At 37.3% G+C, this 288,358-nt stretch overlaps 1 protein-coding gene across 2 annotated transcripts; it reads left to right on the top strand.

The window, feature by feature from the left end:
• Window positions 1-118,230: 118,230 nt before the first annotated feature.
• nlgn3a (neuroligin 3a) lies at window positions 118,231-275,717 on the top strand. Of its 2 annotated transcripts, XM_083560273.1 has the most exons (8): window positions 118,231-118,956; window positions 162,899-163,563; window positions 164,648-164,707; window positions 177,727-177,786; window positions 185,299-185,448; window positions 222,894-223,079; window positions 258,220-259,009; window positions 273,827-275,717. In XM_083560273.1, exons 2-8 carry the CDS (start codon window positions 163,110-163,112, stop codon window positions 274,671-274,673), a joined length of 2,547 nt encoding a protein of 848 aa, XP_083416399.1. In that variant the 5' UTR covers window positions 118,231-118,956; window positions 162,899-163,109; the 3' UTR covers window positions 274,674-275,717. The 2 variants fall into 2 exon arrangements, with proteins under 2 accessions (XP_083416399.1, XP_083416400.1); XM_083560274.1 differs by lacking the exons at window positions 164,648-164,707; window positions 177,727-177,786 and having other exon boundaries at window positions 118,283-118,956.
• The last annotated feature ends 12,641 nt before the right edge of the window (window positions 275,718-288,358 follow it).

Below are 288,358 nucleotides of genomic sequence, written 5' to 3'. Positions count from 1 at the left end.
ATTGCTTAAAATGTGCACACTGTTTTTTAGTTGGCTTACACTGTGTAGGGATTATGGACAAAAACTAGCTTAATGCCTAAATAAAAATTAACAATTTGTTTCCAAACTCGCTAAAAAATCGAATTTATCTATGATTCACAAATACTGCGATGAGAGTACGTTACTCATAAACCCTGGGTAGAGACGACAAACAAGTTAACAGCTCCCACATAAACATATGTTCAACACAGTGTTTGGTCTGCACTCCACCCTGCTATTTATATATAAATCACATTATATGTACATATGCCTTCACAACAAACACTATTTAGAAGTGCTACTTATGCAAACGAGCAGCTGTGAATGTAAAATGAATAAACCCAGTGTAGTTTTGACTGTTTCTGCAACTATTTTTCCTTCTATAAAAAGAGAGAAATAGAGCAGCTCTGCTTGACCTTTCCTATGGTTTCTATGACAACACAAATGGGTGAAGGGATTCAAGTGTGTTCAATACTTTTCTCCGAGCTCTAAGCATTTGAAACAGGAGCATCTTCTGAACAAGAGAGTGGTAATGAAGGCAACTACATGCTAAATCCCTTAATATAGTACAGAAAAATGACAGTAAAGATCACATTTTAGTTTTCTTTCGAATTTTTGCTTGAGGCTCTGTCTTGTTCCCAAATAGACTGTGAAGTACCAACAATAAATCTTATTTATACAAGCATTGCTTTATATTGTAATTTGTTTCAGGCTATACAAACAATACACCAAACCTTATGAGAAGAATTTACAGGTAGTCCCCTTTGATTTAATAAAGTTTTATTTTTATTTTGGGGGGGGGTGTTTCAGCACCGAGCGAGAACAGGACCTCAGGCACTGACAGATGTTAGGATGCATAAAAATGGTAAAAGGCCTATGAAAAAGAAATGAGATTCTCTTTCTTTGTTACAAAAAAAACAAAATAAATAAAAATAAATATATATATATTTTATTAACAAATACAGCTTGATGACAGGGAATTATCTGGTGAAAACATAAAATCCTCATAAAGCAAGAAACTGAACTGAACCAACATTTTTGGAGAATTACATAATTGGATGTTTTTCATTTTTTAAGTTGATTGCATAACAATTCATTATACAACTTATTATACAATTTAACTCAAAACATTATAAAATTCATTTAACAGCAGAGGTGTGATTTTGCTCATAGAGAAAACCTTTGCATAAGGATTTATGCACTATTGCGTGGACACCTGACTCTCACACTAATATGTGGCCTTTGCACATTTTTGCAGTCTAATCCTGTTCCAACATGACAATGTCCATAAAGTCCATAAAGACTTGTGGGAGGATACACAAATGCACAAAACACTGACCTCAAACCCACTAAAACCTTTTGTGATAAAATTGACACTTACTGTACTCCAGGCCTCTATGCCAACATCAGTACCTGAAATCAGTAATATTTTTAAAGCAGAGCAATTTCACACAGCTGTAGAATGGGAAGCTTGACAAGCAGGGTGTCCACTTACTTCTGGTAATATAGTGTATATTTCCTATTGATACAGTATGCACTGAGCTGCATTAGGTTGCCACTGATACCCCTAAATATTAATTTGAAAGACCATTGATGAAATTGCTAGCATGAAGAATTTAAATATAACACAAGCAAATAAAAAAATTAAATAATAATAATTTAAGATGCAGAAGACTGGCAGCTTTTGCTGACTGCTTTCAAACAACTTTGATATATATATTTATATTTTCTTTTTTTTTCTTTTTTGCAGGAATTTCCCGAAAAAACGTTGGTCTATGTGTCCTCATGTGAGTAACCATGTATGTAATAAATGCAAAAGTAAAATGCTATCTGGTAAAAAAAAAATGTATATATATGAATTTAAATGTATAAAGTATGCAAAAAGCTGAGATTCATGTGCTAAAGCTCAATCCTGTTTATGGTCTCCAGTTCCTCTTATCTCCACCAAAAAAAAAGTTTAAAAAACCCTAAATTGTGCCCTAAGTGTAAATGTCTGTGATTTCTTCCCTGCACTAGTGTTCAGATCTACTGCAGCCGTATTCAGGATAAAAGTAATTCCTAAAATTGAATGAATGCTGTGTGGGACATTAAAAAAAAAAAAAATGTTTATCAAATCGGTTTATAAATTTGTATTGGAATTAAACAAGGATATAGTTTGGTACAGCAAACTTCAATTTATGTCTAATCCATCATGTCTAATCTAGTCAGGGTTCATTCCATTTTGAATGGATTCATGCCTTAATACCTGATCATTTTAATCATTAAATATTGTATAAGTATTATACTAAAAAATATACACTAACTGTATACAATAATGCCAATGATGTTTGAACAAAAACATTGAAAACATTGCTTGGTCTTCAGCTAAGTAATTTTGTTAAGCCCATGCCCACTGTATACTTGGATTCCTGTACTTTGTGGTCATCTGCTCTTGTAGCCCATCCATCTCAGGTTTTAGTTTATTTTCTAATGAGACCAAAGCTGCAAAGTGTGATTTGAGCTGCATTTAATTTGTTGTAGACTTCTTCTAGGAGTTCAGAATTTTCAGAAAAAAAATAAAAAGTGCTAGTGCCTAAATGGCACTGGCAATCAATTCAAAGAGATCATGCTTTTTTCGATTATGTTTGAAGTAAACAGGAACTGAAGCTCCTGACCTGTATCTGCACGATCCAATGCATTGTGCTACTGCTACAGGATCGGCTAATTAGATAACTGCATAAAAGAGAAAATGTATAAATATTCCTAAATATTCCTATATATGACAATATAAAAATACCCTTAATTATTATTATTATTATTGTTGTTGTATCTTAGTATTTGATTGTTTTCTTTTTCTTTTTTAGGGTACGTTTTGTTATTAGATAAAATAAATAAAATGTATATATTTTTTGCTGATCTTAATAAGAAGAAAAGTAAGAATGAATTTATATTCATAGCAAAGGCAAATTTAAAAAGGAAGGCATAATCAAAAATGAAGCGTTGAGGAGGGAAAAGAAAACTGAATTGGGCAATTAGGACATTATTTTCTCTCTTCCTCAGATTACAGCTGGGTCAATATCTGGACAGGTTGGCATTAGGAGAGGCAATAAAGCAAAGAAGAGAAATTAATCAAATCTTAAAATAGCATTGTATAGTATTGGATAATAAAATATCCCAAAATAGGTTTTGCATTGTGACATGCCATGTATTAATATTTTTCAGTTAAAAATCATTTTTTTGGAAACATAACTGTTATTAAGCAAATCTTTTTATGTTAATTAAAGGTAATGATTAAATTAAGCACACAAATTAAAAAAATATAATTATAGGGGGAAGTGGTGGCTCCAGCGGTTAAGGCGCTGGGTTGCCGATCGGAAGGTCTGGGATTCAAGCCCCGGTATCGCCAAGCTGCCACTCTTGGGCCCTTGAGCAAGGCCCTTAACCCTCTATGCTCCGGGGGTCCCTTACGAGGGAATTATCAAGGTCCGTGACGTCGGAGTGACGTGGGGCCACGTTCCCGTGGGCTCACCACCTGCAGGAGGGACCGTAAGGGACGGTGCTGTGAGGATTGGGCAGCAGTTGAAGGCGGGGCCTGCTTAGACTGCTGCCCCCGCGACCCGAATTACGGATAAGCGGAAGAAAATGAATGAAGAATAATGTATTTATTTCACAAATATTATATAATTTTTTTTACTAACAGAAAATACTCTCAAATTTAATTTGTATCACCAGTGACCAAACACAGCACAACTGTTTTACAACCAAAATCTTTGTCACAACTTTTACACCTTTGACATTGTATATCAAAATGGAGAATGGTTTTGAAATGGCAAACCCATAAAGGATATGCTTTCTGTTGGATCAATAAATCTCAATATTGATGCAATTTTTAAAAGTTGATGTACTGTATGGGATGTCTTCGAAGTGTAACACCAGTAGAAGATAAAAGTTAGAACAATACCAAATAACAGACAAATGCATTTAGACTAAAAAAGAATGTTTTGTATCTACTAACCATGGATAGATAGATAGTAAATACACTACGCTTCTGACACAAGAAATACTACATATTTATATGATTACATACTTTAAAAATTAACTTAGCACCAGTATAAAAATATTTTGAGCCTTTTAAAGATATCTGACTGTTATTCCCCAAACTATTACTACAAAGTTGAAGGGACTCAATTGTGCATTTATGATTGTGGTACACTAGCATAAAATTTTTCCTTCACTTGAACTAGGAGACCCAAACCTGTTCCAGCATGACAATGCCCCTGTGTACAAAGTGAGCTCCATGAAGATATGGCTTGGACTGGAAGATCTTGAGGACAGAAAAACCTTAACCATGACCTCAACCTTATTGAACACCTTAATGATGAATTAGAATGCTGACTGCACCCCATGCATCCTCATCCTACATCGGTACTTGACCCTTGTGGCTGAATGAGCACAAATTCATCCACAACCACTCTCCAAAACTTTGTGAAACATCTTCTTATAAATGGTCCACTAAGAGATTATTTAAAAAGGAAATACGGACTAAATGTAGAATAAGATGTTCAAAAAGCACATATGAATCTTATGGTCACTTATCCACACATTTCTGTTCATATGGTATGTATACTATATATATTCATGCATAAATGAAACATCAAACTTCTGGGACACATTCTGTAGAGAAAACATCTGTTATATAAGGTATGGGGCCTTAGAGAGAGAAAAAAATAATTCAGCTTCATATTAAATTTTGCCAAAAGGAGCCAGAGTCAGCTGTAAGTAAATGAATGAACATTAACTAAATTAATGACAAATATCCTCTCTATCCTGAGTTAATTTCTATATCCGTTTTGTTTTTCTCTAAGATACAACCTTCACACTAAAAATAGCGAAATGTCTTTCTTATTTTTTTAACTCTGACACGCTGTGTAAAATAAAAAAATAAAAATAAATCACTTTATGCTTTTCTTATGGCACCAATGGCTACATTGTGCAGTTACTGATGCAACGAATGTGCAATATTTCTTATTGTAAAGTGTTTTTTTGCCTGTTTGTGCACCAATGTCATTTGTAGTGCTGGTAAACTGCCATCTTATCATATCTAACATCAGTTTTATTGCAAACACAATTGCTCAGTGAAGACTATTCTATGCAAATAGAAGTCAATTATTTATCCAGCAAAATCCCTAGCTTTGAAGTGCACATAATGTTCATTAAGATTAAGGGGAAAAAACACTATACAGTAAGTTTTGTCAGCACTGAAAACAGTTGATAGGGTGCCCCTTTACTTACAGCAAGTGAAAATTTTAATGTCTCTACTAAATTACCCCCAAAAAATCTGTTCCCACACACCAGTGGCTATGGCACTTATTGGTTGCACAATTGCTTTACAGTTCTTTGAATACATTTAGAGGCAGAAAAGAAGACAGGCTCTGCTTAATTAAAATTCCACATAATACATGTTCTTACTTTACTGGGTGACTGCAGCAGTCTTTCTTGCTGTTGAGCTTTCTAAAGAAGAACAAAAAGCTAGTGATTTCAGGGCACACCATTAACGAAATAAATGAACGTAAAATGGCACCAAACTGCCGGATTTAAAAGCAAGCGGGCAAGTGATTATCGGGCTTAATTTATATCACTGAAGAAACTCTGAGAACTTGCAGGAATAACAATTCTTTCAAAACCATGTAAGCTGTAGCCCTCTGAGACCAGTGGCCTCGTTACTGCTAATGGGTTGAAAAGAAGACAACTAAAGACATAAACTGACATTTTATCTGGTTTGGGTTAGTGTTTTGCTGTCTCTTTGTCTCTCCCTCTTGCCTCAATATTGCTGAAGGTTGCACATTAATGAGGCTTTTAAGCTCCCAAATGTGTAAGAACCAAACAGATTCATAAAGTAGTCATCTGATTTTCTGTGTGTCTGCAGTGGCAGAGGCAGCAACAATAATGTGGACAGTAGAACTGTACTAATGAAAAGTTTTCCATTTAATTACTTTTTCTGTCCAATCACACATACCCCAAATATATTATTTCAACAAATCACACATCAAAGCATCTTAACCAAACTCAGTCAGTGCTCCACCAATAAACGCACCTGTGGCATTGTCAATTATTCATATACTCTTTAACAATTTGATATTATGTCGAGATCTTTTAATTTCTCGATGCTTGAAAAAAGAGCTGTGCCAACACCCTGGGCACATGCAGGAGACTGATAAAGTTGTTATTGGCAAATGTCTTTAAGGCTGCCTGAGTAGTGGCTTAGTAATCCTTCTGTTGTCTCAGCATACCCCTATTAGTCTCCCAGGACTCCAGGACTCCCTACAACAATCAACAGCTGCTCACAAGACGATAACAATAGATTTTGCTCTACCCTTGCATCAGCCTATTGGCAGTATTGACTGCAATTATCATGGCAATAGAGAACCAGTGCTAAATGTATTTTTTTTTTGCAAAAAAGGCCCCTAAAGTCAAGGAAGAAGAATTGTGACTCTGTTAGTGTACTTTTTTTTGCCAGGGAACAGGATTAGAAGGAATTAGTCAGTCTGTTAACCAGTGGTTTATACAGTTCTTATAAATATCCAGAACCAATAAATCAAGGGCAATGAAGTGTTTAATATTAATGGCTAATTACAGTATATGCAATAACTAAGGTACAAAACCAAAGCATTTTATTTCAGGTTGCGAGTCTGCTGAGTACATTTTTAATGCACATTTCTTTAATGCTGCTTCTCACTGGAGCTTTTTTGTAAAAAAAAAAAACGTTTTGGTAATTCCCCAATTTTGTCCAAACCTTCAGACTTATCCTTCAGCAGGAATTCCCCTTGGCCTTGAGCTCCCATGCATGTTAGATATGGATAGAGTCCTGCGCCTGATTATTTTCGACATGCCTGCAACTTGAATTGATAGCAGGGAGTTTTGTGTTATCTTCTTAATGGTCTCAGGGCTGCTCAGCTATCTTTGTGGGACTCAGTGGTACCAGGTGCAGCGTTCAGAGAGGTGGTACCAGGTGGCACTGCAGCCGTGTCGAGATGTGTGGGCTGTACAGGCGTAGGCATTCACTGAAACCATGAGCAGCAACAGCATTGTAATTTGATCATGCCAGGTTTTAAAAGACTCTGCTAACCATTCTGTCTTTTTTTTTTTTCATTATTTTGCGACTGTATGCATTATTGGGCTTGAGAAAAGAACTATATAAAGTAAACATTTTTATTATTATTATTATTATTATTATTATTATTATTATTATTATTATTATTTTGTATTATTATTATCTTTTTTTTATTACATTTTGCTATTATAAAATAAACATAGTCTATGGCCAAATGCATGAAAAGCCCCAAGTAAATAAAAATATTTATTCTTAAATCCATTCAACTCATTGTTATTCTAAAGGAGTCAAATGTTACAACTCAGGTCCTGTCTATCAAAGCAGAACCATAAGAGCTGCTGAACTTTGGTGTCAGCCATGTTGACAATCAGGAAAGAAGAGGACAAGTCTCTGGCTCATCCCTCTCTGTGCCACTGCAGAGCAGATGAAAGAGTCTATAACACCTGACCCTGTTTGTCAAGGGAAAGAGTGCCTCCAATGACAACATAGAGCACCTTCTGTCATTCCAGGAGGAGTTAGAGGCCTATGGATTGATGTTCATAAACAGAACGCAGTGCTGAGTTTAAAGTGCTGGATGAATAGCAAAGCTGTTTCTGTCCTAGGAGCAAGCTGTTAATAATAACAGTTTCTCTACTGAACAAAATAATTAGGATTTAAACAAATCTTCATGAAGCTGACATTACGAAGGGCTAAACTGGTTAAACTGCACAAGCAGTGTTTTATAAAGTACCAAATGGTCATGCGTGAGTGACAAAAATACAGCTTTCAGTTGATAAAAAGTTAAAGAAAATTAATGTTAAAGCAAAGTAAACTATTTAAACTGTTCTCATGTGGAGCATTCATTTTGTGTACTTATCAAAAGCGTTTAAATAACAAAACCCATTGTATATCATTATTTACGAAATCTTTCAGCCATGCAGTACGTGGTAAGAGTTTTCCTCAAAACTTTTTCTACAACGTTGGTGGCACACAATTGTATTGGATGTGGAAACATTCAAATTTTCCTTCACTTGAACTGGAAGACAAACACCTGTTCCAGCAGGACAATGCTCCTGTGCACAAAGAACGCACAATATCTGCTATAAATGGACATTCGGTGCAACCCAGATGAGGATAGGTTCCCTCTTTAGTCTGGTTTCTCTCAAGGTTTCTTCCATATGCCATCTCGGGGAGTTTTTCCTTGCCACAATCGCCACCGGCTCGCTCATCAGGGACAAACTTACTTATAAAGAACATATTCACTTTTAATTACCACATTATCTGTGTAAAGCTGCTTTGAGACAATATTCATTGTTGAAAGTGCTATACAAATAACAATGAAATGAATTGAATTGAATCTTGATTGGCTTGCTATATAGCTCTGGCCTCCTCACCCTACATCAGTACCACATCACCCTTGTGGCTGAATGAGCACAAATCTCTACAAACCTATGCCGAAATAACACACACATACACACACATCATAAAATGGTACTTAACATATGTGCAATTATGAAATTTAAAGTCATATCTACCCCATGCAAATACCTCATAAAATCAACCCTATTAAATTACAGTCATGCAGACAAATGCATTAGTCAAAGCCCACACTGAGAGAAGCCTGCAGAAAACCGGTCCTTTCTGGTTATTTCTGGTTGTTTAATTGCATTTATTTAATCTGTGTGACAAAGAATATAGTTTCAATTCATTTGTAAATCTCGATAAATTATATCTTCATGGTTGCTAAACTAACATGAACTTGGTGGGTAAGGCAAATTGACATCCTTTAATAGAATAATTTTGCAGCCTATACTTATTTATTTGTTTTTTGTTTGTTTGTTTGTTCTGTTATAAAATTGGGGGGAAAAATTCCTACAGACTCGGTTTTGCTTTGTAATTAGGGATCATTTGTAGCTTGATACCTTTTATTGTTCTCGAATGGCATGTGACCATCAGTGGAAAATGTGAACTCTGCAATGAAGTGAATAAAGCAAAGACACCTTCACTACCTCAGCTAAGGAACAGGGAACCACTTGGCTAAGCAGGAGCTCGATCGCCAGTGTAGTTGGGAAGATTGTATTGGGTTTTATTGAGGTGAAATAACAAGTTGTTGAAGGTCTAATTGAGTATTATTTGTCATTGTTTTATTTCAATTTAAAATGAAATCTCTAACATGATCAAATGTGGCAATAAAATGTGCAAAAAACAAAAGGATCTGAATACTTTCTGAACACAGTTGAGCTAACATAACTTACCGTAAATTCCGGACTATAAAGCGTACCCATATATAAGCCGCACCCACTGAATTTTACAAATATTTTTATTTTTAACATAAATAAGCCGCACCTGTCTGTAAGCCACAGTTGTCTACACTAATGTACTTTACACAGGTTTTAACGAAAGACACGTTACACACGGTGTATCGGGTGAAATATGTTGCGCTTCCTTTAGGAGCATAGCGTTATTTTGGAATCATAAAAAAATCATAAATTAGCTGCTTCGTTGTTTAAGCCGGATTTAAAACATGGGAAAAAAGTAGCGGCTTATAGTCCAAAAAATACGGTAGTTCTTTTATTTTTTGCAGTGGTAGCTAACTGGGAATACTTTCAAAAATACTTACAAAATATCAACAAATAAATAAAAATAATAATAATTAATTGTTGCTCTACTATAGGGAATGGACATGTTTTATTTTTAATAGCAATTATGCTGCTGATCACTGATATACTTGTAAACGGTATTTCCTTTTGTTTGTTCTTATGGAAAAAAAAGATTATCTTTTAAACAAGGTCTGCATCCGAAAGCTGTAATGATGGTCTCTAATGGATGATATAACATACATCACTTTTTTGATTCTGCCACTGGACAAGATTAGTGGGAAGTGAAAGAATGTGTAATCTATTCACAGACTTTTTATTTAAATCCATCATGTTGATTTTGCTTCTGTTTCTTATTACACTGATGTCAAATAGAGTATGATGTTCTGTATTCTTGAATTTTGAATGAGCTGTGAATGTTCTTATGAATCTTCCATAGGCTCAGTCCAGACACATCATTCACAGTGGCAAACAGTTGGGGCCTGTTCATTAAGTCCCCCATTATTCATCTCCATTGTGTTTTGGCTTGGGGGAGGAACTGGTCATAATGCACTGACATTTCATCATTTTAAAAAGTTTGGCCCCCGAATCATGAGCTGTTAATCAAAGGCAGAAGTAATGTGCCATTTCAAATGCACAATCCCCATGGTCAAACATATTGAATGTGACTTCCCTGTTCCAGGTATGCCTTGCTCATGAGTCAGCAAGAAGCCTAACCTTTGAAGACATTTTGTCTTTGATTACCTTTGCCGGAAAAATTACTCTCCTGAAAAATCCTCTTATATGGCTTGGCCGTTTCTGTTGACCTTGCTTATCTCGGTTTATGTCTGCCTTATAGTTCTGTATATTAAAATGCAATATATTTTAAAATGTTTTTCTTAATGCTTAGGTCCAGATGCACACACAAGAGGAGAATTAATGCTGGGACAAAACATATTTGCATTGTGTATATGCAACGTATCCCATTTAGAGCATTTGTCACTCTTAAGACCAGAGTTACTAGGATAGGCTCCAGGACTCTGAGGAAAACCTATACAGTACTATACTGTACTAGGATAAAACATTTATAAAAGTGAGTAAGAATTGCTTTCCAAGAATGCTGCCAACTGCTTTATTCGTTCATATAAATTGTGCAGTTTCATTTTCTGTTTAATTAAATTTGTGGAGAGAGAGAGAGAGAGAGAGAGAGAGAGAGAGAGAGAGAGAGAGAGAGAGAGAGAGAGAGAGAGAAGAGAAAGGGAGAAAGAGAAAAGTTGTCAAAAAAAGACAAAAAAAAGTAAACAGAAAAAGTAAAGAGAGACATGATAAGCTAGAAAGGCAAATAGAGAGATGGAAACAAAATGAAAAGAGGTTGGGACACATAAAAAGAGGTATATAGAAGGGGAGGGGGTAAGAGAGAATGAAAGTTTGAAGAGGGCTTGACAGGTACATTCCGAGAAGCATGCTGAGTCAGACAAAGCTCAATTTGTAATTTATAAACAGTCTGGCCACATGAACCTGATCTGAGAGCAAATGTCCCATAATACTGCAGTGACACACCCCCACAGTTACCTCAGAAAGCCCTATGAGTCATCAAGACAGCAACACAGCCCTGATTCAAATGAGACATCTACTAGCTGTACTTTATCGTAATTAAAGTGGCAAAATTGCTGCCATTGTAACTGTGTAACATTTACAGACCTGCAGTACGTCTTTTTTGATAGCATTCGTGACCTTGTTGGGCAAGTTTTTGGATAATTTAATTAGCTATGCTGTGTGTGTGGCTGTTTTTAAAACCACCTCTACTGCAGAAACTCTGACTCTTTTTCACGGCTGCTTTTATTTTTGCAGAAAACTGTAAAGTTTCATATATTATGCTCTGCAAATATTCTAAGGAACTAATATGGTCTGTCTCCTACCCCTCATTTGCATTAATACTGTAAATTGCAGTTTAGTAACACATGTTTAAGCAACATTTTTCTAGTGAAAAGTCAAAGCAAACACAAAAATGAACATGCTGTGACATGACTCGCTTATAAACTGGGTGAGCTGGAATCCAGCTGACCTGGTTGACCAGGAATAGCACATGCCTGTCCACATCTTTTCTTATCTCAGGTCAGTGTCAGAAAGAGAGGACTCACAAGCTGCTGGTTTTAACAAACTGAAGAAATACACAATTTGAAAATATACACATTTGTGCACATAGTTTTATTGTAACTTCTTACTGAAAAATATATGTAAATACAGGAATGACACAAGTATTTTGACATCATTTTCAAGAAAAGGAGTTCAACCCCTGGGACAAGAAGGGGAATGGTATGGATTACAGTAATACACTTCCTTAACAAGGCAAGGGTCTAGAATTTCTGCTGGTGGTACCTAGTTCAAAGCTGACTGTCAGCTCAATAATACTTTACTGTCAAGAGTTCAGCAGGCAGTGAATGGTGTAGACAAGCATCCTGTCACGAAGGACAACAACAGGGCTTACTACCTCAGCCAGGGGACAGGGCACCACTGGTCTAAACAGAAGGCTTGATGGCTTGTAGGCTTGAAGGCTTGTGGTTTGGAAGGTTTGGTTGGGTTGAATGAATGTGAAATAAGAAGTTGTTGAGGGTTTAATTGAGTATTCTCTTTATTGTTGATGATCCCAGTAAATGTGTCCTGGCTTCATGATTGCATTAAAGAGCACATTTTCCTAATGGTCACATACCTTTCTAGAATATACAATATACAAACCCGATTCCAAAAAAGTTGGGACACTGTACAAATTCTGAATAAAAACTGAATGCAATGATGTGGAAGTTCCAAATTTTAATATTTTATTTAGAATACAACATAGATGACATATCAAATGTTTAAACTGAGTAAATGTATGATTTTAAGGAAAGAATAAGTAGATTTAAAATTTCATGGCATCAACACATCTCAAAAAAAGTTGGGACAAAGCCATGTTTACCACTGTGTGGCATCCCCTCTTCCTTATATAACAGTCTGCAAACATCTGGGGACTGAGGAGACAAGTTGCTCAAGTTTAGGAATAGGAATGTTGTCCCATTCTTGTCTAATACAGGCTTCTAGTTGTTCAACTGTCTTAGGTCTTCTTTGTCGCATCTTTCTCTTTATGATGCGCCAAATGTTTTCTATGGGTGGAAGATCTGGACTGCAGGCTGGCCATTTCAGTACCCAGATCCTTCTTCTACGCAGCCATGATGTTGTAATTGATGCAGTATGTGGTCTGGCATTGTCATGTTGGAAAATGCAAGGTCTTCCCTGAAAGAGACGACGTCTGGATGGTAGCATATGTTGTTCTAGAACTTGGATATACCTTTCAGCATTGATGGTGCCTTTTTATATGTGTAAGCTGCCCATGCCACATGCACTCATGTAACCCCAAACTATCATAGATGCAGGCTTCTGAACTGAGCGCTAATAACAACTTGGGTTGTCCTTATCCTCTTTAGTCCGGATGACATGGCGTCCCAGTTTTCCAAAAAGAACTTCAAATTTTGATTCGTCTGACCACAGAACAGTTTTCCACTTTGCCACAGTCTATTTTAAATGAGCCTTGGCCCAGAGAAAATGCCTGCGCTTCTGGACCATCATGTTTAGATATGGATTCTTTTTTGACCTATAGAGTTTTTGCAAGCAACGGCAATGGTACGGTGGATTGGGTTCACCAACAATGTTTTCTAGAAGTATTCCTTGTGATTTCCATTACAGTAGCATTCCTGTATGTGATGCAGTGCCGTCTAAGGGCCCGAAGATCATGGGCATCCAGTATGGTTTTCCGGCCTTGACCCTTACGCACAGAGATTGTTCCAGATTCTCTGAATCTTTGGATGATATTATACACCATAGATGATGATAAATTTAAACTCTTTGCAATTTTTCTCTGAGAAACTCCTTTCTGATATTGCTCCACTATTTTTCTCCACAGCATTTGGGGAATTGGTGATCCTCTGCCCATCTTGACTTCTGAGAGACACTGCCACTCTGAGAGGCTCTTTTTATACCCAACCATGTTGCCAATTGACCTAATAAGTCGCAAATTAAACCTGTAGCTGTTTCTTATATGTACATTTAACTTTTCCGGCCTCTTATTGCTACCTGTCCCAACTTTTTTGGAATATTTGGCATGACATTTCAAAATGTCTCACTTTCAACATTTGATATTTTATCTATATTCTATTGTGAATAAAATATAAGTTAATGAGATTTGTAAATGATTGCATTCCTTTTTTATTCACAATTTGTACAGTGTCCCAACTTTTTTGCAATCAGGTTTGTACAATAGTGAGAGAACACAATATTTATTGCTATAAGACTGTCCTACCTGCCATCAAAGATTTACTAAAGTCTACCATGTGTAAAAAAGCATGCAACTTTGATAGGGTCAAAAGAAAAAAAAAAAAACGACTGTACAAACCGACTTACTAATAGAGTCTAATCTTTTCCAATCACAATAACAGTTTTTGTCTGTTAGGCTTAATTTTATGTGATTCTTCTAAACCTGAATGTTCAATTGTGTGCATAAAATAGACAGGCTCATATTGGAAATTCACCTCACATTCACCCATCTATTGCCAAAAGCATTTAAACAGGAGTCTTTGAAAAGGCTCAAATTCACATTCACTGTATTACCATAAAGCATAACCTACTTGTGTCTACAAACTTTTATTCATTTATTCAAATTGTATTTAAATGATCTTTTGGTATGTTTCACTGACTTTTTTGTCATAGGTTTCTTCTTTAGTTTAAAGTTAATTCTTTCTAAACTACCAGGAAAAGCTTTGGAACTTTGAAATGGATGTTTGTTATATGTGGTTCAAACTGGCTTTAACCTGTTTGATGTTCGACCAAATTTTGCTGCTGCAGACAAATATTACACATCATATTATCATTCTTCAGCCATGGCATCAGAGGTCATAAGGTCTTAAAACATTTAAATTTATGTGCAAACTAGCTTATTATTTAATGCCATTATAACTAAATGCAGGTGACATGATATAGTGGCACTGTGAGACATTTTTATGAGTCATTGACATTGCTAAAAGCCACCAATAGGGCAACAGCATGGAATTATGCAACATTCATAGGACAACTGCAAATTCAGTAGTGGCAGTTGTATAAAACATACACAAAGCATTGTAATGAAAAGGAAAAACATAAAAAACATTATTAAACCTAGGTCACTTTAAAGAACATTTCAGTGTATGTATCCTGATTTTCAGCACATGCCTCAATCAGACTGATTGCTGGGAAATTAGAACCTAGTAATTTTCTATCATTAAAGGATCTTCATATAATGTGACATGGAGTATATCACAGAGACTGGTCAAGATTCTCTCAAGATTTATCTTAGTCAGTGTAAGGAGTAAACATCATAAATACTGCTGTAATCACAAAGTATAAAAAACAGATTATATGCCATTTCTTTATGATTTGAAAGAACCACTATTGTATCCGACCACATGCAAAATCACAACCAATTAGGTATTGTTGTAATGTTATGTAATGTAGTGTTATTTAATTATATCACTTAATTCTTAGTACTATTATATAGCCAAAATAAATTCATGTTTCCCGGCTAAGGATTTCCTGCTCTCATAACTGTGTGCTGGTTTGATTCCTGGGCAGAGAACCAACCAAGCCACTGGGGGTTGCCCAAGCCAGTGCATTCTCATTTCTGGTCCCAGGCCTGGATAAAAATGGGAGAGTTGCATCAAACCAGTATAATTCGGCGTGAAACCTGTGCCAAATCAAATATGCAGACCAATGATCTGCTGTGGCAAACCCTAAAAGGAGCAGACACAAGACAACAACAACCACACTAAAGTCAATCAAGCTATATTCCTTGTACTTGTTTGGTCACAGATAGCACACATACTGTACCACATCTTTAAGCAACATTGTTTGCGAATTAGGAAGAAGTGGTCATAATGTTATTTTTTTCATCTGCTACTTTTTAAAATCTATGAGTAGAATAATGTATCTTAATTCTTAAATGTAAAGCAAGGTACATATATAGAGCATTTCCCAGAGCACTTCATAGCACTTGTGATAAAATCTTTAGTTAACAACTGCTCAGGAGGCCACACTTCCCATTATAGGTGAATTTTTCTGTGTAATTAGTAGTTATTGTGAGTAGATCCCATTCCTGTAGAAAATGACTCTATTCAGTGAATCAAAGGCTGCAATCACAGGGTTGTCTGATGATGATACACCCTGTGAATCAAGCAATCTCCAATTATAGCCACATCTTTTTTTTATTATGTTATCATTAGACATCCTAGGAGAAATCAAGATGAAAAAATCACTTCCCAGAAAATATTTTCATTTTCTCAATTTTCCTCCCTAGTTTCACCTGTCAATTTCCACCAGCCAGTTAGCTCTTCAGATCATAAAACAGCAACCAACTAAAAAGGGGTGAAGGCCAAGTTATGCTTTCTCCTAGCTTTCTAAAGCCAGTCAACCACATATTTGAAACTGCTTCAGACACTGCAGCACAGGATAGAGCTAACACTCTTGGAGAAACAAGTTATTTAACCTCTTCTGCATATTTGCACTTACAGTCACACATGCTTTCATGATTGACAGAAGAGAAAGAATATGCCATTCCCTCCACTCAGCAAGCACAGCAGGATATGTACAGTATGCGCCTGATCTTAAGACAAATGTTTTTATACACAAATCGAGAATGTCCGGAATTGTTTTTAATACTTTTATCAGCCATCCAGCAACATTTTTAAAAAAATGCATTTTGTACTGATAAAAGACTATGATTAGGGCTGTCTTGCTATAATTAACATCAATAGTGGTTTAAAGTTTCAGCCTCTGGGTTTCTCATCAAAAGATCAGATAGAGTTCAAGCCACAGCACTGCAAAGTTGCAGTCTTGGGCCCCTGAGCAAGGCCCCTAACCCTCTCTGCTCAGCAGGCACTGTATCATGACTTGCCCTGTGCTCTGACCCAAGCTTGCTAACAGAATCAGATATGCAAAGAAATGGACATCACTATGCTTGCTGGATATGGGACAAATAAAGGCTGTTTGCTGCTTTGTTATAGAATAGCATCACTTGCAAGATACACAATAAAGATAAACATGCATTCAAAAGGAGTAAGCATAACCACTCTTTAACTGTATTGCAGTAATTACCGTGTATTCTCCACACCTTTCCACATTTCACAGGCTGGGATTATATGCTATGAATCTAAAACAAATTGCCATAGAAATTGAAGTAAGAGACTCCATTGCTTATTCAGGCCTCTTTTTGTCCTTTTAGAAACAGCATTTGTTCATCAAAACACCAACCCAATGGTCCATAAATGTAGTCTTTAAAAGCAAGTCTGGGTTAGCAATGTGAGAAGAAAAGGACTGTTGATTGTCCATGGATACCCCAAGTTTGGCTAAAGGAAATTAGAGAGGTGTTTAATAGCTCAAAAGATCTTAACATGAACATGAATCCTCTTGCATGAAAAGCTTCAGCTGATGAACTGCCAACCACTGTTATTTCTACCAGGCATACTGATATCCAAGCAGAAACAAGAGAATCTAAAGAGGGAAAGGAGAAAATTAGTTGAGTGTCATCTAAATAGTAATAGTATTAAAATTCATTTGAGGATATGACTTTGCCAAGAGATTGAGTATAAATTGAGAACAGAAGAGGACCAGGTACTGAGCCCTGTGGGACACTAATGGAGAGACTCTATGGAAAAGATGTGGATCCTCACTATGCCACCTGATATGATCGACCTTCCAAGTAGGAAACAAACCATTGCCAAGCTGTGCTGCGAATTTCATAACTCCTGAGGATGGATAAAAGAGTCATGTGGTCTGCAAACAGGTCAAGGATGATGAGTGCTATTGACACCTTGGCAGATTTAGCAGCATGCAGCTTCTTAGTGATGACCAAGGGTAGTCTCTGTGGAGTGTGTGTTTTTAAAGACAGAGTGGTTTGGATCTCGAAGGTTGTTCTGTGAGTTAAAGAGAACGTAGATTATAGACAATATGTTTAAGGATTTTGAAAAGAAAAGTGAGACGTGAAACTGTACAATAGTTACTGATGTCTGAGGAATCGTGAGAGGGTTTCTTAAAAATGAGAATGACCCAACCTCTCTTGAAAGTGGTAGAAGTATTACCAGAGCCACTGACAACAGTTGTGATAAAGAAGACTGCATTTTGTGAGATGGTCTGGAAGATTGTGGAAGCTTCTGGATTCAATGGAGAAGTGATAGTATTGCAGGGCAAGATGACATGAAGGATATCTTCTGTTTAGAGCTAGAAAAATGAGTTAATGTGTAAGAAGAAGAAACCTGAGAGTTTAGTGTATGTTAGTGTAAGTTAAGGTTAGGGTAAGGCAGATTTTACTAAGCTTCTGTTTAGAGTTGGTGGCAAAATCTTCCAATGCTATGGAAGGCTGAAGAAGGAGAGTCAGTGGTTAAGCAGAAAATAAATTATGTTGTGAAGTTTGCATGGATCACATGCAGATGCTTTCAACTTTTGTTTGTAGAAAGCAGTCTTAGTAGAAGTCACTTTGAATAAGAAATTGGACAGAAGAGCATTGTACAAGAACAAATCAATTTCAAGATGTGATCTTTTCCATTTCTCTTGCTGCTCTTAATTCTCTCTGTTTTTTGTGCAGCATGTCCGATAGCCAAGGACAGGGCATGATGTCTTCCTAAGTTTAGAAAAGTGCAGAGGACACGGTCTGAGGATAAGGAAAGTGAGGAGAGGAAGGTATCTGTGGCTTCCTCCAGTGTTAGAGAAGAAAAAGACAAGGGTCCGGAAGGGATGTAAGGGTGGAGGAAATACCAGGAGAGGGGGAAATAGAGTTTTGGTGAGTCAGAGAGAAATATTAATAGTTAGTTGTAGGCAGGACATGTGTAAATAATAGTTATGTAAAATGATAATAGTGATGATCTGAGATGTGGATATGGGTAGATCATCATATGCGTTACATATGATGTTAGTCGTAGATACACCAAAGTTGCGGTACTGCTTAAGCAGTGCCACTTCAGATGAATTATGCTACTGCCAGGACTCACTTCCCAACACTAAATCACTATAGGATACCAAATAATATGCATTTAATATCATTTGTGATATACACAATGCAGGCACAACATTCTGACATTAGAACATTATTAGTGGTGAAGTGAATAACACTGATTATCTCTTCATCATGGAACCTGTTAGTGGGTGGGATATATTAAGCAGCAAGTGTACACTTTGTCTGTAAAGTTGATGTGTTAGAAACAGGAAAACTGGGCAAGTGTAAGGATTTGAGTGGGTTTGGCCCTTGTCAAACTCACAGCATCTCCAGCACTGCAGCTCGTGTGGGCTGTTCCCGGTCTGCATTCTTACTTCTCTAACAAAAGTGGTCAAAGAAAGGAACAGTGGTGAACAGAAGACAGGGTCTTGGGCACTCAAGGCTCATTGATGCATGTGGGAAGCAAAGGCTGGCCCATGATATATGATCCAACAGATGAGCAACTGTAGCTCAAATTGCTGAAGAAATTAATGCTGTTAATGTTCAATGTGTCAGGACTGTTTTGGCAGCGAAAGGGGACCAACTCAATATTATGCAGGTGGGTATAATATTATGCCTGGTCAGTGTATATAGTTTGCTTACATAAACAACTGGAAGTTGTCATATTCTGAACAGGATTAAATTTTATATCCTATAATGTGAAATATGTACATTTGGTGTCTTCTGTCTTTCAATTTTTTAAGATGTAGATCAGAACATCTATATCTTAACATTAAATAATGTTAAATAATGGCGATTCAGGAAGACCCTTTGCTTCTAGGCCAAATCAATGTTCTCCTTATCTAAAAGTCATCAGATTTGTTTCTAAGACCGCAGGGGTAATTGAAAACTTGGCAACAGAGCCTATGCATATCTTTTATACAAATCTATTGAATTGATGCCTGACCATGACTTTCTGCAATGCCTCATTTATCAAGTTCTGGCTTAATTTAGCGGCTGCCACTATAGAGTGAATAATAATCGCTGCATCAAAACAAAAAGTAAAAAAAGAACATTGATTTTACCTGCATATGTCATCCTAAAAGGAAATGCATTTTTAAGAATCTATTTTTTCAGTCTGATGAATGTGACCTTGCTACTTCCTAAGTAATCAGAAAAATAAGAAAAAGTGTGTTTCAGAGTAAAAATGCAATATGAGTTTTCAACCAGAGCTGTTCTTTTGCTATTTTATATTGGTTTTAGGCATAATGTTTACACAAAAATTGTTTTAAATGTTTTTGATCATATTGCATCAGTAAACAAAATGATTTTAGCTATTAGCTTTTTTTCAACTATAATAACATTTTACAGAAAAATGTTTGTATGTTAGTCAAGAAAAAAAAGAAAATACTGTTAAAGACCTACCTTGACTATGTCTGTTATCAATAGAAGTCTGTTACCAAGAGTGAGCCTGCAGCTGGAGCGGAAGTAGAGTCCTTAGCTTTCCATAAGATTTACTAACTGCATTCACTATGCTTCCTACTACACCCTTTAGAAAGATATTTAGTTTAAAAGAGCTTTAAAGGTACCCAAAAGGGCCCTCAGTACTATATATTTTTATATGTATTTTTTGTTTCTTTTATGACATTTTTATTACTAAGAATCTTTCTAAAAATATATTTCTATTTGTTTTTTTTTTAAACACCAACAATAATTAAATTTAACAAAAAAATATTTGTTTGTCAGTAAAATAAATTATCATATCCCATATATACTGTATGCTGGCAAAAAAAAGTAAAAAAAAAAAAAAAATGATGGGTGTCAGAAAATAACATGCAAAAGCAAGAGTGTCAATCAGAGAATACTTAAACCTAAAATTACCAACTTTATATTTTTTAAACACTGCAATAGAATTCAAAATCTTTTACTGTTTTATCCAAGAAAAATTATCTGATCAGATGATTCCACACTGTGTTTCATACATTTTCAGTAAAATGTTTCTTCGTTGTTGTTTTTTTGTTTTTTTGCATAATTAACTGTTGTTTTTTCCCTACCAAAGGGTTCTAATTCACATGCTACTGTATAGATTAGAAGGTAGACAACAGTAGTGTAATATTTGGTGGGACATTAGCAAAGTCCTCAAATTACATTATGTCTAAGAGAACACTGAACTTTATCCTTCCTGGTTCAGGAACAGCACCATGCAGGACAGGCGAGCCTTCCAGAGGGTGGAATGAGCTTCTTCCTGCGGGCGATTTGGAGTTTGAACCAGGAAACACACAGGATCTAAAACTGGTCCACTCTCTCCATCGTCACACTTTTTCTTCACATTTTTTTCTTCTTTTTGCACAACAAAACTTTAATCACCTTAATCTCTGGACTGTCACTTTAACTCTGGACTTGCACAGCACAGAGCACTTTATACCACACTATACCGCACACAGTCACTTTAAGAACAATCACATCAACCACCTCAAATTGTTACTGTTTTACTGTTACTGTCATAAGCATTCTTGTATATACACTTTTTTTTGTCATATATATCTTCATACATTTTATACTCTTTATTTATCTGCCTTCTTTTTTTCTTGGTTTATCTTTCTCCCAATTCTATTCCCTCATCCCGGACCGTCGATTTGATTTGATCATTATGATAAAATAATATTTCCAAATCTTTTAATTTATTAGAACAGTAGTACATGTCAGTATAATGAAAGTGACTCATATTTTTACACATATTCATATTACTTGAGGCATATATTATATATTAAATATTTTATAATTTCTTATCATATTTGACATTATATGTTATACATATGTTTCCTTTACACCTCCTATCTACAGTCAACAACTGCACACACAGCTTTAATCAGAAGAATTTTTAAACATGTGAAGTGACTTTAAAATACATAAGACTTGTTTTGTTACTAAGATACAGTATGCTAATATTTGTAATGAAAATAAGATTGCTTTGATCATGTCTCTATTTTAGGAGGAATCTTCGGGAGCGATATGCTCAAGAAAGCTCTGTTGGACATAGACTGTCCTTGTGCTTGACCTTCTGTACCAAGTCAATTTTACCACACAGGAAGAGCGAGAATTTCACTTAAGCATTGTCCATGGTAAAAGTCAGTCCTTGAGCTACTGCACTGCAGTATGTGACTAAAATATTTTCAGAGACACACTATTGTATATTCTACAATAGTGTGCCTATATTCTATTATATATTACACATATTGCAACATGTATTTCTGATAGTGCAAGGTGTTTTAGTACATTATTTCTCCTATAGATTTTCTGTCTATAGAAGACACTCATCCTCGAAGAATTAACCAAATGAAACCAGTTTTGCCTTTTAGGAATAGCAGAAAAAAGAATAACTTTCAAATTAAGCTGAGTGATTTGGAGGAAAGGGGGGGGAAATGACGGCCTTAAAGGGATATTCTAATGCCGGATGTCAAAGGATCAGACGATTTCCATATTAATTGAAGAAGACGCACATGAGCCAGAAATGAGGCGAGACTCCGACTCTCTCAGTTCCGCTGCAATGCTCTCCATTGCGCCATCAGCCATTAATAGCTGGAGCATTTCAACCTGCCGTGACTAATAAGCCACAGGAGAATATTGGGAAATCTTAGGCCCATATATACACGCAGGTCCTTGCCATCAATCACCTACAGGGAAAAACAAGGCAATTAGCTTGTGCTCACCTATAACATTATTTACTCTATATATACCAAGGAAAAAAAAGCTTTGACAGTAGTAGACATGCTTCGAGAAAGTACAAGTGGTTTTATTTGTTCACCAAATGAAACAAGAATAATTGTACTACTGCTACTGCTACTGTTACTACTGCTACTACCACTACTGCTAATAATAATAATAATAATAATATTAATAATAATATTAATAATAATAATAATAATAATAATAATAATAATAATAATAATAATAATAATAATAATAATAATATATAATTGGAGTGCTTTATTTGATATATTTAGGCATATGTTGTTTAAAATGAACTAGCAGGGTTAAACTCAAATCATAGCAGGGCTGACACAAGTCAGGTTTTTTAACTTTACTATGACATAAATCAGATTTTCTCAGGACTTCATGGTCTGAAAGCTATTTTCAAATCAAACCTGATCCATTTTTGTATGCAGCACTGCATCAAATACATCTCATCCATGTGCATTCACATGTGTTCTTATTGCCTAATAAACTTTAATATGCATGTACATATCACTGTCTCTGTTGTCACTCAATGTCAGCGGTATGGCAAAAACCAAAAATAGAGTACATCCGCAACACACTCTATAGTCAGTGGAAGGACAGGGAAATTGGTGATGAGTCACCTTATATTTGTGGAATCAATTCAAGCAAAAATGGAAGAAAGCTTCTGGAAATGAGTAGTGTCCGAATCAATTGTCCACGAAATTGATGTGCATACGTGACATGTTCATATTCAAAACAGATATTAGTCTCTTGCATTTGCGAACGTTAGCTGGCAAGATAGACAGACCCAATCTGGGCAAAAAAACTTCTAAATTGTGCAATGAATCTGAACATAGACTTCAAGCCATGATAGGTCTGTAATACTGAAAATGCCTGTAATCGAAAGACTGTGAGAAACCCTAGGGATGTCAGGTGCTACTAAGACAAAGCCTACAGCTGGAGGGGAAGCAGAGCCACTACCTTTCTTACTATTCTAAGATTGGATCTTTAAGCAAGGCTCTGAATTCCCTAACTGGCTTCACTATGCTTCTTACTTCACCCTTCAGAAAGACCTTTAATTCACAAGTGCTCTAAATCTTCCCAAGAGGCATCAACTGTCTCATTTTTATTCAGTAGCCACCACACGATTGTTTGTTGTGATTTGTTAGAAGAAATTTTAATGTGTTGTGTCTAGTTGTCAAATGAAGTGGAGCAGAATATTTTCTGCATAAGAATGTGTACCAGGATGAGTGACAGGACAACATTTTATGTGGCAAAACAATGGCTTAATACATTTTTTTAAATAAGTTTGATTTTCCATTCAATAAATTGCTTCCAGATCAGCTTTATCTTTGGAACTGATTAGAACTGATTGGCTGATTAGGAGAGATAAGGCAGCACACATTTCAGAGTTTTAACACTTTTTTCCTCTAATTTCACAGTGCCAGTGCTCCTAGCTAGAACTCAACTTCATTTCTTCAAAGCTATCAGCTATGACTTTCAAGCTGTAGGAGACAGTTCATGACTCTCAGGCAAGCCATTAAAAGATAGAATAGATTTATTTATGCTTAGACACACAGAGAAAATATTATCACTGACATATGGAGTTAAACATAGTCAAGACTAAGGGTGTTTTTGTGTATTTGTATTTTTTTTGTTAATCTATAGTATCTAAGAATTATTTTTTATGAAAAATTATTTGTGAAATGTTTAGTGAATGTATAGGTCTATTTTTTTTCTTTTTTTTTTCCTCATTCAGCTCTGATAAATACTTCAAAAGGCAGGTCCACTCATGCAGTTTCTCTGCAGCTATCTTATAAGCTCAGATTTAATAATCAAAGCCAATGCTGCTGATCTCCTCTTCTGATAGTTTACAAAAGCTAACCAAGTCAATACAGAATAATAATGAACAGCCTCTCATTGAAGCTACACAATGCCATGGATCAATTTATATGTACTTCACAATTTGTTTAATTCAACATGGGCCTGTGTTTTTTTAAATATTAAATTTTATTTTTTTATTTGGTTTATTTTATTTTATATATATATATATATATATATATATATATATATATATATATATATATATATATATATATATATATATATATATATATATATATATATATATACAGTGAGGAAAAAAAGTATTTGAACACCCTGCTATTTTGCAAGTTCTCCCACTTAGAAATCATGGAGGGGTCTGAAATTGTCATCGTAGGTGCATGTCCACTGTGAGAGACATAATCTAAAAAAAAAAAAAACAGAAATCACAATATATGATTTTTTAACTATTTATTTGTATGATACAGCTGCAAATAAGTATTTGAACACCTGTCTATCAGCTAGAATTCTGACCCTCAAAGACCTGTTAGTCTGCCTTTAAAATGTCCACCTCCACTACATTTATTATCCTAAATTAGATGCACCTGTTTGAGGTCGTTAGCTGCATAAAGACACCTGTCCACCCCATACAATCAGTACAATCAGTATATATATTAGGGCTGTCAATTAATTAAAATATTTTGATTGTCAATAGTTAACTCATTGCTAATCGCAACTTAATCGCAAATTTTTATCTGTTCTCAATGTATGTAATTTTTTTAATACTCTATTTAACATGGGCATAGACAAATATGGATGCTTTATGCAAATTAATATTTATTATAATTGAAACCATCCTAAACATAGAGCATAAATAACTTAGGCATGTTTCAAAGACAATAGACATATTTTTCAAGAACTTGTCCATGTCAATTAAACACGTGCAAAGAACCAAACAGAACTTTGCTATGTTTCCACACGGACGGTTTTTATTGCCGGATGTGGGCATCATGGAGGATTTTGGTGCTTGATTTGAGACTTGGCACTTCAGTAAAACAAAAGTTTAATGTTAAAAATTTATTTTTCGGTGGTTTATTTGTTTTTACATATGAGAAAAGAAAGGATGTTGTGAATAAATCTCTATTGCATTGAAGGTTGTAATTTTGCCTCTTATATATTTATATATTTATATATATATATATATATATATATATATATATATATATATATATATATATATATATATATATATATATATATATATATATTATTTTTTTTTTTTTACAAAAATGGTCCAACAGAAATCCACTCTGCATTAATCTTGTGTTAATGTATATATTGTCAGGCCGGAAGAACTCGCTGGAAACCGAAGTTTAGCAGAACGAAGGTTTTAATAAAACAGCAAACAAAACGGCAAACAATAGAGTACATAAAGATTCAGCAAACTCTGGTAATCCTAGAGAAGTACATGGAACACACAATATTTTGGGAAAGGCAGTAATCCAAGTGAAAACATAGCGTGAGTAGTCTGTGAATGTTCTCCAGCCTTAACTGTAGAATGGACAGTGACATGAAGGAGAGCGGAGCGGAGTGACATGTAGGGAGGTGAGCTGATGAGTGCCAGGTGTGGGTATTTAGTATTTAGTATAGTGTGGGTATTTACTATGATGGTGAGCTGCTAGGAGTGATAGGTGCGTTTGGGGAAGGTGTGGCTGGTGGATCCCTGAAAAAAAATAAAAAAAATAAAATAAAATAAAATAAAAAAATAAAAAAAAATATATATATATATATATATATATATATATATATATATATATATATATATATATATATATATATATATATATATATATATATATATATATATATATATATATATATATATGAACGTAGGGCATATGAAGATTTGTATTTTTGTATTACACCTATTTGTGTGCTGCATTTCATTATTGTACGATTGATATTTTTCTTAATTGGTTGTCCATTTTGCTTATATTACAATACCAATACCATTTAATTAACATAGACACAAATCCATGTAAAGCTATAGATAACATTGGAATCAATGGCCTATTAAAAGGGGACATTTACATTAATCAGTAAGGAATGTAAATTTCTTTTACAATGCACTTTCATGCACATTTTACAATCCACTTCTATTTGTTATAACATGTTCTTTGACAGAAAGGTAGCTTTTTTTATTCCAGTTTCATGAAATATTCATTTGGCAGAAGTGCTCCATTAAATAAAATGGCCAAGGCTACAGCACAATAAGATTTGCACTGCTATGTAGCTCACCAGTGCAATAACATGCCTTCTGTCATCAGGCAAATTTGGCATGTTTGCATTTACACATTTTTAAAAGCTAATTTTAACTTTAAATTTGATCTCCCAGCCCATGCTGCAGTATAGATGATAAACGTCTTTAAGATAAGTTAATCATTCCTCTTTGCCTTTTTCCTCTCTTTAGCAAACACTGTAATGGTGTCAAAGAAAGTGTAGGCAGGCCAGCTGTCACTTACAGCAGACCGTTGCCAAATCTAATAGCACCACTATAAAACATAATCCTCATTAGCCAGGAAGACAAAGATAAGCAGAGCATGCAGGAATATAAAAGAATCAAGTGGAAGACTAATTAAACAAATAATGCGGATGTACAGTCTTCATTAAAATGACAGGAAAAAAGAAGAGGGACTGACAGAAAATGACAGGTGATTTGCTAGGCTTGTTTTGACCAAAAGGGTTTACACCCATTTGATGAGACACACAGGGGCATTGTCATGCTGGAACAGGTTTGGGTCTCCTAGTTTGAGTGAAGTGAAAATGTTATGCTACTGCATCCAAAGACACCCTGTACAGTTGTGCGTTTTCAGCTTTGCGATAACAGATGGGGAAATACTTTTGTCGATAAAGTGAATATCGGGACCAATTCAATTAATTTCAGTTCAGTTTTATTTGTGTAATACTTTTGACAATAGACAATCATTTCCTTAACCCCTAATGAGCAAGCGGGTGGTCAATCGGCTTCCAGTTGAGGCAAACTTATTCAGGGCATCAGAATCGATCAGGCAAGATCTGGAGAGCAGAAAGAGACAAAATCACTGGTATCTAAGGATCATATATAGCTTGAAAAAGCTACATAAAGAGCATTAAGTTCAATATTAGAGAAGCAAAAATGATTTTATGATATTATGCATTGCATTGCGGCACATTATGAATGAACAGGCATTATTTAATTGTTATTACAGTGGCTGGTGAAATGCACTTTGTTACCAAAAGTCACATCATCAGGTAATATATTTTTTTAATAAAGTATGATAATATTTGAAAAAGCATATATTCCAACAGATAACACAAGAGAGTATTTAAAAAGTAACCACAGTACAGTATCTTTGTAATAAGTAATACAAACATTATATGTCACAATAATACACCGTATTTTAAACCCCTGCCACGTTCGTATCATGGTTACTGTATAGACTATGGATTTCTTAAAGATAATTTTAAAGATTTACAGAGAACATGCCTTAAGCTCACCCTGATGTGTGCTTCTTTATGAAAGTAAATGAAATTATCAAAGCTAATAGACGGAGGTCAAATGGTAAGTTCTTTATTGTATTCATGACACCATAGCGGTGAGTGCAGTGACTCATGTCTAAAATCCGGAACAATTACTCCTTTTTGTACACTGAGGAACGCATCATAGGAACATGGGCTGTTGGTTTCATAAAAACAAATTAGCTGCTCACACGGCGATTTCAACCATTTAGCCCTGAAATCCTTTCTTTAATTGCCAAAGGTTTCATGAAAAACTCAAAGCATAATTTCACTGAAGAAATTGTGAAATATTTGAAAAGTATATTGTTTCTCACAACAGGCTCTACCCTGTGTGCTTTTAATTAGCCTATAATAATTAGGAATAAAATGATTAATCAGTCATTTACAGGGGTTTCTGCTTTAAACCCCTGCTCTTCTAGATCTGTGTAAATATGACAAATGAAATGTATTTATGTAATTTTTATAAATCCTGTTGCTGTCATGCAATTAATGTTTCGGTCATACATGAATGCATGATTACACAAATGCAGCCATTACATACATATCACCTAAAAACTAATAGAACTACTTTAATATATGTAACCAACAGCCATATATATCATATATTCTGGTTTAGACCATCTCTCATGTTTCTAATGAATTTTTGCTGGTTTTGCTTCCCAAAAATATAAACAAATCTTATTTATTTATTTATTTATTTATTTATTTTTTATTGCATCTCCAATGTCCTCCTTGCTTTTCTTGATTTCATCTACAGTGACCAAATGTGTTTAAAATAAAAATAAATTAAAATAAACTACCATTTATTAGCTTCCAACCTATTAGCAAACATATACAGTACATTTTATACCTGTTTGAAGAATAAAACAGATATTAAAGATCTATTACTCCTGAATATTGTTACTCAGAAATATTGGATTTACTCTACTTACTGACTCTAGTTTGCTGCACCTTCTGTCATTCACTGTGTAGTCTGACTTTTATCATCTGAATTTAGAGCATGATGACATATCTGAGCTGGCTTATGTTGTATGCATACAATATTCCGGAACATTCAGACCGAACACCCCATCATATTCAATGGCTGATGCATCATTGTGATTTGGTGCTTTGCATTTTCTGAATTGTTCTGGTGAATTCTGAGGCCAGAAATTGAACAGTTGGTGGGCCCGAGGAAAATTTGTGGGCAAGGGCTTTAAAATAGAAATCTCAAAAGCGAGCAGTCATTCAAAAGAACTTGATTGCAGAAAGTGTCCAACAAGTTGAAAGGCTATCATCCAGGACATTTGTGTCAGTTCAGTAAGCCTGCTGGTGGTCTAATTCACTTCAGTTCTTCAGTTCACAATACAAAGTACTGTCATCACAAATTTCAGTATTTCAGTTGCTTACTGTAGCATACACACACTCTGAGACACACAGACATGTTTCTACAGCTACAACAGATAAAAAAATACCACACATTTTGGTACATTTACCGATCTATAACCGCAACATGAACACAGCAAAAGGGCTGTGACTGAATAGACTGAGTAGTGATGAACACATATTAACTATACCCAGCAGCTGAACACATTACCTAACAGAAAATCCTCAAATTAAACACAACCAGTTGGCATTTCAATAAGCCAACCTGAATTTAATTTCAATTAAAAACCAGTTGTGCCAAGTTGCTTCAGCAAGCTTATGTGAAATTAATTCATATTTTCAGCAGCTTTCCCAATCAATAGCCTGCAAACAAGGGGTTATTTTAGAAGCAGAGCTGAAACCATGCTAGAGCTGAGAACACACAGGTTCATCATGTTGGGATGGCATTTTATTTAAGTGAGAACTTGTAGTTTGAAATAGCCAAACTACCCAGTTTTGCCTTATAATATTTCTATGAAATAAATTGATTCATACAAACACACAGTGCTACACAAAATACAGTAAAAAGCTTTAGATTTTGGTGAATAAAGCCAACACAGGGCTGGCTCAAATTTTTAGGATTAAATATAAACTGTACATACATACTGTATACATAATTTTACTTACAGCTTTTATAATATAAGAAAATCCTATAAAAGAAAAGAACATGAAGTGAATATACTTATGTAAGAAGAAAATAGGGGGGTCAACTCTAAACAGACAAAAAATATTGTTATTTAGAGGCAAAGTGTTATGAAGAAGACACTGACAATGCTTTTTCTTTGAGGTATGTAAAAAGTAAATTTATTAAATAATGCAAGGATAATTTAAGATTATTCGTACATGCGTGGGGAAAATGTTACTTGGGATGCACTCTCTTGCTACTGCTGGGGTGTGCCATTGTTGTTTCGAGGTGCCTTCTGAGAGCTCTGTGGAATATGTTGACTGACTGCAATTAAAACAAGCATGCTTCTTCCCATCCAGGTCTGAAAGATTTTTCATTTGGTAAAGTTAAATTGTTAATATTTAAGCATTTGTGACGATAATGTTTAGTAAACTAAGTTACGTGAACTAAGTGAACTAATTTACTTACTATTTAAATATTTTGAATTTCAATTTGAATAGTATTGGCATGAAGACTTACTAAACTATATTAAATGAAAAAAAATCGAAATATTTGTTGATTTAAAATATTTGTGAAAACAATTTACAATAAAATGTATTAATTAAATTGAGATTAAATGATTTGAGCGAAGGCGGGGGCCTGCTTAGACTGCTGGCCCCGCAACCCGAATTACGGATAAGCGGGAGAAAATGAATGAATAAATGAATTATTTGAGCCTTAAGAACAGAGAAGCATGACCCACCCTGTGAATGCACCATGCATTCCCAAACACCGTGCACCACGGCACAGCCTCTGACAGGCATCTGTGGCTCTCTCTGTCAGAAATTCCTGACAGGGACAGGGGTTTCCTGCAGAATGCCCCAATAGCAACTTTGGGCCTGTTCGGCACTACTTTCCTAGTCGCTCTCATGGCGCCCAGGACGGCTGGGCGGCGTGAGGCTCAGAAACAGCTCTAAACCCAAGTCCAAGGGGTCGGCCAACCTAAAAGGTGGTCCTCTCCATGAACAAACGGGCAGTGGTGCAGCGGCCCTGACAATTAGGGCGCCCTGCTTCAGGGTGGGCGATTCACACTTGCTGTGGCCATACATCCTCGGCACCAAAAGGAAGCCAGATTAATCTCTTTCAGAGACTGAGTCCCCTCACTGGGAATGGAGGGGACCCGGGCCTGCATGAGAAGCAAATACAGCTGCAGGGAATCTCACCAGCTGTTCTGAAAGGGTGGCTCCTCGATCAGATTTCCAGTCAGAGGGGGAGGCCAGCTCTGCCACAAGAGTGCTTCAAAATGCAGCCTTCCCTCCTGCAAGCGCCCTCCATTCCCACCTAAAAAATCACTGCGGATGGAGATGGGATGTAGACCCGCTGCCTCTCAGAGGCCTCCAACAGCTGCCGGTCACTGCTCCAGCCACTCTGGGAGGGTCAAAAACCAGCAGGTTGGTTTAGTTCTGGAGTTTCTGAAGGAACAGTTTACCGCAGGGCTGGACAGTCGCTGGGGAAACATCCCCTTGTGACACGTTTCCTACGCGGCACCCTGAGGCTAAAACCTGGGACACAATTTAGAGTACTCCCTTAAGAGGATTAAGGACCTTTTGTGGCCCCGTCTCTCTTGGAGTTTGCCCCTGGCATGGCCAGTGCTATCCTGTTCCTAAAGCATTTCGACGCAGCTCTCGTTCCCTCAGGAAACTAGGATTACATATGTAACCTAGTGATGTTTTTATTCATGTTTTTTCTTCACCAATGTCACATCATTGATAGTTCCCCCTCACATGTCCCTATAATTCTCAGCTATTTTAGCTAAATTTGTGATTAGTTTGTCTATACACCGGTGCTTCCATTTGTATTTGCTGAAGACATGTCTTATTGAGCCTTGAGTTCTATTTTTTTATTTTTTTATTTTCTTATACACATTTTAGTTTTGTCTTATTTGGGTTGTTTGTTTCTCACCTGATCTATGCATGTAGTACATTTAAGTTTTGGGATCAAGATTAGTTTTTTTTTTTTGCTTATTAATAAAACACATTTTACTGTATTTACATGCATCTAAACTGTCCTTAAAAAATTTACATTCTGTGTTTTTTTATTATTGTTGTTTAGATTTAGCTGAGATGATGTACAGCACCTCTTGTATTTTAAACATAAAAATATAATGGAGACTTGATTTGTTTTGACTAGACTGTTAGACATCAGCATATCACAAAATCGTAACACCAGTTGCTGAGCAACATCAATCAATCTGGCTTCTTCAAGTGTCAGCTGCAAACAAGCAAGAACAGTCCCATGTTAATAAGAACACATAGTAACTCCAAGCTCCAAGAGTGGGTGTGACTGGCATACAAACGAGTAAGCCAAGTCCACCTAAGCCCCTGTAGTTTTGCCTTTTTTTTTTCATATTTTTATATATTTGTTGATGAACCCAGCTATTAGGGTTGCAAAAGTCAGTGGACTCTTAGTACCGGTCCCAAGCCCGGATAAATGGGGAGGGTTGCGTTAGGAAGGGCATCCAGCATTAAACGTGCCAAATCAAATATGCGGATCACAAAAAGAGAAATTCATACCGGATCGGTTGAGGCCCGGGTTACCAACAACTGCCACAGGTATCGTTAGCCAACAGGGTACTGGTGGAAATTGTTGGCTGAAGGAGGAGAAGGAGAGGAGGAAGACGTCTACAAAGACAGCAGGGAAAGGAGAAGTGTGGGAGAGTGGAGGTTCGGGTTGGTACTTTAAATGTTGGTTCTATGACTGGTAAAGGGAAAGAGATAGCTGATATGATGGAGAGGAGAAATGTAGATATGATGTGTGTTCAGGAGACCAAGTGGAAAAGGAGTAAAGCCAGGAACATTGGAGGTGGGTTTAAACTTTTCTTTCATGATGTGGATGGAAAGAAAAATGGTGTAGGGGTAATTCTTAAGGAAGGGTACAGTAAAAGTGTAGTGGAGGTGAAGAGAGTTTCTGATAGGGTGATGAACGTGAAGCTGGAAGTTGAAGGGGCAATGATAAATGTCATCAGTGCTTATACTCCACAAGTTGGCTGTGAGATGAAGGAAAAGGAAAAATTCTGGAGTAAGTTAGATGAAGTGGTAGAAGGTCTACCTAGAAATTAATTATTGGTGATTGGGGCAGATTTAAATGGGCATGTGGGTGAATGGAACAGAGGTGATGAGGAGATGATGGGTAGGTATGGCCTTGAGGAAAGAAATGTAGGAGGGCAGATGGTGGTAGATTTTGCAAAAAGGATGGAAATGGCAGTGGTGAACACTTATTTTAAGAAGAAGAAAAAGCAAAGGGTGACGTATAAGAGTGGAGGAAGGTGCACAGAGGTGGACTATATTCTATGTAGGAGATGGAACATGAAGGAGATTGGAGACTGTAAGGTGTTGACAGGGGACAGTGTAGCTAGACAGCATCAGATGGTGGTCTGTAGGATGGTTTTGAAGGTGAAGAAGAAGTGGAGGAGTGTGAGGACTGAAAGAAGAATAAAATGGTGGAAACTGAAGGAGGAAGACTGTAGTATGAGATTCAGAGAAAAGGAGAGACAGGGGCTCAGTGATGGTGAGGACGTGCTGGATGATTGGGAAACTACTGCAGATGTAATAGGGAGGCAGCTAGAAAGGTATTTGGTGTGACAGCTGGAAATAGAAAGAAAGACAAAGAGACATGGTGGTGGAATGAGTAAGTGCAGGAGAGCATAAGGGAAAGAGGTTGGCAAAACAGAATTGGGATCAACAGAGTGATGAGAAAAGTAGGCAGGAGTACAAGAAGATGCGGCAGCAGGTAAAGAGGGATGTGGCAAAAGCCAAGGAAAAGGCATATGAGGAGCTGTATGAGAAGTTGGACACTACGGAAGGAGAAAAAGGATTTGAACCAATTGACTCGGCAGAGGGACCGAGCTGGGAAGGATGTGCTGCAAGTTAGAGCAATAAAGGATGGAGATGGAAATGTGTTGACTAGTGAGTAGGGGTGTTTTGAGAAGATGGAGGGAGTATTTTAAGCAGCTGATGAATATGGAAAATGAGAGAGAGAGAAGGTGGGATGGTGTGGATATGGGGAAGCAGGAAGTGGATAGGGTTAGTAAGAAGGAAGTGAGAGCAGCAATTAAGTAAGTGAAGAGTGGGAAGAGAGAAAAGTTGTGGTATTGTATGAGGAAGTCAGGTGTGTCAGAAAAGTATGTGAGGATGATGGGGACAGTGTGACAGCAGTAAAGTGTGCAGGAGGAATGACAGACTGGTGGAGGTTGGACTGCATCAAAGATCGGTTCTGAGCCCTTTCCTGTTTGCAGTGGTGATGGACAGGTTGACAGACAAGGTCAGACAGGAGTCTCTCTCGACAATGTTTGCAGATATTGTTATTTGTAATGAGAGTAGGAAGCAGGTTAGGAAGAGACTGGAAAGGTGGAGGTACGTGTTGGAGAGAAGGGGAATGAAAGTCAGTAGGAGTAGGACAGAGTACATGTGTGTGAATGAGCGGGAGGGCAGTAGAGGGGTGCGGTTGCAGGGAGAAGAAGTGGAGAAAGTGGAGGAGTTCAGGTACCTGGGGTCAACAGTGCAAAGTAATGGAGTGCAGGCAGGGTGGAGTGGGTGGAGAAGAGTGGCAGGAGTGATTTGTGATAGAAGTGTATCTGCGAGAGTGACATGAAAGTTAATAGGACTGTGGTGAGACCTGTGATGTTGTATGGTTTAGAGACAGTGGCATTGAGTAAAAGACAGGAGGTGGAGCTGGAGGTAGCAGAGCTGAAGATGTTGAGGTTTTCGTTGGGAGTGACGAGGATGGACAGGATTAGAAATGAGTTTATTAGAGGGACAGCTCATGTAGGACGTTTTAGAGACAAGGTGAGGGAGGCGAGATTGAGATGGTTTGGGCATGTGCAGAGGAGGGACATGGGGTAAATCAGCAGGAGAATGCTGAGGACGGAGCCACCAGGAAGGAGGAAAAGAGTAAGGCCAAGGAGATGGTTTATGGATGTGGTGAGGGAAGACATGCAGGTGGTTGTGTTGAAAGAGGCAAATGTAGAGGACAGGGGGTATGGAGAAGGATGATCCGCTGTGGCGACCCCTAATGGGAGAAGCAGATTGAAGAAGAAGAAGAAGAAGAAGAAGAAGAAGAAGAAGAAGAAGAAGATTTATATTTATTGATGAGTTTTACATTTGTTGGAGATGTAGGAGATGTGGCAGGGAAAAAATATAAAAGAAAATAAAGAACAGAACAAGACAGTTAGATACAGGAATTCACATTTGAATGCCCTCTAATGTGATGACACCTAAGAGCTGCAATAATCTATAGTCCCCCAAATGTTTGAAATTTTGACAAGCTTTCCCTTTTTTTTTTAAAGTTTGAACAAAATCATTTTCTGCATGATTTATTGTTTTGGACAGGATACTTTATGCACTCAGCACTCTGAATTGCAGGTTTTTTGACAGATACTGTTTACGAATAAGAGAGAGAGAGAGAGAGAGAGAGAGAGAGAGAGAGAGAGAGAGAGAGAGAGAGAGAGAGAGAGAGAGAGAGAGAGAGAGAGAGAGAGAGATTGAAAAATTGAGATTTGAAGGCACAGCAAATTAAGTGACCTGAAGGCTTGCTTGCAATAAACAATAAATCCATCACCCCATAAGACTTGAAGTTTACACTCTTCCACAAATCTGCAATTAAACTTTTGCATATTACATATTCACAATAGTCCCTTGACAAAGATGAACAATTTTAGATTAGACAACTAGGATAGCGCTGGAAGATTCCTGTTCATATTCGTTTTGCAGTCTGTTTTCATAGAAGAATCTTTCAAGAATGTACATTTTTTTTTCTGTGATTGACTAAGACCAATACAAGAGTGGAGAAGGTAAAAATTGGAACTGCTCAAAATGATAATGATAATTAATATTAGTCGGTTGTGTGCATGATTGTTTGAATGTGTGAAAAAATAGTCCCAGGTTAATAATTTGCCAGACATGTGTATATTCCTCAAGAGCATGCACCCCTTAGCCAATGATGAAGTTAAAGAAACATTTTCAACAGCTACAATATGTATCCTGAACCTGAGGTCATGTTTCCTTAAATGACCACAGCAGTGGAAGCATCAGACATCTTTATCACAACAGGCAGCCCAACAAAGAGAAAGAGAGACAGAGAGCAGATTATCAGGTATACTCCTATTAAACACTGGTTTATATTGTTATCACATTGCAAGTGTTGGATGTTACTAGCTACAGCACTGCAGCAGCATAACTGGACGAGAGCTATGAGGGGACTCTAGATTATAAAGCATTACACTACTCCACTATTAACAAACTAGATAGAGTTTTTTTTTCCAGTTCACTGTAAATATCTGTATAATATACATACCTACTAAACCTGCACCTATTGCATTAAAGAAAAGCTATTTCACAAATGCCTGACTAAACAAATATACTTATATATTAATTGAATGGTTCTTTTATAGTTGGTGTATTTATAGCTAAAAACTCTACTCCCTGCTGTAGTTTTCATTATTTTAGATACTAATGAAAGATCTCTATCTGCTGAATGAGGCAGGATTATTTCTTTATTTTTTGCCTTTAAAGGAGAAGGCTCTCTTTTAATGGTATTTGGGGACGACTTAATAGCCTAATAGACAACTTTCAGACAGAATTTATTTTCAAATGTTAGAAAGAGCTTATCTCTCCTGCTTACTTAAACTCACTTTTACTAACTATTCTATCCTGGTCATGGTTATAATGAGGTCTGACTTAGGAACACAGGACACACCCTGAATGTGTTGTCATTCATGCACACAATAACATTCAAAGTCACAAAAATATTTTTATCGTATGTCCACCTACAGACATGTGTATGGGAAATGGAGTGAAGTGGAAGAAACCCATATCGACAAAGGGAGATTATGCTAAGAAACTCCACATGAAATCAAATTCAGAATTGAAGTGGGGATACTGCAGATGTGAGGTGTCAAGATTACTTCAAAACAATGTGGCCTTCCCCCAAATTATTTATGTTTTTGAGATCTGTGGGTTCAGAGTTAAACCATTAAGAGTATCTATGAGAGATTCTATAAAGCTGAGTACATAAATAATATGAAGAAAAAGCAGAAAAATAAAACACTTTTACTAACCACTTTTACAACCATCGCAAATAAGAGAACTAAATACTAAAATAAAGGTAATTGAGGTTTTTTTTATTGATGCATAATTTGAATCAAAATGCTCAGACACAGATATTTACCATCTAATCAATGCTTCAGATAAGCAATTGTTGCACTTATGTGCAAGAGTCAACATCAAGCACAGTCCAGGAAGTATTTTTATTTATTTAGTTAGTCTGATATTCAGTGTTTGATCGATTTCTTTCAGCTGCTTTCTGGCAGAACTGATTCTATAAAATATGGATTTGTTTATTTGTTCACAACAAAACTTGGTTTGTCTATATTCATAAATAAATATGACCTATTCTTGTTCTAAAATAAATAAAACAGTTATAAATAGAACACACATTGACTGTCGGTTAGGTTGTTTGTGCAAATCATTTTGTTTTCTACTAATTATAGTCTTTCACAGCTTTATTCTTATTTTTTATTCAAAAAACACAACTGCCTGCCTTTCTATTTGCATTCAACTCAGACAAAAGCACCTCTGACTGATTTTTTTTGTCCTCGTTCCAACTCAAATATTGGATAACTGTTGCCTGCAAAATCCTTTCCTTGTATTGTCTCATTGTTGCAGGGCAGACTTTGTGTCATTTTAAAGTACAAGAAAGTCAAATTGAATGTGTTGCGAAGATCTTACCTGTATGTAAAGGACTGGTAGGTGGGAGCTTTTATTATTTTCATTCAACTTTGTAGGTGATGTATGGGAATTTTATTTCACAAGTTTCACTTTGTATATAATCTACTATGTTCAAATGAACCCTTGTCTCCTTATTCTTTAAAAGCAATGGTTTTTAAAGATACATTTGCCCAAATCTCAGATTTTCCAAACCACAAATACAGGATATTGGCCAGTTAAAACATCACTTACAAAAAACAACCCTCTATTTTGTGCTTAAGCTTGACTTTTGTGCTGTTCGGTAAACAATTTTTAATTTTTCAGTGTAAAACACAAAAAGAATCCTGAGCTGGGATTGTATGCTGCCAGGCAGCATGGCAGCATTTTGATGTGTTTCCTGTCAGATGGATGAATGGATTGCATTTGGCATCTTTCCCAGATGCATGTGGCCACCAGAGTGCTGTTGAGGTGAGCAATGAAGGGTGATTTATCGATGGCAGCCATACGCTCACTAACCCTGAACAGTGTGGGAGTGAAAGGTAAAAGAGTGCGCAAGATCCTCACCATGAGGCCATTTTACAGCAATTAAACAGCACGCTTATCGTCTCTCCTTTGTGCGCATTTTTAAAGAAAAGTGGCACTGCTTTGCATTGAAGATTTAATCTTAGACTAAAAGACAAAAGGTTTACTTTCTCAGAAAGCTGGACTGCTGGCTAAACGCACTCCTGTTTGGGGGTGGTGGCAGCTCAGCTATTAAACGTGTGCACTTATTACTTGAAAGGTGTCAGAACAAAAGTCACAAGATTGAAAATGTGTCAGAATCCATCAGTTTCAAAAGCACAAAGTGGGGGGATGGACAATGAGGAGTGGGTGTAAGGGTGATGTGTCCTCCAGAATGTTTGGAAGGGATGGAATTGTCTAATACAATTATACTTAATGCTTAATAGATGTGGGTTTTAAATATCTTCTTGTTAGTGCTGTTAATAGCTAAATTAAACAGAAAATAATATTTTGAACTACAATGATTTAAGCTTATGGAAAACTTTTCAAGTGTCTGGGGCGGTTTGTTTGCTTGCTCAACTTCCCTGTGATTGGCTGGTGGAGATTTTGGCATGAATAAGGAAGACTTTGTCAATCTCATGTCTATTTCAGGAGAAGTGAAGCAGTTTGTATGGAATCAGTATATATTTTTGCTTAGATTAACTTGTATTTTTAATTAACTTGTATCAGAAAACAACATTTTAAAACATTCATGTATAAAACATAATATGGTAGAAAAAACGTCAACTAGCCTACAATGTTTGAAGTTTAACTTGCTATCCAGACTTGGTATACTTAGTATCTAGGGCATTAGTTGATACAGGGCCTGAGACAGAATTTATAACTTTAGAAAAATATTTGAAAGTTGTGATTGCTGTCCTAATCTATCATAGACTATCTGGACAATATAGTTTTGACCTTGTGTGGGGAGTGGCCTGTTCAGCAAGCCTGTTAAGGATAATTACAAGGAGAGGAAAGCAGGTAACTTTTCACATCATGCAGCATTTATAAAATCAATTCAAATAGCACATTGTAATCGTTACAGTGGGGGATTTATTTCTATTTTTTTGTCTAAATACTTAGTTGTTTAAGAGTATTTTTTATGATATTAGTCATGTTTTTCTCTTACTTAGTCTCCCTTGGTCATGTTAAACCGTATATGCATGCTTATGCCAATTCTTTGTACATTTATGTTGTCTATTGGAATTGGAATTAGAATTGGAAGCAGTAGGCTATAGACCTCTTTCTGGTTTATAGTCTTCTTCCAATTTGATGTTGTAATAATTTTTTTTTTTTTTGTATTTATTTATTTATTTATTTATTTATTTATTTATTTATTTATTATTATTTTTTTAATTATTATTATTTTTTATTTTATTTTTTTTTTTGGGGGGGGGGGGGGCTAAATCATGTGTGAATTAGATAGTGTTTATGGCATAGTATAATGCCCTATAAAAATGTGTTCCACTTAGCTAGCAAAGTTCATGGTAAATTTCCAATGTTATGTAGTTTAAGCAGTTTCACAATCTAATCCGCACAGATGTCTGTAGTGTAGCCACTGGCAAAAGCCAGTTTGTGGCTTGCTATGGCCAGTACGGTGTTACTGCCCATGTACTATTCTAATACACCATATACTGTACAACTGTCATCATCTCAAGTAACTGCTTAAAAGATTGAATTGTCGTTTTTTTTTTAAAGTTTACACCATTTGCCTGAAAACCTAACGGTCCAAATTATTTTAGCCTGAGGTGATAATTAAATGACAATTAAATTTTGATTACATGGTCCAAATATGAGTATGAGCATGCGATTTCAGAGATCAAGTCATGCAGTGCCAGCAATCACATGGACAGTGAAAAGGTTACAGTTATACCTTTTTTGCTTCTTTGTTTTTCTGCTAGCTCTCTCTCTTCTCTTCATTTCCCACAGGGAACATTAATACTTTTAACACCACTCTGAAATCAAATAATGCAAGTCTCTATGTGTTTTGTAGCATTAGAAAAAGAAAACATGCTTATGCTATTATAATGAACTCTTATTTCAAGATCCTTCTAGACCATCAATATTAACTAGATCTCACAATGGCAAACTTTCAAATATTTTATGTAGTTTTTTAAATAACTTTATTTGCATTGACTACAAAAAAACATCAAATTTTTCTAAAAAGATTTTTTTTTTAACTTTTAATATCCTAGCAAATGTGTTTTTAAATTAAAACAATTTCTTCCTTTCTAAATGGAGGCTAATCATACCTAATCACATAATCATAATTATTATTGTTTTACCTGCCACAGTCGCCCAGGCTGCTCATCAGGGATAAACACCTTAACTCTTAAATTCTGTAAAGCTGCTTTGAGACAATGTCCATTGTGAAAAGTGCTGTAGAAATAAACTTGACTTGACTTCAGGAAGCGCTCTGTGTCTGTGTTTTAATTCGGACAGGTGGGTGCTGGTAAGAAAATACACAAGAAACAAGAAACAAGAAAATTTATTTATGTATTGCGTTCTCTGCTTCCGGAAAGCGCTCTTTGAGAAGGGTGCTCTCACCAGTGTTCCTCGCGGTTTTGGTCCTGCTTCCGCCAAGGTGAATCTGCAATCAAGGTTGTGGGGATCGCAGATGGATCTGTCAGAGGGACTGGAGAAGGGCCTGTCCCTTTCTCTTTCCTCACCTGCCAGATCCAGGACTTTTTCTCAGGGTTTGGAAACCTGCTCTTTGGTGATTTCTTCTCCACACGGAGAAGGCGCGACAGTTCACCCCCAGAGGGGCGGCATACTGGACAAACCTGTGTACTTACCTCTGCAGTCAGTCCTGTTTGAGGCAGAATCATTTAGATGAACGCTTCCTGTGTCCTAGGTCACTACCTCCATGCCGGGCCTTCCTTTCTTTCCTGATCTGCACACCGAGGTGTCCAGTTCATGGAAAATTTCTTATTCAGCCTGCCTCTTTAGCCCCAGTGTTACCCTCTACTCCAACATAGAGGGACTGAAGGAGTGCGGTTATAGTTCTATTACCTGGGTCAAAGAAATGCTTGCGAGCTATCTCTCCACCGGTGCTGCATCGTCCCTTAAGGCTCCGGTGTTACCTACCGACTTACGGTACTTACCGTGCCGCAGACCTGTGCTTTTTGGGCCACTAAAGAGACCACTAAGGCTATTGGCCGATCTATGGCAGTCCTGGTAGCCGCCGAGATGCACCTGTGGCTCTCTCGCTCTGATCTTAGCAAAAGAGACCTGTTCAGCAAAGCTGTGAATGCTGTCGTGGAGAACCAAGTGCTATCACATATTGTGAGTTCCAGAGACAGAGCATCGCCACTTGCACTCCCCCTGCTAGTGACTCTAGGCGGTGCTCCAAGTCGAAACCCAGGGAAGTGACGGATCTGAAGGGCCGTTATCTTTAATAGAGGGGCTTTGACAAAAAAGAGGGCTCTCATTGGAGGGGTGGTGGTGTACGCCTCAGTAGACGGCGCCTGCCTCTCAACAGTGCTAGACCTCTCAGACCTGAGGGGCCATTATGTGCTGGTCCATAAAGACAACACAGACAACACACATTAGGGATAAATTTCAGTTGTAAATCCTTGTCAATGTCACAATGCTAAAACTGCTATATAAATCAATTTGAATTTCATTGAAATTCATAATTTTGTATGTTATAACCTCCAACCCCACTGTTCACCTGAGACCTACTTATTTAAGCCTATCTGGCTCATTTCTATGAATTTAAAATGGAGATTGTGTTGGTTGTAAATATGAGCCCAGATGTTCTATGTTAATGGGGAATGAAAGTAAAAATAAACCTGCATTTTCCACACAAACGGTCGGTCGTTCCTGGCATCAGCTGCTAATACTACATTTTCCAAATTGGCTTTCTAACTGTCTGGGTCTGTCTGGGTATAAAATGACCCTGAGAGATGAGAAGGAAGACTTCAGATCATGTTGCCATTTGTCACAGGAGGCAGGAGAATGATAGATAATTATCCCCTGTCCTACATTAACCAAAGCACAGCAGCATTTATAGCTCCACCCACAAGACCTTTCAAATACAGAGGATTCATTTTGGAAGCTTCAGTCCATGACCATTTTGTAAGCAAAACCCATATTGCTCTATTTATTGGAGATAAAATAAAATGAGATCACAACTTTTTGTTTTTGTTTTTCAGATGCAAAGGCAGTATTGTTTTAAAAAGAAGCATGATTATTAAAAAAATGGTGGGATTAAAATAAACCGGGTATGTGTCTCAAATTAGAACCATACAATCTTTTCCTAATAGGTCCCTTAATAGAAACTAAATGTCCAATGTGCAATGTCCAATGTCCATAGAGCAATTAATCAAATCTATTGAATACATTATTTTTTTCATTTTCTCCTCCTTTTCCTTGATGAGTTCATATGTCTTCTTTGGAATCAATAATGTTTTTCTGTGGACTAAACAGCAAAATCGATAGTGAGGACAAGGGTCCATTTTGGTTTTAATTTATCCAGACAAGATATTGAATCAGGAAACCATTTAGGGAAACTGTTTATTTATTTTAAGTGCTGCAAAAGCCGCCAACAGTAGACATAAATGCTTTAGTTGTTTAAAACATACACATTTATTAATGTCACCATATAAATATGCTCAATCCATAGTGTAAATCCTACACTATCAATGTTTACCATAGAAATAGTATGGTTTAAAACCTATCCATAGCAACAGGAGATTTTAAACTATTAATAGACAAGAGAGAGCTTCACCAACATTGGTGTTCATATTGGCCATCTGTTGTCAGAATGCTATTGTAGTTCTGCTGGCATAAATCCGGCTGCAAGAAATGAACAGGGTCCAATGAAAGACTTGTACCTGTGCTTGGTTATCACCTACTTTATTCATATCTGCTGTCCACGAGTGGTGGCTTGAAATACACTATATGGGCAAAAGTAAAGCACAAGAGGCTTCCAGAAAATTGTTCCCACTAAGATGGATGCTCACAATTGTCTAGAATGGCTTGTGTATGTTGCAGCATTATAATTCTGGTTTTCAGATACTTAAAATTCCCGTCAATGCCTGTTTGTATAAAGTGTCTATGAGGACATGTCAATGTGAGGAATGTTATTTGTATTTAAGAATGAACTTAAACATTTATTGTGTTTTAGGCCTCCTTGTCCGATAGCTCCTGGTCTGGAATTTGATGTGCAACAATTATTTGATGGTAAGGTGCCAGCATGAATTTGGACATATTGTGTCAGGCAAGAAAGAAAAATACCTTAGGAGAAATAAATGCAACTTTAAAGCTTAAAAAAACATTTTGCTAGTATACAATGAGCAGGATAAGGGACACTCAAGGATCAGGGCTAAGAACCTGTCCATTATAGGAAAGAAGATAGCATTTATTGAGAGGGTTATTTAGTTATAGTTTATATAGTATATAGTGTATTTAGTTTATATTTTATACAGTATACAGTATATTCTGATGAAAACAAGTCATATCCTAGCATGAGATTCTATACATAATCCATGATCTAAGATGCGAAGACAGGTCGAACCAAGAAAAAAAAAACAAGGAGTAAACCAAAGATCAGGAATGCAATTTGGAAACAAACCAATGACAAGAAACAAAAGTTCAATATAAAGAAATGGACATGGAATGCATAAAAAAAGCACAACAAAAAATACAGTATAAATGCAGATCGTTTCACTGCACTTAATAGTTCCCTTATCCCTTATTATACACTATGAACCCTCTTTCAAAAAAATGTTATATTAAGTATTTGCAATCATCCTAAATAAATACACGTATTTATTGTTTTGCCATTCATTTGTCAGCTGCCTTTATATTCTTTTATATATTATTACTTTTTCTGCAGTGTGTGTGTGTGTGTGTGTGTGTGTGTGTGTGTGTGTGTGAGAGAGAGAGAGAGAGAGAGAGAGAGAGAGAGAGAGAGAGAGAGAGAGAGAGAGAGAGAGAGAGAGATAGAATTTATATAGTGCAGCAGCTCAAATACTTTTTAATTGATCTGGCCTTTCTTCTTTAACCCAGTCTGTCTAGGGTTTTAAGGTAAATGTCTCAAGTCACACTGCGTCTGCTTGTAGTTCTCCAGTGGAGATAAAAGAACAGTCTGGAAAATACATAAAATGACTTTTCTATTAAGTGGATGTCTGTCCCTATGATTTATTAACTAATGTGTATCAATTTGATGATCTATATACAGTATATAAAAACATACACAACTTCCCTCAAGACTTTTAATAATAGAAAGTCAGTAATGGCACTCTGCCCACAGTTCTTCACAGCCCCGCAAAAAATGTGCAGATGGCCGATTAACAGCCTTTTAACACACAAACACCTTTCCTTTTTTTTTAATAAATAAAATTTAGCACATAATAAAATGCTAAAGTGCCAAGAAATGGAAAAACGTTATATTTAAATTAAATCTGTAACAAAGCTGCTTTCATAATGTAGTTTGCGTATTTTCCCCCATCGTTTTTTTTTTTTGACAAAAAAGATGTTTGGAATTTATATAACATTCCACTTTATGATTCTTTTGTGCTGTGTATGTCATCTGCACATTGGTGATAACACTCAAAACTCAAGCCACATTCACCTGCTTTCATGACATTTTTACAGCACCCACTCTGACAGAAAACTTGGAACTTATCAGTTTGCTTATTCCATTCTTGTTCCTTTTGTTTGTTCAGTAATTGGAAAGTTACATATACTTGGAATTGCCATGCCATTCTTTAGAGTGTGAAAAGAAGTTATTATCAATGATGTGTTTTTTTTTATTTGTCCAACTATAAAATCCACAAATCCTATATCCTTAAATGACATGACCCACAATTTACCTGCAAATGTATTAAAATATATACATTTGCATCTATAAATATTTAAATAGTGACAAAAACCGTTTGCCTCTGAACAGCAACACAATGGATTTGAAATTGAATTAAAATGTGTTAAATTTTTTGGTTAATTTCTGCTTTTTAGTTTTTTATCTAATTAATACAATGCATCAGGGAAATATTCACAGCGCTTCACTTCTTCCACATTTTGTAATGGTACAGCCTTATTGCAGAATGTATTTAATTCATTATTCTTCTCAAAATTATACAAACAATACCTCATAATGACAGCGTAAAAAACTTTTGTTTAAAATCTTTGAAAATATATTAAAAATAAAAGCCGAAAGTGTATAAATATACACAGGCTTTGCCATGACACTCAAAATTTAGATCAGGTGCATCCTGTTTCCACTGATTAGCCTTGAGAGGTTTCTATAACTTGATTGGAATCCACCTGTGTTAAATTCAGTTGATTGGACATAATTTGGAAAGGCACACACACATGAGGTCCCGCAGTTAACAATGCATGTCAGAGCACAAAACAAGCCATTCATTCCCAGGAATTGTCTGTAGACCTCCGAGACACAGTGGCCTATCATCCGTAAATCGAAGAAGTTTGAAACCACCATCTTCCTAGAGCAGGCTGCCTGGCCAAACTGAGCAATACGAAGAGAAGGGCCTTATTCAGGGAGGTGACCATGAACCCGATGGCCTCTCTGAAAGAGCTCCAGCTTTTCTCTTTGGAGAGAGGAGAACCTTCCAGAAAAATAACTATCTCTGCAGCACTCCACCAAACAGGCCTGTATGATAAATTGGTCAGACAAACTTCTTTCCCTTCTCCACTAAATTAACATCATTGCTGTGAAGTTGCTATTGGTTTAATCTGTTTCAGAATTGGGCAATCTTTAATTATATATTTTCTATTAAAGTATAATCTGGCCTTTCTGTTCTTGAGTGTAATTATTAATTTTAATCTTGAGGTACACCCAAGATGCATGAAGATATCTCTTTATTGTAGATGTTTACAGTAATATGCCTACCACCTCAGTAGTTTTCTTAATTCGGCTAGATGTTGTAAAGGAGTTTTTTCCTATAAACAGCAACCATGTGAGTTATAGGAAAACAGGCCACACCTAACTATGAATCTGATGTCACTATCCACTTACTTTTGACATTGAGACTAAGAATAAAAAAATCAATTGTGGTGGTGTACAGAAGTGAATATTGTGTCATGGCATTACTTATGGACCTGACTGTATAATATAAGGCTCACACAACCAGCCGAGAATATAGCAATAATGATAATGCGAAACACAATACATACTGAAGCATTTTAATACTTGCAGTGGTGACCCTGGTCATAAATCACAAGGTGCAGTTCATCTGTGCTTTACTTTTTCTTATTTAATTGCATTTTTTCCTTAAGGAATGCCTTGATCTCATGGGAGCCTCTTGAGTATAATTCTCCTGTGATGACTAGTGAAGCATGCAGTTTTTCCCAGAGGTGCATTTCTCAATTAATTGGTTTATGGAACAATAAGCACCCTTCCCCCATACTACTTTCAAATCGTGGTTGTGTGTTAAAGCTTTAGCATCTTGAGCAATAAAAGAAGCATGACACAGGTCAATAAAAACAACAAAGACAGCAAAGACTGTGCCTTTTTTTTAGAGCCTTTTTTACACCGGATTTGTTTATTTAGTCCTAGTTTTGGATATTTGCTCAAACAACATAGAGCAGATGTATGTTTTTATCATACAGTGGAAAATTGTGTAAATTGTGATCATTTAATTACTTATGAAAAAAATCTCTATACAAACCTAAAACACAGAAGGACTACACTAGACATATCGTTCTTTGTCTTTTAAATTTTAATGTGGGCAGTATTTCTGAGCTAGCAACAACTTAAAGTCTCATCCCACTAGTTTTTGTTCAGTCTCTCCAATGTGGGCCTGGGGATATTAATCACACAGACACCAAGATGTGCATGAAAGATGTCCAAATCTTTTGACAGAGCGAGTGCATATATAGATCTCTGTGACCATGGAGTTACATATCAGTATGTGATGTACAAAAACATTGTTGAAGGCAGTACTGTTCTTGTAATGTTCTTGGTACAAACGTAAGCATTTGCAATGAAGATATAACAGTCAAAGCATGATAATATGCGAGGAAAGGTAATAGGAAGAAGTCACACAAACTAGTTGGGTAAATTGAACCTGGTAGGATAACTTAATAACTAATGATCCTTGAGTTTGGTGTGGGGAGCAGTGTTATTGTATTAATTCTTTGTTAGATTTCACTTGTCTTCTTGATAGGACCATACAAATTGGTGTATCTTATATTAGAGCAGATACATTTTGCTTTGAGTACAATTCTCTCTTACTGACCACTGGATGTTCAACATGTCACCTCATGGCAAAGAACTCTCTAAGGATATGAGAATTAGAATTGTTTTGCATGGCTGTCATCCCAGATGGAAGCCTTGTCTGCAGCTGGCTCAAAAGAAAGCCTGTAAACAATTTGCTAAAGATAACCTGTCCAAGAGCATGAATTACTGGAACCATGTGCTGTGATTTGATGAAACTAAAATAAACTTGTTTGGCTTAGATGGTGTCCAGCATGTTTGGTGATGCCTTGGTGAGGAGTACCAAGAAAATTGTCATGCCTACACTTAGACATGGTGGTGGTACCATCATGGTCTGGGGCTGCTTGAGTGCTGCTGGTATTTTGGAGCTGAGGTTCATTGAAGAAAACATTGATTCCAACGTGTACTGTGACATTCTGAAGTAGAACATGATGTCCTTCTTTCAGTTTTTCAACATTATAATGACTCCAAACCCACCACCAAGATGACAACTGCCTTGCTGAAGAAGCTGAATGTGAAGTTGATGAAGTAGTCAAGTATGAAGTCTCCAGCCCTGAACCCCATTGAGCACCAGAGGGGCATCCTCAAACGGAGGGTGGAGAAGCACCACGTGTCTAACATCCAGCAGCTCCCTTAATCACAAAGAGGATCCCAGCAACAACCAGTGCAGCTCTGTTGAATTCCATGCTCAGGATGAGTAAAGCAGTGATAGATAACAATGATGCTCACACAAAACATTGACACTTTGGACAAAGTTTTGACATGTTCGCTTAGAGTGTACTCACTTTTGTTGCCAGCTATTTTGACAAATAATGGCTGTATGTTTAATTATTTTCAAAAGATGATTTGATTTGCTATACAAGCTTCATTGACTACTCTAATTTAAAAATATATCCAAGTTTTCTTTCTATAGTATTGTCTCTTGAGAAGATATACTGAAATGGTTTCTGAAATGTGAGGGGTGTACTGACTTTTGTGAGATACTCTAGATCTTATTTATATTTTATTTATAGATATACATGTATGATTCATAGCACTTCCATTCCAGATATTTCTCCATTACAAAAAAAGCCCAATGATGGTAGCAATGATAAATGTAATTGCACTACAAAAACAAAATCCTGATTCTACAGCTGACATGCTTTAAGATGAGCAAACCTTTGGTATTTTCTTTTCCATCAGAAACCAAAGCAATGTCATTTCGATTTATCAAAGAGACCGTGGTTGAGTCCCCAAATGGCTCCCTTTGGATATACTATGCTTGTTGAAGGCTGAAGAAGATATTTATTTTATACTCTATGAACTGCATGTGTATGTGCAGTTTTATAGGGAATTGCTGGTTATTTTGACATTCGGGACATTCTTCTTTACCGCCCTACTGATTTGCAGCTGAATGTTTTCATTAAAAAGAATTGATCATGTCTTGGTCATGCTCGGCCTGCACGAAGAGAGATAATAATTTATAGCGATTTTAGTATGTGCCATGATCTCCATTTATTCCATCTGTCAAAATTCACATCAAACATTCTCATTAGTGCTGATGTTTGGGTGTTTGTGGATAACTGAAGGGTGACTACAGGCCACTTGGCTAGTTCTTTTAATTAACTTGTGTATTCATTTAATATGAGTTAATTACAACGTGTAATGAGGAACACTTACCATGTCAATCAACTAATTACTGCTTCTACCTTATATCATTTTGTATCACTCAAGAAAATGTTTTTTGTTCATACCATGAATGACAAAAGCAATGCAACATATGACTTAACCCAATACTATCTCAACAGACTGTTCCAGAAAGCCACCAATTAGACCATATCTTGCTCAATCACAAATAATATCCCCTTCAAATCCTCAGTCTCTCTTCAACCGTCTATTAAATTCTTGCACCCCTGCTCCTGTCCCTTTCTAATTAATTATGAGGTACTTTAGAGTGGCGTGTGGGGCGAGGGCTAGAAGTCTCTCACAACGTTAAGCTTGGATACCTTACTGCTTAACGCTACTGACAGTCATGTTCAGATAATGAGGAACATTGCGTGGGCATTGGTTCCGGTGCCAGGACACCCGACCACATTGTGTCTTCATTATCAGTCAAGTCAGATTCCTCCATCATCCTGTTTGTCTTCCATCATCCTGCCACTGATAACAACACGAATCGTTCTGTTTTACCTGTGTCATTCTCCTGCCAGCCTGCCACTAAGTCATTGCTAAAGGGATGATGGATTAAATCCATAATGGAAAATCTAATATCTGAGCTGTCATCAGCTTAGCCTATAAATTCATAAGCTTATCTTTGCTTATTGATTATTTATCAAGAAGCATCTATTGAAGAAATCAAAACGTTTTATTGTCATGAGGTCAATGCTAAAAGGGATGTGCATAAGTCAATCTAATAGTGCAATCCAATATTTGTTGTGATCTCCTTTGAAAAAGACAGCAAAGACTGTTTCATATGCAAAGCCTTCTTTGACTTCCTTGACTATTTGCTTTTCTTACTTATTTCCAGCTTTGTGGTGCTCGCTGAAAACTAAACGGCAAACCAATTATTTACAAGCTCAGAGGCTGAGACTGTTGGAAGATGAATTAAATGTCATAAAAGAGCCAAGCTTCCACTCTTTATAAAAGCGCTACTAGTTTCGGTATTTGTTTTGCTTGTTCCACTGAAGGCTTAATGAGAAACTGCGTGGAAATGAGAATAGTTTACTTAAGAAGACCATAATTCTCATTATCACAGCAGTATTGGTAGCACATACATTGCTAAATATCCTTTAATGCAGGGTGACAGATAGAACATAAAGTTGAGACTATGATAAAAAATTGGTATAGCTTGCTTATATTCATCAGTGAGTAAGTATATAGGTAAGTAAAAAGACATAAGCACATACAGTACAGACCAAAAGTTTGGACACACCTTCTCATTCAAAGAGTTCTCTTTATTTTCATGACAAAAAAGTGAACTGAAAATATGTCATATTGTAGGTTCTTCAAAGTAGGCATCAAGAGAATGCCAAGAGTGTGCAAAGCAGTAATCTAAGCAAAAGGTGGCTACTTTGAAGAACCTACAATATGACATATTTTCAGTTGTTTCACACTTTTTTGTTATGTATCTAATTCCACATGTGTTAATTCATAGTTTTGATGCCTTCAGTGTGACTCTACAATTTTCATAGTCATGAAAATAAAGAAAACTCTTTGAATGAGAAGGTGTGTCCAAACTTTTGGTCTGTACTGTATATATAATATATATAAACTTTTGGTCTGTACTGTAAGTAAACAATTCAGTAAAGGAAGAAAGTAAGGAAGTCATAAGTAAATCAATAAGTCAGTCAGTCATTCAATCATTAAGAGTATAATGTAAATAAGAAGAGTGCGAAAGAACGGAATGGTGGCAGGAAAGTTTTACGTTTCTTGACTCAGTCTGATGATAACACAAAATATTATAAAGACCAAAAAAATTTCCTGATCATTCTTGGGTGATAAGTGGCTTTTAGCTGCTAGTTTTGCTATTACATACCACCAATGAGTGTAACCTACACCATGATCTTGATTTATTTTAAGTATTCAAAAATGATAATGGGTTAGGTGGCTCCACTGTAATATGCATTGAATAAAGAAAAAATGGTGTTTTCCTGATCTTTAAAGGCTTTCTTGACTTGTGTGGTCACAACCCCCAGGAGGCTTGATCATGGTTAATATTCACACAACCCTCTAGAATCTGCCTGAACCAATAGAGGAGGTTAAGTCTGGATTCGAGTGCTCCCTTTTGTTCGTCCAACTGGATCTATAAAGGTCAGCTCTTCTAGGTTGAACCAGCTGTCAGCATTGTAAATTTTAAAGGGCACAGCCTCTCTCAGAAAAGCTGGGCCTCACTATCTCCTGATCTCTACAATCCATTTTATTCACAGTTGGCTCATGTCTGATTTATTTTCCATCTGAATTCTCAGACCACCCAGTGACAAATGTAATGCCCAGTCATGACTGTAACCGTTGCTTAGATTTTACTTTCCCATTTTATCTCCTTTAGTTTTTTTTTTTTTTTTTTACAGTGCTGATGTTCCAGTGTTGTTGATGTTGTTTTTTAATCTGCTAATGTCTGCTATACAGCCATCCAAGGCATTCAAACAAAAACTATGTCTCTGTTTTTGTTTTTTGTTTTCTAATGAAATACATATTAGACACTACTCTAATATGAGACTTTATCACTTCTAGTGCCAAGACAATTGGTTTACTGCATGCATATTTTGCCTTGTAATATACACATTTTATGCATATATATATATATATATATATATATATATATATATATACACATTGTGTACACAGTTATTGATTAATTGTTTCTAAATGTTCTTCTTTAAGTAGGAAAAAAGGGTTGGCATTGTCAGAGATAGTCCAATAGCGCCACTACGAGAAGGCATTGAGCTGCACACGTCTTCCAAAATTATCATTCAAGTGTGGATGCAGCATCAAGGACAGATGCATTGTCAGTGGAATAAATTGCCTGCTGGCTATTTGGCATTGATGCAGCACAATCATACATTCTCTTAGTCCTATCCTCCACTAAAACTGCCTTTTTTATTTGATCTCAACTATACATTCCAATCAAGTGTTTATTAAGTTGGCTATTTCACATATCAAAGCTGTTTCTTTGCTAGAAGGTTAATTTCATCAGTTAAAGTCGTAAAAAGGTTAATATACTTTGCGCGTTCATTTTGAAATGTGCATTTCTTCTATTTACAAACAAATTTGACTAGTTACTTAAGAATTTTGCCTAAAAAATGGTTCTAACATGCCATGTCATATTGTGTATGTGGTAAAGGTTTGCATCCATGTGAACATGCAATTTATATATACTAAAAAGCAAACATTTTGGTACAGTCGTATTGTTTTAAAAGCTTATGTTCTTTTTAAGTTTCTCTTATTTCCTTCTATTTCTGTGGAATGTTTGCATGGATTTCCTCAATGTTCTCTTGTTTCCTCCCACTCACTGCATGCACTTCCATTTGTTCACATGGGGTTCCTCAGGATCCTCTTGTTTCTTCCCATTTCCTGCATGGTCTCCCATGCATTCCTTTGCCACTATCTCAGTGTAATAAATAATATCCTACATATTTGATGTTATGCCGATATAGTTACTTTTCTCAACATATGAGTTATGAATCTTCACATCTGCAATTACAAATAGGCTTGCTGGTGATACAATAACACAGTAAGGTATTTTCAAATCGCAGAAGGTGTCTATATTTTCAGCAGCCGGAAGAAATGCCACATTTTGAAAATATCTTCATTACCATAGCATATTACCACATGATAAGCCCCTTTGTACTGTATGCTTGTGCCAGAACATTGCTATTCAACATGTAAAAGCTGTTGCATTCATTGATAATCATTGTCCTTTTTATTTTAAACAAATCATTTTATAATAATTGTTTATAATAGAACTACAATTCCAGTTGAGTATGTTTTATTTTACCCGGAAGATTTATAGGTCTTATTAGACACAAAATGTTTGACTTTCATTAACAATGCTTTTAAAAACACAATCATGAATGGCATAATACAGGCATCAAATCACTCTAATGATTCCAGAGTAGTTTGTTCTGAACCGTGCAAATCCACTGCAAATTCAGCAAACTCTTCCCCCCGATATTTGATGAGTGGAAATAAATCTGTTTACATCAGTTACACCTCTTTGCGCCCCTCTCTAACGTATGATAATGGGGTTGCTGCTCAATAGATCGTTGCCATCTAAACAGTGCTAATTACCGTTACCTGCTATTCTTTCTGAGTGCAGGATTTATCTGAGTAATTAACAAACGAGTGTCTGATAAACGGCAAAATGAATATTGGTAGAGTGATATTATACAACAAAAGTGCCAGACAATCTGATGGCTCTCTTTCTTTCCACAACATTGTAACATGTTATCAGAGACATGAATAGAAAAGATCTGTATAATAGTAACTGAATATATTGTCGCTCACTGCTGTTTTTGTGTTCTTTTACACTGCCTTCTTTTGGCACAATCCTGAGGCAGGTTGGCAAGTTTAAGCAGCCATTTTTTCCAGATTATTTCATTTTGAATTAACTGCTTATGCAGTTATACATGAAATTGAATAGCACCGCTTATGGAAAAATCGTAACGTACATGCGAACAAATGTGACATGTGAAATTATGTGGAGGTGTTGATGTAAGCCCTGAAATTGCACATGAACTCATGTAAGCAGGTGATATGGCCACGTCATACATGCGAAAATGAAAACATGAAACAACTGCATCTAAAAATAAATGGATCATATGGAAAAAATACAAACGTATTTAAGCGTTACAAATGAAAATAGGTTGTAGTTTCATGTTAAATATTTAAAAAGGTTTTATATTGTATATATTGTGTGGTAGGATACACCAATTCACATCGGTGAATGTGAATAAAAGTTAACGATGTGATGCATCGAAGTGTGCATCGGATGCAAGTTGTCGTTTGTATCATGATGCATCGTTTTAAACCTATTTTAACATAAATCGGTAAAATACAATTTATTTATATTTAATTATTAGTAGATGCTCTATCCTTTTATTATTTAGAAAGTGAACATTCATTTGTGAGCAATCTCCTATATGTAGAATGATTTCTCCTCACTAAACTGTTTCTCATCATCACCGCTGATACATAAATATGACGTATCACAAAGCTACATAGACATAATATATAGATTATAATGGCAAAGGTAAAGCTGCATTTTCCTCGAGACAGAATAGGAAAAGAACGTCCTGTTTTATTTTTATTTTTTCTTTTGCACTACAAAGGCCTGTGAAAAGGCCATGCGTAAAAATTAGAAGGCACTTAAGTAAATGGATTATTTGAATTATCTGTACCATATAGAATTGCATAGCATCATATTTTTAGCTTTGCATCGTATTGCATTGAATCGCATTATGCTGAATCAAATCGACATGGGATCACACTGCATCGTAACAGAGGGGAATCGTAATGGTAGCTGCTTCATACGTTTTTTTTATGCATCGTATCTTTGGCTATACATGGAGATGCAAATCAGCCTCGGTTATAGAGATGCACATTCTTTCTTGTGCTCTGTCGTTCCCTCTCTCTTCCTTCGTTCGTTGAGATTTTTGTTAATGAGAGTTTCGTTATTTAATTTTATTTATTTTATTAATTACTTAATTGATTAATTAATATTATTAATGGTTTATTATTATTAACAAAATTAAAACCCCAATAGAAGGAGCACATTTTCAGAAAGATACTGAGCTATTGTGACATTTTCCTATATACAAGCTTTTCTCCTAATGTCTGAAGTAAACCCAGACTGCAATGCATCAAACAAATTGAAATGTATCCTTTATCTCTAAAACTCAAAGTAGCACGTCAAAGCCTCTACGTGTTTGAGTCATTCAGATTTCATTCAAAACGGGGGGAAAAAATGAGGTAAGAAAAGTGATTTTAAAGTGGAGTAAACAGAGCTTGATAAATGTTCGGTTTCATGTGGCACCCTTTTGCTCAATCAATTTTCGCGCTTAAATGAAGCAATTTGTTTCCCAGTGTGCAATCTGGCCGAGTTGATTACCCAAGCTGGCGATGCTGGCCTGCGATAAAATTAGAAAGCACGTGAAGATCTTCAAATCATCTGCCATGACACCATTGTTTCCTTCTAAATATTTTGTGATGAATTGGAAGAAAATAAAAACGTAAGTGAGACTTTGGCCAACAGATAAAACGGAATGCTAATTACCATGATGAATCTTCTTGCAGACAGACTATGCATTTGCCATCTATCTGTTTCTAAATTCAACTACTGCAGAACCATTAATCCTCTATCCATTCATCATCTCAAATAGGCAGCTTTCTTGGATACACCATGAAGAACAGGCAGAAAAAAAAGTGTTGTATCCTGGGGGCATGGTGGCACAGCAGGTCGCATTGTTCGTACAATTTCCGAATCCCTGATTCCATCCAGAGCTCGGAATACTGTCTGTGTGAAATTTTGCATGTTCTTTCACATGTCAATGTTTATCTTTTCAGCTCCAAAAACACGACAATGTAGATTAGTTATTTCCTCTATGAGTCTGCCCGGTACCCTGCAATAGACTGACATCCCATCCACATCTTCCCACCTTTCACCCAGGGTTCCTACAATCTGCTCTGTATTGTGATACGACAGAAAAAGATGGAGGACTTAAATGTTACTAATATAAGACACAATAAATGTGAAATATATGAAACTACAAACAGAACGACAGGCTCTATAAGACTCTTGACTCATAAAACGGCAATTCTGGGCCTCCTGCTATACTTTTTATCCAGCTGCTGTGAACTTTATTTATATTTAGCTCTCTATTTATTTATAATTAAAACACAACTGTGCTTGGATGTTAAATGTTAAATGCAACTGTGCTGCTCTAGATCTCAGCTAATAACTACATGCTACAAGTCATACTTTATAACAGATTCTCATTCATCTATTTATGTTCTTCATCTTCATGAAGCACTTTAGCCTGGTCAAGTCTGTGGTAAATACAGAGCCAATGTTGGGAAAACTGGGTTTAACATAGGAGAATTCACCACCAGTCCATTGAAGGGCATCAAACACACACACACGCACACGCACACGCACACACACACACATTTACATACTAATTCACACATTTTAACACAATTTATTCCAACTAATTTGCATAATGCATATTGCAAGGTTGAAGGAACCAGAGAACCTGGAGAAAACCCCATGGAAGCAAAGTAAGAACATGCAAAACTCCACATAAACAGTAAAATGAGCTCAGGATCATTCTGATCATTTTATTCTTATACATTTATTTACCCCAACAACAAACTTTGAATGTCCTTTACAAACAATAGGTTTAAAGTCCCCAGTAGAGAAGTACCTACTAGGCTTAACTGAAAAAAAGGTGGCTAACCTAAAAGAAACATGAACGTGGAGTAAACCCATGCAGGCATAGCGAGAGCATGCAAAGCTCACACATTAGCTCAAACTGAAAGACAGCAAGAATCCTCTCTGTGCCACAATGCATCCTGTTATGTTCAATTAAATATGTCTGTGTTTTTAAGACAAGTCAAACCAGGACACAAAGGTGAAAGACTGGAATATTACTAGGCATTGTGAAGCACAGAGAATAAGATGAGGTTTATCGTTTAAAGCATCACTAAGCATTTGATTTGAAATGAAACGGGCAATTTCAGCAGCCTCACTGAAATAAGAAAACCTTCATCAGCTATTTACAAAAGTAAAGCATCAGTTATTCCAGCAGGGTATTTTAAGCAGGATCATAAAACCAAAAATGACAATGTTTTATGTTTACAGAAGAAATATAGCGAGTGTGAATGAACCTTTAAAGAAGCTAACAAAAGCCGCCCAGTGTTGTGTAATTGTATGTTTTTGAGCATGCGGCTTTAGATTGAAAAAAAATGAATCAAGAAAAAAAAAGAAGTGTTTTCACTGAGGTCTATAAGGCATGTTGCATCATTATGCATTATATATAAAACCCCTAACAATGCATAAAAGCTGCCTCGGGGGAGAAATCACAGTAGCAAGGCCAGGTTAAATGCCCCACTTTGTCCCACTACCAGGGGAGAGAGGGTATTGGTGTGTAATATTGATTTTTTGTTTGCCTTTTTGCAATCAGCTAATATAATGCAATTATGTTTATCGGACGTTTGTTAATGAAAAGTTTTTTTATCATATGTTTGGGTCATTTTGGACTGGTGTTATTAGTCAGTATGCCCATTGGCAGCACATTGGGGCTCTTGTCTTAGCCAATTGGCTCAGTTTTTGGCTGCCTTTTTGCTTGTTTGCTTGTTTGTTTGTGCTAGTGTTTGTTATTTGTTAAACTGCTTTTTTTCCTGTTGCAGTTAGTTTTCTCACTCTGCTGTAAAAGTGTATAGATTTGTGCACTGCTGTGGCAATTGCAAACTGTTTGGTTATCATTTTGGTGCTAGCTTCTTTAATACGCAATATCTATAGATGTTGGCATATTGGTTTAGAGGGTGGATCATGCCAGCTTCTTATTGGTATAGGTTTAATGTTCTTTAATTAAAATGTGTCCTCTTTTTTGTGCAGACAAAACTAGACTCAACTAAAAACACATGCAAAACAAACCCTTTTTGGGAAGTTTTTTTTATTTTTAAATAAAAAAAATACATTAAATTATACGTCTGCTTCTTCCTATAATGTTCAGTTTTGAATAGTCTGTGCCCACCATAACTTATGTGAGTGGCTTTTGTGGCTCGTCTTCCTGGAGCTTTGCCGTGTGCATTTTTAAGATGCTTTTCTGCTCATTGCAGTCATAAAGCACGCAGTCGTATTTTAACTATCGTAGTCTTCCTGTCACCTTGAACCAGTCTAGCCATTCTTTAGACAACACCTTTTCAAAAGCAAGGCATTTCCACTCACACAACTGTTGCTCTCTGGATGTTTGTTTGTCACACCATTCGGTGTAAACTCTAGAGACTGTTGTTTGTGTGAAAATCGCAGAAACCCATCAGTTACTGAAAGATTCGAACCTGCCCACTCAAACCAACAGTCACCGAGATCACATTTTTCCCCTTTTCTGAAGTTTGACTTTTAACTTTCAAACTCTACAGAATCTGCATGCTTTAATGCCACCACATGGTTGGTTGGTTAAATAATTGCATAAATGTACAGGTTTCCTATAAAGTGTCCAGTGAGTGTTTATTAGTTAAATCCACATAGGAACGCATATGATGTATGCCTGCAGTCTGCATTTCTTCCTTAACAGAAAAGCCTTATGCTTTGATTGCTGCCTGCTTAGATCCACTGTGCAATCACAGTATCATCATATATCATATTCTCCAGTGAGTTCTGTCTACCTTCACACTGTACTCGAGTATTTTTAGACCGGAGATTTGTTTACTGTGTGTTTAATTTAATATGCATCTATTCACCATTGCTCCAACATTTGTGCACATTGAAATGTTTGTTTTACTGCCTGCTGTAAGGAGTGAGATGGCCTATTTAATGTTTTATTCATGATGTTTAAACCAGTAAATTCTACAGAATATAATTGAATATACTGAGATATACTGAGATAATTTGATATACTTAGATCATTTTAATATTTGGAATAATTTTAAGAAAATGAAATACACAATACTTAGTCTGTATAAACTATTGCTACTTGTAAGTCTGATTTAGATGTTTTGCATGCATTAGTCTATAATGTCATAATTTAGTCTACTTTGTCATAATAACACATAGTAATGTTCTGCCACAATACTTCTTCTTCTTCTTCTTTCGGCTGCTCCCATTAGGGGTCGCCACAGCGGATCATCCGTCTCCATACCACCCTGTCCTCTATATCTGCCTCTTTTACACCAACTACCTGCATGTCTTCCCTCACCACATCCATGAACCTCCTCCTTGGCCTTCCTCTTTTCCTCCTACCTGGTGGCTTCATCTTCAGCATTTTTCTACCAATATAATTCATGTCCCTTCTCTGCACATGTCCAAACCATCTCAATCTCGCCTCCCTCACCTTGTCACCAAAACATCCTACATGTGCTGTCCCTCTAATAAACTCATTTCTAATCTTGTCCATCCTCGTCACTCCCAACGAAAACCTCAACATCTTCAGCTCTGCTACCTCCAGCTCCACCTCCTGTTTTTTTACTCAATGCCACTGTCTCTAATCCATACAACATCGCAGGTCTCACCACAGTCCTATAAACTTCCCCTTTCATTCTTGCAGATACTCTTCTATCACAAATCACTCCTGTCACTCTTCTCCACCCACTCCACCCTGCCTGCACTCTTTTCTTTACTTTCCTAACACACTCTCCATTACTTTGCACTGTTGACCCCAGGTACCTGAACTCCTCCACCTTCTCCACCTCTTCTCCCTGCAACCGCATCACTCCACTGCCCTCCCTCTCATTCACACACATGTACTCTGTCTTACTCCTACTGACTTTCATTCCCCTTCTCTCCAGCGCATATCTCCACCTCTCCAGGCTCTTCTCAACCTGCTCTCTACTCTCACCACAAATCACAATATCATCTGCAAACATCATAGTCCAGGGAGACTCCTGTCTGACCTCGTCCGTCAACCTGTCCATCACCACTGCAAACAGGAAAGGGCTCAGGGCCGATCCTTGATGCAGTCCAACCTTCACCCTGAACCAGTCTGTTGTACCTACTGCACACTTTACTGCCGTCACACTGTCCTCATACATGTCCTGCACCACCCTCACATACTTCTCTGACACACCTGACTTCCTCATACAATACCACAACTCCTCTCTCGGCACCCTGTCGTACGCTTTCTCTAAATCCACAAATACACAATGCAGCTCCTTCTGTCCTTCTCTATACTTCTCCATCAACATCCTCAAAGCAAATAAGGCATCTGTGGTGCTCTTCCTCGGCATGAAACCATACTGTTGCTCACAGATGGTCACCTCTTCTCTCAGCCTGGCTTCCACTACTCTTTCCCATAACTTCATGGTGTGACTGATCAACTTAATTCCCCTGTAGTTACTGCAGGTCTGCACATCTCCCTTATGCTTAAAGATCGGTACCAGCACACTCCTTCTCCATTCCTCAGGCATCCTCTCCCCTTCCAAAATCCTGTTAAACAATCTGGTTAAAAACTCCACTGCCATCTCTCCTAAACATCTCCACGCTTCTACCGGTATGTCATCTGGTCCAACCGACTTTCCATTCTTCATCCTCTTAATCGCTGCTCTCACTTCCTCCTTACTAATCCTATCTACATCCTGCTTCACCAACTCCACATCCTCCAACCTTCTCTCTCTCTGATTTTCCTCATTCATCAGCTGCTCAAAATACTCCCTCCATCTTCCCAACACACTCTCCTCACTAGTCAACACATTTCCCTCTCCATCCTTTATTGCACTAACTTGCAGTACATCCTTCCCAGCTCGGTCCCTCTGCTTGGCCAATCGGTATAGATCCTTTTCTCCTTCCTTAGTGTCCAACCTCTTATACAGTTCCTCATATGCCTTTTCCTTGGCTTTCGCCACATCCCTTTTAACCTGCTGCCGCATCTCCTTGTACTCCTGCCTACTCTTCTCATCACTCTGTCGATCCCACTTCTGTTTTGCCAATCTCTTTCCCCTAATGCTCTCCTGCACTTCCTCATTCCACCACCATGTCTCCTTGTCTTGCTTTCTATTTCCAGATGTCACACCAAGTACTTTTCTAGCTGCCTCCCTCATCACTCCAGCAGTAGTTGCCCAATCATCCGGCACCTCTTCACCACCACCAAGCCCCTGTCTGACCTCTTCCCTGAACCTCACACTACACTCTTCCTCCTTCAGTTTCCACCATTTTATTCTTCTTTCAAACCTTACTTTCCTCCTCTTCTTCTTCGCCTCCAAAACCATCCTACAGACCACCATCCGATGCTGTCTAGCTACACTGTCCCCCGCCAACACCTTACAGTCTCCAATCTCCTTCAGGTTGCATCTCCTACACAGAAGATAATCCACCTGTGTGCACCTTCCTCCACTCTTATACGTCACCCTATGATCCTCCTTCTTCTTAAAATACCTGTTCACCACTGCCATTTCCATCCTTTTAGCAAAATCTACCACCATCTGCCCTTCCACATTCCTCTCCTTAAAACCATACCTACCCATCACCTCCTCATCACCTCTGTTCCCTTCACCTACATGCCCATTAAAGTCTGCCCAATCACCAATCGTTCTTTCCTAGGTACACCATCTACCACTTCATCTAATTCACTCCAGAATCTTTCTTTCTCCTCCATCTCACAGCCAACTTGTGGAGCATAGGCACTGATGACATTTATCATCATCCCTTCAACTTCCACCTTCACGATCATCACCCTATCAGAAACTCTCTTCACCTCCACTACACTCTTACTGTACGCTTCCTTCAGAATCACCCCTACACCATTTCTCTTCCCATCCACACCATGATAAAACAGTTTAAACCCACCTCCAATGTTCCTGGCCTTACTCCCTTTCCACTTGGTCTCCTGAACACACAACACATCTACCTTTCTCCTCTCCATCATATCAGCTATCTCTCTCCCTTTACCCGTCATAGTACCAACATTTAAAGTACCAACCCGAACCTCTACTCTCCTACACTGCTCCTTTTCCTGCAGTCTCTGTAGACGCCTTCCTCCTTTCCTTCTCCTACTTCGGCCAACAGTAGCCCAATTTCCACCGGTACCCTGTCGGCTAACGATACCTGTGGCGGTCATTGTTAACCCGGGCCTCGACCGATCCGGTATGAAATTCTCATTTGTGATCCGCATATTTGATTTGGCACATGTTTTACGCTGGATGCCCTTCCTAACGCAACCCTCCCCATTTACCCGGGCTTGGGACCGGCACTAAGAGTACACTGGCTTGTGCCCCCCTAATGGCTGGGTTAATGTTCTGCCACAATACAATCTGGCATAATGCCAAAGTTTTTTTTACAAAATATCATTTTGTAAAAAATAATTATTTGTCAGTAGTACCCTTGAATAATATAGGGATGTAACAGTGAACTGTACCACTGTCTTTGTTTATTATGTTTTTTCCAATGCTACAATAAACTGTCCAGTATAGGATCTGCACTCAAAGGGAACCATAACCATTTGTGTCATCCATTTCGAATCAGAGATGATGGTTTAATCAGGGCTGTGTTTGGCCCCGCTGCTCTGCCTCTGTCTCTTTGGTTTGATCTTCACGCCACAGTGATTTTCCATTTTAACACAATAAGCCTAAAGTGGGGGGTGGGGTTTTAGAGGGGTGTAATGACACATTCATTCTCTCGATGTGCTTTGAATTCCAGTTTTGACACCAACTTTAGAATGGACAGAGCTATTTTCTGTACGGTGGGATACATGCTAAGCTAGTCTGGCCTGGTTTTGATGAATATTGCTTGCTAAAACATTATGAATTTGATTAATTGAAGTTTTCATGTCTTACTTCAAATGAAATAATGTGGTTACAGAATAAATAAATGAAGAAATGAATGTTCCGCCCAGCAACAAGCTTAAGGTCAAGCTGTTAGATAAAATATCTAATTATATTCTCCTTAATCTAGTTCTACAAATAAAAAGATGACCGCATACTTTGATGGGGATCATTCTTTTCTTTACTTTCTTTCTTTTTCGGCAGACAAAGCTGCTCACAGTATAAAGTTCTTAGGTCGCTAAACTGACTGGTTTGGGACATTTATCCAGAGGTGACCTTCATTTTGTCAGAGTATGTGCACACAGACTGAAATCTCTGGGTGTCAATAAAGCTAAAGATCGTGTAAAGAAATGTGTGTCAGAGGTCATTTCATGCTCGATACATGTTCAGATAATGGATTTAGATTCAGCTTGTTCCAGCAAAGTAGTATTTGTACTTAGGGCAAAAAAATACAAATTATACTTTATCCAACATGACCTCATGGCAAAGGCAAAACAAAGATAGATTGATGTCAGTAAGTATAATAAATCAGCAGTGTCCAAAACCATTTTATAGTTGGCCAGATTGAATATTATAAAAAATACCTGAAGGTGTCAGGATCTCCCGCGCACTTCCGATTTCAGCGGCCATCTTGCCGTTTTTCCCGCGCCTCCCGGTATTTAAAGACAACCAAAACTTTAGCTCGGGGCCAGATTATCTCACCATCTTACTTTAGTCCCTGGGATTATTTCTTGCCACCCTGCCTGCTCTGGGTTCTTGTTCCTGACCCCTGTTCTGCCCTGCCTCTGGTTTTGAAATCTGGACTGGTTTTTGTTTTGTGTTTTGTCTCCCTGCATTGCCCTATTTGCCTGTTTTGACCCTGGACTGTTTTTGGACTGTGTTTTTGCCTTTGCCCCTTTGCTTTACTTTTTTTATATTCAAATCTGTTTTATCCATAACCCTGTGTGCATCCTGCATTTGGGTCCTCCCATCCACTCACCTGGGCACCCGAGTTACTGACAGAAGGATATACAAACCCGAGTCCAAAAAAGTTGGGACACTGTACAAATTGTGAACAAAAAAGGAATGCAATAATTTACAAATCTCATAAATTTATATTTTACTTACAATAGAATATAGATAACATATCAAATGTTGAAAGTGAGACATTTTGAAATGTCATGCCAAATATTGGCTCATTTTGGATTTCATGAGAGCTACACATTCCAAAAAAAGTTGGGACAGGTAACAATAAGAGACCAGAAAAGTTAAATGTACATATAAGGAACAGCTGGAGGACCAATTTGCAACTTATTAGGTCAATTGGAAACATGATTGGGTATAAAAAGAGCCTCTCAGAGTGGCAGAGTCTCTCAGAAGTTAAGATGGGCAGAGGATCAACAATTCCCCAAATGCTGCGGCGAAAAGTAGTGGAGCAATATCAAAAAGGAGTTTCTCAGAGAAAAAGTTTTAAGTTATCATCATCTACAGTGCATATTATCATCCAAAGATTCCGAGAATCTGGAACAATCTCTGTGTGGGCCCTTAGACGGCACTGCATCACCTACAAGAATGCTACTTTAATGGAAATCACAACATGGGTTAAGGAATACTTCCAGAAAACATTGTCGGTGAACACAATCCACCGTGCCATTTGCCGTTGCCAGCTAAAACTCTATAGGTCAAAAAAGAAGCCATATCTAACCATAATCAAGAAGCCCAAGCGTTTTCTCTTGGCCAAGGGTTATTTAAAATGGACTGTGGCAAAGTGGAAAACTGTTCTGTGGTCAGACGAATCAAAATTTGAAGTTCTTTTTGGAAAACTGGGATGCCATGTCATCCAGACTAAAGAGGATAAGGACAACCCTAGTTGTTATCAGCGCTCAGTTCAGAAGCCTGCATCTCTGATGGTATGCGGTTGCATGAGTGCGTGTGGCATGGGCAGCTTACACATCTGGAAAGGTAGCATCAATGCTGAAAGTTATATCCAAGTTGTAGAACAACATGTGCTCCCATCCAGACGTCGTCTCTTTCAAGGAAGACCTTGCATTTTCCAACATGACAATGCCAGACCACATACTGCATCAATTACAACATCATGACTGCGTAGAAGAAGGATCCAGGTACTGAAATGGCCAGCCTGCAGTCCAGATCTTTCACCCATAGAAAACATTTGGCGCATCATAAAGCCTGTATTAGACAAGAATGGGACAACATTCTTATTCCTAATCTTGAGCAACTTGTCTCCTCAGTCCCCAGACGTTTGCAGACTGTTATAAAAAGAAGAGGGGATGCCACACATGGCCTTGTCCCAACTTTTTTGAGATATGTTGATGCCATGAAATTGAAAATCAAATTATTTTTCCCTTAAAATGATACATTTTCTCAGTTTAAACATTTGATATGTCATCTATGTTGTATTCCAAATAAAATATTAAAATTTGAAACTTCCACATCATTGCATTCCTTTTTGTTTCCTTTTGTACATATAAATGTGTTCAATGGGTTCAGCTTTACTTTCAGGGCATTTACATTCAAATCAGGTGAATTGTGTAATAATTACAGCACCTTTAATATGCGCTTCCCCCACATTCTAGGTAAAGTAATTGGACAAGCTAACAACCGTAAATTGAAAATTCCTCTATTTAGTTGCAAATTTACTATAGTTAAGGACCCTTTCAAGAATTCACAACAGGATTTCCCTGCTTGGTGGTTACCAGCTCTTCTGCAATTAATTCTTGCAATTAACTTTGCACTATTTTGAAACTGAAACTTGATCCATTTGCAGATTGATTCTTTTGATATTTATCCTGTAGTCTATCAGGCGCATTTCTCCATCAGTGTAGCTCTTTTTGTTTTTGTTCAGAATAAACTCTGCATGCATTCTACATGTATTTATGTTTCCTCCTCCACCTCCCAGTGCAACCTGCATAAATCTGCTATGGAGTCACACTTACTTCCCTTTTTGCAGCAGCAAAATATTTCTTAACATTTCTAAGTTTGATCATATTTAACAGAGCAGTCTTTAGACTTTGCAGCAGCAGACAGTCTCCCAAGACCAAACTTCCATTCCCATGATTAAGTCTTCACTATATTCATCCAGACAGATGTCATGGCTAAAATATTATTCTGTGAATTAATTTTACAGATGCATTCTTGCATTTTATCTAAATGTCTGTTGCCACTATCAAGTGAAAGGAAAAACTAAAACATATTGGCCAGCAAGCCTCCTATTATACATTTTATTCACATTTTACTGCCTGAATACACAGACCAAGTTGTTTGGTACTGCAACTAAATAGATAATCTAACTAGCCTAGTTTAAATTGTTAGAACTTGCTATATTTCTATCTGTTTATAGACAAAAGTAGCAAATATAATAATATTGGCTTTCATTTCTATGCTATTATTTCTATTATATATTTTATCTATATAAAGCAGCAAATTTAGGCAAAAAAAAAAAAAAAAAAGGAAGCCTGGTAGCTTTTTGTCTACAGATAAGATTTTTGGCTATGGATTTTCCACAGATGAGCCAAAACATTCTGACCACTCATAGATAAAGAAGATACTATTAAATTCCTCAGAACAATGGATTGTCAAGTTTCTGTAAAAGTTTGGATATTTTAAATTGGTAAGCAAACAGTCGGCTCTCATAGTCAAATGTTTATTGATGTGCAAGTGCAATGATAACTTTCCCATCTGGTCCAAATAAAAAAAAGAGCTACTGTGGCACAAATCACAGAAAGTTGTAGTCATGGTTACAGAAGAAATGTGTGACAACACACTACGGATCACATCACATCATACTGGTCAGAGTCGCCATGTTAACCCATGTTCTTTTTCAAATATGTCTACCTTGGGAATGCAAGCTTCAGAAACGGACCTTAGAGCAATAAAGGAAGGTCTCTTAGTTTGATAAGTCTCATTTTTTCCCTTCAATTTTCAGCCTGCGGGATCCACAGCGGCTCCAATTTGTAGGACTTAAAGGATTAGTTGTTAACGCCTTGGTGCCAGTTACCATAGAGTACCTACAGAGTTCATGCCATGGTGGGTCCGCAGCTAATTTGGTGGCACACAGAGGGCCAACAGGATAGTAGGAAGGTGGACATAATATTTTGGCTAATCTGTGTTGATTAGAGTAATAAACTGTTTTCCTGGTTGTCTGCCTCTTAATAAACTAGTTCAGTATACAGTGTGTTGTGTATACATGAATTATGAATCCTCAATGAATACAAGATACCACAAGTGTTGTTTGATGCTCCTGCAAAAATCATGCTGGTCATCTAGAGCTATATAAATCACCCCAAGCACTTTGCTTGGCAGAATTATTATTATTATTATTATTATTATTATGTTTATTAATATTATTATTATTAATAATAACATTATTATTATTATTATTATTATTATTATTATTATTATTATTTAATATTATTTATTTATTTTTTATTTATTTTTTTATTTTACATCATGTTTTTTTATTTACTATAGATAGGCTATAGATATAATATGACAAAAAAAAACCCTATAAAAAGACACCTTTAACAAATTTTTTAAAACATCCTAGACAGATAATTTTTCCAAATTATAATAATAAAAATTATGTAACATTTAAAATTGGTGATATAACAGCAGTGAAACTTAGCAGTGAACATTTTGTACATTTTGTGCCTCATATAATCTGTTACACAATTATTACATAAAACCCAAACATAGAAAACTGCACAATGCATTTTTAGAAAAGCATTTAGTGTAATGATTTTTTAATAGAATTATTCAAATTTATATTTTCAATAAAGCTCATTAAAACACAGTAACATCTAATTCAATAAGGTCTAATTATATCTGTAGTAGTTCAGACAACATGAAAATAAGAATAACATTCATACATGAATTCTCTACATGAACTTTATTATTGACAGCAGTAAAGAAAATATATTTGTACACCCTTAAAGTGTCATTTAAGTCTTTTGCCTTTAAGCCGATTAGGTTCATTAAGCATTAATTTAACATCAAACATCAGAATTTAGGGGAGTGTGATTGCAGTGACATTGACCATGGCATTGTGGCTTGAGCATTTCAGAAGCTGCTAATCTCTTGAGTTGTTTGTGTACAACAGTTACTAGATTTTACACAGAATATTGAGTGTAACATCCAAAGAGTGAAAGTTCTGCAGGTGGGAGCCCTTTGTTCATAAAAGAGATCAGAGGAAACCTATAATAAATCAAATAAGCACTTTTTGCAACCATGGTGAGCAGAAAAGCATCTCAAATTGCACAACATGCACTACAGTAGCCACAAACTCACTGAAAATAGACAGTTGGAGATTGTAAAACTTTTTCCACCTTCCAACCACAGAACTGCTGATTACACTTTTCATTTGTTGTTTGGTGACCATTCTGTATGAACTGTAGTGGTGGGCAGTGCATTTAACTGGGCCTTCAGTGGGGACCAGACTTAATCCACCTCTTAATACCACCACTATCAGGTTGCAATTATAGAAACCATCAATACTATACGAAAACACAATATAATTGGATTACACAGAGAGAGAGAGAGAGAGAGAGAGAGAGAGAGAGAGAGAGAGAGAGAGAGAGAGAGAGAGAGGCATTTCGCATATGGAGGGTGAATACCAGTTTACTAAAGCAAACTCCAAACCTCTACACTGCAACCACAACTGTGCCACCTACATCATCGGGGTTGGCTGACCTCTCCTAGCCGTCTAGCATTTCTAGAAAATGTATTTTCAAGTATGTCTAAAACTAAATCAATTTATTTTCCTCCGTAGGCATAAAACAGTCTAACTCAGATGTAGTAATGTGTGCAGCGTGCCACAGATATGTTTTGCCAGACGGACTTGGCTGTAACAGTTTCTGACCAACCAATCAGAGGATGGAAAAATGCTGACGTTATTTTGGGCCAGCTAACTGGCCCTGTGAGGCGAATTTAAAATCTGATTGGTTAAAAAAACAGATCCATTGCTAATAGAGTCTAAGGTAAAAAGGCCAGCAGTACTGACTTTGAAGGTCCTGTGCAGATTAGATTAACATGGCACATAGAGGCTGAATTCTGATTGGACAAAAAATCTAACATCCACATACACATACTAAGAGCAGTGCAGCCAAGAGAAACACTACGAAATGAGAATAATAAACTGTATATAAATACAATTTCGTGGAAAAAATATTAAAATTTATGTTGTAAATGTAGGTCAGTGCTTCTGATATTGTTTAGGCCAACAGAGAAGGCCTTGCTGGCCCTGATGGCCCACCACTAATTTACTGTTCTCTAAAGAATCTAGGGCATGAAAAATTCAGGAGATCAGCACTTTCTAAAATACTCCCATGCCAGTGATGCTATGCGTCAATTATATTTTTTATCTTCCAAATTCTAATAATCGGAGTGGACATTAACTGAAGCTCTTGATCTGCATGGCTAAAAAATCTGCTGCTGTCACATGATTAGCTGATTTAACAATTGCAAAATTAAGTTTACATTTACTGTTACGCCATTTGCTCATATCCAGAGCCACTTAACATGATCTCATTTATACAACTGAACAGTTGCGGGCCTTGATCAAGGGCCCAGCAGTGGCAGCTTGGTGGTGCTGCAACTTGAACTCACAACATTCACATAGGAAGGCTAACAATTTAACCACTAAGCTACCACCTCAGCACATAAACCCCTACATAAACTCGGTAAAATCCCTTATTAAAGTATGTTTACTATCAAAAAGGAAAATAATAGAAATTGAATTTCATATTGTTTACAAAATGTACCTATACCTATCCCTATTTTATGTGAAAGTAAGTTTTTCGAAACTTTTTTGGCACAGTACCTCCCACAGCTCAGTGTTCAAAACCTAAGAGCACAACAAAAGCTGCATTTGGCAAATAAAACTAAGAGGCTGTGAGTTTGGAGGGTACAACACAGCACTCGAGAGATTACCTTTTGAGCCTTTCATTTTACATGAAAAGAGGAAATTCATAGTCAGGCACATTCACTTCACTCTGATTTTCTTCTGAAGCAAAAACTGGACAAGACCCATTTTTATGGTATTTTGTCTTTACTAAATTATTGGCACTTTGATTTTAAGTGTGGGATACCAGTCTACCCATTAAGATGTTTCAGACCCAAATGGCTCATGGTGCAGTTACTCAGCCTCCTGTCATATTTCCTTTTCACACAATATTGCACCTTTGAGTTGGGGAGGGGTTTGTAGTAAGTTTAGATAAAAATAAATTCACCAGTACCACATTGCCCCCCAGTCAAAGTAATCCAACTTGCTGAAATGTTTTATTGCTTAAAAAGAGGGAACAAAAAAGATCTTATTAATTTGCCATTGCATAAATGATCCCCTCATGCTCCCTCATGGGGGAAATCTAAGATTCAAGGAGAATTCAGACTGTTCATGTTCTTCAGTTTGTATGAATTTCCATTAGCATGCAAATAACTTGTGCTTATATGCATTGTGAAAAATAAAAGATGCTCCTTTTCATTGCTTTTAAATTATATTATTGTCTGCCGCAACCAGTGTGAAATGAAGCATGCACAAGAAATAAGAAATAACTTTGTATGTCTTATGGATAGCCAAATAGAGATAAGTATATAGAAAAAAATCATTAAATATGAAGACATTTTACAACAAATGGAAAAATCCAGGGCGCATGGTGCTGTAATATTTCACATTGATTTCTTGCACCTCCAAGACTACGGTTTGAATCCCACCTCTGTCCTGTTTGCATGTCCTCCATGTGCTCTGGGGGTTTCCACTCCTAATCTCAATAAGAGTAGAATTACCACTAGAGGTCATAGAGCTCTACCATTAAAAACTATGATCTAAATAATTTACAAGGGTCAGAGTTAAAGACAGGAACTAGAATTCCCATCAGCCACTGTGTCTCAATGAATTATCTCATGTGATTGATTTCATAACTATTTAACACTTGTATAAAGACTCACCTTGCTTCACACTCTTTTGTATAGTGTTTGTCTTTCCAAAGTTTTGGATTTTGTTTAGCTTTTATCTAGTTGCTTTGTATTCTTCTTTATTTTTGTATTCCCACATTTTGCACTCTAAATAAATATTATGACAGAAATAGGCCTTAACATTATTAAAACATTTGAAATTTGAAATTTACCTTACAAAGGACATATCTAATAATAATATACAAGACATTTTGAATGTCTTGTAATAGCGAGTCAAGTTAGAGATTTTAATTTAGAAGATATTTTGTTACTTATACTAGGGGATTTATTGGTTTTACAGGTAGTGTCTTTATAAGATCATATCAACCGCCTAGATGTTTCTAGATATTTCATTTTTGAAAAAGAAGTGTAGCAAAGCAAAAATTCTGTCTTTACCCATATATCTTGCATAGCTGCATGGACTACAGAGTGATATTGGTAGGACACAATGACGCTGAACACATTTTATGATCAAGGTTTCTTCATTGCCCTTTCCTCGAGGAATGTCATCGCTTTCATGGCTCCTGCTCTGACAGCCACGCAGAAACACGTCTCTGCTAAAAGAGTTGTCATCCAGTGAGCGATCGGTCCATCCGAATGACTGACAATGGCTTGTTTGTATCAAGCAGCCCCCGCAGCTAGACCTGATTTTCAATCAATTCCTCCAGCACGTTCCTTTGCCAACGTCTGCGTCTCTCTCATCTTCAAAAGCAGCCCGTCTGGAACAAGAAACATCCAAGGCTTCTCGCATGATATGATGCATTTACATGCAGACGGGGCTCATTTGGACTGAAAGCACCTTTGACAAGTATGATGAAAAGGCTTTTAAAGTAATCTTTGACTTTGTACAGATATTAGAGCTGCAAAGAAACCTTTTCTAAACGGACAGCCACTTTCTTCGCAGCAGTGTCTTGAGAGAATAAAATGAATGTGTCACACAAAAAAAAAAACCCTATCACTTTAATCATTGTGTTGTAAAACAACACTTATTCTTCCCAACTGGCCAACCACCTGCCCAATTGCATGCCATCTCCCTAAAGGGCCTCTCTCATCTCAGCACTCATTTACTTCATGAACATATCACTCATAGCACTCGTTTTACACCATATTTAGTCAGATGCAAGTAAATCTATCGTTTTAAAAAACAACACTGAGAACCATTGTTTAAATATGCTTACTTTCCTACTTTATTTCCTTGCAAATACACAGTGCTGTGTTTAAACATGTTGCATCACTAAAAAAAGCCTACCTTACTTGAACAGCCACTTAATTGAGTATATATATATATATATATATATATATATATATATATATATATATATATATATATATATATATATATATATATATATATATATATATATATATATAGTACAGACCAAAAGTTTATATATATTATATATACAGTACAGACCAAAAGTTTGGACACACCTTCTCATTCAAAGAGTTTTCTTTATTTTCATGACTATGACAATTGTAGTCACACTGAAGGCATCAAAACTATGAATTAACACATGTGGAATTATATACATAACAAAAAAGTGAACTGAAAATATGTCATATTGTAGGTTCTTCAAAGTAGGCATCAAGAGAATGCCAAGAGTGTGCAAAACAGTAATCTAAACAAAAGGTGGCTACTTTGAGGAACCTACAATATGACATATTTTTAGTTGTTTCACACTTTTTTGTTATGTATATAATTCCATATATAATTCCACATGTGTTAATTCATAGTTTTGATGCCTTCAGTGTGACTCTACAATTTTCATAGTCATGAAAATAAAGAGAACTCTTTGAATGAGAAGGTGTGTCCAAACTTTTGGTCTGTACTGTGTATATATATATATATATATATATATATATATATATATATATATATATATATATATATATATATATATATATATATATATATGTATATGTAAGTTTATCTGCCAAATGCCACAAGTAATAGTTACTGTTATTAAACATCAATTTGCACCAAATTTCTGTATATTTGTAAAATATTACAAACTAGTAATGCTGGGAAAACTAAATGAATTGGTAAAAGCTATTCAACAAATGCTGTGAATAAACTCAGTGAATAAACCAGAATCCGCTGAGTCACTGATTTTGGCTCAAATGACATATACAATTCATGACCACTCTCCCAAACTTATCTTAAAATGATGTAACTTACAGAAAAAGACATTTAATATGAACAAATCACTTTGGTAAAAGGAATCTGAAATCACTGAGATGATTGCAAGCAAGTCATATATTAGTTTTACGCCATTTGGCAGAGACCCTTATCCAGAGTGACTTCCATATTTAATTTATACAACTGAGCATTTAAGGGGTTACGGGCCTTGTTTAAGGGCCCAGCAGTGGCAGCTTGAAGTGATTAAGACTCGAATCAGATCTTAACTGCCGAGCTACCACTTTTCTTATCTTAAAACGCTATGGGTTAATTATACTGGGCTGTTTATATATATGAAAGTGGGGTACAAACCTAAATGTGTATTTTTTTGCACTGGCCAGAAAGCAACACACAAAGTGCATATTCATTTCACTTCCATATACTGTACAGAAGTGCAAATTCTAAAGGGAGATGCAAATAAATGCTAGTAAGTAAAGACACCTTAAAATATAATGAAATTTACATTTATAAAGCAGAAGGTACTATAAAGAGCAATAAACAGGAATCTACTAAAGAAAGTTTATATTTGGTTTGACAACTCTTTGCTTTCAAATCTTTTAGCAATCTCAGGTACAATTTGTGCAGCTTTCTAAAGAAATTGGCTGGAAAGATTTACTGAGCATTTTGGAGAATCTGCCCTGTTTCATCTGGAGATTTTGACTGCCATGCTTACCCCTTCTTTCATGCACACAAAAACCAAGCAGCCTTCATCTTATTTTATAAGATGTTTGAGTTTAAAAGAAAAAAGAAACTATACAAACCATTTGTTTTTAAAATTATTGTTTCCATTGTTTTCATTAAAACAGATTACAAATGAAATAACATAGGAGCAACATTAACATCATCTATATCTTTTTTTTTTTTTTACTTCTAACACCAGAGCCTTTATTTAATAAGAACTGCATTATTTAACACATTATCTTTGTTCATGGCCTTGCATTTCCACTTTAATTTCAAGCTTTTTCACAGCTATGTGGTTGACCATTTCCACCACTTCGCAGTGCAATTTGCACTTCAGGCAGAGTGCATTTAGGAGGTGTTTTGTGTGATGAGATAGAGCCTTAGTAATTTGAATACTGATTGCAGATGGCTGCATCATGTTGTGCCTGGCTCTGATTCTATATACAGTAAGAGTCACTCAGTAATCAGATTTCTTATAGTGGCATGACGCTGTTACAGATGGCTGAAAAATTAATAGATTAAACATGTCTAATTAAGTTGTTGAGCCATCACAAGCCACCAGAACAACCGCAACACAATTTGGAATAAGCTCCATAAGTCCAACTTCTTCGATAATATATTCCTTATATTGATTCCATTCATTCCCTAATCTGGTGATGAAGAGTGCTATCTCATGGGGATCTCCTTGGTGATGGGAAGTGGTAGCTCAGTGGTTAAGGCACTGGGTACTGGTCGGAAGGTCAGGGGTTTAAGCCCAGGTATCACCATGCAGCCATTCTTGAGCTCTATTATTATCTATTTAAGGAAAATCATTGGAAAATCTTTTATAGGTGAAGCAAGGGATTGAGATCTGGTGGTTATCAAGAACTCACATATGGATGATTTCTCTTTAGGTACCTATTGAGAACTAGCCTATTTGAAGAAAATAACGTTTATGTAAGGATGTTTTTTGGGTCAGAATCTAATCGCCTTAACCCTGCAAAGCTAGCGGGAAGCTTGGGACTCTGCTACTTCATTTTGGGATTTTTCCCAGCTACGAATACACCAAACTGTCAGGCAGGAAGGCATCCTTCATGCTCATTGTAAACATAGCAACCTTGCATGTAGTAGGCTGTATGGTGATATACCTATCAACTTTTTTTGGATTATCAGATTTATTGTTGTTGATGTCTAGTAAATTAAGTAATTGACTGCCAGGAGACTTTTATGTTCAGTCAGTCCGGCGCCACAGTCGCCCCAGGCTGCTCATCAGGGATAAATACACATAATTCACTTTAATTCTTAAGTTCTGTAAAGCTGCTTTGAGACAATGTCAATTGTGAAAGGCACTATAGAAATAAACTTGAACTTGAACTTAAAGTTTATACAGCCTTCGATATTTATCATATAATCTACATAGAATTGTGAGCAACAACAACTGCATCTGTATCAATTGGATGATTGGAGTCCACCTGTGGTAAATTAAGTTGATTGGACATGATTTAGAAAGGCACACACCTGTCTATAGAAGGTCCCACCGTTAACAGTGCATGTCAGAGCACAAACAAAGCCATGAAGTATAAGGAATTGTTTGTAGACCTCCGAGACAGGATTGTATCGAGGCACAGATCTAGGGATGGGTACAGAAAAGTTTCTGCAGCTTAGAAGGTCCCAGTGAGAACAGTGGCCTCCATCATCTGTAACTGGAAGAAGTTTGGAATGACCAGGTGTCTCTTAGAGTGAGCCACCCCGCCAAACTTAGAGATTGGGGTTCAACAGTCCATGAACCCGATGGCCACTCTAAAGGGCTTTAGTGTTTCTCTGTGGAAAGAGGAGAACCTTCCAGAAGAACAACCATCTTTGAAGCACTCCACCATTTAGGCCTGTTTGGTAGAGTTGCCAGACAGAAGCCACTCCTCAGTAAAAGGCACATGACAACTCACGTGGTGTTTGCCAAAAGGCACCTGAAGGACTCTCAGACCATGAAAAACAAAGTTTTATGGTCTGATGAAACAAGGATTGAGTGTCATGTCTTGAGGAAACCAGGTACCGCTCATTTACTGATCAATACCATCCCTACAGTGAATCATGGTGGTGGCAGCATCATGCTGTGGGGATGTTTTTCAATGGCAGGACTGGGAGACTGGGTGTACCGATGCTCCCCATCCCACCTGATGGAGCTTGAGAGGTTCTGCAAAGAAGAATAAGAGAAACTTCCCAGAAATAGGTGTGCCAAGCTCATACTCATAAGGCAGAAATTCCATTATGTCAAACCAGCTTTCTCCAAACTTCTATAGGTGCACAGTGATGAGAATACTGGCTAGCTATGTCAGGGTGTGGTGTGCCTCCTCCAGGCTGCAACTGCACAAGCTCACTTAACTTCAATTCATAGCCTCTGTAAATGTTCACACACACACACACACACACACACACACACACACACACACACGCACGCACGCACGCACGCACACACACACACACACACACACACGCACTAAACATACTGTATCTCTTATTGAACTACCTTACTGCCATCTTTTTACCTTCATGAAAGATAAAGCAACATTCATGTCTATAACACTGATGTTACCTTTCTTATCTGGTCCTGTCAACATTGTCTACATATGTTAAACTGCCACTCGAACAATTGTAAAAAAGCCTGCATTTTTCAACAAACCTTTTGTTTATTTAGACACAGATACATGGATTTTTTTTTTAAAGATTGAGACATATTTAGACACTGATGCATGGATTATTTTAAATACAGTACTGTGAAGTATTTTATATATATATATATATATATATATATATATATATATATATATATATATATATATATATATATATATATATATATATATATATATAACTAAGATATACGTACAATGCCATCAAGCACTGTTTGTTTTTAAGTGTACAGTCAGTCAAATACTGTTAACTGTTCAATATGACTTTTTTTTTTAGCATTATAGAATAATCCAGTGTAATAAAATCATGATAGAGTCTGTATATACATATATATGTGTGTAAGTTTGCTTCTTTTTAACAGCATCATGCAAATGTGCTGCTAGGGTTCGATCAGCTGTAGCCTGTGTCATGTATGCATAGCTAAATCCTGCAAGGAAATTAAATAAATAGGTTTGGCAACTTATAAGGGACATTTCCGCAGTACTGGCACTGGATGAAGCAGCTAAGTTAATGATGTGTGCTCTAGGAGCTAATTAATCAGATAAGCAGAAAAATCAACAATCCCTAGGATAACAATTGGAGAATATAAGCAGCATGCTTCAAAATCTAAACAGTCCTTCAACATTATATTATTATTTTATTTTATTTTGTCAAGAGAATGGAATGGTTATTAGATAATAGCTTTCAAATAATACTTTTAAGAAAAAAGATCTGCAGTGACATGGTAATGTAGTACAAGGTGTATTAATATTCATATCCTTACTAGTGGGTGTTTTTATTTTTTTATTTTTTTAAGTGTACAGCAGTCAAAGTATCATCCTTGTAATAGGAATGTGTTAATCCACATAATACAGATATTAATAAGTCGAATGAGCGGATTATAACCTGAAATCGTTGTAATTGGTTCCTTTGGGCAAATAACTGAAGAAGAAGAGTGAAATAAAAGTAACTTCTGGGAATAAGACACTATTCAATGAATGAGTGATATGTTTGAAATTGCTGGTTCCATTCCATTGCAAGACATAAACTAATGGACGAGAGCAAACATCACTTTCACTCCCATCAATCTGCTGACTTCACTTTTGCTTATCACACTTTATCTGACAAAGAGGGCTCTGGGAATCATAAATCAGAAATGTACAGTTTATCTGTCTGGGCCATGAGCATACTTAAACCTGTGCACCTCTTTAGAGATTAGCTGCTAACTCCAGGTTTTGTCTGAACTAATTCGTTGATCTCTCTGTGCAAGTGCCCATGTTAAGGGGACTGCAAGCAAAAACTTTGAGGCAAAGACAATTCTCCACATCAGACTTGTTCCTTCTTCTCCTTCTCAACCTATCTGATAATGCCAGGCAGCTGGAGTAGGCTGGAGTCCAGCAGTATTTTTTATTATTCCATAATTTCTCTGGGTCCCACTACTCTGATCTGATGCAATCCAGAGGACTGCACCTTTTAATACATACCAAAAAAATACAAAGACAATTTGTCGCATTCTAAAGGGGACTATGAATTCTCTACTCCTGTTCAAAGGATTAAAAGTTATTGGACCTGCTGGACCGACAAGATCCTACTCCTTTCCAGATGACTGCAAAATCCATAATCTCACTATTTTACAGAATTAATATAGGTTGCTGCTTTACCTTATTTTTTAAATAATAACAACCAACTGGGGTAATCCTTTACCCAAGAGTTGTATATACAGGTTTATATGCAGCTTACTCATGTAAGACATCCACGTCACAATCACTGACTGATATTATAGTGCATGTTTGCATCATAAAAAATGTGTCCAGAAGCAAAAACATTTCCTTTTTCTATGTTGATCTCCAAGACTAGTCTCTCATGCGGCTTATCAAATATTTTATGTGCACTATTAAAAAAGTTTATTATTCCTTGTGGTGCAGCTATGTACTGTAATCATGAGGAATCACTAACTCCCAGCTTGATGCTTCCAAACTACATGAAATTTCATCAGAGGGATACACGTTGATTCCAAACTCCTGCACCAATAGCCAATATTTCCCACCAAGACCAAGCTGTCCAGGAGTTTTGAATCAGAGATTTGTTAGACATTTCTCTTTCAGCCATCAGTTGCTATGGAGAAGAGACATGTTAATGGTCAACTGTCAGTAGTGCTTCATTTATTTTTCATAGAAATGGGTTAAAAGCTCAAAAGTGTGACAGGATGCTGTTGAAAGCTTCAGTTTAGGTAGACTATGTTTTTTGTTTTGTTTTGTTTTTGACAACATGCTGGACAGACAATATCCTCATGTTACACTTCGTACATGCCTACTATAGAGCAAGACTGCCTGTGAATATGTAAGCAATTAATTCATTCATTCATCATCCATTCATGAATGAATGAATGAATGAATGAAAAACAAATCTAAAAATGCAATTATTAAATAAATATAACAATGTATTTATTTATTTTGTATGTGTGGTAGTTCAGTGATTGCTGTGGAATGATTACATTGCTAATATACTAAAGTTTCTTTTCGGCTTCTCCCGTTAGGGGTCGCCACAGCGGATCCTCCGCACGTTTGATTTGGCACATGTTTTACGCTGGATGCCCTTCCTAACGCAACCCTCCCCAATTTATCCGGGCTTGGGACCGGCACTAAGAGTGGCTGGTATACTATTTTGCTATATATATATATTGTAAAATTAAACCTTAAAATGTTACCTGATTGCATGGATATGGATTGCATCTAGTTTCTTTGGCAAGCTAATAAGTGCTTCTGTTTTACTGTTATTTTAATAGGTAAGTATTATTTATGGTTATATTAGTATGTTCATGGGCTAAAAAGTAGATCTATCCTGACCTCTAGTGTTTCTTATGTGTACTACAGCACAAACAGTTAGGAATTATAAAGCATTTCATGTAGAATAGGATTTCGCATGGAATATCAAGAAAGTCACTGCTGAATGAACGTGTGTTAAATTTTAAAAGCTATGTGGGGGTTAGTGGTTCTGTTCTGCCTGGTTTCATTTGCAAAGAAAGGCAATAAAGAAAAGATAAGATAATATAACAGAATTTGATAAACTATTATATGATTTCCTGGGGAAGGCAACGGATCTGCATCTCGGATGTCATCGGAGCAGCTTCTTCAGTCTGAGGAAAGTTAGCAGGATTCCACAAATTTGTATGCTCCAGGGCCAAGGATCATCCCCCACCCTGTATACCTTTGTTAACTCACACTGTACACTGTCTGTAACTTTTCTATAATATACTAGATGCCCTACATACCAAGATTGATTTATTTTCACTTCGATTTCACTCTGTGCACCCGGGATAACTTACAATTATAAGGAACAAACTTATACATACATTATACATACATTATAACTAACCCAGCCATTAGGGGGGCACAAGCCAGTGCACTCTTAGTGCCGGTCCCAAGCCCGGGTAAATGGGGAGGGTTGCGTTAGGAAGGGCATCCAGCGTAAAACATGTGCCAAATCAAATATGCGGATACAGGTTGACGGACGAGGTCAGACAGGAGTCTCCCTGGACTATGATGTTTGCAGATGATATTGTGATTTGTGGTGAGAGTAGAGAGCAGGTTAAGAAGAGCCTGGAGAGGTGGAGATATGCGCTGGAGAGAAGGGGAATGAAAGTCAGTAGGAGTAAGACAGAGTACATGTGTGTGAATGAGAGGGAGGGCAGTGGAGTGATGCGGTTGCAGGGAGAAGAGGTGGAGAAGGTGGAGGAGTTCAGGTACCTGGGGTCAACAGTGCAAAGTAATGGAGAGTGTGTTAGAGAAGTAAAGAAAAGAGTGCAGGCAGGGTGGAGTGGATGGAGAAGAGTGACAGGAGTGATTTGTGATAGTAGGGTATCTGCAAGAATGAAAGGGAAAGTTTATAGGACTGTGGTGAGACCTGCGATGTTGTATGGATTAGAGACAGTGGCATTGAGTAAAAGACAGGAGGTGGAGCTGGAGGTAGCAGAGCTGAAGATGTTAAAGTTTTAGTTGGGAGTGATGAGGATGGACAAGATTAGAAATGAGTTTATTAGAGGGACAGCACATGTAGGATGTTTTGGTGACAAGGTGAGGGAGGCGAGATTGAGATGGTTTGGACATGTGCAGAGAAGGGACATGAATTATATTGGTAGAAAAATGCTGAAGATGGAGCCACCAGGTAGGAGGAAAAGAGGAAGGCCAAGGAGGAGGTTCATGGATGTGGTGAGGGAAGACATGCAGGTAGTTGGTGTAAAAGAGGCAGATATAGAGGACAGGGTGGTATGGAGACGGATGATCCGCTGTGGCGACCCCTAATGGGAGCAGCCGAAAGAAGAAGAAGAAGATACATACATTATAACTGCTTTATCTCTGTGAAGCTGCTTCGAGACAATCTCAAGACTATTGTTAAAAGTGCTATATAAATAAAATTACATTGAATTGAATTGAATTGAATTGAAGTTAAGGGAACAAGAGGGAGGGGAGAGTGGGCGGGAAGGTTTTAGGAGTAGGTGGAGTTGTTAGGATGTAATGACCCCAGAGAACGAGAGTAAGGGGAGAGTGTATTGAGAAGTATAGTATTTGAAGAGTAACGATCAGTGAATGTGAAAGTGGGTGGAGAGGGGTCCTTACATGTGGCTTTCCTAGTGGACATGGACAAAGGACACAGATTTGAACCGAAGACAACCATTTGAGTGAAAAAATGGTACACCTCCGGCCTCTTATTTTTCCTGCTGCTCTTTCATCCATCTCCAAGAAGATCAAGAGCAAGACTAAGGTGCGTCCACCTTAGTCCACTTCTCTGGGGTCATTACATCCTAACGACTCCCCTTACTCCTAATACCTCCCTCCCCACTCTGACCTCTCTTAAAGAGGCAATCCGGGGAGTGGAGGATCCTTGACCCTGGAGCATAGAAATTTGTGGAATCCTTCTAGCATCCATCACACTGAAGAAGTAGTGAAACATTTCAGTCTAACCAGATAGAATTTGGTCTATTTGACATGGCACCAGGTTGTTATCCAACATTTTTGTAAGGGGTATGTTCTGTTTTTGCAGTGTACATAAAATATGTTTATCGACTAGCATCTTTATATATTTAACTGTGTCGTGACTGTGCACTGTTCTGGCAGGAGATTTGTGTGAAAGTTCTGCCTGTCCCGAGTGACCAGGATAATGATTTGTCCTCCCCTGCCATCGCCTTCACACTCTTTGGAAGATGGCTGGTCTCCAGGAGGGCCTTTTGCTAACCACACTTTAGAAATAAAATCGTGTTAGCTTTTTTATATTGAATTAAACTCTCACAAGTGAAGCTTTTAATTTTGCATTAGTGATGCCACTTTTTGTAACTAAATGCATAAATATGAGAATTGCAGAATAGTAGACAGTCTCCACAGAAACAGGATGTTTCAGACATAAAACATAGAGCTTTTTCCTCAAAAGTATTGGAACAGTAAGACTAAATTTAGTGTTTCACTGAAGGCATTTGTGTTTGTGATGAAAACATAAATGAGGCAATCAGATTTTCAGCTTTCATTACCTGGTATTTACATAGAACAATTTAAAACATGGCACATTCGACAATCGACCACCAAAATTTGGCAATCAGAAGCACAGGAATAAATAGCTTTAAAGTAAATTAAAATTAAAGTTGGATTTATTGGTACTTGCAGCTAATTTCAGCTTTTGTTTGTTTTGTGCAATTTCTACTTTTAGTATCCTCTTCAGGAGGTGAAATACACTTGGTTGACATGGCCAGTCTAAAACCTTACACTTTTTTCTCAGTAGATGTCCTTTGTTTTGTTGATTGTGTTTGGGTCTTGCTGTATGATGATGTTTGCATGAAAAAGTTTATTATATAACCCTTAAATGAAATTGAGTGGCAGACAGAATGTTTTAGTAGATTTTTACATTAATTTTGCTGCTACCATCATGAGTTTCAAGACCAATTAAAATTTGTGAGCCTGGTCCAAAAGCAGCCTTGCAAAGCCACACAATGATAACCTCCACAGTGGTTGTTTTAGGTTGTAAACTAATCATTTACTTTTCCACGCTATAGACCAGGGGTCACCAGCCTTTTTGAAACTGAGAGCTACTTCTTGGGTACCATTAATGTGAAGGGCTACCAGTTTGATACACACAGTTTTCAGCTTGTTTTGAAATAACAAATTTGCTCAATTTACCTTTTATTATATGTTATTATTAATAATTAATGATATTCATCTATGTGAAGACACTGACCATGCTAATGATTTCTCATAATAAGTATTAACAATGATTTAACAAAGTAGGAAACAGCTATTTTTAGAAAAGGCCCGCAAGCTACTCATGTGGTCCTTGCGGGCTACCTGGTGCCCGTGGGCACCACGTTGGTGACCCCTGCTATAGACTTTCCATCACTTTTCAATCGTAGTAACAGAACTTGTGTGGTTAATTATTTATTTATTTTTTTTGTATTCCAATCAATAACTTTGATTGTGTGGTTTGCGTCCTGTGATATGTCCTCAAAATTTTTTGGTCTCAATGGATTGTGATACCTTCACATCTGCCCTGTAATACCATCACCACAACACTTTCTAGGTTGCTGGGGATGTCACTGACTGATTTACTTTACTTTACAGCTCTAACAATGATTGTCATCAACTGCTGTAGTTTTCCTTTGCTGTTCCATGTGTGATTCTAGAAAATTCCTATCTATCTAAAAGCTCTTTAAGAGTCTTGTGCTCACTCAGATCATGTCCTAATGCAAATGGATATTTTTGCATCATAGATTTTACCCCTTTATTTACAAACAAATGAAAATAAAAATAGCAATTCCATCCTCACATTCAGCAAGGCCAGATGAGAGAGATCTTAAAACTGTTAAGGAGTGTGTAAAGGACATTAGACAGTTGATGCTTGATACATTCTTTCTGCTCAACTCGGATAATACAGAAGTACTTTTACTAGGACACATGCAGCTAGAAGTAAACTTTCAGATTACGTAGCATCTTTGGATGGTGTTTCTATCTCAGTGTGTACAGCTGTCAAAGACCTTGGTGTCATTATTGACCCTATTCTTTCCTTTGAGGCTCACGTAAATAATATTACCAGGTTCGCCTTTTTTCACCTAAGAAATATTGCTAAAATTAGAAATATAATGTTGTTACAGGATGCAAAGAAAAACGAGTTCATGCTTTTGTTACATCTAGATTAGACTACTGTAATGCTTTACTGTCTGGGTGTTCGATTAAGTGCATAAATAAGCTTCAATTAGTTCAGAATGCAGCAGCAATGGTCCTCACTAGATCTAGAAAATATGACCACATCACCCCTGTTTTAAAGAGTCTACACTGCTCCCAATTAAATCTTGCATTGAATATAAAATACATCTGCTGACATATAAAACTTCTGTACCAATATGATCCTTCACGCCTACTTAGATCAGAAGGTGCAGGCTATTTGTTGGGACCTTAAATAATGAAGACTTCAGCGGGAGCAGATATTTCTCTTATAAAGCCCCACAGTTATGGAGCAGCCTTCCAATCAGTGTTCGGGACTCAGACACAATCTCAGTGTTCAAGTTGAGGCTGAAAAAATATTAGTCAAGAAAAATATATTAGTCAAGCTTTTGATCAGTAGATTTTTCTTAGGTAAAGGAGCAGATCTGGAGGGATCATGGATAAAGAGTGTTCAGTGAACACATTCACTCAGGTTTGTTGACGGTATGTATGGTGGGTCGTCTCTTATCCCAAAAATCCCTCATGTCTGTGTTACCTTCTGGTTCTCCCTTTTAGTTATGCTGCCATAGCGAGTCTTGCCGGAGTCTCCAACTACACAGTGTCCTTAACTTTTATACAACAATGACACATAATAATCCATATCCTTCTCTTCCTGTCACCTATCAGCTCTCTCTCTCTCTCTCTCTCTCTCTCTCGGTCGAGTTAAACATGCTCCTGAGGTTCCAGTGACCACCGTTCCTGCTCCTGTTCCCTTCGCGGATCTTCCAGGCCTGCCTCTGGATAGTGTTCTTCTCAATTGGGGGCCACTCTGTGCAGCTGGGGATGGTTTCTTATCAACGCCTTGGGTGGTTCCATTAAATTCCGGAGTAAGAACGAGAGCTTTGAGGATGGATTTGGACTGTAGTTAATGTCAACAGTCTCCTACACTGACTCAGGACTACAGTTTGCTTCTGATCATCATCACTGCACCCCGCAACATCGTTTATCTGTAATAAATGGACGTTCGGTGCAACCCAGATGAGAATGGGTTCCCTCTTGAGTCTGGTCCCACTCAAGGTTTTTGCCATCTTCCTTATGCCATCTAGGGGAGTTTTTCCTTGCCACAGTCACCCCTGGCGTCATCAGGGACAAACTTACACTTATAAAGAACATTTTATTCATTTTTATCACCACATTATCTGTGTAAAGCTGCTTTAAGAAATGTTCATTGTTAAAAGCTCTATACAAGTAAAAATCTATTGATTAAAATCAACAACAATAAAACAGAATAAGACAAAATAAATACTGGCAATTATAATAGTATATTACTAGAGATTCAGTTTTATTATGAAACTATGAAGCATTTTTTATAACAACATTCTCATGACAAGTTTGCAACCTTTGATATAAAAACATTTATACCTTTATAACGTCTCTAGGGTACATATGTAACCCTGGATCCCCGAGGGAACGAGACGCTGCGTCAACAACGCTTTGGAAATGCTCTGAACCAAGTGTGTAATCAGTCCAACGGAAAAGTGCGGACCAGGAAACTATAAAAGCCCCTGCAGTGGAGACGGCGATAGATTCGGAAAGGAAAGGAATCGCTCACAGGGATGCAGGAAGTGTGGCACTGAGACGCAGCATCTCGTTCCCTCGAGGAACCAGGGTTAAATACATAACCTAGAACAGAAGTGGCAAAAGTACACTGATCCTTCCTTTAAGTAGACGGATCTGTGTACTTTTGCCACTTCTGTTCTAGGTTACGGATGTAACCCTGGTTCCCTCGGGGGAACGAGATGCTGCGTCTTCCTTTAAGTAGAAGAACAGTTACTCATGTTTTAAAAGACTGGTAAAAGTTGAAGTACTGACTATACTTTTTTTTTTACTCAAGTTGAGGTAAAGAAGTTTGGGCTCTGACATGTACTTAAGTAAAAAGTAGTCATTGCTACTACTGTTTTAGTGTCACGCTGGCAACTGGACCTTTCTACATATTATTATTAGGGCTGTCAATTGAATAAAATATTTAATCACGATTAATGGCATGATTGTCATGAGTAATTAAAATTTTGATCTGTTCTTAATCTTAAATTGATACTTTTCAAGTTTTTAATACTCTAATCAACATGGGCATTAAAAAAAAATGGATGCTTTATGCAAATGTATGTTTATTATTAAAGAAACTATCTTCTTCTTCTTTTGGCTTTTCTTATTAGAGGTTGTCACAGTGGATCATGCGTCTCCATAACCCCCTGTATATGAATAACTTTATGGTGTGACTGCTTTACTTTATTCCCCTGTAGTTACTGCAGGTCTGCATATCTCCCTTATCCTTAAAGATCGGTACCAGCACACTCCTTCTCCATTCTTCAGGCATCCTCTCACCTTCCAAAATCTTGTTGAACGATCTTGTTAAAAACTCCACTGCCATCTCACCTAAACATCTCCATGCTTCTACCAGATTGTTATTTGGTGCAACTGACTTTCCACTCTTCATCCTCTTAATCGCAGTTCTCACTTCCTCCTTACTAATTCTATCCACTCCTGCTTCATCATCTCCACACCATTCAACCTTTTCTCTCATTTTCCTCATTCATCAGCTGCTCAAAATACACCTTCCATCTTCGCAACACACTTTCCTCACTAGTCAACACATGTCCATCTCCAGCCTTTATTGCTGATCCCAATTCTGTTTTGCCAACCTCTTTCTCCTTATACTCTCCTTATACAGTCCAAGAAAAGCTGGGTGAGTGAGGAAAAACCAGAGGGGACAGTACCAGCGCCCTGGGATGTATACTGAGCAGCTTCCCTTGGGCCCACAGGAGGATTTGTCATGGCAGATTGTAAAGGAAGCAAGAGTAAAGACCCCCCTGATGGTTGATGTAAGAGACCACAGATGTATTATCCATATGGATCAGCGAATGATGATTCAGGGAGGAAATGCTTTAACGCTAGAAGCACAGCCAGCATCTGCCACAAGATATGGGGCCCTTTCCATAGACTTTGGGTGGAGCGCCCACTCATGACCACCCTCCCAACTCGTGAGGAAGGCATCTATTATTAACGTTACATGACAGCAAGGACCCACAACAAAGGGCCCTATAGCAGGAACCCGGGTTCCCCTTCACGTGTCTAATCAGTGCTGCGTGACCTTGATTGTGTGGAGTGGGTTGCCCCTGCGGGAGAACCTCCTGGTTCTAAGCCACCACTGAAGAGATCTCATGCAGGCGGTATCACGTTGGACGTGGCTGCCATCAGACACAGCAGCCTTTGAAACTGTTTTACAGTAAGTAACTGGCGTTCTCTCACTCTCTTGACGGCCGCGAGGATAGATTCGACTTGAGCAGGAGACAACTGTGCATGCATAGCGGTCGAATCCCACACCCCGCTTGGAAACAGTACGAGAAACTACCTCCAGGAGCTTCTCGAACTGGACTAGCTACGGAGGCACGTCCACGGGTTCATCCAATATGGGGTCCCTCTCATCCTCTTCCTCAAAGGACGAGAGGTGGAGCGCCTCACCCTCTCCATTTGGGAAGAAACCGCCAAAGAGGGGGCTCCCAGACCCTGGAAGAAGGTGCTGGATCTGGCAGGTTAGGAACGATAAAGGGACAAGCCCATCTCCATTCCCTCTGCCAGGTCCATTTGCAAACCCTATTAAAATCAAACACTGATTCGCCTTGGCAGAAGCGAGGCAAGAACCTCAAGGAAAGCTTGAAGAGCTCTCTGCGGGAGTGGAGGGTTACGTAAAGACATGCGTCTGCAGTGCCAAAGCCGACCGAACGTGTTCCGCTCCTAGACAAGACACAGATAGACTGTGTGTATTCCCCACCCCCTGTGATGAAGCTTTTCCAATTTTATTTTTATTTTTGCTTTTATCGTCTTATCTTTAAATTTTATCATCTTATCTACTTTACCTGCAGCAAAACAAACAGAGACACACAGAGCGCTATCTGAACAAAGAGAAGCAATCAACGTCTCCACCGCATGCACTTCCTGGTCGTGACGTCACCCCCACTGGTGACGTTGTGCTTTTCTGTTGGACTGATTACACATGTGGTTTAGAGCGTGTTCACGCAGAGGCATCCCAAAGCTTTGGTGACGCAGCTCGAGTTCCTGAAGGGGATCTCAGTGGGTAGCAAAAGGCCAATTACTTCAGCTTTATCACTTTAGTCCTTGAAATCCTCCACAAAAAGCATAATACAACAATCTACAAAGTAACTGATAGCTTGTATGCAAATGTAAATGTTTATATTTTACTGAATAAGGTCCACATGTGGCGTTGTATATTTTTGGCTTAAAAAAATCTAGTTTATATTCACTTCACTTATGAATTAATTTTGTCTGTAATATAGTTTGCAGCTTAAAGAAAAACATAAATGTGTTCAAATACGAGGTGGTATAAACAAAGATTCAAGACTAGATTTGTATACAAAGAAGTACTTTATTTATGTTTACACACTATCACCTTTTAAAATAGTCCTCTTTCACAACAATTTTGCATTTTGAAGCACTGTCTGCGATTTACGCTGAATCTCTGCAATGGTGTAAAACCAGTGACCTTTGAACTGTCTCTTTATCTTCGGAAAGAGGGTAAAGTCAACAGAAGTCAAATCTGGTAACTAGGGTGGGTGTGGAAGTGAAATTACGTGGATTGTTCTCTGATGATGATCATGCAAATGTTGTCTAATATTTTTGAGGTTTTCGGGGGTTATGCTCTTGAAAGTCTTCCTGAGCTCACGTCGTCTTTCAGTGATGTTCTTTTGCTCTTGAAGCACGTGTGCCACTCGAAACACCTCGAACAACTGATTGCGCTGTATGTCCAATGTGTCTGTGGCAGATTTGTTTCCTGCAGAATATCCCATTTGCTCTTTGTATTAGCTTGTTGTCCATGTGGTAACGCACGTGGTCAGAACAGCACCAGATGGCATTATTAGTCTATAATCTTTTTGATACCACCTCGTATTTATGGATCTAATTATCTGTTGATTATTTGAAGGTATTTTCGATCACCAACAAAATAAAACGGCAATTGAGGTTTGAGTGCTCAAGCAAGCTCAGCAAGTGGGAAACAGCTCTTCTTTTTTGGGCCAAGATGTGTTGGTGCATAAATGGCAAATTCTTGATTTATGCATTATATGCGCAAAGAAATTTCTCAAAACATTTATAAATGGTGCGTTACATGGTCTGGATTCCATACAGTGTCCCTCAGTGGGCTCTGGATTTAAAGTGTTCAGCCATTTTGTAACTTGCTTTAAGTCAATAGTAGATGCATGCATAAAATGGCTTTCAGTTAAGACAGGTTATGTTGCTAGCCATTACTACAGCCAGACATAGTCTGTAAATTGCCATTACCATTCAGCGTGCATTGTCTTCACTGCGGTTTGAAGGGTAAACAGGCCTACACACCAATGCTTACAAGCATATTACATGACAGCAAAAAATAATCCGTAATCCGAGGATCAATCTGTATTTATATAAGAATGAGCCGAGACCATACCTGTTTCCATTTAGAGCTAAGATGTTCTACGTTGAAGTAGCTGCCAGTCTCTGACTCGTTATGGTACTTAGCCATTTACAGACCAGTTAGCCCATTGAGTAAAAGACGTGTCAGCACAGCTATTCTCAAGTGCAGGCAAATTAACACCTTTTTCCATGCCATGCCATTTGCTCTGGTAACTGCTTCGGCAACATTACAAGGAGTGCCTTTTAAAAACTTTCATTCTACCAACACCAAAGTTTTGGTACTACAGATTTGTAGTACTTCATGTGCTCTACTGTGAGTTTGAGTGGTTCTCAGCTATAAAAGAGAGCAGTATCAGTTTGATTCTTATTCTCAGTAGACAGCAGTGCAGTATAAGTACTATTTGTAAGTGCTTTCGGTTATTGTCTGGCAGGACATGCTGTCCGGATGTGTTATGCCTCGCTGGTGCATAACCTAACAAAGCAAAGCACTTATTGTTCGACTAATGGAGGACCACTGTGTCAAGGGAAGATGAGCATTGCTAGGAAAAGCATTATCTTTTACAGACTAGTGAAGCCACAGTAACAAATGCTGAGGTGACAAATGTGTTATTTGTGCTCAGCAAGGATATCATTGTGTGATTCCCCATCTCGACATGCATCGTGGCTCTCAGTACAAATAGTGTTTCCATGTTTTCTTTTTTTGATCGGTGTCCATGTGCATCCTATTCTGATTTCACTATCTCCACTGCTTTCTTGTCAGCCCTAGTGGTTTCCAGTCTGGGATATGCATACAGGTGTGAGTGCAAAAAAGAAAAAAAAGGTCAAATCCATGACATCCAATCTAATTACCCCATCCACTGAGGTCAAAAAAGGCAATCTATTTCAGACACTTGTAATTCACAAGTGCACAAAGAAAAGAAGTGCAATTTTCAAAATACTTTCAAAAGACAGTAGCTTAAGAGTGAGACAGGGGGATAAGCAGAAAAATGTCATGTATTTTATATAATTAAATGTAATACTGTTTCCAATCTATGTTTTATGGTTCTGATCTGTGTTTGTGCTAACAGTATTTGATTTGAGATTGCATATTTCCCTTTTTTTATGTTGACTGCTTGTGCTTTAGCCACTGCTGGAGATTATGTCATGGGAAGACTCTATTGGTTCTGGAGGTGCTTCTTGTGTAGAGCCACAATTACATTTCATTATTTAAATGGCTTTTCAGTTTCAGTCAAAAACACATTTTCAAATGATGTTTAAAAACAGGGAGCATATCTGGGAACAGGAAAGGAGCATAACCACATTTCTAATACTTATCCAGGCTTGAAATGAGAGCAAAACACACACAACTCCCTAAATCACTTACCTAAAATAATGAATTGCATCAGATACTGTATACAGGCATGATTCTTGTAAATGTTTATACTGTAATTTTACGGTTAATCCAGCGGTCCCCAACCCTTTTTGAGCCACTGACATTAATCTGGTCCGTGGCTCAAAAAGGGTTGGGGACCGCTGGTTTAACCGTAAAATTACAGTATAAACATTTACAAGAATCATGCCTGTATACAGTATCTGATGCAATTCATTATTTTTCATTATTCATTATTATTATTATGATGCGACTGCCATAAAAACTGGTATTTTCTGAATATAATAATAAAGGTGAATCCACTGTGTTGTTTTTTGTTCATATTGCTAGCTTGGGGGTTTCAATTTAGTGGTAATGTGTTATGTGTTAGTGGCCGGAGCAGCCTCTTTAAGAAGGTAGAGGATGTTGGTAAGACATGTGACCGAGGCATCTTGACATGCATCAAGAGTGAGACTTAGACAGATGTGGCGGAGAGAATCCAGTAATATTCCAAAATAAAACATTGTTCAGAATCAGATAATAAATAAAACTGAAATATTGTAAGTTATGTATTCTTTCTGTGTGGCCAGGTACCAATTGACCCACGGACCGGTGCCGATCCACGGCTCGGGGGTTGGGGACCACTGTATTAAACTACTCCATTAGATAACTTTTTTTTGTAATTCGTTAGCAGAATTTGAAAATTTTTATTTCTTGATAATCTGTTTTACCTTTTAATGACTTTTATAAATGTATTCCTCTGGTTAATTTACTAACATCCAATATAATACACTGGCGACAAGCAAAAGATTACGTCTTATTGGTGCCCGCACAATATAGGGTTCACTTTTAAGTGAAGAAATATAACTTAAATTAATAATTTTGATGCACAATGTTTTTTTTTTTTAAATAAACAAACAAAAAAAAACAATACAACAGTTTACATATCTTTCTAAAGAAGATTTTCTGTAAAGGAGGCTGCCAGCATGCTTGGCAAACCTAATAAAATAAAAAAACCTCATTTACCACAATCAGCATTCAGCATGCTGTGTATCTCTAATGAAAAGAACTCGAGCATAAATCTATTATAATCCATAAAGGCGCAAATAATATTAATTTTGAAAATACAAATGTAAAAAGATTATGTTTCAAAGCAAATGTTATGTTTGCTTTAAGTATCATAGCTTGAGGTTTAATCGACCTTGCAATTTCCCAGAAATTCTAATTGCACCGCAATTTAACACAAAGTGTACAAAAGCTCCAGCTGTGCCAGCTTAACTTAAGAAATAAGAGACTTTATTCAGACAACAGATACCAAAATCAACTCATACCTAAGACCTGCCTAAGAAAGATTTATTATTGTAATTGAAAGTGGCAAATGTTTGTCTGAAATGCTCAGAGATTATATTGCTTAATTTATTTTTTGTTTATCATAATACAATTAATATTATAATGATAAAACTGTAACCACATTTATCACAACAAGGCTAAAGGCTAAATCATTACACTTTTAGTTACTTAAATCATTTTTAATTTCTGGAGGAAAAAATACAAATTCTATTTAGTTTTTTATAAAAACCAAGGTGGCAAAGAGTAAAGGTTTAGTTAGACATTTATGGGAAACACACCCCAAACTGCATGTGTAGAACTGTGCTATCAGTGTCATATCAGCAGATTGAACTGCCACAGGAGGTATATTATCTATTAAGCCTGCTTAACCGAGACTGCTGTAAAACTCAGCAGTTAAGATTTTAAGCTTTAGATCAAAAGGTCATGGGTTTAAATCCCAGCACCACCAAACTGATGCTCCTTAGCCCTTGAAAAAAGACCTTACTCCTTGTGTAAATTAGACAATTTTACTCCGACCAGGCATAACATTATGACATTATAACTTTATGACAGATGAAATAAATAACACTGATTATCTCTTCATCATGGCACCTGTTAGTGGGTCAGGTATATTAGGCAGCAGGTGAACATTTCGTCTTCAATGTTGATGTGTTAGAAGCAGGAAAAATGGGCAAGCATAAGGATTGAAGTGATTTTGAAAAGGGCCAAATTGTGGCTAGATTAATGGGTCAGAGCATCCCCAAAACTGCTGTTTTAGTGGGCTGTCCCCGGACTGCAGTGGTCAGTATTTATAAATAGTGCTCCAAGTAACAGTGGTGAACCAGCAACAGGGTCATGGGCAGCCAAGGCTCATTAGGTGTGTTTACTTAGAGCATTGTAATCGGTTTAAAAGTCCAATCCGAATAAATAAGCTCCATGTTAAAACTTTAATCGGAATAAAAATGCCTGAACCAAACGCAATTGTAATCAGTTTGGGAGGAGTGGGATAAACCTTTCTATTTACCAAACCAAATAAAAATTCTGCCATGTAAACAGTTAAACTGATTATTTGCGGTAATAGCAGCGGGGTGACGTCACGACCAGGATGTATAAAATGCACATGAAGTTCCCTCAGGGAACTAGGGTTACATACGTAACCTAGAGATGTTCCCTTCCAGGAACTTGACAGCTGTGCACACTTAGCCTAAAAAGGTGGTTCTCTGTACTGGAGAAAGCACACCCTTTTTGGTATTTAGTCCTAACCCCAGCTCCATCATACAGGTGAGAACAACATCTCGATGCCAGACTGCCAGAAGATCTGATTGAGCAAATATCAACCAGTCTTCAGTTTAGTTCAGAATGCGGATGCTCCGAAGTCTCAGTGGGGTCAAAGTCGCATTCTTGCACTTTGTGAAGGTGCGGGGTAAGAGTGCATGGCCAAACGGGAGGACCCGATATTGGTAAGCTTCGCCCCCAAAAGCAAACCTCATGAACCTTCTGTGAGCTGGAAGGATGGATATGTGGAAGTATGCGTCCTTTAGATCTATCGTGACAAACCAGTCCTCGGACCTGATCTGAGACAGGACCTGCTTAAGGGTGAGCATCCTGAACCTGAGACTAGAAGCAAGCGGTTTAAGGAGCGTAGATCTAAAAAGGGGCCCAACCCCCCATCCTTTTTCAGAACCACGAAGAACTGGCTGTAGAAACTGGACTCTCTGTCTAAGGGAGGGAACACCTCGATGGCCACCTTCCTTAAGAGAGTGCGTACTTCCTGTTCCAGGACCTCGAAGTGGGGTAGAGAGGACCCAAGCTGAATCGAGTAACCCTTCTCCACAGTGCGCAGGACCCACTGAGACACCTCTGGCAGGCTCCCCAAAGCTGCCAGGAAGTCTCTTAAGGGAAAAAGTCTCGATACTGGTCTCTGATCCATCCAGATCAGCTGGAGCAGTGCCCTGCAACCGTTGGGTCCTCCTGAGAGGTGGCGGGCCTCCTTTATACACTATGAGACCGGGCGGAGGTAGAGAGAGACACCTGCTGGAGGTAGCTGTGCCCTAAAGCACGTACTGTGGAAGTGTTAACAGACTGACCTCCTGGTGGCACTGAGAAGGGACAGGCACCGTATAATGAGGTGTACACCACCCCCCATAGTATTGAGACCCATTGGTTGTCAGGGCCCTTTGCCTCGAAGCCCGCTGGCCGGGGAGGACAGTCCTCAAGTCCGCCAACTCCTTAGGCTTGGACCTGGAGCATTGCCCGGCGCCCCTGGATCTTTCCGGGGGGGGTCCGAGTGGCAACACTCTGTTTTGGGCTTCACGGTGCTGACACATCAGACTGGGGCTGTGCCCGCTCAACAGCCCCCCTTCGCCTTTTTTTCGCCTCTCCTTTTTTACATATATTTTCCATATCTGCATTCATCTAAGGAAACTGTTAATCAGATGGCCTATGAGCTAATTACAACACAGTGTGTAAAGAGTAAAAGACGTGTTAGCGCAGCTATGTGAAATGCAGGTAAATTAACACCTTTTTCCATGCCATTTTTAACAGATTTATAGTGTATTGATTCATTGTACCTCATGTGCTATGTAAGTTTGAGTGGTTCTCAGCTACAAGAGAGGGCCGTTTTAGAATCAGCTTGATTCTTATTCTTAGCAGTAGTATACTGCAGCAGTATAAGTACTATTTGTAAGTGCTTTCGGTTATTGTCTGGCAAACCATGCTGTCCAGATGTGTTATGACTCGCTGGTGCATAACATAACAAAGTAAAGCACTCATTGTTTGACTAGTGGAGGACCACTGTGTCAAAGGGAAGATAAGCATGGCTAGGACAAGCATGATCTTTTACAGACTAACAATGTGAAGCCACAGTCACAAATGGTGAGGTGACGAATGTGTTATTTGTGCTAAGCAAGGATATCATTGTGTGAGTCCCCATCTCGACCTGCAGCTGGTCCCTTAGTACAAATAGTGTTTCCATGTTTTCTTCTTTTGATCGGTGTCCATGTGCATTATATTTTGATTTCAATATCTCCACTGCTGTTTTGTCTTTTTTTTTGCCCTAGTGGTTCCCAACATTGGGTATGCATGCAGCAAAATGGTAGTGCAAACAAAATGACATTAAATCTAATTACCCCATCCACTGAGGTCAAAAAATGCAATCTGTTCCAGTTTTATGCATAATTGCACATAGAAAAGAATTACACTTGTGCACACTTCCAAAATATTTTCCGACAGTATCTTAAGAGTGAGACGGGGGTAAGCAGGTAAGCTTACCCCCATTATATGAAATACATGGGGGTAAGCATGTATTTCATATAATTAAATGTCCTGATCTGTGTTTGTGCTTAGAGTATTTGATTTATTTTTTCTCTTTTTTCATGTTGTCTGCTTGTGCTTTAGCCACTGCTGCATATTATGGCATTGAACATGGAAAGACTCTATTGGTTCTGGAGGTGCTTCTTGTGTAGAGCTACAATCACAGTACATTATTTAAATAGCTTGTCAGTTTCAGTCAAAAACACATTTTCAAATGATGCGTAATAACAGGGAGCATATCTGGGAACAGGAAAATGGGAGCATAACCACATTTCTAATACTTATGCATCCAGACTTGAAATGAGAGCAAAACACACACAACTCTCTAAATCAATTACCTAAAATAATGAATTGTATCAAATACTGTATACAGGCATTAGTCTTGTAAATGTTCATACTGTAATTTTAATATAAAACTACTCCATTGGATAACACATTTTTTTTGTAATTCATTAGAGGTATTTAAAAATGTTTACTTCTTGATAATCTGTCTCACCTTTTTATTCATCTGTCTTCACCTTATGTATTCCTCTGGTTAGTTTGCTAACATCCAATTTCATACACTGGTGACAAGCAAAAGATTTAGTCTCTTTTAAGTGAAATATAGCTAATGTAGATTTGTCATTTTGATGCACAATGCTTTTTAAAAATAAATAAAACAAACAAACAAACAAAAAAAACAATACAACAGTTCACATATTTTTCTAAAAAAGATTTTCTGTAAAGTAGGCTGCCGGCATGCTTGGCAAACCTAATAAAATAGAAGAAAAAAAACTAGTTTACCACAATCAGCATTCAGCATGCTGTGTATCTCTGATGAAAATAACTCAAGCATAAATCTATTATAATCCATAAAGGCACTAATAATATTAATTCTGCAAATACTAATGAGAAAAGATTACGTCTCAAAGCAAATGTTGTTTGCTATAAGTACCATAGCTTGAGGTTTAATCGACCTTGCAATTTTCCAGAAATTCAAATTGCACTTAACTTAACTTAAGAAATTAGAGACTTTAGTCAGATAGCAGATACCAAAATCAACTCAAACCTGAGTTTATTTATTTAAAATTTATTATAATACAATTAATATTAAAATGATAAAACTGTAACCACATTTATCATAACAAGGCTAAAGGCTAATTCTGGTGGGTAATTAAAAATGTATATTTAAAAAATATATATATTAAAAATAGTATATTATCTATTAAGCCTGCCTAACTGCCTAACAAATCCAAATTGGATTTGATGTTTTGTTTTTGGATTTGTTAATGTGTTTTGCACTTCTCGGCCACCGTAATAAATCCTTCTACCAGCCCACACAAACGTGTGAATGTAGTCCAATCGAACAGACGAGCTACTGTAAGTCAAATGGCTGAATAATGCTTAACAAGTCAGGACTGTTTTGGCAGCAAAATGGGGATCAACACAATATTAGGCAGGTGGTCATAAAATTATGCCTGATCATTGTATAATGGTGAATTGGTAGCGGTTATGTAGCAAGTGGGTATTCATTCTTTTATTTTTAGTATATGCTTCACCAATGTCGGGGTCACACTAGACCTAAAGTCTATCCCAGGATAATGAGGCAGAAATACAGTCTGGATGGGACTCTAGTTCATCGTCAGTGTTAAAGTGATAGAATGTAAAATTGCCCTGGACGAAATACAAATTAAAAATTTTATACATCTTCCATACCTGCATTGATCCAGGGAAACTGTTCCAAAATGGTGTAAACTATCCAACCATTTTTTTTTAATCAGATGGCCTATGAGCTAATCACAACACAGTAGCAATCCAAATCACAGCAACTGATTTAGAGCATAAGTGTATGCATAAAAAGTACACAGCAGAGCTGCATTGTTTTTAAAATAAATACATAAAGTGCAAATGTACAAATCAGATTTATTATTTAGTAGTGTTGTGAGAGTAATGTATGCACTGGTATGCAGTTGTGATTCGATATGGATAATAAAACATTGCATCTCATTGAATTTCCCAGTGGGAACATAACCTACTACTCACAGTAAAGGTGTGGTGAAATACTAATAGAGACACTGGCTAATATACACAAACAACAATGTGAACCATGTAATTAGTCACAAGTTTAAGGGTGTTCAATGACATACAAAAGATAGAATTGGGGAAGGAGCTCAAGGAATTATGCCTTGCAGTAAAAATGTGCATTTTGTTCCCTGGTGGTCTAGTGGTTAGGATGCGGCGGTCTCACCGCTGCAGCCCGGGTTCGATCCCCGGTCAGGGAACCAACCCCAGCCATTAGGGTTGCACAAGCCTAAGTGCCGGTCTCAAGCCCGGATAAATGGGGAGGGTTGCGTTAGGAAGGGCATCCAGCGTAAAAACGTGCCAAATCAAACATGCGGCTGATCCGCTGTGGCGACCCCTAATGGGAGAAGCCGAAAGAAAGTTTAAGTAAAAATTTGCATTTTCTGAAACTTTCTGAAAATTCACCAGAATAAATATTATTTCAAAAGAACTCACTGTACTTTTACCTTAAATCTACACTGCCTTCAAAAAAACACTTTGCTAATTTTCTATTATAATTGTATTATTATTATTGTTATTATTATTATTATTATTATTATTATTATTATTATTATTATTATAAATTCCTTTTTAAGAAGATTTTTTTTTTAAATGTTCATCCCAATCACTGTGTGAGAATTTTAATTAGAATTTTTATGGTAACTAATCACTCTTCACTGTCATTTTATCCTCTCTCATTTTATTCATGTGAGATGGTTCATGCAACTTTAAGCCTAGTTGAGTGTGTCTCTACTCGATCATAGATTAGTTAAGAAAAGCAATTGAATGTCATCCTCAACGAAATGAAAATATGAAATTCTGTGTCTTTATTGTAAAGAAAATTGACCCCTTCATGCATATAGGCAGCAGAAAGAAATTAATTTGATTCAACTAAATTACTGCAGCAGACAGGCCTGCATTCCCTGAGGTGCTTGTGAGTTTTGGAGCCATAACAACTCTGAACATGATTTAGTGGCTACTGAAGATGTGAGAGGAAATGGATAACCTAAATAAAAAAAAATCGTTAGCACAATGATGCATGTTAAATGTATGTACAGAAATAACGGAGCATCAAGTAGTCCTGCTGCCTAATCAGGGCAGATTCTAACAATTATAATAGGGTGGGCTGGTACAAATAATAGGTGGGCAATCAGTGGTAGTGGCATCACTTATCTAATTCTCCCTATAACTAATATTTAGAAAATTAGAAAACAATCTGATTAAAAATTTTACTGAACAGTGATAAAGAAAACAACTTCAAAAATGTAAAAACATAACCGTATTATTTATATCCTAATCAACTTATCAAGCTAATTTTCAATCTTCAGTACAAAACATTTTGTTTTAGATTTTAGATTTATTTTATCAGTTATATTTCCCTCTTTTTTATGTCTATCTATCTATCTATCTATCTATCTATCTATCTATCTATCTATCTATCTATCTATCTATCTATCTATCTATCTATCTATCTACAGCATTAGTCTACTGTTTCCCTTGGCCAAATTCCTTACAAATGTATCCATGTGTAAAGTATTTGTTATGGATTTCTCATGGGCCAAGATTGTGTCTCGGTTACGTATATGTAGCCTGGGTCCCTAAAGGAACGAGAGGCTGCATCAACAACGCATTGAGAATGATTCCACGTGACCAGCTCTGAATCACGTGTGTAATCTGTCCAACAGAATGGAAGATATAAAAACACATGCGGTGGAGATGCCATTAGCTTTGAGAGTGAAGGAAGTGCTCGCAGAGATGCAGGAAGTGTGGCTTGGAGATGCAGCTTGCAGTCTCGTTCCCTCAGGAAACCAGAGTTTCATATGTAAACTAGAGACATTCCCTTTCAGGAACTTGAGATGAGTCAACAACGCTTTGGGAACGAGTGTCCCTTTGGTGAACTGTTCGTGAAGAAATTCCAGCACTTGGCCAACCAGGCAGTAAACTGGGTCTAAGTGGTGACCTACGCACCATGTAGTGAACAGGCGCCCTGGATTGGAGAATGGACTCTACTACGTTGGCCAAAAGACCAGTAGCTAATAGCTGTGCCACCTCTAGGGCCACAACAACAGCCGCCACAGCTCGGGGCGGTGGTAAAGTAAAATGCCCCCTGCCTGAGAGAGAAGTTCCCTCCAAGGATTGATTGATTGATTGATTAATGAGTGTGTGTTAAGTTCAGGTTGTACAGTAACACACATTTGAGTGTGTGTGTGTGTGTGTGTGTGTGTGTGTGTGTGTGTGTGTGTGTGTGTGTGTGTGTGTGTGTGTGTGTGTGTGTGTGTGTGAGAGAGTTCCAGTTCAGTTCTGTGTATTAAGGAGCCTGATAGCTTGCAGGGAAAAGCTGTTACACAGTCTGGATGTGACTGCCCGAATGCTTCAGAACCACTTTCCTGATGGCAGGAGGGTGAAGAGTGTGTGTGACGGGTGTGTGTTGTCGTCCACAATGCTGTAGGCTTTGCGGATGCAGCGTGTTGTGTAAATTTCCATGATAGAGGGGAGAGAGACTCCGATAATCTTATCAGCTGTCCTCACTATCCTCTGTAGGGTCTTGCAATCCGAGGCAGTGCAGTCCCCATACCAGGCAGTGATGCAGCTGCTCAGGATGCTCTCAATGGTCCCTCTGAAGAACATGGTCAGGATGGGGGGAGGGAGATCTCAGCCTTCTCAGGAAGTAGAGATACTCAGTGTTGAGTGACCAGGTGAGGTTATCTGCCAGATGAACACCAAGGAATTTGGTGCTCTTGACAATCTCCACTGGCTGCTCTGTGCTCTCCTGAAGTCCACAACAATCTCTTTGGTTTTGTCAAAGTTCAGAGACAGGTTGTTGGCTCCACACCAGGCTATATATATAATGAACCAACAAAAACCAAGGCAAAAGGGTTAACTTAAATACACCACATTAACAAGGCGCAGGTGGGAGACATTGAACAGTTAGGGGCTAGGGAGTAGGGATAAGGGCCCAGTGGCGGCATCTGGTGGCCAAAATAGAAAAGAACAACCCAAAAAAGTCCAGACCCTGACAGATGGATACTTGAAAATAAGCACCTTGAGATCTATCTCGAAAAACCAGTCCTCACACCTGGTTTGGGACACGACCTGTTTTAGGGTGAGCATCTTGAACCTGAGTCTCAATAGAGAGCAGTACAGCTGAAGAAGATTTAAAGTGGGATGCATCTCAAGAGACTGGTCTCTGGTACGCCCAGAGCAGCCGGGATGGTGCCCTGTGGCCGCCCTAGGGGCCTCCTGAGAGGCAACAAGCCCACCCAATCCGCTACATTCCCAGGCAGAAATTGAGAGAGGCACTTTCTGGACATCACTGTGCCCTAAAACACCACATGTGGCAGAGTTAACGAGCCGACCTTCTTGGGTAGCAAAGGAAGGACGGGCACCATGTATCGAAGTGCACGCCATGTCGCCCCATAACCGCACTTTTTCAGACCCACTACAATAGCATAGAGAGAGATATTGGAACTGAAGAGGCGAGCCCAATATGGCCTGCTCCAGGACCTGGACACCTCAGTGAGCAGACCCCGGCAGACCCCGGCACGTAGGTCACAAAACGCTCATCCAGCTTGCTTAGCGGACATTGTTTCTGCTTCTCGTCTGGCCAAACAATATCTAGCTTAGCGACAGCACGGGTAACTACCTCCAGGAGCTCCTCGACACACAAACACAGCACAGCCAGAAGGATTGCTTGCTACCCATACTTAAAATTTTTACAGCACATTACCTTTCGTAGAACAGACACACAGAGCACTTCCTGAAAAAACAGAAGCTAGTGGCGTCTCACCGGTAATGAGCAGGTCCTTCCGTTCGACAGATTACACACATGATTTAGAGCATAGTCATTTTCAAGCGTTTCCAAAGCATTGTTAATGCATCATGAGTTCCTGAAAGGAAATTTAAAATTACTCTTTCTTTTATGCAATATGGTGCAACACTAGGGGTTTAGGATTCTTGACAGTGTGGGGAAGGAACTCTCACATGATGCTGAAGACACCAACTCCCAGGTCTTCAGCCATGTCTGTGTGCATTACCAAAAAGGATTAAATGAGCGGCATACATTACCAAAAAAACACGCTAAGGGTTTTTGGCTAATATTGGCTGGGATGGAGCATCATTACTGAAATCGCTTATCGCCTGAAACTGGGGCTAAAACAGCCAGGAGATGGGTCTGCTTTGGGGCACTGAGGAAGAGCAGTCCTTGTGTAGGGTACACTGAAACCAGCAGTAGCCTCTGTTGTGCAAACAGCAGCATTGCTACAGACACATGCAGCACTAGGCTTACCTATAGGCTTGAAAAAACTTAAATCGAACACGTCGTAACGGCAGTTGATAACATGTTATAAAATTTTATGTTGGTTAAACGAGCAGTCGTTAGCTGCTGCACAAAAATCACAAACTGTATGACGCTAAAGCTTGTAAGTGTGTCTAACTGAAAGTAGTGTTATACAAGTGGTAAAAAACTATACCGTGCTGCTGGGGTGGAGCTTTGGGTTTGGCTGTAGGTTGCCCAGCCAATCAGAAGTAAGATATCATGCTGGTATTTCTGGGGTTTTTTTTCTATTGACTAAAATATAAAATAAAACATTGATTGGGTGGGCAAGATGCAAAATTAGGTGGGCTAAGACCACCCCTGCCACCAGCCCTGTACTTGAGCCTGAGTATAAGGATCAAAGCTTTGTTGTTGAGTGTTAAGTTTTTTTTTTTTTTTTTTTTTTTTGGCTAACAGGCTCTGCAATGCTTCCTATTGTCCAGCAATATGCAGGAGAATTAACTATGTTCAACTGCACCCTGATGAATAAATGTGTAAGTGTGCATGTTTAGTATGAGGCCCTGCATAAATTCCTACAGTTCAAGCCATTTAGAAAAAGTGTAATGCTAAAGTTAGGAGCAAGGGTAAGCAGTTTTTCTTTTCTTTTTTTCTTTTCTTTTCTTTTCTTTTTTTTTCTTTTCTGATATAGATAAACTTGTCTACTGATTGAAAAGTGAACAATTTTTAAGCAAAAGTCTGACAAACATTTTCACAAAACAGTTGTTATATGATTTGCATGAAGATTGGAGTTAAAATATTTTGTATGCTCAGGAGGTTGTGCAAAAAAAAAAAAGGCAGAAGACATGGATCAATACTCATCTCCAGGCAAAAAGCAAAAGTCAAAAGAACATTCCCTCTGAGTGAGCCTCATCACCATCACCAGCCACCATCTATTTTATTCAGGAATATCAAAGATAGCAGGCACAGCAAAGGCTGTGTCTTTTCAAAGCTTTCTTTTGCTGTCCTTTATGTCAGGTTATGTTCCTATCAACCAGATCCTCTTATCTCTGCCTCAGCTGAGGAAGGCAGAAATCTGTTTGATTCTGTAATGGTGCTAAGGACCTTGCCAGAGGAAAAAAAATAAAAAGAAATGTGATAAAAAAAAAACATTAAAGTAAAGATGGAAAGAGATTTGACTACAGAGTGCAATATAAGGCAGCTAGATGTCTAACCTTACCTATGTTCAACACCAGAGGGGGGTGTTGACTTATTTCTGCCCTTCTCCTATTTCACATAGTCATTTGAAGCCATTTTCATGTCTGTTAGCAAACATTGAAGTACATGCATCAAAGAGCATTCATATAAGACAGCGTTGAGCTACAAAACATAGATGGCAAAAAACAGACATGGAAAGACAGAAAAGAATAAATAAGAAAACTCAGAAAACCTTTTTGGTTTATGCTTTCTATCCTAGTGTTAGTAAGAATATACATTAAAGGTTTCTGAACTCAGTACATATTCTTCTCTGAGTAGGTAAGTCAAACTCACTAGATTTGTTGGACGTGTATTCTCCTGATTCTGAAAAAAATTGTCATCTGTAAACTTTATATGTATAATGTGTAGTACAACATTTGGAAGCATACACTTCCAAATACACTAGCATACACTATCAAGGTGTCTCACAGCCTCAGGAAATGCATTAACTTTAAACTATAGGCCAAATATAAACCTTTGTTCAGCAAATATAACTTCCAAATAGTTTTGTTTCTTTCTTTAATTGTTTAACTACAGTGTGCCTGCTTTACATCTGCAAACAAAAATAGTCTAGACACAACAGCTGTTTATTTTGCATGACTGACCATAAGAAGGTTTTACCAATTCTCTTAAGACAACTTTTATGAAAAACTTGTGATGCCCCTCTGATGACTGTTGTCAAAATTACCATGTGTGCTAATAGCATACAGCCAGAAGGTTTGTGTTTGAAAAAAATCTAGTTCCACTTCTTAGTTCCACTAGATTTTAAAATGGTTATTATTTTTGTTCTTATTAATGCCACAAGGGTTCATTAAAATTCAAACCCAAAGTAGTTTAGTAGGGTTAAGGTCAGAGCTCTATAGAAGACCAGTCAAGATCCACTCCAACCCATGCAAACCATATCTTAATGGCGCTGGCTTCGTGCACAAGGACAATGTCGTGCTGGAAAAGGTTTGGATCTCCTTGTTTAAGTGAAGGAAATATCTATTTCTACAACTTACAAAGACATTCTATACAATTGTGTGCCTTAAGCTTTGTGGTAATGATTAGGGAAAGAACCACGTATGTCTGAAAAAGTCCGGTGTCTTAGTAGTTTGTCCATATAGTGAATCCAAACATTTGCTATCCACTGCATTTCATAACAATATTATATGTATAGCCACTCGTGTTTACTTGTTCTTTCCCTATTGAATTTGACCTAAAACTGACCGGCTCTTCAAGCTTCAGTGTTAAAACTTTGATATCTTCACCTTGCTGCACAGAATGTAAGTGCTCTCCTTCATCTCTCATGTATGATAGATCTATATACCTATGGAGTTCTCTTTCAATAGAGTGCAATAAGTAAGGCAGCTAACTGGTACACTGCATAAATATGCTTTGCTTCTCATTTCCACATAACAAAAAAACTGTGACCCTGATCTAATATGCAATTTGCGATTATTAATTTCAAACGTGTAAATTTATTTTTCCTCTGGCTTTTTATAATGTGCTGAACAGCATCTTCTCCCAAAATCAGAGAATAATTTCAGGTCGTCCAGCATGAGTGTCTTCAGTTGCCTAGCAACACCAGCCCTGGAAAGGATGCTGTGAGCATTTGTGAAGGTAAATCAGGGGGCAAGCTGGTTTTAAAATAGGCTTTTCACGTAGGCAGGACCTGAACTTTACATCAGTGATGGTGTGGATTACATCACTGTCAAAAGCAGTAGAAATACTACCTTTTATAATAACAGCCTGCACAAGCAGTCATTACTGATCTCGGTTGACTCGACATGCCAGCAGGGCCACCATAATGAATTTAATTGAGAGGATATTAATTCTTAATTACTCCTAGATTGGAAACAATGCCGTGTATGCTTTGTGTTAAATAGGATTCATAAAGTCAGAGGCCTTTTTTTTATTCGATCAACGTAAGATCTTCCGTCCAATAAAGGCTTCATCAGCCACTTAATAGGTCCTCCATTTGCTCTGGAGGTTAGTTTGACCTCAGTTGTGGCTGTGCTTGCAGACCCTCTGTCACTCTTTTCATTTTTAATAGCTTTGTGCTGAGTTGAGGTCTCAAAAAGCAGCATCTGAAAATGAATGAAAAAAACATGAAAGTATATATCCCATTATGTCAGAGCACAAGACAAGTTTGTGATAGAATATTAACTATAATATCATACAGACATTTTGTCTAGTATTCAGGTCCGTTGCTATGAGACTTGAAATGTAGCTCAGGTGCATCACATCTTTTCTGGATCATCTTTGCAATGTTTTTACATTTTGTTTAAAGTCCACCTGTGGCAAAGTTAATTGATTTGGACAGGATTTTAAAAGACAAACAAATGTATAAATAAGGTCTAACAGAGCAGAGCAAAACCAAGCCATGAGGTCAAAGGAACTGTTTACAGAGCTCAGAGACAAGATTGTGATGAAGCACAGATCAGGAGTCCTGCACTGAGAAAAGGGTTCCATCTGGTCACTTTGCTCTACAGCCCAGATCAGTGGAGTGTTGTAGTGATGGTTGACCATCAACAGGTTTCACCTCTCTTTACACTTTTCATCTCTGGAGATTTACCAGATTGATCACCGAGTTCACCTTTATACTTAAGCTTTTTTTTTTTACACCTGATTGCTTGGCTTGGCTCCAGTGACCAGATCTTTCCATTTAAGACGTATGGAGGCCACTGGGCTCCTGGGAACCTTTATTGCAGCAAAAATATTTTGTAACCTTCCCTGTACTTCATCATAATCCTGTCTTTATGCTCTGCAGGCACTGCCTTTGTCCTCATAGCTTAGTTTTTGCTCTGCTATGCATTTTAACTGTTATGCCTTATATAGAAAGGTGTGTGCTTTGCCAAATTATATCCACTAAAAAAGAATTTGCCACAGGTGTACTTCAATAAGAAGGGCAAAACCATCACAAAGATGATCCAGAAAAATGTGATGCACTTGAGCTCAATTTCAAGTCAATTTCAAATGTCATAGAAAATGTCAAATGAGCTAAATTTCAAGTGTCATGGCAAAGGGTCTGAATACTTGATGTGAAATTTCACAAATCTGGGTTTTGTCTTGTCATTGTTCGAGGTGGGGGTGGGGGGGGGGGGGTAATAATAATTTGAAGTGTTTTAAAATATCCCTTATAACAAAATGCGGAAAAAAAAAATGAAAAGGGCCTGTATACTTTGTTTTTCTTTGCATTGCAATTAACACCATAGAATTGACTGCATACTTGGTGACAAACAAGAACATGTCTTGTATCGAATGAATATCAAATCATAATAATGATAAAATTATTCATTAGCTTTTAATTTATTTATTATATATATAATATAATAATTATATGGCTGTTTGGAGATTTTCTCTTTTGCTTTGCTGTTAGATGTGGATATGATTGATGACTATTACTGCTTGGAGTTATATGGATTACTTGGCACTCTATTGCAAGTTATAGTGTGTGTGTGTGTGTGTGTGTGTGTGTGTGTGTGTGTGTGTGTGTGTGTGTGAGAGCACATATTTGGTTGTGGTTCTCCCTCTTTGTACTTCTCATAGATGTCTTGCCCTTATTTTTGATAATCTGGAAGACATTTCTAATAGTGGCCTTGCAGCATATTGCATCTTGTCTTGTTGTTGCTTCTGTAACAGCTATATGATTGGACTGGGTTCTGCCTGCCTGGTAAGTTGTTTTCACTAAACGTGTCTGCCAATAACGAACATTAATATGGTTGTGAAGTTTTGCCATTTCTTTCACTACCGTCGACATCAAAGCTGAAAGCAAACCCAGATAAAGAAAAAAAACATTCCATTAGCTGAGGCATGCCAGTTTACACCAGAATGTTTTCCATCTATTAAATTAAAGCCTGTAATCCCAGAATCTTTGGCTATAAAGCTTGTTGCTTTTCCAGGGTTCTTATCAAGGTTCTCCTAAATTCTCCTCAATTCTGCACCACCACAACCAGCAAAATCACCTCAATTTATATGCTGCCCTATGTGCTTTGCATTCATTAAATTTTCATGCTTAATTTTCACCTTTTGATAGTATATGCATATTGTATGAAAGGACAGTGGATGCATGTAGCATCATGCATCCTTCCCTTCTACTCTCCACAACAGATTTGCATGTTATATGCAATATTCATTTCTTGCCATTGCTTCCATGTACGATCATATCCAAGTGCAAGTAAAGAAGCATGATCATTTGTGCTACTGATGCATTTCATGCTCACATAAACACAAGATTGCTGGCGCGCATTATCTTAAGCAGGACAAAATCACTTACAGCATAAACATTTATCGTGCAACAAATATTCGGCCTCGTCCTCTGGTGTTTTCATTTCACATGCATTTTTCCGCATGACAAGACGCAGTTTAGTTTTAATAATACAGGGGCACGATGGAAGAATTTAGGACGGCAAATGCCGCAAGACAGAACTGTTATTAAAAAATCCATCACTGTCTGAGTTATGGACATTCTCATTAGAGCAGGAATGCCGTAGCAACCAACAGCAGTCTAGGTTGTATCATTTTATTGGAATATTTAGTTCTGTCTGAGGTCTAAAAGGACTGCATGTGCAATTGTAATCCCTTTGGAATGGCTTTGACATGGAACTGTATTGAGAAGTCCAATGCCATGCCTATGTATTCTCATATCAATCTCAGTCAGGAAAAAAAAGCTTTGGCACACGCTGTCACACAATCCCCAGTGCATTTCACTTTGCCTCTTAAAATCACTGCAATATACTGGTGCTCCATTTTGCGTTGTGAATTTTTAAGCATGGTCTGGAAATCTTTTCTGAGCATACAATATCCATTAAGGGATAAAAAATTATTCATGTGATTCTTGTGCATTATTTATCGGGCTATGAGGAGGAAATGTGTCCTCCTCACTTTATCACCAGTGTTGCCATTCAGCAGCATATTGCTCCAGAGTTGACTACCTCAGAAGTTTCTACACCAGCATTTTGGGACGTGGTTGGACAAGAAATGGTTTTATATTGAACACTGATGCTCTGGGGAATCCTATATAGGGCACAATTTTACAAAGATTGCATGTCCTCCGGTACAATTTCCTGCCTGTTTTTTCTCGTTGTAATGTGTGAGATTAGCTTTTTACGTCCCCACCGAGATTTTCATCAACTCGCCATTTTCATATTCGACTGCTGACACGGAAAGAAGGTGCGAGTAGAGGCAAGTTGATATCCACGCTGAGGGTGTTTGAAGTAGGTGAGAATAAGCACGAGCTGCAACAGGGAGACAGCTGAGCAATGCTTTCACCGAGTCACTCGTTCAAATACAGAAAGCACATCACAAACAGAAGGAGTCTCTCCAGTAATGCAGGCATAAACAACAAAACCCCCCCCTACAATATGTCAGCTCGCGATATGTCTGAATGCGCAATTGTGCAAGATTTAAGCATGGCAGGGAACATGTTCCAGTTCCCCAAACAATTTTTAAGAAATAAACGTGTCATGTGCATTTCAAAGACACTTATTAGAAATACCTGTACCTGGTCAGGCAATTATATGGAATACAAATACATATGGAATACAACAGAAAATGCCTACTCTAACCAAGAACAGAGATGTTGATGATGAGAAAAATGTTGCATGGTTTGATGAATCCTGATTTCAGCTGCAGTAAGCATATAGTAGGATCAGTATTTGAATATCAAAAACATTAATTCATGGATCCGAACTGCTTTGTGTTATTAGTCTGAAATTAGGCTGCTGGTAGTGTAATGGTGTGGGGGATGTTTTCTTGGCACCCCATAATATCGGTCAAGCATTGCTTGAATATATTTGTTAGAGCATTTAGTATAGTTGCTGACTGTGTGTATAGATGTTAACACAACTTAACTGTTACCTGATTTACCCATCTCAAACTTGTTCCCTGAACAAGGCAATGGGTTCAGTGTGCTTCAGTGGCCTCTGCAGTCTTTATACCTGAAACCTTGTAAATTTGATGCCATGAACAATCATATAAAACCAGGGGTGATTAAAATGAGGTTGGAGGGGGTTGTCTGAAAAAAATTATATTTCATTTGCTTCCCAGTATCATTGTGGTGTCCACAATAATGTGACCATTGAGTCCATATAGGTATGGAAATTAATTATCCTGCAGTATATCCAGGTACTGAGTAGTATTTTATTTACTAATGGGTGTTACCTCAGCCAAATGGCTTTGGCTCTTCTATGTCTGCTTTAATATATTATGTTTAAAGAAATCCAGCAGAACCCTATGCTGTATTCTGTATTATGTTTTGTGATGAATCAGTGTACCAAAATCAGTCTTCCATGACCCAGAATACATGGTGCTTTCATTGCAGCATGAACAAGTAGTAAAAAGCGCACAGGTGACTGCACTTGTCCTGACTTGCTTGTGTTGTATTAGCCCTGCTTGGCACTTGCTCTCCATTGTGACAAAAGGAGCAGATGGAGGCATCGCAGGTGGGATAGGCTGCCACTTCTGTTCCCTGGGAAGCGGAGAGATATTAAGCCAAGAAGTCTATCTGAACGTCCCTATTCTCGGCAGGGACCATAGCGTCTGAGCTTGGTGGTGATAAATGGATGTGCACGGACGCTAATCAAGCGCATACTCGAACGGATGACGGGATGGGGACAGCGTACATCTTGCCTCAATAGCAAGGTTCAGATTCGGGTGGCATCACCGAAGGATGATTCATTTCATTACTATGATTCATTTCATTGATATATGGGACAATAACAAGTGAATCATAAATCATGAGCTGGGTTTGATTTAGGTATTGTAAAACTTTGTCCACCTGCTAAAGAACTGAAGCACTGATGTCCTGCACAGGGAAAAACTTGGTATTGGTTTACATTTTTATTTATTATTTATTTATTAAATTTGGTCTTGTGATGAAGAAACCAAAAAGAGTATTTTCATTGTTTATATCCAGTAGCACAGCAGTGATGTTATGATAGCTGACAAAATGTTTAATGTCAGCGTAAAGTGATGACAAAAACTTTGTGGGAAAAAGAAAATAAATCTTGTTTGAAATTTATACTCTCAGAAAGAAATAGTACTATATATTTGCTTGTCTCTTGTGTAGAACCTTTCAGGGAGTACATTTGTTGTATATTTAGTATTAATCCTTAACACAAACGCATGGATTTATTGTACTTTTCAAATCGGTTAAAGATAAATAGTTGGCCCTTAAGGACCAATATTGTTTCATTAAAGGTAATAAATGCTTATTGTGCATTTAATACATTTTAGAACAAATCCATAGCTAGATAGATACTATAGGAACAATTTACACAAGACAAAGAACAAAGAACTTGAGTTGATCCAAACCTGCATGTATCCTGTCAAAAGCTCCACAAAATGTTCACATCAAACATCAGAATAAGAAGAAATAGAATTTTGTAGTTTTGTTCTCTGAAATTTATATATAATTTTTATTTTAATTGCTGATTTACTGCACCAACATTTTAGTAGTCTTTGCACAGTATAGTGTAAAAAACAAAAACTGAGCAATGGTTCTTGGCTTTAGAGGAGAATGGCCAGACTGGTTTGCAGTCAGCTACAGTCATTTGAATAAGCACTTTTTACAAGTGACCCAGAACGGCATCTCAAATGACACAATGATTTACAACTCAAGGCTCACCAAAACTGGACAGGTGAAGATATGGAAATCTGTATGGCTTGATGAATCTTGATTTCAGTTGTGAAAAGCATATAGTAAGTCAGTATTTGCACGTTGGCATCATGAACGCATGTAGCCTAACTTGCATGTAACAGTCAAGGCTGCTGGTGGTAGTGTATTGTGTGGGAAATGTTTTCTTGACACACACTGGGCCCCTTAATAGCTATCAAGCAATGTTTGATTGCATTTCAATATAAGTAATGTTCCCCTCCTTTATCATATATCTCTATCTGACAACGACAGAAGATCACTGTGCTTCCTCCAGGAGATGTGAAATCAACCAACCACGTCTTTTGAAATTGCTGTTTATGCTCCCTCCCAGGGCAGTGTAACACACCCTGTCATCCTTCACATACTGTACATCAGCATACAGACAACTATAATTTGCTGGTATTGCTGAGATTGACAGGATAGAACGAGTAATGAACAAGTTTGTTCCTTTGCATCCCAGCCACATATAGCTTTGGCATCATCAGCATTCATAGTTGCATTGTCCTAACAGTAACACCTTTTCACCTTCAAAGAGCGCAATCTGCTACAAATACGCCAGTATCTGGTAGAGAATAGTTCGTTTTTAGTTAAGATGGGATTTTTTTACTGTTTCATTTGGTGCAAGTTTAGTTAAAAAATTATTGAGTAGGTCGTCAGTTTTTATTTGAAGACAGCAAGCTATTCACACATCCAGGGGAAATTTCACAACCTAGCAGTCTTCAGCATGCTTGCATTTCTTGTGTCATGCTGCATTTCCATGCACCGTAGCCTATAAATCACTTCTCTTTGCATAAATCATTGTCATCTATTTTTCTTACCTTTGCCTGGTGCTGAATGGAGGAAGCATTAATATATAAATACCTAACCTAAACTGTTTCCTTAAATCCCTAAACATAAACATGATATTAAAACATGACTGGAGTGCAGAAAGCAAAAACAGGAACGCTTGAACGCTGCATGATTAGAATGCATAACCGAATTATAGAAATATTATGTGCTGCTATGACAGGTATGAAAATCACGTGACCACTGACAGTAATTATTATGAAAGCTGCCATAATATTCGATGTCGTGGCCGTATACGACACATTCTAATTTGAAAACACGTAACTCATTCGCACACACGAGTCAATCCAGCCAATTGACATATAGCCATCAGTAAGCAGTAAACAAGAATCTCAATTAAAATCTTCCCCCATTAAAATCGTGTAGGGGTCAAAAGAATGTTATTTGTGTGGGTTTAGTGCATCTGCTAATGTGTTGAGTGCTTATATTAATTACATTATTTTATGCATAAAACAGAGGTGGTGTATGAATGGATATGTGGGGGAAAAAAATTGAAATGATAAATTGATATATTAGCATTCCTCTTTTTTTACTTATCTACTTACAGCCCAATTTTATTAATAAGAGATTTGGGATCTTTCTTTGATATTTTCTGCTTCTACTATGTTTACATTTCCATCGAAATCCTGCAGGTTCACACCATCCATTTACTCTTCTTTAAGTTAGTAAAGCATAACCAGACAAGTTGCTTACTTTTATCCTTATTAAACAAATCAATGCACGAATCCCACATTACATGTATTAATAAAAATCACAGTTGTTGCACAGGTTAATATGTCTTTTTGCAGCAGGAAAGCTATCCAGTTGCCTTCCTTACCTCTCCATGTTCTTCTCTTGGGTTTTATAACTCATTCACTGCACCATAAGTCTTATTTAGCCCATGTGTTCTCTCACAGAAGCGGCTGGGTTATTAAGCTGTCTGGAATAGTCCCAGTTCAGCAAAAGGAAGTTTTGCTTTACTCATTTTAATGCTGACTTGGGGGAATTGAACCTTACTTTTATCTGCACTTTACAATGGGAGCCATCACCCCACCTCCCTAGCTAATCATCTCCTAGATTGCTGCCACAATCACCAAGGGAATTTTGAATCTGGTTTTTATACGGACTTTGAACCCGAGCAAGCAGTGCATGAGGAGTTCATAAAGACTTTCACTGCACAAGAGGACTCTCTACAGCTATGGCTGCTTTATAACACATTTGCATTAGCCGTCTATGCTTCTTTGACAGTGATCTCTCTCTGATAACAGCGGAAACAATGATAACAGCACAGGCTGATAATACTGATTTATCTGCTACACAGACAATAAAGCTTTGTCATCATCCTACTGTTTTTCAGCTGCAGACTCAAGAAACTTTTCTTTACAATTTCAATTTGTCACTGCTTCCTCTGCTGTATTCTATGTACATGCAGTAACCTTCATCTAGGACAGCTTTCACAATAGCCATTGTGGGAATGAATGCCAGTCTGATTTCTGTTGCCTTCTTCAGGTGAGACAAAGAAACTGGCTTCATTCTTGTCCAAATGGTGCGTCCTCCATTTACATAGGTACGAAGACAAAGGGAAAATAGACAAACTATTTGCTATTAAAGTAATGATATTTTCATTCATTATATTACATTAAAGAAAATAACATTGTAATGTACACTGTAAATAAAAAATAAATACATTTAATAACAGGTCAACCTGTTCTAGAACTAGATATAAAAGTCATTTCCAGAATTATTGGCACCTACTACAGGAATTAGCATTAACTAATATACGGTATTAAATGAATTAAAGTTTTTTTTCTGGTTTTAGTTTTTATGTCATTCATTTACCTGTAAATTTACAATCTCATTGCACATTTCATTGAAAAATTTACCTATGACCAATTTAAACCTTTTTCTGAAGGCAACTGGCTTACATAGATAGGAATTTATGATGTTCATCAACAGCCTCTGGACCCCCACCCACAGACCAGCCCAATGTATCAATATACCAACTCTGTGTTTTGCCCTGAGTATTAGTTGGTGGTGTTTGTTTATTTGTATGTTCTACATGTACAGTATGGTACTTTCTAAACTTTTGAACACATTTAAAGTATGGCTTTAAAGCAATTATGCCTTCAGAAATGCTCAAATATTTCTATATAAAGAACAACTGTAAAATCATTAAAAAGTAATAGTCAATATTTGTTTAATTGGAGTTAATTTTGCTTAAGGAATAATTAGTCATCTTTTCTTTTTTTAAATAAACTGGCTTGAATGTTTTACTAAACAAAACCCAACATCCTTCATCCTACGTTTTTGTCTGAAAAAGTTCTGTAAAATATTTTGTTGATTTCTTTACTGACATACAAGCATTTTTCTGTAATTTATGATTTTTTTTTAGTCATGTTTTTTTAGTTTCATGTTTTAAGTTTAGTAATATAAAATTCATCTATACTGACCCAATAGTGCAAAAATAGAATCAATTGCTAAAACGAAAGACCTTTGTAATAAGGAAACAGGGAGTTAAGACAATACTGCACATGGTCCCTGAAAGCTCATGTAAAAACTCTTTAGTCTGAAAAAGCTATTAATGGAGCTATGAGAGGAAAAGTCTATTAAAGGCAGACATCAGGAGAAAGTGGTTGGATTGGTTGAAGCTGACAAAAACTCGCTTAAGTGAGCAAAAAATACTTTAAAATATTGACATTAAAACCAAAGCATGATAAGTCAGGAAGCGGACTCTGAAGCTACAAAACAAGACATTAGGGTTGCCAAATAAATTTTTTTAATTGACTGTATGTTAAGTTAAATAATTAAAAAGTTCTGCTCTGCTGCACTGTCCTGTATTTAATGTACCCCTGGACATACATTATTTGATTTAGTTTTACACACCATAATTGTTTTTTTCCTTCCACATGCAACCCAGATGAACAGACTAATGACATTCACCAAGATTCAGGGCAGCGCTGTAGAATGTACATTTAGCGGGTATGAGAAAGAAAAGAGGTGGAGTCTACCTCTAGTATGAGGCAGATTGTTTTGAGGCAGCTCCACCTGTGAAGCCCTGCTCGCTGACATTGGTAGGTTGCATTCTGGGAATCCATCTGGTAGCACCACTGACAGGAGAAAACCTGCTAATTAGCTCTCGCTGTAAAGGGCCCTGGTCGAGCCCAATCCCCAGCTGTCATTAAACACACTTGGAGAAACAAAAAGAGAGAGAGAGAGAGAGAGAGAGAGAGAGAGAGAGAGAGAGAGAGAGAGAGAGAGAGAGAGAGAGAGAGGGTATCCAGAAGAAGTGTGTATTAAACACCAGGGTTCTGCGACTCTAATTCCTCTTTTCAGAGAATGGGAGAAGCTGTGAATCCATTTATGAGTGTGGCACTAGGTAGAAGATGAGCGCCGCCCCCAGAAACATGATGTGTGAAATGTCATTACGTTCAGATGTGTATGGAAATGACACACTCCGTTGTTGCCGCTCATGCCTATTTAATACGTGGAAATCCCTTTGGCGTAGCCTTTGGTGGAGCTTTCTTTTTTTTTTTTCCAAGCCCTGTGGCAAATAAAACATGCACAAAGGAAAAGTGTTAAATTAATGCTACACATGGCAATGACAGCATACTTGTTTGAGAGATACTTGCATGCACAGAGAGCAGGACTATACAACAAGGATCCAATGCTTCGTAACCGTCATGTAAACTAGACCGACATCTGGTGCGGCTTCCTATTGGCATTTAAAACAGGAGGAGTTCACTACAAGCTGTTATCTTTGTCCAACAAGCAATAACGAATCTATCTCCACACCCTTGAAAAAGTGACCCGATTGCTCACGTATAATTGGCTCTGGCTTAAGCAATGGCAGTGTGTATATTTAAAGAGGGCATAATTAGGTTTGAGTGATTCTTTTGGGAAACATAAAAGGTTCAAAGAGCCGCTCAGCTAATCAAAGTCTCACACACTGAGAATTGCCAGTCCTGTGTTCCCCTGGGTGAATATGTTTACACACAAAGCCCCACACGGGCCTTCTTATTTCACGATTAAATTACATTTCGCATCAATCCAAGAGCACAGCAGCTGTTCAGATCCGAATGGGTTCAGTCTCGGAACAGAACGGACCATACCACTAGAGTCGAGACATTGTGCTTGGCTTCACTAGGGAGCAGAGCCCTTGACTCCTCCTGACCACTCGAATGCCACAAGGGTTGGACTCCGGCAAGAACCATTTTTTACTTGTGAGCCACAGGAGCAATTAGCATTTTAATTCCCCGCCACATAATTCAATTAAAACAGAGTAGCTGAAAATATGTTCCTGCCTTTTCTTATAAACATTTCATGATAGTTGTGTGCCTTTTTAGGCACGAATCTCAAAATTGCAAACACACTTTAGAAATACGTTAAAAATAATAAAAAATCTAACTATTTCCTATATATCACTGCAATGATTATAAATATAAAGATGCTTTTTGCTTGTCACATGTACTATATAGTATAGTGAAATTATTTCTTTGCTTATCCAGTTAGGAAACTGGGTTCAGAGCACAGGGTCAGCCATAATACAGCACCCTGAAGCACAGAGAGTTGAAGGCCTTGTTTACGGGTCCCAAGAGTGGCAGCTTGGCAGTAGGTGGCTTAAACCCCAAAGCTTCTGCATAGTAACCCAACACAGTAACTTAGCTAGATACAAAGGATTTACAAACTATTAACAATAAACGTATATTAATGAAACACTCCTTAATCAGTGCTGGACGAAGTACACAAAGTGTGTACTTGAGTTAAAATAAACTGATTTACCTAAATGTATGAGTTAAAAGTAAGATATTTGACTTTGAAATGTAGTGACGTTAAAGTCTTTTCAAACAGAAATACTTCAGTAAAGTACAGATACACCAAAAAGCTTCTTAAGTACAGCAAGAAATAAAATTTACTTTCTTACTGTCCACCAATGTCATTAATGAATGAACTAATGCCAAATCTAGAATAATATCTACAAAATATGACTAGACTATTTTTATTGTAGTATTTTAAAAATTTTAAAACACTATCACCATTCCTGGAGTATTATTCTGGAGCATTGGGGCATTGTACAAGTCGTGCAGCTGTGCTCTGACTCATTGTCATGATTTACTGGCTCACATGGCCTTTGTGTTTGGGATGGGCTTTGCAGCTTTCATCAGATCAACAACATACATTTACAGCTAACACTTTAAACATCAAACTCTGGACTTATTTCGTTTTGAACTTTAATCTAAAATACTGTACTGCGAATAAGATTGGTGTAATGACCCAGTGAACGCCCCTATATAAAAGTATAAACTATAAGCCATGAATGTATTAAAATTTAGGCAGTATGGTGTAGTGTACATATTCTAAGAGTTCTCATTGGCAGCAGACATTATGCACTCAATTGTTGATGTCTATCCTGCATTTAGCTAAACCAGATGGAAAACATTGCTCCTAAGGATTTCTGGGAGAAGATCATCTGTAATGGAAACAAAAAGATTTGACTGTTTCATTCATAAAAAAAATATAATAATAATTAAAAAAATTAATAGTGCTGAACAATAACAAAGTATTTTTATTCTGTAAATATGTGTACTGTACTGCACTGTACTGTACTGAATAAATAAATATTAGTGTACTTTTTCTGACTATTTTCATTTTGTGAACATTTTAAATGGGTAATATTTTATTCCACTATATAAAAAACATGGCATTACTTGATACTAAAATGGATAAATTGTATTATTTAATGACACAACCCTGGTCCCATGGTTCTCATGAGAGTTGGGGTTTTCTTATTGTGTGTCTGTAAAAGTAGAAACCTCTCTCCTTAAGAAGGTACAGTATGATGTACAGAAGAATTGAGCATTGAATTGTACAAAGTCCAGGGAATAATTGTATATTTCTTTATATATATATATATATATATATATATATATATATATATATATATATATATATATATATATATATATATATATATATATTTATTTTATTTATTTATTTTTTCGTCTTGTTGAAGACAGTATTATGCAGTGGTAGACAATTTCTGGGAGAAGTTGCCGCTGACCAGTTTAAATTATTGCCTTGAAGTCGATTTGTAAAAATCTACTCTTTGTAAGCTTTTAATGAATGATGTTTCAAAGAACTATAACCAACATAATGACTTCAGACTGTTGAACATCTTCAAAAATGTCTAACCAAAAACTATTATCTATAACTATAATATAGCCATTAATATCATTAAAAGAAGATGAGAAGTGGGACTAAAACTTGCCTAGGGCACGTAATGTTTCTTAAATGCTTATATACTGTAGATATTGCAGGATCGCTGTGCTTTTACAGATTAAGCACTAATTTGCAAATCCTTCTTATTTTATTAGTATAACAAGTTAGTGTTGTTACCTATAACAGCATCTCCACTTGTTTTATTTTTCACATAGGTGTTTGACCAAAAAAAAACTTATTCCACTGTCCTTGATGTAACTTTTGGAGTCACTTAAGAACCCTAATAAGATTCTTATGTGTTAAATTGTGTCAAATTGATTCACACAGAAAATGTACACAGCTGCAAAGCAACCGTAAATTTAAGCCATTAAGGGTGTATGATGCATTGTAACGATGCAAAGAGACGCAATGTGTGATTCACATTGAGGGAATCAGCATTTTAGTAACCACGCATTTCATGCAGTTACACTGTTTAAACACCAGAGGTCTCAAGCTGGGCAACACATGTAGTTTAAATATATAGGAAGCATGGTGGTCACATGACGCTAGCCACATTGTTTCATGGAGAGCCTGTGCACTTCCAGAAATTGAACAAGCAAGAGCTCTTCACTAGGATTCATACGACATCTGCCCCATGCCCACGGCAATCTACAGTACTCGAGAATGGGAGAGCGAAAGCCAGGCATTTTAGCCGACTTTGGAGCTTTTTAATCAAAAAATCTATTTTAGGAAGAATTCATACTTTATTTACACCGACCAGGCATAACTTCATAGCCACTGATCAGGCATAACATTCTGACCACCTGCCTAATATTGTGTTGGTCCCCCTTTTGCAGCCAAAACAGTCCTGACCCGTTGAGCATTAACAGCATTAGCGTCTTCAGCAATTTGAGCTTGTCTGTTGGATCAGACCACATGGACCAGACTTCGCTTCATACATGCATCAGTGAGCCTTGGCCATCCATGACCATGTCGCCGGTTTACCACTGTTCCTTCCTCAGACCACTTTTGATAGACACCTGACCACTGCAGACCGGAAACACCTCACAAAAGCTGCAGTTTTGGAGATGCTCTGACCCAGTCGTCTAGCCATCACAATTAGACACTTGTCAAACTCTCTCAAATACTTATGCTTGCCCATTTTTCCTGCTTCTAACACATCAACATTGAGAAAGAAATGTTCCCTTGCTGCCTAATAAATCAGTGCTTTTCACTTCACCAACTTATAATGTTATAATGTCAATGTTATGCCTGGTCAGTGTATTTGTATGATATTGTGGAACTGTAGAATATTTTGTTGGTATTGGTTTCTGATTATTATAAGAAGGTTTTGGGTCCCCCAAAAGATTTTGTATTAATTTTGTTCAAAATATTCTGAGAGTCGAGTTGTAAAGCCAGAAATATGAAGAGAAAAAAATCGTGACTGGAGTGTATGATTACACCTCTAGAAGCCACAATAACAAGACCATGAAAAGTAAAAGTAATTAGAAATCAAGGCTATTTTCACGCACACGCGCACACACACACACACACACACACACACACACACGCACACACACTCTCTCTCTCTCTCTCTCTCTCTCTCTTGCACACACACACTAAAGCTTTTTACAGAAACGCAGTGTACACGCACACACACACTCTCTCTCTCTCTCTCTCTCTCGTTCTTTCTCTCTCTCTTTCTCTCTCTCTCTCTCTCCCTTTCTCTTTCTTACACACACACACACACACACACACACACACACACACACACACACACACACACACTAAAGCTTTTTAGGGAAAAGCAGTGCACACACACACACGCTCACACACACACACACACGCAGAGAGAGAGAGAGAGAGAGAGAGAGAGAGAGAGAGAGAGAGAGAGAGAGAGAGAGAGAGAGAGAGAGAGAGAGAGTAAAATTTTCATAAATATGTACGTTATTATTCTTTGGTATGGTCATCTATTTTATTTTATTTTATTTTAATAATTTTTTGTTCAAAAAAGCTGCTTTAGCATCCACCCTGTATCTTGCGTGCATACGACGGGCACGCGCATACGGTTTCCTTGGTAACTCGTGCCTGCGTTGGCGTTCCCGAGAAAGAAAAATAAGACGAAGACCGTGGCGCGTGTGCGTGCGGCGCGCTCCCGTGAAGACCGCGCTGAAAGAGAGAGAGAAAGAGAGAGGTAGAGAGAGAAAGAGAGAGAGAGAGAGCGAGACTTCAAGAACGGGCAAGGAAACGGAACGCGGAGAGCCGGGGAAAATAATCCTGAAAATGCGTCCGGAGGGTAAATGAAGGATGTTTCTTTCCTTCCCTCAGAAAAAAAACGACCGAATGAATTGGAGTGAATGTCGTGAAAAGGGAGAGTCTTAAATTACTGCGTAGGATTGTAGTGAAATAGAGCCGGGTCTTATTTTTTGGGGGGGAAAAAAGAAAAAAATCCAGGAATGGAGGCTTTCATTATAGTTCACCAAAGCAGGTGAGTCGTGGGATCTATTATTTTCTATTTTATTCATTTTTATTTTTGCAATACACATAAATCCTAGTTCAGCTATATATGAAGTGGTGCGGGTTTTTTTTTTTTTTGGAAGAAAAGTAGAAATAGAGGTGAACGGAGTTTTCGTAAGTGATCAAGTGATCAACATCACGCGTTCATCGGTGTCACATCACGCACCGGATTTTGAATGCAGCATGAAGGGATGACAGCGTTCACAAGCGCGTCCAGTTAATAAACCGAATTTGATGTGAAGAAAAAGAGAAATCACTGATTTATTGCTTTTAAGTTACAAGGCGAAGCGTTGAGATGCGCTCACTGCGTCTGTCTGCTGAACACAACTACCCACGGCTCCATCTCTACATCTGTCCACATCTCTCTAACCCTGATCACCTCCAATCATACACACCGGGCAACAGTTGTTCACGTGCGGCTTTGTTGCTTTACATGTTGCTCAGATATCCTTTTACAGTGATGTCATGCCCAGGACCATGAGATTTATTTCGGTTTCATATTTGTAAAGAACAACAACAACAACAACAAATTAGATCTTATGCATCAGCAGAGCATCCGGAAAAAGATATAAAATATTTATTTTTCATCAGATGGTGCAAAGACATCCTACGGATGTCCATAAATTTTTTATGCATGTATTATTTCTTTATTTTTTTAAATGCCATTGCTTCAGGTACTGTACAGTGTTAATAAATAAATAAATAAATAAATAAATAAATAAATAAATAAATAAATAATACTTATCATTATTATTTGTTTATTATTATTTTGTTTATTTCATTTGATTATTTTTTTTAATTTTTTTGCTTTCTTTTTTTTGTTGTTGTATGTGTGTTGCATGCAGATGCATAAATCTGCAGCTAGACCTCCACAGGTCAGTCTTTAGTATCCACAGATGCAGACACAATATGCAAAGATTTGGATGAAATCTAGCCTTCAGGGGGCTTTTGTGACCGCTTCGTGTCCTGGAATTAAAAAGAAATTATTCCGATCATGCAAAGGCCATGCATTGTATACAACTCGGCCACAGTTAGTGATTCGCACGTTGAGGCTAGATCAGTAAAACAGAGCAAGCTTGGCACCTGTTCTGGTTCTGTAATGCATTTTCACAAGGTCAGGCAAAAGTAGCCGGTGTGAATGGAGCACCTCTGAAAGTCACAAGGCTAATAATTTGTTTATGTGCCACGGATGGTTTGCCCTGCGTACAGTTCGTTATCGTAGCCCGCATTAAAAAATTAAAAAATACAAAAAATAAAAATTTTAGCAAAAGGCACCGAATTGCAAAAGAACTGCACAGTCGAGAGACTAATAATGGGTGCCTCTGAGTTGTCATGGAGATATAGTGAATAAGCAATTGTTGCCTGTGAAGCCGAAGCATTAAAGGGATTCTTAGTGCTACTGCATATCCATCTAACCCCTCACTACAGCACTTGCTAAGTGAATAACATAATCATGCCTGTAACACAATCATGCCATGCAGTTCGTACTATTTCATATCTGTATGAATCTTGTGCCCATTATTCCATTTGGGTTAATCAAGTTGTTTCCCATAAAGATGCTTTTTACACCAACCATATTGCACTTTTTAAAACTAGTATATATTTATGCTCGGGCATTTGGTGTCTTGTGAAGGATTATGCACGGTCTTGCTTTTCAATTTCCCCTCTCAGTGTATGTCTCTATTTGTATTCGGGCCTCACTGCCTTGCCATTTTTTTCAGGCTCCAGTTAATTTAAATCCATGCAGTCCTCACTTAGAAATGACTCACAATCACAGTTTGTCTATAATATATGCATAATGTAATATGTTATTTATAATATATCATTTGAAGCAAAATATTGCAAACTACTGGTAGACATTCTTATGACGAAAAGTTCTATTTTAACAACAGGGTCTATTTTATTTAACAGGGTAATGATGGAGAATTTGAACTTAGCGCACCGATGCTAGTTAACACTCCTTCGACTAAACTGCCAATTCTGATCTGCTGGAAGTACAGTTATACATTTGGTTTGAGCTATCATGTGTGGTTGTAAGTTCTGGAATTTTAATAAATGTTTGAGTCATTGAGAGCTGTAAAGGAAAATTTGCACCATGCCAGGTTTAGGGAAAGTAGGTGAGAGTGTAGTAATACTATCAACTATAACAGGAACTGCTTGATAGCAGTGGCAATAGAGAAAATATATTTTGCAGTAATTCTGCAGTGTCAATTTAAATATAGTGTGTTTTTGTTAAAATCTTTCTACAAATCAGCTGTTACACATATTTAATCACTTTCACCACGTTATTAAATCTTTCTCAGGCCGCAATTTCCACCCTTTTTGTCGTTCATTCATTCACAATGCATTTTCAGATGAAGTTTTTGAATGACATTTGCGAATAAATACATGGTAGCATCTGAAATCTAACGTTGACCATAACAGTATATTTTAGAATAATGAACACAAAAGATTTGCCTGACAGAAAGGGAGTGCAGAAGTTCACAGAGATCATGTGAGATAGGTGTGTGTGGTGTCAGATTCCAGATTTACATGCTGACTGGTTCTTGTTCTTTTGGGAAGAAAATGATTGCGTTTCTGTTGTATTTCAGGGGGATAGTTTGTACTTTGATTAAAAGTTAGTGGATGTCATGGCTGTGAATTATCATGCCTGAGATAATTATAGTCTTAATTCATAAATAAATGCAAACGCATTTAAGAGACGGAGGTCATGTGGCTGCCTGGGACACGTGTGACTGCCAAAACACTTACAGTATTTGATCATTTCAAGCACATTTACTTCAGTTTCAAGTACAAATGAACCTGAACATAGTGTCACTTTTGTTTTATATGTGATTGGCCCTGTTCAACTAAGCGTATTAAGTCTATAAAGCATAATAATTTTCATAAATAAAGGTTCATTTCCTGCCTTAGATGTGCTAGATGGTTCAGAGCAAAATGATGGTCTGGCTACATACCTGTCTTATCCAAGATTTATGATTGGGCTGTTTTTCTGTGTGTGTACTATGGCTTTGGAAAAGCTTTATCATGTCACATCAATTCAACTCTCATTGTATATTGGTTATTTATAGCTGTCGTGGTTGTTTTTGGTGCCTTCATATCCCCGAACTCTGAATGTGCAGAATCATTAAAGACACTGAATGGCTGCTCAGCTGCATGTAGCTCAGTCCCATCAAGAAGCCTTTAAGATTCGTTTGTAAACACATGTTAATTGCAGAGAGACCTAATTCTTGCTGCCCATTATCGCCCCTGACTCTGTTATTACAACAAATGAGTGTTTGCTAATGGCACGACATGCCCTCACAATTTCCACAGTGAACCTTACAGAAATGCATAAAACATCTTTGACTAAATGTGTAGAGTCACTTATAAAGAGCGAATAAAATAAGCCTGGCAGTAAGTGTGCAGTAAAATTCTTGCTCGTGTATATTGCACTATGTGGTGACTGAGGTCGAAAGAACTAAAACATCTTAGTTGAAAAAGAAATACATTGAAATATTTCTGACGTCTTTCACTCCTGTGCATTTGAGGCAACAGGCATTTGAGACATTTTTGGCATCGATAGAGCAACCCAGCATTAACTTGGAAAGGCTCCCAACTGTATTGCGAAAAAAAACCCTTTTTTTTTACTGAATATTTATTCCAACATGTTCTTTTTTGATCATAACATCTAATCCACTAGTTTTTATTCACTTATATGCTCTACCTTGTCCTGCGTGGGTCTTTTGCTACAGTTCAGCTTGTACACAAAAATACAGCTCTTCAAGTCTTTAAAAGTGAACAAGTCGGAACAGGCATGCCTTTAAGATTGTAGATATACAGTATGGGAGTTGTTGAAGGTGGAGGTGGTGGTTTGTTTTCAGGTCATCAGTGCATTTGTTCTTCCTTCCTTGCATCTGTCTTTCAAGAAAGATTCTCAGAAACTGAATGATTGTACAATTCATATGGCATTCTCATTGCAACCAGCAGAGAACAGTCAAGGTCACTGCAGTGTCAAATGTCACTGTCAAACTCATTCATCGATACATTTTTCCTGTTTTAAGTGTCGTTTAAGGATATTAAAAGCATACATAATATGAACATGAATAAGCTGACAAGTTGGTTATATATTCTTTTTGTTTCTGAATGATTTTGAGCACGAGTTTTCTGATTCGCGAGAACTTGTGGTGTTGAGTTTTATGTTGAGTTTAAAACTGCGTTTAAACTTTGTCTTCAATAGAGAATGTGAAAACGGCTTGCTTGAACGGGGTTGTATAAAAATGTTGTATGGTGCCGTGAATTGCACCAAAGTGTTTATCCAAAGCATGCATGCCTCACTGCTCGGTGCTCGCAGTCTCAAAGTGCTCTGCACTCTTCCTTGACAATCATAAATACCTTTGTACAATTCACAACACCTTGCACTCAATTTCAATTAACATATACATTATCTCACAAAAGTAAATACACCCCTCACATAAAAAAAAAAAAAAAAAAAAAAGATTTTAGTGTATCTTCTCAATGGGCAATACTAAAGAAATGAAACTTGGATATATTTTAAAGTATTCAGTGTGCAGCTTGTGTAGCAGGACAGATTTACTCTTCTCTAAAAATGACTCAACATACAGCCATTATTGTCAAAATAGCTGGCAACAAAAGTGAGTACACCCTAAATTATAACAGCTGTATGTCACTGAACCCTGCAAAGCCACATATCCTATTCATCATGATTCATGATTTTGTCTGCATGACAGGACCATACAAATGTGTATATATTGTATTAGAGAAGGTAAAATTTCCTGCTTTGAGTACAATTCTCTCATACTGACCACTGGATGTTCAACATGGTACCTCATGGCAGAAAAGAAGAAAACTCTGAGTATTTGAAAATTTGAATTCTTGCTCTCCACAAAGATGGCCTACGCTATAAGAAGATCGGTTACACATTAAAACTGAGTCACAGTACAGTGGCCAGGGTCATACTCAGGTTTTCCTGAAAAACCAGACATATGAGTGCTGCCAGCCATGCTTTAGGGTTTGCAGAGGCGGGAGGTCCTCTTGTCAATGCTCAGACCATACGTTGCACACTGCAACAAGTCGGTTTGCATGGCCGTCCTCCCAGAAGGAAGCCTCTTCTGAAGCTGTCTCACAAGAAAGCCCGCAAACAGTTTGCTGAAGACACCCTGTTCAAAAGCATGAATTATGGAACCATGCCCTGTGGTCTGATGAGATAAACTTGTTTGATTTAGATGGTGATCAGCATGTGTGCCGAACCCCCGGTGAGGAGTACCAAGAAAATTGTGTCATGCCTACAGTCAAGCATGGTGGTGGTAGCATTGTGGCCTGGGGCTGCATGACTGCTTCTGGTACTGGGGAGCTGTGGTTCATCGAAGGAAACATGGATTTTAACATGTACCTCCCTTCAGAAACTAGGCCGAACAGCAGTTTTCCAACATAATAACGACCCCAAACACACTGTCAAGATGACAACTGCCTTGCTGAGAAAGCTAAAGGGAAAGGTGATGGAGTGGCCAAGTATGTCTCCAGAACTGAACCCTATTGAGCGCAATGTGTCTAACATCCAGCATCTCCGTGATGTCATTATGTAAGAGGATCCCAGCAACAACAAGTGCAGTTCTGGTGAGTTTCATGCCCAGGAGAATTAAGGCAGTGCTAGATAACAATGGTGCTCACACTAAATATTGACACTTTGGACACAGTTTTGACATAGGGTGTACTTAATTTATTGCAAACTATTTTGACAATAATGGCTGTATGTTGAGTTATTTTCAGAGGACAGTAAATCTGTACTACTATACAAGCTGCACATTGACTGCTCTAAATATATACATTTCATTTCTGTAGTATTGTCCCTTGAGAAGATATACAAAAATGGTTGTTAAAATATGAGGGATGTACTCACTTTTTTGAGATACCGTATTGTTCATGTATAATAAAACATTGTTTTATATATTATAAAATAATTTTAAAAACAATTGCATTTTATACCTTATATCACACTTTCTTTTCTAGCAAATGTTTAAGTGATACATTTTTATGAATGTTGATTTATTTCTTAATTTTAAATTATTTATAAATTATTATTATTATTATTATTATTATTATTATTATTATTATTATTATTATTATTATCATAGCTTTCTTTTAAATTACAACGGGAATCCACCATTTTCTAACCGAATCTTACATGGACTCTTATTTACTTTGTTTGCACCACAGCATAATGGAGAAAAACATCCTTCCTAGTGCTCACAAGAATAATGTCGAGAGACATTTGCAATTCAGCCCCAGAAAATGCACGCCTGCCTTGTGTGTTCTCTTTTTCAGTGTCATCTGCTAATGTTTGCTCTGTATTTTTAGCCAAGATTAAAGCATTGGCACAGTTGGCTGTGTTTGGGAACATGGGCAGCCATTATATAAAAGTGCACTTCTTTTTTTTTTTCATTAAGCATTGAAGTATTGTTATATTTGTGTAAAGTCTATGAGCACTGCACCATAGTCACATGGTTTTATTTCAAAATTATTTGATTGTATTATTTTTTTTTTTTTTTTGGCTCATTCTGGAAAATCACACACACACACACACACGAACACACACACACACACACACACACACACACACACACACACACACACACACACACACACACACACACACACACACACACAGGATATGGATAGCTTTGGGTACTTTTTGTGCCCAAGCTTCTGGTCTGGTTGCCTACATATATAGAGGTCCTTCAAGCAGCAAGTCTTTCAAGAAGCAAGTCATTGGTGATTAAATATATGCATGTGCCTTCTGAATTTTGTTCCAGTTTACTAAGAAGATCTCACATCATAGCATCTTAAAGTGGCTTTTTAATTAGTTTTCATGCATGGTTTAAAAGGTTAGTATTATATGAAAGGGTCGAAAAAGTTTCAAAAATGGATACGCCTCACATGGCAATTATGGTAAAATTACTATATAACTCATAAGTGGCGTGGTTTTGAACGTTCTTCCAGTTTCCCTGACAGACAATATGCATTCAAGGTTATGCAAGGGATAATCCACAGCGTTGCTTCAGGTTGTTCTTTGCCTCTGCATCATGTATTAAAATAGTGTAATGTACACCTAGCCATGGACTGTCCTGCTCACATCATGGTCATTTGTTAGAATTTACCATTTTTATCTCTGTTATCAGTAAAACATACTGATAACACAAAAACTATTTTAATCAATATTTAGTTGAAGAGAGAGAGTTTGTGCATGTGGGAATTGTGTATGCATGTGAGGCATCTACTATCAATTAAGCTGTTGCCTTTAACACCTTGTGCCATTTTATTGTAATATCTACTATTTTTTTTCTTTTTCTCTAGTTCATGAAATACATCTTGTGCATCAGACGATTTATGAAAAAATTGCCCTATTATAATGACAAAAATGAAGCTCATTAATTAGTGAATGTTTACACTAGCAGTCTCACTGTATGCAACTGTGGCTTTATGCTGCTGTGGTTTACAGTCATTTGTAAGGCAGCACATTATTTCAGAACTTTGCATAAACTGACCATTTATATGACAATTTGAGTGCACGCATTTCAGCCAATGAGAATGGAGTACAGTCAAACCCTGATAATTCGTGGTTCGGAGCTCGCGGCTCGGAAAATCTGCGGGTTTTCATTTGGACCCTAACTGACAGCAAGTAGCGGATTATCTTAAAATCCGCGGGAATCCGCACCGGCACCGAATGTTCAGGAGCGTTAGAAATAACATTTAAAAATATGTTTTCACTAACAAATTTGATAACATTTTTAAAATACATTATTGTAATAAAGTGACATAATGTCTAGATGAATTCACTAAGGTACCATAGAGGCTGCGTGGGATCCAAAACTTTCGGATTTTTGGAACTCTTAGAATGTACACATAACCACGCGAGTTCTGAGGGACCACTGTATTCAGAAAGACCATGGTTCAAATTCAATACATCTACACAAATCACACAGCATTAAATCGCTCAGTCTTTCTGTTTACGTTTATTGATCCTCTTGACAGGCATTCATTGAACACACCTTCTCACACCTCAAGGCCATTTGAGTTACACAGACATGTTTGCCTCTGTAGTAAAGCACAAATATCTGACACACCATGATCAACAGCCAGCTCTGCAGAAACTGGCTTAACCTAGCTTTAATACTAATCAGAATCTAACCAAGAGGTCAATGCAGTGAACCAGCAACTGCTATTCCAATGGGTCTTATGGCACTTTCACATTAATTAGAGGTACACCACATTCATTCTCCAATGTCTATAAAGCTGACAAGCAGTGGTACAGCGTGATACCTTGTTTTTTTTCCCATGCTATCAGAATAAGCAAAATTAAAAGTCAGGCAGAACTTTGGTGCTTTTTTGCTAGACATGAACACCTAATTATACCTTTTCAGTGCTTTCTCCATATTTCTAAGTAAAGACCACTTTCACATTAATCCATTTGCACTCATTGTAACTCACTAATGAATATCATAAGTACTCTCTGAGACCTGCATGCGTGCACACACACACACACACACACACACACACACACACACACACACACACACACAAAGTAGACAGGTGGAGCAAGAAGTTGCCTGCAGTATTCCAGCTGAACATTGCTGTTGAACATTGGCGACTACAAGACTCTAGAGACTAACTGTCAATGGAAAAGGTCAGTAGGGTTAAGACTAGACTTAACAAAAATATATAATATTCATGTGTGCACAGGGAAAAAAATCATTTATGATCTTTAGACATATTTAGTAAGTTAGAAGATTTTACAAAACAAGCAATTAAAGAAAGGGAATAAAATCTTGAAATCTTTTTAGTATTTATATGATTGTAGCCTCTATAGCGCACACACCTTTCACTATGTTGGTGCAGTAAAGGTATATACGTATGTACAAAAAATTGAAATGCTTCTTTCTGAATGATCTCTTAGTTATATGCACATGCATATGAAGTGCAAAGCAGGGGATAATTAGCCCTGAATTTGACTCTTAAGTTGCAGCCACTTAAAATGCAAATGATCCCAAATTCTTGGGGAGTCTTAATCGGCCCACACAATGGCAGCGAGCGGCAACTGCGAGCGCTGATACAGCAAAAATGAAATGAAAGCTTTTAAAAAGCCCAGACAAATTAGCATGCATCAGGAGATGTAAGGGAAGAAGGCCCATAAGCCTGTCATCTCTGTCAAAGGATATAGAATGATAAATGAGGCAAACAAAAAATCTGCTCCGAAAGAGGGCTTTGGGTCCAATGCGAGATACAGCTACTAAAATGTCAAAACACGATTTATTTTGACAGGTGGACCACCAACATTTGTGTCTTAGCTTTGTAAAGTGTGTTGAATATAATTCAAGACGATTTGCAATATTTATTTTTTTTTTACATTGGAATCATTTTAAGGTTTGGGAAACAAACACAATGGATTGGCCAAATAGTTCCAGTCGGAAACTTTATTTCAGATAACTGAATCCAATTCTAGCGAATGTTTGTTGTATTAAAATTCTCATTATAGTAAGGAATAGAAATGCAACACCGTGTGAAGAAACAATTGCTCTGTGGTAGGTATTTTAAAGGCTAGTCCATTAACCTGTAAAAAAAAAAAATACGGTTGTCAAGAAGCAATAGTTGTTTTTTCTTTGGCTGTAATACCCCCTTTTAATAAAGTTTCCCAGACTAGATCATATGCATAGTAATAATAATTATAATAATAATACGTGATCCTATGTGATACTATAAAAAAAATTATATTTCATCTACAATCACCAATAATTCAACACAATTATACAGCAGTGTAAACGCATGAAATCATGCATATATAGAAAAATTGTTAGGTGTGCTGATACAGTATCTCTTACACAAAATGGAGCAAAAAAACCAAACATACAAGGTGAACTGAAAACCGTGTTAATGCAAGTTCTAAATAACGGTACACGCATTCAGGGTGTAACGGTACATGCATTCATACTAAAATTGTTTTGGACAGCGCTTTTGGGTCGGTACACCTGTGTACTGGATGCAATCCTTTTTACGTGCGGAACATAGTTGAATCTAAGTTCCCTCAGCAACGTATTAAGTGGCAGACCAAAAGTTTGTTTAGTCTCTACCTCGCACTTTGAGCGCATTTTTATTATTAAACTTGAAAACATACAAAACAATGCCAGGGGTATAAAAAATATACTAGAGATGGCACAGTATCACTGTGGCTACTCACTTCATACCGGAAATTATATTTGTTATGCAATTAAACGCTAAGCAGGAAGTGGCTATCGGCTAACACTAGCGCTTTGGATTTTTTAGCGTTTTATGTTGAACTTCAAGAATTTCTCTTAAAAGGAGAACATCCTGACAACTCCGCTTATCGAGGGAGTGAATAAATGAAGGATGGAAGGAATGAAGACGTGTTAAAGTATGCTAGAATATATCTTTAGAAAATTAAATATTAAATATAACACACACACACACACACACACACAAACACACACACACTTGCATACACATCTGTATTACTCAAATGGTTTTAATGAAAGTAAACTATTAAATTAAATTTACATTTATTTAATGTCAATTGTGCCAATTTAATTAATTAGTCATTTAATCAATATAATAAAAAAATTTGCATTCATTTGATTGATTTTATTTTAATAAAATTATGTTTTTCATCTTCTTCGCTTAAAAACCGAGGTACATACCGAACCGTGAATGTTGTGTACCGTCACACCCCTAGTTAACACTGCCCAAAATGTGGCAGAAAGAGAGACAGATAGGGATCCTAAAGGAATTCAATAACATTGAGGTCAGAGATTTATAGCAGGCCACACAAGAGCCACTCCAACCCATGTAAACCATATCTTCAAGCTTGCTTTGTGCACAGGGTCATTGTCATACTGAAAAAAGGTTTGGGTCTCCTAGTTCAAGTGAAAGGAAAAGTTAATGCTATTGCATCCAGAGACAGCCTATACAATTGCTTGCCTCCAGATTAAACCACATATGTCTGGAAAAGTCAGCTGTCATACTTTTCTTCATTTATTGTGTTTAGATTATATTGTAAAATGCAGCAATTTATACTGATATTTCTTCATAATGCAAAGAAATCAACAAGAAGTGAAGTCCACAATGCAAGTAGAAGTAGTATTTGACTTCACAACCACTAAAACCACTGGTCTGTTTTGCGTTGTCTTATTGGCAAAGTCATGTCTCTTAACAGCTGCCAAGTTTACAAATGGACCAGCTATTCCACCTTGCATTATGTGCAATTTGCCATTTCATCTTTCGTTTCTTTCTTCATCCATCATTCATGCCAGTGTCCTCTAGAAATCAGCTCTAATTATGATTACAGCATGGCGGGATGACTGGAATTTCGGCAGCTCCTTAAAACCCTGTCCTTCGCTCCACATCCATTTGTTTAGTTCTTTATCTGGGTTATGGAGCAGAGAATAGACGAGCGAGGACGGCCTTTGTGCTCTGTAGTCCTATGCGATAAATTAGCAAAGATAAGGCCCGGAGAGTCTGCATCCGGAGGCTATCATTGATCTCTAAGGGCAGGCTTTTAAAAAGCTTACTAAAAGCTGCAAGCTAGAAGATGTGCTTTTAGTCTGTTGTGAATGGGCTACATGGAAGAACCTTTCTTTAATCTTATATGCAGGATATACAGGACAATCATTCAGAGTCTAATCACGTTCATGCTTTGAACAAGTTCAAGTGGGTCAGTGGATCAGTCATTTCATTAATATGAGTGAGAGAAATAATAAAAAAAGAGAGAACTGAGCAAATGTATTGTAATGGTATAATGCATTTGTAGCTGACACTGGAAATCCCACCCTGATACAAAAGTACTAGTAGTGTATGTTGCATATCAATTATACAGCTGTTGGTTTATTGTAACCAAAGCTTTCTCTGAATCTCTCATTATGGGAATACAGTAGCCACATACCGACAGCACAGGGGAGGCAATTAGCTCCAGACGGTGTGTGATTCTTCTCCGCCCTTCTCTTCCCTCACCGGAAAGTCCGGTTATAGTTATGGGTCTGCTCCATCACTCAGAAACAACAGACAAAACCCTCAAAGGCATGTTATACAAGACAACAGAGAAGTGGGTCAGGACATAACGATCTATGTTGTGCCTGAATAACGCAGATGTGGGATGTTGAGGTCACGGCTACTGGTGAAGGCTTGCAACGCTTCGAGTTTGCATATTTAAATAAATTAAATCTCCTGAGTAGCACAGGCAATATTGGTGGAGGAAGAAATAATATTCTGAAATGGCTTCAAGTTCGAAAGGGTCAGTTAGCATTAGACCGTTCTTATTTGCCGGAATTGTTGAGTGAGCTCGTTCTAGGAAGCTGTGAATGAATGTCTCAAGATAGGAATATCAGCACAGTGGAAAGACACTCCACAAGGACCCTTATGTGAGCTTATGGACTCATTCTCATACATGGTGACAATATGTTTGGCTTTCACTTATTCCCCCCAGGGCGTAGGATTGACGGATGAGCATTTGATTGTATTCACCCAACAAGAAGCTTTCAATCTTCCTTCAATAGGTTAATGAGATACCCACGGGTGTCATTATAGTACGCCGGCGGAAGATAGCAATGAATCAGCAGAATAAAGAGAAGATAGTGAGACAATGCCTGATAGTGTAAGAGCTTGGGAAGAAAAGGGGGAATTCAATTCAAAGGTGTAATTTGAGTATGGCATTTAGCGTAGCTGGGTTTTTTAAAGCAAATCGGAAGAATAAAGACTGAAGATTTAAACTGAAACCAATAAGTAAAATAAAGTATATAATTATACTAAATAACACAAAGATATTTGTAATTGAGATCAAAAGATGACTATATCGTTCGATAGCTCAGATTTCCACCTTTTTATGTAACCATAGTATAGATAGTGTATTAATATTTAGTTGCATATTCCTTGCACATCAAAATTTGCATAGCTTGTCTTAGTCATTGTTTGCTTTGTGAAAATTTCTCACAACAGTCTCCTCTTCAGGAGGTGAAATGCTGCTCAGCTGGGTTAAAGTCTGCTGACTGACTTAGTTAATATAAAAACTTTAAATAAAAAAAAAACAAAAAAACAACCCCTCTCTGATGTTTTGGCAGTGTGCTTTGGGTCATTGTCTATTGTCAATAAAAATGTGTGGATATGTTTCAGAAGCAGCCATGCAAGCCCAAGTCATGACAGGCCTCCAACATGTTTAAACAATAAGATTGTATGTTCTGGATCATGAGCAGATCCTTTCTTTCTCCACACTTATCCCTTTCCATCAATGTATAAATTTGTAATTTATTAGTGAATTTCTGTTAAATACAATTTAATATTCAGATTAATTTTTTACTGCTGACAATTGGTTTGCATCCGCTGGTATGGCCTCAATATTTCTGTTCTTGAAAGAGATTTTGTCGCATGATGCATTGTGATATTTTTATACATGTCTTGTGGATGTTGTTTCTGATGCCACTGACTGATGTTTAGGTTTCTCCACAGCTATCACAAAGTTTCTGTAATAATCTGTTGTTGTTTTCATTGGCTGACCTGCTCCATGTCTGGTTGTTAATATACCTTTGGGTTCTTACATTTTTAGGGCACTCCTTAGTTATGCCCGATGCCCCAACTTTCCTTTTTTCAGTTTCAAAATGACTAGCTTTTCTTCTACAGACAGCTATTTCATTTTTATGTAGGTTTATTCTTTTTGAAGACATATGCACTTTTTACAGGCAAAACACAGACCTCAGACTAGAGGTAAAGATTCAAAGCTATTTATTTTTTTAGACAATCAATTTAACAGGGCACACCTGGGCAACAATAAACACCTGCCAATCACATTCTCCAATATTCTTGATTGCTTGATAATTGGATGGTTCATTTAAACTTGGCTAAGATGTAAAAATGTAGTTGGAAAAATAAGTAATTTTTTTGTAATTGGTTTGTATTTGGTATTGCTATTTCTAGTCCACTTGAATAGGACAGTACAGTTAGGGACTGGTGACTATTGTCTTAATACTCCATCGTTTTGAAATTCTATTTTTATGGTAAGATGTAAATGTTATGATTATCCAAAAACATTTATTTCTTTATGCACAATACACGTACATAGTTTTAGTAGTCATGACATTTATGCAGAGATGACATTTGTTATATTCATTTACATCATAGCATACTACTTTATCCAGAGGGACTTAAAATTTTTGAATTTATTTAAGCTGAGTAGTTGAGAGTTATGGGCTGTGTTTAAGGGCCCAGCAGTGGTGGTGTTGGGAATAGAATTAAAAAGTCTAGCTTACTATGCATTAGCTATTAGGTGAAAGGTATTTTCCATTTAAAATAAATATGGGTTGCATGTTGTATGCTGGATCCCTTTTTTGCTATCAGTGATGGGCACATGACATGCAGTAAACTGATCAGGCATAACTTTATGATCACCTGCCTAATATTGTGTTGATCCCCTATTACTGCTAAAACAGTCCACAGAGATTTAATAGCATTAACTTCTTCAGCAATTTGAGCTACAGGAGCTCATCTGTTTGATCGGAACACACGGGTCAGCCTTTTTTCTCCACGTGCATCAGTGAGCCTTGGCTGCCCATGATCCTGTTGCTGGTTTACCACTGTTCCTTCCTCATACCCCCATTGATAGATACTGACCACTGCAGACCTGGAAACACCCCGCAAGAGCTGCAGTTTTGGAGATGCTTTAACCCAGTCGTCTAGCCATCACATCAATATGCTTGTTAATTTTTCCTGCTTCTTACATTTTAACTTTGAACACAAAATGTTCACTTTCTGCTCAATATATCCCACCCACTAACAGGTGCCATGATAAAGAGTTAATCAGTGTTATTTACTTTACCTGTCAGTGTTCATAAAGTTATACTTGATCGGTGTATCATGTGCTTGATTTACAGTAAAGAACAAAAAGGAAGACTTCTACGGCGCATCTACATTTTGCCATATGACATTATACATTATCCCTGCTAAGAAAATGCAACCAACTTTGAAATATTACAGAAAGAAAGAGACACACCATTAATCATATTTTAAACCTGTTTCAGTCCTGGACACACATTATTTTATTCTTGTATTATTCTCTTGCCATACCATAGAATTACTGGAAATCACACTGTTGCAAGATGACTCTGTGGTATTATATGGATTTAGGCTGTTCTGGCAAGATGGAGTATTGTTTCCCCTTGTTTTTCATCCGGATAGATAATGGGTATCCTGGGCTTTGCCAGAAATCCACTTGAATTCTCTTTTCACATTTCCAGTACTTAAGTGTGTCCTCAGTGAGATTAAATTGTAATTAAAGCAGATATAATCAAAATCTGATCTGGATCATATCCATATTGTACACCAGCTAGATGCTAATGGAACAATCATATACCAACACGTCTAAAAGTACAAGTTAATAAGACACTAAAATTTTAGCCACTGAAAATCTTTATTGCAAATTGTCTGCTTTATTTTGTATGGAAGAAAAAGGCACTTTCACACTTTCAATGTGAATCTAATAAATACAACACATTGCATATATGTAAGCAATAAAATAAAAAAATAATCCATATGGCTTCTTTTTAAGGTCTGATAAGTTGTTACTGTAAAAAAAATAAAAAGGTTATTGTGCAGTTTTGCAAAGTTAATGACTTTTCAGTATTTTCAGTATTTTGGGGATTTACCTTCAGAATTCAGCAACACTGTGGTGTAAATTTGGTATAAATATGATGCATTGTAATATAATGTGATGATACAATTGATAAATAGATTAAATAGAGATAAATTAAACGATTAATACAAATGGCAAAATGAATGAATAAAATAATTAAAAGTTTAACTAAACACATAATGAATTTGAAAATGCTGATTATTTAAAAATCCCTTTTTATTTACGATGTTTTAATATTATATTGGAACATGGCCACTATTTTGAGTCATGGCAAGTAACAGAGTGTCTTGCTAAACTAGTTGAAGTGAGATTTAATGAATGTAAGCCCATATATTCAATTTATTTTGAGGTTTTAAAACCCAGAAGTCCAAATCTGTATAAAAATAAGTGTTTTTAATTATTAAAAGAAACATTAAATGTAGCAGTGAAATAACTCTGATCATTTATGAGGCAGATGTGGTGTGTTGGATGTGTAAAAAACATCATGTAATTATGGATATCTGGGCATCAATTCCAAAGAAGAAATGACAGTAATACGGACATGATCTTAATGTCAGACATGTTTCCACTTATTTCAATATAATTAGCTTTTTTATTTAGATGGCCTCTTCATAGCTTTAACTCAACTCTAAAGATGCAGTGTGTTTACATAATTTAAATGATTCTAGGTCTAATTTATTTCCCTAAACATTTGTGGCCAAAGTCCAAGAAGAAACCAGCCTTATCTAAAGTATCATTTAATGCTGGCATTCATTGAAAGCACAGGTTTTGGAGATGATCAAAATGGTATCTATGTCATTTATGGGGAAATAAAAGATGCCCTTTTTACTTGATTTAACATGCAAAGAACAATTTGATAAGTAAATTAAAAACCCGTCATTAAGATGGACATGATACGACTCATGATTCGACTCTCGCATGCCAAAATTGAGTCATCCATCTCAACATGACAACAAAATTGGAGTTAGATTGTTTATCACGCCACCTCTAAAAATGGATTGATCATATGTTATAAATATAAACACATCACACCTGCTGTCTCTCCGGACGTGATATGAGTACACTGACTGAATTCAAATGTCAAAAGACAGAAAAAGGAACTATATTTCCATGCGGTGTGTTATGCCACAGATGAATTTTAACATGCTTTATTCTTTACATAACTCGAGAAAACCAAAAGTGAAGGATGTCAGTAAAAAACAATGATAGCTATATAACAGTGCAGTTAGAAATTATGTCACTGAATAATCAAGCCCATAACTAAATGACGAAATGAGGCAAAAAAAAATTTGTGACTTTATTGTATTAAGCAGATTTTACTGTAATAGTAATATTAATATACAGTTTACTATATACAGTATAACGACAAATGTTTTGGGACACTCAACTTGTCTTCCCCGAATTGTTGCCTCAAAGGCAATCATTAAACAGGAGGTCTGGATATATGGCATTAAATTTTCCTTTCACTTAAACTAGGAGACCCAAACCTGTTCCAGCATGACAGTGTCAATGTGCACAAAACCAGCTCAGAAGATATGCATGTTTACAAATACACGCTTGTATACAGTTACTTTTTTTGCACATTGTACTGTATAACATATTATACAGTAGGTTTACTGGTTGTTGCTATTTTGTGTTTTGTGTATCTGTCGAACACTGTCTTGCTTAGTCTGTCTGCACAGTCTTATGTCTGCACTGTTTGCACTCGGTTGCCAACGATGCACTTTATGTGGCGAGGACACTTACTTTAGTCCTTGGCTCTGTGTACTGTTATCTAGCTCTATGTTGTGTGATGTAGATCTATGTTGTTTTAAGTAGCACCATGTTTCTGGAGAAACATTGTCTCATTTCACTGTGTACTGTGTCAGCTATATATGGTTAAAATGACAATACAAACTTCTTGACTATATAAATATATGAATAGAGAGATTGAGACTAATTATTTCTGCAGTCAGTCTACTGTTAAAATTGACAGCTTGTGCTTTCCTCACACAGTGAATATTATTTCAATCAAGTCATTTCAAAGTAGTATTTTTTAATATTATAATGAACACTTATAATACATGGCCTTAAGCATTAGAAGACTCACTGAATTAATCACTTCTTTCCACACCTTGTCTATTGAGTCTAAAGCGATGCTGCCCTAGACAGCATTTCCTGTTTGTGTGATATGATTGCTGTCATTTAGTTTATACTTGGAATAATTTGATAAAGTATGACTAATGTTATTTCCATAAATCAATTAGGATACAAATATAGAGAAGATAGAAGTTTGCTTTGGAGATGGCACAGAGATGGTATCAGAGTTAGCCAGAACTCCAAATCTAGTTTATAGTGTAAATATATATATATATTTTTAAATATAAAAATAATTGGCAGGATTTGTGGGATTTTTGAAGAAAATAAAGGTGGATTTAGAAGTAAAAATAGCTTGTAGGTTAGTATTGAATGTTTTTATGGTTTATTTGTTGTTAATGCACTTTAAATGGATATAAAACTTTTGCTTTTAGATAGCTGGTGCATTACAGTTATATTGGAATAGAAAATGCTAGAGCTTTAACTTTAAGATACAGACAAAAGAGAAACATATTTTAATTTGGGAGAAACTGTGTGTAAATATGAGGTCACCACACAATTGTTTGTCACACTATTACTGTGCTATTAAGGCAATTCACACAAAATAACATAATCTATCCTAAAAACATTTAAAGCGATCAGTTTCCTTATAGTTGTGTTACAATAGTGTACCACACCCTTTATTGGTGGACATGTCCTTACCTTGGAATTGGGGTTATAGTAAAAATAGAAAGCTCGCCTTCAGTGCATAATATGTGCACGCTGATGAATTAGTAGTTCTGGGTCAGTGTCACAGTGGTCTGGTTGAAGGAGACAAGAAAATAGAGTCATTAGAGAAAATCCCAAGACTCTGTCTGGCATAGAAAGCGCCTGTGCGTGGGTTGCGAGAAAGAGTGTGTTCGGTGAAAGGAAAGAATATGTATGCATTTCGATTCCATTTACACCTGGATGTGGTACAACATATCCCATAATCTCCTCGCTGAGAAACCAGCCCGATCGATGCAACCTAATCTTGCTTTTCATAAAGAAATGGGCAATTGACATAGCTGGGTAACAGAAGGATCAGATACGGCATTGTATAAGTAGTGAAAACACGTTTAGCCGAGGATATATTCTAAGCACCCATTTCACTTCGAGTCCATGGCCACATCAACTCTAATGAGAGAATCCATATCCCCCGAAATGGCCGTGGAATACAAATTTGCACTTGGCCACATTATGACACCTATAGGACACCGTTTAGCCATTTTTCTCTATTAAATATTTTCACCTCCGTTTGGTACCTCAACCTTGAATTACTTCCACCCCTTTGGTTAGCAGAGGGATATCTAAAAGCCACCTGTGAAAATTTGAGGGTTCCCAAGGAGTGTGTGTGTTCACGGCAATAATGGTAGTAGACAGCTCATTTCTGCAGAGTGAAATAGCAGGCTAGAGAAGGCACTCTGCAGAGAGTATTGTCGAAAGGAAAAAAGTACGAAGAAGAAAGATAGAAGAGAGGGACGATTGACAAGGTTCACTGCAAAGCAGCCAAGCAAAAGATGGCTAAGCTAGGATTAGCCTCTGGACATGTGCAAACAGATGATAAAATGGAAGGCACCGGGCTGAATGCGAGTTTCCCAGACACATAAAAAAAAAAATTCCCATTTTAATACAGTTTATTGGACCTTTATTGTTTTTTCATCATGATTTGGAAGTGTGTATCTGCTTCTGTGGGCATAGTGCAAAAAGTGGTCACATGCAGCACAGAGGAGGATATTGTTTCACTTGCAGTAAGCTCTGTGCAACTGATATGGCATTTGAATTTGGCAATTTGCGATATCAACTAATATGTATCTTCTTGATTGATACAAAATTGGTTTGCTCATTAAGCAGCCTGCTATCTAATCAGACAGCAAAATAAGATATTAGTTGCCAAGTCAGGTTGGTTTCAACATACAAAATTGTATATGTAAATTTTCAAAAAACAGTTCATAAGTACCTGAACATTTGCACTTACATTTTCTGCCTGTTTTGAAAAGGAAATTGCATTTGAATACAGTAGAAGAAGACTCTAGGCAAATGTTATCATCTATGGCTTATATAACACGCATCACTTGACCAAGCTAACAAGTTCATACCATTTTTTTGAATACCCTGCAGACAATTGGAGAGTTCCTTAAAAAGAAACAGCAAGGGGAAGTAGATAAGTGCATGTTAAAAGCAGAACTGGAACACTCCAAGCATTTCTGAGCCTTATGCTAATCTTACATAATGCTAATATGTAGTTATTATACTGTACATTCCTATATAGTTTTGGTAACAAATGTACAGATTTAACACATTTAACTACTAACTAATGAAATGAATAAATAAGTATAATTAGTAAATGCTTTTATTTAGTTATTGGCTAATCAACTTACAGCTGTGATTGTTTCATATAGCATTGCAAGTTGTTTTCATTAATAAATTAAGGAATAAAGCACTATGGGGAATGCTGTTAAAGGAAAAGAATCAACATTGGTGTTCTAGAATGTGGTACCGAATTGATTTGGAAATAACATTACCTGAAGTTTTTAATCTCTATAAGTTATATGTAGAATTGATCTGGAATTAATATTGTGACACATGCAATAATTTTGGAGTGGATCTGAATAGATTCAAGGTCGCAGTAAGGTCACATGTCTGAAATAGTTTTCCTTTAATAGCTTCCCCCCCATTTAAATTATATTTTAGGATGATTCAAGGCACACAAATGAACAGAAAGAAATACTAATCGACTGTAAAAGCATCACCATCAACTCTTTATGTATCTGCAAGGTATCCTGGTTTTATCTATTTGGTCATGTTGTATTTTTTAATTATGTCAATTTAATTACAATAAATTACATACAGTACAGACCAAAAGTTTGGACACACCTTGTGTGTCCAAACTTTTGGTCTGTACTGTATATATATATTATATATAAAGTACAGACCAAAAGTTTATATATATATATATATATATATATATATATATATATATATATATATATATATATATATATATATATATATATATATATACAGTACAGACCAAAAGTTTGGACACACCTGCTCATTCAAAGAGTTTTCTTTATTTTCATGACTATGAAAATTGTAGAGTCACACTGAAGGCATCAAAACTATGAATTAACACATGTGGAATTATATACATAACAAAAAAGTGAACTGAAAATATGTCATATTGTAGGTTCTTCAAAGTAGGCATCAAGAGAATGCCAAGAGTGTGCAAAGCAGTAATCTAAGCAAAAGGTGGCTACTTTGAAGAACCTACAATATGACATATTTTCAGTTGTTTCACACTTTTTTGTTATGAATATAATTTCACATGTGTTAATTCATAGTTTTGGTGCCTTCAGTGTGACTCTACAATTTTCATAGTCATGAAAATAAAGAAAACTCTTTGAATGAGAAGGTGTGTCCAAACTTTTGGTCTGTACTGTACATACATACATACATACATACATACATACATACATACATACATACATACATACATACATACATACATACATACATAAATACATACATATATACCTACAAACTGCACACTAACACTATGGCCAATCTCGGTAGTGCAATCGAAGCCTAGACCCCAGTGTGGGGGACTTATTCCAAAGTACAAGAATTTAAATAATCATACAGTGATTTGTTTTCATGTTTTGAAAGATTTTGCCATACTTATCAATTCTATGTATACTCTAGTATTTGCTATCTAGGGTTATATGAACTTTAACCATGCATAAACATGTCTCTCTTTATACTACTGCTGTATTTTCAAATCAGGAAAGCAGAGTCCTGAATCTTAAAACAAAGGATGTTGGAAATGTGGAGTGTTTCTCAGGGGAATGTTCTTGGCTTTGTCTCTCCTTGGCCCAATTTCCTCCTTGCTGGCACATAAAGAGAGAGAAGCTACAGAGCAACGGCATGAGGCACAAGACAGAGACTAGTTGAAGGCATTTTCATTAAAGGCATTTTACTTTCTGTGTTTTATATAACTAGATTTTCAGCTGCTATGAAATTCTGCACTTAAAAGCATATTGAGGGCAGAGAAAGGTTAGAATCGGAATCTAGTCAATATATTTGACATGGCTTAATGATCAGATGATTAGATCAGTTCTTAGATTGGGTTTTAAAAGCTTCTGGTCACTGACCCTATGTTCACATTTGGAAATGATAAGTTGCTCCTGATGCTTGTGCTTTGTCTCTGGGTGTGTAAGGATTACACTACTGTTGCATGTAGGTGTGCAATGTTCATTTCTATATCTTCCACAGGAAAACAGATAAACAAATAATTTAATGCAATTGTTGCGAAAACTGTTTTATTTTAAGTTATATGCCGGGATTTATTCTTCAATTTGCTTTATTACTTACTGTATGTAAACTCACCATCACCTCTAAGACTTTCTTTTTAGATATTTTTACAATACACATTTTAGGTGTAACATTAGATGTTATAAGGCTTGTCGATCTTCTATCGATCAAATATCTTAAGTCAAGAGTTGACCAGAAAATTCAGCAAAACTTCACTTTGTGTTTGAGTTTTTGGTCTTCAGTCTTCATACATGTAATTGCGTGCTAGGCAGTGGAATGAAAAGTGTAGTGTGACCAGACTTAAGGCTGTGTATGAAGAGACAATGAATGTGTGATTATATTTCCATTTTGTTTAACAGGCAGTAAATGGGAACTTATGGCAGGTGGGAACTACCTACAACTCGGTTGTTTCTATTGTCTATTTTCTATAGAAATGATAAAACCCTTCATTCAATCTCAATTCAATGTTTCTGTGTTGTGTTTTCTCTTGGCACTGTTGCTGAAATTGCAGTTCGTGTTTAAATAAAGGACCAGTCACCTGACACTAATGCTAACATAGGTAAACACAAACTGTAGCCCTTGATCAATTAAAATGGTTCTAAAAAATGATTTGTTTGCATAGTTACAGTTCGAATTAATATTAATTACAGTCTAATACTGTGTCTATATCTGAAAATACAGGCGTATGGTTCAGCACCAAGGACAGCACCACACTTCCTCAACATCCAGAAAGTTCAAACAAGTAAAGTGGCAATAAAACATGGCCCATTCTATTTATCTGGTAGGCCCACACAACCTCCGGTCAAGATATATAGCCCCAAATGCCCATGGGTACCAAATCTTTGGACTGCATTTGCCAGGGATTTTTATAAAAAAGGACTGGTAGAAGCAAATACACTGGAGATGAGAGCACACATACAGTATACATAACTAGCGCACCTTCCGAAATATGTTTTACCCTCTAAATGTATTGCATACTATATGAAATTAATCATACATTGCAAAATTATGTAAAGCTTTCAATAATTGAGACATTTTTCATGTTTAGTTTAAGTGTTTGCATCTCTGGCTAGTTCTACTAATGTAGCTCTTTGATGCATTAGCCTCAAGAGAGGAACAAACTGGGAAAAAGAGAGACAGCCTGGGAGCATCCGCAATTAATGTGCCAGGATTACAACTTTCGCTCTCTCTCTTTCTCACTTTCTCTCACACACACACACACACACACACACACACACACACACACACACACACACACACACACACACACACACACACACATTATATTGTTGTGCCAGTATGCTTGAGTGCATATTTATTTAATATATACCATACATTAATCCATTAAAGTCATATCAGACAAAACTTCATTCATCATTCATCCAATGCATATACAATTTATTGTGATGTTTTAACATCTAAACTTCGACTTATGGCAATTAGACTGTGAGAGAATATTGACATCACCTCAGAGGTAATACATTTGGATGGAAAGGCACTCCTTCTATTGTTTAAAAATAGTATTTAAGACAAATATAGCAATGGTTGTATTCCTTTTACAAAAAAACATTCATATTACTGTATAATGTGAATGATATTCTAAACTTAATTTTGAATGCATACACATAGACGATACATTGATCGCTTTACAAACAGCCATGGTGCCTTGATTTGCAGCCTGATTTAATTTCAGTGTATTAACTCAGTGCTACATGAGGCATTTGAGCTTTAGTATGAATGAAAGAAATGTTATTTGTTTGCCGTTGTATTGATTTTCTTCCGTGTTACAAGATTGAGAGATTGGGGGTTACATTTGTTTTTAGTATTTGAAATCTGGCCCACTTTTATGGAGCTGTTAGTTTTTCACAGTACCATACTTTGATGTTTTTAATAAAGGGAAGGAAGCGCTACCCACACGGAGCCTGCTGCCTTTGCTGTCTATGGCTTGTATACACACACTGTAGGCGGTGGAGGCCAATTCAATTCTGTTACATGCACAAACATTCTTGATGTAATTTCAAACTGAGCTGTTTGTTTTAAAAAGAGCAAGTAGCATTTGACCCTGGATTAGTTTGGCCAGAATTCTATACAAGTTAGAGATAAAGATCAGTGTGCAGATTTGTTCTACTAGTGTAGTGTAGGAGGTTGCTGATTTACCAACTAGGTATGTAATATAATGTCACTATATTCATTTGCATATTTGGTATTTGATAAATATAAACCCTACTACTAAGCTTTACACCATTAGGACACTGACGTTTTACTGGCTATAATAATCCTGCAGCTTTAGATAAAATGTATCTGCTAAATGCTGTAAATGTAAATGTCATTATTTGTTTTATAAGCTTCATATCTGACCACTCCCACATAAAAGTACAAACCTCCTCCAACAAAGTTTTTGTTGAATCCAATATCATAACAGTTCGGATACGCAAATGCCAGCCTTCAAATGCGACGTGAAACTTTCTGCCAATTTTCTTTTGAACTTAATTTAGTTCAGCAAACAATTTTCAGAAAAATGTTGTACACACATTCTGTCTTTGTCACTTCTCTGAAGCTGAAGGTTATGTGAAATTAACCTTGCAGGAAAGGTAATTACTATAACTGTGCTGTAAGCAGGGGATTTAAATAAAAAGTATGTCCAGCAAAGGCTCCCATGACCTTGTGACCTAATGCGTCATTCTTTTTTACCTGTACCAGCATGTTTTGGTTGAACCGAAACATTATATCCCTGCACTTTATGACTCGAAATTAATTGATGGTGCTAAATAAAGGTATAAATGAGTGGTCTCAGGAGTGCTTTTATATCTAAGGTCAGTGCTGAAAGAAGAAAATCTGATCTATTATACTTTTTAATACTCAACCTTTTTATTTGTTAATTGCCACTTGCAAATTAGAAAGCACCCTATTCATGAAATCATCTGCACTTCCTCTTGGGTTTTTTTTCTATGTATTTTTTTTTTTGCAATAGCTGGTACTTTTTAACAAAGCTAGATGTTCTGCTGTTCTATAATTGAAAAAGTATTTAGACTCATAAATCCTTATTATTCCTAATCATTTAGCAAGGATTGTGCTGTATGTAAGTTTTTTTAATTAGCATTCGGAATTTATTTTTAAAGCCAATAACTAATGCTGCACATGGAGTACTGACTCCAGGTCAATTAAATGAAAGGAATGGAATATTTTAGGCAGTGATAGAGGATACCGGACAGCTTTAAGACATTACCAATGGAAAAGAGGATTATTGCCTGACTGCCATTCTGATTGTCTGTTCTATGGATACGTCTCATAGAAACGAATCACATACTGTTACTGTCACTGTCAGTTCTTTTGTCACCTCTCGTTTCTAGTCATGATGTAAAATGTTCTTGGGTGGAGTAAATATAGCATAACTTTTCTTCTGCACACTAGTTCTTTGACAAAGGATGAATCGAATTTGGCATCTCACCTGCAGTGTAGCATTTAAAAATCTGTAATTAGACACAGTGCTTCTCTCATTTAAGTGTGAGTTATGTATATGTGTAAATATAGAAATCCTCCTGCTTCACCAGCTGCAAGTACTGTTCTTGATCAAAAGGCTCATCAGTTGTTTTGTGTTTATTTGTACTTTTTTATAAACGCGTGTGTGTGTGTGTGTGTGTGTGTGTGTGTGTGTGTGTGTGTGTGTGTGTGTGTATGTATATGTATACACATACATATATACATATATGCTTATACATATACTGCATTTAAACAACAACAAAAAAATAAATAAATAAATAAATAAAAAATAATGATAATTTATTCAAGAAAACATTCCAGATCATACAAAAGCTTCTAAATGTATGTAAATTTAAGAACAAAGCCTTGAAGCTTGATTAATAACTGTAAACTGTCCTTAGACTGCCTTGGTTGCTTCCCTGAGTATGACCCTTAACCTTCATCTCACTTGTATCCTGCATCATTTTTAAGCCGATCAGCGATCTGAAAGCATCAGCCAATTAAAAAAAATGAAGAACCGTATTTTTCGGACTATTCTTTTTTCCCACGTTTTGAACCCCGCGGCTTAAACAACGAAGCGGCTAATTCATGGATTTTTCCAGTTTTTTTCCTGGTTTCACAAACTTCAAGCCAAAAAAATGAGCGACATAACATTAGACCAATGAAATTTCTGAACGAAAGCGAAAAAACGCACCTCACCTGTGTTCTGAACTGCAGGGCATCGGGAGAAAAAACTTCCACTGGTGGTGATTTTTAAGCGCACGACAATGCCAAAAAATAAACTCTCGAGAGAAATTGTTGTGAAAGGAAGGAGGAAGACAGTGAACAATGACTTTCTTGGTCGGCTACTGTTTAGATACAAGCCGTATCTATCACGCATTGAGTCTGGGTGAAGGGAGAGCTCGCTAACTCCAATTGCAACAGAAATCATATAAGCACAGACAGGTTTCCAAAACTCGTGCTTTTTTATTTTTCTTGGCAACAGCTTTACGGGTTAGTCAAAGAAACTTAGAAATGAGCATCAGAAAATAATAAGGACATATTCTTTGGTCTTGCACACATGCAGTAATACCGGGAAAATGCGGCGGCAGGCTATTCCCAAAATGCCGCTTTGCTCTTAAAGGAGCCACAACATACTTCCACTGTTACACCGTATAACAGACACTGTCTTTCGTTAAAGCCTGTGTAAAGTTCATTAGTTTTAGTGTAGACACCTGCAGCTTATAGACAGGTGCGGCTTATTTATGTTCAAAATAAAAATCTTTGTCAAATTCAGTGGGTGCGGTTTATATATGGGTGCGTTTAATAGCCCGGAAATTATGGTAGATTGCATGTTATTTTTACCTTGTCAAATTGTGAAAGTGGCAATACTACAGAGTACAATGTCATTTGTATTACAGTTGCATGCACAAATTTACTAGCAGCTCATTTTATGTCAATTAAATAAAGCAAAAAATAATTCTTAATGAGAAATAAGATAGTAAATGAAAAGGCACAATGTGAACATAGAAAGGGTTCGTGTGTGCTTGTGGTAGCCAATGAGTTGCTGTTATTGGAAAATTATACACTTGTCTCCACTTCAGACTTCATCCCTAGAATTGTGACAATCTAATTAAATTGGATGATTGCTATTCGTGAACACTTGCACAAGCATATGCAAAATATCAGTGTTAATGAAACATGATTTTATTTTATTTCAGTGTAACAATGTTTATTTTGTTTCGGGGTGAAAATTTCAACGCATTCCCACTAAAAGATAAATATAATATACAACATTGGATCTGAAACATTTTTATTGCTAGAAAATCTAAAGAGTAGGTCAAGTCCACCTATTAGTATTGCACTGAGTATGAAGGTTGAAAGTGCACAGCACTGTGAAAGGACAAGTGTAGGTTTGAAAAAAAAGTGGACAGAGTCGAGTGACTTGTGTGGCGCCGGACACTCCTGGATGACTGTGAGTGTCTGAGTACCTTATGAGTGTCTGGCTTTTCTCTTGAACAGTATAAAGCTGTGTGTGTCTGTGTGAGCATCTTTGAATGATGACCAGCAGCAGACAGTCCTAAGAGCTGTAACCCAGTCTTGTAGGAGTCAGCAGTAATAATTGTGTCGCTCCCTCAATTCTCAGCCAGTTATATTATTTTCCTAGTGACCCAAACATAACACCTTTAAACCTCACAGGGCCCATAACTTTTCTATTACTTTAACAGCAGTTATATTTTAGTACTTTCTTCGAAATTATTACAGGATTGAGATGATGTTAGGAAGAATTTGCACAAACTATGAACACTATGAATTATTCATGTGACAAATAAACATCATTGGACTTTGAACCTTATATTTAAGGTTATAGACTTTGTTTTATGTACAATTGTAAGAAAGTCGACAAAGTTTGCTCACCAGAATTCACAGAGATTTATGAGGAGATTGGGTTTGACTTATTGTGTTTAGAATTCAACAAGATTTATATAAATGCAATATAATATGTTAAGTCATAGAACCCTTAGTAAATAAACAAGGGAAGTGCAGTAAGGCTGTACTGGGTTTAGTTGCTGTTTAGCCCTAGTCAGACAGTATATCTGTTTCACTTTTACAACCCGTTCGGACAGAAAAGTACAATGACATGGGATGCATTACCTAATAGATTTGGCAGAAGCTCTCAATTCAAGGCAGCCTGATAAAGCTGGGTAACACCACTTTAATCAATCACATTGGCCTCAAGCCAATTTAAAAAGAAGACCCACACCAGAGGCTTTCAGATGGGATTAGAAAAGCTCAACAGCAAGGCAACACTTCCCTTTAGCTATGACTTAGCTGGGCATGACACTGAAGTTATGCTGTGCTGTCCTTGGAGGTATGCAGTAAAAAAACTATGTTGTACTTATAATAAACTACATTTTTCGTCATTCAAATGGTTGCCCACACTAAGCTATTTTTTGCCTGAAAATTTATGACATGACTGTCATGGCATACCAGGCAAGCTCATTATTGGATCTCACCTCAGGTCCAGGCTGAAAGCAGAAAAATTAACTCCAAGCCAATTCTTCTAAAGGTAAGCGTCGATAGTAGGCACCAAAAGCTCTCAAATCCCCATGTTGGCATGTTCACCTGTGCCTACTGCCCGTCAGCTTTTCTGAATTCTCAATAGTGCAGAAAGAAGCATTAATTTCAGATTAACCTTTTTAAGAGCTCAGGGGGGTAGGTGCGAAATCCAACTGCGGCACTGGAAGTCTGGCCAGGTCTGAACTAAGTGAGCAGCCAATGCATCTGAAACGTTTAAATGAGCTGTTGGTTCAGCTGGAATGATTGATATCAGTCCAGTAATCCCTTCTATCTCCACTAAATCCACTGGCTAACATCCCTGATGGAGGCTTTACTCCCCAACGGGGATGTTTTAATGTGCGGTGCTGTTTAGACTTTTTTTGGATTATGCGACACACTTTTGTCTTTTACTTTCGCATCCATCTGAGGCCTTTCACATTTCATGCGCTCTGCTTCCTGTTGATCAAAGCTTTCTAAGGTTAATTTTTTTTTCCATAACCATTGCAAACAAACCCGCAAACTTTCCCTCTGCCTGTTTTCCTCCAAGATACAAGCGTTGTTTAAAAAAGAACAGTGTTACACTTAGAGACAATATGCATATCAGCTGTGGACACAGAATGAAATCCTTCTAATAAATAAATAACACCAAAACCTTGAGATTGAAACTAGGAGACACCACAGAGGCTCATTTGTATGTGGATCCCAAGCTTTCTGCCTTCTTGCAAATCAGATGTCGACATCTGTATTGACAGTTCAAATAAAATACCAATGAGTCTGAAAGATACAGGTAACATGTATGTGATTTACAGGCAAGCAAGTCGACAAATTACTCCCATTTTATTTGTTAAAAACCTCCAAACACAGTCACAATGGACAATATCCCTTTATACAGCACGTATATTGCATGTTTGCTTGAGTCTATTTAAATTATATATATATATATATATATATATATATATATATATATATATATATATATATATATATATATATATATATATATATATATATATATATATATAAAATGCTCCTACTGAAAATTATATCATTTACTATAATAGATTTACCATGTGCTTTTCTATGCTGAATTGTATGTGATCACAATGGGTCTAATTTCTCTATCCTTCATTAAGGTTAAATGTTCATGTAAGCCAAACAAACCGAACCAGGACAAATGTCTGGTTGGATTTCTTTATAGTCCTCACATGCATTTTTTCCACATGTAAAGTGCAACTTATGTTTTTAACACAGATTATTTGTATTTAGCGACACCCACGAAACTCCATAAACGTTCAAGCACACAGAGGGCTGGAAACATGAAATGACTACTAACCTATGAAAAAGGCATAATGTAATTTTTATAACAAATAAAACATATATGGCATGTGTAATGTAACAGCATTTGAAAAGGCCAGAATCTAGAGACAAAAACCAAAAAGCTGAATTAGGTGAGAAATTAAACTTAAGTGAGGTGAATAGAAAACGGAGGATAAAAATGAACTACTCTGATTATCTTGGACACCAAGTACTTCATGCAGGGAAGCTGCCTTTAGAAATAATTTTAAATATTTCAAAGAACATTCTGGAGTCTTGTATGGCATAAAACGCATTAATGCAAATTATATGATATGAAGTGAATCAATCAGGTTTTACATTAATTAAACCCTACGTATACATAAATATACACGCATGCAGGAAGACAAGCAGAATCTGGACATCTGATGCAAAAATGACAGGTTTCCCTTGTCTGAATGTACCTATGAACAATTTTAAAAATAAATCCGATGATATCCAACTTTATACAGTGAGGAAAATAAGTATTTGAACACCCTGCTATTTTGCAAGTTCTCCCACTTAGAAATCATGGAGGGGTCTGAAATTGTCATTCGTAGGTGCATGTCCACTGTGAGAGACATTATCTAAAAAAAAAAATAGAGAAATCACAATATATGATTTTTAAACTATTTATTTGTATGATACAGCTGCAAATAAGTATTTGCACACCTGTCTATCAGCTAGAATTCTGACCCCCAAAGACCTGTTAGTCTGCCTTTAAAATGTCCACCTCCACTACATTTATTATCCTAAATTTAATGCACCTGTTTGAGGTCGTTAGCTGCATAAAGACATCTGTCCACCCTATACAATCAGTAAGAATCCAACTACTAACATGACCAAGACCAAAGAGCTGTCCAAAGACACTAGAGACAAAATTGTACACCTCCACAAGGCTGGAAAAGGCTACGGGGAAATTGCCAAGCAGCTTGGTGAAAAAAGGTCCACTGTTGGAGCAATCATTAGAAAATGGAAGAAGCTAAACATGACTGTCAATCCCCCTCGGACTGGGGCTCTATGCAAGATTTTACCTCGTGGGGTCTCAATGATCCTAAGGAAGGTGAGAAATCAGCCCAGAACTACACGGGAGGAGCTGGTCAATGACCTGAAAAGAGCTGGGACCACCGTTTCCAAGGTTTCTGTTGGTAATACACTAAGACGTCATGGTTTGAAATCATGCATGGCACGGAAGGTTCCCCTTCTTAAACCAGCACATGTCCAGGCACGTCTTAAGTTTGCCAATGACCATTTGGATAATCCAGAGGAGTCATGGGAGAAAGTCATGTGGTCAGATGAGACCAAAATAGAACTTTTGGGTCATAATTCCACTAAACGTGTTTGGGGGAAGAAGAATGATGAGTACCATTCCAAGAACACCATCCCTACTGTGAAGCATGGGGGTGGTAGCATCATGCTTTGGGGGTGTTTTTCTGCACATGGGACAGGGCGACTGCACTGTATTAAGGAGAGGATGACCAGGTCCATGTATTGTGAGATTTTGGGGAACAACCTCCTTCCCTCAGTTACAGCATTTAAGATGGGTCGAGGCTGGGTCTTCCAACATGACAATGACCCGAAGCACACAGCCAGGATAACCAAGGAGTGGCTCTGTAAGAAGCATATCAAGGTTCTGGCATGGCCTAGCCAGTCTCCAGACCTAAACCCAATAGAGAATCTTTGGAGGGAGCTCAAACTCAGCGACAGGCCAGAAACCTGACTGATCTAGAGTAGATCTGTGTGGAGGAGTGGGCCAAAATCCCTCCTGCAGTGTGTGCAAACCTGGTGAAGATCTACAGGAAACGTTTGACCTCTGTAATTGCAAACAAAGGCTACTGTACCAAATATTAACATTGACTTTCTCAGGTGTTCAAATACTTATTTGCAGCTGTATCATACAAATAAATAGTTAAAAAATAATACATTGTGATTTCTGGATTTTTTTTTTTTAAGATTATTTCTCTCACAGTGGACATGCACCTACGATGACAATTTCAGACCCCTCTATGATTTCTAAGTGGGAGAACTTGCAAAATAGCAGGGTGTTCAAATACATATTTTCTTCACTGTATATGAGGCCCAATAAAGTTATTTAAAGTTAACTTCTGATTTTAAGATACATATTAGACTCTTTTTCTTGTGTGGTTTCTGCTTCCTACACTTCCTTCACTCTAAGTAGATGAGGAATTAAGCATTCTACCTGCTCTGCTGTTGCAGACGCCCATATTTCTTTTTTTCCACACCAATGAGTTATTGGTTTCAAGATTCAAGCCGTTTACAAAACACATATTGACATTGCAAATTTCTTTTCAATCTCTGCTTGCCTCTTTGCAACTGTAAGTCATTTGCATGTAAATGGCCACATTATCCTGCTCTGCATTTGTTCCTTTTTGGCATTTGCCATGCATCAAAATTTCTATGTGACTGTTTTTCTTTCATAACCTCAGGTAAAGTGGATTTTACCTAATTGTACATTTCTTTAATGGTAATACAGTAATCCTCACTTTACCACAGTTCGAATCTCGGGCCCCCGGTTTATCGCAGAATTGCATTTGCCACATAACTAATTGGTTTAGCTGATTTTCCTGGGCTCACGCGGATAGACCAAAAACGTATAGGGAAATGTTTTTATAAAGTTTTATGTTAATGTAAAGAAATGTATTAATAAAAATATTATTATTAATTATAAAATAAAGTAAAATGTTAACAGTAATGTATACATAAAATAACAATTTTAGGGTGGCGTACATTTATCGGGGTTTTTAGTTTATCACAGGTGTTTTTTGAATGTAACCACTGTGATAAACGGGGGATTACTGTACTAATAATTAAAAAAATTGAACAGACTATACATGTACATATACATATAGTTTATAATAATGGGTTCATGGTGATACCCAAAATAAAATACTTTTTCTCTTAGCATATTAATCAACTCAAGCTTTACTGTCATTCTTCCACATTACAAAAAAAAATCAAAACAAGTGCTGTTAAGAGTAAAACGGCAAGCATTACATCAAAGATTAATAAATAAAGAGAAGACATTAGACATAGCAGATTTAAGGTGTGATACATATGAGATAGTTGTGATAGATATAAGGTTGGGATGTAGGGAAAGTAAGAACAGAGTTAATAAAAGTGCAGTCAGAGTGACCGTGTGCAAATGTGTGCAATGTCCAATGTATAATGTCCAGAATGTACAAGTGTACACAATGTATAAGTGTGTGCAATGTCCAGTGTTTAATGTTTAACAGAATTGGTTAACAGAGATGTTGGCGTATATGCTATAGAGTCCAGTGGGCATTTTTAATGCTCAGTAAAGTGGCTGCAAGCAAATGTGTGTGTTAATGTCCATGTTATGTCCATTAACATCCATAGTGCACAATTAAGGAAGAGAAAGCAAGGTCATGGGTGGCACCAGGGTGTTTGGGGCTCTGACAGCTTGGGAAAAGAAGCTTTTGCTCCAGAACCTCTTGCCTGATGACAGTCTGTGGGAAGGGTGAAAGGGATCCTGCATATGCAGCGTGTATTAAACATGTCCTGAATAAAGTGGATTGAGACCCCTATGATTGTCTCAGCTGTCCTCACTATGCGCTGTAGGTTCTTGTGTTCTGAGGTTTTGCAGTTTTTAAACCACACAGTGATGCAGCTGGCCAGGATGCTCTCTATAGTTCCTCTGTAGAAGGTGATAAGTATAGGTGGTGGGAGGCTGGGTCGCTTCAACCTCCTCAGGAAGTGAAGACGTTGTTGGGCTTTCTTTGTTTTTCTTTCTTTCTTTCGTTGTTGGGAGTTGATGTTGGTAGTCCAGGTGAGGTCAATAGAGATGTGACTGACTCTTTTCACTACTGAGCCTCTGATGAGCAGGGGAGAGTGGACACCTGACCCTTCCTGAAGTTGGTTATTCCACCTTCTCTCTGTATGGAGTTTCACTGTCATTTCTCATGAGGCCCACTACTGTCGTGTCGTCAGCAAACTTGACAATGAGTTAATGTTAACATGCCCCAATATGTTGCTTTCAAATGCCAAGACATATATAGACATACTGCCAGGCCAAACAAAGCCATTCTGAGGTGCAGAAAGACAAAGCAAACAAATGATTACATTTGAAACAGCCCAAAGATGCAGCCATCTGTATGAGAGAATCCCACAAAGCATGCAAGGTTAAAAATGTATTTGCATGTAATTCAGGCTTATGAATTTGGTCTAAAAAGCATGAAATGTATTTAGTCCTTAAAGTTATGAAATTACCCACAGGCCATGTTGCTAAACATTAAAGAAAACCACAATGTGTCTTGTTTCCAGCATGGGAAATCCCCAATCATCAATTGACAGTTTAAAAGAAGCATCAAAGCTGAGCACTACTACCTACTCTAGTAGACTCTATACACAAGAGGGACACTTTGGCAGCATAAATATTTAGATCAAAATGCCAAGACCATAAAAGAACATGCACAAATCAGCCATGTACAAAAAAACAGCGTCATGAAAGCCTATATGATAGGATGTGTTTTTTTTTTTACAATGCAAACCCTAAGGCTATAAAAGACAGTTTAATCAGATTTTCCTTTAGGGTGTATTGCAGCTATCTTTATCTGTATTTATTTGGTTCTGCAAATATTAATATCTTTATTCAGATATAATTTATTCATTTTCTTCCTTATATTTAAAAAAAAAAAAAAAAAAAAAAAAAAACCCTACAACTATGCCTCTAGAAACAAGCTAAAATGTCCAGGAACAAAAGATATAAAAATGCACTGTCAGGTTTTTCCACTTTGTACTACGGATTTCTCTTGCACAATATTTTTGTTGGACCCAAGCTATCTCAGTACCAATAAACGCCTGTAGTCCCTGTGAACATTTTCAGGGGAAAAAACTCAAAACCCTGAATATCCATATCAGTATTTTTATTTATTTATTTATTTTAGAATACATAAGCTGTTCATTATTTCATATTTGTTTACATCCCAAGTACTAAGCTTCTTTAGGTTTGATGCAGATTATATTTTACAAAAATCTGATCTGCACAGAACTATCAGTCAATAAGAGTTTTATTTTGGCATGTGACATGTAAAGCATATTTCTCGGAAATGAATTAATTCAGCTGTAGATTCAACTGTTTTATCTTCTGAATGTCTCTATTTTGGCATATTTGTTAAGAGAATATTGTGCTTATTTGGGCCAAGGGTATCGTACATCCCAGGGGAGTTTCAAAAACACATTCAGCAGATAGTAGTTTTCACTTTCTGTTATAAAGCTAGGGCATAAGATGGTGACCTCATTAATTAAAGAGGATGAATCTGGAAAAGCTGTGAAATTGGGTAAACAGCATTAGTGCACTTATCTTATTTATGTATCAAAGGAATTTCAAATATTCCTTATGGGTATGTGAAACAATTGGGGTTTTTTTTGTGTTTTTTGATGCAAAACCAGTTCAGTGCCATGAGTACTCCCATATCGTAGACAAAGGGACAAAGGCATGGTAGCATTTAGTAATGGGTTAGTCTAGCTGAATCAAACTCTCATTCTTCTTCTTCTTTTGGGCATTTTTTTCCCCCATTAGAGGTCACCACAGCGGATCTTTCGTCTCCATAATACTATGTCCTTTACATCTGCCTCTTTCGAACCAACTACCTGTATGTCTTCCCTCACCACATTCATAAACCTCCTCTTTGGCCTTCCTCTTTTCTTCCTACCTGGTGGCTCCATTCTCAGCATTCTCCTACCGATATACCTTCTCTATGTTCAACCCATCTTAATCGGGCCTCTCTCACTTTGTCCCTAAAATGTCCTACATGTGCTGTCCGTCTAATAAACTTGTTTCTAACTCTGTCCATCCTCGTCACCCCCAACGAAAACCTCAACATCTTCAGCTCTGCTCCCTTCAGCTCCCCCTCCTGTCGTTTAGTCAATTCCACTCTCTCTAAACCACACGACATAGCAGTTCTCACCACAGTTCTATAAGCTTTCCCATTCACTCTTTGCAGGTACCCTTCTATCACAAATCACTCCTGCCATTCTTCTCCACCCACTTCACCCTGCCTTCACTCTTGTCTTCACTTCTCTAACACACTCTCCATTACCACTTCTCATCCACTCTCATCCCCCTTCACCACTTCTTCTTCCTGCAACCACACCACTTCACTGCTCTATCTCTCATACATACACATGTCTTAGTCCTACCGACTTTCATTCCCCTTCTCTCCAGCGCGTACCTTCACCTCTCCAGGCTCTTCTCAACCTGTTCCCTACTCTCACCTACATATCACAATATCATCCACAAACATCATAGTCCATGAAGACTCCTGTCTGACCTTGTCCATCAACCTGTCCATCACCACTGCAAACATTAAAGGGTTTAGAGCCGATCCTTGATGCAATCCAACCTTCACCTTAAACCAGTCTGTTGTTCCTACTGCACACTTCACTGCTGTTACACTGTCCTCATTTATGTCCTGCACCACCCTCACATACTTCTCTGCCACACCTGACTTCCTCATACAATACCACAACTCCTCTCTTGGCACCCTGTTGTATGCTTTCTCTAAATACACAAACACACAATGCAACTCCTTCTGACCTTCTTTATACTTCTCCATCAACATTCTCAAAGCAATTAATGCTTCTGTTGTGCTCTTCCAACGGCATGAAACTATACTGTTGCTCACAGATGGTCGCCTCTTCTCTCAGCCTGACTTTGACTTCTCTTTTCCATAACTTCATGGTGTGACTAATCACACACCAAGTACTTTTCTAGCTGTCTCCCTTATCACTTATGCAGTAGTTGCCCAATCCTCCAGCACCTCTTCAACACCATCAAGTCCCTGTCTGACCTCTGTTCTGAACCTTACACTACAGTCTTCCTTCTTCATCTTGTTCTTTTTTCAGTTTTCACTTTCCTCTTTTTCTTTATCTCCAAAGCCATCCTACAGACCACCATCTGATGCTGTCTAGCTACACTATCCCCTGCCAACAGCTTACAGTCTCCAATCTCCTTCAGGTCACATCTCCTGTGTAGAACATAGTTCATCTGTATGCACCTCCACTCTTATACGTCACCCTATGACCCTCCTTCTTCTTAAAATAAGTATTTACCACTGCCATTTCCATCATTTTAGCAAAATCCACCACCATCTGCCCTTCCACATTCTTCTCCTCAAGACCATACGTACCCATCACCTCCTCATCACCTCTGTTCTTTTCGCCAACATGGCCAGTAAAGTCTGCCGCAATCACCAATCGTTCTTTGCTAAGTACACCTTCTACCACTTCATCTGATTCACTCCAGACTTGTTTTTTCTCATCTATCTCGCAACCCTAATGACATTTCTCATCAATTCAACTTCCTGCTTCACCTTCATCACTCTATCAGAAACTTTCTTCACCTCCACTACACTTTTTCTGTACTCTTTCTTCAGGATCACCCCTACACCATTTCTATTTCTATCAACACCTTAATAGAACAGTTTAAACCCCCCTCCAATGTTCCTGGCCTTACTCCCTTTCCACTCGGTCTCATCCGGTCTTACAACATGTATACCTTTCTCTGCTCCATCATATAAGCTACCTCTCTCCCTTTACCAGTCATAGTACCAATGTTTAAAGTACCAACTCTAACCTCCACTCTCTTAAACTTCAGCTTTCCCTGCTGTCCTTCTCCTCTGGCCAACAGTAGCCCAATTTCCACTGGTTCCCTGTTGGCTAACAATACCTGTGGCGGTCTTCGGTAACCCAGGCCTCGACCGATCCGGTATGAAATTATGATTTGTGATCCACACAATTCATTTTATTTTACGCTGGATGCCCTTCCTAACGCAACCCTCCCCATTTATCCGGGTTTGGGACCAGTACTAAGAGTGCACTGGCTTGTGCAATTATAATGGCTGAGTTCTGAATAAAACTGTCTGATATGTTTAATTGTTCAAATCTGTAGGCTTATACATAGTGTTTGCTCTATCAGATATGACTTTTTGGTTTGTAAAATGGTTTGATTCACTGCAATTACACTGCAAATGCTTCCCCACCCACTTTCATGGCTAATTACAAGCATTTTCCCATATGCTGGTAAAAATTTTGCATAAGTCAGGCGCACAAATTTGAAGATGGGAAAAGGATTAGTTAATGCAAGTGAATGTATCATTCAAAGGCAATTTTTAAATGTGCATTACTATATATTGATTAATTTCTATCGCTATAGCTGTTCAATTATTTACTATAATCTGACTGGGAGGATGTTAAATGTAGTGTTTTATAGTTAGTGTTGTCTTCGAATTATTACATAGTGTAATTATTAATGTTTTTTATCTTATTATAAAACCCCCCACCATGTATTGTAACTCTATGGTCATCTGGTTGATGTGATTCCATCGGTTCCATGTATTTTCACGAGTTTGGCATTAGAAAGAAAATCCTCAGGTTCAAGCGTCATCAAATAATTCTTACAAACTATAGCAAATTCCAAGAAAAAATCAATGACAGCTTACAGTGCAATTACAACAAGGGTGACTTGTTCGTGTTGCCTTTGAACAGTCTGCTGAATCCCATTTATTGTTTATTACATTACATGCCTACATTAAATGATATGTTGTATGTAACTCTAATTATTAAACCAATTTATTAAAGAATGTTCTGTGATCCCAGTGGTCCTTTCGAAATGTCCCCTGAGTAATGTGCAGAGATTAATAGCTTCTTTAAATACCATACACCAGGGACTATCATGCTGTCTAGCTGGTCCACTGCAGATCAATACTAGCATAAAAAATGTTGAGGAGAAAGGAAATATCTAATTAAACAGATCTAAGCTTGCCAATCCATTTAAATATCAGCTTCTTTTTCACTTTGCGAAAACCAATCTGACACTCTGTGATCGATGATGTTTATCATCTTGAGATGATGCCACTGTTTCTAAATGTTCCCCTATAACCCGGGCGATTATTATCATAAAAAGTGTAATCATCTAAGACATTCAATGAATTAGATGCATATGAAGCAGTGAAATGAAAGTCGCAGAGAGTAGACATTCCCCTCTGGAGCGCAGGTAGTTAGCATTTGAAGTTTCTAATTTGACTTTGAACAGCTTTGACTGTCTCTCTAATGGAAAATGATCATTTAGGAGTACATTAACCTTCATCTATGCAAACTAATATTCTGGTTTGTTCCTGGCCATGATGCATCAAATTGTGCGAGAAGCAGAATGTTGCGTTTATGCGATTTTGCACAAAAAAAGAAATGCAGAAATATATTAAACAAAAAGATTTCTGGTGGATAAAATGTATATATATAACCAAATAATATAGAATATATGTAGTACTTGACTGCAGGATGTGCTTGGAAGCAACACTGGTGTTCGAGGAAAATTATACTTTTAGCTCTATTGCTAAATTATACAATAGCATCTGTTTTGCATTCACACAGCTTGTAAAGCAGCAAGACTATAGATTGCACTGCAGGTGGGTGACATTTTCATTTGACACAGAAGGCTAAAATTAAATTCTTCAGATATTAATACACTTAAAAGACTGAGGCATGTATTTATAAAGAGAATTGATCTGTCCCTTGTTTGTCTGTGGTCCAATATCAAAGCAGAAGAAAGGATAGTGAGATCAAATTGCTTTGTTTTGTTTGTTTTGTTTGCAAACTCAGGCTAGTGGTCCAGATTCCAGATCCATATGGATGATTGAGGATCAGTGTTTGTCTTGTGATTCTTTTCCATATGGTTTAAGCATTTGTACTGGTCCAACCAAATCCACTTTCTTGACTCACATGTCCTTGAGTGGTTTCATGGGAGCAACATGACACACTTAATGATGTATAACATAGACTTGTATTGGCAAAAAAATGAGGCATAAAATCTTTTATAATTTTTTTGGTAGCTAAAGCCCTTTTGGCCGGAGTGATGTACAATACAGAACACTTGTGCTGCCTGTTGAGCCTTTCAAGAATCTTTCACTGACTTTGACTTTTTCAAGTGGATTTTACAAAAGTGTCATTCGTAGCATGGTGAGAGTGCGAGTGAGTTAGAGTTGAGACAGGCTCTGGACTTGCCCTTGATATCATGCCAAAATGAAGTTGTTTCTCCTGCCAGGATTATTTGTAATGCGCAAATAGATTTTGACAGTTCACAGTCGCTTATTATTTGTGTAACACGTCAGTTTTCTCTGATTGAAAAAACCTTTTTGCAAAGCAGACCGCTACAGGAAACTGTGACACTGTGAGCACGGAGGTCATTGTTGATTACTGCTCTCGTCAAAGCGAAAGAAAAATTATTTTTTTTTTGGAAGTCATTGAAAACACTGACAGGTTCTTTGTGCAGAACTATCGTTTGGGCCCTTGCGTTTTTTAGCTGGCTTTCCACCAGCTCAATTCTTTCTGTTCTCTATAACACCATGTGCAGTGTGCCATTTTCGCTGCCAGCCAGAATCTGAGTTATGATTAATAGGTGTTACTGAAGTGCTCACAGCAATGTTCAACCTACTTTTTTTCGAAGTCCATAATTACTTTTTAACTTAAAAAAAACAAAAAAAGTCCTTGGGCAAACTAATACCTCTAACACACCTGAAAGTGTGTTGTGAAAAACTACATGAACATTAGCATTGACCATTGATGAATAATTTTGAAAGAAATGATTATTAAACTAGTTTTGCTGGACATAAATCGTGAACATTGAAAAAAACAAATACACAATGAAGGTACAAAAACTTGAAACAAGCTTTCAACAAGCTTTCAAAAGCTGAAATGGGACAGGAAATAGACTTAAGTCGCTTTGGTAAAGTGGTTTCCTTCAGACTCGCCACTTTATTCTTCACATTGTTAACAACAATACATAGCAATTTCTTGAACATGTACAAAAAAAAATTATTTTACAGCTAACAAATGCCCTTCAGCAAATTGACTCTCAAAAATTCCTGTTTATAAAAATGGAAAAGAACACAAAACTAGTGGAATGAACAGTTCAATGAGCTCCAGTGGAAATGCCGTGAGACTGGGTTGGATCCACAGGCACTGCTACATGCTAGAGAGTGAGTTTTTTTCTAAGAGGCTATGCCCTGCAAATAAAATCCCTACATCATAAGATCAAATGTGCTTGCGAAAAATAACAAAATTACCAGCTTTAACACTTGCCATGTATATTAGAGAACAGTGTAGCAACTATGTTTGTAAATGTACACAGCAGGTGTTACCGTAATGCCTGTGATTTGGCTGTGAACTTACTGGGATTTCTTTTTTAAAGGAATATTAACTATAGGAGCTCTCCTAGTGCCTGGAGATGCTAAGTTGCATTAAATGTAGCATATATTTTTTCCTGGTGCAGTATCATAAAATACAGTCTTTTTTTTTTTTTTTTTTTTTTTGTAAGCTGTCGGTATATTTTAGACATGGAGGTTTGACGGTGTGTATGAGTGGCAGGTCGGACACATTTGGCGAGAAGCAAGGATCTAGAGAGGGAGAGAGTCTAATAGAAAGAAAAAATAATGCTATGTACATACTGGAGCTCATGACCACTAATAACCCTTTTCAGCTTGGGTAAAGTGTCTGCGGCTCGTTTTTACGGCCAGCCTCAAGGCCAAGCAGAAGATACGTTCAACACCTTCTGGGAACCTGTTTGGAGAAAACTCTTCTCTGCTTTTCTCCATGCCAGGAAATTCAGCAGGTGTTCAGAATGAATTCCAGTTATGTGACTTTACCACACAGATGTTATGGTTGATTCAGATGAATGCAGGGTGTGCATTTCATCTTATGAAATGTTTATAGAATGATGGGCTGCATTTTTTGGCAGATTAATACTGAGCTCAACACCCGCGTTTGAGTCGCTCTCCAATTCAATTGCTTAATTCATCATAGTAAATACAGCACAGCTGCGAGGCCTTTTACACACGCGATAATATTTTGCTGCGATTAGACAGGCACTGGCTATACACAGCTTTTAACGTACTTCTTTTTGAATCTTGATATTAACATGAATAATGTGATTGTGTTTGACATAAACTGTCATTTGGGACAGCATTGCTCATCATAGCCTCAGTGTTAAAATGTCAGCAGGTAACGTCTTAAATTAAACGGAAATCTTAGCGAAAATGAGTCTGTCGGTTACACTTATCTTCAAAATCATTTATAAATCACCCACTTAATGTGGGGCTTTAGTCAAAGGAAACAAAAGCAATCAATTCTTTCTTTCTCGATATTTCACAGTTTCTTGAAAGTGATAAACCATGGCATCGGGGAGAAAAAAAAAACTTTATGTACAGCATACAGTATAAGACAGGGTTTGATGTGCCAACTGAACTGTGCTTAAGTGGGGTTTTTTTCCTCTGGGCCCCACATTCCCTTGTTGCCCATTTTATTGAGGGTGATAAGTGTGTTTAGATGAGGCGCACATGCATGCAGCACAGGAATACACAACAAGGCTTTAAGCAAGAGGAAAAGTGTGACTCTGTGATAAGTGCACATCGAGGAAACATTCATATTGCTTTTCCCTGGTGGTTGGCATACCCTTGACAGAGGTGCCAATACATTCTAAATTATTTACACAGTCAGCTGCTACGTAATATCCTACCCTAAAACCTGCCTTTTCTTCTGCTTTTCATTTCTGGCCCATAGAGCAATGGCTGAGGGCTGAAGGTCTTAAGCTTTAAGAACTAAAAATTGATCAGTACTGTGAGGAGCGCAGTTTCACTCCGCCAGGGACTCCCTTCACCCCGACACTGATTAGCATTTACAGTGCACAGTGGCCCTATGGCATTTGCAAATGTGATCTTTCTAGAAGGGCCTAGAGAGCTTCGGCTGCAAATGTTATTTGACACGTCTTCATCTATAAGGTTCAGGTGTGGTAGTGGTGGGGGTGGAACCTTTATTGACTGATATTGACTGATAAAATGAATGGAGCTTTCATCATTGGTGAAACATATACAGTGTGTGTGTGTGTGTGTGTGTGTGTGTGTGTGTGTGTGTGTGTGTGTGTGTGTATATATATATATATATATATATATATATATATATATATATATATATATATATATATATATATATATATAGCTGGGCAGAAAGAAATGGTCCAAGCTTAAAAGGACAAAATATTTAAAAAATTATAATAATTTTTGAGCAGTGAATAAAACAAATAGACAAAGTATCTTACTATGGAAATGCTGTTCCCAGTGATTTATTTACATGGTTAAGGCTTGTTGTAAACCTGCTGAAAGAAGATGGGTTTAGACATGAATTTTATGTCGAACATCTTTAAATCTAAGTGACTTTCTTTCTTTCTAGCTTTTCCCTAAAGAACTCACAGCAGCAAATGTAAACAAGCAAATGCTGGCAGAGGAGGACCCAGGAGTGCATTTGCTAATTTTCCGACCTGATTATTAGATTTGTTTTTAAGACCATATCAAAAGCTTAATATTTTGGCAATATGGACTTAACCCACTTATTTAGCCCTCAAGTATACAGTATGTATGTATGTATGTATGTATGTATAAATAAGTAATGTATACTGTATATACATATAAAATAGAGGTAATTATTTTCAGTAGAGATTAATACATTATTCAGAATGAACATATAGTGTGTTCACACCAATAGAAATAAAGATATAAACAAAAGGCACACTGTTCCTTTTTACTTTGCAAGGCACAACGTTGGGTCGGGGATTCACCAAAAAGAAAAACCCTTTAAAAAAACCTCAATTACTTTGGCATTTAAGCTGAATAAAGATACACATATGGATATTTGAAGCACTAAACAGATCTAAATACAAATAGTTGTACTGCCACATACCCCAAATCCTCTATAGCTATACAATTTCTGGAGTGTGCAGATTAGCAGAATTAGAGCACAATGCTGGTTTGAAGTGGCACCCAAAATCACATTTTGAAACTATGAAAGTGAGACAATATTGTATAGGGAAAAAAAATACAAATGGAAATACTTATCTCTGACAATTTTCATTTATTTATCTTCTCTCTTTTTTCCCTATTTGCAGGAGAGAAGATTTGACACGAGGACAAGACACTGCATAAACACCCAGTTCTAAACAGGAATAAAAAAGTTAGATTTTTTTTTTATTATTATTTTTTGGAAACCACGTAGCCCCTCCTTCGTGGCTAATGACAAGAATACGATTTGAGGGCCTGAAGGACGGAGGCACGTGCTGAGGGAAAGAGTTTGTCTGCATCTTTGTGTTCTCACAGACCATGAGGCCATCAGCGCAGAGGAATCGACTTACAGTGGTCTGGCCTGGATGCCATGCCACCGGGCCGTGGATATGGTTGTTTTGTACAGTTTTGGCAATGGCACGGGCACAGAACTACTACCCTACAGTGAACACACATTATGGGAAGCTACGTGGTATGCGTGTTCCACTTCCCAGTGAGATCCTGGGCCCCGTGGACCAGTATTTGGGCGTTCCTTACGCCGCACCACCCGTGGCTGAGAAGCGGTTCCTTCCCCCTGAGCCGCCCTCGTCATGGTCAGGCATTAAGAACGCCACCCACTTTGCGCCTGTGTGCCCCCAAAACATCCACAATGCCGTGCCTGAGATTATGATGCCCATCTGGTTCACTTTTAACTTGGATATAGTCGCCACGTATATACAGGAGCAAAATGAGGATTGTTTGTACCTCAACATATATGTGCCAACCGAGGATGGTGAGTGTGTTGGGTATACAGGAAAATACTTCCTTTTCACTTCTTCTTCTTCTTTGTCACCCTCTGTATTGTGTTTGACGCATGAATTGTCTGGCGCATGCTGTGTCCGTCCACCGTGTTACTACACCTTGACTTGATCTCCCATGATGTCATTTCATCAGCTCTTCCCTTCCATGCCACTGTTAATGGGTTCCTCTTTTGTGTCTTTCAAGATAAAGCCATAGAATGTAATCAATCATGAAAAAGAAAAAAAAAAGCTCAGATTATAATCGGATATAAAGATTGGACTTAATGATCTCGGTGCACCTCCCTCTCCTCACTGTCTTGACTGTTCTGGGGGTTTAGAGATTAAAGATTTCTTGATGTACATTGATTCTTTGTAGGGTTCGGTAAAAGATGGGAACACAAGAGGCCTGTAGCATCAGTCCTAGCCATGTAAGACCCGTTACTTTGCCTTTCCTCAATTCTTGCTGCCTTAATACTATATTTATGAGCTCTTTTAAAATATGCACTTTAAAAATATATATATATAATAGCACAAGGATAGCACAGGCAAGCTTAGGATGATCAAAATTAACATAATGTTTTTCCACATACACTTAAAATCTAGATGAACAAATTTCAAGGTCCATTTCCTAAAATAAGGAAAGGATCAAAATTAAATTGAAAATGGACATTAAACACATGGCTTTTTTGGATTAATTTCCATTTCAGATTTACAGGGGGAAGAAATATTCTCTGCTTTGTAACACAAGCATTTTATGACATATTTGACACAATTGTAAAGGCATTGCAATAAGTTGACTTCATGGTTGTAACAGGTCTTATATAGAAGTGCATGCACAGTAAAACAAAAAGGCTTCCTGTGTCCCAACCTGCAGCAAATCTGTTTTACCATTTGTTTTAGAATTATGTACATTTAAAAATACCCCAGCGAACCTTTTAAATATCTTTTTTTGTTGTTCTTGTGGTCGAAATTGACGGGAGGAAGGGAGATGGCGGGCTGAAACGATTTGATGCATGTGTCCTCCCGATTTTCTTCCAGAGACTTTTGTTATTTTGTAGTCTTTTATTCATTTCACAGTCAAAAGAATATCCAAGGAATGTGCCAGAAAACCCAACAAGAAAATATGTAGAAAAGGAGGTATGTAAACAAGCCATCATGGTGGAAGCAAAAAAACGAAGAGAGCGACCGGTACGTCCTCTCTAAAGTCAGCGCTGTAACTCCATCATCCCCGGAGTCGGAGCACTAATTCGGAACGGGCAACAAGGAAATTGAATGCAGATGAATTTTATGTCTGTATGTTTTACAATGTTATAGATGAGCAAGCAGCAGAGTGATTGTGACTACCAGTGAGTTTACATTTGTAAAGTGCATAATTGCTAGGTGTTGCTCACCTATTTCTGTTGATTTACACATGGTTGCTGTAATAATGAGTTGAATTTTAATGCTCCACGGTCCTTCATGGTAATTTTATGCTTCAGAACATGTAGATACTGAAGCATTGTACAATATATTGACAAAAATATCTGGGACACCTGACCTTTCCAGCCATAGGTGGTTCTTCCCGAAAAAAACTTGCACAAAGTTGAAGGCACACACTGGTGTAGGAGATCTATATAGGAAAATGCGGAATTGGATGTTCAGCAAGCACGTACAAATCTTATGGTCAGGTGTCCACAAACTTTTGTCCGTATAGTGTATTAAGCATTTGTTATGGAAAAGTCAGTGTACTAATTAATCATAATACTCATCATAGTCTGTTTTAATTAATGGGTCCTCATTGTCAAATTACCAAATTATGTTATATTTCAAATTAGCCATAATACACGATGAATAAGAAATCATTTATATATTACTTAGTATTAATTGATGGTCAACCATATAAGTAAAGCTTGTTCCCTTAAGTGTTTTGTCATTTTAATGCTAATGTTTGCACAATATTAACTAGACATACAGGAATGTAATAATTTTTGGCAGATGCCCTTATCCAGAGCGACTTACAACTGAGATGGGGAAGGTTAAAGGCCTTGCTCAGGGGCCCAGCAGTGGCAGCTTGGTGGTGGGATTTGAACTTGTGACCTTCCAAGCTAAAGTCCAATGCCTTAACCACTGAGCTACCACCTCCCTAATCATGTTTCTATACAATACAATAGTAAGGTTTAATTGACATACACAGTGTGTCGACAATTACATTTAGCTAGTGAGGAAATTTTATGTTTTGTAAAGCCAGAGGAGGAAACAACAAAAAAAATGATTTTTTTTTTGTATTCGTTTACAAACCGTAGCATCTTTCACCCATGCATAATTAACTGTCAGGTATAATCCAAAGTGAAGGCGACAAGACGCATCAAAAAAAATATAAAAATAATATTTAACACACAAATGATATGCATAAATGAAAATCTTTTTACAGGCTCTCTTTAAATCCTTTTATTTATCAGAGGTGAAAACGTGGCTCCAATTCCGGATATAAAAACAACTTTACCTTGTGTTTTGATAATCAAGCTTTTTTTTTTTTTTTTTAAGAAAGTGATGGCATTAGTTCAATCTGCAAAAATTTATAAAAATGTAATCCCTGGCCTTTGGTCTTATTAATTTGCGTGTACAATTGCTATTCCCCAAGTGACTTTCAGGCTCTGTAAATCACACTTCTGCTGCAAAATGAATAGATGTGCCTAGGCACTGCCTTGAATTTAACAAGATATGCTAGTTTGCTTATTTAAAAGACTCAATCCTCTGTATAATATGTCACTTTAGCTGTTTTTGGTAGGTGTTATGAAGTGATGACATGTTTTTGCACACAAATCTTTAATAAATAAGGATCGTAGTTTATTGGGTAGGCAATAATCTGGCAGCTATATTTAGCATATATTAGCATGATGCATGATGAGTAAAATAATTATTTTTCTGTTAAATCATTTCATGTCTTCAGACAAAATAAGAGAAAATGCATGTTAGAAGACGGCTGTATATAGATATAGGTTAAAAAAAAAAAAATTCCTAAGAAGCCACTTTGAACTCATTGAACTATAACAATACAGTGAAGAAAAAAGTCTTGTTGCCTTCCATTACTATTGCTTTTTGTAGAAGTGCAAGCCATAAAAATGACTGAATAAGTTCAACCAGATGCAATAGCTCTAATTATAAATATATTAGAATCCCACAGAGATTTCAGCACAGATCTAATGGTATCTTGTGTAACTCTTTCCTCTTTGGTGCAATTTGTGTAGTCAGGGGAGGACAATGCAGTCACTCTCAGGTGCAGACCAAAATAACTGGGCAGCGACTATCTGAGCGAGGTGATCTCAGTCCACTTCCGCATGAACACGAGCACAACTGCAGTGAGAAAGTGAGTCAACCTCGAAGAGATCAAACCTCAGGAAGTGAAGCAAACATGCTGTATATTTTGGGGTGGAGGTCATAAGACTCAGGACAAAGCAAAAGCACTGAAAATGTATATTGTGTTCTGGGTATTTGGTCAGATAAACCAAAAAAGACAATAAAGTGAACCAAACAACACACAAACTGAAAGCATCGATTTCAGTCTCAGTAAATAGAGCCTGAAGACCCTTCATTATCATTTGGCTACCATGCTGTGCAGGCATTATGTTTTCGACTTCTCGTGCATTCATCTGTCTGTGCATTCGTCCATCCTCGATTCTTTTAAGTGTGATATCCCCAAATCAAGTGCTTTTAGGCTTGAAATGGAATTTTCTTTGTAATTAGCAGATGAGTTTATTTTTTACTCGCTGACTCTAAACATTGTCATGGTCCAATTTTAGAAGTGTTTTTTCATCAATCGCATCTTCCACATTCAAATTTAATGGATACAAATTAGTAACAAGAAGGTCAGGACCTGGTGGTTGGTGACACAGACATTAACATTGACTCCACCAGTGTTAAGCTGTACTTGTATGGTTTTGTAACAGATTGACTTATCTTTTTACATGTTTTATTGCTGCAAAATATAAACAGATATATCTTATTTACACTACATAATGGGAACAATAATGTGCAATTTTTAGTTTTTTTTCCCAGAATGTTTAATAATCCTCAATAATAATAAACAAATAAATAAATAATAAAAAAAAAATTGTGGCAATCCAAATCTTGTCCTTGTGCATTGTAAGTCTAAAGAACCTTTACTGGCATGTTTATTTTTAAAAATGCCGGATAGTAAGCTGAAAGTTATAGGGCATTTTTACTGGTATATAAAACAAGATCGTTGACAGTATATTGGCAGGTTTTTTTTCAGGATTTTTTTTCTGTATAAAGAGAAAGATGCTTCTGCTGCACTTCCAATGGCAGTTTAGCTGCTGAAAGAAGATGAAAACAAAGTGTTTTCTAGCAAAGTTCTTCTTCTTTGATTTAATTTGATTTGATAGAGCGATCACAGACATTCATTTATCTTAGCTTGTGAGATATTTTATATAGTATTACAAGATGTAGATGTCACTGTAGCTGACTCGGCCAAAAACGCCAATGTAAGTGTAACTAATGACTGAAATGTAGACTCCCAGCCTTCTGAATTCAGTTTATTAAAGGGATTAATCTGCGAGTGACACCGCAGTTGATTAATTGTCACATCAAAGGGATCTGTAAAGATCTCTTAATCAGCAATTTGAAAGTTGGAAAAATTGTTAGAGAGTGATATGTTCGATGAATTTCTGAGCAGTGTTGTTTTCCTAAACCAATTTTAACTCGAGCCTTGAGGGCTCTGAAATCTCAAAATAATCATCCGTTAAAGAAAAGAAAGTTTGTGTTCATTTACATCTATTTGGCAGTGTTAACTGCATTATGGAACAGTGTTTACTTCTGTTAGATTTGAGTAATACAATCTGGCATGTCTACCCCGAGGCGCCAAACAGTAGATTTTTAACAATTTTTTTAAGGTGAAAAGACTAAAAGAGAACCGAATCATTTGGGTGAAAATAGATGTGATTGCATTCATGACTATTATGCTCAATTCCTATTGCCTAACATTTAACAAACATGCAATCTCAGTTTAATGTGGAGAAATTTCTGTAGAAAATGATTCACATTGTCCTAATTAAAGCCATAGAAATGTTATAAAAAGCGTGTTTCAGAAATCTTACACGTACACATGAGCAGGGCTGAACAGGACGCTGAAGATCCCCGTTGATCGAGTCACAAAAAATTCAGACATGGCTTATTAAAGTGTTGGGAAAGAAATAAAAACGCATTGATGAGTTGTCAGCTGCAAATGAGCATTGAAAAAAAAAAAGGCCATTGAGAAGAATTTGAGGAAAGTTATTACTCGAGAAGAGTCTGCAAAAACTGCAAATCTGGAACGATCAAGGCAATGATTACAGGATCATTAGAGAAAACAATTGCCAGAGATGTGCTGTACAAGGATTTCTTTTCCCTGGAATCTAAATGTGATCCACTGCATCTTGTTCGATAATGAGCAGGGAAAATGACCTCATTTACCCTCCAGCTAATGTCCAGACTGGTTCGCAATTAGGACTATTTTATACCTATTAGTCTGTGTTCTGATTTTAAAATCTAGAGTTTTATTTGGCTGGTTGCTTCAGCTTCTTCTTCTTCTTCTGCTTCTTGAATAATGAGAACACACTCACAATCAATCACTCACAGGTCAGAAAATGGTGAGAAGAATACTGTAAATAAGCCCTTTATCAAGTACATGTAGGGATCATAAATTATTACCTGAGCACAGAGAACACAAAGCTGAAGCTTGCTATATTACAAAAAAATTTAAAAACATTTAATTTATTATATTAAAAGATTTTGTATTGTGCCTACTGTTTACTCTCTGGTTTCGTTCATTTGGCTTCTACATCTATGTTGGCTCAGTTCACACCTACAAAAATAAATGCAGGTTTGATTCACTTCCTGCAGTTGCATAGATTCAGATTCCGTGATCATCTCATTCTAATGCTCCTGGGTCGATTTGGTTTCCTCCTGAGTACTACTACTACTGAGTTCTCACACGCATAAAGCAAAATGGGCCCCCATTTTGTTTTATGCGTGTGAGAACTCAGTAGTCGTTGAATCAAACCAGAGTTTGATTCAAACACCGAATATGTAAAAACATGCTGAAACCCATCGGCAGATGTATAAGGAACAAAGCAAATGTAAACTTATTTAACTATATATTTATATACACTACATAAAGAATATAGTTATAACAGTGCAGTTAAGTAAAAAAAATTGTTAAGCTTTATGGGTGAAAGTGATACTGTAATAAATGGTAGGTGAAATTATTTAATGTCTACTTGGACACGCTAAACAGAGATGCTAAGTGGTCAGTGTACATGTGTACATTGGTGTGGAAAATAGAATGAATGCATGTCTGATGATTGCCATTGCAATCCAGACACCAGCACACAACTGCATGTTAAAAATAAAAACAGATTAATGACGCAGGCAAGAACATTTCCCAATGTGTTACTGTTTAAAGACTGTTTAGGAAAATTAACATTGCTGATCAAAATTAAAGGGGTCATGATACAGCACAGAGGGTTTTGCTAAAGGGCCCAAGAGCAGCAACTTAGCAATACTGGGGCTTGAATCTGGCAATCAGTAAACCAGAGCCTTAACATCTGAGCTATGACTTACCTTACAAATGCACAAGTAATTCTAGTTCAGTCCTCACTACAACTAATGTAGATTTCAGGAAAGATTAGCCATAAATGGAAAAAATATTCTTAGTAGCCACCATAGTGTGGTGTAATTTTGGGTTAAAATGTAAGATACAGTAAGTTCAGTAACTTACACTTTGGAAGATAAGATGCAGCTTTGCAAGTGATCATGTTTCAACTGTTACACATTTGTAGCTCAGAAGATTAAGATTTTAACATTTAGTTGTTTTAAGGGAGTTTTTCTTTCTCTAAAATCTGCTGTAAGTTATCCTTATTTGTAGTAATAAATCTCTGGCCCAGTGTACATTTTTAAAAAGCTAAAATATTACTATAATTACTAACTATTAAAATTGTTAATTTTTTTTAATTAATGATTTATTTGTGGTGACTGTGACCAAATATTAACCTTTTTTTTTTTTTAACTGCTAAATATCTGATAAATAATAATACACTTTTTATACTTACTTTTTTTTATAATTAACTTGGTTTTTTTTTCTTTTTGACTGAAATTAGGAGATAATAACCTCAAGTTGTAACCAGTACAAACAATAAGTGCTGTTTGCTTGGTAATTTAGAAATTAAAATTAATGATAATAATAACCAAAGTATGTGATTACTTTAATGACAGGTCAGCGAAAGGCATCAAAAACATGATGTATTGCAAACAAGGCTGTGATTATCATTATTGTATTATTTTTTTCTCTCTTTGTAGACCCTGATCTTTTTGATCCGCTGAAAGAAGTGCTTTATTAATTTCTGCACACAAACGTGTAATCTCATGTAAATTCTTTGAAATTAGCATGATGTAAAACCAGCAGGAAACCGTTGCCAAGCAACAATAACTCATTTCTCCAAGCCTGTTGATCGCCCTTTCGAATCCTCTGTCAATCTACTCCGCTCTGAAGACTCGCAAAGAAAAACAAAGAGCTGAAACCTGTTGTTAGAAATATCGCTTTGTTTAAGCTGAAAAAGAGACAAGAGAAAAAAAAAACCCAGCAATCTGCACTTTGCTCGAGTACAATCACACCAGTAATGATAGGTTTGTAGTGAGTAAACTGCACTGAAGTTCATCTAATCACTTCTTTCTTGCAATGTTCAGCTCTACACACAGTAGTGTTTGCCATCCTGCTCATTAGAGATAGGGCTGAAAGCTTGGAAGGTGTGATTATGATGAATCACATGTTCCTTTAGGCATAAATCAGTCTCACATTTCATTCAAATGTGTGGTTTGTAAAGGCAGGACAAGAGTGGATAAACTCACGAGAATTTGAAAATGGCTGGCTAGAACAGCTGCCTAGAACAAAGAGTAACTGATGAGTAAAACAACACTTAACAAATGAGGTAATTGCTTAAGTTTTTAAAAAAGCATGATAAGGCTTCACACTATAAATGGTTATTCTCGTTACTATGTGGTTTTCTCGTAATTAGTGGTTAATCCCAACATATCAAATATGAATATTTTTAGCAAAAGTTTTGTTTTATTAAGTTCTTAACTTATCATTAATTTAAATTAATAATGTAATTTAATTGAAATTTTTTTTATTTTTTTTATTAATCTTAAAAGTCATTAGACTGAAACAAACCACATGCAAAACACAAAGTAAAAAAATTCCAAACATATTTATATATACATAAGTAATACATCATTTATCATTTAAGATAACTTTATGATTGTTGACAATAACAAGGTACTTATGTTTGTAGATTAAATTGAGAGTTTGTCCCACGTAAGAGGTTTTAGATCATATGGTGTAATTTTCAGTAAGGGAAACTCAGTGTGAGGTCCTCTTTTTTTTTTTTTTTTTTTTTTATGCTGCACTGTGGTTTTTTTTTAGGGTGCAGAAGGTTACACATTTGAGACTCCCTGATCAGTGCTCTGAGTACTGAAAAATGAACTGATTTACTCTCTGAAATGGCAGTAAACTCCTTGACACACTAATTTAAGGTGATAACTTACACAATGCAATGTGATAAGTGTGTAAAAAAGTATACATAATTGTACAGGATGTCTTTGGTGGCATTGCATTTCCTCGAACTAGGAGATCCAATCCTGTTCCAGCATGACAATGCCCTTACGCACAAAGCGAGCTCCATGAAGATATGATTGAAATGATTTAGAGTGGAAGATACTGAGTAGTCTGCTTTAAAGTTTAGACATCACCCATATGAACACCTTAAATAAATTGGAAAGCTGACTGTACCCCAGGCTTCCTTACCCTTTACCAATACTGTACCTGACTTTCCTGGCTGGCAAAAATGTAATGTTTTTGTGTAGCAAAAGCAAAAGTCGTGGTCACACTTAAATATTAATAAAAAACTCTTGCTTGTGCATAGACCAAGGCTTTAAGCTGAGTCTATACATACATTTTCCTCTTGCAGTTGTAATTAACTTCGAAATTGTTCAAGCTACATTAACACAGCAAGACTTTTTGTCACAGGTTTGCCACACACCCAAAAAAACAGTTCCCAGTCTATTTTCTTGACATTTTATAACTTTTTAAAGTATTCAAATCATTCAGCCTTTAACGCCATTGTAATATGCAAATCACAATATATGTACATTTGTAATATTTATTTCATTTCAATATAACATGCAGCCCTTATATTAGGGTAATCAGTCAATCAGAAGTGGGGTGGAAATACAAGTAAGCAAAAGCATTTTATATGAACCGAAGCAATAAAAAATGACACAAGAGCAACGCTTTGTCATGCTGGGAAACATGCCATGCTGCGAGAATTCGTGACAGTCATTCTGTCAAGCTCCTTGTCAAAAACTTCTCTTGCTCAGAACAATATCTTTCTAATGTATTGCAGCACGCTTGCCATGTCTGAGTGAGTATATTAAAATATTTCTGAAACGACATTACCCTTTAGCGTTGCCTGGGAGCCCTGTTTTCCTCGTGATCGCTTGTCTTGAGAATTATTTATCCATTTAAGTTAATTACTACAGCAAAAGTGTAATCTCCAATGTGCTGTTAAAGATTGCATTAATAACGCTGTTTAAAATGCAGGGTTGATATTTATTTCACTTGCACTCCTTCTTTTCTAATTTTTTCACCACAGATTTGCCACATAAGCATTGCATTTTAAAGGAATCTCTTCAGGGAGATATTCTTCTTATGTTTCATGTGAGGGCTAGACACACACAAAAAAAAAAAGAAGCCTTTTTAGCTCAGAAACCTATTTAAGAGTTTATGCGTCTGAACATTTCGTGAATGGTTTGAGAGAGGGGGATTCGGCAGCATCAGAGCACAGATCTGATTTACATAGCGATTAGCACAAGGGCCGTGAAAAAGCCTTTCTTTAGAAAACACTGAATGTTAGGAGCTTAAAAGCGCACATTGCGATCGGAGCAGGAAAAAAATTTGTCATTCTGCAGCAGATCACTACAGATTGCTAGTGTGATGAACATGGCAATATGTGCTAGGCTGAGCAATAACATGGTATTGAATTGTGAGATTTTGAAAAGCTTGCTTCTATAAAGCTATAGAGGAAATCTGTAAGTGAGGTTGAATACAGGTTGTGTGTATGTATGCGCAGGGCAGAGAATCTATAAGCAATACAGTGGTAGCTAAAACGAATCCGGATGTCCCCGTCATTTGATAAGGACCAGCTCTGTTAAATGTGTTGCAAACCCAGTCCTGGCAGGAGCTTTGCGTTCGACACTGGCGCCTCATTCATTTTGACTTGAAATGCAAGACACAGCTTGGCCAGGAAGTTCCCATTCAGTTCCCCCCTGCTGCTCATATACTGGCCCAGTATATCTCTTTGCTAACAGACTAGCCTCCAAATAGCTTTTGTCGCTAGTCCCCATAGAAATGCAGAGGACTGGTTTCAAGACAGCTGAAAAAGAAAGATAGAAATGGTGTAGGCCAATCTAGTCTCACAGGGTTTTTTCTTCCATTTTGCATTGTTTCTTAGTTTCTAGTTTTCTCTCCTCCTTTCAGAAACATACAGTAGGATCTTAAAATAAAATTATTATTAAATTTTCACAGGTTTTTATTTGTTTTTGCAGTTTCGATCCTTATTAAAGCGCTAGTTATCGGAATAATGAGACGCTGTTAATTTTTAGACCAGCTCTGTCTGGCCTGCTGCTAGTACTTAATAGAGTATTGCAGGTCTCTTAATGTTGCGCATACCGTCAATCTGTCCGATAGCCTTTGGGTTAAAAAAAAAAAGAAAACTGCTTGTTTTGTTCCTGAGTAGTGTTGTGAACTTTGGCTCACCTTTTCTTTTTGAAATTGCAATCCTCTTTATCTCTAAGTGCCTCTTTTTTTTTTTTTGCGCGCTCTCAAATCCATTCGCTTCAAGTTACGCATTAAACTTTCAGTGTCTTGAACTGACAGGAATTTATCATAGGAGCAGAAGGCAAGCTTTGGAAAGGAGTGAACGAGGGAGCCACTAGAGAATTGGAGATAGAGTCTGTAAAGTGAAGAACGCTGAATCGTTATTAGGCAGCATTTCGCCGGTGAAAACCCAATGAATGTTTTCAGGTTTTCAGGGGATCTTCCAGTCAGTTATCACCCTGACACGCTGTATTTCTCCTTTGTCAAAGCAAGTGCACTTCCCATCGGGTGCTTAGCTGATATCGAGCGCATCATCAGTCCAGTGTGTTGGAGGTCACGGGGAGGAGAGAGAGAGAGAGAGAGAGAGAGAGAGAGAGAGAGAGAGAGAGAGAGAGAGAGAGAGAGAGAGCGCATATCTTCTGCGCTCTCCACCACAGGCTGTGATGGGTTGCTGCTCACAGAGGTTAATATCAGAGTGTATTTGGAGGGCGGCTTGCTGGCACCGTGTCCCAGAGTAATCCGTCTTTCTGATCAGCAAAATGGATCTCGCCCAGTTATATACACGCCTCAACACTATTTTCAGTGGCTCAGCTGTGGCAAAGTCGAAAGGGCCTTTTTACACAAAAATATAGGTATTATTCATTTAATAGGTACAGAAAAAAATACATGCTGTATCTGGTGTGCAAATGTGTTTACTTTAGATCACACTTTTAATGACATAAGAACAATGAAACAATCATTCAGTAAAAAAATATGTGTGGAGTGCAGAAAAAGCAGTCTGAATCGCCCTCATCAGTTTGATTTTTATATGGCTGTATATGGCATCTTCAAATGTCGATATCAGCCAGCCTATTAATTAATTACACAGTGTATCCAAAAGTCTAATTTCACTTCTAAAAAAATGACATTTTCATTTTAAGTTGAACGGTTTCTGCACACACACATAAACACACACACACACACACACACACATACATATTCATACAGGCCTTCATACAAAATCACATCCTGTTTTAATGAAAAAAGATGGAAAAAGATGTTACAAATTAAAAAAGACACGTAGGAATCATATATACATACAGTATATATTAGAATGTGCCACATTTCTTCAATCATAGAATTGTTTTAACTGTGAATGCTTTTAAAAGTGCAATTCATCAGTAGCATGATACAGTATATGATAAATGAGATCCATTTACTTTTGATGCAGTGATACCTGTAGAGCCAGAATGCCACAAATATTTTTTTTTGCCTCTTTTAAAGTCCAGCCTTAGAAAATACATATGCATTTACACTACCCTGAAATACATTAATGGATTTTTATTTTTCTATACAGTAAGTGATAAGAAAATACCAAAAATTAAATGCGTGTAGTTCTTAATAATATGGAATTTATGCTTTTAAACGTGATTATTTCTTATTCATTTAAAATTCTTCTCATGTCCTCATTATTTAAAGCTAGGTTGTTGTTTGTAGATGACGCTTGGTGACTTGCACACACACACACACACACACACACACACACACACACACACACACACACACACACACACACACACACACACACAAGCAACAGAATGACTAAGAAGTAGTTCTACTGCTTTTATCAATTCTCTAACTTCTATTAATGAGCTACTGTGCAAATATATCGATGCTGTTGGTAAACCAGCAGACTGAGTCATAATATGTGATATAATTAGCTGACATCTCCGTTCATCATGACGAGAGGTTATAATTGCAGGACATAATTATAAACAGACTATGATGAGTACTTGTAAATGAGACTGTAATGGAGCAGTTCAAATTCAACTGGGAAAAAAATAAATACATTAATTAATAACATATTTAAAGCTATATCCTTTAAAAAAAAAGAGAGAGAGTCTGCTTTTCATTTCTTATTTATATTTGAAATGAATATTATATACATTACACTATATGCATTGTTTATTTATTTATTTATTTATTTATTGTAGATACTACGCCTTTTCTCTAAAACTGGATGGTTTTATTTTATTATTATTATAATTTTTTAATGATAATCTAAATCTCTCTGTATAGATAGTGTGCCTTGTACTGTAGAACTCCCACAACAGGTAGCTTGCAACATTTCCAGATGATATTTATGTACGTAAGGCCAAGTTAAAGTTTTTTTGGCAAATATATATATATATATATATATATATATATATATATATATATATATATATATATATATATATATATATATATATATATATATATCTTGTGCCAAAATATAATAGTTTAAATATTTCTGCAAGTCGAAAAATTTATTTGTTTAGTTAGAATAAGCATGATAAAAAAGTGAATTATGAAATAATGATTCATTTGTTTTTCAAATAATTGTTGTGTATAATTGTTAGAAATGGAACTGTGCATATTTTTGTAGTATCTTTCATTCAATATGTGAAAGACAAACCTAATAAGAAGGTTTAGCCTTTAGCCTTATAAAAAGCTTTAGTTAATGTAAAAAAAAAAAAAAGAAAGGTTTTCCACATTATATATAATAGATTTGTTTTTTAAGGAACACTCCAGCCTAAAACACTCACAAATATTTGTGATGTGTTTAGCAGTTCTAGCTCTAATTTGAAGATTTGGTACTGTATTATTGTGTTATTCTAATGAGTTAGTGGTTGTCTGACCCAGCTTTACATTCCTAGCACAACTGCAATGGCGATCAATAGGTGAAAACATTTTAAACAATCTCAGACATAAGGGATAAGGTTTTGTAGGTCTGTTTATATATGTGACGTAGACATAGTGGAGAAAGCAAACATTGGACTCCATAATGCAGTGCAGGTATACAGAAAAAATGTGCCTCATCAATTAGCATGATGGCATTGATTGTGGTGTTTGCATAACAGATTTAGCTTTGGCTGCTGATCTCTTTCAGCGGGGTATATACAGTATATGTAGAGTTAGATTTGGTTCAAAATAAACTATTTGAAAATCAAATAATAATAGTAAAAAAGAAATATGGGTCGACTTTTTTTTGTATAAAGTATAGGTTTTAACCTCTTATTAGGTTTGTCTAATGTAATATGGCTTATGTGTGTATTTTTTAAATGACTATGTATATGAAATGCACATAAAACACTATCTAAAATCAAATACATGATTCAGTTTTATAGTACATTTGTAACAGGTTTCAAAATGTCCATGTCTTGCTGGTTGTACTATTGTGAATTGTTTTGTGCCTCTTTGTGTCTTTTCCTGATTTATATTTTTATAGGGGCCCATGCTAAAAAACAAGGTGAAGATTTAGCAGATAATGACGGCGATGAAGACGAAGGTATTCTTTTTGGTGATGCAGGCGGTAGCATGTGTTCGAATTTGGGATTTTATTTTCTCTCTCCAAGTTCAGTTTGAATTAAATCTTTGGTATATACTTATATATTTTTCTCATTTTCATTACCCAGTGCATCAAGATGTGTTTGAGAGTGAATGTGAATGAATGGATTTTTGTTTTGTTTGAGTTTGTCTTCGATGGATTTGCGGTTTAAGCAGTTGCTCAAATATTTAAAAATATAATTAAAGCAAAACGTTCTAATCGTGAGATAATTGAGGCAACTCGAATGGATTTGTCTTTATACTGAAAAGCCATATAAAGTGTGTCAGAAGATCAAATTAAACACGTTTAACAGAAAGTTTGCTGTTGGTATAAAGAAGAATAAAATATCCTCAAAATTGTATGGTACTGTTTTAGCTGACATCTTACCCTATAAAAGTAATGCAATATACTGTCAATATACTGTAGTCAACGATTTAGACTGACAAATGTACCTAACATTGAATGTGCTATCTGATAGTGTTAATATACTCAGTCAAGGATTACTTTATTAGGAACAGCTGCTTATTCAAGCAATCATCCAATCAACCAATCATTTTGCAGCAAATGCATAGCATTATATCATAAGGCTACAAAAAATCTGAAATAAACTCCTTGATTTTTCATCCCCACTGAGACAAAGAGAGACACTAAACGAATCACATAAATAACACAGGATAAGGATTCTTAAGGATTGTGCTGTATAGGGATTAAAACATTTGATTGTAATTGTGTTTCTTCCCAAAACTGCAGATTTAGAGGCAAACAATTGTGTTGAATGTGTGGATGCGGTCGCATAAAATTTTCCCTTCACATGAACTAGGAGATCCAAACCTGTTCCAGCATGACAATGCCTCTGTGCATAAAGCCAGCTCCCTAAAGATATGGTTTAAATGAATTGGAGTGGAAGATCTTTGAAGCTCTATAAATCTATAAAGCTCTGACCTTATCCCTATTTGAACACTTTTGGGATGAGTTGGGACCCTGACTGCACCCCAGGCTTCCTCACCTAATATTTTTTAATGTTCTTCTGGCTGAATGAGCAAAATTCTAGTGGGACATCTTCCAAAAAAAGTGGAGGATATTATAACATTAAATAAACAGTAAATATGAATTGAAAGAATATATTAATCTTATAGTCAGATGTCATCAAACATTTGTACATATTTGTGGTCCATCTCTGAAACTGGACTTCTAGAGATTGGAAAGATTGGAAAAAGCCTAAATGTATGAACAAACCAGTCTGGACATTCTCTTCACTACCTATCTTGTCAGTATGGAATTTTGCCTGTGGAAATTCTGCTCAGTGCATTATTTGTTCACACCATTCTCTTTCAATTCTAGAGGTGCATGTGCATGTCGGCATTTTCTGAAATACTCAGACCTTTTCTATCACCAACATCAGAGTTGCTGACACCACATTTCTACCCTTCAAATGTATCTGCATATATGTATACATTTTGTTGCTGCCACATGATTGGTTGACTGAAAAATTACATGATTGAGCAGATATATTCTTCTTATTTTGTGTTGTTTACATACTGCATGCTGTGTGTAAGTTTCAGGTTTAAATTTGAAAACAGCACTACAGTCGTTAGGAAAAAAGAAAGGAAAGACCCGCCATCAATTCTAGATTTTAATAAAAAATAAGCCTAAGCCTAAATAGCAATTCTTCAGTCATCACCGAATTCTATGCGTAAAACAAAATAACCTTCCATTATGATGTCATGTAGCATTTGACAAGAGCAATAATAATTAACCTTAGTTTGACTTATTTTCTGCATAAAATGAGCTGTAGGATCGATAAACACAACAAAAATATTATATTGTGATACTTGAAGACATTCCTCTAATATACTGTGTGTTTCATGCTAATGCGTGTACTGTAGGTTTGGTAACAGCCACAGCATGCTTTTGATTATGCTTTAAGTCCAAGGGCAACGAAATGCAGCTTTTTAACGAATCTTGCAATTTCTTTAACTTGGGAAGAATTTTGCCACATGGAAACTGGGTCAGAAAAGACTTCCAGCTGCAAGACTGATAGCCAGCCATAATTATAAATAGGTCAAACTACAAACATGCTCTCTGATGTGATTATTCTTCCGATAGGAAAGGGTCGCTGGAGTAATACAGGGAGATGAGCAGAAATAGCCTACCAGCTGTAATTACATCTTGAATAATTTGTTGTTTATCAAGTTGGCATTGCTTTAAAAGTGGGTTTTTTTTTATTATTGAAGGTGTGATACGGTATGTCTTCTAGTACAGTAGGTGCTTTTAGTTCTCAAAATTCATTTAATCAAATCTGGTGAACTGATATTGTGTGCTGTGGATTTAGCTTATCATATAAGCTGTCATTATAAGTGAAATGCCTCTGATGGCAGTGACAATGATTTATGCTATACAGCAAGATCGAAGTGATAAAAAAAAAAAAAACAATCATCACTGCCCTGCAGATAGTGTATGATGCTGGCTTTTATAATGTATGTTTTTATCATTTGATTTTTTTAATCTTTTTAAGACCATTTGGATGTGCATATATTACAGTAGATACTGTAGGGCAGGTGCAGCAGTTTTATTTCAGCATGATGTAGTGCAGTTCTGCATTACATGATGCCATTGTGACTGTTAAAGCATGATATCATAGCAGACTTTGTAGAGTAAGTTGAAGGCAGTTAACTGCAAGAGCTGAAGAGTTGCCAGAGGATTAACAGCAAAGAAAGAACGAAAAATATAAAAAATCAAAATGTTGTCGTTCAGCTATCGCATTGTTCAATTTTAGTGTTTATCTTGGGATATGCAGAGCTCAGGATGGATATCTGGTGAGATTAGAAAAGGGGAAGTATTCTTTCCATGCCACAGTGAACAGCTTATAGCTGCAGAATCTTTTTGCAAGCCCAGTCAATGCTGTTCTGTTGCTAGCTTGTCCTTTTCCCGGATTACTCAGGTGAGTTCTATGCACGGCACTAAACTGCAATACTGTATTGACCATTGACATTGTGTGCTCTTTTTAAGCACCCCATACTGTGGCTTGTTTATTAAATTTTTTTCAGCCATAGCACGGTTTGTCAGTCTCAGCCCAATGCTTTTTTCTGCACCAGCAGCCAAAAACATTTTCTTTTGGCATATTCATGTGTGTGACTGAAAGAGACCTATTAAAGAAGCATGAAGGATTAGCTATGGTGTTAATAGATACAGAATCGGCCTGTCTTCCCTGCAGAGGCTGAGGCAGAGGTCATGTACTGAAGCATGTCTCAGCATTCTGTGTCAGGGGATGTAGGAGATTCCCCAAAGACAGGTTTGGTCTAAAGTGCTTGCATTAGATTTACAATTGGTCTGACCAGACAGTTCCATTGCTGCCTTGTGCAAAGATATGGCGCCTGAGGCTGCCCTCTGTGAAAATCCACTTGGCCAAGGATAGTCTAGTGGTGCGCTCAAATGGCAAAGTGTCATGCCAGATGCTTTACCACCTGGCCTGGAGGCTAATTCCACTGCCAGAGCGGTAGGATGTGAAAGCAAGGCATGGATACGCTGCTGGGGTTGAATATAGGTGCTTTAGGTAGGCTTGTTCTTTCCCGTTTTTTGCACTGCAAACCAATTGGCCTGTATTTATTGCCTAATGCACAGTGTTATCTCTTGACAATTGCCCCTAGAGACAGGACTATAGGCAAAAATCATTTGTAAACATAGTTGCTAATAAATACGCTGAAGAAAAAAACACCAAAAACATGCGCCCAAAGCTGAGCGCCGGTGACATTAATGTGTTTGGAATGATTATTTACCTTGTTTATTTTGTTGCCGTATTTTATTATCTCCTTTAAAGTAATTGAATACAGACCTACTACTTTTATTGTTAGCTCCCCTAAAAGTGATAATTGAATAGAGAAGTCTACAAATCCGTTTTGATGCTTTAATAGCCTGAAATGATTTTTTCAGGCATTGTATCAGTTATGGAAGCAGCTGGCACTATAAATAACCGTTTAAGATTTCTTTTGAAATTGCCACAGAGCATGAACTGCCACAAACGGCTTACTTTAAACACTCATGTCCTGCTCAATGCTAAGCAGTGGATGACCCAACTTTATGCGATACAGCTGGATGCTCTGCAACAGTGGACCATCCTGCACTTAGGCTTTCATCAGCTTGGAAGATATTATGTACACTTCAGCCCTGTATCTCCCTCTGTTTTATATAATCTTTGTACTTCAGCAGACAGTACCCACCATTTTGCAATCTACTTAGCCAAAGTGTTGTCATCTCCATTCAGCAGACGCTTCATCTTCTGCTCATTTGGCAGACTGGAAAAAAGTGTACTGCAAACCTGTTTCGGGTGGCCCCTCATCCACTTAGAGCTCTTAACAGTCACTGAAGTCTGTCGCAACCCAGGGAATTTGTTATTCCGGAAGGCCCTGCAGAAATCAGGCTAGCACTGGGGTGCACTGTGTCATCCTTGTCATGGTTGAGGCATATTTAGGAACGGTGGAGGTTCTAAATCACAGCAAGTGAACAAGGCAACGCGAATGATGAATGGTGGCCCTGTTAGTCAGAGGCATGCACCTTTGCCTGGCCTCTCCCATTTTATGGAAATGGATCTGCAACTGTTTGGCTCAGTGAGCCATGCTCCCTAATGAGGACAAAGAACGCCTGGTTTTGACTCTCTCCACCTGTCTCGCTATTAGGATTGATTCTATTGACTTCCAGCTGTCAGTCAGCATGACTTCAATAGAAAATGGAACAGTTTATGCGCATTTCCTGCTGTCATGAGAGGAAATATCAACTCGAGCCTTCATGACTCAAACGTAGAGCTTTGAAAGGGCTTATTGGGCTATTTATGCTAAAGCTCTGAAAAGATTTTTCCTCCAGGAGGTAAATATGTATTATCCAATACAGTTTTATTGGTTTTAAGGAGGCAGTACAGATGTGTTTGGTGTTATTCTAATATTGAATCTGTAAGAGAGTGCATTGGATGTGAGAAGAGGCTGTTTCTACTATGCATCGTTCTTTCCCTCCCTCTTTTTCTTTCACTCTCTCTTTCGCTGCTACCAAAGGCCAGGCTTCAAAAGAGCACATCAAACCACCTGCCTGTGCGCTTAGCAACATTATATTTCATGCACAAACGCCACGGCCATAGCCTGAAGAAGCCGTCTTCTTCAAAGGTCACTTTCTCCCATCTTGTTCAGCAGCCGCAATGTCAAAATCAGACTAAATTTTCAAAAGAAATGGGCACGCATACAGGCACGGCTGCAGTGAATTAATAGCTCAGTACACATCATTTCTCAATGTCCATGCTTTGCGAAGGGGGTTGAGCATTGCAATGTTGTGATTATGGACTTGTCATTTGCGTCACATGTGACGTGATTCGCATTGACGGTGGCTGCATGCATTCCGTCAAAATCAACTCTCGTCAACCAGATCACCCGTTGTCAAAGGCGCTCATTTCTCACACCGAGCCATTCGGCTCCTACGGAGTGACACTGCTGACACCATGCAAAGTGGCCCGGTGAAATTAATGAGGGCTGGAGAACAGGCTGAGTGACAGCGCTGTGGGCTTGGGGATGACTTACTTCACTTGTGGATTCACTAATCACCAGATGGCAAAAGTTCGATATCAGGGCCACAGTCTCATCTATGTTGAAGGAATGTCTTCAGAATCATGCAAGTTGTCTATTAATGTCAAGCGGAAACAGTATTCCCAAAGTTCTCATATGTAAAATTTCTTAAAATATTTTTAGATTTTGACGCATGACCTCTGCTTTAAAAGATATATAGGAGTGTGTGCGTATGTGTGTGCGTATGTGTGTGTGCGTGTGTGTGTGCGTGTGTGTGTGTCTGTCTTCACCTTCCATAATGGGTCCCCTCTACATATCCCCTACATAACATTACTCCACAATTATGAAGCTGACCCTGGAGATTATATCCCATTCAAGGTTGACATTTTCTTATTGTTTTAGGCCAAATATTGAATGCATGAAATAGAAATGTGTTTATTTTGTACTCAACATCACTGTGCCTTTCTCCTTTTTTTCAGCATACCCTTTTTTTTTTCTCTTTTTATTTCTTTGGAATAGCAGCAACATGCTGCGCAAGTGTCTTGTTTTAATGCTATCTCAGTATATTTAGAAATACTAAATAGAGAAGAACAAATGTTTTAACTAGTCAAGTGTTTTAATGGTTCCAGATCCAAGTTCCATGTTCCAAGTTCAAAAACTGCTTGGTGTGATTCAACAAAAGAGGCTTCTGATAACACTGACATGACTAATCACTCTTCCTGTTTCCACCCAGTACTTTTATTTTCTCTCTTTCTTGTCATATTTCTTCTTTCTCTCGCTCTCTGTCTGCCTTCAAATGTTTTAATGTCCCATGCCTTGGCAGTCCAGGAAATCTTCCATCTTTTCATTCATTCTCCTAACTTCATGCATTGTCTCTCTTGTGTGAGATACGTTAGCCCAGAATTGTTGGTATTAAACCCATGCCTTATCACAGCTCTCTCAGATACCAGATAAGTCACACAAGTCTTAAGGCACAGGCAATCGGAAAAAAAAAATAAAATAGGGCAGCATCTACGGAGGATACTTCGTTCATGTCATGGTGCGGCTGATTAGCCATGACTGTTTCTACGTAAATAGGTGCGAATGCAATACAAAGAGCCTTCTAGTCTGCAGGAGGATGGCACGAGCACGCTGTTTAATCAGTCTAAATTTTTCTTGAGGATTTTGAATTTTCAGTCTGCAGTAGCCATGGTAACCACAAATACCATATAATTGTTTGACTGTGAGCCCGGTAGCTCTCTGCAAGCACTCTGAGCCAAACAACCACCAGACCTAAGAGAGAGACAAAGAGAGAATCACGTCTGTCAAAACAGAACCCTTCAGTCCTTTTCAACCATGGCCGCCTGTGGGGTTTGTTTTTTTTTCCTTGCCACAATAAAATTTTATTAAAAGCTCAACAGTCCCTTTAGTTCATTATATGCTATGCTTAGATACATGCAGAAATAATTATTGCATTTCTCAACATGAAGATGGATGAAAGGCAGCACGAATTCCGTGTGACTAAACTGTTTTTTTTTTTTTTTTTCACCACTAGCACGGCAGCAGATAATCGCATCTTATTCCGTGACTGGGAAAATCTTTTTGCACCCCTACTGGGGCATGCACCTCCATGTTCTTCTACTACAGTGATTTGCAATAATAAGATCTAGAGCGTGCATTAAATTTGAACGTCATCGCATCACTGAGGTGGAAACAGCATGCCTTGACAAAGCAAGCAATTAAATTTTGACCTTGCGTATGGCTTCATCTGTTCATATCTGTTTGCTATACGAGAATGAAATTTTTTTTGTTGTTTTTTTTTTTTTTTCAAGAAGAGGTAGCTCAGGCAGCCATGTAAGTGTGGCTGGTATCTGGGAGGGTCGAGTGTTGAGCTTTTCTTTGCTGTGTGTTAGGGCTGAGAAAGCAGGTTTAACCGTGGCCACTCTTGCAGACATACGAGACACCGGCGCCAAACCTGTGATGGTCTACATTCACGGAGGCTCCTACATGGAGGGCACAGGGAACATGATCGATGGCAGTGTGTTGGCCAGCTACGGAAACGTCATCGTCATCACGCTCAACTTCCGGGTCGGCGTCTTAGGTAAGCCATTTTTTGGTTTTTAAAGATGTTTCCATAAAGATGTAATACGATTTTGGGATCAAAATATTATTAAGTATACGTACATTAGTATATACTATATTATTATAATATATTGTGTCATGTGTACTATCACCATTTTGAAACATTGAATTTTTGATACCCCCTACAAAAAAAAGTGTATACAATTTGTCTTCAAAACAGACAAAAGTAATTGGCATCTATTATTGTTTATTCCATATATAATAAAAATCATATTTTGTTATTGATTTCTAATTTAATAAAACAAGTGGCATGGACAAAAATGATGGAACCCATAACCAAATATTTTGCTGCACAACCTATGAAGCAATCAATGCAAAAAAAGGATCTGTAGCTCTCAATTAAACTTCTGCACCTGTCAACCACAGTTGCAGCTGTCTCAGGTTTAATTTTTGTTTTCTTCAGGCTGCATGTTTGAACTCTTTCCATAGACATTCGATTTTTTCAGATCCGAGCTCACAGAAGGCCATTATAGAAACATCCAGTGTTTTGTTTTGTTCTTAGCCATTCTTAGCTTTCTGTTCTTAGCTGTATGTTTTGGGTCGTTATCCACTTGGAGGACTCATGAGCTTCAACCAAGATGGAGCTTTCTGATGCTGGGCAGTATGTTTCACTACAGAATGGTTTGGAAGTTGTGAGATTTCATTGTGCCTTGCACAAATTTAAAGTTCCCCATGCCAGATGCAGCAAAACAGCTACAAAATATAATCAAGCCACAGTAGGTATTGTGTTTTTTTCTTTGGAAGCTTTATTTTTGCATCTGTGAACATACAGCTGATGTGTGTTACCAAAAAGTTTTCATCTGTCAAAAGGACATTCATATATATATATATATATATATATATATATATATATATATATATATATATATATATATATATATATACATATATATATATATATATATATATACATATATATATATATATATATATATATATATATATATATATATATATATATATATATATATATATATATATAGGTATAACACAAAGAAGCAATCTGTTCATATTTAATAGCCAGGCTCTGTGCAAACTGTGTGGCTTTGACTTGGGCACAATAAGCACATGCTTGAGCACATATCGGGATATTCACAATTTCCATTTTTTTTTCTTTTTCACACTGCACAGCACAATGAGAACTGGGGTTTTGTGTAAAATTCTGAAAGCAGGATCTTATTCCAGTGAAAATATATTCATAAAAAGCTCGTTATGTATGTGTAGGGGTTTATATGTGTCATCTGTATCGTTTGCTTGCAGCAGTACAGACCAAAAGCTCAATAATTATGTCTGAATTTTTTTCCCTCCACCATTTTTTTGTTGTTGCTATTGTTGTTGTTGTTGTTGATAGCTTGTTGAAAATTGCTAAATTAAACATGCCTGGGCAAATATTTTTTTCTTGCAATCTAAAAAAAAAATCACAGTTATCACAAAAAATATTTCATCTGTGAACAAACAGTAAAAAAAACCCCTCAAAAATGCATTTAACTGCGTCTCAAGAGCAACAATTACGAATGATGCCTCGCTTTAAATATTTTATCCGCTGATAAACTTTGCCAAATACTTAACAAGGTCAAAGCATGCAAATAATATACTCTGATGCCAGGGTTATGCAATATTTCAATAATTATTTAGTTTTTTTTTTTATAAATAAGCCTTTATGACATGTAGTGCCAGAGACAAGAAATTGTATAAAGATTTTTTTATTCTATAAACCAAACTGTTTCCTTGTTTATACGATGCAGATGTCATTGAAATTCAAGGCAGAGTGAATAATTTAAAGAAAAAATAAATAAACAAATAATAAAATAGCATAATATGAATCCTGTAGAATGAGCAGTGTTTTAATTAGGCAACTTAGAAGAATGAGCAGTGAATTACTGATGCTCAGGGAGTTAGATTATATAAAAAAGTGTGTGTGGGGGGGGGGGGGGGGGGAATACAACTCTATTTGCAGTGGCATACACAGCTCTAATGCAATAAGTCACCGTTTTTTTTAAAGATTCTCCTGGTAAAGGCGTTGATTTGAGTGAGTCCATTAAGCTTGGTCTGAATGTACAATTATTATCGGTAATAGAAAAGCTGGCAGGTTAGGATTCACTGAGAATTAACACACTGGGCCTCGTTTATCAAGCAGATACAGACAGATCGTTCATATGAGCATTTACATAAGTATTGGCATTCACGAAAATTATTATTATTTTTTCATTACAGAAAATAGCACTCATACTGCTGATGTTCTGATTTGTGTATAAATGTAATTAAAGTAAGACTAAATGATTTCTCTGATTTAAATCATATACATTATGGTTCATTACTGCAATTCTTGTCCATGGACAAGTGAAGTTTAAAAACAAAGTGGATGCAACTGTTATTGTTTCATATCAATTGCATTGATTAAATTATAACAATTAAACTATAGAAATAGGGGGGAGTGGTGGCTCCAGCGGTTAGGGCGCTGGGTTGCCGATCGGAAGGTCTGGGGTTCAAGCCCCGGTATCGCCAAGCTGCCACTCTTGGGCCCTTGAGCAAGGCCCTTAACCCTCTATGCTCCGGGGGTCCCTTACGAGGGAAATATCAAGGTCCGTGACGTCGGAGTGACGTGGGGCCGCCTTCCCGTGGGCTCACCACCTGCAGGAGGAACCGTAAGGGACGGTGCTGTGAGGATTGGGCAGCAGTCGAAGGCGGGGGCCTGCTTAGACTGCTGCCCCCGCGACCCGAATTACGGATAAGCGGGAGAAAATTAATGAAACTATAGAAATATTCTAAATAATATTAATTATTCATTCATATTATATATAATTAATATTTTACATTAAGACAGAAACAATCAGAGAATGTAGCAGTGAAAAAAGGAGGAAGCTCAATGGCTTAGCATATAAATTGGTTCTGTTTGGCACGCCATCTTATTTAAATTATTAGAGCCAGCTCTATCTGACAGATAAGTGACCGATCTGGTATGTCTCGAGCTGCAATGTGTAAACACCCTAGTGTGCTGCAGAGCATTCATTTCTTCAGAACACTTTTTTCTGTCTTTCTGCTGTTCTAACATGGCATCAGGGATGTATTTCTGAATAATAGCTGCAAAGACATTGTTCTTTGAATAAAAAAAAAAAACAATTTCAGCTTTCTTTAGACTTCACTGGTAAATGTAAATGAAAGTGTAAATAAAATGTGCAAAATAAAAATTATATTACATTATGCAGAGTAGTACTTATTCTCAGAATGCTCTCGTGTGGGCAATCCGTTTTAAAATCGAGACAACTCGATACAAAAAAGGCATTTCCCAGCACCTTCTTACAAACAATGCAGCTTTTCTTTTAATCGATTCTGAAATATTTTCCATTGTTCTTAATTTTTAAATAAGTACCATATCTCTTATGGTCGATACATTTTAATTTATACTGTATAGTTTAATAATTGCATAGTTATTAGAGACGTAGCAAATGTGTTTTGTGTGTCAGCATAAATAATAATTTACCCTTGAATTGCATTGTTTGTTTTCTGGATTAATTATTTGACAATCTTGTGATTAACAGTGCACCTTTTCTTCATAGCATAGTTATTTTAAAGTTTGCTGTTCCTGTCCTTGTACTATAAAGCACTTTGAACTCGACTGAGATAATTATGTTTCGATGATACCATCATCTTTCAATCTAGGTTATGTGGCTTCAAATGTCACTGAATACTTTTACTGAAAGTAACGAAGACCTCAGTTCTATCCTGCCTCTTTTTTTTTTCCTTCCTCTGCAGTTTTCTTGTGTTATTCCTATCTGATGGAAACAGTAATTATTGCTTCAAAGGGTCAGCCCTCTCTCTCCTGGGGCCCCATTTGCAAAGCTTTAGATCTGAGCCTTTCCTCATTTAGATGAATGAGAATTCATTACAGGTTTAATGTTTAATTATAAAAGTCGGGACACTGGCGAGACCCACATGCTAGGATGTGGCATATGGAGATTTAGAGGCTACTAAATTTTGAGTCTGGTAAGAAACCTACACTCACTTAGCCTCTTATTAGGGACACTGTACTAATCTTGGCTAAAGCTTCTCTTTTCCTTTTAAAACATCTTAATTCTTTGTGGCATGGATTCCACAAGATGTTGATCATCCTTTTAAAATTGTGCTTCATGTTGATATGATTCACATGCATCATGCAATTTTTCAGGGGTGCATTCAGATCAGGTGACTCAAAGAACATTCAACTCATTGTCATGTACATTAAACCAGTTGGAGACAACCTTAATTTTGTGATATAGCATCAGCTCGGGTGTGGCCATTGGAAGATCCAAAATTGTGTCCGTGAAGGGATGCACATGATCAGCAACAGTGATTGGAATTAACATGTTAAAAATGGGCCAAAAAAACATTCCACACACCATTATACCACCTTCGCCAGTTTGGACCGTTGACACAAGGCAGGTTGGGTCTATGGATTCATGCTGTTGTTGTTAAACATCTTTGTGCCTCAGCAGAAATGTATATTAATCAGACTAGGTTACGTTTTATCAGTCGTCAGCTGTCCAGTTTTGATCAATCAGTGCCCAGTGCAGTCTCAGCTTTCTGTTCTTGGCTGATGTAAAGGTGCAACCTTAAAGATTGTTGTGTTTGAGAATTCCTACGAGATTAGTGGTCTCTGAAATATTTAAAACTGCTACCATCTGCTACCAACATCAATGCCATGGCCATGTAATGTCATATACATTACAGTTTGTCTTAATTCTGATGTTTGATGTGACTGCTGGTCAGCAACGACATGGTTTTTTGCATCACACTTCTACCACACAATTGGCTGATTAGATAATTGCTGTGAGTGTAAATTGCCTTTAAATATTTTGTTCCCCAACCAGGCTTTTTAGTGTAGTGTATAGTATAGTATAGTATAGTATAGTATAGTATAGTATAGTATAGTATAGTATAGTATAGTTTCCCGTGGGCTCACCACCTGCAGGAGGGACCGTAAGGGACGGTGCTGTGAGGATTGGGCAGCAGTCGAAGGCGGGGGCCTGCTTAGACTGCTGCCCCCCCGACCCGAATTACGGATAAGCGGGAGAAAATGAATGAATGAATGAATGAGTATAGTATAGTATAGTATAGTATAGTTTAGTTTAGTATAGTAGGGAGGTGGTAGCTCATTGCTTAAGGCAATGGACTCTCGATTAAAAGGTCACATATTCAAATCTCAGCACCAGCATGCTGCCACTAATGGGCCCTTGAGCAAGGCCCTTTAACCTTCAACTGCTCAGTTGTAAGTTGCACTCAACAAGGGCATCTGCTAAATGCTGCTAATCTATAGTATTTGAAAGATCTTTTTATATTTTATATATATTTTATTATTAGATATGTTATATTCTTTTTAAAAACCCAAACAATTGCATTTCATTTTTTTTGTTGCAAATGTTAGGGTTAGGTTCAGGCTGTAAATCAAAGTTCAAATCCCAGCACCACCAAGCATCCCAACATCATCAAGCTGGGCCCTGGAGCAAGGCCCTTAACCCTTAAATGCTCCAAAAATTCAAAAGGTTGAATGTTTTTTTTTATTTGGAAATGTTAGGGATAGGTTATGGTGTAAGCAATAATTAGCTGCATTAATAATTAAAGAATTGTTTGTAACCCTATAATCCTAGTGAAGTCAAGTCATGGGTTGCAGTGTCTCTATAATAATGTGTAATAAGGCCCAGTCACACAGAAGTATCTTGGATCGCTGCTCTTCACAAATATAATTAGTCACTGCTTCTCCAGAGCATGTCAATTTTCAGCTCCTGTGGGGGAGACATAATTACTGTTTCCGTACGTATTAAAAATTAACAATGGCTGCTGCTCTTGCGCTTCAAGGTGAGCCGTTTAGCTTTTGTAAACTGCCTGTTTAAGACAAGTAGTGATTCATGACATTCAGTTCAGTCATACCACACATTCCAAAAAAAAAAAAAAAAAAAACACGTATGATTTGTTTGGGAAAATGGCAGTTTAATCAATAATAAGGTCCTTGACATTCATTAAATGAGTAGCAGTAACCATGGTTGCCAAGGATGTTATTAGAGCTGCTGCTTACTTGCAGTTTTTCATCAGTTGTGTAACATTGGTGCTTGTGATTCTAAGCCATTTGTAGCCTTTCATGGGGCTTGGCAGAGAAATCAACATTACTAAGTGTGTGCATGTAAAATGGTCATGAAGAAGTCCATTTCCCGTTTGCTCTTTTTTTGTCTCTAGAGGTGGTAGCTAAGTGTTGAACTTCTGTTTTGAGGTAAGGTCATGTGTTTTAATCCTAGCACCACTAAGCTAAGCCTTTAGTAAGTAAGGTCCTTAATTTTTAACTGCTTAGTTATATAAATGAGATAATAAATGAGATAATTGTAAGTCGCTTTTTAAAAGGGCATGTACTAAATGCCATAAATGTAAATGCAAATGCCTTGCTCAAATCCTTTCTTGAGTTGCTGTGATTGCTGAACTGCCATTATCATTGAATGGGGTTACCCATTCTAATATAACAAAAAGAGAAAAAGAATTTCAGCATAAAGTGGATTATCCCCCCCAGCTGACTAGCTGGCACAAACCTGCTACAAATTCAATTCAGTAAATTTCACCATCCAGCTTGCAGCAATCCTCTGAACCGAAGTCATTTGCCAAATAAGATCACCTATTTGTGTATGGATTTTCTTTTTCTGTGCCACATGGCAGCTGCATTCTTAGTGCATTGTCAAGCAGATACTGTCAGAGGTTTGATGTGTCAGACTTTTAGCCGAAAGAATTGGAGTTAAAGAGTCTTTTATATTTGGAACAGAACCAATGGGGCTGAATACAATATGTTGCATCATTGTTTTCAATAGTTTTAATTGTGTCTAGTAATAACATTTGCATCCTTTATTAAGAACACACTGTGTTTAATATTAATTTGGGATTCAAATTTGTTTCGCTTTTTCATTATAACTAATTGTAGTGCTAGAGCAAACCTTTCGAAGCCTGTTGTCATTATGTACTGTATGTGTGAGCATACACGATTCGAATCAAACACCATGCATTTACTGTACATGACAAGCAACTTTAATGCGAAGTGGAAATTTAAGCCTGTATTTTGAAACCTACAGGGTCTTCAAATAAATTAATTAGAAGCAGAAGCAACAGAAGCGGCCAATTATTTTTGAATAAAACCTTTGTTATTGATCATTTGCCTTTTTCTAACGAACAAAAATGGCAGCATTTGTTTAATATCTTCTTTTGACTTTTTCCAGTTTGAAGTAGTTGCAAACATTTAATTGTGGATTATTATTCTTTCTTTTTATATTGACAGGAAACGTTCGACCATTTGGTCCATTTAATTTCACAAAACACAGACATGCAGTAATGAAATAAAGGCAAACAAATTACTGTAGGAACTGAAATAAATAAAACAGTTGTAATCTTTAGATGTTTTTTATTGCTTTGCACTTAAATAAGAATCAGCAATGGAACTATCCTAAACACAGGCTCAATTTTACATGATAAATAATAATCAAAAAAAGTTAATTATCTTGGTACATTCCTTACTATCAGCTCTCCCACATTTTAGAGACTGGTTGTCTATGAACTAGTGAACCAGTGTCAGGGTACATTTATTGATAAAGACTTCAAAACCCTTCTGTAAGTCGCTGTGAAATGCTGTACATATATATGTAAAAAAGAAAAAATGGATTTGCATTCTGGATCAGTTGTCGATATTAAATGTAGCTTAGAGGCCCTGCCAGAAGTAAGTTGCATTGTTCCAATCTGGAAATGACAAGGGACAATATAAGCACGAGAGTGACCTGTGTAGATATAAAAAGGAAGAATCTTTCCAATGATATAAAAGAGAAATTGACATGAGCATGTCAGGTTAGCAACGTGAAAGGAGAAGCACAGTTGATTGTCCATGGTAACTTCAAGGCTGCATGCAGTGACTGAAGGTAAGATGAAACAGTTGGCCAGGGAGATCACAAGATCCTGACATAGGGATGAATCACCTGGGATGAACAGGCGTTCAGTGTAGATGGGATTCATTTTCAGCTGATGTGCTGCCAGCCATGATGAATTTATAAAAAATATTTTTTGATGAATTCACGTGTGTTTTAAATTTGAATGATTTTTGTCATCCAATATGTGTGTTCTACTAGCTTTATAAATGTTTATCGTTGGAAATCTGAAAGTACAGGTATGCTCTAAATAATAATAATAGCAATATTAATATAAAACATTTAATAAAATAAAAAAACTGCATAATACCAGAATAAACACTGCCTGTGAGGGTACAGGTACTTTAGTGGTGCAAGAGCAAGAAAAGCTTATTTTTCTTTAGTCATATCACCAAATCTTGTATAAAAAAATTGGTGTGGAGTGTTCTCTCAGGGCTCGTCTATCAAAATGTTGGTGTATTAACGAGCCTTCATTTCTTTGCTCTAGGGTACAAGCTTAAATGAAAACGATGTCTCAGAATGTATAAAATTTAAGTTCAACTCATCCCTCAGTGACTAGAATATGGAGCATCTTACCTTCTAGTGACCTTTTCATTGGACTGTTATGCAACTAAAATGGCAGTGTTTGCTGTTTCACTGCTTAATGAACCCTACTACTCTTGGCTGTTTATTAGCAGTGGTAGAGTTTTATCAAAGGGCTTGCTTTTTTCCCTATATTTCAGGCAAAGGAGCTCTGTTAACATTGATTAGTTTATCATTTTAAAGGTAGATTATCTTCAGAATCACTCTGTTCTTGTGCATTAGTATCAACATGTACAGTAGGTTATATATATATATATATATATATATATATATATATATATATATATATATATATATATATTATACTATTACTATTACTATTACTATTACTATTACTATAGTATACTATTATATGTGTATATATATATATATATATATATATATATATATATATATTTTTTTTTTTTTTTTTAAATAACTCTGTGTTCTGAAATGTTTTATTCCTCTTACACCACAACAATTGGCCAACAATTGCAGTGTTTCATTTAGTAACAACCGACATGCCGTGCTTTTACAGCTACATCATTTTGTTTAATGTAGTGGAACGTCTTAGTAACAAGTTCCTGTTTACATTATAGCAGCTATAAACAGTTGTTCTCTCAGCAGCATTTCTTTGCTTCACTTCATTGACCTTTAAAAAAAACAAACGGGAAACCAGAAATTCTAAATACCTCTGTCCTGAAACATCTCAAATGATCCATTTTCCATCCATACTGTAAATATAATCATATAAAAAAAAAACATGCATGATGTAAAGTTATGTCTATAAAATAAAATAAAAACACATTATATCTATAAATATACATATTTTCCATGTATTTAAAAAATATTTACCAATAGATAACTTTATAATTTTTATTACTTTGATTATGTGGAATGGGCACCATATAAAATGTATGAGCTGTTACTATAGAAACTATAACCTTGTAAGAACGAGTGCATTCATATACTATACAGCACTGCTGTCAGAGCCTGTATTACTGTAAATTAACCAGGACCTTCTGTCCAATCAGTTTCCAGAATTCAGTTAATATGCAATACAGGTTATTCATTTGTACATATTCATGATCAGGGATAAACAATGTCTTCTGTGGTGTTTTATACGACCTGAAGCTTAGAACTCACATGCATCCTCTTCTGTTGTTTTTGATCTGCTGCTGCATAACAGAGTTTCCTCAACACTTTGCATTGCAATCTGAGCTGTGTGACAGCACAGGGACATTTTCTCTATGATGGATTTCACTCGATCTGCATTGCAATGCTTTCATCCATGCTAAAGCAACTGGGTCTATTGAACTCTTTTCATTTTCATCATCAGAATGTTCAAAACTCAACTTCAGAGGTGAGAAGCGAAGAGTTATCTGCATGCACATGCAGGCAGCAAATAAAACCCTCTATGTACTCTGAGGATAATTTAACATATACCAAAAAAAAAATTACATTCACCTCCTGTCTGTTTAGAGTGCTTAAGATTTACATCTTGTAAAAAGTGTGACTGCGCTTTTCTGTTTCATTTTTTTTTTTCGACCCAAAAATATGCCTTTGTAATGAAATATTTATTGAAGCAACTGAATCAATTTTATTTATTGTAACCAAAAATCAATATTAATAAGCTTATTATAAACAACTTATTGTAAATCATTGTTTTGAGTTTAGTTAGAGTGCAGGTCATCCTAATTAGAGGTACACTATATCGACAGAAGTATTTGGACTTTTCCAAAACATGGTTGCTTTATGCAAATGTATGTTTATTGTTAGTAAAACCATACTCAATATACAGTATAGCATGACAAAATATCCTTGTAAATGTTTTAAAGTAACTATGTTGTTTTAAATTACGTAAATCATCAGGTTTCAATTTCCGGATGTGCGCATCATGCCGGATTCTGGGGGATTCTTGATTTGAGACTTGGCGCATCAGTAAAACAAATGTTTAGGGATTAAAATTATTTTTTTGGTGGAGGTATTTTTTTATCTTAGTGAAGAAAGTGTGTGACTAAATGTGTGTTCCAGTAATTCATGCTCTTGGACAGGTTGTTTTCAGCAAACTTTTAACAGGCTTTCTTGTGAGCCAGCTTTAGAAGAGGCTTCCTTCTGGGACGATGGCTATTCAAACCAACATGTTGCAGTGTGCAGTGCATGGTCTAAACAGATGAGTATGTACAGTATGTGGGTTCTAACCTTCAGATTGTATAAAACACCACAGAAGACATGTTTTTTTTCCCTGTTCATCACGCACAAATGAATATGAACAACTAAACAAAATGTATTGCATACTAACTAAATTCTTTACCCTAATAGGACAGAAGGGCCTGATAAATTCACAGTAATACAGGCTCTGACAGCAGTGTTGTTTAGTATATGAATGCACTCGTTTTAACAAGGTTATTGTTTCTATAGTAACAGCTCACACTTTTTATATGGTGCCCATTCCACATAATCAAAGACTAACAATAAATAAGTTTAATAACATGCATAACAAACAAAATGTGTAATCACTGATACAATAAAGTTATTTGTAAGTAAATATTAAGTAAATATTTAAATATACACGTACAGTATCTGACAAATGTAACTACATTTACAGCATTTAGAAGACGCCCTTTTCCAGAGCGACGTACAAGAATGTTTTTAGTCTCTAGTCTCTAGTACACCACTCACATTTCAGCAACAGTTTTACTATGTGATCTCAAGGTACAATACTATAGAAATTAAAAGTAGTCAATGTGTATATATTAGGGGTGTAACGGTACACATATTTATACCGAAACTTTTCAGCACAGGGCTTTCTGTTCAGTACACACATGTACCGAATGCAATCCTTTTTACATGCGGAACAAAGTGACAATCTGAGTTTCCCTCAGGAACGTATTAAGCGGTGGACTGCATGTTTGTTAAGTCTCCGCCTCGCACTTTCAGCACATTTTCTATTATTATTATTGAACCTAAAACAGAACATGAAACAGCACTATTGATTCTTTAGCTTTTCATTTCCAGCTTTAAGAATTTTTCCCAAGGAAAGAAATCCTGACTGTCGCCCAAATCGAGGGCGCGAATAAATAAAGGATGGATGAAATGAAGACATTTGTTAAAGTATGCTGAAATAAGTAGAACAGCTAATTAGATCATATCTTTAGAAATGTAAACAACAATTTTAATTTTTTAATTTTACATTTAAACAACAAATTTCGAACGAATGTAAACTATTTAATAAATCTTTTCCATTTATTTAATTTATTTATTTGTGCCAATTTAATTGATTACACAGTTTAATCAATATAATAAAAAGTGTATTGAATTAATTATATTTAGTCTATTAATTCATTTAATAAAAATATTATATAATATTATTAAAATATATATATATATATATATATATATATATATATATATATATATATATATATATATATATATATATATATATATATATATATATATATATATATTATTTAAACAAGTTGAGATTTAATTAAAAATTTTATTCAAAATGTAAACTGGATGTTCATGAAGGTTAATAATAATAATAATCTGCGTTAATAAAACATGACAAGCAATATTATGTTTTGCATTTCTTCCCCTTAACTGGTCTGCAATTGTGTATTGTTACACCCTTAACATATATATATATATATATACACATTTGCCCCAACTGAACATTTTGTTCTGTTCTTCTTCACACATACTTCCTGGAGGGACTTTTTTAATCATAAACACATCATGATTATGACCTCATTGGAAGAGCTGCAAAAAGTTGCAGATGGAATCTTTTCAAAGAAAAAATAATGGCCCTCTCTAAAGACATCCGATGAAGCATTATGGCAGATGATTCAACAACATCAACAACAGCAAAAGGGACTGATATTCTAAGCCATTATTTTTCTTCTTGCTTGATTCATTTATTTTTATGTGGGAGTACGAAAGCATTTGTCCATCATCAGGTGCGTTCTGGGTCAAAAACGCCCTGCCTAAGGAGAATTATATTGCCTCGTTAACCAACTCAAGCTACTTGTCTTGTCAAGAGATTAATCATGCTTTGGCCTTGCCGAGGAGAGAAGGTCAGGCATCTTTACACGTGTGGGAGACGAAATTGGCCACATTTGTGCTGCTACGAATGAAGGAAGTGGGAGTGAGAGATTGGCAAACAGCTTCAGAGGTGGGAGCTGCGAGTGTGGAGGTGGGCGTGAGATCCACTCAGCCGCTCCAAATGACTCGGCAAGAGAAAGATACAGAAACAATATGGAAGGCTAAGACACAGAGTGGGTGTTATTACTCAAATGGAGAAGAGTGTCATGCATTACAGCCACCATTATTAGTGGAAGCTATAGATCAGGGGTCGTCAGCTGGCTGACCACCAAAGTCTTTCAGCAGATCAAACTGATTACTCGAACAATAATGTAGCAAAACAGATCAATGCTTTTAAAAAAAGCTGTTCAATGATTTCATTTTTAACGGCATGAACCAACAAAGCTTCTGTAGCAGATTCTGTTTGGAAATCCTTTGGTAGAGGAAGTGCACAGTTTCTGTACTATTCCCTGCATAAATTTGACTCTAGTGAACGTACTTCCCTTTCAGGAACTTAAGCTGCGTCGCAACGCTTTGGGAACGTGACTGCGTTGTACATGCTCTGAGTAATAAGTCTAATCAGTCAAAATTGAAGACAGGTTGTCATTGGGGGGGTGACGTCACGACCATGGAGTATAAAGCGCACCGCTTCAGCTTCTGTAAAGAAAGGGCTGAAGGGGCGCCGGAGGTGTGGCTAGAGACGCAGTAGTGTCTCGTTCCCTAAGGGAACTAGGGTAACCTAGAGACGTTCCCTTCCAGGAACTCGAGGTGCTTCAGAACGCTTTGACCAGTCCCTGACTAGTGTGAATGAGCACAACTGAGTCAAAGGACAGAGGTGCCAGGAGTGGCACAGAGGTCACGGTTGTAAAACCTGGTAAAGGTGAGCAGGGTGGACCACCCCACAGCGTCACAGAGGTCTTGGAGTGACACTCCAGAGGACCAAGACTTAGAGGCTGCCACACTCCGGATCAAGTGAGCTTTGACCGCTAATGGAGCAAGAAGACCAGAGGACCCATAAGAAGACACGATAGTATCAATAACCCACCTGCTGAGCATCTGCTTATGAGCAGGAAGGCCTGTCCTCGGAGGGCCGTAGCAGATGAAAAGAGGGGGCCACAAAGAGGGCCAGAAAATCACCTACTTTTCTCAGAGAGCAGATAGTCAGCAAGAAAGTGGTCTTGATGGACAAATGCCTCCACAAAGTCTCAGCCAAACGCTTGAAGGGGGGGCATGGACAACGCAGTCACATTCCCAAAGCGTGCCGATGCAGCGTCTCGTTCCCTCAGGGAACTGGGGTTACATACGTAACCTAGAGACATTCTTTTACATTTCTTCTTGAGTAAAATTGCTAAAGTATTTGCTTTTGTACTTAAGTACTGATTTTATGAGAACTTTATTTTAATAATTTTTGCAATTCCTTGTTCTCTGGACATCATATATTTTCAAAGATAGAGTTTTCAAATGACGCACAGTCATTGATAACTTATTACTCGAAAACTCTTAAAAGAGCTGTGGGGTTATGCTTGTGGGCTTGTGGCAGGTTCTCATATAGCTCATTTTATGTATTGCCTTTAGAGTAGCAATTAATAGTATGTTTAAAAATACTTTGCTACTGTCCAGCGCTGTGTAAATCACATGCATTTATGTAAATCATTTGTGGGAAAGTGGCACAGTGAGAAAGTAAAGAGAGAAAGGGAAGTGTGGAGAGTGAAGTGAACACATGGCTTGCTCAAAAACAAAGTCGAAGGCTCTAGAGTGGAAAAGCGTTTATCCTCTCGATTGAACATTGTGAGTTTGAATCCTGACGATTTCATTGCCATCTGTGGCTGTGAGCCAAAGGAGCAAATTTGGACTTGGTCTCTGGGTGAAAGAGATAGCATAGACTCTATCCCCTGTCAGTCAGAGTGAGACTATTCAAACGTGAGCTTCTGTGTATGTAGACAAGGGCAGATTATTCTTTCCTCCATGTGTGTTACGCTGCCCTGACACTTGCATGGGCATCAGCTTGAAAATGTGTTATGCTGCCTTCATGTGTATAGGAGGAAGCATCTGTTAGTTTTTACTCTCCCGAGTTGGTAACTGTGATATGATAGCAGAGGCCTGGCTGGTGAGTGAGAACTGGCAGGTGATTAAATTGAGGAGAAAATAGGTGCTAAAAACAAATGGTTGCCTTTCAGTCAGGTTAGTAGCGGTGGAAATTTTAAATCTTTTTACTAAAAGATTTGTTCAGATTGGTTTACCAATTCATTAAAAAAAATTGTCATTGTCATGTCAGTCATTTTTACACATGTGTATAAAACATAGGGAATGACAGAATGGTGTGTCAGTGCTGCACACCTTTCAAATGGACTGTTTCATCTCTCTCTCTCTTCCTCTCTTTTTCTTCTTTTTTGTTGGGTGGTGATCTAAATGAAGCATATGCATAGATCAGCCAAGCTGATATCAATGAATCAGATCGTCATACGCTCACCTAGTTCAATTCATTCAAGAGCAATTACTAGTTGGTGAAGTTTTAATATGCTGTTTAATAATACCTATTTTCAGCTTAAATGTCAACAACAGAGCTATTATATTTTGTCTACCTCTGGGTTTGTACAAGATACTAGAGCACAACATTTACAACTTTCAGTTAACAGCATGTTTATTGTGTTAGGTCATTATCAGTGATTATATATTCATAAATTGTTATTGTGCTTCATGCATTGATTTAAACACTGAAGTATTACATTCTCCTCATAGCATGGCTCTGCATCCTTGAATGTTATCCTGACATGACGAACATATCCAGTCCTTTATAAACAATACATTCAATTAGACAGAATTTCCCAGATTTAAGCTGAATAACTGCTGTAGATCGGTATACATTTTCCAAATCTGGATGATGATTTAGAAAGACTTCATTTCACAAAGGGTGAAAAGGAATACCTGGTTTGAAAGTTTTTTATGTCCATTGATACTGCAGAATGTTTTTTTTCTTCAAATTTTTCATTCTCTGTGATGTTTCACAAGCTAGTATCCATGAGTATCCATGATCCCTCCACAAGACAGTGATGGAGAACATAATCAAAATAAGATTTGCAGATGCCACAGATTAGATTTCTTTGCTGGCTGTTAGTAACGCAGTCCTAAATGATAACCAAAAGCATTTCTCTAAGAACTCTGTCACTTTTTGGTCACTATCAAATCTATATAATGTATGTGTCAGATAAAGGGAAATATCTCTTCGTCTGCAAGCAAACATTTGCGATCTTTAGACACCAAGTCCCTGGGGTTCAATTACGGCTAGTTTCATTAAATATTTCATAAAATATGATCATGCATTTATGCTCCTTCTTTCCCCACCATATATGGCATCTGCAGCCTCAGGCAATACCAATTTTCTCTATGTACACTTGTTATGAGTTTGTTTGGTAACCATGCTGCGTTCTTTTATGTGCAGGTCAGACATTTGTGGATCTAATCAACAGCAGTGTCCACAGAGAGTTTACCCCACGGCAATGAGAAAATATCCACAGTTGCTCTCATAAACAGGCGCCACAGATCGGGTTTTTGTCCAGCGCATAGCCGGAGTGCAGTTGACTCATGAATAATGATAAGGGGTTAATGTGCTGATGCATTTAAATGCATTGTTGGATTTGACTGCAGTGTTTTATTTGACATTCTGTTGAAGAAAGTGTCTGTCAAGCCTAATTCTCCTCAAGGCTCCAGTGTGATTGATTAGTGCGTCACATCCATGGGTATGTTGTCATAGCTATAAAGCACATATCTGAGGTTAGCTAAGGAGAGTGTCTATGTCAGTGCTTAATTAACTACTTTTAAATAAGATGTTAACTTGAAATGTGGACCGCAACAATATTATATAAACACAGAACCTGTATTAGCATGTTGTTCATTTTCATGAGGCAAATCTGAATTGTGTTGTTGTTTTAAATAATCAGTTATTATTGCACTGTTATTAGTTATTAATGCATAGTTATTAATGCACTTAAAATCAGTTTAGAAATCTGTGGAACAACATTTAACATCGATATTTTGGTAAAGCTGAGATTGATTGCTAAGAAAGAAAGAAAATTGCTCTATGGCTTTTTTGTCATATAATCCATGACCACATACAGTCCATCTTGTCCTTTACTCAGCACAGTTCCTGTGACCTTCAGGATTAACTCTGTGGTAGACATATCATTTGAAGTATGAAGATTATTCGCTAGTGCAATTGGAATGGCGTCAAAAATATGCTGTAGTGTGGCCAAAACCCTGTGGCAGTTAACATCTGATCACCTTCCTAAATCTTTTCTCTTCTCTATCTTTTACCTTTCTCACTCTGCTGTCTTATTGTTGTTTTATTCCCTTCCTTCCTTCCTTCCTTCCTTCCTTCCTTCCTTCCTTCCTTCCTTCCTTCCTTCCTTCCTTCCTTCCTTCCTTTTTTCCTTTCATGTTTGTTTGCGTTGCCTTTTTTGCATGCTTTCATTCTTTCTCTGTTTTTCTTTTTTGTTGGTCTCTATTCATCTTTTAGATTTGATTGATGTACTTTATGCATTTGCATTGCACTTGCTTTCAGCCTCTGTTTGATGTTTTCTTTTTGTTTGTTAGCTTGCCTTCAATATCTTTCTTTCTTTCTTTCTTTCTTTCTTTCTTTCTTTCTTTCTTTCTTTCTTTCTTTCTTTCTTTCTTTCTTTCTTTCTTTCTTTCTTTCCTTCTTTCTTTCTTTTTTTACTTGGTTTCTTGCTTTCTTGCTTGTTTGCTTTCAATTTCTCAGAATTATTTTTGCTGGTTTGCTTTCTAGGAAGCACTCCATTCACCCAGTCCATGTGTGTGTCTTGACATTTGACTGTCCAAATGGCTCTACGCACGTGGGCAATTCAATTAAAGCAACATTAGCCTGTAGATGCTGTGAAACATAATGGAAATTTGGGCGGATGGGCAGCTGTCTGGGAAGATAATAATGCTGCTTAAGCTGTGTAAGCATGTGATAAGAGGCTTATGGGCATAGGGACTGGCACAGGGGATGTCTTTTTAAAAGCAAGGTGCTTAAAATGGTATGTGGAGGAAAAGTGTGTACTTTTCTCTAGGGCAAGGCAATCTTATTCACAAAGGGCGGGTATAGCTGCAGGTTTTTACTGTGACCAAACCTGATAAAACTAACTACTACAGTCAGCTGATTATATAAGTAGAGCCTAGTGTGTTCCTAGATAAACTAGCTCTGATTTTAAGGATAAAGATTTACAATCATGCAAATTCCTCAAATAATGCATGCGTAAATAAAAAAGAGAACGTCTCCAGGTTACATGGTTCCCAGAGGGAACAAGACGCTGCGTCAAAATCGATTTGGGAACGCTTCCGCTTTTTCCACGCTCTGAATCACATGTATAATCAGTCCAATGGAAAGTGTGATGTCACCGGTGGGGTGACGTTATGACCAGGAAGCATAAAAGCACATGGAGTGAAACCAGTGCAGAGACACAGTGTCTCGTTCCCTCAGGTAACCATGGTTACATACGTAACCTGAAGACATTCTCTTTTTTATTTACACCTGCATTATTTAAAGAATTTGTATGATTGTAAATTGTTATCTTCAAAATCAAGGCTAGTTTATCTTCAGAAACTTGAGCTGCTTAAAAAAAGACTGACCAATCCCTCCCTAATGTGGACAGGCCGTCCTTGTGGGACCCCCACAGCCTCTGGTCTGGGGTGTATTATTGTACCGTCCTGAGAGGAATCTCCCAGGGAGAGTGTTCGAGAAGGGCTACAGGTCCGCAAACCATGGCCTGCCCGATCACAATGGGAACCCAAGGAGAAGATGAACTCTGTCCCGGCGAACTCTCTCCAGAACTCCCGGGAGCAGCATGACAGGGGGAAAGGCATACAGCCACACCTGTACCATGGCCCTAGAGGGGGAGAGGGTGTTAGAGAAAACCAGAGGGGGCAGTGCAATGTCTCTTGAGTCGCAAACAAGTCCGAACTGACCTATGTGATATCGTTCCCAGATTTGCTCCACCAAATCCGGGTGGAGTCACCATTCCCCAGGCATCAGCCCATGTTTCAAGAGAGCATCTGCCCCCCTCATTTAAGTGGCCTGGGATATATGCTGCCTTCAAGGGGAACAGCTTCCCTTGGGCCCACAGGAGGACCTGACATGCCAGCTTGTACATGAGGCGAGATTGCAGTCCCCCCCTGGTGGTTGATATAGGAAACCACCAAAGTGTTGTCCGTACGTACCAACACATGGTGAACTCTGGGATAAAATTCCCTAAAGCTTGAAGCCAGCATCACAAGGCAATTTATGTGCCAATTCCTTTGGGGCCTCCCCCAGAGATCTTCTGTGGAGCGGCCACTCATGACTGCTTCCCACCCCATGAGGGACGTGTCTGTCGTAAGCGTTTTGCAATGCCCAGGAACTCCCAGCACAGGGCCCTGAGTCCGGAACCCAGGATCTCTCCACACATATAAGGCAGGGCTCACCATGTTATCTTGAACGTATGGAGTGGATTGCTGGAGCAACGCCCTAGTGCAGCTCTACAGGCCTCCTGAGAGGCATTGAAATCCCCACGTCCGCTACGCTGCCGGGTGCAGAGCGAGGAGCTGGAGCTGGCAATGCCCTGAAGCATCGAGAGTGACAGGGTAAATAAACCAGCTCCGTGAGCGTGCCTGAGAGGGCAGGGCGGGCACTGCATAGTGAGGTGCACAATGCCCCTTCCCAGCAGGGTCCCCAGGTGGTCCTATGTCAGGACCTTTTGGCCAAAGCACTTCGATTAAAGATGACGGTCCTCAGATCCCAGGGCTTTAGCCTCAAGTATCATCTCTTGGGGGAGTGCACATTGCAATGCTCTGTCTCTCACCATCTTACCATGCCCGGATGTTCCAGCGATTCCTCCTACATCGCCCCGTGGGGCTCCTCAGCCCCACTTGTTTAGATTTGGACGAATGTGGCATATTTCAAACAATGTAGGTTGTTGTTAAATCAGTCAGGCACTTCACTTGAACATGTTGTACACAGGGTCTCAGTTCTAGAATGCAGTCCAAGACACAAATTACGCCTTCCACATTGTCTCCTTTTTTCACTTCTCTATTAATGGTGTATTCTTAGTTACCTTAATGATTGACTTACTTCTTTGTTTTTCTGTATACAATCCAACTCTACTCTTCCCCAACAAACTTCTCAGACCACTTCTTCTTTTCTTTTTCCTTTCTCTTTCCATTTATCACCTAAACGACACATATATACTGTAGTCAACAGGTATTAGTTATTCCTCTGTCATTTTCCCTTCCTTTTTCAGACGTTCTCTTCCTTTATTTCCTCGATATTTTGGTACTTCTTGGCAGTTCTTCATTTTCTTGCCCACTCAATTGTTCCCTCAATTCTATCTCCATGTTCAACTTTTTTCATGCTTTTTCAGTTGGTCTGATTCCTTTGCATGCCAACATAGCAACTTTTCTCAAAAACTCTAAATTCTGTATTGTCCTTTGGGATCCTCCATATTCAGTTCCACTTGTCAAAGTTCAACATCCACTCTTTAGTCTGAATTCCTGCAGTGAATTCTGTTCTTTCCAGAACAAACTTTATTAGTACACTTACAGTCCTTACATTACATTTATTACATTTTACTATTTGCAAATCCACCTCAGCAAATCTACATTCCCGACCTATATTAGCTACAGTGGCAGAGAAGTGTTTATAAGATGCCTCATTGCATCATAAGTCTGATTTAGAATTTGTTCACCAATAAATTTCCCAATAACTGTGTGCAGTGGAAAGGAAAAAAAGGCAGTCAAGTAATCAGGGGGGTTACGGGAACACACTAACAAAACCAGCAGTGTGTGAAAAGCTACCTCATTAAGAACATCAGAACAGTCTGGGTGAGATGAGGGCAAACAGTGCCTGGGCTACTTTTTTCCTCCCAAGCCTTGTCTTAATCATTTGAGCAAACTGGCATGATATGCACTGACCTTGAATTTCTACTTATTACAACAATATTATGACACTGACGAGACAGAGGATTATTTTTTTGAGTACTGAAAACACCATTGGGAAGATATTTCTATTTGCTTCTAGTCCTACAGAGACTTGAAGGTCATGCAGTTTAACAACTCAATTTTTAACAATTAGCCCCTGATGTTTTCTCATGAAAACTAATATGGCAAGCTAATATGATATTTCAGGGAATGTTTTTAAAAAGAGGGATTAGCCGCTTAAGCACTGCATGGCTCCATGCTCAGGTAAATGAAAGCTAGTTGCCGGTAAAGTTTGTTTTTGCACTGAGCATAGAAAGTTAAACACATATGTTTTTTTAGAGTAGCAGCATCACACTTTGCAGTCAACGGTGCTAATTCTGTACATATAAATACTTTGGATCCACCAACTTTATCGTGATCAGCTTGTGTTGCCTCTGCAACAGCCAGTTTGTGATGATATTAATGAGGTGCCATCCCACATACATACTGCTCATTGTTATAATTTTTCAATAATGAACATCATCCATTTATTTTTTATACCACTTATCCTAGAGCAGGGTTGTGGGGGAGACTGGAGCCCATTCCAGGGGCACACATACACCCTTTCACACAAAATACTGACAATTTTGCCAGTGAGGGAAGTGGTAGCTCAATAGTTAAGGCACTCTGACCCCAGCCTCCTAACAAGCTGGGATATGTGAAGTAAGAATTTCACTTTGCTGTAATTTATATGTGACAAGTAAAAGCCTCTTTCTTTTTTTTTACAACACATTTTTTTTTTATTGGGGAGGAAGTAACCAGGGTAAACCTGCAAAACACAGAAAGAACACAAACACTCTGCACATACAGGGTAGGGGTGTGAGGCAAACATGATAACTACTGATATAACATTCTCCTTAACACAAATCATTGAGCTAAGCAAATCAGGCACAAAAAGATTTCCTATATCACAATATTTGACAATAGCTTAATTTATTAATTAAAACGTGGATCAGCTGCTAAAATAACTTTACATTTATTTTTCATAAAATTAAAGCAACATGACAGACACTGAGACTCACATTCTAAGTTGGTGACTCAATGACATTTCTGTCATTTGCATTGAGCATTCATTCATCAGTAATGATGAATGACTGTGACTGGTGACCCTGACCAGTATGGCCAGTATGGTCAGGGTCACCATGGAGCCAAAGATGATTTCAAGAACACTGTGCACAAGGCAGGAACACATCCTGGATGGAACACTGGTTTATCACACACTCATTCCCACCTAGCACAAATTTTTCAAGGGAAATTGAGTGGCCTGTTATAGAGTTCTGACCTTTGGGATAAATCGGATTGCTTACTCCACCCAAGGTCTTTCTCCCCCTACAACAGTATCTGACTTTACTAGCTGAATCTTAAAAATCTCTTTAAAATCTTGTGAAGCATCTTCCCAGAAGAGTGGAGGCTATCATAACAGCAAACACCTAATAAATGTGGAACTGGAATGTGTTCAAACAGCACGTACAAATTGTATGTCCAGGTGTTCACAAACCTTTGTCTATATAGTGTAGGTTTTTTGGTCTTAAATGAGAGAAAGACTACACAATCAGTGGACGTTTTCATTTTGTAAAGACCAATTTCTCTCTTCAGCTTTTCTGTGATCAGTTATAAAAAAAACATGACACGGTTTTTGTTACAATACATAGCTGATAGAAGAATTTGGAAGATTTGGTACTTCAGAGGTCAGCTGATAATGGCAACAGACACAGCTTTACAAGCTACAGGTTGACAAAGGTATGTTAAATGTTTCTTAAATTCTGGATTGCAAGCCTTCAATCTTAAATGTGTTTTGGACAAATATTATTTGACAATGGTACAACATTACTTTGTGTTGGATAACCTAATCACACAACATTAGTGGCACTATTTTTTAACATTTGGTTAATGCATTTATTAGCACATTATATGATCTTCGTAATCTCTCTAGTGAAAGGTACATGAGCATGGAAGCTGGAAAGATACAACTGCAGACGTACAATTTTTCACACTAAATTATGGATTCTGTCTGAGCTGCCTTAACTGAATGAATTTGCATTTTGATGCAAAGGCTTATTTGCATTTTCTAATGTGACTGTGGTCAGGATTATAATGGTAATTTCAGCAAACGGTTCAAATCAAAAGCAAATAAACAGCACACACTTGAGGAAGATGCAAACCAGAGTTGTGCAGTTTTTGATGAATATGTTGACCTTTAATAAGGAATCTGTTCTTTGAAATCTTAACTAAAGTGATAAACTAGTATCAAAATGGCAGACAATGAAGGTCAAGACTTTATTTGGTTTTAAAAAGTAATAGTCATCAGTGAATTATTCTCAGAATGGCTTGTTAGATTCCAGGACAAAATATTTGTGCTAATGGTGAAAGACATTTTGCAAGTTAGTTTTTTTTTATTTAAGCTCATTTATAACCAGATTCATTCTAATTGAAAAAAAAAAAAAAAACTTTCTCTATCAACATGGTTTTGGAAAGGGAGCTACTTCATTAGTTTAAACATTGAATGAAAGCGCTGTAATTATAAAACTGCTCACAACCAGGACTAATTCTACTTATGATTTAATTAGTGCAGATGCTTACCACTCAGAGGCCCAATTGCACTTCTGCGCAATGTCAGCCATAGATATTTAGAAAAGTCAGAGATAACACAGGAACTCATCCAAATCCTACCACAAGAGTCCGAATCTCTGCCAGAGTATTAGACAATTTGTAGAGCTGGATTAATATTTATCTAAATTATTTTGGCCACATTCCAAATGGCCAACCAGGAACAGCCAAATGCTGCACCTGCTCACTGAAAATGTTTGTGAATGGATTAAATATGGAATATTTAATTATTTCCAAGTATTTATATTTATATATATATATATATATATATATATATATATATATATATATATATATATATATATATATATATATATATAGGACATTTCTGCAGAAATAGTCTGAATGACTATATAATCTCATCAAAAGTCAGTGGCCAGATGTTTTGCACTTGGAATTATAAATTCACTTCCTTTTACTGGGCTCCCACCTGATTTCTACGTCGACATTAGAATCCTGTCAGACTAAGTCAACCTTTGACACAGCTGAGAGGAGACATAACTGAGATGCCATGTACATAAGAAAAAGGGAGTTCTCGGATTTCTTTCTTTTATTGTCCACCTGTGAACTTTTTGCATACAAAGTCCTCACAGCCATACTGTAGTTCAGATGGTCCACTTTCAAAGGTGTTTTAAATAGTCAGGCATATGGCTGAAGAGTCTTATTTATATGCAGTGGATTGAGGTCCTCCTTAATCCGTTAGAGCATAAAATTTCATTGTATTTCTTTAACTTTATTGTTGTATTTCTTCCGCTTTGTCAACAATTAGAAACAATAAATCTTTTAACATAAAGATTTAAAATAAAGACTTCTAATAAATATTGTTGTTGACCTGTAGAAGTTATATAATGGATATGAAGGTTAAAAGAAAATTACCTTTCATAATTAAAAATATTTGATATACAAATATACAAATATATTTACATTTTATAGCCTAATTTGAATCCTGACCAGGCAGTTACTAAGGATGAATAAGCAAAACTTGTTCAAAGGATTTCCCAGTTTGGATTCCGAGTCCTTAGTAATATTAATTACTAGTAATTTATATATTTGAATTGAATAAAGAAAGAACAGTAAATAACTAAATACCAGGGAGCATACTTTACTTTGTTATTTAGGCTATATTAGGATTAAATAGTTCGTTTTTTTTTATGTTTTACTCAATCCACAGATTTATATTTTATGCTGTGAACACTGTTAACCATCAAGATACAGATGTTGAATGTGAACATGAAACAAGCTTGTCTTGCCATCACTCCTTTAGAGTGACAGAAGCTAAGATTCTGGACAAACCAGATAAGATTGCATCTGATGCACAGACCTTTGATATTGTTATTGGCATCTTACAGAAAACAGTGGGATGTGTGTATAAAGGAATTTTTGGTCACCTAGCATTATCAGCACAGTTACTGCCCTGAAGCAAAACTGATTCTTTGAAGAGAAAAGTACAGCGTCCCAAACAAATAGGGTTATTTAGGGTTAAATTACATGCGCAAATTAAAATAAATTCAAATTAACTGCTAAGCTTCGAACCTCAGACTTACCAGCTGTTAGCCGCTTTAGCCAAGAGGAAGGAATTATTTTGGTTGAACTTTTCTGTCAATTTTCTATTATAATTAGTGTATGAAAACCTATACATTAAAAACATCTTTCTGTTCTGGTCTTGCTATTGCATTTGCTGCCCTCGAGTCTTGCTTATTAGTGACTTTATTAATAATGAAAAAAGAAAGTGGTGTCTACATCTTGCAGTATAATTTAAAGCTTGAGCTAGATGTTTTCCCCAAAGCTTAAATAGCTCATTAATCTTGAAGAAAATCATATCTAAATTGAGAATAATCCTGTAAAATTCCAGATAACTTGCAAGGCAAATACAAATAGTCCTATCTAATATTAAAGATATGCTTAGATATGATCCCTTCAGATATTTCACATATCAGATCATTGAGAAAAGAGGCGAGGCAGTTTGTTGGAAATCATCTGAGCTGTGCAAGTTTATTTTAAAGGGAATAGAGTTAGAGATCTTACACTATGATCTTACTGGTTTAAATTTTTCATACCATTTCATCCCGTATGCAGTGTAATTTTGTATTTATCAAAACACAGATAATGTGATGTTAATGAATTAAAGCAACTAAAGACGTGGGAATACTTGGAGCAGAATGACTAGTCAGCATTTTAGATTAGGTTAGAGAAATAGATCAAATTTGCAGAGAGACAAATTTGTGTTTTAGCCATATTGTATGAAGCAGACTAGCATTATGGGTAAAGCAAAAACTGCTGAATCTGTCCAATCTATGATCCAGAAAATGATGAGATTAGCTTGTTTTTGTTCCAGTTATTTACTAGTACTGTGCTAGAGACTAAAATTATTAATTAGGACAATCTAAAAATATTGATATTTGCAATTAAACGAGGTACAAGTGATTTGGAGCAGAAGCCAGCCTCTATTCTGCCTAGACTTTCAGGTGCACAGACGGCCGAGGGGCAGGTGGAAACAAAAGCTGCGGTGACATTTTATTCGATGCCGAATCCCTGGGGTGGAGCAGCACTGTCGGAGTGTCAGGCAGATTTCTGCGAGATGGAGATGGAAGGAAAGGCAAACAAACAGGGGCCCTGGCACAGTCTCCCATCTCCTGGCAAAAGACACCAAGCGCCATGATCTCCTGTGGGGTTGCAGGCAGCAATAGATGAAACAGAAAGAGAGATCTAACCTTTTTTTTCTCTTCATGAGCACAGAGGCGATAGATTAAAGAGTAAAAGGGGTGTGTGTGTGTGTGTGTGAGGGGGGGTAACAGAGGAATCACCTCAGCAGCTTTTTGGCTTTGATTCCTAATGGAAATTGGACTACAGTGCCAGTCAGGCTTCAGAGCAATGAGCTATTCAAATGATGTTCTTTTCCAGAGCATCTGTAGTTGCAAATATATAAATAAATAAAGATATAGGGGTTAAAGTGTTATGCCATTGTTTGCAATCAGCCAGTGAAGTAATGATGATTTATAATCCCACTTTCCAGTCTTACCCAGAAGAGGATGGGTTATCTTTGTTTCTCAAAGTTTTTACTATGAAATAACAGCGTGTTGAATGTGAGGGCACATCTTCTTGTTTATAGAAGCACCTGGAAGGCACTTCCTTTTGATATTTTGCATGTATAAGATATTTTATAGTGATTATCCGTTAAGAGCCCCCATTAGGGCATGTCATCTCCTAGCATACAGCAGAGCCTTATCAGGCACTGAATTACATTTTCTTCTTTAATTTTTTTTTTAAGTTCAGCCTAGAGGACACTTTATTATGTTTTCTTTCGATCTATCTTTCCTAGTTTTATCTGCTTCATCTATTCCATTCATTTATCAATTTTTATTCCAATCCACATCCTTTCAATCAGAAGTCAAACATCAAAACCACTGAGCTAACATTTTCCAATTGCTGTAGGTAATTAAAGCCATGTGATACTGCTTTTCAATAAGAGGAGGTTCAAACAAAAAAAAATATTTCAGACATTTTAGATGCAAAATGGTCACATAATTTTTTTTTAGCTTGTGCAATAGGTCCCAAAGTAACTTTATAGCATTTCGAATAGCTAGATCACATTAAGTTCTATGTGCCTATTAAAGGTGTTTTCATTAAAATTGCAGACTCTTCCTTTTTCTTGTCATATGATTTGCTTTCAAATTTAAAGCCAGAATTATGTTTTTGGAAAGTATTTGCCTTGTGTATTATGGATGCCACTAATACTGTGGTAATCGATTTTAACTAGGAAGTGAAATTGTATTTTTTGAACACAGACGAATAGGAAAATATTTAATATAATATAATCAGGAAAATTGTATGCTTTCACTTTCACTCTAAATTTATGCACATCAGTGAAGGTAATTTATGCACATCAGTGAAGGTAAAAGTTATCATATACACTCAAAAGGAAGTGTTATAGGCCTAAGAAAACGGTTTACATAAATTAGAGATAAGTAATCATTTAAAACTAGAAAAAAAACATCTACATCGCTTTAGACATTAAAGCATGTTTTCAGTTTATTTGTAGGACATAATAATCAAGGTTCTGCATCTGTTAGTATAACTGTCATGAGATACCGTATTTTTCGGACTATAAGCCGCTACTTTTTTTCCCACGTTTAGAACCCTGCGGCTTAAACAACGAAACGGCTAATTTATGAATTTTTCCTGGGTTTTTCCCGGTTTCACAAACTTTAAGCCAAAAAACTGAACCCCATAACATTAGACCAATGAAATTTCCGAGCGTAAATGAAAAAGCGCACTTCACCTGTGTTCTGAGCTGCACGGCATCGGGAGAAAAAACTTCCATCGGGTGATTTTTAAACGCACAACGATGCCAAAAGATAAACTCCCGAGAGAAATTGTTGTGAAAGGAAGGAGGAAGACAGTGAACAATGACTTCCTTGGTCGGCTACTGTTTAGATACAAGCCGTTGTAACGCCTTGAGTCTGGGTGAAGGGAGAGCTCGCTTCTGGCATGCTATTCCCAAAATACCGCTATGCTCCTAAAGGAAGCGCAACATATTTCACCCGTTACACCGTGTGTAACGTGTCTTTCATTAAAGCCTGTGTAAAGTACATTATTGTGCGGCTTATAAACAGGTGCGGCTTATTTATTTAAAAAATAAAAATATTTGTAAAATTCAGTGTGCGGCTTATATATGGGTGCGCTTTATAGTCCGGAAATTACGATACTCCTTTTTCATTAAGACTTGACAATTTATCTACCTTTTGTAATACTGAACAAGTATCTAAAGCTTGGTGAAGCAGGCCAAGAATCTTATGTTGCGCAAGTATATTCAGCCTATAGAGCCAGTATAAAGTAGGGTCAGCCTGTTATGGTGTCAATGGCTTACTGTGCTGCTGCATTCCTTTATGCTCAGCCATATATTACTGCTTAGTAAAGCACGTGCAATTTGCTCATGTGCCTTTCAGACAAATGACAAGAAAATGTACTCTAATGACAAGAATGTGTTTGAAACTTGAGTTAATCATGTGGGTGGTGAGTGACAGTCCATGGGTGAGAGCTGATATTCACTGTGTAATGAGTTGCAATGGTCGAGGGAAGCCTGCAAACTGCTGTGCCAGTAATAGCAAGTGATTAATTCAAAGAGCAATGCTCATGGATCACTGCTCCCCTGTTAGAAAGCACTACTGTCAGTTTGGTTTGATAGAGGTGGGTTTGTTCCTCAACCTGAGGATTGAGAAGATGGGCAGGGGAAATCGTGTGCATGTGTGTGTGTGTGTGTGTGTGTGTGTGTGTGTGTGTGTGTGTGTGTGTGTGTGTGTGTGTGCAAACACGGACATGTTTTTACACTGCAATAGAGGTGAAAGCTGCTACTAGCGCTGAGGAACTAATTGAAATGAGAGGCGATGTGCAAGTCTCCGCCAACATTGCCAAGCCATTCGTCAGAGTGACATCACTGCACTCACACCCCATCCATCTCCTAAGCATGCACTCGTCCCTGTGATTAATATCCATACTTCCCCATTGCTTGAGCATTCAAACACACAACGATGTGCTGGGAGGCAGCAACTTCCCCTTTAATCTACAGGACTGGACAGTCAAGCCATAGTTCTGTTCTACGCTTCTCCCCTAGGTGAAGTGCAGCTAACTAGTGCCCTTTTATCAACTTGTCAGTGAGGCTGGAGTCAGGCTAGCTTTGTGACTTTGAAACCTCTACAATTTCTCACATTCTCAAAAACACTGTTGTGCACAGAAAAGGGAAACTGGCCTTTTTTCCCTGAACTGATACAAATCATTAATAATCTGCTGCATGACAAAAGTTAGAATAAAGATTAGAAAAACTAACAGACTTTGCAAGAGGTTGGGTGCTAACCTGCCCTTGTACTAAATCCAAAAACTTCAAAGATTAAGATGCCAAAGAATCTGCTCATTATCAGGAAACGAGATTGTGGCTGCCACCTGAGGTCAGGTGCACGTTGAAAATGCTTCAATTTATCATCTTGTGAGTCTTTCCTTTCTCACAATTTGCTTTGATTACACACAATGCTGATGTGTGCCACATCCACTTCATTTGAGTGGTGTTGAAGAAACATGAATATTGCCAGCCTTCATTCAATTTGTTGCAGAGCAAATGCATTTCACTGTCTTTGAGAGCTGGTTCCAAATCTCCTTGTGCACCCACCATCCACCGAATCACTTAGCATTGTGTGTGATCGATTGGAATGTATTCTATTAGTAAGGAGTGTGTACCATGCAAATTGTTCTTTTGTAGCTGGCTCTAGTGGTTTGTGGAGGCGGGCGAGGTTGGACTGTCCAAAGGGATCCAATCGTGTAATCAGATTAAGAGCTACCATCAAAGACGAACAAAGGCTATCAACTGCCCCTCTTTGTTCAACCTGAAATTACCCTAACACTCACCCCATGCTTTTCGAGGGGGAAATCTGTTTTTATCAACTGCAAATTTCCAAAGTTGTTTGGTTTATCATTTTCTCTTTGCAGTTTGGAGACTGGCCCATGCTGCTAAAAAGGTTGAAGTAGATATGTAAACTATGTTGTGGTGATGCACACATGGTAGATTGGGGTCAGCCTCATTTGCAGTTCATTTTGCAGACTGATTGGAGAAAGCAATTCGAATTTTGAGCATGGAGTGACTTCCTAAACTAGAGGCATGCAGCTTCATTGAGTTTAAAACGTACTGGTCTCCAAAGGCACTCTTATTGGATCTCATTTAAAACCAATTAAGACATGCCTCCTGGCATGAGCTTACACTGTGCATGAAGTCATATAATATCTTATCTTATGCCAGTTACCATATGTAGGCTTTACCATGAATTTGCAGCTTACTCTGTGGAATATGTCTTTTAAAAAGCATAGCTTCAAGCCAGAACCTTGGCAGCAGATGGATATAAAGCTGTATTCATCCAGTGACATTTGGAATTTCCGAAAACTTGAAACAAACATGATTGAGATGCCACATATGTAGACCATTCTAACCATCTGACAATAAACAGACTTGCTGCACAGAAAATCACAGTATGCTTGTCATCCCAAGTGTCTCACAACATAGCTATGTCCAAATCTATGGCCTCCTTTTTGTTCTAACACCGGAAACACAGAAGTAGCGTGTAGTGAATAGGCTTCAGTATTCAAAGCATAAAAAAAAATACAGCACTGTCTTTCTTTGAACTCCGTAGTCACATTATTGAGTGCCCCAAGAAAGAGAGTGACAGAGAAGCTGCTTCGTGATATAAATGGCTGTTGAATCTTTTCACTGGCACAGTCTCCTCCCCTGCCTGCCCCCTTTTCTTTTCAGACCTCGTATTTTTCGGAATGCTGCTATTTTTCTGACAGGGAGCAGGATTTATTTATTTTTTTTTTGGGGGGGGGGGTGTTGGGTTATGGGTGGATAGTGTGGGAACAGTGAATAGATCCCTTAGGGAGAGATGGACTGCAGGGGTGATAGTGTTCATGAGGGAAACTGACACACTGCTTCTTTATGCGGCTGTTTGGAGGATGGCCTTCAAGCTCTCTCTTTCTACATCCACACCCGAGAATCTTCCATTCAGACACCCGGGGTGGGGGTAGGGGGCCTGGCGCACTTTCGTTGAGCTGAAAAGGGGGGGGGGGGGGGGGGGGCGGCATTTCTGAAAATCTCTCAAGGCTTTGATTGTGTGGCCTTTTTTTCTGGTGCATTGAGAGGGGTGGAAGATAGTTGGGACACACAGACAGCCTTGTTATCTGGCACCCACAGTGAGGGCAAAGAGAGTTAGAAAGACAGAGAGAAAGACAGGCAATGGCCCAGTCCCGCTCCTTCATTGCATCATCACCATCTGCAACTTCCTCTTCTCCCTCTTCTCCTCCCCAGTTGTTTGAGCCACCATTTAACTTCCTGAGTGAGGCCAGTGATAATAGATTCCCCACACCAGGACTTCATTACACAACCATGCTGAGGCTTTGTCTGAGACAGAGCAAGACCATGAAAGATATAGAAGCTGCCTACTGTCTGTCGATTCCACTTTACATACTGGGCTTTAAAGGGAATATGAGGAATTGATTCAATTGAATATCATCTAACCACACTCCAGGGTCTTCAGAGCCTTATACAGAAATATCATAGTATACCTGATACTGTGATCTTAATGGATTCAAATTGAAAATATGGATTTTTGTTTGTTTTTAAATAGTTTGGTGGGGGCATCTGGTTGACATATATAATGTGAGCAGGACTTTTTTTTTTTTTTTACATTTTGACTGATATAAACTTGTACTATGTTTATTCATTCATCTTTAGTAACAACCTGGTCAGTGTTTTTGTGCTTTAAATTAGACTACTATTTTGTTTCTATTTTGAGAATAGAAAAAAACAGGTAATTAATAAAATTTTAACTAGGTATGAACGCTAACAAAAACTGACACCTGTACACATTGCTATTTAACTGTTAAAAGCCAAAATGTACAGACTATGCTAAAAATGCAGGCATTTCTATCTCAGTTTGAGTATTTACAAAGGCATAAGTTAGGATTCGTATATTTAAAATAAAAATAAAATCTTTAGCTTGGCCCACATCCATCCATTTTGAATAAAAATTTAAATACAGATTCAAATATGGAAGGTTCAAACACTGAACACTGAGATACAAGCATTGTGTTCTATTCTATATGTATATGTATGTATGTATATTTGCTCTTAAATTTTTTTACTATCATTCTATGTATCAATGCGAAATACCGAAAAGAAATTGAGAACATAGAATATGTTATTAATTTAAAAGCCTTTTCTATTTATGAGTTGGTTTATTTTGCAAATCCTGACTGTATAATTAGTACCCAAATAGTCATAGCATTTGTAAGCACATTGTGTTCTAAATGCTTGGCAAACTACAAAATGTGCAAATGCGTGTCAATATTCATATATGTAAAGTAGGCAAGCAAAGAGGCGCTCTCGTGAGCTGTCCAGGTGACATGAATGGACAGCCTTTGGAATACTGACAAGCTTGAGTACTGAATACGTGTGTGTGTGTGTGGGGGGGGGGGGGGGGGGTCCTGCAGCAGGTTTTGGATGTATTTTGTATAGCTGCATTACTGTGTCAATGTAAGAGAGGAGACAGGTTCATGCTGCCTTTTTCCTGTTTCTGGTTCCACAACAGACACTTTTTTTACCCAAAAAAATACATGTTTGAGGAAGGATTTGCAGAAGCCTTTGTGTAGGTAAAGGAAAGAATGAGTGAGCAATCCTATTCTTAGCCACTTCACTAGTTTGCATGTATGCAACTTTTTGTCACATGGACCGTCTGAACTGATGAGATAGATGGTAGATATATAGATAAGTATAGAGAGAGGAAGAACCTTGAAACGAAGTATGTTTCAGACAGAATCAGATGTATAAGCAAAATACAGGCAGACACAGATAGATTTAAAAGTATGCCAACTGGACATTTTTAGTTGATAAGAGAATACAATTCTATAGAGACATTTAGCATTAGTATAAAAACTAAGACTAAATCAAATTATTTCTTCTTCCTTACTTAGGTTAGCCACTGTCAAATTTAGATTCCAAAAAAAATGTTGTCACTCAGATCCAATAGAGATTCAAGCATGCTAAAAATGAAAGTAAGCAGATCTACCTGAGTGTAATTTTTATGCATTGCCTTTGAAAAGAATGTCATATCCACTCAGAAACAAGAGCAGGGTGTTTATTTGTGGAACTTCACAAGTACATTTGAAATGTTCAGCGTGTTATGATAACTCTGTTTTGGTCATGGCTGCATCGAACTTATGGAACTACAAATAAATGAATGTGTTTCTGCTGACTCTTGTCACTCAATAGCCAAGTGATTTGCCACAGGTTTGCTTATTTTTCTAAAAGATGGAAGACATATTACGAACCCTGAATGCATTTGCATCTCCAAGTGGCATGTATGGATCATATCTTCCAATTGCAGGGTTTGGTTAAAACTAATAAATACAGTTATTGGAATATTTTGTGATTGTTGGTTAAAGCTTTATCGCTGGTCTCTCCAGCACACATCCTCACTACTCTGTTATCCTTTGGGAGCTCTAAAGTAGACCATCTGTTGATCCATTTCCTTTTTGCTGCGTTTCTCACAGCAGCAGGGCCGTGTATTTAACTCAGCCCCCTTCCACCTCCCCGTCCCCCTGTGCGTGATCACAACAGAAAGTGCAACGTTTTTTGTACCTTTTAACAACCACAATTATTGATCAGTGTTGAATTTATATCATCCTAGTTCCCACTCGTCCTCATATGACCTTATTTGGCTGATCTCCGACTTGTGGTGTGTCTAACAAGCTCCCGAGAGATGCGCTGAGAAAAACAGAGGCCAAAGAAAAATAATCAAGCTCTGCCATATGTGGCATCAGGCATCGGAAGACAAATGATGTTTTTTGTTATACAAATTTTTAAGTAAACAAGGCAGAAAAGTAGCATGAAAAAAATCCATGGATTTACAAAACACCAAATGTCTGACAATGCCCAGGGGTACAGAAAAGTTTGTGTGAAGCTTTTTTTTATGGTAACATGTTCCCTCTGTCCTGGCTGAATGGTTTCAACAAGAAAGCAAACTCTATTTGATATGCTTATAAATTTCATGCTACTTAACTGATTTACACCTGATAAAATGAGAACCAGCATCTTGTTCTTTTCCTCTAAGCAGATTACCTGCCTTTTATATAACAGTGTCCCTGTTTAGTCAAATGCACCAATGCTTATTCAAGCACATCCAGTTTATGAGTTTTATTAAAATGTTTGACAGTGATTGAGCCCTCAACAGAAACAATGTCTATGTGCAGTGAATCTAAGTCTGGGAATGTTCATCATTATTCAAACATCTGTGACCTGTGGAGATGCACACACTACATCCGTTAGATGGTAAAATCAAGCCTGCAAGGTGCATTATTCTCAAAACTAAAATATTCAGCCAAGTATGTGATGGGAATCAATTCGGATAAAATAGCTGACCGCTATGTATTTGGAAATGCATTTCATATCAGCTGTGTTAATAAGATCTCTCCAGGGATATGATATGTCAATCAGTTTCGCTGTACGTGCCTCACTTGTGGCCTTACAGACTCAAGAGATCATTCAATTCAGTCGTAAGAATTTGATACTTGGTGGTTTATTGAACCTGGCCTCAGTATTCAGCTTGAAACCCAGCGGGTGAGAAAATGGCACAAGCTCTTATCTATCTTGAGGCTAAAATGACCATGTAGATAAAAATGCCCAGGGCTGCTTTATTATGTTTCAGGGTTCCATTGACAAGTTCTGAAAGTGTGTAGGTCCCATTATCACATGTCAATATCTTTGATTGAACTATGATTAACTAGTTTGCATTTAAATCGGTTTCCTCTAATGCATTAAATGTTGTAGAACTCTTGTGGTACAAGCCTTGTTGTTTCATAATCATAAATCATCATCTCTTGAGATTAAATTATACCCAGCTGCTTGATTCAGGTTTTCCTCAAGTACACAGTACAGAAACATGTCTTTAATACTAGTTACTATGTACTACTGTAAACAGAGACTTTTTTGTATTTGTTATACAACAGTGCTTTTAAATGCTTAATTTTATTTAGTCAGAAGGTGTTTTGTTAACGTTCACATCAGCAGGCTGGACAGCAATTTCAGATTTTCAAAGTTTTTGTGAATGCACTTGTTCAAATACATATTTACACTAACAATGTCCACTGGGACTTCGATTTTTAGAAATGTATATTCATACATTCTTTCATTATTTTGGTTTTGTCGAAAGTAGTCTCCAGTGTCACTGGTGTTATTTAAAGTGGTATAAAAGTAACCAAACACCTCAAGATTGTCTAAAAACCAAGCTTTTTTCAAGCTATCTTTTGCATTGGCCACATGTCTGTCATGAAAATTTAGATTTTAATTAAAACTGGCAAAGAAATTTAAAACATTATTACAATCATATAAACAGGAACAAGCAAAAGGTCAGGAGCCCACTATTTGTACACCTACAACTATATCAGAGATCAAATATCATATCCACTATCATCTAGTCATGGTAATTATGTTCTGGCTAGACAGGTGCTTCAAACACATGTGAAGACTTAATACATATAGTTGGATTAGGATGTTTAAAATAATTGCATGTTCTAAAAGTGTTTGTTTTTTTGGTTTTACATGTTAGAAATATTAAATTTATATTTATTCAAATAAATTTTCTTATTATAGCAATATTACCAATAGACCCTGTCCCAAACAGTTTGATAAATAAATACAAGAACATTCTTACAACAATTTTTTGAACTACTTATGCTGTACTTGACATGTCAAACTTTTAATACAAAGTATTAAAGTAAATGATTCCCTCGTTGAATTTGGAAAGCGCTCTTATATTTGCTCTCGTAAAAATGGAGAGGACACGGCTCAGCATCACCTCCGCTAACAAAGCTATGATCTAATCCTGTTTACGTGGAATAAGCCTGCTTCCAAACGGGTTTTAACTTATGGACCTTTTGCTATGTCAGCAGCTAGAGGATGAGCTTTGAAAAAACGAAACAATCCCGGCTCATGTCAAATCGTCAGCAATAAAATCCAAATAATTGAGTAATCCACTTACAAAGAACAGGCCCAATGTGTTTCAGCAAAAAGCAACACAAGGGCAAAATATAAAAACAATGAAAGTATCTTGGACACATGAGACCACCAATGGCAGAACATCAAAGGGACATCTAACACTCTCCAAAGTGGTCTTGCTCCTTTGAGTAAAATATCCACAAAATTCTTAGGGCCCCAAAGTAGTTATTGTGCAAGATGGAGCATCTTGCACAATAACCAGGAAGCAGACATACGGCAGACTGACAGGTAGAGGTAGGGGTCTGGTAGCATAACTAACCGTTTAGTTCTGGTTGCAGGCTTATGTATTTACTTAAGTCTGGTAGGGCAATATCCTGGTGGCTTGTAGCCTAAAAATTATGCCCTTGACAGATTATGGGGGTGCAGCAATGAATTCTTTACCAAGGTGGACACAGGAAACTGGCTTTTAGCCTATGGAATGAGCTTGCTAGCGAGGCTACATTATAGGCCTGTGGATTGAGAATGACCATGGCATGGGAGGCTACTTTGTCAGCTTCAAGAATGAGCTTGGCTTGGATGGCCAACTTGACAGCTTCTGGGTTGGGTTTGGCTGGAAAAGCCAACGTGTCCGCCTCTAGCATAAAATTGGGAAGAGAGGTCTTTCTGTCAGGTTTAAATGAGAATTGCAGCAACTCACTTGTTGTAGCACTTTAAGGTTGGCACTCTGGGTTTGCCCAAGATGCAGCCCAAACTGCTGCATCCATGTTGATGTCGAAGTTATGTAATGTGATAAAGTCAAAGACAGTTACAAATACAGTTAAGAATTAGAAACTGGCAAACAAGTCCAAAACCTAAAGCAAAATGTAATGGCTAATAGCAGCAAACTAATGCAAGGGCAAAATACAAAAACTATGAAGCAAGAGATCAGAAACAAGAAAAGCATTATTAATTAAGGGCCAAACTGAACACATGTGAGATTAATTAAGACACACAAGGGAAACAATCAATGCAGGACATGGGTGAAGACAAAACATGACAAGACAAAAACTAAAAACAACAAACAAATCTGCACAAGCTGCTGTGTGTGTTAATATATAATTTTTTCTTACTTACTGTATATATACAGTATACGTACAGTACTATTTAGTGTTATATAATTTATTGTAGTTATGTTGTAAAGCATTTAAAATGTTTTTTTCTTCTATTTTTGCAGTCAGTTGCAGTTATGTCAATTGAAAACACTTCTGAATAGCAGAACTATTCCATTAACTATTTGACGTTTAATTCTTAAAGCCATTTCTCATCTAGAATGTTTTTCCATGTCTACATTTTCACATGAAAAAAAAAAATCTTAAGTGATTATTTAGAAACATTTTTTTCTTATACTTGCTAAAGTTCTCATAACATTCCAGCTGACTCAAAGCTATCTGTTCAAAATTACAGCCTCTGTGGCTCCTCTTGAATTGAAAATTAAAGTTTGTTACCTCAAATTCTAGCAGGTCAAGTGTCCTGTCTTAGATGTGGAAACAGTTGTTAATAAAATCTTGATTTTTAAAATACTTATCTACAGCTACATTCAAAAACATTTACTATATTCGCTTGTCATGATCACTCAAATGTTTATCCAGTGTACAGGAGAGAAATTTATCAGACTCTTAAAATCACTGATACACCAGTCCATTAAAGGAAGTGTTTTGTTTTGTATTCCAGGCTTCCTGAGCACGGGTGACCAGGCCGCTAAAGGTAATTATGGCCTCCTGGATCAGATCCAGGCCTTGCGATGGATCAGTGAGAACATTGGATACTTCGGTGGTGATTCTAACCGCATCACTGTCTTCGGATCAGGCATCGGTGCCTCTTGTGTGAGCCTGCTTACCCTGTCCCATCACTCCGAAGGTAAAAGAACATTCTGCTACTTTGTGATAAATCTCTAAACCTAAAAGTCTCTCAGCAAAGGTAAAAGACAAAAATAAATGAAAAGGAAGTTATTGCTGGTGCCAGATTCAACCATTAGCTTTTCAATTTGCCAATAAATACCTGCAAGGATGTTTTAGACTTTTCAGTGTGCTATTTGCTCAAATTCAAATTCCTAATGGGCAAGACTAATGGCATACACCCTCAAATGTGCCTTTTCTTTTTTCTTTTTTTTTTTTTACATGCTTTCCGTTGCCTGTTGGCAGTCTGGTATAAAAAAAAATGCTGCCAAAATGCTTTTAACTGATGCCAGCTATTATGGGCCTTTCTCTGAGTGAGAATTGCAAGTAGACTGTGAAAATTAACACACGGTGTTAGGTATTTATGTAGTCATAAAGTCGTGACAGTTTTTCACTGTCTTTTACCAGGGTTGTATGGATTGTCATCGCAGTGGTGTTCACTGTGTTTGATATAAATCAAGGCCACATGCTTTTGTAGGTGTCATAATTAGTGGTTAAATTTTATTTGTGAGAAATGCATGTTGCACAGGATTTTTATTATACTGCCACTTTGTTCTGGAATAAAACTAATTGTGAGTTGCCACATGTGAGCGTGTGGGCTACACTTGACCTGCGGTGTAATTGATTTTTTTATCATATTACATATGTATGATTGATAGTTTAATTTTTCAAGCCTAAGGGTTAAAACAGAATAAAGGCTGCAGCATGGATTATTTAAGATTAGTGTATAAGTAAAATTTTGAGATGTAACAGATATGTTATAAAACATATTTTATAAGGCTATCCTGGTGTTCATCCATTGTACATGTTCACATAACTACCATTTGACCTAATAACTAGTGATTGCTAAGAGCTGCTTTAACGGAAAAAAAAAAAGCACACAGTCTCTGTATTTCTATATTGAAAGGCGATGGCGTCTCCAACTGAATTGAGGTCATTTTGGCAATTTCACATTGCTTCTTATTATGAACAATTTTTTTGTGCTCCTCCACTGCATTTTGCATCAAAGCGTTACTAATTGCCTTGATTTCCTTTAAATGAATATGACTGCTTTTGGATTTATATTCCATCTATTTTATTATTTTCTAGCCATCAATTCTTTTTTCTTTTATTCATACACCACCATGCCATGCTTCACGTAGCGTGGTACTATAGAGCCACCTCGGTCCGCTCTTTTTCCCTTTTCAGTAAATTGGATATTACTGATGCTGATATTTCCCTTGAATAGAAATGTGTGCCCTGCTTGGCTTGATGAGATAAAAAAAAAAAAAAAAAAGAGGCTGCGTATAAATTTGTGAGATCCTGCGAAATTGAAACAGGAAGCCCTCTGTCATGAAAAGGGGCACTGGTAGTGAGTGCTACCAGTATCAATCAGACATCTCAACGTTCATCCTTAAAGCTGTGATCTTAGTCATCAAATGAAGGATGCGGTGTGAAGTGGCCTGCCAAACAGTGCTGAAGCAGCTGAGGGGAATACCAAGCAAGTGAACACCTGTAGTGGGCACTTCTAACCTTGTAGCAGGCAGATAATCTTCAGGTTAGATTCTAGTGCAATAAGCAATGTCATATAACCATTGAATGGGCAAACACAGAATAGAATTGAAAATGCAAAACGTATCAATTTTGTGAGCCAGAAGTTAGCTAGCAATTTCTACTATGTGTTTTCTTTTCTTTGTGTCATTTAAATTGTTTTGCATTGGCACTGTTGCTCAGCATCACATATAATTGCTGAACTATGGTCATTTATGTTATATAGATCTGATTCATGCATGTTAATACAAATGGCATTTGCAGTGTGAACACAAAAGCATCTTGATGCATCCCAGGATAGCAGTGAAAAAAGATTTAATTGACTGGATTATTAACTTCACAGAAAAAATTGTCAGCTGCAGAACATTTCTGCCTATAGCAGAAATATAGCATATTATGTAAGTATATTGATGTAATTGTAGGAAATGCAATAACAAGTAGTCACTATAGAGACATTCAAAATGGTTGTGTTTCACCTGTCCATGTGTTTACTCATTTGGCATTCAAATGTATGATCAGGTACATCTGTATCTTCACACCTGGGGTTTTTCTCATTTGTTTGTTTTTAATAAAAACAGTGTGTGACTATGGCCATTGATGGAATCTGCCAACAAAGAACAAATGCTGATCATATGTTATTTGGATGTTTATGCATTTTCAGCTACTTTTAATCTTATTGAGCTTTCATGCAGGTGTACATTTTTTGCATTCACAGTACTGCAAAAAGATTGAAACAAAACCACATGCCTGGCGGATGTCTCTATGGTGGTGAGAATTTTGCACCATACTGGTCTATTTCCAATGGCTGGGTTATAGAAGAAATAAATTATAGCATATGTATATTTCAATTTTATCTGTATAATTTATTAGATTTATTTAATAAAATAGCCACTTTGTTTAGATACATGTTGTGTCTCACTATTGAACTGGCAAGTGCATGTTTATTTTGTAAGGTAACCCACCCAGTGGCTCAACGACAGAATCCACTGGTATGGGTGAAGGTATGCTGGGTGTTATTGTTTCTCGCGCTGCAGTGAAAGATTACTAAAAATGGATTGCAATTTGTTGCATGAATCCAATTTTTAACCTCTAATCTGACTCCAATTTGTATTAAAGTTTTAACTTGATTATATCTTATTAAAGCTGATCACCTTGGTTGTATTTCTTCTTGAATTTTAATAGATTGTTCTAAGCATTACCTCTTTTAATTAATCATTTATTATGGACCTACAGTCCCGATTCTTAGTCAGAGGATATAACCGTAAACTAATATCCTTTAAGTAGGCTACTCAATGCTTGCTCATGCATAAAAAATAGTTGATTTAGTCACTTTGTTATAACTTGCTAAGTCAGGGATAGTCAGCAATCAGAAGGTCCCAGACGTTGTGCTCTATGCTTCATGAGCCTTCTGTATGCACTATCCTGGTCAGAGATTTGCGGTACCACCAGACTACGTAATCAAATAGAGATCATCAAGAATTTTACATTTATTTAAAAGGCAAATGTCAAATCTAGACCAAATTATTGAAGAAAGTTGCACAACATGATCAGCATAAAACCAAATAGTTTAGCAATGCAGTTTACAAAAGAATTGTTAAAGAGTCACTGTACCTGGCAATAGAGACACACAGAGACTGTGTGAAGTTCTGACTACAGAATGCTTCCATGCGTGTTTTGCCCAATCTCCTTAAATACGCAAACCACCATAAACACTTGTAAAATCAAAGTAATAAAAGCTTTGCAAACCCATATGTTGGGACAGGAGGTGACCTAAAACCAACACCCGATAAAGATCCTCTCCAGGACAACCCTCAGTAGGAAAGAATTGACCTTTTCTTTATTTTTGTCTGTTCTACTGATATAGGGAGATCATATTTTCAATCACACTGAGACCTTTAAAATGATACCAAACATTTTACAACATGTTACAATTCATACATTCCTAAAATGTAATAGTTAGGGTATGCAAGTATAGTAGCTTGAATTCAGGGAACTTCTAAGTCACCTTTCCATGACCCAGCCATATCCCCAGGAGGGAACGAGGGGGCTCAAGGATGAGTAAGAGGGCAGCTGAACAAATGGCTTTCTCTCTTCAGATTAAAGTTTATTGTTTTGTTGCATGGCAGTTCTCGGGGTCTGAACTGGAGAGATCTGACCATCCTTACAATTTCTTATGAGCTTGGACTTGCAGTAGATTTTCTTGCAGACTTTTACAAACTGCTGATTTAGATTTTTTTGCCTGGTCAATTATTTCTCAAGAAGACCTGACACCGATGGTAGCACACACAGCCCCCTTGGTCCACATTAGGTTGCAGGTCATGTAGTGCATCACCCTCTGAGGCTACTCTTGTCTTTCTTCAACCGCTCAGCTAAATCTGTTTTTTTCTTACAACACTTGTCTGTCCTGTTTCTATTGAGAACTCTGTGTTTCATTGTCTACTATTTGTTGAAAAGTTAAAGGTACTCTTTCGGGAAATCTAATAGCATCTAACCTACACACCTCTTTGTCCAACATTCTTACATTTGTGGTAATTTCTGTACAAAGAAGAGTTATAGTGTCCTTGTGAAAGCTGCTTAATTTAAACTAACAGTTCATATTATCTTTAAATTCCAATAGAACACTCCATCAATCCGGTGATCAAGAGCTACTACATTTATTTTTACTTCAATTCACAGGAGAACACTTTCACCTGAATCTCATCAGCAGCAAAGTACCATGGGTCAAATCAGCAAACAAAAAATAGGAAACTAGGTTTAGTCACGCAGCGCCATGTGGGTTGTGTGAGATTGAGGGTGCTGCTTGTTTGTCCAATGTATGTGTGCATGATGGTGTTAATGAGGCCACTGTGACCTGTCTTCACCACACAGTGTGGTTCCTAGGCACAGGTAACCCAAGTCCCCTGCTTGTTGGCTGACAATATGATTCTTCATCCTTAATACACATTTTAGTATTAAAAAAACTGGCTCGGATTTTAAATGCATGTCCAATTTTTTTCATGCAAAGAACAAGATAGTCAAGACAAGGAAGGGCATAAGGTTCTGGCTTTCAGCTGCTTCCCTGTCTTAATGAGAGGAATCAGGCAAAAATGGGTCATTAATGGCAGAAACTGGACTGTGTCTTACTGCTTTTATGGGATTTAACAGATGCAACTATATAGCCAGGAAAGATAGTGTCCTTTTTTTTTTTTCCCCATTTTCCATCTATCCATGGCAAAATTAAGAAGCGAGAGCGAGAATGAGAGAGAGCACTTCTCCAAAACATTAGACGTCTCATATGTTACTATCCATTTGGCATCATGGCTTGCTCTAATTGAGCACATATATATTAATTTATTTATTTCCACTCTCTTCATAACGATTATGATGTTGAATGAGAGATGGCTCCAGAGCACACCTCTGGAATACTAAACACCATCAGTTTTAGATGTACATGCTTATTAGGTCAGGAAGGATGTGGGCTACCAGCATTGCCAGTGAAGGTCGTTGCTATTTTTTTCCCTTTCCAGTAACTAATCAGCCTAAAAGCTCGGCTTGTGAGGAGGTGTCCCTCTTTTAATGGAATGCCTCATACATTAAGAACAGAAGGCCTAGTTGTTGGAGGAGTCCATGTGACCATGTCAGCTTTCATTTTTATTAAGGCTTTAGGGTTATTGAGGACTATAAATGTGCCTGCTTGAACTGGGCTGGGTTTATTAGAAAGATGCCGTGAGTGCAGTGAGCTTTGTGCCTTAAAGCACTTTAATGTCATTAAGAAAATGAGCCCCCTGTTAAAGCACAACCAATGTAAAGATGAAGCTTGGTATTATAGATGGAAATGTCATGAAACACAATAGTACATAGTAACATATTATGACCTAGCAAAACTACTAATAGTACCACATACTTCACAGACAAAGTGTATCTATTTTGTAGGATAGCATGTTTGTACTACGAGGATGCAATATTAAACAAAAAATGGAACATTTGGTTTACACTATTTGCAGAAGGACAGATAGAAAGCCTACAATTTTAGTTCTGTAAACATTTACACATGTGGCTTCAGCCCAGTTGCTAAGTGAGATTACAGTAATCCCCTGTTTATCACGGTGGTTACGTTCCAAAACCGCCGGCGATATACACAACGGACGGCACCCCAAAAATGCTATTTTATGTATACAGTACTGTACTGTATTAACATTTTACTTTATTTTATAATTAATAATTATATATTTATTAATAACTTTCATTATTTGAACATTAAACAATTCCTCATAAGTTTTTTGGTCTATCGTTACTGTATTTGCATTTAGTGTTTTAAGACCACCGCATGGAACCTAGCATTATTCCCTCAGTTTACTCTAATGCATATCTTACAGTTGGTAATTTTTTTTATACATCCCTTGTTGAAGACTCGTACACTCCTACTTTGTCCGAGCACCTCCTTTCTTTTTAAATAATTAAAGCGGTGTTAACTTTCAGACTGCCACGTTGCTTTTCTTAATTGCTACTCATTTAATTAGGACACGCAAAAGCATCTCCATGTACAAAATCAAGACTTGTAATAATATTTTGTGAATGGCATTAAATTGTTCACAATACTTGATTGGAATTAAGGCATTACTTGATTTGCGTTTTCATCTGACAATGATTTGGCTTAACTTTTTTACAGAAGCTCATTAAGAGTGCTTTGATAGAGTAATAAGAAATCGTATCAGTGGGCTTTTACACTTAACAGTTCACATGTTTAGTGGACCTGAGTGAACCAAACGGCAAGACAAAGCTTTCAGCAGCAAATTACACAACATTTCTACTACACATTACTTAAGTGGAGGTGAACTTCATGATCCAGGCTATAATGTCACGTTGAAATTGAAGGTACATGTACCTGGATCTTGTGATTGACCTTAAGTGTGCAATGGGCTGTGGAGACCCAGACACACACACATACTACTAAAAGTCTCTTATCTACAATGGTAAGGGTAATCTTTGAGCTCATGGCTATGTTTTTTTTCCCAATACTGATGCTTTCGACTGCTTGTATGACCCAATTAAAAGTAGGTTAAAATGTATTGCACAAAGAACTGCAGGGGAAGGAGACAAAACACATCAGTACTTCTTCTCCAAGGCGACTGCTTGTGTTTGACCTATGGAAATTCTAAAGGTCTGGTGTTCTCTGTTTTGGTCCACTTCTTCTGAAAAGAAATCCGCAGGAGTAAAGCCAGGCCAAGTTATAGATGGCTGCAGCCAGAGTAAACATTTCGAAACCGTGCTTTAATATGCAGGTATCATAACAGCCTCCTATCGCTACAGCTGTGCCGCCAGTAAATGTCAGCCGATATCATGGCAGAAAAAAAATGTGAATCAAGCTTTTCCTGTAAAGCCACTGATTATTATATTGAATAGAACTAAAAGTCATTGTTGTGGAAATATCATATTCTCCAGCACCAGCTAAGAGTAAAATCTATTGTTGAATAATCTGATCTCACTGGTATCAGGCTTATCCATAGACCTGTTGCCATAAACTTAGGCTTGTGTCTGCCTGCAAAGGAAACCCTTCCAACATTTTACACTGTGCTACTGATTACCATCTATAAAAAAATAAATAAATAAAAAATTGTAGAAATAACCCCAGATAATATACATACTGTCTGATTGAGCATGATTTCCCTATATTCTGTTGAGAATGTGGTGGGCTTTTTTTTGGCAAAAATTACCCACAGCGAGCACAGAAGATTTAAAATATGAAAAGAAATATAGAAAATGTTTATAAGGATTTGGCAGAGAAGTAAAACTAATCATCAATGCAAATTGCATTGCCACAAGGCTTACAAAAGCAGCTTCTAAGAAAGGTCAAAATAATCAAATTGTATGAACGTGAGGTGTATGTAGTACATGGGATTAATAGTGTGAAAACCATGCCTACATAAAGACATTTTCATGTTTGTGACCTGTATAGATATTGCTTAACCATTGAGAGCAGACATATGTTCTGAAGTCTTACGAAGAACACAATAATTTTTTTTTTAAAGCTGTATGTACAAATTGATCAGTGATGACATAAAAACTAGAAATGGAAACAAGTGAGTATACCTGGCTTTTTATTATGAATATCATGCTAATGGATAGGGATCTTTATGCTCTTAAAACTGTTGTTTGCAGGAGATCAGTATATTTAGAAAAACTCGTTTGTCTGAAACCAACCAACTCTATGGCAACTGTCATCTCCATTCTAGTGTTTTGGTGTAAACATTTACTAAAGATCTTGACCAATATCCACATGTTTTATGAAATGAATTGATATTACCTGATTGGCCAGTTGGATAAATGCTTTGCTGATGAGGTCAGAGAAGAATAAACACTCTACATGTGTGGATAACAGAAAAGCATCTCACACAGCAAAAGTTGTTGAACCTTTAGGCAAATGGGTTACAACAGCCAAAGACCACTTAAGGTTTTAATCCTGTCATGCAAGAACAGTGGGCACAGGCTCACAGAGGTGAAGATTGCAAATGATTGAGTTGATCAATCTTGATTTCCGCTTGAACACATGGGCCCATTCTGCCTTCAGGCTAATCGTGGCTAATTATTTCAGTGAAGTATAGTATTGCTGACCATCTGCAACTTCTATTGTGGCCCTATATTTTGACCACTACCACCATGAAATAAACCATGTCAAAGCCATCTTAAACTTTTCCCATGAACATGACAATGAGTTCATTGTCTCAAAGAGTTCATGATCTCGCTGTTGCAATATCTGAATCTAATAAAGCAAATTTTTGAGATGTAATAAAACAGGAAGTTTGTAGTGTGGAACAGTAGTGTAGATTTTGTGGAATCTGTGTCATGTAAATTTCAGGCTACTCTGAGACAAATCGGGTTCTACCTAATAAAATGGGGTGTTCCTAATCAAGTGTTTGGTGAGTATGTACAATATACAGTTCTAACTCATAGTCCTGCTTGCATTTCCTATGATATACTACTTTACAGCTATATGTTTTTCAGATGCTTTATGCTGCAAAGAGTGGTCCCACAAGTAGTGGGCTCTTGCTTCAAATTATAATCTGGATAATTATCTAGTATCAGTTTAATTAGACCTCTAATGCAGTCTTTGTTTGCACATGGGTTGTGTTACATGTACCTTTTTCACCCACTCATTCACAGACTGACACTCTGCAGCTGGCTGTCCTGTCTGGCTTATTGTACAAATCCTAGTGATTCCCTGCAAAGCTAACACATGAAGATATATTAAACCGATGAGAAACGCAAATTAATGCTAGTTCACACAATGAAGTCTAATTTCTGTTATGAAAAACAGATCTACAAAGGTGGAGGGTTTTTTGTTTGTTTATAAAAAAATATGTTTAAATTTGCCCCAATAAGCCAATTATAGCTAAACATATATATATAGGTTCAGGGGATTCATTTACTGTATGTTAAAAATCCCAGTAAAGCATTAGAAGGACATAAAATTGCTGGCTGAAACTGTATGCAGATACTCTGTTTGTGTCACACCACATAATTCATGAAGAACAGGCTGTGATGATTGATCGAAAGCTACAGTGTAAGGTGTGAGGAAGAACCATATATCCTGAATGCATTGTAGCTCAGAGCTCAGCTTGCACAGAAACGACGCAGTGACAGATTGCCAGTCTGTGGGAGTATAGTGCATTCATAGAGTGTAGCCATCACTCTGCAGCACCCGTGCTGCAACCGCTCAAGTCTATAAAGCGCAATACAAAGAGCAGGATGAAGTCACTTTGTAACAGTCTTTCTTAATCTTGTTACTAAAACATATCTGCACTGCAGTTTTTAGAATTCTCAACAAATTAACTAATCGTATTACCTAATTCTTAGAACATGTTTGAGCTGTATAGGTTGCAGTACAACAGGAGATGCCCAGAATTACAGAATAGGGACTAATGTAACCAAGTTACCTGTAAATCAGAGCTTACATATTTGTTGAGAACTATAACCATGCTGGGACAATAAATACCCTGTGTTAATGAATTTTTGAAAAAAATAGTATTAGGTCAGTGGGAGACATTGAATGGTATGGTATACAGTTGAGGCAAAACAAAGGGAATCTTTTGAATAATAAATTTGAAGACAAATTACTTTATACCACTGAGCTCTTCAGGAGAGTATCTGAGGCTTTGCTGTGCACAAGCTCTCAACCAAAATTTGAGAGTTTACTATTTTGGAAAAACAATGCTTGGTCAGGGGCAAATGTGTGACTAGTAATGTGGCCAGCATTTATATATTCAAATTGTCAATGTTCAAATATTCAACCTTTTATTTATTTATTTATTTATTTATTTATTTATTTATTTATTTATTTATTTATTTATTTATTTATTTATTTATTTCTAATTCAGTTTTCAGATATCTACAATCAGATAGAGACCAGTCTGCAATATTTTTTCATTAAATCATTATAATTATTATAATAAATAATTATATATAATTATATATTTTAATATATTAAAAAATAAATAAATAAATAGAAAACATTATTTATTTTATTGATAATATTCTATTAATTCAGCTTTGAATGTGACCTCTAATGAGAAACATGAAGCTGGTCCTTATTTTTCAAAAGTTTTTCCAAATGCCATTTTCCCCCTGTTATTCCTGTTCTTATATATTACTTGGTGGGCTCTAGTTTGGGCATCTCTGCTCTAGAGTTTGCTTGCAGCACAACTAGATCACTCCCTTAGACATTGGTTATTTGTTAGCTTGTTCTCTTATTCTTTAATTATTTGTGTATTTATTGATTGTAATTGCTGTGGGCCCCTGACTTAAACAAACACACCAATGAAAAAAAAAACCAGGGTTTGATTTAAACACACTGTATTATTGATGTCCATTTATGTCTCTCCAGAACTAAACATTGCCAGAGCAATACATAGTGTACTGGTATATAATTAATTTTCTGAAACATTTTTTTATTCCTGTTAAGCGCACAATGATCGGTGCTTAATGACATGCCAACTTAGTAGGTACAGGAGGCAGTGATGAAAATTGTGAACAGCCACAAAACTAGTTTGTATGAAAATGGAAAGTGTAATTTTTTTTCCCTTGAGGTTACTCCAATCTACTTTAAAGCAGGGTCTCAATAGGTGGGAATATTAAACATTCGGTACAGAGAAGAAGCAAACGTACCACTCTACTGGTGTCGCAGCCCTCTGTACACTCTGGTTTTATTTATGAATCATTCATTTATTACAGGGATTCTAAGGCAGGCTGGTTTTTTTGCCAACAATTGTAGGCAAATATTTGTGAACATGCTCAAGGTTTTCAAAACATATAATAATCTTTCTCTTGGTTGAGTGCTTCGCTGGGCAGCTGGTCACTTCAGTTCAGTGCTTTTTAACACGTGATAGGAGCAAGAAACACTTAGCTACACATAATCGAACCTTACAAGGACAAGATTCAACAGCATCGAAACTATGAAAGCAGTTGCCAGAGGTTATAAATGGCTTTGAATGAGCCATGAATGGATTATTCTGCAGTGTCATCTTCAGTTTACAAATTGAGTAATCACCTATATTGAAGAAGAGCTGAGGGAATGCGTGGCATATTATTGCAAAAAAATTCAATAGCCATATTTATTGCTCCAATATTATTCCCTTTGCTTGTTATATGGGAGTGTTAATTTGTGGTTTTCTTCGAATAGGTTTTCCGCTCGAGCTTATCACCTTACAGTGCGCTGTTCGTAGCCACACACTCGGTGCTGAAGTACACATTTCTGTCTAGTTTCTTCTGAGGCGGCACCTTTTTCTCACCATTCTCCTTCTCCAGCCTCCTCCACACTTTCTCTCTATCTCTCTTTCTCATGTCTTATGTGAGAGAGCAGCTTCTGTGAAAAGCATCCATTATGGCTAGATGCATAGCCGCCTGTGTTGTGAGCGAGGGAGCTGGCACTCCTCAATGCCCACCTGCACAGGAAGCCCAAACACTAAGAGCGTGACAGCTGAATGCCCCATCCCTCGCCTTCCAATCCCCCCTCCTCCTTTGCCTCGGCCTTCGTGTCAACCAGCTCTTTGTCTGCATCTGATAACATCAAACATGACCAAAAAGACCATTCGGGTTAGAGAGTTTAAAGAATCCATCACTATCCACCTCTTTGTGTCTCATTTGGTAAATAAACAAATAAATAAATAGTATAAAGGTATTAGTATTAAAACAATGCAAATTGACCAACACTATATGTACAAAAGTTTGTAGACACCTGACCATAAGGCTCAACATCCTGTTCCGCATTTAGTCACCATTGGCTGTTATAATACCCTCCTTTATTCTAAGATGTTTCACTAGATTTTGGAGTAAGGTTGTGGAGATTTGTGATCATTCAACTACAATGGCATTAGTTAAATCAAATGATGTAGGGTGGGGAGACCTGGTCAGAATTCCAATTTAATCCAAAGGTATTCACTAGGGTAAGAACTTTCACTCCTACCCATGTGAACCATATGGTTATGGAGCTGGCTATGTGCACAGTGGCATTGTCGTCTTGGAACAGGTTTGGGTCTCCTAGTTCAAATGAAGGGAAAATGTATTACTACCGCAGCCAAAGACACCCTAAAATCCTGTCTGCCTCTAAAGTTGTGGTAACATTTTGGAGGAGAAAGACATATGGCTAGAAAATGCAGACCCCCAATACTTTTGTCCTTGCACCCAATACATTTGTCCTTATAGTGTATGATGTTGTTTTGAAGATCTCTAAAACTTCTTCACTCCTTCAGCCACCTAGAATTACAACTGTTAATAAAATGTGCAGAACTTGATGTTTTAGGGAGACTTCGTTACTGTACATAAGTAGATTTTCTGGTATCAGTTCTTCACTTCACTAAAGTTTTTTTACCTTAACTCATTCCAGTTTTACACAAATATCTGTACTTTCCACTTCTTACATTTTCAAACCAGCCTCGTTACATTAATTTATGTATTATGTTTGATTAGTTTTATATAGTTCTCTCATTGCGTCCCGTTTTCAGCAAAACCTATTTCCTGTCATTGTGTGGCTTTTTCAGTCGTTTACTGGTGTATAATTTCCCAGCTATTACACACCTCAGACGTTGGCTAGTTTACAATGCTAACATTAAGCAAGGCCGAAGGCAACAAGAACAAGAATTATAACTAATGTGGATGAGACAGGGGGAGTCAGCAATGTAAACATGACTGAGAACAAGAGACATTCCTGATCACCTGATCATCATCATTATCCTCATCTTTACTCTGCTTGTGTTCTATATGGTGGTTGATTAGCCTGGATACATTCATTAAGTAACAGAATTTAATATTCTTTTGTTTTAATATATTTATTAGGGCTGTCAAAATGCAAATTAATTTAACGGCACAAATTTTATTAACGTGCGAATTATGCAGTGCGCATTTCTGTTTGACCATTTTTATAAAAAATATAAAAGCTATAAAAGGGGAAAAATTAAAACCTTCAGCACAACACACGCTTATTCATGACGTCCATTTTTTTATTTAGACATAAAAAAATTAATAACAAAACTCCACCAGATTTTTTTAAATCAGTAAACATTTGTTTTATTGATGCTCCAAGTCTCAAACCAAGCACCAAAATCCGCCATGATGCATACAATTTACCCTTTTGGGTCGACAAACACGCTGGCGCGTTTTGTGCCTTTTTTTCCGCAGAACTTCAATCAGAATCAACTTTTTTTTTTATCGTACAGATAAGAGCAATACATCATTCAAATCTGTAAAAGGTCTACTTTTATTTGTATAGACTCATAATCAAATATTCTCTGATTATTTAATCCGTATGAAAGTTAGAAGAGATACGGTTTTTATGGTGTCACCTCATTAACCGTCCGTGTGGAAACATAACAAAGGCCCGTTTGGTGTCCTGATGATTTATGTAATTTAAAACACTATATTTACTTTAAAACATTGAAGATTATTTTGTCTTAATGCTCTATGTTGAGTTTGGTTTCACTAATAATAAACATACATTTGCATAACGCATCAATATTTGTCCATGCCCATGTTGATTAGAGTGTTAAAAACTTGGGAAGTATTAATTTAAAGTGCATTAAGAACAGATACAAATGTGCGATTAAGTTGGAATTAATCATGAGTTAACTCATGACATTCACACAAATAATCGTGATTAAATATTTTAATCAATTGACAGCCCTAATATAAATATTACTTGAGGTCCAGTTACCAGTGTGACACTAAAACAGGTAGTAGAAATGGCTACTTTTTACTTAAGTACATGTCAGAACCCATACTAAAAAAATACCCATATATAAAAATGTATAGTTATTACTTTAACTAACTTATTTTAAAACATGAGTATCTGTACTTTTACTTAAGTGAAGGATGTGTGTAAATTTGCCACCTCTGGTCAGAGCCATGCTGTAACAGAAAATTATTCCAAACTTCAGAATCAAGAGTGCATTAATGCTGTGTGATAATAAATATTTTACAGGGAAATGGTTGCTTGGTTTGATTAGATTACATTAGATTAGACTCACCGTGCAGTATACAAGTCATAAGCCAAGGAAATGCATATTCGAGACACATTCAGGAAAGCATGATATTACCACTGTGAATGAGTTCTCGTGTGATCTTGTTTCATTAACAGTGGAGTAGATGCTATGAGGATGCCTGTGTGGATTCGGCTGATGAAACTAGGACATGTTCAATATCCTTTTTTTTCTTTCTAGTAAGAGCTGCAAACCATCATGATCTCCTCTCTTTCCATTTGGTCTCAGCCCTGTTTTCTTCCATACGAAAGAAACTTCCATCAACCAAATCATCAGCCTGAATCACATTGTGTTCTCACATTGTAGAGCTGCACCTAGAGACGTGGGCTTTGACACTCGGCTCCACTTTTAAATTCACACTGAACGAGCTGTTGTTTTTCTCCTTCTCCGTATCTCTCTGTCTCTCTCGCACACGCTGTATTTCTCTCTCTCTCTCTTTCTCTCTATTGCTTTCTCGTCCTCTCTTTTCCCCCTGATCACCATTGCTATTAAAATTACCTGAGCCATTCACTTCTCATGCTATTTTCACTGAAGTGCTCTTCAGCTCTCTGACAGATAAGGGATGATATTTCTTTCTCATTATTGGCTATTGCTTATGATTAGCAAATGTTCATGCAAACAAGGACCCCTCTGTTTTGCGACAGCCTCTCAGCCTGATGAAAATAATTAGAGTCAGAAAAAATGGACAATGATTTAAAAAAATATATAAATAAATAAAACGAGCCAATTTCTTGAGCTGTGGGTTTCTGTGGTGCACACGGTAGACTAAATCGTGTCATGTTGTGCAGCTCTGATGTGTTGCGACCTGTGGAGGGTATACCATCTGGACTATTAAAACCTGAGGAACATGGCCGCTATAAAGAACAAAAACATGGCGGTTGCTTTTGTTGCACACGAATGTTAGGTTCGTTGCAGAGAGCGCTGTTAGTGCACAAGTAAATCCCTAATGGAAGGAACTTTCATAAACATGCTGAATAGCAAAAAAAAACCCTACCAAAAAAAAAAAAACCAGTGCAATGCCTGCTTGACAACAGCGTAAATCTTAAGCCCCCAAGTGTGCAGTGTTGCAGAAGATTTCTAGCTTGAGAAAGGAGATAAAGTTTCAACAATTAAATATCCAAAATAATGGAAAAAATTGATTGTTCTCGAACAATTCTGAAGTAAAAAAAATATGGTTGCTCTACGACAATATTTAATCTGAATATAGAGGGGTTTATATGGATTTTGCTCGAGAACACCTGCTTCCCAGAACATTACCCTGTTAAATGTATGGTTGGTTCCAGAATATTCCTCCACTCAGTATGTGGATTGTTCAAGAAATTGCTTTCTTTCTAGAACAATCCACATACTCAGCGGAGGAATATTCTTCTATCCTTTCTATCACAATCAGTCTGCAATTTCATCATGGGCAGCAAGTTTAACAAAGAGCAAACGTTAAATTCTGCGTTGAACTGGGCGAATTTTGTCAAAGACTTTTGACATGACATACGTTTGACATACAACGATGCTGCAATGTGTCTTTCAAGGTGTTTTGAGTGGCACACGTGCTTCAAGAGCGAAAGAAATCACTGGTAGATGATTTCAATTCCTTCAATTAACCACTGAAAATGTTGAAACCATTCAGCAACTTGTACATGATGATCATCGGTGAACAATCCACATGATCTCACTTCCACACCCACCCTACTCACCAGATCTGACTCGAAGGTTGCCGTTTTGACACCATTGTGGAGATCCAGAATGCTTGACATGCTTCGAAAAGATATAATACTTCCAGGACATGTTTCAGATTTGCAGGAACACTGGGAGTTTTATATTTTTGTGCAAGGGGACTATTTTGAAAATGTTAGTGTATAAATGTAGATAAATAGAGTACTTTCTAGCTAGTCTCGAAACGTTTTGATACCGTCTCAAATTTGAAGGTCAGATCACATTTACAGAGCAAAAGAGGCAGCCAGTGGGTTTTGGAAAAAAAACACACACACAAATATTATGAAACCACAGGAATTCTATTGAGATAAGCAGCTCATTTCTCTTTGGCCCATGGTTTTAATGAAATAGTGTGGCGAGACAGTTCTCGTGTGGGAATAATAACACCTAAAAACAATGGCACCTTTTGAAAGTAATATTTGACTGCAAATGCCACACATGTTCCTCTTTAACATTTAATAACCTCAAATGTCTGTAATTCTCACTTAGTTACTGTCTCTGTAATGTGATTGCTTTGGTGCTTTACTGTCTATTACCTTGATGTTGACACAGTAAAGGATTTTTTTTTTTTTCAAGCCTTTTTTGGCCCAGCTTTGTCCTTGAAATGTGGCCAGTATATTTGGGTTCCCAGAGCATCTGCAGGACTTGACAGTTGGCTACAAGAATATCAGTGGTAGCCTACTATCTAGCATATAGTTTATGTTACTGTACCTTCTTTAAAGAACAGCTCGCAAATGCAGGCCCATATGCAATGGCTAAAGAACGTTATACTTTTATTTAAGTTTTACCCTAATTATATAGTATAGTCATTCCCCAACTAGAGCATCTACTTGGTTAGTTATGTGACAAGGAATAATTTATGACATGTTTATAGGATGTAAATGTGATGTTTGTTTTGCCAAAATGGCAAAATATTAAGCTTTTAATCAGCTCAAGAACAATTTGTCAGATAACCAAATATTTATGTATATTGTACTGAAGATACTGTTGTTTTTGTGTAGCCAGAAATGGAAATTTAACATAAAACTTTTAAATCCTTATAGTGATTTTTAGATTTTAGATTAGCAAGCTTTACAAGCGAGTTAAGTGATTTTCCTGGCGTCTAGCTCTTTAATAAAGGTTTTTGTTTTTTTATAATTCATGCTAATTTTCTGACCAGCGATTTGTACAGTCAGTTTTTCAACTGCATTGATCTGACATCTTCAATAGAGTCTAATGTTTTATGCTTTTCATAAATATTTATTTAGTATCACACACAAAATGCCACAGAACATTTTTTCTTGAAAACCCCCAAATCAGGTGATTTACTAAGCAAGCTGTTTAGATTATAACAAACATGCTGATCTTGAATCGTATCAAGATGCATAATGAGCCATAAGGTTTGTGAAAGGTTTCTTTTAATGATTTTAAAATATAGATAAGTGTAATGAATTTTACATTCTTGAAATAAACTGTAATCTACAACCCCAAGTTTTTTTAGTTTGTGGAGAAATAAAGCTTTTCTTTAGGGGCCTCCAAGTACAACTTTTTAAGCAAATAATGCATAATTGATAAGAACTTTTGAAGAATCCTATTTTGGGAGTGTATGTGTGATATGTGTTTAAATGGATTCTGAATTCAAAGCGATACAATCTGTTGGAATAGAACACATCCATATGCTACACCATTAGACTGCATGTAGTTGCATAGATAGTTAGAAACTTCATTGTCCCATTTGGGAAATAATTTTCTCACTAAGTAAACAGTAAGAAATTTCTTTCTATAACAGTATGCTTTCTTGATAAACAATGGCACAGTGTAAACATACGAAGCACAAGCACAGATTAAAGGTCTAAGTGTCATTACATTGTATCTAGAAGATTTAGTTTTCTTATGAAACCATAGATCTAGATTTGACAGAGATTTGACAGAGACAAATGGCATTGTTGGAACACTGAAGTTTGGCTTCACTGAAAGAACACTGTGTTTGAGCTATTTGAATAGTAGCATGACTGTTACACATTGTGGAACATGTCCTTTTTTTGAACCCCTGTTCCCAAAATATATGTGGACAGCCCCCTCCCATTACATGCCACTGTGAGTAATTAATGCTCAAATGCAGCCTGGCCTTGTATCTGCATGTGCATCTACAGCTGGTGTCTAGAGTGCAAGAGCCAGGAACCTTCCTACAGAGAGCAGCAGGCCATTAGATATGGACTATTTTTTTCATACATTTGTTTATCAGATAAACACTGAGCAGAAGAGCTAGCTGTCTCAGTCAGATAGACACACGTAGGCGCTCCTCTGAGCATCCCAGGAGTCTTCTGAATCGGTAAAGGCTTCATTAGCCACGACCAGCTTCTCTGCAGAAGGAACATCTGTTTGCTAACTGCTAGCGTCGTTACCCAGCCCTCTCCGTCTGCCTTATTGCCGGCATGGTCCCATGTCTGTTAATAGAATCCTCATTAGGAGGCTGCTTCTTGATGGAGAACAGTGCAAGTGCATGGTAAAATTCTCCCACCAGTGTCTATCATGACAAGCTCATCAAACTATGATGTTGCTCATAAACCAATGGAGTGCACCCACCTTGACCCCCGAATAAACGTGAATACGTTGGCATCTTCTTTTCTGTTCTGCAAAGAGTTTTGTCATGTCCGTGTCAGCATCGATTCTCTCCTGTTCTGTATCAAGTCACACAGTAGCTCCGATCTAAAGATAATAGGCTCTAACCAGAAACAACACTTGCTCCCTCCATGACTCCTTGGCAGCAAGGTCAGGGATTTATTTTTATATATTTCTTTCACAGCTTACTCTAGGCACATGGTAAGTAAAGTCGCTCGAGCTTTGGCACAATAGCCCGCAATTTGATGAGAGCCAGAGCAAAGTCAATTTCTCAGTGTCACAACTGATAAACCTCACATTCAAACTGACCATAAGGGGCATACCAAAGAGGGTGCTTGGAATGTGTGATCACAACACCACAGGATCAATCGCATATGTAGCTGTTTAGCTGATAGCTGGGCAAAAGGAAAAAATCTTTTCCCTGAAATATCAAGAGGTCAAAGAGCTTGCTGAAAGGCAATTAGCCTTATTACCTGGTGTGCCCAGCCATCACCTTTATTAGGAATCAACCATCTATGGCTGCGGTTTGGGTGGGTAATTGTTATAGCCAGGTGGGAGCTGGGTGTTGTTTTCATGCCCTGTCATACTAATGGGAGCATTGGATGGGAAGATAATCACATAGGAAAGCTCACCTGCCCATAAGTTTATCTAGACCAGCCCCAGAGGTGTTAGGCATGATGAATCTCCTCATCAATCTTTCACTCTTCCCAGTTCTCTCTCTGCCTGCAAGGGCATTTGGTCTAGCCTGGCATGAGCGTGTGTTCCCCTGAGCTGAGGCAGCTCAGACGCTCTTCACCCCTGTTTGAATGCAGGCACTTGGGAAATCTGTAAGGCTACAGATGTGTGCCCACTGGCTGCTATAAACTCTGAGAGGACAGGAGGAATGAAAACCAAAAAAATAAATAAATAAAGAGCCAAAATGCATGCTATCAGGGGATAGTGGGGGAAAGGAATGCAAATTCCCAGCTCTCTCTGAGCTGTAATCATTTATGGGTCCCATCCCACCACCACTATTTTCTTATCCTATCCTCCTGCCTTCTGGTTGCGAATGTATATGTGAGACTGATAATCTCCTGTGTGATCAGTGAGGCAGAAAGGCAACTATTGAATGTGTTTCATCCTCCCCTCAGAGCGGATGGGACTCACCGCCATATATATATATATATATATATATATTAAAAAAAAAAACTCACTCCCACTTCCCTTGCTAAAGCCAAGCTCTAGCGTATACGCACGGCAGGCTCAAGCGCCAGGCTTTAATAGCTGCAGCCATTGTTCACACTGAATTCACAATGTTATTGAAGCCCTTAAGATAATGCGCTTCTTTGCATCTTGCTGTTAAGATTCCACATACAGAAAGAGTCAGTCTCTCAATCTGAGCAATCTCAGTGGCATTTTGCCCAGGCTTTTGCCTTGTGGTATAGTCATGAAACTGAATTACACTCAGAATATGACACAATATCCAAAGGTCTCAAAACTGTCAACATGGATTTTCTGCCTAACTTTAAATACACAGTTTATAAAGCAAAAACAAATCAATGAATATTCATCAAACGTCCATCACCATGTCAGTCTGGTCCTTATTATCTCTCTGATTGAGACCTAAATTACAGTCCATCAGCTGTAATTTATATAGTCAGTTCATCAGAATTGTGTTCAGAAAGAATACCTGGATATGACAGTTCCTGAAAACATGGAAGATAATATATGTTGCCCTGTCATTATGATGTTACCAAATGCTCATCAGGTGAGAAAGACTTTTTCACTAAAATCCACTCACTGTTTCTAACTTAAAAAAAGAGAAAGATAGATCTTATGTTTCTTGACAAGATGCTTTTGTAAGAGGGAATCATCGCCTGGAATGAAGAGGGATTTCATGAAAAAGAATATTGGCTAAAGGAATGTGTGCATGTTCTTATTGACTGGAACGGATATTAGCAAAAATTTCTGTAACAGGAAAAATTCTATATACAAATACATGCAATAAAAAAAGGGAAAAAATTCATTCATTCATTCATTTTCTCCCGCTTATCCGTAATTCGGGTCGCGGGGGCAGCAGTCTAAGCAGGCCCCCGTTTTCGACTGCTGCCCAATCCTCACAGCACCGTCCCTTACGGTCCCTCCTGCAGGTGGTGAGCCCACGGGAAAGGGAAAAAATTAATAAATATTAATAATAATAATAATAATAATAATAATAATAATAATAATAATAATATATACATACATACTTATTATTTATTTAGTTTTTTTTTCTCTAATTAAAAATAAATTGTTTTATTAACCACTCTCCATAACATATACAGCAATTATTTCAAACAAGATATTTTAATTAAAGTTAAAACTCTACATAACGGATGAATGCCAACAGTTTAATTATTTTAAGTATCTTATATATTTATGTGAAGGGAGGGGGTTTACTTAAACAGGAAAGGTCACAGTATCACCCTTCATTGCTAATGACCTAGAGAAACAGTGAGGACGTGTATATACAGTACTTAATTAAATCCTTTCAATAATTTGAGTTGCTAACATTTATTACCCAGTTGCATTGGCAATGTATATTGAGGAAAACATAGCTCTACAACCACATTGAACATATAAATGTCTTACAGAAGTGATTTATGAGACCAAATAATTGTTTATGTATCAGCTGTCCATGAGTCCTTCACTAGGTTCCTGTTTCCTTAACTACCTAATTGGACTTTTTTTTACATTTTTATTTTTAACAACTTCATTTTGCGAAAGCATGTGATTTTCCTGCATTGTGTTTGTATTTTAAGGTTTCTCCTCCACCCGATTGTACACACAGGTCTGATTTGGCTGTCAACAGCATGATGGCCCAAACCCCTTGTGTGACCCAAGCAATGTTTGCTCTGTGCCTGCAGATGAGTAAAGCTTTACTGCTATGTTAGTATGTCATGGTGATTATTCTTTCACCAAACTGGTATTTTACGTGATCTCAAAAATAGGGATATAACCAAATGCGAATACGATGTTCGGCTTTAACACTTGAAGATACAAATTTAACCTACAAACTTAAAACCTTTGTAACTCCCTGGTTAAGGTGAGCAACTAATTTGTTTATATCTTAGGGAAAAGTACCACCACCAACAAAAAAATATATACTGTATATATATATAGTCTTGCACACATCACTAGCTAAGGTTAAGGACCTTCACTGACAGTACTGGCACCTCTACCTCTAAAGGTTTTTTTTTCACTGTTATGCAAGGGCAGTGGAAGGCTTTTAAAAAATAATAAAAAATTAAATCCCTCCTGTTTAGGGCATGCCTTTTTTTGCCACAGACACAGTCAACATTACTGTATACAACACAGTTTTTGTTTCTAGGTAAAGTAAAAGGTAAAAAAAAAAAATATATGAATTTTAAGAAACATCCTGTAGTCCACTGTGTTGTAGTTCTTCACCAGATTCTCAACCATTTCTAGTTTTAGGCATTGAGCTATGCCTGGAAGCCCCAAACACTGTGATAAAGCTGTTCCAAGCCGCTTTCTCCATCTTTCTGAGCTTCTTAGGGAATCCTTATGCTCCATGATCGTCTTTATCTGTGCTCTAAAGGAAGAACCCGTCTTTGACTTTTTGCCTCAGACAGCTTAGTAAAAAAGTCTTGAAGGTACTTGAAGGCTGCCAGCTTCTTATCTAAAACTGTAACAGATTGTTTCATATCGCCCAATTTAATGTGCAATGGTGGCATCAGTACTATCCGAGGGTCTACCAAAGTCTTTTACTTGACATGTTCCTTCCCACAGTTAACTCCATCCACTGTAGCCTCCCCTGCCTTTGGTAGTGTGCCTTGGTGTCCCCTTTTGTCCTAAAAGAAAAAGATAGCGGATCCGCATCTGGTGCACATTTTTTCAATTTGCCATTTTTCATATTTTTTATGATATTAGAAATAAGACAAAGATGGCAAAAGTACACACATCCTTCACTCAAGTAGTGCTTTCTGCCTTGCTTGTTGTTAGTGATGTATATTTCAGGTTGTGCAGGAGTGTAGCTGTTGCTTGGAAGAAATCTCTGTCGACACCGTCTTTCTTGCAAACCAGGTTTATTCATAGAAGGTTCAGCATCTTGATACGAGCATCCAGGATTTGCTCGGAGGGGTTCAGAGCCAAACGAACCGTCCTCCCGATCTAACGTCCTGTCTCATCTATATATATCTGAGCCGTTGCTATTGACCGCATCTCAAAAGATGCAAGATGTAAGTGAGCTCATTTCTCCAGAATGTTTAGCATACGGAACATCACCACATTTGGACACGCAAGCATGTCTCGTTGTACAGTCGGCTCGTGGGGGATTTCAGAAGCTGCACGTACACCCTTCAACATAAACATTTGGCCCAGACTCAACATCGTCTTGTAGGGAAAAGATCTGGCCTGCATTCCCGCAATACAGAATAAAGTCGAATAAAGGTACTACATATTTTCAGATATTACATATTTCAGATACTACATTAGCTTCTCAGGCTAGCCTACATCTGTGGTGCGTGATAGGCAGGAAATGATACACCAGTGGTAGATGGAAAAAGCCGTGAAATGACAAGAAATACGTTGGTGGACTATGGTGTGCAATTAGAAGAAAAAATATTGATCATGTCACCAAATAGATTAAAACTAAGGTAACAAATTTTACAGATTGTCCAAAGAATTTTAAACATAAAGACTGATATGTGATATAGCCCACATTACACATTTTAGATTATAGTGAGTTTTTTGTTGCACCTGAGTTTTACAGATCTGTTTAGCTTTCAGTTAATTTCCATGTATGTATTGGCAGTTTACTGGTTAACTGGTAGCCTGGTTGCAGTGACTGTGGACAGAAGCAGGTTAATTAGAGTCTGAGATTTGAGCCCCCCGCATGCCCTGGCTGATTTAATCAAAGGAGTTGAAGTCTAGCACCAGCTCGCCTGCCTAAGGTGCCGGAAAATGTCAAAGACTGACACATCATCACTTCAGGCAGGCTAAACTGGATTTTAGAAGCGTACCGCTTTCCCATTTTTCTCTCTGCTCTGAGAAGGCAGCAAAGTTTTGACGATATCTACAGAAAAATCGAGTAGGTCCAAAAGCCTGCATTATACAGAAATATATCGGTCTGTAAAGCAGAATATTGCAGTAACACTTTCAACTTTTAGGCAGTAATCACTAATGGTTGTTTCCTGGCAAGGCAAATTATGTGCTGTAATTTTCACACCAATGGTGTAACACAGTGCCCTATCTAGATGGGGAGCTGGATCAGTTCAGTGCTATGTGCATCTCTATCTGTATTTGGATTTACCCCCAAAGTAGCCGTTACCTCCTTTTTATTACATTTAAATATAAACCTTGTCACTCTCTGTCCCCAGAAACACTATCAGAGAAGTGCACTGTTAGCAGGATGTGTGAATTCTGGCTCTGACACTTCCTCACCCTATCACTACATGCATTTATTATAGTTTGTACAGCCATGCATTTTCAAATAAATTTAGTTGCATCTTTTTCCTGAAAAAACAAACAAGCGTCATGTCTGCTCTCACTTACACATTTTTTTTTTTGCTGTTTGTTGTAGTCCATTAGATCATGATGTAAACCTCTGGCCTCAACCAGGTACCCTGTAAAAATAACAAACATGTTGAATAATTAAAATGGATTATCTGTTGATTCTGAATAATGTACTCATATTAATTTACATCTCTAATACAAACTATTTCTTTAATCAAATTTAATTCTTCAACTAATTTCTTTAAGTTCAGTGTTTAATTTTAGTTAAATTTTTGTACTACGACTAGATTGTTTTCGCCTCTTTATAACCGAGGCCAAGTTTCCATTGGCTGCTGGACTCCTGAGCTTATAGTCAGGGGGTCAGTGTTCCTGTGAGGCCCGTTCAGGTTCACCCATGGTGCCATATGCCGTATGAAGAGACTGCATATGGCTTTGCCTGTGAAGGGGCAGCGCATGGAATTGTACACAAGATACAACAGCATGATGTACATTTTTATTGCTTATCATACTCACATCACAGAACACTGTGTTGCTTTCACTACACTTCAATTACTCATCTCTACTTTTAAGTACATTTTGAATAAATGAAACATTCCCAGTAGCTTGTACAGAGCGGTAAAAATGACGACGTGTGGCAACAAACTTACTTTGCCAAAGCATCATGACTCATCAAGAACAAACACCACTGGATGTGTGGAACAGGGTGAAATATCACACTAAGCATCAAATCATTCCGTTATCTTGGCCTGTGAAGTTGTTTATATAATGCAGTGAGAAACATTCAATGCATCATTTCCAGTTAAAGCATAACAATACAAGCCTTTTACATGTGATCTAATTATGTAAAATGCTCTGTGGAATTAGAAAAAAGCGATCACTTTGCATTTACCAAAAATGTAGCTCATTTAACATTAGTTTATTTACCAATCCTGGCTGCCATGAGAAGATTTTGATGGCCTATTGGCTGCAGTTTGGATGTGCTATATTATAATTTAAGGTGAGGGGGTTTTGGGGGGGGACTGGATTGACGTGTAATTAGGATATAGATATATGTCCCAAGACCGGATAAATGGGGAGGGTTGCGTTAGGAAGGGCATCCAGTGTAAAAACATGTGCCAAATCAAACATGCGGATCATAAATACGGATGATGGGAGAAGCCGAAAGAAAGTTATATATGCCATATCAGACCTACACAAATCAAGGCCTGGTTGGGTTCTGCTAAGTGCAGTACCAGTGCAGTGCAGTACCAGTGTTAATTGTTAACAAATTTACTAAAATATGCCAAATTCTAGTGATATATATATTTTTTTCCAACAAATAAAAATTATATTTGTTATTTATGAAATATTTGAACTGGTTGAACAGACAAAGATGAAATGATGTATGCGTTTTATTTCCATATTTTAAAAAGCTGGGGTTTTCTCAGGGAAACAAAATTTGGCAGCTTGGTGAAACTGAGCTTCAAACTCGTGACCTTCTGATTGGTAACCCAGAGCCTTAATGACTAAGCAGCCATTACCACCAAACAAAATCTAAGACTAATACAAACAATTTTGTAAGATTTGACAAATTACTTAAGTTAAAACTAAGTCTAAACAAAATTGACACTGTGCAGTACAGTACCACACACTGTCTGACTGACAAGCCAAGGGAAAGCATGATCTGTCACAGTGGAGGTATAGAGTGTCAATGTCTGCCATCTGACAGCTTCTTACTTACACCCACTCGCACACACGTCATCATTAACATCATCATTTTCCACACACTTCCACAAAAGAGCACAGCTGCTTTAGAAAAGCCTGAATTTATCTTGATGCAATACAAGTAAATTTCTTTCTTCATGGTTCCATTTCAGACTTTACTGCATTCAAATGAGCAAAGGCAGTCGGGTACTATTTTCAGCCTCTGTTTACACAGCGCGTCTGTTTAAATTAGCGCAAGCATATGTGTTGTTCGACTGCGGGGCCTGTTATCGCACTGGCCAGGGTCTTGGAACTGGCCTTGGACAGAGCCATCTATGTCCCGCACTGACACAGCTGTCAAAGGACGCATGAAGAGAGACATCTGGCTCGCGTAATCAAACATTTACCTGTTAATGCTTGCTCAAACATGACCATCAAGTCAATATTGATGCGCTGTTCTCAAAATCAGCAAAAAAGAAAACAGACTCGAGGTCAAAAAGCTGTAGATTTCAAGCAATGTTCCAGAAGTTATTTTAACCATCAGCTGTTATTTCCTTCTGCTTCCATTCCCTTGCTTTCCTGTTTCAGTGTGTTTTTTGCACCAGTATTTGAAACTGTGAAGGTGCATAAGTGCTGTACAGACAGCATGAGCTGTGTTTTGTGCTTAATGAGGAGAGGGGGCGGAAAAGAGGAGAAGGGGTAGAGAGAGAGAAAGAAATATCTTAGAAATGGCCTTAAGGTACAGTATTTCACTGCCTCTCATTGTGGAGGTGTAGGAGTTTGCCTGAAGATGTTTTAATCTATGTGTATTTGTGTGTGCATGTGTGTGTGCATGTGCACCATTATTTTTTTTATTTTTTTTTGCAGACTTTTACACTACGTAAGCTGCATCTCTAAAACCTAATGAGATAAAAATCTTTGAAAAAGCTCAGAGGCAGAACTGTTCAAACCCTAGTGCCTTTTTTGCCTGTAATCAAACCTGAGATCTCACTACCCTGATGTCACTAGAAATTTGACTTAGAAGTGTACTCGTTCTCTCTTTCTCTCTCTCACTCTCTTTCGTCTTCTTTTTTTTTGCTCTCTCTATCTAAATCTTGCTCTCAGCATGCTAGAGCACCAGTGCTGGACGTTAGGTTCTTTGAAGACCCCCTAAGTGTCTGCTTCTGCTGATTTCTCCTCACAAATTTAACTGCCTTGTCCACACAAGCTCCTGGCAGCCGAAATTGTATCTCAGCCATCCAGCCTGGCTGTCAGAGTCGACATGGAGCCAGGAATAGACGTGATCTCTCCCTTCATATTTCATGGTCGAATTGCATGCACTTGTGTATGACTATAAATCTCCTTTAACATAAATTTGATTACAAATATTGTGCCTTTCATGCTTTTTAAAATATACCAAATTACCTCTTCCTCTCCGAGTGGTGGGGCTCTGTGATTCCAAAAATAGTGTTCCCTTGGCTTCAGTCAGCTTTGCTCAGTGGGCGGTTGTTATTTTGTTGTTGGTGGTGGTGTTTTTCAAAATATCCTTCTCACGAACCCCATGTAAATGCAGCGAATCGTTTGTACTTGACGCACTGGAGTGAACCCATTTGGCTGCAAAGTGCATGGACGAGGAATCAGAAAAACACTTTAACGGGTGTTGAATCTAATGAGATTAGTGGAGAGGCTTACGCCGACATGGCACTGAGATAAACAGCGATAACACAATAATAACTCATTATTCCTCTCGTCTCTGAATCGACACAAGTTCCAGCTCACTGGTGTCTCGTAGGTTGTGTTGGGCGGTGCATGACTGTCTGGTTTTCTTTTTTTTGTTTGTTTATTTGTTTTTTATTTTTTTACAGTGCAGGGAGAAAATGAGATGTGAGTGATGTTTGCTAGTGCTGTGGTTTAGGAAAAAAATGTGTTTCCCCTAAGCCTTCTGTATGAAGGTCTGGCAATGGAAAGAGGGCAAAATCTTCAAGCTAGAAGGAGAGAGTGAGAGAGAAATAAATACAGGAAAAAGTAGACTTCAAAGCCATAACAAGAAAAATATGCTGAAGTAGTATAGCTCATCCCAAGTACTTCATTCAGCTAAGGCATGCCTATTGTTAACTGCAGGCATGATTTACATCACAACTGGTGGAAGATGATTTTCAGACATTTTCCACAAAAATTCTAGTACAATGTACAGGGTTAAACATGCAGGTTGGACTTAGCCTAGGGCTGTAACGCTATGGTGGTGTCAGTATCGTCCATACTAATTGGTACTAATGTTCACATACATGTTTTCTCTTTCTCTCTCTCTCTCTCTCTCTCTCTCTCTCTCTCTCTCTCTCTCTCTCTCTCTCTCTCTCTCTCTCTCTCACACCCCTCTTTCTCTCTCTCTCCTACGTTTCCTATTGGCACTAGATTTTCAGAAGTATTTGAGGTACAAATATTTTTCGGGGAGACTTGGCATATCACAAATCACTCCTGCTATCACTCTTCTCCACCCACTTCACCCTGCCTGCACTCTTTTCTTCACTTCTCTAACACACTCTCCATTACTTTGCACTGTTAAACCCCAGGTACCTGAACTCCTCCACCTTCACCACCTCTTCTCCCTGAAACCGCACCACTCCCTTGCCCTCCCTCTCATATACACACATGTACTCTGTCTTACTCCAACTGACTATAACAAATTCACAAATTATTCAATTTCACTTATTGTCTTGCATTGTATTAATGCCAGCTGTTTCATGTCGAATGAATTGAAATATTTGCACATTCAGGCAGTAGTGTATCAAAAATGTATTGCATTGAGACACCAACTCAATATATATATATATAGGTCTAATGGTACAAGTACTTTCAGTTCAGGTACTTTAGGTTCAGGTACTTAAAAATTCTTTGTTACCAGGCTTTCAGTTCGGTACTGAGTACAATCCTTTTTAAATGCCGAACATAGTTAAAATCTGAGTTCCCTCAAGTTTGACTTGACTTCAGTGCATTTTTTTTTTTTATTAGTGTTAAACTGTAGAACATACACAACAATGCCAGGGGTATAAAAAAGAAATTAGAGTTGTGCGCAGTGTCACTGTGGCTACTCACTCCGTACCGGAAATAAGATTTGTTTTGCCGATTAAAACGCAAAAGAATCCATAGGAAGTGGTTAGCGGCTAATGCTAGCACTATGGATTCTTTAGCATTTTATATCCAGCTTTAAGAATTGGAGTGAATGAATGAAGGATGGAAGGAATAAAGAAATTTGTTAAAGTATTTTTATTTTTATTTTATATTAAACACGCATACATCGGCCCAAATAAGGTCTAACAAATGTATTTTTTCCATTTTTTTTATTTAATCTATTTAATTTGTGCTAATTTAATTGATTACTCAATTTAATAAATATAATAAAAGTGTATTGCATTAATTTGATGTTATATATATTTAACCAAGCAGGCATTTTATGTAAAAAAAAATGTAAAAATATTAACTGTGCCAATGTTGATAATCACAAATGTTACTAATAATAATCTGGGTTTTGCATTTCTTTTCCCTATCTGTATTGAAATTGAACCGAACCGTGACTTAAAAACGTTGTACGTACCAAAAACGTGAATTTCGTGTACAGTTACACTCCTAATATAGATGCGTTTCTAATCATTATCAGTAGTAGAAGTTAGATTCATAGTAAAGTTTAATAATGTATGAAGGGAGTGGCAGAATACACAGAGCATCTTAAAGAAAAAGCTAGGAAAAGAGGAGTTACAATAAAAGATAGGAGATGTGATTGAGGGAGCGGTGAGATAGACTTGGATTGGAAAGAGCAGTGATTGAACTGAAGGCATGTTGGAAGATTAGTACAGTACAGAGTAGAGGTCATGTGGCTGATGAGCACTTGAGAGTGTGTGCTATCGACTGTGGGGTGTCGTGCCGTGATTAGCGGAAGATATTGTGCTTGTCCTGTCTGAGAGACGCATCGATCCAGCAGGCCAGATTCTGTCGATTGGATCATTCTCAGCCATCCATCCTCCATGGTTGGTGAATAAAGCTTTATTTGTGCTGGATCTCTCACTCTTTCTCTCCAGCTTCAGGCTGCTGCTGTTCTTCACCCAGGTTTTGAGTTGTGCAAAAGATGGAGTTCTAATGCATTATTTACCTTTAGAATAGCTGCGAGAACATGCAAAACTCCACACAGATAGTAAGCAGAGTTAGGAATTGAACCCTGGGCATCATGGCTGTGAGTCCCCAACACTACCTGCTGTGCCACCAGATGCTCACATGTTATTAAGTTGCACCCTTTGGCAGGAACTTTGTGTTACCATGGCAGACAGATTTTTATAGATCTTGCTTCAGGTCATTACCATCTACACCAAGAAAACATACATTTCTGTTCCCAGGAAATGACATCCAGGAATAATGACTGCATGTAAGAAATACTGGCTGTTTGGACTGTAACACACATACAATATACTTACCAACCACTTAAGGTTGTTGGGCCTGTAAATTCAATTATCTAATCAACCAGTTATGTGGCAAAGCACATATATATATTTTTCCAGTTATCCACTGTTCAGTATTGGTGAGCCTTCGGCCACTGTAGCCTGTTTTTGGCTCACAGAATTAGAACCCCATGCGGTCTTAAGTTATTGTAGCCCATCTCATTCAAGGTTTGATAATTGTGCTTAGTGATATATTTTCTGCCCACCATGGTCGTAGAGAGTTATTCATTTAGTTATGATTATTCATTTAGATGTGAGTTTCTGATCTGCATTGTTTTATGCATTACTCTGCTGCTATGTGACTGGCAGATAAAATAATTGCATGAATGAAGAAGTGTGTCAGTGTTCCTATTAAAATAGCCAAATAGAATTTCTACTGACATTTTTCATATTAAACGTAAACAAAAGAAAAATTATTTTAGTTAAATTAAAATTGAAGATAAAATAGCTCAAGCGAATCACTTTAATGACGACAATTTCCCTTATTTATATGTAAAGATGCAGTATGGCATTCATATGGCAAAATGCACTCAGAAGTGTGATTCAGCAGTGTAGTGACCCAGCTGATGGCATCTCATGTCATATTTGATTGTTTTTTATCCAGTACACTGGCGTGGTAAAACAGCATCAGGCATTATAATCCCCTAGCTCATTTCACAGGGTGAGGGGAAGCGTAGTGTGTAATATTCTATTATAACTCATGGGACTTGTGTTGCTTGATAAATTGGGAGGAGAGTAATGTGTGTGTGAGGGGGTGGGGGGTGCACTTTTTGCCCTTTGTGATTGCAAAGGAATTGATCTACAGCTATTCTACAGTCTAATCTATAGGTAGGACATGTGTGGCATTCCAGACATCAGGCCTAACCCTGGAGACAATTTGCTGCATAATGGGAATTTCTGTGCTGCTGTCTCAAAAACAGGGGGAGGGATGAACATAACACCCCAGCAGGTAGCTCCTTTACTGCACCTTAGTTTTAACCATGTATGTCGTAACTATAGAGACAGGTATCTAAGTCAACGGTAGGAGCCAAGACAAAGACTTCCTTACTTGGCCTCTTAGAAAAAAGAAAGTGGAGCTGTTGCCAAAGCCTTGCAAAAACAGTAAAAACAGGCGATGAGAAGAATCTGGATTGTATGAGCGAGAGAGAAAAAAGCCCTGATGATAATGGCACATTGGACAGAACAAGAGATGATCCCGCTGTGGGATCCCGGTCCTCCATGGCAATCAGAGAGACTTGAGGGAATTCACATCCACTCTGGGAAGACAGCTCAGAGGAACACTCCCAAAGTGCTGTGAAGTTAAAATGCCATAATCAGTAGTGAGTGCAAAAGTGCTAGTGTGTGAAGCAGCCAGTGGACACTGGAGAGAAGCTTATGAAGACAGGAGCTCCTGATGCTTCTCTGAGATGAGGGGTTTGCTGTCAATGCTGCTTTTTGCTCAATTTGACCTTACATTTAGGGAAAAAAACTATTCGCTCCTTGTCAGTATGGTGGTATTTTCCATGGTATATATATTTCAGGGTATATCTTTACTGTCTATATATTGGTGATTCTTGTGCCTTTAATTAGCTTTAAAGATAAGATAAGATATGCCTTTAAAATAAAAGTACTATAAAATTACATTTCATGCATACTAAATGCCTTACTAAATAAAAGATATTCAACAGGTACATCCTGGGTTCTGAGGGTACCATTCCAGCATCAAGGAGAGGTATCTTTTTGTTACCTGTAATAAGAGTGTATGCTGCTGCTCTGTATTATTCTGCAGGAAATAGTGGTGAAATAATATATTGCAAAAAGAATATTGTAAAAAAGAATAGTGCTTGCTTTTGCACCCCGATCAGTGATTCTAAGTGTGTTCATCAGAATGCTCTCGGTTGATGTGTTGCAGTGCATTGCCCACATGTTATGTGATGTGATGTGATGTGATGTGATGATACACATGGTGCAAGGTCACTGGTTTGTATCTGTTGTGAAATATCTGTCATCAACCAATCACAACATCTGCTATGCAGCCGGTTAACTAGTGTCTTGAGAGGAGGAGGCAAGCGGTCGAGGTCGACAAAGCCCAGGCATGCAGCAGCATTTTAGCTGGGCCAAATGAGTGATTACCTCCCAGCTCCAGTCATAATTCACCATGACCTCAATCTGCCAGCAAAGCCACTAGCTGATGGATAGGCCTGCAGGTTTATGCGCTCAGCACCCATGTCAAACAGAGCCTCAAGGCCCCTCTATTTGGATCTTATACAATGCAAACATAATAACACAATCCTAAGTGTTCATTATGACACCTAATTTGGATTTTTTCATATTCAATAGATACTCTTGTGAGCACATTTATTACAATGCATTCACCTAAAAAGTATATCATGATCATTAATGTCAGTGGGGGCCAATATAACAGTATGAAAGTTCTAGCTGGGAAGTTTTATTTTAGAAATACACTACAAAAATATCTGACAGCATCATTCCCCAACCACAAAGCTTTAGTTTTACCATAAACAGCTCTGAATAGACAGGTCTGGAATAGGTTTGTTAATGTACACAAGTACAGTGGCATCTTTTTGCCTTGTTCTTATTTCTACATAGCCTACTGTATGGAAATCAGCATATTTTATTAATAGAAAGGTCGTTCCTGAAATCTTCAGCTTATTTTTATTCATCAGGAAAAATGTTGATGATTGCGGGTCTGTTTTTTATTTTGGGACTATCTATCTATCTATCTATCTATCTATCTATCTATCTATCTATCTATCTATCTATCTATCTATCTATCTATCTATCTATCTAAGTAATGTCAAATCTAATTAGAAACTAAACAAATTATGGAAAAACAACTTAAATGTTATTGTACATACAGTATTTAACCAATGTGCCTATTTTCTAATAGTTTTATAACAAAATAGGGGGACATCCATTTACAGACACAGTTTTGAGTCTGTCTCACTACAACCTTCTGATCTGATGTCATGTTAATGCGTTGTCAATAAAAATTAAGAAAATAATAATTATCATAAACAATAAACCTTCTAAATGAGGGGAAATAATATATGGTTAAGCATTTGATGAAATATTTGATGAAATATTTATAACATGGGTATTTCAATTTCTATTGTGTTTCATGTATATATAAAACTTTTCTTTAGTTTATCCCCAAAAAAATTATCTGTAGCACTCTAAACTTATATATTTTTTTCTTTTAAAGGTTGTTCCATTAAGTATTTCTTAAGGTACTGCCAAATACTTAACTATCATACATTTATTATTTAGTTATAGGATAATAAGATTTAAGTTTTTAAAAGCAAAGTGTAAGCACAAGGATAATTTTGTATTGATAAAGAGCTGGGCACATAATTAAAAGCACAAAGTGCTTTATGTGCAGGGCAATTTCTCAATCAGCAAGTAATTTGTATGTGCTGTACTTTGGCGAGGTGACCCTTACCTGGAATAATTACTTCAATCAATCAGTGAGTCACCGAGGCAGTGTTGATGCTCCTCCATAGCAGAAACAGACATGGTTACACAGGGGACAGGAATGTAGCTGGCAATAGAGTAAGTCAAATATGGCTGCTACTGCCTCTGGCCATTTGGCTAGTCAAGGGATGCAGGTAAGGGACTGAAAATAATGCCTAAGGTAGTTTGTTTTTTCTTGGAGGCAGGTAAAGGGTTGAGGGTTTGGCTTACAGTTGTGTGCAAGATACTGCAATCAAAGGTTTAACATTCCCATGATGTTTCACAGGGCTTCCAGCAGCACACAAGAAACAGAGGGATATTAGGTCAGTCTATAAGAGTGAGGGCAGGGACAGATTTGCCACTATCTTGGCCCCAAGGTGGCCATCTTTCATCTTGCACATACTGTGCTAATGCTTCAGAGAGCTCGACCATATCCTTGACATCTGCTCAGCTCACTCGGGGAGTATGGCCTCTGTCCTGCCCAGAGCTTTAGTTATGGAGCTTCTCCAAGAAGCAAAGTGCCCCACAACCCACTTTTTCACAAGTGTATTCTCATAGCTTTTATGCTTGTGCACACAAACACTCATACTCATACTCAGTCTCTGATCCAACCTGTACTGTCTTTTAGGAGTGTTCCCAGCATTGTAGAGAAGGCAAAATGCAGCATGGGTTTTTTTCAGTTCTCCTCAGCTCAGGGAATTTGGTACAAAAACAAAACTTCATTAAAAGTGTACACTGTACAAACCAAGCAATGTTTGCACTGGTCCTTTCTTTCTCCACCATTTGACTCGTAAAACGTTATCTCACTGCAAATGAGGAGGCCTAAGTGGTTGGCAAACATTGTCGGTGTGCGCTGGGGCAGTGTGGCGCATGCAGGTCTTCAGATCAATTGTGCAATCAGGTAGGAGATTGCCCTGAGGAGGCTGAGCCAGTAATCCTTTAAGAGACTAAACTGAAAAAAGTGCATTGCTGCAGCAAAAGTGCACCTTCTTTCAGAACTATTTTAGGCAGCAAAATGTGTGCAAGCTCATATCTTTTGATCATTTCCACAGCGTACAAGAGCCGTTGTACTGTAGTAATACAGGCGTATGTGCATATTCTCCTCTGTATTTATAGCCACCCAATATCAGTGCATGTGTAGGCAAACTGCTTTGGCTCCGTCTGCCGCGGAACTATCATTGTGGAAGAGTGGTTCGTAGTACTACTGAGCAGCCCACTGCTAAAGGGAATTGACCCGCCAAAAGAATTGGTACATACAATAGAAAGCCATGCCGTTCTGTACCTACACAAAAAGCTAATGCTGCATTGCTTTAGCAAGGGGGGGTGGGGGGTGCATGCTGTGATGGATTTTCACAAGCAGAAGCTTTGTGTGTTACCCACAAAAGAACTCTAGTCCACCACCCCTTTCCACCTGAGAAATTCCTGGTAGCATATAGAAACTTACCAAATGTTCCGTATTAGCATGGCCATCTGTCCATGTGTTTGTTAAAAGATTATATTTAATCATGCTCCACTGTCTATGTAGAATTGCCAAAGGACAGGAGGATTAGCTTTAGACAGAAAATGAAAATAGAAAAGTTCACTGTTATAGGATACTGTTACTGGTTATTAAAGGATGTTGTTACAATCAGTCTTTGCTCAAAGTATTATTGTTTTGCAGGTCTGTTTCATCGTGCCATCATTCAGAGCGGGTCGGCGCTATCCAGCTGGGCTGTCAACTACCAGCCTGTGAAATATACACGTCTGCTCGCAGAGAAGGTGGGCTGTAATGTGCTGGACACCATGGACATGGTGCACTGCCTGCGGAAGAAGAACGCTCGTGAGCTAGTGGAGCAGGACATCCAGCCTGCACGCTACCATGTGGCCTTTGGGCCAGTGATTGATGGTGATGTGATCCCAGATGACCCAGAAATCCTTATGGAGCAGGGAGAGTTTCTCAATTACGATATTATGCTGGGCGTCAACCAGGGTGAGGGCCTGCGCTTTGTGGAAAATGTTGTGGACTCTGAAGACGGTGTCTCAGGCAATGACTTTGACTTCTCCGTCTCTGACTTTGTGGACAGCCTATATGGTTACCCAGAGGGGAAGGACACCCTGAGGGAGACTATCAAGTTTATGTACACGGACTGGGCTGACCGAGACAACCCAGAGACCCGCCGTAAGACGCTTGTCGCTCTCTTTACTGACCATCAGTGGGTAGAACCATCAGTGGTGACAGCTGACCTGCACGCTCGCTATGGCTCCCCCACCTATTTCTATGCCTTCTATCACCACTGCCAGAGTTTGATGAAACCCGCCTGGTCAGACGCAGCACATGGAGACGAAGTACCATATGTTTTTGGTATCCCCATGATCGGGCCTACTGACCTCTTCCCTTGCAACTTCTCCAAGAATGATGTCATGCTCAGTGCTGTGGTTATGACCTACTGGACTAACTTTGCCAAGACTGGGTGAGTGCTGCTGTTTAGTAAATTATTCTACGAAACAGTATACAGAGCTCAGCTTGAGGCTGTTGGTGTTGTTGGATACATACAGTACATCATGAAGGTCATAGAAAAAGAATGTAAGCACCAGTAAAAATAAGAAAAAAGCACTACAACTCACAAAATACATTTTAGATCATGTGTAGGAATATGTACATAAGATTGAAACAAGGAGTGAAAAGAGAGAACTATCCAGAAACCGAATGACATTCTGGCTCGTGGCAGTATCGATCAGCTCAGCTCTCTGCAGTCGATCACTAGCTCCCCAGCTGACTTGACTTTTTTTCTCCTCTTCTTCGGCTTAGTTTTGCCCAGAGCAAAAGCATTATGGATTTGTATGAGCAGACCTTGTAATCAGGTCTAACAAAACAAATGTAATTTGATGACCACTGTTGCTAGTAAAAACATTGATCGCTCATGCCTCTGGATGCATAAATTTTTTTGCTGTTTTGCCATTCTTAACAAAATGGCATTGCCTGACATTTATAAATCATTCTCCAAACGGATGAGAATACACAAAAAAAGTGAAGTGGGAAATAAGATAGAGTATAAGACTTTTAGTTGGATTGCAAAAATAAAAAAATAAAAAAAACTGCAAAATACTCTGAAAAGCCTCCAGACAAACATCTGTCTGGGCAAAGTCACACAGCTTAAGGGCACTCCACATTTCTTATTTTAATTTCAGATTCTGGCCACAAGAGTACCATCGTGAACAACATATTTTATGAGAGCATGGAACACACTAGACAGAAGTAATCTTCCACAACTATTCAGGAAAAAAACTGAAAATGAAATTTTCGCTGTCTTCCTATTGAATATTTCGAACATTATATAGCACTATCTTGCAATTCCTCTGTGACACATAGTCCTTAAAAGCCTGACTAAACTTGAATAATCCTGGCCTGGTGACCCCATGGGTTATCTTGTTTCCATGACATTATTTTAAGTTATGTGTGGAATATTAGAAGGCAGCCAAGCTTAGAAAATACTACGGATTAAATATTTGAGAAGCTCAAATCTTAGATCTGTAAGGAGCTTATAATGACCTCTAACCCAACTTGCCCACTGACCATCCTGCACTCATCACACCTTGCACAGGGACCAAGTGGCGCTGTTGAATTTGCCTCCAACAAAATATGCCACTATCAAAAGATCTGTTAATGCCAGCTGTTTAATATTAAGCTGACCGAGATTCTACCACTGCGATATATCTGATAAATGTGTAATACATTAGTTTCTTTATTTAAACATGTGCGAGTGCACGTTAACAGCATGTATCATTCCCCAAACTGAAAATTCCACTTTTTTGCTTTCAGGCGTCTTGAGTCATTTCAGTAGTAAAAGGGCATGAAAATTCCCATTTGGAAGAGAAGACATCATATTTTACAGACAAATCAGGATTGAAAAAAATAACAGATAGATGCACTATATGCTAGTCACTTATCCTAATGGAATATTGATATGAGAACCAAATTTATTCAATTTATGTACATGATTGATTGGAAATAGGGAGTAGACTATTTCCTCTACACTGAATCAGCCATGCAGGGATTGTTTTTTTATCCCATGTCTCTTGAAATCTTTTTGCCCTTTTTCTTACCACACCTTTAGCTTTATGATAGAAAAAACTCCCCAGAAAAACACTGTTTTTAAATTGAGATATTTACTATTGTATTCCCTCCAGCTGTTTTTGCGCTATTTTACACCATCATTTCTTTCTTTTTTTTAATAGCTTTAGCCTACAGTAAAACACCAACCATGCTGTTCTGTGCAGGCATAGTTGGTTAGATGAAAAAGTGTTTTTGGGTTTTCTTTTATCATTTGCCTGTCATTTCACAGAGTGCAATTTTTTGTTTTTGTTTGTTTTGTTATTTTTTAATAGTCTAAAACTCCAGATTAAACTTTATGAAATGACTGGTGATATTGCTTATGTGCAGAGAATGCCAACTCGTCCCTTTATGCATCAGTTCACATTAAATATTGTCAATCAGGTTACACTGTCAAAACAGCAGTGGCAATTTTACTTCTACTAATCGTTTACACATAATTAGCACCTCAATGTTAATCTTTTCATCACCGCGCACCAGCCTTGTGTTGTTATTTATTCATTTAAGCAAAGTATCGAACTCTGAGTGCATTTTTGCTTGGCTGAAAATTCAATTAGCAGCGCCTTCACTTAACACTGTAATATACATCTTCTACCTTGTCTTATTTTGGCTCAAAACACATCTTTCACATGATGTAAAGCTTGATATAAGGTTGGTAATATAAAAAAAAAAAATCAAGACTCTGCTGCATCTTAATGAGGGAATTTTTTGCAAGCCAGTGCACTCAGACAAAGAGGAGACCACACTCAAACGTCAGCTGACCCTATTACACAAGGCCAACCTGTTCTTTCCCAGGATTGGAGCTAATTACATCCTACGTCTTCTGGCTTTGTCTCAGCCGAGACCACTGCCAGGCCCACTGTGGTTTAAAAGGACTCATGTATGGTCTGTGTAACTGCAACCTTCTTGGATGTCAATACCTTCTTAGTTAAGCCCAGCTACTGATAGTCCAGTTACAGACAATATGCTAATTAGCTTAGGCTAAGATAACTGTGGCTGGTTACAGAGTTTATTAATCTGGGAGCTATATTGTAACAACAATGCAATGATATAATTATAGCTTTTCTATTAAAACATAGTTCTACAGTAAAAAAAAAAAAACTGTTCTACAGTACAGTAACATCCTGAACTAATTGGATACTGTATTACTGACACTGATATTTTTCCTATTGTATATATATATATATATATATATATGATATTGTTCCTATGTGTTGGGGGGTCTCTGTAGATTGTGAGGAACTACCTGCTAATGGACAAAAGTTATAAAACACTATGGATGCATGGGTACATGATTTTTGGTACTCGCCAAAACTGATTTTGAAGTATCAATATCAGTTTTGGCGAGTACCAAAAATAACAATTGAAGGTACCAAAAAGTCAATTTTCATCATGCATCTTTAACACATCTTCAGAAACATAGGCTGCTGGTCTTCAACTAACACTGATTTTAAATTTATGAGTTGGCTTGGATCGAGTAGGTATGCAGTTAAAAAGAGTAGGATTTGATTAAATTTAGAAAATTGCTTATGTAAAGTAGTTAGGAAAGTAGCTTTAATTGTTTTCATTGAATGGGAATGCCTCACTGTCAATGATCGATAATGGCTGATTGTCCAAACCTATATACTAGATAAGTTTGGTTATTTTCACATAGTGTTTGTTTGTAGATATTTATCTGCATTGCCAGCATTTTCTGCTGTTTTGGTGCTAGAAAAGGACTCATCCTGCTGAGTTTAATATGTAAGATATTTGACCAGTTTGCTTTTACTGCAGAAAGATGTTCTAGTTGCTCCTATTAAAATATTTCTTTGCAGAGCACAGTATGTCATCATCTTTGCATTATCATTTATTGTGAGTATGTACAGATTGCTGTAGTTTCAAGACATATGTTAATTAGCAGAGCAAAGCACAATAGGAAAATACAAATAAATGCATGCAAGTGAAGAATGGTAGTGAACCTCTACCATATAGCAGTATTGGTTTCAATGGATCACTGTTGAAAACAAAATGTACCTGGGACCTAGGACCTAAATAAGGACAATGGGCCATGACAGTGACTCTATTGACATGGAGTCATTGTGACATTTTGGAGTCATGGCGATGTTGGTTTCAAATAAGAAACATGAAACTGTAAATTGGACAAGTTTCGCTCCATCGAAAGAGAAGCTTTCAAGGCTTTCTGCTCAATCGCACAAGCATGTGTTGTGTTACATGTGTTTTGGATGCTTTCAGACCTTCAGAGAATAAAGTATTAAGTTCAGTTTTTTTATCCTAAACTAAAAAGGCAGCACCTTCACGTCAAGTCAACCTTTATTTAAAGAGTTCATGTACATACAACAGTAGTTGACCCAAAGTGCTTTATTGAAGGAAATAATTAAGCAAATAAGCAATACCTTCTGTAACTGTAATTGACTTAATTACCAAAGAAATTATTTATGATTATTGTTCTGAAATGTTCTGTGTAGATTATCATAATGGATGTAGAGATCCAAATAAAGCTAAAACAGTAATAGCTGTGTTTATTTATGGCACTAGGCTTAAACATTTAGAGAACTTGCAGTGACAACGATACCTTAAGTTCTTTAAGCATGTCCTTTTAGATATAGTGATTCTTAGGGTCATGATCACTGATGCATTATGAAGGAAGGATAAATTGAAAAAGCCACATTTCATCGTTTTTGAGTCTTTGACACCATCTTATATTAGTTTCTCTTAGTCTTCTTGTGCTTGTACACACACTGACAGAAGAACTTCTCTTTTTATTCATTCGCAGCACAGATTTCAGATATCTACAATGCTTTTTGGAATCCCACAGGCTGAATGGACCAGATACACACTTGCCCAATGAGTGAGACTGCCTCTTCAGTGTGCCTAGGCACTGCTTGTCTTGTGACAAATGTTCATGGGGTTCCCCTCTACAAAAAAACTATGTAATATGACCAAGGTTTTCTGGAATAGCCTTGTGTAACAGGTGTGAATAGGGAGAATGAAGTTATGCTTGATTGGATAGTCAAAAAAATCACAGTTGATGATTAGCTACTAGATATATGATATAGATATATAGATATTAAAGAACATTAGTACATCTGCACACACATCCAAAAGCCTGTGGAGTTGTTTCTCTGTTTACATAAATATTACTTAAGTTGTGAATAATTAGGAAAAGAATACTATTCTTTCTATTCACAAAATTGTGAAAAAAGAGAGGTTTGATTGAATACAGCATTAAGAGTTGTGGTTGGTCAAATAAGCTCCTCTTGTTCACTTTAAGAAACAAATACTAAGGCCACACACACCTTATACTTCTTGTCCATTGTTAAAAGCACTATACAAATAAAAATGGATTGAAATAAATTGTCACAAACCTCCTACTTTGATTGGAAACCTGCCCAGATCATCCCGGATCTCCGATGATAACCTGTGGCACTCTGAAAAAGAGAGGTAGAAACAAAAAAAACAAGACGGGTATGGGAGATTTTAGATATGTGACATGCAAGCACCATCAACTCTTCCATTTCCTGGCACTAGCTGGCCAGTCCTTCAAAGGTTTTCTTGTTCCATGAAGTGGAGGTGATGAAGTGTTTTCTTGCCAGATGAATTGAATCATCCATAAATTGGAAGATCCAATTAAATAGGATGATCCACATGAAAGTTCCAGCAATACAGTATATGGGATGATGAACTGCTCCAGCTCCATTCATTCAACAGACATATCTGATCAAGTTGAGACTCAGAGCTTGGTCCCATTCTTCTATAGTCAGCTCCCAAATAAATCAGCTTTATCCTTAGAGGGTCAATCCAACCCAGGACAGCTCTTTTGACTGCCAGGTGCTCCAGCTGGTTTTGAGGCAGAAGGCTGTGGGCTTCCTAGTAAGCAGAGCTTGGATCCAGATGCCTCACTCACCCAAGGGATATTTACTAGCCAAGGCCATACCCTCAAACATATGGTAGTATATTGTGTAGGCTAGACTTACAATCAAAACCAGATATGAACTATTTCAATATTATTAACAGCTCTCTTTATATGGAGAATGGTTCATAATTTAGTGTCTCAATATTGATAAACATTTTATGAGAAACCCTACAGCAGTGTTTTACATATTTATTTTTTTTATTTTAAGAATTTGTAATTATCGGATTACCCTTAAAGAAGCCTATGGAAACCTATGGACTATCTAAACCATAAGTTTAACTCTAAGATTTACATCTACCTTACATTATTCTAATTATACTAAATAGCATTTAGAGCAAACACATGTTTAATGGGTTGAAAAATTAGTTTCTCTGCAAAACTTGACCTCTTTAACAAATCTCTACATACCGCAAGAGAATTAAAGCCCTGTGTCTGATAGCTTTATCCAATTAATCTGATAAACATCTTCACACTATTATGATTTCTCACATGTATAAAAGGTTACATGTGTAGGATATTTAAGATTTCTTTGTCGAAATAAGAATCAGAAAAGGGCCATTTGACAAACAAAGTGAATGTGTTGCATACATTTGGGAGAGGCGTACAACATTGATAATATTATTGTGTGCTTACTTCAGTGATACTGCTGGCATTATGCATAAACTTTTTTAGTTTGATACAGTAGTGTAATAAGGGATTGATGTTTGTTGTCACATAGAGGCACACATAAATTCAAATGATTATCCCTTATAGCTGTTAGGGGTTTAAACTCTGGTTAAAACAGAGCTGTGACAACTTGTAATGATTATTTGAAATAAGGCTCTTACTTGAGTGAAGTAAAATAAAGAGTGAACAAAACTGTGCAAGAAATTGAGTGCTTATTAAGCTAAGCTAATTCACAAAATGCCTGCTTATCCTTGGATCTCAGCTAATAAGGGGTCTTGGGAGGCACATATTTTTTGGACCAAAATGAGATAAAAATCCCACTGCACTGGCAGATTTGAATGTCACACCCACACACTTCTTGTTGCTAAGAAGCGAAGTGAAAATGAGGGTTAGTAGGTTGCCTGACGGGCCCTTGTTCCACTCATACACAGCCTCTCCCACAGTCCACTTTCGCTTCACTACAGACTCTGCCGCAATCACCCGGCATGTGCATGCACGTAATTAGATAAGCCATGCACACTGCTTCCTAATGCCAAAAATCAGATTAGGCCAAGATGCCGCATTGATTCAAAAAAGAGCTGGTGAATTATTCATCTTCGCTTACACCGCCACACCTAAAGCGTGATCCACAGAAAAAAGCCTACATGTGAAAAATACTCCTACGCTTCAAAGCTCACCATTTCTGCATCTCGCTGCGGCTCTCCCCAAGCAACTGTCATGACAAGAACGTCATTAGTGACCCGAGCTCAGCCTGACCAGCTCTCCAAAATCACTATGCATGCATTGCACTTTGCATGCAGTCACTGCACAGTCTGTTAGACTGATTATTACTGGCAAGAATGTCTGGCGTATATTGACATAGTGCACTTTCCAATTAACCGAGATTGCCACAGAATGCGGATGGGGCACAAGGTTCTGCTGCAAGAATTCATAAAGTCAGTGATGCTGCAGCCTTCATTGACGTCCTGCTCTCTGGCATGTTGCACGGCTGAGGATCAATATGACCTTACCGCGGCCACTTGCTCCTTTGAAACTTAATTACTGATATTCGGCTACAAAGTCATCATAGTCAGTCTGCCGGTATTCATTGGGGATCATTACTAGCCTAATAAAAAGGGTTATTTATGGGCCACACTACTGATATCCAGTCTCAATGGAGAATTACACTTCAGCAATATCAATTTAAAGTCCTGGACTGAGAAGGCAAAAAAAATTAACAACAATAAACTAGAATTGAAAATGTCATCATCTTGGCAGAATTTTGGTGTTTTTTTTTTCCTTTTCTTTTCTTGTTGTGTTGCTGCAAGCGAACAGGTGCCCACATCCTTGAGTAGTGGGAGAAAAACAAGCCCCCAGGCTTGTGAAACACACCAGCATGCCATATTTCCTCAAAGATGAATCATCTTTCCAAAGATGATTGGATGCTTAGTTGGGCTTATGCCTTGATTTAGTTGATTAAACTTCAAATGTGAGCATGAAGGAGGTGGGGACAAGATCTCATCATGCCACGCTGTGGCACTTCACTGCACTTCATACTCTATCCCCTCGTCTTTTCCACTCCACTCGCACCCAGGCGACGTGACAGGAAGGAGAGCTGCGCTTGGTCTGGAATGCCATATGTTAATACAGTTAGTAAATCAATATTGCGGCGGGATAGGGAATTGGAGGCCACCTTGCACCCGAACGCCATCCTTCTCCAGTGTGTATGCGGAAACGGTGACCCCTGGAGGCGAGAAGGTGTTAGCATGTCCATCAAAATCCTCTGCTTGAGGCACTCCCATGTTTTAGAGTCATGATTAATAGGGTCCACGTTCTATCAGCGCACTCACTGTCAATGCACACTGTGCCGTTTCGCCAAAGCAATTAGCCAAGAGCCTGCACCACTGTTGCTTTATCAAAAACAAGCTGCTACCTGAAGAACACCCTCAAACATGCTGATTTATTCATCCATATTTACTCTAAAAGCTTCTGCTCGTTGCTTCTTTTTTTTTTATGCAGGACTGAGGGAGATGCATTGGGCTTTTTTAAGCTTGGCATACTGAATATACTGGAGACATCTTGCACAGATATTGTGTCTGTCAAACCTACTGACAGACGAGTGATAGAAAATGACAATTGGAATTAATAATGCATTATGTTCTTGTATCAGCTCGGCATCTACTGATCTCTGAAGCAGGGCAGAAAATGACAGTCTTAAGTTTGGTTTGTTGAGCAGTTCCTTGCACTACAGGGTGATATTTAGGTCATTCTGTTATGCTGTATGGAGGAAGTTGTAACTTTGAGTAGGAAAATGCCTGACAGTAGAAGTGTCAAATGAAAAATGCTGACACAGAGACAGGAACAGGATTCTGGCTGACTGGAAAAGGAAAACTGTACATCAGACTAAGCACAGAACAAGTACGAGGTGTTTTTTTATTCTCTTGTACTGTTCATTACATAACAATCCATGTCCCATTACCTAAGTGATTAATAATGATAAACTATTGAGTCTATTCAAAAATGGGGAGGAGGGGGTGTTTCACCTTGAAGTGCAGTGTGTGAATTAAGACCTATTAGCATTACAAACTTATATCAACATTTCCGTTCATATAAAAAAAGAATATCTTTTGGGCTAACCTCAGTGTAAATGTTCTTTATATGTTCACTTTACATAAATACTTCTCTGGGTTCTCCAGTTTTATCCCAGAAGCATAACATTTGGTGTGTGTGTGTGTGTGTGTGTGTGTGTGTGTGTGTGTGTGTGTGTGTGTGTGTGTGCGTGCGAGGTGCTCTGCAGTGGTCTGGCATCCCATCCTTGCTTCGCTCTCCCAATGTAGGGATAGGTCCTACTTCGAGGACTAGGAAACATTATATATATATATATACCTTAAAATAAAAAAGACAGCATTATCTCTGGTGGTATAAATGTTTAATCACTCTTTACCTTCAGCTACTTGAGTTTTAATATTATGTCTCCTAGTATTGACCATGTTCTATACAATATAACAGATGTAATATTAAATTCTCAATGTAACCTTTCTTTTAGTACTTCTTTGTACTCCAAGTGAACTATATAAGTATTGTGAGATTTGACTATTCCAGGCACTTGGAGGCACACAATTGTAAAGGATGTCTTTGAATGTAGTGGTATTCAATTTTCCCACATGATTTTGGAAGCCAAAACCTGTTCCAGCATGATAATACTCCTGTGCAAACAAGATTTATGAATATATGGTTTACATGGTTTGAAGTGAAAGCTTTTATATGGCCTGCTATAGAGCTCTGACCCCAACCCCATTGAACAACTTCGGGATGAATTGGGACACTGAATGAACCACAGGGCTCCTCACCCTATATTGGAACCTGACTTTACTAATACCCTTGAGGCTGAATAAGCACAAATCTCCAAAAGAACATATTCCCAAAAGGGTGGAGGGTAAAAGCAATTGGGGACTAAATGTGGAATGAAATGTTCAAAAAGCACATGAATCGAATGGTTAGATGTCTACAATCAAAAGTGTAGTAAAAGATTATACTTAGGACATGCAGAAGTCTAGGTATTACTCCAAAGCAAGAATCCTAAAGATGCAGGGTATGCAGGGGCACATACTGACTACATGCATTAAAACATTTCTAATTTGATATCCCGAAAGCCTTAATACTGTTATTTAAGAGAGGCTTAAAAACCTCCACAATCACTACAAAATTTAATCAACACATTTCATCTTTCCTAGCCAAACAGCAAGGAAGAGCAGCTTGTGTGCTGAATCTGTTCATGGCATTGCTTTCCTCAAGAATATTACCTTGCTCATTTGATTTCCAGTTATTTCTCTTTCATTTCCAAGTTGGAATTTCCTACAGTCTTTCAGGATTGCTTATATACACTGTTGTTGCAGCCTGGCATACATTTTTTAATAACAGAGAAGTGGTAGCTAAGTGGTTAAGGTATTCAACTTTTGCTCCGAAGGTGGTGAGTCCAAATCCCAACTACACCAAGTTGCCAATTCTGGGCCCCTGAGCAAGTCCCTTAACTCTGCTCAGTTGTATGAATGTGATAATTTTAAGTCGCTCTGGTTAATGGCATCTGCCAAATGCCATAAATGTAAATAAAAGTTTACCTGTTTCTTTATTTATTCTACTGTTACATAATTTATTTTGTCACATTTTGTGGAACCCAAAGACATAAACTGTTCATTTGCACATTTTTATGCTGAAGCTTTCTCTACCAAATGAAAAAAATAACTACTTTCTGCAGGCAATATAATACAATTAGGCTGAGAGAGAATAGATTTAAGTGCGATTCTATGACTAGAGCCACACAAAACATTATTGAAATGAAATGCCCTAACCTGCCATTCAGATGACGCTCCAAACAGGATGACTGGGCATCGATACACATGTGAATAAAAACAGAAATAATAGTAAATGCTATGCAACAGAGAAGGTTAGATTAAGCAGAGAAAGAAAGATAAGGGAATATAGATGGATTTTAAGGAATTAAATAAAGGATCAGGAAAAGAGAGGGTAGAGAAGAAGATATCTGTGCCAAGCATTCAGGCAGTCTTAAAAAAAGTTCAAGTTAAACTGGCTAAGACTGGAATGTGAGGAAAAGGCAGAAGATTTCAGCAACATTCATGAACTTTACATGTGATGAATAATTTTTTTGTTTGTCTGTTTTGTGTGCAATGCTGTCATAGTTTTGTTCAAGAATTTTTTTTATATTTTTTTTTATTATTTGTTCATATTAAATGGTTGGTTTATGTTTTGTATGCACAATAAACATCTGGTAATAAACTGAAGGACAAATCAACATAAATGTTCTTACCCATGTATAACCGGAGGCTCAACATCATGACATGCTGGGTCACAATTCCCCATCTACAATGGTTTAAATGGGAATGAACCTAATATAAATCATATGCTATCGCATTTACAATTACCAGATCTCAGTTCAGTTAAACTCTTTAGACAGCCCTCTCCACTACTATCATCAAAACTCTCCCTGAAGGAAAATCATTTAGAAGAATTGTGTTTCGTCTCATTGGTATAGTTCCAGAGACTTGCAGAATCTATGCCAAGGCACAGTAAAGCTGTCAAAATCACTATTTTCAAAGCCAGCAATAACTATGCTCTTCAGGTATTTACATGAGTTCGGATCACCTTTATCTTTTTTACTTACGCGTGGCCTATCTTTAATGCTTCTTTTCAAAAGGTGATCTCAGAAGTTGGTAGAAGATCCACACTTCTACATAAGCCTTACATAAATAAAGTGTATGTTAAGTGTGGCACTGATTTTAGCTGCTGTAAACACAAGAGTCTTTTCAAAATGCTTTGGCCCTGAGGTTTTAAATTCCCTGCAAAGATTTAGAAAAGTGACCTTGAGGTGATGGGGGTCTTTTTTCCTTTCTTTTGTTCATGCCGAACGTTGGGGTTCACATTGGGGTTTCTAAGACCACCAATCTCAACTCAGCAAATTAATCATGAATAATGAATAATTGAATGTTGTAACGTTGAATGTTTGTAGCAATCTTTAGTATTCACCTGATACACACAAAATACGAATCTCAAACAAAGAAGCTGCATCACAAAGCACACTTAACCTCATATTGGCAAGCTGAAAACATTCAGCATACTCTCTTTAGTGCAATGTAGCTCAATTTCCACACCGTTCTCATGGAGTACTGTAAGCACTATCAAGCTAAACTGCAAAACCAAGTTCTAAAGTGCTGCAATTTGGGTACATAGTTGGGGGGGGTGTACTCAGGTGAGCTGTTTACTCTGTGATAAAATGGAAAACAGTCAACGAGAAGGTCCAAAGGTAGAGGAAAAGAGGATGTAGTCAATGAGGTGGAAGAAATGTTGCAAGACACCACATCACAGACAACGTGCAACAATTATCGATTATATCCTCATTTGTGGAAAGCCAGACAAAGCACACAGCCGAACCTAAGCTGTTTCTATAATACTGAGGACAAATAGAGAAGACTATCTGTATCTGCTCTTGTATATTTTTCAATATGTCACTGCATCAGTGAAGCTTGAAACAGAAAATACTTTTAATACAGCATTTGAGAGGCAGCTGGCTGATGGTGTCATGGACATTAAACTGAGACATGATAAATCTGGCACATTTATTCTGTCTTTGAACGGCTGTATTCTTTCTGTAGAAATATTTGCGTAGAATTATTTTCCCCATAAATCCAATTTTGTGGGGTTTTTTTCTTCAGTTCTTTATCTTGCTTTTTTTTTAGTGCCTATTTCATGCTCAGTAGGGCCTAAGCGTTGGGAGGTTGCATTTGATTACAGGGAAAGTTTACAGGTGTTTAAGTCAAATGTTTGCTTTTCTCTGAGAGCAATGCATTTTGATAAATTGGAGATTTAGCGTGTGGTTTTGATAACAGCAATATGATTTTAGAAAATGTGCTTTATCAGGTGTAGTATGCAAGTACTACACAGTAAAGAACAAATCTTTTATTTTATAGTGTTTCAATTTGAAAACTGTACCAAGGGAAAAAAGTGTGCATGACTGCAGAGCATAACCTGTGAACTCAGTGTCATGCTGTATACAGTCATCGGTGACCTTGTAAAAGTGATATCTATAGCGAGATGCAACCCCTTGTGTATTTGAAATTATTGTGTGACCTGCTTATCCAAGTCCATTTATTTACACCATCACTAAACTTAACATAAATCATAGCGACAAATAATGTGTGCTGTTTGTTCATACAGCTAATTGGTCATTTATCGCTTATTGTTCCACTTAGATTATGGAAGATTATAAAATCTTTAAATAAAACCAGTTTCTTCGCTCTATAGTGTTGTGACGGACAATATACAGGATGCAGGATATTTCAATTCAGGACCACCCATGGCAGCCCTTTAATGAAAAAAAAATTTCTTTCACACTTTTTTGATATGTGATTATGTAAGTATTAAATGATTCACAACTGCATTTTAACAAGTTATGCACGAGGCAATATTATGTGAATAATATGCGATAAAAAACACCGCATCTGAAAAGTACCTTGTGAAGAAAAATGAACCATGTAGAAAAAAAGCATGGGTGCCATATGTGATATGGAACATACATTTCAATATTATTATATTGAAATGAATTATGTTTAAAAACCACATAGATGCATTTTTAAATGTGAATTACTTATTACTCTTTACATGTGAATTTGTGTGGTGTTAGTATAAGTGTTAGTCCCAAACTGACGTGATGAAGTATATACTTTTAGTGCTAGTGATGATGTAAAAGATTAACATTTTGCTTCTATGATGCGTTAATTAAAAAATGTATTGAAAGGTTTACCTATAAATGGTCATGTCTAAGTACCATATCGACACATACATGTGGACACCACCCCATTACATTTTTATGTGCTTTGTAAACATCCCGTTCCACATTTATTATTTCTAAATTGCCTTTATAATATCTTCCACTCTTCTGGGATGATGTTTCACTAGATTTTGGAGTGTGCTTGTAGAAATTGTTGTTCATTCAGCCACATAGGTGTAAGTAAAGTCAGGTACTGATCTAGGGTGAGGAGGCCTTGGGTTAAGTCAGCATTTTAGTTCATCCTAAAGGTGTTCTATTCTATGAAACCTTTTCACTTGAATCCATGTAACCTATTTCAAGTCTTGACCTTGACTTGAAGCCTCTTGACCCTTGATGGAGCAGGCTTTGTGTACAGGGGCATTGTCAGGCTGGAACAGGTTTAGGTCTTCTACTTCAAATGAAGGAAAGATTTAACTCTACTGCATCCAAAGACATCCTATACAATTGGGTGCCTACAATATTGAGGTAACGGTTTGGGAAAGAACCACATATGGCTGGAAAAGAGGCTTTTGAAACAAAAGTATGTGGTATGTGGACACCTGACCATTGAACATCTAATTCCCATTTACTGGAAAGCCTTTCCACTGACTTGGATTTGTTCTTATTCATCCACAAATGCATAGTTGGTTGGGTGCTAAAGTCCATCAAGAAGGTCTGGGACAGGTTTGGGGCCATTCTGGAAAATGTACTCCCACTGCACATAAAGACATTTTAGACAGTTGTGTGCTTCCATCTTTGTTGAAACAGTTTGCAAAAGATCCATGAATATGAATATGATGGCCAGATGTCCACAGATTTTGAACCATATTGCACATATAACCAACAGTATAAACCAGCAAAAATGGCAAAAGCAAACAAACCCAAAAGCCTCCTTTTCTTTTTGGTTAAGACGGTGCTGCTTGGCTTATATTAACCTAATAGAGTAAGATTTATGTTTTATGACACAATAACACTTTTTTTCTTACATTTTCACTATTCTGGACTCAATTAATTCTCTGAAGGATTTAATCATTAAAAGAACGTTAATGTTGAATTAAGTGCAGAGAATGAAATACATCCCTCAGTTTTTGCCCTCCATTTGTGCCAACAGCACATAGTACTCATCATTTATTGAGCAACTCAAAGCCTTGCTGTTACTTATTTAAGTCTAAGGTATATTAAAGCATGGCACACAAGTGCAGAAATTAAGAATTACATTTTCGAAGATTACATATATTACATTCAAGACAGACAGCAGAAAATATTAAATCTAATACACCTTGTGTGTGTGTTTGCAGAGACCCAAACAAGCCAGTGCCCCAGGACACCAAGTTCATCCACACAAAAGCCAACCGCTTTGAGGAAGTAGCCTGGTCCAAATACAACCCTCAGGACCAGCTATACCTGCACATCGGGTTAAAGCCACGTGTTCGTGACCACTATCGTGCTACCAAGGTGGCCTTCTGGAAGCATCTGGTGCCGCACCTGTACAACCTGCATGACATGTTTCACTACACGTCAACCACCACACGAGTGCCACCTCCTGAGACCACGCAGAATTCACTAGCCACCAAGCGGCCTAACGGTAAGGCCTGGCCTTTCAACACCAAGCGACCACCTATGTCACCAGCTTACAACAGCGAGAGTGGCACAGAACGGCGGAACAGCGCCGATAACGACGAGACCGGGCCACTGCTTGTCGAAAATGCACGTGACTATTCAACCGAGTTAAGTGTCACCATCGCCGTGGGTGCCTCTCTGCTCTTTCTCAATGTTCTCGCCTTCGCTGCACTTTACTACCGCAAGGACAAGCGCCGCCAGGAGCAACGGCCACAAGGCAGCCCAGCTCGTGCAAACGCCAATGCCAATGTCAACGGGACCAACGTCGAGGATGAGATTGCATCGCTGCAAGTGAATCAGTGCGACGCCACGCCAGCTGGAGAGGCACTGCCGCTCACTGCACTTCCTGACTACGCGCTGACTCTGCGCCGCTCACCCGATGACATCCCTCTCATGACGCCCAACACCATCACCATGATCCCTAACTCGCTAGTGCCGATGCCCAACTTGCACCCGTATAACACCTTCACAGCCGGCTTTGGCACGACCGGTCTGGCCCACTCACACTCCACCACCCGTGTATAGCTTTAAGGAGGGTGCAGAAAAGTATCGGGTTTTGTACGAATATCACAGTTATGGAAGTGAAAACAAAAAGAAAAGATTTCGAATAGACATTTTGTCGCAGGAAGTCGCTTTCTGAATGTCGATTGGATTTGGTTGTGAACTATTCCATGTTCTCTTCCAAAGGGACGAGCAATCCGAGCAGTATTTTTTTCTAATAATCATTTTAAAAGCAGGGGGGACAACATTTTTAAGAAGAACAGGGAAGCTATTGGCGACAATTTTTTTGAATAATTAACAAACATGAAGAAAAGTGCTTTTTATTTCCCGTTCCATTCTTGCGTGGAAAACAGATTTTTGAGAACGATGGCCTCTCAGATGACATCTGCATACTATATGTGTTGCTATATGTTGCTTTTTTTTTTTTTTTCCATCAATGCCTTACACGAGAGCTTGATTTTGAGTTTCATCCTTTTTATCTTTCTGTGGCATGAGCGTGCCTGGATCTTATTTGGACTGAATGATTGGATTCATGAAAAATAAAAAAGACGTATTGGAAATGGGTAGAGAATTGAAGCAATCCAGACCAGCTTTTTTTCAGTTGCATATACTCATACATGGTTTAACTTTTTTTCCCTTTTTCCAATAATAATTTGTCTGAACCCGACTCTGTCATGAGACAAAACTGAAGATACAGACTTTACTGTGATTGTTTTGTTAAGAGAAAATTGCATATTTTATGACAAAATGAACTATCTTCATGATATGCACACTTTCACACCACTGAATGTGTGCGAGTGTGCGTGTGTGCGTGTGTGTGTGTGTGTGTGTGTGTGTGTGTGTGCGGGTGTGTGCGCACATTTACCCTATTTTTGTTGAACATTGTGTCTTTGGGGTGGGACAAGGAGTGCTTCTTTACAATGTTGATGATTTTCCCAAGTAGTATTTGAGCTGCGCCTCTGCAAAAATAGCACTTTTTTTTTTGTTCTTTTAAAAAGAAGTTATATATGTCTAATTTTGCTTAAGAATTACAAAATAAATATATTATTTTACATGTAAAAGAAAAAATAGCTTAATATTCAACTGAACTAACTGACATGATTCCACTGACTTTGTAAGGTTCCTCCCAGCAGGAGATGGTGGCCTGTTTACACTGAATAACATTAGTTCAGTGCAAACCTGTGTTTCTTAAAAAAAAAAAATAATATATATATATATATATATATATATATATATATATATATATATATATATATATATATATATATATATATATATATATATATATATAAATATGGGCATACATACATATATGTATAGGGCTTTTATGAAGATTATACTCCCATTGATCTCGACATATTAACGACCATTAGCACTAGATTAAATCTACAACGATATCCAGAAAAGCAGAGCGACTAGTGTTTTGGACTAGTTCGATTCTCCACACCATAATCCCAGGCCACACCAATTGTCTTTTTAACAGCTCTATATGTATATTTATGTATAAATATATTTAATATTTATTTATGTATACCAGATGTATACATGCTGATTGTGCCATGTGCCAAATTAAATCATAAAACTGGAGAAGACATGTTGCAAAAACATTCTTTCTCATGCAAGCTTCCTCTGATTTTTATTCTACTCAATTTCATTGCATCAGATTGTGTTACTTTTCCTGGTCAAACTGTCAAAACAACCTGTTTATAACCGTCAAATGGTGTTCTCCTTCGCATACCGAACTGAGAGGAAAACATCCTGGCAGCCAAGATCAAAAGAAAAAGAAGGAAGGAAGTCAGGGGTCTGAAGACAGAAATTTGTATTTAAGGCACGTATGTTTGAGTCAGTGGTTTCAACCAATTTAAACTCATTGATAGTCATTTGTGGAGATGTGGGGTGGACATGGTACTATACGGCAAAGCAAATCACTGAAATCAAGCTGAGCATGTTGATCTCGATCAATAAGACGCTGGAGTTTGTATACCTTAATCAACATTCTGCTCTTCATTAAAGTAACTCTTGACTTATACTTTTCTTAAATGCCCTGTACTACAGATTAGAGGTTACATTTTTTAAACTTGGAGCAGGCAGGTTTTTTTTTTTTTTTATCTGTCCAGCAAGTCTCCACTCATCCACTCATCACTATCTCCATTCTGTTTTGCACTGTGCTGTCTGATTGTACCAGACTACTTTTATTTAGTATAAATGTACTGATGTCTACCACAAATAACTCAAATGGTAATATATATATATATATATATATATATATATATATATATATATATATATATATATATATATATATATATATATATATATAAGAGTAAATTACTAAACCTCCCAAGGAAGAATTATTACCAGAAGTCAACGTGCAGGAAGAGTACCCAACCCTCTAGTAGGGGGTGACTAGAGATTAGAGAGCAAGATTTACTACTCAGACTGTTCGAATCCTTTTAATGAGCAGAAAGTTCATATAAAGGCCGTAACGTGAAGCATCATTTCTTTTAACCAACCGAGCCGTGGCAGGTGGCCAATTAGAATGTAGCTCTCCTTCAGGGTCCTCGCAACATGGGGATTGAAAGCGTTGTCTCATTCAAATGTCTTCAAGCAAGCAGCAGTCGGTCGGAGCACAGAGGTCAAACGCTTCCTAGAATCAATATCAGACTCGGCATGATCGTCGTTAGAATTAAATATTTCAGATTAGAAGAACCGGAACAGTCGGGATCCCCTGCTGAACTGAAACTAATTGCCGTTTTTTGCATTATTCTTTACATATGTTTATCTGTAATTGGTTGGTTAATAAATATGACTCCTCTCTCCCTCTCTCTGTTCAGGTTCATTTGTTTAAAAATATAAGTGTGTGATTTACGCTATAGTTATTTTTAGGCTCGTCTGTAATAGCCACATTAGGCTTCACAATGACTGCCAGTGCTACTCCATCCTGCATCTTGCACACTATTCGTATGGAGTTATTACAGCAGCAGTGTGAGTGGGTGTCACTGGATCCATTTGTTTGTGCTCGTGTATATTGTTGTGAAGAGAATGTAGTGACACGAGGAGCATCACCAATTTCATATGAAACCCCGGTTCACAGCAAGACACAGCTCAGAGGTTTTTTCTGCACAGGAACTGTATATAAAAACAGGATATTAAGAGAAAGCAAAATTCATATAGACCATGACATTGACTCTGCGGAAGGCAGGATCCCCCCCCAAACTCTAGACGATGGCAGGTTGCCTAAAGGTCTGATCAAGAAGGGTTTGAGCGAATTCGATGAAGCATCTAATCCCCACATTGTGAGCTGTGGCTCGCTGTGCTACCCTGGAGGACTAGGCAGAACTGTGAAACTGGATTTTTTTTTTCCAGCATGATTGTCGTCAAGGCAGTTGCACTGGCATGCTCTCAAAAGCTATATCAAAACAATTCCTCTCTGTTTTTGACGAAACACTCATTTCATTACTGAGCTGTTCATTTTTTTACCCTAATTTTTTTTTTCTTTGCATTTTTCTTTTACTTTCTCCCCAAGCATTAACATGGATTCATTTAGGATTCTGCCTTGTCTTAGCCAGATTAAAAACCAAACCCTTGCTAACTTATGGAAGTGAAGTGATATTTTCTACTTTTTCTAATATGTGTAGCATCTCCTGTAGTAGTATGTTTAATCAACGTAAAAAAAAAATCATTGTTAGTGCTTCTTTTTTTTTTTTTTTTTTAAGTGTAAAAACAGTGATTTGGTTTAAGAAGAGACTCAATATTATTTTGCAATGATGTACATTTCTGTGTAACAGACATTTTCTTTGCAATACACTGGTGCCAATCATACAATTCATTAATAATTGTTTTGGTATCTCTTCATCCTATTTCTAATTAATGATGAAAGAAAGGTGGCCGGGTAAATGCCAAATGAATTATGATGATCAGACTGTCACGCATATACAGGAATTATGAGTTAATGGGCGAAATAGTGAGGTTTAGTGCATACAAAGAGAAATGTTAATCAACTTTATACTTTTAATACTGTATATTTAGAAATGTAGTGAACACACATGCACACACACAAACACATACCTATCACAGTAATGCAATCATATCAATCATGATTAATGTCCAGCAAAGCATTTAGATAGTCTGGGAACATCTCTACTTGAGCAGTCTTGTGAAAAATGTCAGAATCTACTCATACATTATGATTAGACTTTGAAAACGGGCCCCACTTCATCTCAAATATCCAGCTGCCTTGTAATCTCCGAACTATGAATAAAAATCTTTGATCTGCACTGAACCAAGGGCACAGCTTGTATAGGGAAAAAGTTTATTTAAAAAAAAAGGTGAAATATGAATTGCTTTATTCTCTGTTTTAAAAAGAAAGAACAATTTGGGAATAACATTGAAAATGCAAGAGAAAAAATATGTAATGAGTCAAATTTTTATCCTAATGAAAGTATTTGAGTCAAAGAGAGGACTTAATACCAAAATGACTCACATCATCATTTAAAATTCAGATGTATCTTTAACTGGCAACAGATTTTGTTTTCAATGAATCTAAAGTCAATTAAAAGCATTATTAAATAAGTTCATAATCTGTATTTGGAATCTTGTGGGTTCACTAAATGTTGCACTATTTTCTATCGCCACACAACATAACAAATTAAAATGTAAAAGGTTTGCATGTGCTAGATCAAATGCTTTTAGTTGACAAATAATAAGGGTTGAAGCGGCATTGTTAAATGAAACCTAACTTGTGACTGGTGTATTGGCAATACACCATACACCTATTAGATCTTATTAGATCTATTCGCCGTGTGGTGTCTTCTCATTCATATATCATCCTCTTATTCTTTATTCTTTATAATTTAATAAAAAGTCGCTTGCTTTTATATTACACAATATTACATTTGGCACTTGCAAAAAAACACTTGCAAGTGCTTGTGTATAAAAGGCAGTGATCTAGGCATTAATGAAAACGCGTCTACATAAGGGAAATTTTGCAAAACCACAGCTTGAGATAAACAAAAAGAAATTTAAGGACATGAAGAAGACTACTCTTGAATATGGATAACTTTTCTCATATAAATATTATTGTACATTTTGGATGTATTCTATAGTGATAAATGTTTGTGGACACCTGGCCATGAGTTTGTTGAACCTCCTATTCCAAATTTAGGCCCGGTTAGCTCTTCACTGTTCTAGGAAGGCTATTGCAATTTGGAACATGACTGTGAGGATTTGCCCCCTGCACCCACTAGCACATTAGGGACGTCAGACACTGAGTGAATGATGAGATCTTGATTGTAGTCAGTGTTCCAGCTCATCCCAAAGCTGTTCAATAGAGTTAAGGTCAGAGTTCTGTAGAAGTCCACATGCAAACCATGTCTTCATGGAACTCACTTTGTGCACTGACAAACTGGAACAGGATTGGGCCCTTATAGTTCCAGTAAAGGAAAACTGTAATGCTACAACATAGTTTTGCATAACCATTGTGCATACAACTTTCCAACTGGAATTTTAATGGTTATGTTTCTATAAACAATTGGCTATATAGCATAATTAGGCTAATGTGGAATAGATAGCCTGCTATAGAATAAATTAGAATGCTGACTGCACCCTGGACCTTTTCACCCTACTGTACATTAGTATCTAACGTTACTAATGCCTTTGTTGCTGAATGAGCATAACTCTCTACAACCAGTCTCCAAAATCTAGTGGAACATTTTCCCAGAAGAGTATAGGTTATTATAATGGAACAAAGGGGATAAAATTCAAATAGCATGGTGAGGTGTCCACAAACTTTTGACAATAAATGGGGTGTTATCAGGGTCCCTATTCATCACAAAGGTGTTCAATAGGCTTGGGGTCAGAACTCTATAGCAGGACACCCAAGATCTTCCTCTTCATGTTTTCATGGAGCTTGCTTTATGCATAATATATATATATATATATATAAAATGTCCTTTCTGACATTAAAAAAGTAATAATTAGACAATATATTATTCAACACAGATTATGTAATTTACGTAAAGACAATACAAAATGCTCTTGGAACAAAACGAATGACTGCATTACACGCCTGACAGAACATCACTAATGAAGATATCCAGTGTCTCATTAGGTCTGTGGGTCAGAAACTACAGGCAGCTCTTGACTGCAAAGAACTGGCAAACAAAGTACCAAGCATAACATTGATTTTCAAGAATAATAAGTTAATTTGTCTAATTATCCCCCGAAAAGGCAGACTGTGTGTAAAAACAATTGTGATTTTTAGACAGTTTATCAGATGACATGCATAATCTCAGTTTAAAACTACAGTTTATTCTAATAGTCATTGTTACATACTGCAAATATATTGCATTTGACCGCAATGATAACTGCTTATTGACTAATTGCTAGTGTATTTTATTTCATTGTTTATATCATTTGCTTTCAAAGGAAAACTTACATGTGCTTGGATCTCACAGGGTTTCCATATGCCATGTGACCAGATCACAAGGCCTTGTGCTAAGCTTGATATTACTCTATGTTCATTGTCATCGTAAATGTTAAGTATTCATTATTCATTCTACATGGGTTTTCTTGAGACTAACCTATTAAATAAAGAAGAAAAATGAGGTCTCTGCATACCATTTCCCAGATCTGCTACTGCTTCTTTTTTTTATATGTTCCAGTAAGATATTACACCCAGTGGAGGAATCAATCAGCATAGAGTGCATTTGGACTACATATATTTTCTGTTCCTCCAGATCTTGGCAGATTTTTAGACAGACAGAAATTCCAATATTCTCTGTTTGGACAGAGGAAGGCAGATAAGGAAGCTTGTATTTATATGCTGAACGCATCCATAATCATGCATTAGAATTGAACTATCTACTCATCTGTGATGTTTTCATTGTGAAGAGTGGAGAAGATACAACTTCATTTGCATGAGACAGATCCTTTGCATGCTGCTGTTCAAAGTGTCGCTTTATGCAGCGAGAACATGTTCAGACCGAAATAGTGCTGCTTCAGCATGCTGCAAAAAGGCTTTTAGGTAAATGTTATCCTTGTAAAAAAAAAAGAAAAAAAAAGAAAATGACATTTATCCCTCTGTGTGGGTGTATCAGGCCAGTGTCCAGCCTTCAAATTTAATATAGCCACCCTGCGCAATGCAATGCCAACCTATGGGGCTTGCAGCTTGCGGAGATGGATAATAAAGACACTGTTTGGACAATCTAGCACTAGGCAGCCAAGAGGAGGTAATAAGAAATCTAGTGCTTCTGTATTAATTAGGCGCACGACCGTTTTCTGCATGATAAAACAATAACAAAGCTGCTTGGACTGGATTGTGCTGTAGCGCGGTGCAGTGCTCCTTAAGGGACATTGAGCCCAGCTGCTGCATTGACTGGAACAGTAATGATTCTGTCTAGGTGATGGATGGCCTGAAGAAGCCTAAGGACTGAGACAAACATCTAACAAGCATGCCGAGCTTGCTCTCTCTCTCTCTCTCTCTCTCTCTCTCCTTTTTTCTCTTTTCTCTTTCTCTTCTTTCTCAGCCATTTCCCCGGAGTCTCTCATCAACTTCCAATCTTTCTCTTAAAGATAATTAGCTGTGGCTTTGCATTCGCAAGGCCACGTTCCACCTTGAATGGGCTATCAGGCACCAAGTGGAGATATACGCTAATTGCACGCGCCACATTGTGCACATTAAAGAGGTCTAACTGCAGGGAAAGCTAACGACACAGCTGAATCGCATTAACCTTTCCTACTGTAGGTAATGACCCAGATGCAGCTACTGCGCCATAAAGGAACAATAAATGCATTCTATAACATCATTGCATTTTATGCTACGGGGGACAACGATTGTAAAACCAAGCGTCGACTATTAAACAGAAGGTGGTAAAACGATAGTATCCAGCAACGTAGCACAAATGTTTGTTTACAGTATTGTACTGTATATATGACCTAGTTTTTAAAAAAAAGTATTAATGCATTTAACATTTTCTCAGTTTTTTCTTGTTTATGTTGTATTTTGTTGATAGGAGGGGTATTAATGGATGATTGTCTTTGGACCCATGCATCATCCACTATTTGGAGGCAGAATGCATTTTATCTTGGTGCAGACACACTGAACCAGTTGCACCTTTTGAAGAAGATAATTTTTTTTTATTAATGGACATACATTTATAGAAACTAAGTCTGACTGGCACTTGTGGTTTATTTACCAAAATAAATGATCACAATAAACAATGCGTTATAGGATTTTTGTTTATGCTGCTTTTTTTTTTTTCCATGATATATATTTAGTGCTATGCGTAGGTAAATGGGATAAATAAAATTGCATTGCTGGAAATAGATCTAGTTATTGGGGAAGAACATCCAGCTGTGTACTATTTGCAGAGTGAATGATACTTTATACAACTAAGGAGATAGCTGTATAGTCAGAAAGTGTTGTAAATGGAAAGGTTGTTGAGTTAAAAGATGTTCATTGTCAGGTAATTGCTAACTTGGCTTCCTCTTTTCCATCCGTATTAACCGGCATGTATTTGTTGACACACTTGGTATTTTATAAGCCATGGATTATTGCCATGTCGAGTGTCGCAGAGGAGGTGTGAAACCATCTCCTTGGTAATAATGAAGATTACAAAGTATTGACCAGATAATACTACACTGCCATTTTGTTTGGCTTGTCACACTCTATCTTGAGAACTGGCTCTCTGTTCAGGCCAAAAGCATTTCTACAAAGTTGCATCAACAACAGTTGACCATGAGATGGCACTAGAAAAATCTTAGCCAGATATGAAGAGTCAGATTTTTTTTTGTCACAATTGTGCATGTTTCCTTCACTTTTCTATATCTTTTAAGCAGGAGGCCATTTGTTCATTTTAAAGATGCACTTATCTCTATCTCTTTCAGCCATTACTAGTGTCATATCGTTTATTTTATTAATGCCAGAGCACAGAGGAGAGAACTCTTTAATGTATACATCAAAGATGAGGTAATGTTTCATTTTTAATGAGGCCAATGGACATGAAAGAATTTATTTTAAGTCTTAAAAAGAGCTTGTCGTGCTTCCTGTTTTAGACAAGACCTTCACTTAGATTAATTTATTGAGTATATATATATATATATATATATATATATATATATATATATATATATATATATATATATATATATATATATATATACTCAATAAATTCATCTAATATATATATATATATGCCATTCATCATTTACTTTTACTTCCATTTTAGTTTTAATTTAATCCTAATCTGATTACACCTGCAAATTGTAAATTAAATGTGTGTATATGTATATGTACTACTTTATCTTTAATACTTTAATCTTCCAAATAACATAGCACACATCACTAATGAACCCTAAAACACACCTTTATACACTCTTTCATCTAAAAACCTTTTTAACAGTTTACTGGACACTGTGTCTATATATGTTTTTAAAAGTATCTTTGAAGTCAATAGACTCCGCTTTGAAAACTACAGCACGGTGCTACCTGCATTTCATTCTTTACCCACAGCTATTGAGAATAAAAATGCATTTGTAGTAAAAGCGCAGGTCTTCTAAACTCTCTAAGCACAATTCAATGCCCAAAACTCTAATTACCGCAATGAAACTCGATTTACAGACATTTTCATGGATTAACGTTAGCACTGTCATGCTGAACTGCAGCACCTGAAATGCTGCAGTGGAGAATAAATATAAGAAATTACTCAGGTGAAATGTCTGCTGTGGTTGGTAAAATAAAAAAACAAGCAAGAGAAAACTTTAGTTAGCAAAAGAGCATGATTATCATTCAGACAATATTACAACAGGATTTTGATATGGTTTATGCCTCATAGTTGCAAAACTGTTTTTTTTTTTTTTTTTTTTTTTTTTTTTTTTAAATCAAAGGTTGAAAAGGTTTTAGAAGCAGCCAGGCTTGACATCCCACCTGAGCCACTCATATGTAGGCTCACAATGAACAAATTAACACAAACCAAAAAAGAACACAGTTTCAGGGTTATCAGTTTCTTTGTGGTGTTACTGCCAAATGCTCCAGAGCCAGAACCGTTATTGATGAGTGGATGGGTGGGTGGATGAATGTATATACATAGCCTTTGAAATATTTCTTTTAACATTGTTAAATACTTGCTATTGCTTCAGAGAGTGAACCCTTGCTTCCCAGAATGCAAACTGACCAGCATTGCTCATACACACCTAGACAACTGGGTCTAACTCAATAAATCACATCTACTAGCAAAGTGCTAAATGGCAACTAGTAGCTATTTTTTAAGCACAATTTAGTCAGACTGAATAATTTTGTTAACTGTGTTAGCTGCCTTAGTTGGCTTTAATACAAGCGCTAGCTATCCTAATTGGCCAGCTTAAAGACACGCCTCTTAGTTATCGCAGCTCACTTATTAGCTTGTTCACCAATTAATTACTCTAATTAGTAGGCACGAAGGGAAAGAAATCACTGAACCACTTTTGATGAATTATATTAATAATATTGTGAGCCCACTGAATGTTCATCCTCTCATCATCTCCTGCATTTTTATAAACCCTTTCAGGGACTCTCAATGTTGTAATCAGACCATTTTGATGTCGTTTTAATTAGGCAATCAATTGAAAAGGCTCCATCGTACTTCTTTTGACTTATTGTACATGCAGTTTACGCAAATAAAAATGTCTGAGAGTGGATTTGCAATGTTAAAGAGATTAGGAATTGAGTGTGAATTTTAATATGAATGGTTATGGTCTATTCATGACCAAAAGAACAGCCAGCCTTTCCAGATTTTTCCTCACACTGAGACACTTCTGCCAAAGAAAAAAACAATCATGTCCCATCTAGTGCGAAATGCTGAACACTGTAATACAGTTTTCTTTTAGTGATTGTGTTGTGATACAAACCAGACATCATGCTTTTCTTTTTTTAAATCATTTTTTGGCATTGAGTAACATTTAGAAGCTCAACACAGAGGGTCTCTGCTACGTGCTTGGGTAGCATTAGCTTCTCCAGGCCATCCTTTAGCTATGCTTATGACTGTCCAAATGGTATGTATTACATGTGGAAAAAATTTTTTTTACCCAAATGAAACCTAGAAATTCTGGGGTTTCAGTTAACTTATTTAGTTTTATTTCCTCTAACAACCATTTCCAAAGTTCCATATATCAGTTTTGCTTTGCAGACAACTGGACTTCCCAGTAACCTTAAAAGGTAATTGTGATGTGGCTGAGACTTGGGGTCATGTAACCCTTTCTGTATAGTTAGGACAGAGAATCCTGTTTATGCAGTATTTAATTGCAGCAGTCGTCATCATTTCACAAAGGAGGCGGGCTAGGGAAAACACCCTGAACACAATGTCTTTAAGCAAATAAACAGACCAAGCAGTGTGGACATTTTTCTTACAGTTCCTTCAGCAACACTGCATGAGCATAACACTTTATATGCCCAAAAGGCCTTGCATCTTGTGTTACCAGGATAGGCTCCAGATCCAGTGTCAATGACCAGGTTACTGAAGATGAAAAAACATGAATGGTGTGTTAAGCAATCAATTAATCAAAATCATATGATTGGCTGATTTCTTAGCTTTACAGTTTTTCATAGTTGCTTTGGAGCGTTTCTTAGATCAGAGAAGAAATTCTTAAAACTACTTGTTGAACCTCCACATCGTTCAGTCACTTGTGAACATCATAAAAGCAATTCTCGTTGCTTTGATCAGATTGCGAATGCTTTGTACATTCATTTAATTGAATGTGCACAATTGTCTTCTGTTTCCTATTCATAATTGCATTATTCATTGAATGCAAAATGGTTAAACCAGTTGTCATCTTCTTCTTCTTCTTCTTTCAGCTGCTCCCATTAGGGGTCGCCACAGCTGATCATCCGTCTCCATACCACTCTGTCCTCTACATCTGCCTTTTTTACACCAACTACCTGCATGTCTTCCCTCACCACATCCATGAACCTCCTCCTTGGCCTTCCTCTTTTCCTCCTTCCTGGCGGCTTCATCCTCAGCATTCTTCTACCAATATAACTCCTCTGCACATGTCCAAACCATCTCAATCTCGCCTCCCTCACCTTGTCACCAAAACATCCTACATGCGCTGTCCCTTTAATAAATTAATTTCTAATCCTGTCCATCCTCGTCACTCCCAACGAAAACCTCAACATCTTCAGTTCTGCTACCTTCAGCTCCGCCTCCAGTCTTTTACTCAATGACACTGTCTCTAATCCATACAACATCTCAGGTCTTACCACAGTCCTATTAACTTTCCCTTTCATTCTTGCAGATACTCTTCTATCACAAATCACTCCTGTCACTCTTTTTCACCTACTCCACCCTGCCTGCACTCTTTTCTTCACTTCTCTAACACACTCTCCATTACTTAAACCAGTTGTCATCATCTGTCAAGCTTAAATATCTATTAAACCTTTATTTCTAAATGTGTCTTGAATTGATTAGTTGTGCAAATGAATCTTGAATGTCACTAATGTAGGGGAGTGTATGGCATCAAATCAACTAATGATCAACTAGTTCCCTAAAACAGGTCAAAGGTGAATCTTGTGAACCTTTAATTGTTGAGTGTATACAGACAGAGCAAAACACAGAATTACAATTTCTAAAAATGGAACAACAACCAAGAAACAATGATTTGTTCATTGACACAAATACTTACATTTCAAAGATGAACTAAGGATTTTGAGAAAAAAGAAATTGCAAGAAATCCAATGTGTTGTGCTGTTTGTACAAATTGCTTTAAGAATGCACCTACTGGTTTGTAAATATTAAGAATGATTGGAGAAATGCTGCAATAGTGGTTGAAAAAAAAATATATATATGAATATAGTCTATGTAGTTCTATGTAGTCTATAACTGGCACAACTAATGCAAAAAAAATTTACATTTTTCAAAATGTTATTAATGTAACTAACCAAAAGTCCATCTCACTCAGTTTGTTAATGAGCATATCTGTGCATGTTTCCACTCGTTAGATGTTCAGGGCATGAAATGTCATCAGATCTACATATTTTAGTTTACTGACGCTATAACTAAAAAATGTGTAGAAAGCTAACCGTAAGATTCATATTTACCTCCATTTGCTGTTATAATAACAGCCACTCTTCTGAGAAGATGTTCCACTAGATTTTGGATTGTGCACGTGGAGATTTGTGTTCATTCAGCCGCAAGGGTGTTAGTACTGTTGGATACTGATGTGGGGTGAGGAGGCCTGGGGTGCAGTCAGCATTCCAATTCATCCCAAAGGTGTTTAACTGGGTTGAGCTTAAAACTGTATAGCAGAACAGTCAAGATCTTCCATTCCAACCCAGGTAAATAAAGGGAAAATGTAATGCTATCACAACCAAAAAACATCCTCTACAATTGTGTGCACTCAAAAGCACTCAAGTACTGTAGCAGGTTCTGTTTGCGAAAAACATGATCTGTGAATGTACAAATGTTGTGGATTTGGAGAATCTAAATATAGGTAAATCTTTGGATGATACAATCATCATGTGCTTCATGTGCTCACAATAGAAAATACAGCTGAGACATTAAGAGTTTTGCAATATTGAAATTCTCCCTCTGCTTTTTTTGGAATGGCTGCGGCTGTTTCCATTGCGACCAAGAGTTGAGTATTGTTGCCTACTTATTGCACAATCTGTGCTTATTCAAGCAATACAGATCTGTACACCCCCCACTTGCTTCTGTGTGATGAACTACATTTAGTGCAGT

The sequence above is a fragment of the Silurus aristotelis genome (genome assembly GCF_946808225.1).
Source record: "Silurus aristotelis genome assembly, chromosome: 14".
NCBI classification, from domain to species: Eukaryota; Metazoa; Chordata; class Actinopteri; order Siluriformes; family Siluridae; genus Silurus; species Silurus aristotelis.
Note: the sequence above shows the minus strand (reverse complement) of the source record. Positions and strands in the feature narration are given on the sequence as shown.

Excerpts from the sequence above, each read along its gene's own strand:
- nlgn3a (XM_083560273.1), top strand. The coding sequence starts at position 163,110 with ATGAGGCCATCAGCGCAGAGGAATCGACTTACAGTGGTCTGGCCTGGA. Across the intron at positions 163,564-164,647 it reads ATATGTGCCAACCGAGGATG|TCAAAAGAATATCCAAGGAA; the intron begins GTGAGTGTGTTG and ends TTCATTTCACAG. Across the intron at positions 177,787-185,298 it reads TGACGGCGATGAAGACGAAG|ACATACGAGACACCGGCGCC; the intron begins GTATTCTTTTTG and ends CCACTCTTGCAG.